This window comes from Coturnix japonica, chromosome 1 (assembly GCF_054131305.1).
Source record: "Coturnix japonica strain WE chromosome 1, WE-NBRP24, whole genome shotgun sequence".
Lineage (NCBI taxonomy): Eukaryota > Metazoa > Chordata > Aves > Galliformes > Phasianidae > Coturnix > Coturnix japonica.
Genome location: NC_140663.1, coordinates 46,912,217 through 47,200,574, shown reverse-complemented (window position 1 = coordinate 47,200,574; position 288,358 = coordinate 46,912,217). Strand labels below are relative to the sequence as shown.

General features: G+C 40.3%; 6 protein-coding genes and 3 long non-coding RNA genes across 54 annotated transcripts; 2 read left to right on the top strand and 7 right to left on the bottom strand.

Annotated features, from left to right (window-relative positions):
• Positions 1–90,447: 90,447 nt before the first annotated feature.
• A4GALT (alpha 1,4-galactosyltransferase (P1PK blood group)) lies at positions 90,448–105,544 on the bottom strand. Of its 3 annotated transcripts, XM_085539261.1 has the most exons (3): positions 105,418–105,494; positions 104,671–105,294; positions 90,448–93,216 (listed from the first exon to the last, which is right to left on the bottom strand). In XM_085539261.1, exons 2-3 carry the CDS (start codon positions 104,671–104,673, stop codon positions 92,092–92,094), a joined length of 1,128 nt encoding a protein of 375 aa, XP_085395387.1. In that variant the 5' UTR covers positions 104,674–105,294; positions 105,418–105,494; the 3' UTR covers positions 90,448–92,091. The 3 variants fall into 3 exon arrangements, with proteins under 3 accessions (XP_085395387.1, XP_015725167.1, XP_015725159.1); XM_015869681.3 differs by lacking the exon at positions 104,671–105,294 and having other exon boundaries at positions 105,418–105,544; XM_015869673.3 differs by lacking the exons at positions 104,671–105,294; positions 105,418–105,494 and adding an exon at positions 102,854–103,232.
• A 20,516-nt stretch (positions 105,545–126,060) lies between these two features.
• ARFGAP3 (ARF GTPase activating protein 3) lies at positions 126,061–161,799 on the bottom strand. Of its 7 annotated transcripts, none has more exons than XM_015869719.3 (16): positions 161,376–161,799; positions 157,035–157,153; positions 156,027–156,099; positions 154,151–154,282; positions 152,189–152,272; positions 150,436–150,517; positions 149,984–150,043; positions 147,833–147,879; positions 146,029–146,174; positions 142,696–142,821; positions 142,017–142,139; positions 135,669–135,806; positions 134,397–134,520; positions 132,913–133,003; positions 127,758–127,879; positions 126,061–127,148 (listed from the first exon to the last, which is right to left on the bottom strand). In XM_015869719.3, the coding sequence occupies exons 3-16, from the start codon at positions 156,051–156,053 to the stop codon at positions 127,131–127,133; spliced, it is 1,320 nt and encodes a 439-aa protein (XP_015725205.1). In that variant the 5' UTR covers positions 156,054–156,099; positions 157,035–157,153; positions 161,376–161,799; the 3' UTR covers positions 126,061–127,130. The 7 variants fall into 7 exon arrangements, with proteins under 7 accessions (XP_015725205.1, XP_015725178.1, XP_085374170.1 ...); XM_015869692.3 differs by having other exon boundaries at positions 161,633–161,799; XM_085518044.1 differs by lacking the exon at positions 135,669–135,806.
• Positions 161,800–166,104: 4,305 nt separating this feature from the next.
• Positions 166,105–228,859, bottom strand: PACSIN2 (protein kinase C and casein kinase substrate in neurons 2). Of its 24 annotated transcripts, none has more exons than XM_085518070.1 (13): positions 228,731–228,859; positions 207,282–207,370; positions 199,738–199,812; positions 196,067–196,179; positions 183,427–183,583; positions 182,415–182,650; positions 181,606–181,761; positions 180,442–180,617; positions 178,102–178,222; positions 175,978–176,102; positions 175,254–175,370; positions 174,081–174,277; positions 166,105–169,222 (listed from the first exon to the last, which is right to left on the bottom strand). In XM_085518070.1, the coding sequence occupies exons 4-13, from the start codon at positions 196,124–196,126 to the stop codon at positions 169,110–169,112; spliced, it is 1,458 nt and encodes a 485-aa protein (XP_085374196.1). In that variant the 5' UTR covers positions 196,127–196,179; positions 199,738–199,812; positions 207,282–207,370; positions 228,731–228,859; the 3' UTR covers positions 166,105–169,109. The 24 variants fall into 24 exon arrangements, with proteins under 24 accessions (XP_085374196.1, XP_085374201.1, XP_085374211.1 ...); XM_085518075.1 differs by having other exon boundaries at positions 199,738–199,795; XM_085518085.1 differs by lacking the exon at positions 228,731–228,859 and adding an exon at positions 228,539–228,604.
• A 1,234-nt stretch (positions 228,860–230,093) lies between these two features.
• On the top strand, positions 230,094–232,359 carry LOC116653792 (uncharacterized). The gene is made up of 2 exons (XR_004308249.2): positions 230,094–230,230; positions 232,176–232,359. It is a non-coding gene; the product is annotated as an uncharacterized LOC116653792 (long non-coding RNA).
• A 2,131-nt stretch (positions 232,360–234,490) lies between these two features.
• TTLL1 (TTL family tubulin polyglutamylase complex subunit L1) lies at positions 234,491–259,586 on the bottom strand. 10 transcript variants are annotated; one of them, XM_085518191.1, is made up of 12 exons: positions 259,417–259,556; positions 257,401–257,472; positions 252,995–253,127; positions 248,660–248,733; positions 247,981–248,189; positions 247,232–247,412; positions 246,050–246,184; positions 245,776–245,884; positions 242,894–243,037; positions 241,082–241,168; positions 239,956–240,119; positions 234,729–238,490 (listed from the first exon to the last, which is right to left on the bottom strand). In XM_085518191.1, the coding sequence occupies exons 5-12, from the start codon at positions 248,186–248,188 to the stop codon at positions 238,361–238,363; spliced, it is 1,158 nt and encodes a 385-aa protein (XP_085374317.1). In that variant the 5' UTR covers position 248,189; positions 248,660–248,733; positions 252,995–253,127; positions 257,401–257,472; positions 259,417–259,556; the 3' UTR covers positions 234,729–238,360. The 10 variants fall into 10 exon arrangements, 9 of the variants coding, with proteins under 9 accessions (XP_015725287.1, XP_085374317.1, XP_015725321.1 ...); XM_015869835.3 differs by lacking the exon at positions 248,660–248,733 and having other exon boundaries at positions 259,538–259,586; XM_015869826.3 differs by lacking the exon at positions 248,660–248,733 and having other exon boundaries at positions 259,417–259,540.
• A 28-nt stretch (positions 259,587–259,614) lies between these two features.
• On the top strand, positions 259,615–288,055 carry TSPO (translocator protein). 5 transcript variants are annotated; one of them, XM_085518246.1, is made up of 6 exons: positions 259,615–259,785; positions 267,670–267,806; positions 269,002–269,103; positions 284,329–284,527; positions 286,376–286,514; positions 287,341–288,055. In XM_085518246.1, exons 3-6 carry the CDS (start codon positions 269,043–269,045, stop codon positions 287,512–287,514), a joined length of 573 nt encoding a protein of 190 aa, XP_085374372.1. In that variant the 5' UTR covers positions 259,615–259,785; positions 267,670–267,806; positions 269,002–269,042; the 3' UTR covers positions 287,515–288,055. The 5 variants fall into 5 exon arrangements, with proteins under 5 accessions (XP_085374372.1, XP_032302244.1, XP_015725387.1 ...); XM_032446353.2 differs by lacking the exons at positions 284,329–284,527; positions 286,376–286,514; positions 287,341–288,055 and adding exons at positions 270,300–270,399; positions 270,823–271,366; XM_015869901.3 differs by lacking the exons at positions 284,329–284,527; positions 286,376–286,514; positions 287,341–288,055 and adding exons at positions 270,288–270,399; positions 270,823–271,366.
• Positions 265,314–267,685, bottom strand: LOC116653793 (uncharacterized). Its single transcript, XR_004308250.2, has 2 exons — positions 267,557–267,685; positions 265,314–266,961 (listed from the first exon to the last, which is right to left on the bottom strand). It is a non-coding gene; the product is annotated as an uncharacterized LOC116653793 (long non-coding RNA).
• Positions 272,013–272,943, bottom strand: LOC146762397 (uncharacterized). The gene is made up of 2 exons (XR_014935237.1): positions 272,808–272,943; positions 272,013–272,218 (listed from the first exon to the last, which is right to left on the bottom strand). It is a non-coding gene; the product is annotated as an uncharacterized LOC146762397 (long non-coding RNA).
• MCAT (malonyl-CoA-acyl carrier protein transacylase) lies at positions 273,702–278,355 on the bottom strand. 2 transcript variants are annotated; one of them, XM_015869876.3, is made up of 4 exons: positions 277,903–278,355; positions 277,709–277,796; positions 276,706–276,923; positions 273,702–275,957 (listed from the first exon to the last, which is right to left on the bottom strand). In XM_015869876.3, the coding sequence occupies exons 1-4, from the start codon at positions 278,353–278,355 to the stop codon at positions 275,535–275,537; spliced, it is 1,182 nt and encodes a 393-aa protein (XP_015725362.2). In that variant the 3' UTR covers positions 273,702–275,534. The 2 variants fall into 2 exon arrangements, with proteins under 2 accessions (XP_015725362.2, XP_085374354.1); XM_085518228.1 differs by lacking the exon at positions 276,706–276,923.
• Positions 288,056–288,358: the final 303 nt, after the last annotated feature.

The following is a 288,358-nucleotide window of genomic DNA, read 5'->3' as shown; positions in this document are numbered from 1 at the left end:
TCTTTAGCCGGCTTCTTTCTTCAGAGGAAAAGGCTTATGCCTGCAGCTCAGAAAGGAGCGATGGGGACATCAAGTCGATTTATCTTTGACAGCGCATATCCGAGAGCTATTCAGCTAGCTAATCAGATATGTAAGAAGGAGATATTCGTTTCTTTCCTATGTCGTCTGAGAAACTAAACGTGTAGTAACTAAAAAAATGAAAGAACCGAAATCTTTCCCCATTTGAAAGGAAACACTTCGAAACAGTTCTAGGAGTTGTGCTTTGAGCGAGAAAAGTTGTGAAGGACAAAAATGCTCCTTTCCGGGCTGTAGAGAGAAACCCCCCTCAGCGGAAGAAAGCAGCCGGCTAAAGTCGCTCTTTTTCGGCTACCGATTTGGACGCAACCGTTCTTTTCTCGCACAAGCGGCAGTCGCAGGGAACCGTGATTCCAACATCTCTGCTCCACTCGGGGGGTGCCTCTTCAGCCTTCTAAAGGACTCCTCCCATTTCAAAGACAGGGGCCGGCTGAAGAGGATCTTAAAATGGGGGGGGGCTTTAAATGGAGAGGGTTGTTAAATGGGGGGTCCTTAAACGGGGGGCGGTCCAAAAATTGGGGGGGAGTCCTTAAATTGAGCTGGAACCAATAATGGGTGGGAAAGGTTAAAAGGGGGGGGGGGGTCTTTTAAAAAGGGAAGGCATTTAAATGGGGGTGTTCTTAAATGGAGCGGGACATTGAAATGGGGGTGTTATTAAAATGGGAGAAGTCCTTTAAATTGGGGGGGGATCCATATAAATGGGTAAGGCCTAATTAATGGGGGGGAGACAGTAAAATTTGGGGGACTTAAAAGGGGGGGTTTATAATGGGAGGAGTGCTTTAAATGGGGGTGGGTGTTTATAAATGGGGGGGGACACTATAATGTGTGAAGGGGTTAAAATGGAGAGGGACCTTAAAAAGGGAGGTTGATCCTTAAATGGGGGGGGTTTTAAAATGTGGGGTGTCTCGATTTTGTGTCTGATTTAGGGTATTTTGTGTTTGATTTGGAGTACCCCTACTTATTTTTCCCCAGTGGAAAGATAACTGCTCGATACAGTGCTAGGAGTTGTGCTTTCAGCGAGAAAAGATTTTAAGGACAAAAGTGATCCTCTCCGGGCTGCAGAGAGGAACCCCCCTCAGCGGAAGAAAGCAGCCGGCTAAAGTCGCTCTTTTTCGGCTACCGATTTGGACACAACCGCTCTGTCCTCGCACAGGCGGCAGTCGCAGGGAACCGTGATTCCAACATCTCCGCTCCACTCGGGGGGTGCCTCTTCAGCCTTCTAAAGGACTCCTCCCATTTTAAAGACGGGGGCCGGCTGAAGAGGATCTTAAAATGGGGGGGGGCTTTAAATGGAGAGGGTTGTTAAATGGGGGGTCCTTAAACGGGGGGCGGTCCAAAAAATGGGGGGGGAGTCCTTAAATTGAGCTTGAACCAATAATGGGTGGGAAAGGTTAAAATGGGGGGGGGGTCTTTTAAAAAGGGGAGGCATTTAAATGGGGGTGTTCTTAAATGGAGGGGGACATTGAAATGGGGGTTTTATTAAAATGGGAGGAGTCCTTTAAATTGGGGGGGAATCCATATAAATGGGTAAGGCCTAATTAATGTGGGGGAGACAGTAAAATTTGGGGGACTTAAAAGGGGGGGGTTTATAATGGGAGGAGTTCTTTAAATGGGGGGGGGTGTCCTTAAATGGGGGGGACCCTATAATGTGTGTGAAGGGGTTAAATTGTGATGGTCCTTTAAATGGGTTATTAATTTGTGGGAGGCTTTAAAAGTGCAAGGTACATTAAATGGGTGTTCCATGGCCATAAAGGACTTGGAGAGCGTCATAGTGGGGTGGGGGGGGGGGTTCATAAAATGGGGGTGATGCCTAAAATGGGAGGGGTCCTAAAATGGGGGGTGGTTCATAAAAGGGGGGGTGAGGGTCTTTAAAATGAGAAGCGGTCTTAAATGGGGGTGAGGGTCCTTAAATAAGGAGGGGGGTTAAAATGTGGGTCCCTATAACGGTGGGGATTGTTAAAATGGGGGGGGCTACATAAAATTTGGGGGGTCCTTAAATTTGGAGGGTGCTTAAAATGGGGAGTCAATGTCCAAAAAGGACCTGGAAGAGGCAGGTTGGGGAGGGTTGTCCTTAAATAAGCTGGGGGTCCTTAAATGTGGGGCGGTCCATAAAATGGCATGTAGTTCTTAAGTTGTGGGGGAACCAATAATGCGTGGAGGGGGTTAAAATGGAAAGGTCCTTTAAAAGAAGGGTGCATTTAAAGGTGGGTGTTCTTAAATGGAGGAGGACATTAAAATGGAGGGGTCTTTAAATGGGTGGGGGGGCTTTAAAATTAGAGGAGTCCTTTAAATTGGCGGGGGATCCATATAAATGGGTAGGGGTCGATTAATGTGGGGGAACCATAAAATGGGTGGTAGTCCTTAAATTGAGGGGGAACCAATAATGGGTGTGGGGTGTTAAAATGGAGGGGTCATTTAAAAGGGAGGGGCATTTAAATGGGGTGGTTCTTAACTGGAGGGGGACATTAAAATGGGGGGGTATTTAAATGGGAGGTGTCCTTTAAATTGGGGGGGGACCCATATAAATGTGTAGGGGTCGATTAATGTGGGGGGGGGCCATAGAATGGGGGGATTTTAGAAGGGGGGGAGGTTGAAAATTGGAGGAGTCCTTTACAGGGAGGTTGTCCTTAAATGGGGGGACCCTATAATGTGTGGGGGGGTTAAAATGTGATGGTCCTTTAAATAGCGGGAAGGTCATTAATTTGTGGGGGGTCCTTAAATAGGGGGGTCCTTAAATAGGGGGTGGTCCAAAAAATGGTGGCGAGTCCTTAAATTGAGCTGGAACCAATAATGGGTGGTGGTATTAAAATGGGGGGGGTGTCTTTAAAAGAGGGGGGTCCTTATAATGGGGGGACTTAAATGTGGTTCTTTGGCCATAAATGACCTAGAGGTGCATTAGCATCAGGAGCTGCAGGTGGCTAATATCAGGAGGTCCTGATATTCCCGTAAAATTCTTCTAATAATTTGTCAGAAAATGATGTATCTTTGGAAATGTCCTTAAATTGTAGCATAAGATAGGTATTCTGGAATCAGTGTGTCATATTTTGCTACAAAGAATCATTTTGTAGAGAAAATTTCTTCTTTTGGAGATGAAAACCAGTAATTTAGGGAGAAATTGCTATTTGTAGGAATGAAAAGCATTAGTTTGGGAAGAAAAACATAGTTTTGCTAGGATCAAGAGTGATACCTAAGAGTGTACTTTTCATTTTAACCCCCCCACCAACCCATCATTGGTTCTCCCTCAATTTAAGGACTACCCCCCATATTATGGACCGCCATCCCATTTAAGGACCTGCCCCATTTAATGCAACACCCCCATTTTACGCACCCCCTCCAACCCACCCCAATTATGTCCCTCTCCAAGTACTTTATGGCCATGCAATAAGATTTAAAGGACACCCCCACCATCTAAAGCCTACCCTGCATTTAACTACACCCCCTTTTAAGGACCTGCCTCCTGCAGCTCCTGACGCTGAAGCACCTCCAGGTCATTTAAGGCCAGTGAACACCATTTAAGTCCCCCCACTTTAAGGACACCACCCTACCTGCTTTAACACTCCAACCAACTGATATTCATGTGACCTACTTCTAAAACTTGTCAGAAATGGATATTTCTGTTGGAAATGTCATTCTTTTTTTAGATGAAAGAAGTTATTCTGGAAACAATGTGTCATATTTTGCTACAAACGCTAATTTTGTAGAGAAATCGATTTCTTTTGGTGATGAAAATCACCTTTATGTTTAGAAAATGCTGTTTGTAGAGATGAAAAACATTATTTTGGTAAGAAATCCATATTTTTGCAAGGGTCAAGAGTGATACCTAAGAGAGACCTTTTTATTTCTGGTCTAAGTATTGATATTCCTGTGAAATTTTTCTAAAATCTGTCAGAAAAGGATATATCTGTTGGAAATGTCCTTATTTTGTAGAGGAGAAAAGGTGTTTCTGTTAGTAATGTCCTCAATTTGTAGAAGAGAAAAGGTATTCTGGAAGCAATGTGTCCTATTTTGCTACAAAGCTTCATTTTGTAGAGAAAATGTCTTCTTCTGGGGATGAAAACCAGTATTTCTGGGAAACAGCGCTATTTTAAAGGGATAAAAAGCATAATTTTGGTGAGAAAACCATGTTTTTGCAAGGATAAAGAATGATTCTTAGGAGAGAACTTTTTATTTCTGGGATAGGTACTGATATTTGTGTGACATTCTTCTAAAATTTGTCAGAAATCGATATTTCTGTTGGAAATGTCCTTATTTTGAAGAGGGAAAGAGGTATTCCAATAACAGTGTTTCATATGTTGCTACAAGGGACCATTTATAGAGAAAACGATTTCTATTGGGGATGAAAACCAATTTTTTGGGAAGAAAATGCTACTTGTAATGATGACAAGCTTTGTATTGGTAAGAAAATGAATTTTTTGCAAGATTCAAGAGTGATACCTAAGAGAGAACGCATTTTTTTCTGGTGCAAGTCTTGATATTAGTGTGAAATACATCGGAAATTTGTCTGAAGTGGATAATTCTTATGTTAATGTCATTATTTTGTAGGGAAAGAGATATTCTGGAATCCGTGAGTCATAATTTGTTACAAAGCATCATTTTAAAGAGAATGTGTCTTCTTTTGGGGATGAAAACCAGTAATTTAGGGAGAAATTGCTATTTGTAGGGATGAAAAGCATTAGTTTGGGAAGAAAACCATAGTTCTGCAAGGATGAAGAGATACCTGTTGCATTAGGCGTGCACGAACACTCGGGATGTAACGCGATAGGCCCTCCCACGCTCGGTTATGCATATGTAGAAGGATTTATGCATATGTAGAAGGGGTGTAGACGAAGTAGATAGCGGCTTATTTAAACCGCTAACACACACAATAAAACGCCATTTAGCTATTCACCATATTGGTGTGAACGTGTAGTTAAATGGGCCCCGGCTGGAGGAGGCCGGATTCGCGGTGGCTTAACCCTTGAATCCTGGCGTGAAAGGGACCACTGGTAACAAGTGGTGCCCCGTGTGAGGACGTTAGGATTCAAGGCGTTGGACATCCTCTGCATGCCCGTCGGATAAAGAGAGTCTGTGAGGTCGGCGGCAGGCTACCGGCGGTAGGACCGTGGTTTCGGGGCCGAGCGAACTTCTTCGTCTCGGATCGACTATGGAGCAAGTCGTAAAGGTATTGCTTCAATTTTGTAAAGACCATGGTGGCGAGCGTGTTCCTTCTAAGAAGGACATCGCGGCCGTCATTAGATGCCTAGAAAAGGAGAGAGAGCTTTCCTCTCCTTGGGAGATTTTGGACCACAATAAGTGGGACTCTTTAACTTTTTCGCTCTGTGAGCGCGCAGTGAATGAGCAGAAAGATGCTGAGCTCAAAACGTGGGGGTTGGTGCTTGGGGCGCTGAAAACGGCTTGGAAAGAAGGGAAGACTGATGCTCAGCTCGGGGCTGCTTTGGGAATTGGGTCGGGAGGCTTTTTCTCTTGCAGATGTGAGGATTTGAAAGACAAAGACAATGTGGAGCGCGCCATCCCGACCGCAGCCATCACTCCGGCTAACAACAACCAGATGGCCCTGCCCAGCAGCATTCCACACATTCCACATCCTTATCTCTTGACCAGCAGAAGCCTTCCTCGGAGGCCCCATCACGGTATCCAAAGCAACCTGCGTTCCTTCGCCCATCCTTGGGGGTGGGGAAGGGGAGTGAGCAGGGGCGGGAGGATGGGTCCCTTCCTCGAGATGGGATGGGTTGTGGGTGTGGTTCCGCCCCGGGGGGCTGGGTGGATAGGCGTTACCAAGATAGAAGCCAATCCACATCAGCGGGGGCGGAGGCGGAAGCGTTCCTAGTCATCATAACCCTTCCCCAGGAGGGTGGGCTGCTCGTCTGCCTCTACCTGGGAGGAGGGGGAAGGGAGAAGAAGAGCGACCAAGTCACGGATTGGTCAAAGATAAGGGAGGCATTCCTTCTTGTCGTTAATTGGGGGTCCGGTCAGGGGGCCCTGGGCTCGAGTGGAGTCTCTGAAGCTGAAACAAGACCAGCTGATGAGAGACCCACGGCAGTCGGAGTCGGTTAAACTGCTGTTAACAACTTTGAGAAGTCTTTTTTCATCTATGCTTTTGTTTGTTGTGGTTGTGGATTGTGATTGATATCAGTCCTTGGATGTGTTAAAACTACACAATTTGGTTATGGCTTGAAGATTGGTGGTTTAAGTAAGTTGTAACGTACCTTGGAATTTGGAAAGTTTTGTGTGTGCACCTCTTGGGGAAGTGAGAAAGTAATTTTTTGACGTTTGTGCTTCTCCAAGAAGTTTATTGCTTTTGAAAAACCTAGAAATGTTTGCAGACCTTTTTTCAGGTCATCCTGGATTTCTGATACTTCCTTCACAGTGATAATCATTCCTTTCTTTCACCTCTTTTTGTCAAACTGGTTATGATTCACATGTAACTCCTCCATAGTGTTTCCAAATGAAATGAGCCAAGGGACCTATTTAATATCTGTTAGTAGTGGTTACAAAAGAAATCTATCATAAAGACCTTTGCACTGATGTTTTTCAGTGTCAGTTCCAGCCCAATGGTATCAGTGGACAATAATCATCCTTAAAACTATGCTACTTAAGCAAAAAAAAAAAAGAGGGAATAGAGATGGCACTTCCAGCAGGAAGGCTTGCTAAAATGACATATGTATTGAACTTTTAAATCAAGGATGTGATGATGGGCAACAACCTGTAGCCCTCACTTCATTTCAGTTAACAAGGAAAGAGTGAAAAGTCATGGAAAAAATATGATAATATTAAAGAATTTGGAATCAGGTTAATGGGAAGGCCCATTCCTGCTGATAACTTGGAGGAGAGCAAGAATGCTTAGGATAAACGGTATTGGTTATTGTCACTGTCTTTGTGATTGTTAAATGCAAATGGTATATGAAAATCTTAATGTTAAAGGGATGTGTAAACATGAATGCTATATGGAAGTGGAATTATTAATGTTATGTGCAACTGTAATTGAGGGTACGAATAGTGGAATTGTGAAAAACAAAAAACAGGAAAAAGGTTACAGAAGAACAGTGAGTTAAAATATCGAATGTGACCTGCTCTAGCCAGAGAAGTTTAAGTGCCAGCAAGAGAACGCAAACCCCCGCACTGCCCCCCCTCACTGCCTACCCCCCTCCTCCGCCGCTTGTGAAAGTAAACAAATCGTTACTTCCGAATGGGGACAAAAGCAAAACATTGGGAGTGCAACTGCCCCTAGTTTAGTGTTAATCACTACCCCTGCTGGGACCTGAATTACAAAGTAAGTGATAATTTGGTGTGGGTAGTAGAGACCCGAGGTAGGGATAAGAATGCAGCACCAATTGCATTCCGAGTAACACAGACAGCTCTGCTGATTGAGCTTTGGTCATAACTGAACCCATGGTCTCTTGGCACTCGCTCCAAACCGCCTCAGTTTTGGTGGGTCTTGCCAATGGTCTTTATAGTATCTGCTCACACCCATGCCAGGTGCACAAGCTAGAAATCCCGTGATCATGCCAGGATGGTCTGTCTGGCAGGAATTGTTACAATCTTTCGGTTTTCTTCCTCTTTGTCTGCAGAGCTGTTTGCACCTCTGAAGGTCTCTTGCTAGTCCCAGCAAGAATGTCTTCATTTTCTCCCAATAATATACTCATTTAGGGAACTAGGGTAGAGGACTTGGACAAATTTGTTGATGGAGCTTGGAAATTGTATAGAGGGGGAATTGTGGTGGTGGAGTTGGGAGGAACGGTGGCAGCTTTACTAGAGCAGGTCCTGAAGATCCTAGGATGAGTTTTGCCCCCAGTGGGCTGAATGCAGTGTGCACACAGCAGTGCGAAGATATTTGTTTTCTGGCAGATACAGGTGCATCTCACTCTGTACTGCACCAAGAATTACTACCCATAGATGATTTTTGTAACTATAGTAGGAGTAGGTCAACAAGAAAAGCTTACCAATTAAATAAAACAAAAAGAAGAAAGTTAAGGGTAAAACAAGTAACAATAGGAATAAGTAACTATAGCTGTAAATAACTTTCTCTGAGCAGTCTGTATTGTAGAGAGATCTAATATAGTGGTTTGTTAGCAAGAATTAAAACAGGAGAGAATCTGAGATGGGTGAGAAAGGCAAAGTGCACTTTGAAGCAGGGGATGCCCTGCAGGCACTGCCTATCACATTCACCACTATTGTGTTCCTTCTGTCTTCTTTTGGTGGTTTATCACCTCGTAGTTGTCGATAAGTAATAATACATTAGCTTAGAAATTTCCATTTATAGAATTGTCTAAAATGAAAGCTGGAATCAGTGTGTATATGTCAACTCAAAAAATTATGACCTTACATGTAACCTTATGTTTAGTGCATTGTTAGTCAAGGTTTTGATTGAGTGATGATGTTAACATTTAAGTCCCCTGCAGCTCAGCGACACTGGGCCACTGCCATCGTGGTCCTTGGTGTGCCGCGACATATCAAGACAGACAATGGCTCGTGCTTCATCTCGCGATCTACTCAAGAATGGCTTGAGCATTGGGGAATATCGCACTCGAATGGCATCCCTGGGAATTCCCAGGGGCAAGCAAATGTGGAAAGGGCCAACCAACTCCTGAAGGACAAGATACGTGTCCTTGGGGAGGGGGAAGGTCACAGAAGTAGGATCTTGGTAGCCCAGCAGGTGGATGTATTGGCATAGCACATTATGCAATCAATCATTTTGAACGAAGAGGTTATGCCACAGTAAAGGATAGAGAATCAGGAAAAATTTTATCGGTCCCGTCAAGAAGAATAAAACCTGATGCAGTCATCACCCAAAAGGGCGGTCTGGGAGAAATGGAAAACTAATTGAAAGCTGAGAACTTTTCTTTCAGGCATACTGTTTTACAGAATAGAGCTGCAATAGATTTCCTGCTGCTGACTCAAGGGCACAGGTGCAAGGACCTTGAAGGGTTGCTTACAACTTACGATGGAAAGAGTGCTTAATGAGAGAATGGAGTTCCAGCGGATATACAAGAAGCTTTGCGCAGAAGGGTGAACTGTATAATATAACCAAAGATGCCTTGGACATACTGTTTAGAACACCACTAACATTGTTAGACATTGCACCACTTATCTCTGCATGTTTTGTAACCAGTATACCTCACTTTATAGTTAATATGTAACAAAGTTTAAATTGTATAAGGACTAACACTTTTATATATTAGGATTAGGATCGGCGCTTGCGTTGAAACGGGGCATGGTTTTGTTAAGCATGGGGGGGGGGAAATGTTGCATTAGGCGTGCACGAACACTCGGGATGTAACGCGATAGGCGCTCCCCCGCTCGGTTATGCATATGTAGAAGGATGTATGCATATGTAGAAGGGGTGTAGACGAAGTAGATAGCGGCTTATTTAAACCGCTAACACACACAATAAAACGCCATTTAGCTATTCACCATATTGGTGTGAATGTGTAGTTAAATGGGCCCCGGCTGGAAAAGGCCGGATTCACGGAGGCTTAACCCTTGAATCCCGGCGTGAAAGGGACCACTGGTAACAGATACCTAAGAGTGTACTTTTCATTTCTGGGATAAGTATTGATATTCATGTGACCTACTTCTAAAATCTGTCAGAAATGGATATTTCTGTTGGAAATGTCATTCTTTTTTAGATGAAAGAAGTTATTCTGGAAACAATGTGTCATATTTGACTACAAACGCTAATTTTGTAGAGAAATCGATTTCTTTTGGTGATGAAAACCACCTCTATGTCTAGAAAATGCTGTTTGTAGAGATGAAAAACATTATTTTGGTAAGAAATCCATATTTTTGCAAGGGTCAAGAGTGATACCTAAGAGAGACCTTTTTATTTCTGGTCTAAGTATTGATATTCCTGTGAAATTTTTCTAAAATCTGTCAGAAAAGGATATATCTGTTGGAAATGTCCTTATTTTGTAGAGGAGAAAAGGTGTTTCTGTTAGTAATGTCCTCAATTTGTAGAAGAGAAAAGGTATTCTGGAAGCAATGTGTCCTATTTTGCTACAAAGCTTCATTTTGTAGAGAAAATGTCTTCTTCTGGGGATGAAAACCAGTATTTCTGGGAGACAACGCTATTTTAAAGGGATAAAAAGCATAATTTTGGTGAGAAAACCATGTTTTTGCAAGGATAAAGAATGATTCTTAGGAGAGAACTTTTTATTTCTGGAATAGGTACTGATATTTGTGTGCCATTCTTCTAAAATTTGTCAGAAATCGATATTTCTGTTGGAAATGTCCTTATTTTGAAGAGGGAAAGAGGTATTCCAATAACAGTGTTTCATATGTTGCTACAAGGGACCATTTGTAGAGAAAAGGATTTCTATTGGGGATGAAAACCACTTTTTTGGGTAGAAAATGCTACTTGTAATGATGACAAGCTTTGTATTGGTAAGAAAATGAATTTTTTGCAAGATTCAAGAGTGATACCTGAGAGAGAACGCATTTTTTTCTGGTGTAAGTCTTGATATTAGTGTGAAATACATCGGAAATTTGTCTGAAATGGATAATTCTTATGTTAATGTCATTATTTTGTAGGGGAAGAGAGATATTCTGGAATCCGTGAGTCATAATTTGTTACAAAGCATCATTTTAAAGAGAATGTGTCTTCTTTTGGGGATAAAAACCAGTAATTTAGGGAGAAATTGCTATTTGTAGGGATGAAAAGCATTAGTTTGGGAAGAAAACCATAGTTTTGCAAGGATGAAGAGTGATACCTAAGAGTGTACTTTTCATTTCTGGGATAAGTATTGATATTCATGTGACCTACTTCTAAAATCTGTCAGAAATGGATATTTCTGTTGGAAATGTCATTCTTTTTTTAGATGAAAGAAGTTATTCTGGAAACAATGTGTCATATTTGGCTACAAACGCTAATTTTGTAGAGAAATCGATTTCTTCTAATGATGAAAATCACCTTTATGTTTAGAAAATGCTGTTTGTAGAGATGAAAACCATTATTTTGGTAAGAAAAGCATATTTTTGCAAGGGTAAAGAGTGATACCTAAGAGAGACCTTTTTATTTCTGGTATAAGTATTGATATTCCTGTGAAATTTTTCTAAAATCTGTCAGAAAAGGATATATCTGTTGGAAATGTCCTTATTTTGCAGAGGAGTAAAGGTATTTCTGTTAGTAATGTCCTCAATTTGTAGAAGGGAAAAGGTATTCTGGAAGCAATGTGTCCTATTTTGCTACAAAGCTTCATTTTGTAGAGAAAATGTCTTCTTCTGGGGATGAAAACCAGTATTTCTGGGAAACAAGGCTATTTTAAAGGGATAAAAAGCATAATTTTGGTGATAAAACCATGTTTTTGCAAGGATAAAGAATGATTCTTAGGAGAGAACTTTTTATTTCTGGGATAGGTACTGATATTTGTGTGACATTCTTCTAAAATTTGTCAGAAATCGATATTTCTGTTGGAAATGTCCTTATTTTGAAGAGGGAAAGAGTTATTCCAATAACAGTGTTTCATATGTTGCTCCAAGGGACCATTTGTAGAGAAAACGATTTCTATTGGGGATGAAAACCACTTTTTTGGGTAGAAAATGCTACTTGTAATGATGACAAGCTTTGTATTGGTAAGAAAATGAATTTTTTGCAAGATTCAAGAGTGATACCTAAGAGAGAACACATTTTTTTCTGGTGTAAGTCTTGATATTAGTGTGAAATACATCGGAAATTTGTCTGAAATGGATAATTCTTATGTTAATGTCATTATTTTGTAGGGGAAGACAGATATTCTGGAATCAGTGAGTCGTCATTTGTTACAAAGCATCATTTTAAAGAGAATGTGTCTTCTTTTGGGGATGAAAACCAGTAATTTAGGGAGAAATTGCTATTTGTAGGGATGAAAAGCATTAGTTTGGGAAGAAAACCATAGTTTTGCAAGGATGAAGAGTGATACCTAAGAGTGTACTTTTCATTTCTGGGATAAGTATTGATATTCATGTGACCTACTTCTAAAATCTGTCAGAAATGGATATTTCTGTTGGAAATGTCATTCTTTTTTAGATGAAAGAAGTTATTCTGGAAACAGTGTGTCATATTTGGCTACAAACGCTAATATTGAAGAGAAATCAATTTCTTTTGGTGATGAAAACCACCTTTATGTTTAGAAAATGCTGTTTGTAGAGATGAAAAACATTATTTTGGTAAGGAAACCATATTTTTGCAAGGGTACAGAGTGATACCTAAGAGAGACCTTTTTATTTCTGGTATAAGTATTGATATTCCTGTGAAATTCTTCTAAAATCTGTCAGAAAAGGATATATCTGTTGGAAATGTCCTTATTTTGTAGAGGAGAAAAGGTGTTTCTGTTAGTAATGTCCTCAATTTGTAGAAGGGAAAAGGTATTCTGGAAGCAATGTGTCCTATTTTGCTACAAAGCTTCATTTTGTAGAGAAAATGTCTTCTTCTGGGGATGAAAACCAGTATTTTTGGGAAACAAGGCTATTTTAAAGGGATAACAAGCATAATTTTGGTGAGAAAACCATGTTTTTGCAAGGATAAAGAATGATTCTTAGGAGAGAACTTTTTATTTCTGGGATAGGTACTGATATTTGTGTGACATTCTTCTAAAATTTGTCAGAAATCGATATTTCTGTTGGAAATGTCCTTATTTTGAAGAGGGAAAGAGGTATTCCAATAACAGTGTTTCATATGTTGCTACAAGGGACCATTTGTAGAGAAAAGGATTTCTATTGGGGATGAAAACCACTTTTTTGGGTTGAAAATGCTACTTGTAATGATGACAAGCTTTGTATTGGTAAGAAAATGAATTTTTTGCAAGATTCAAGAGTGATACCTAAGAGAGAACACATTTTTATCTTGTGTAAGTCTTGATATTAGTGTGAAATACATCGGAAATTTGTCTGAAATGGATAATTCTTATGTTAATGTCATTATTTTGTAGGGGAAGTGATGTACTAGGCGGCACGAACTCACGGGATTTAACGCGATAGGCCTCCCCGTGCTCGGTAATGTATATGTATGAGGCTGAAATTGGAGCCCTATATAAGGGTCTCACACGGTTCATTAAACGCCATTTTACAGCTCACCATATTGGTGTGATCAGCGTGTAACTTGGTCATGGGGCCGTCAGATGCACATTCTCAATGATGGACGTAGTTCTTTAGGTTACCTTACACAAGGCAACAATTGGTGCCCCGTGTGAGGCAGTCCTGAGAGTGAGTGTGCGACGGCTAACCGCGAGACGGACGCGAATCCTACGGTTAGATCCCGTGGAAGCGCCGGAGGGGCGATATATTGGCTGCAGCTACTGATTATCCTGCGGTGAGACCGTGGAAGACCGTGGGACTTTGGGCCCGGGTATATATACAAAGGGTGCGAGGACGTACGGTGTCGAGCACCAGAAAAAACATGGATTCCGTCACAAAGGTACTATTACGGGTTTGTAAAACCCACTGCGGTAGGAATGCTCCTTCTAAGAAGGAGATTGTTGCCGTTATTACTTTTTTGCAGGAAGCGGAGCTTTCACCCTCCCCTTGTAATTTGCTCGATTCGGAGCGGTGGGAATCTTTCACCGCTGCCCTGCTCCTAAGAGCAACAAACGATTATAAGGCGGAGGAGTTAAAAACCTGGGTTTTGGTCCTGGGTGCGCTTAAAGAGGCTAAGGAGGAGAAAAAGATCCAGGCAGTCGCGAATGGGGTTTTTGGGGTGGGTTCCGGGACGTCTGGGGTCCCGGAGGGTGCGGAGGAACCGCTCCCTTGCGGCGACTCCGTACCCAAGATGGCGCCGACCACGCCGGCCGTTTTCACAATGGCCATGGCGGCGCCCGAAACAACTCCGGAAGGGATGGCAGAAGTTGCCTCATCTGGGGAGGCGCCGCCATATTATCCCCGCCTATACCCCTGTTTGCAGAGCTTTCGTTCACCTGAGGGGGGTGGGTCCTGTCCGAGGGAGGGAGAGTCATGGGGGGAGGCGCGCCGTGGAGGCGTTAAGCCACCCCTAGACCCGCCCCCGGAGGAGGGACCTCATCCCGCGAAAGGGGAGGAACGAAAGGTACTGCCTGCCCCTACCCCTTTGGTTTCGCCTCCCGAGGAGGGGGAGGAGAAAGGGGAGGAACAAAAGGTACTGTCTGCCTTCACCCCGTCGGTTTCGTCTCCCGCGAAGGGGGAGGAGAAAGGGGAGGAACGGAAGGAATTGCCTGTCCCCACCCAGTCGGTCGTGGTTCCCCGGAGGAGGGGGGAGAAGTGGGAGGAGCGAGAGATATCGCGTAAGCCCACTGATTGGACTTACATTTGCGATACAATGCGAGAGGTGGGGCTCAAGGAGCGGGACTGGGCGGTGTTCCCAATTGTAGTCAAACAGGAGGGACCGGTTTGGGTACCTTTGGAAGCAAAAGCAGTTGCTCGGTTTATAGAGGCGATTGACAAAAAGGGATTGAGATCCCCGATGACAATGAGTGCCTTTGAGGCTCTCGTAGCCCCAGGTCCCCTACTCCCATATGATACTGAAAGCCTTATGAGAGTAGCCCTCGAACCAGTACAGTTTACTGTGTGGAAGGAGGAGTGGATAATACAACTCAAAGCTGTTTTAGCACAGGCTGCGCGCGATCCACAGCATCCAGCAAATGGGAAGGAGGGAGATCCAAAAACTGATTTAATGAGGCTTTCAGGTTCATCTGCGGATTTGGCTGGATCTGCAGAGAGGCAGCTTAGGGACCTCCGCCCAGGAGAGCTGCTTGCCACCACGGGGGTGGCTACCTCTGCTTTTATACACTTTATAAGAAAAGCAGAGCCTGTAGCCCCGTGGTCAGAGATTATGCAGGGTCCCTCAGCGTCATTCTCTGAGTTTGCCAATCGATTGATACGGGCAGTAGAAGGATCGGAACTGCCTAAGGAAGCGCTGACTTCTGTTATAAAGGATTACACGACTTGGAAAGGCGGGTGGTTGAAGCTCTCACCATGGCGGGTTTTACTGTTGATGGGAACCCGCCAGCCGCAACCACGAAGTGACTCTTCAGAAAAAGGAAAAAGAACAGATAAAGAACTGCTGCTAGTACCAACGAGAAGGACATCTGTTGTATCACTTGCTGTGTGTCTTTGTGTAATTGCATTCATTACCGGGGGAGAGGGTACTCACTTAACATCACAACCAGAAAATATTTGGGTTGCATGGTCTAATCGAACTGGGCAGAAAGATTTCTGCCTTAGCCTGCAGTCAGCCACATCACCGTTTAGAACATGCCTTATAGGTGTACCCAGGTGGGACCCAAAGGAGTTCAACGGATATGTGCATAAGAACAACTGCAAGAGAGATGCAGTGGACAAAGTTTTCTTTATGAAAGCATTTGAGTCTAAATTCACTGACTGGGCCAGAATGTCTGCATGTTTTATTAGATCCTTGAACACCTCCTTGCCCTGGGATCCACCAGAGTTGCAGCTTCTTGGATCCCAATCGGTTGGTAACGTAACATGGAATAAGAACTCTCAAAAGTGGGAACGCCCGGTTAGATGTTTGTATTTTTCGGGTTTTAGGACACCGGGTCAACTGTCCAATCACAGGGTATGGGAAGGCCTACTCGGGAATGGGGCACCATTCTCGGGAACAACTCGGTCGGAACCCTTTACTTTACTTAACCCCATTCAATTTGACACATATAGCTTGTCAGGGGCATATTGTGGTTTCTCAGCTGAAAGGGTGGAGGGATTCTCCCGTCCCTGCTCCGGGGATGGCTCCAAGAATAGATTTGCAGACCAATGCATAAAGCAAGGTGGGAGGTGGCTCTCTTACAATCAGAAGTATGTGGTACGTCATCCTAACGGGTCCACCTATAATCTCTCATGCTACTGGGGCCCTGACGATCTGGCATGTTCTGGTTGTTGTTCTCGAAAGGAACCTTTAACTGGGGAAGGAATAAACTGCAATGGTACAGCCAAGGCCCTTCCTAAGGACATATTTTTGATATGTGGGGATAGAGCTTGGCAAGGGATACCAAAGAATCCAGTTGGGGGGCCATGTTATTTGGGAAAGCTGACATTGTTGGCTCCCAATCACACTGCAATGATAAGTGTTATGAAAAAGATCGATCGAGCTCGACGCCAGAAAAGGTCAATAAAAACATTGGACCAGGATTGTAGTGATGAGGTTCAGCTGTGGGGTCCCACAGCTAGAATCTTTGCATCCGTCTTAGCTCCGGGAGTAGCTTCAGCCCAGGCCCTAAGAGAAATTGAGAGATTGGCATGCTGGTCCGTGAAGCAAGCTAATGTCACCACAGCAGTCCTGTCGGAACTCCTGATGGACGTTAACAACATCAGACATGCTGTTCTTCAAAATAGAGCTGCAATTGACTTTCTGCTGCTTGCTCAAGGGCACGGGTGCAAGGACTTTGAAGGGATGTGTTGTTTCAATCTGAGCGACCACAGCGATTCGATACATAGGAAGTTGGAATGGATGCAAGAACACACGAAGAAGATCGCAATAGATGATGCATTCGGAAGCTGGTTGGAGGGACTGTTTGGTAATCTGGGCCCATGGCTTAAGCAGTTTCTCAAAGTATTAATCATAGGTATTTTATTCTTTTTAGCTTTAATGATTTGCTTACCTTGTTTGCTTCAGTGTGTGCAGGGTTGTTTACAGCGTATGATAGAAAGAATGTTTAACGAAAAAATGGAGTACCAACGGGTATATGATAAACTTTGAGAAGAAGAAGGAACTGTATAAACCCAAGATGCCTTGGATATAATCATTAGAAAACTACTGATGTTATTAGATATTGCACTACCTACCTCTGTAGCTTGTCTACCTCACTTTTTAGATAACTTATTAAGTTTAAATTATAGAGACTAACATTTTTATATTAGGATTAAGGATTAGCGTTCGGGATGTAACGGGGCATAATTTATCGAGCATGGAGAGGGGGAAATGATGTACTAGGCGGCACGAACTCACGGGATGTAACGCGATAGGCCTCCCCGTGCTCGGTAATGTATATGTATGAGGCTGAAATTGGAGCCCTATATAAGGGTCTCACACGGTTCATTAAACGCCATTTTACAGCTCACCATATTGGTGTGATCAGCGTGTAACCTGGTCATGGGGCCGTCAGATGCACATTCTCAATGATGGACGTAGTTCTTTAGGTTACCTGACACAAGGCAACAGAAAAGACAGATATTCTGGAATCCGTGAGTCATAATTTGTTACAAAGCATCATTTTAAAGAGAATGTGTCTTCTTTTGGGGATGAAAACCAGTAATTTAGGGAGAAATTGCTATTTGCAGGGATGAAAAGCATTAGTTTGGGAAGAAAACCATAGTTTTGCAAGGATGAAGAGTGATACCTAAGAGTGTACTTTTCATTTCTGGGATAAGTATTGATATTCATGTGACCTACTTCTAAAATCTGTCAGAAATGGATATTTCTGTTGGAAATGTCATTCTTTTTTAGATGAAAGAAGTTATTCTGGAAACAATGTGTCATATTTGGCTACAAACGCTAATATTGAAGAGAAATCGATTCCTTTTGGTGATGAAAACCACCTTTATGTCTAGAAAATGCTGTTTGTAGAAATGAAAAACATTATTTGGGTAAGAAAAGCATATTTTTTGCAAGGGTAAAGAGTGATACCTAAGAGAGACCTTTTTATTTCTGGTATAAGTATTGATATTCCTGTGAAATTCTTCTAAAATCTGTCAGAAAAGGATATATCTGTTGGAAATGTCCTTATTTTGTAGAGGAGTAAAGGTATTTCTGTTAGTAATGTCCTCAATTTGTAGAAGAGAAAAGGTATTCTGGAAGAATTGTGTCCTATTTTGCTACAAAGCTTCATTTTGTAGAGAAAATGTCTTCTTCTGGGGATGAAAACCAGTATTTCTGGGAAACAAGGCTATTTTAAAGGGATAACAAGCATAATTTTGGTGAGAAAACCATGTTTTTGCAAGGATAAAGAATGATTCTTAGGAGAGAACTTTTTATTTCTGGGATAGGTACTGATATTTGTGTGACATTCTTCTAAAATTTGTCAGAAATCGATATTTCTGTTGGAAATGTCCTTATTTTGAAGAGGGAAAGAGGTATTCCAATAACAGTGTTTCATATGTTGCTACAAGGGACCATTTGTAGAGAAAACGATTTCTATTGGGGTTGAAAACCACTTTTTTTGGGTAGAAAATGCTACTTGTAATGATGACAAGCTTTGTATGGGTAAGAAAATGATTTTTTTGCAAGATTCAAGAGTGATACCTAAAAGAGAACACATTTATTTCTGGTGTAAGTCTTGATATTAGTGTGTAATGCATCGGAAATTTGTCTGAAATGGATAATTCTTATGTTAATGTCATTATTTTGTAGGGGAGGAGAGATATTCTGGAATCCGTGAGTCATAATTTGTTACAAAGCATCATTTTAAAGAGAATGTGTCTTCTTTTGGGGATGAAAACCAGTAATTTAGGGAGAAATTGCTATTTGCAGGGATGAAAAGCATTAGTTTGGGAAGAAAACCATAGTTTTGCAAGGATGAAGAGTGATACCTAAGAGTGTACTTTTCATTTCTGGGATAAGTATTGATATTCATGTGACCTACTTCTAAAATCTGTCAGAAATGGATATTTCTGTTGGAAATGTCATTCTTTTTTAGATGAAAAGAGTTATTCTGGAAACAATGTGTCATATTTGGCTACAAACAATAATTTTGTAGAGAAATTGATTTCTTTTGGTGAAGAAAACAACCTTTATGTTTAGAAAATGCTGTTTGTAGAGATGAAAAGCATTATTTTGGTAAGAAAAGCATATTTTTGCAAGGGTAAAGAGTGATACCTAAGAGAGACCTTTTTATTTCTGGTATAAGTATTGATATTCCTGTGAAATTCTTCTAAAATCTGTCAGAAAAGGATATATCTGTTGGAAATGTCCTTATTTTGTAGAGGAGTAAAGGTATTTCTGTTAGTAATGTCCTCAATTTGTAGAAGAGAAAAGGTATTCTGGAAGCAATGTGTCCTATTTTGCTACAAAGCTTCATTTTGTAGAGAAAATGTCTTCTTCTGGGGATGAAAACCAGTATTTCTGGGAAACAAGGCTATTTTAAAGGGATAACAAGCATAATTTTGGTGAGAAAACCATGTTTTTGCAAGGATAAAGAATGATTCTTAGGAGAGAACTTTTTATTTCTGGGATAGGTACTGATATTTGTGTGACATTCTTCTAAAATTTGTCAGAAATCGATATTTCTGTTGGAAATGTCCTTATTTTGAAGAGGGAAAGAGGTATTCCAATAACAGTGTTTCATATGTTGCTACAAGGGACCATTTGTAGAGAAAACGATTTCTATTGGGGATGAAAACCCCTTTTTTGGGAAGAAAATGCTACTTGTAATGATGACAAGCTTTGTATGGGTAAGAAATTGAATTTTTTGCAAGATTCAAGAGTGATACCTAAGAGAGTACGCATTTTTTTCTGGTGTAAGTCTTGATATTAGTGTGAAATACATCGGAAATTTGTCTGAAATGGATAATTCTTATGTTAATGTCATTATTTTGTAGGGGAAGAGAGATATTCTGGAATCCGTGAGTCATAATTTGTTACAAAGCATCATTTTAAAGAGAATGTGTCTTCTTTTGGGGATGAAAACCAGTAATTTAGGGAGAAATTGCTATTTGCAGGGATGAAAAGCATTAGTTTGGGAAGAAAACCATAGTTTTGCAAGGATGAAGAGTGATACCTAAGAGTGTACTTTTCATTTCTGGGATAAGTATTGATATTCATGTGACCTACTTCTAAAATCTGTCAGAAATGGATATTTCTGTTGGAAATGTCATTCTTTTTTAGATGAAAAGAGTTATTCTGGAAACAATGTGTCATATTTGGCTAGAAACGCTAATATTGAAGAGAAATTGATACCTTTTGGTGATGAAAACCACCTTTATGTCTAGAAAATGCTGTTTGTAGAGATGAAAAACATTATTTGGGTAAGAAAAGCATATTTTTTGCAAGGGTAAAGAGTGATACCTAAGAGAGACCTTTTTATTTCTGGTATAAGTATTGATATTCCTGTGAAATTCTTCTAAAATCTGTCAGAAAAGGATATATCTGTTGGAAATGTCCTTATTTTGTAGAGGAGTAAAGGTATTTCTGTTAGTAATGTCCTCAATTTGTAGAAGAGAAAAGGTATTCTGGAAGCAATGTGTCCTATTTTGCTACAAAGCTTCATTTTGTAGAGAAAATGTCTTCTTCTGGGGATGAAAACCAGTATTTCTGGGAAACAAGGCTATTTTAAAGGGATAACAAGCATAATTTTGGTGAGAAAACCATGTTTTTGCAAGGATAAAGAATGATTCTTAGGAGAGAACTTTTTATTTCTGGGATAGGTACTGATATTTGTGTGACATTCTTCTAAAATTTGTCAGAAATCGATATTTCTGTTGGAAATGTCATTCTTTTTTAGATGAAAAGAGTTATTCTGGAAACAATGTGTCATATTTGGCTACAAACAATAATTTTGTAGAGAAATTGATTTCTTTTGGTGAAGAAAACAACCTTTATGTTTAGAAAATGCTGTTTGTAGAGATGAAAAGCATTATTTTGGTAAGAAAAGCATATTTTTGCAAGGGTAAAGAGTGATACCTAAGAGAGACCTTTTTATTTCTGGTATAAGTATTGATATTCCTGTGAAATTCTTCTAAAATCTGTCAGAAAAGGATATATCTGTTGGAAATGTCCTTATTTTGTAGAGGAGTAAAGGTATTTCTGTTAGTAATGTCCTCAATTTGTAGAAGAGAAAAGGTATTCTGGAAGCAATGTGTCCTATTTTGCTACAAAGCTTCATTTTGTAGAGAAAATGTCTTCTTCTGGGGATGAAAACCAGTATTTTTGGGAAACAAGCCTATTTTAAAGGGATAACAAGCATAATTTTGGTGAGAAAACCATGTTTTTGCAAGGATAAAGAATGATTCTTAGGAGAGAACTTTTTATTTCTGGGATAGGTACTGATATTTGTGTGACATTCTTCTAAAATTTGTCAGAAATCCATAATTCTGTTGGAAATGTCCTTATTTTGAAGAGGGAAAGAGGTATTCCAATAACAGTGTTTCATATGTTGCTACAAGGGACCATTTGTAGAGAAAACAATTTCTATTGGGGTTGAAAACCACTTTTTTTGGGAAGAAAATGCTACTTGTAATGATGACAAGCTTTGTATGGGTAAGAAAATGATTTTTTTGCAAGATTCAGGAGTGATACCTAAGAGAGAACGCATTTTTTTCTGGTGTAAGTCTTGATATTAGTGTGAAATACATCGGAAATTTGTCTGAAATGGATAATTCTTATGTTAATGTCATTATTTTGTAGGGGAAGAGAGATATTCTGGAATCCGTGAGTCATAATTTGTTACAAAGCATCATTTTAAAGAGAATGTGTCTTCTTTTGGGGATGAAAACCAGTAATTTAGGGAGAAATTGCTATTTGCAGGGATGAAAAGCATTAGTTTGGGAAGAAAACCATAGTTTTGCAAGGATGAAGAGTGATACCTAAGAGTGTACTTTTCATTTCTGGGATAAGTATTGATATTCATGTGACCTACTTCTAAAATCTGTCAGAAATGGATATTTCTGTTGGAAATGTCATTCTTTTTTAGATGAAAGAAGTTATTCTGGAAACAATGTGTCATATTTGGCTACAAACGCTAATATTGAAGAGAAATCGATTCCTTTTGGTGATGAAAACCACCTTTATGTCTAGAAAATGCTGTTTGTAGAGATGAAAAACATTATTTGGGTAAGAAAAGCATATTTTTTGCAAGGGTAAAGAGTGATACCTAAGAGAGACCTTTTTATTTCTGGTATAAGTATTGATATTCCTGTGAAATTCTTCTAAAATCTGTCAGAAAAGGATATATCTGTTGGAAATGTCCTTATTTTGTAGAGGAGTAAAGGTATTTCTGTTAGAAATGTCCTCAATTTGTAGAAGAGAAAAGGTATTCTGGAAGCAATGTGTCCTATTTTGCTACAAAGCTTCATTTTGTAGAGAAAATGTCTTCTTCTGGGGATGAAAACCAGTATTTCTGGGAAACAAGGCTATTTTAAAGGGATAACAAGCATAATTTTGGTGAGAAAACCATGTTTTTGCAAGGATAAAGAATGATTCTTAGGAGAGAACTTTTTATTTCTGGGATAGGTACTGATATTTGTGTGACATTCTTCTAAAATTTGTCAGAAATCGATATTTCTGTTGGAAATGTCCTTATTTTGAAGAGGGAAAGAGGTATTCCAATAACAGTGTTTCATATGTTGCTACAAGGGACCATTTGTAGAGAAAACGATTTCTATTGGGGATGAAAACCCCTTTTTTGGGAAGAAAATGCTACTTGTAATGATGACAAGCTTTGTATGGGTAAGAAATTGAATTTTTTGCAAGATTCAAGAGTGATACCTAAGAGAGTACGCATTTTTTTCTGGTGTAAGTCTTGATATTAGTGTGAAATACATCGGAAATTTGTCTGAAATGGATAATTCTTATGTTAATGTCATTATTTTGTAGGGGAAGAGAGATATTCTGGAATCCGTGAGTCATAATTTGTTACAAAGCATCATTTTAAAGAGAATGTGTCTTCTTTTGGGGATGAAAACCAGTAATTTAGGGAGAAATTGCTATTTGCAGGGATGAAAAGCATTAGTTTGGGAAGAAAACCATAGTTTTGCAAGGATGAAGAGTGATACCTAAGAGTGTACTTTTCATTTCTGGGATAAGTATTGATATTCATGTGACCTACTTCTAAAATCTGTCAGAAATGGATATTTCTGTTGGAAATGTCATTCTTTTTTAGATGAAAGAAGTTATTCTGGAAACAATGTGTCATATTTGGCTACAAACAATAATTTTGTGGAGAAATCAATTTCTTTTGGTGATGAAAACCACCTTTATGTCTAGAAAATGCTGTTTGTAGAGATGAAAAACATTATTTTGGTAAGAAAAGCATATTTTTGCAAGGGTAAAGAGTGATACCTAAGAGAGACCTTTTTATTTCTGGTATAAGTATTGATATTCCTGTGAAATTCTTCTAAAATCTGTCAGAAAAGGATATATCTGTTGGAAATGTCCTTATTTTGTAGAGGAGTAAAGGTATTTCTGTTAGTAATGTCCTCAATTTGTAGAAGAGAAAAGGTATTCTGGAAGAATTGTGTCCTATTTTGCTACAAAGCTTCATTTTGTAGAGAAAATGTCTTCTTCTGGGGATGAAAACCAGTATTTCTGGGAAACAAGCCTATTTTAAAGGGATAACAAGCATAATTTTGGTGAGAAAACCATGTTTTTGCAAGGATAAAGAATGATTCTTAGGAGAGAACTTTTTATTTCTGGGATAGGTACTGATATTTGTGTGACATTCTTCTAAAATTTGTCAGAAATCGATATTTCTGTTGGAAATGTCCTTATTTTGAAGAGGGAAAGAGGTATTCCAATAACAGTGTTTCATATGTTGCTACAAGGGACCATTTGTAGAGAAAACGATTTCTATTGGGGTTGAAAACCACTTTTTTTGGGAAGAAAATGCTACTTGTAATGATGACAAGCTTTGTATGGGTAAGAAAATGATTTTTTTGCAAGATTCAAGAGTGATACCTAAAAGAGAACACATTTGTTTCTGGTGTAAGTCTTGATATTAGTGTGAAATACATCGGAAATTTGTCTGAAATGGATAATTCTTATGTTAATGTCATTATTTTGTAGGGGAGGAGAGATATTCTGGAATCCGTGAGTCATAATTTGTTACAAAGCATCATTTTAAAGAGAATGTGTCTTCTTTTGGGGATGAAAACCAGTAATTTAGGGAGAAATTGCTATTTGCAGGGATGAAAAGCATTAGTTTGGGAAGAAAACCATAGTTTTGCAAGGATGAAGAGTGATACCTAAGAGTGTACTTTTCATTTCTGGGATAAGTATTGATATTCATGTGACCTACTTCTAAAATCTGTCAGAAATGGATATTTCTGTTGGAAATGTCATTCTTTTTTAGATGAAAAGAGTTATTCTGGAAACAATGTGTCATATTTGGCTACAAACAATAATTTTGTAGAGAAATTGATTTCTTTTGGTGAAGAAAACAACCTTTATGTTTAGAAAATGCTGTTTGTAGAGATGAAAAGCATTATTTTGGTAAGAAAAGCATATTTTTGCAAGGGTAAAGAGTGATACCTAAGAGAGACCTTTTTATTTCTGGTATAAGTATTGATATTCCTGTGAAATTCTTCTAAAATCTGTCAGAAAAGGATATATCTGTTGGAAATGTCCTTATTTTGTAGAGGAGTAAAGGTATTTCTGTTAGTAATGTCCTCAATTTGTAGAAGAGAAAAGGTATTCTGGAAGCAATGTGTCCTATTTTGCTACAAAGCTTCATTTTGTAGAGAAAATGTCTTCTTCTGGGGATGAAAACCAGTATTTCTGGGAAACAAGGCTATTTTAAAGGGATAACAAGCATAATTTTGGTGAGAAAACCATGTTTTTGCAAGGATAAAGAATGATTCTTAGGAGAGAACTTTTTATTTCTGGGATAGGTAATGATATTTGTGTGACATTCTTCTAAAATTTGTCAGAAATCGATATTTCTGTTGGAAATGTCCTTATTTTGAAGAGGGAAAGAGGTATTCCAATAACAGTGTTTCATATGTTGCTACAAGGGACCATTTGTAGAGAAAACGATTTCTATTGGGGATGAAAACCCCTTTTTTGGGAAGAAAATGATACTTGTAATGATGACAAGCTTTGTATGGGTAAGAAATTGAATTTTTTGCAAGATTCAAGAGTGATACCTAAGAGAGTACGCATTTTTTTCTGGTGTAAGTCTTGATATTAGTGTGAAATACATCGGAAATTTGTCTGAAATGGATAATTCTTATGTTAATGTCATTATTTTGTAGGGGAAGAGAGATATTCTGGAATCCGTGAGTCATAATTTGTTACAAAGCATCATTTTAAAGAGAATGTGTCTTCTTTTGGGGATGAAAACCAGTAATTTAGGGAGAAATTGCTATTTGCAGGGATGAAAAGCATTAGTTTGGGAAGAAAACCATAGTTTTGCAAGGATGAAGAGTGATACCTAAGAGTGTACTTTTCATTTCTGGGATAAGTATTGATATTCATGTGACCTACTTCTAAAATCTGTCAGAAATGGATATTTCTGTTGGAAATGTCATTCTTTTTTAGATGAAAAGAGTTATTCTGGAAACAATGTGTCATATTTGGCTACAAACGCTAATATTGAAGAGAAATTGATACCTTTTGGTGATGAAAACCACCTTTATGTCTAGAAAATGCTGTTTGTAGAGATGAAAAACATTATTTGGGTAAGAAAAGCATATTTTTTGCAAGGGTAAAGAGTGATACCTAAGAGAGACCTTTTTATTTCTGGTATAAGTATTGATATTCCTGTGAAATTCTTCTAAAATCTGTCAGAAAAGGATATATCTGTTGGAAATGTCCTTATTTTGTAGAGGAGTAAAGGTATTTCTGTTAGTAATGTCCTCAATTTGTAGAAGAGAAAAGGTATTCTGGAAGCAATGTGTCCTATTTTGCTACAAAGCTTCATTTTGTAGAGAAAATGTCTTCTTCTGGGGATGAAAACCAGTATTTCTGGGAAACAAGGCTATTTTAAAGGGATAACAAGCATAATTTTGGTGAGAAAACCATGTTTTTGCAAGGATAAAGAATGATTCTTAGGAGAGAACTTTTTATTTCTGGGATAGGTACTGATATTTGTGTGACATTCTTCTAAAATTTGTCAGAAATCGATATTTCTGTTGGAAATGTCCTTATTTTGAAGAGGGAAAGAGGTATTCCAATAACAGTGTTTCATATGTTGCTACAAGGGACCATTTGTAGAGAAAACGATTTCTATTGGGGTTGAAAACCACTTTTTTTGGGAAGAAAATGCTACTTGTAATGATGACAAGCTTTGTATGGGTAAGAAAATGATTTTTTTGCAAGATTCAAGAGTGATACCTAAAAGAGAACACATTTATTTCTGGTGTAAGTCTTGATATTAGTGTGTAATGCATCGGAAATTTGTCTGAAATGGATAATTCTTATGTTAATGTCATTATTTTGTAGGGGAGGAGAGATATTCTGGAATCCGTGAGTCATAATTTGTTACAAAGCATCATTTTAAAGAGAATGTGTCTTCTTTTGGGGATGAAAACCAGTAATTTAGGGAGAAATTGCTATTTGCAGGGATGAAAAGCATTAGTTTGGGAAGAAAACCATAGTTTTGCAAGGATGAAGAGTGATACCTAAGAGTGTACTTTTCATTTCTGGGATAAGTATTGATATTCATGTGACCTACTTCTAAAATCTGTCAGAAATGGATATTTCTGTTGGAAATGTCATTCTTTTTTAGATGAAAGAAGTTATTCTGGAAACAATGTGTCATATTTGGCTACAAACGCTAATATTGAAGAGAAATCGATTCCTTTTGGTGATGAAAACCACCTTTATGTCTAGAAAATGCTGTTTGTAGAAATGAAAAACATTATTTGGATAAGAAAAGCATATTTTTGCAAGGGTACGGAGTGATACCTAAGAGAGACCTTTTTATTTCTGGTATAAGTATTGATATTCCTGTGAAATTCTTCTAAAATCTGTCAGAAAAGGATATATCTGTTGGAAATGTCCTTATTTTGTAGAGGAGTAAAGGTATTTCTGTTAGAAATGTCCTCAATTTGTAGAAGAGAAAAGGTATTCTGGAAGAATTGTGTCCTATTTTGCTACAAAGCTTCATTTTGTAGAGAAAATGTCTTCTTCTGGGGATGAAAACCAGTATTTCTGGGAAACAAGGCTATTTTAAAGGGATAACAAGCATAATTTTGGTGAGAAAACCATGGTTTTGCAAGGATAAAGAATGATTCTTAGGAGAGAACTTTTTATTTCTGGGATAGGTACTGATATTTGTGTGACATTCTTCTAAAATTTGTCAGAAATCGATATTTCTGTTGGAAATGTCCTTATTTTGAAGAGGGAAAGAGGTATTCCAATAACAGTGTTTCATATGTTGCTACAAGGGACCATTTGTAGAGAAAACGATTTCTATTGGGGTTGAAAACCACTTTTTTTGGGAAGAAAATGCTACTTGTAATGATGACAAGCTTTGTATGGGTAAGAAAATGATTTTTTTGCAAGATTCAAGAGTGATACCTAAGAGAAAACGCATTTTTTTCTGGTGTAAGTCTTGATATTAGTGAGAAATACATCGGAAATTTGTCTGAAATGGATAATTCTTATGTTAATGTCATTATTTTGTAGGGGAAGAGAGATATTCTGGAATCCGTGAGTCATAATTTGTTACAAAGCATCATTTTAAAGAGAATGTGTCTTCTTTTGGGGATGAAAACCAGTAATTTAGGGAGAAATTGCTATTTGCAGGGATGAAAAGCATTAGTTTGGGAAGAAAACCATAGTTTTGCAAGGATGAAGAGTGATACCTAAGAGTGTACTTTTCATTTCTGGGATAAGTATTGATATTCATGTGACCTACTTCTAAAATCTGTCAGAAATGGATATTTCTGTTGGAAATGTCATTCTTTTTTAGATGAAAAGAGTTATTCTGGAAACAATGTGTCATATTTGGCTACAAACGCTAATATTGAAGAGAAATCGATACCTTTTGGTGATGAAAACCACCTTTATGTCTAGAAAATGCTGTTTGTAGAAATGAAAAACATTATTTTGGTAAGAAAAGCATATTTTTGCAATGGTACGGAGTGATACCTAAGAGAGACCTTTTTATTTCTGGTATAAGTATTGATATTCCTGTGAAATTTTTCTAAAATCTGTCAGAAAAGGTTATATCTGTTGGAAATGTCCTTATTTTGTAGAGGAGTAAAGGTATTTCTGTTAGTAATGTCCTCAATTTGTAGAAGAGTAAAGGTATTCTGGAAGCAATGTGTCCTATTTTGCTACAAAGCTTCATTTTGTAGAGAAAATGTCTTCTTCTGGGGATGAAAACCAGTATTTCTGGGAAACAAGGCTATTTTAAAGGGATAACAAGCATAATTTTGGTGAGAAAACCATGGTTTTGCAAGGATAAAGAATGATTCTTAGGAGAGAACTTTTTATTTCTGGGATAGGTACTGATATTTGTGTGCCATTCTTCTAAAATTTGTCAGAAATCGATATTTCTGTTGGAAATGTCCTTATTTTGAAGAGGGAAAGAGGTATTCCAATAACAGTGTTTCATATGTTGCTACAAGGGACCATTTGTAGAGAAAAGGATTTCTATTGGGGATGAAAACCACTTTTTTGGGAAGAAAATGCTACTTGTAATGATGACAAGCTTTGTATTGGTAAGAAAATGAATTTTTTGCAAGATTCAAGAGTGATACCTAAGAGAGAACACATTTTTTTCTGGTATAAGTCTTGATATTAGTGTGAAATACATCGGAAATTTGTCTGAAATGGATAATTCTTATGTTAATGTCATTATTTTGTAGGGGAAGACAGATATTCTGGAATCAGTGAGTCATCATTTGTTACAAAGCATCATTTTAAAGAGAATGTGTCTTCTTCTGGGGATGAAAACCAGTAATTTAGGGAGAAATTGCTATTTGCAGGGATGAAAAGCATTAGTTTGGGAAGAAAACCATAGTTTTGCAAGGATGAAGAGTGATACCTAAGAGTGTACTTTTCATTTCTGGGATAAGTATTGATATTCATGTGACCTACTTCTAAAATCTGTCAGAAATGGATATTTCTGTTGGAAATGTCATTCTTTTTTTACATGAAAGAAGTTATTCTGGAAACAATGTGTCATATTTGGCTACAAACAATAATTTTGTAGAGAAATCAATTTCTTTTAGTGATGAAAACCACCTTTATGTCTAGAAAATGCTGTTTGTAGAAATGAAAAACATTATTTGGATAAGAAAAGCATATTTTTGCAAGGGTACGGAGTGATACCTAAGAGAGACCTTTTTATTTCTGGTATAAGTATTGATATTCCTGTGAAATTCTTCTAAAATCTGTCAGAAAAGGATATATCTGTTGGAAATGTCCTTATTTTGTAGAGGAGTAAAGGTATTTCTGTTAGAAATGTCCTCAATTTGTAGAAGAGAAAAGGTATTCTGGAAGAATTGTGTCCTATTTTGCTACAAAGCTTCATTTTGTAGAGAAAATGTCTTCTTCTGGGGATGAAAACCAGTATTTCTGGGAAACAAGGCTATTTTAAAGGGATAACAAGCATAATTTTGGTGAGAAAACCATGGTTTTGCAAGGATAAAGAATGATTCTTAGGAGAGAACTTTTTATTTCTGGGATAGGTACTGATATTTGTGTGACATTCTTCTAAAATTTGTCAGAAATCGATATTTCTGTTGGAAATGTCCTTATTTTGAAGAGGGAAAGAGGTATTCCAATAACAGTGTTTCATATGTTGCTACAAGGGACCATTTGTAGAGAAAACGATTTCTATTGGGGTTGAAAACCACTTTTTTTGGGAAGAAAATGCTACTTGTAATGATGACAAGCTTTGTATGGGTAAGAAAATGATTTTTTTGCAAGATTCAAGAGTGATACCTAAGAGAAAACGCATTTTTTTCTGGTGTAAGTCTTGATATTAGTGAGAAATACATCGGAAATTTGTCTGAAATGGATAATTCTTATGTTAATGTCATTATTTTGTAGGGGAAGAGAGATATTCTGGAATCCGTGAGTCATAATTTGTTACAAAGCATCATTTTAAAGAGAATGTGTCTTCTTTTGGGGATGAAAACCAGTAATTTAGGGAGAAATTGCTATTTGCAGGGATGAAAAGCATTAGTTTGGGAAGAAAACCATAGTTTTGCAAGGATGAAGAGTGATACCTAAGAGTGTACTTTTCATTTCTGGGATAAGTATTGATATTCATGTGACCTACTTCTAAAATCTGTCAGAAATGGATATTTCTGTTGGAAATGTCATTCTTTTTTAGATGAAAAGAGTTATTCTGGAAACAATGTGTCATATTTGGCTACAAACGCTAATATTGAAGAGAAATCGATACCTTTTGGTGATGAAAACCACCTTTATGTCTAGAAAATGCTGTTTGTAGAAATGAAAAACATTATTTTGGTAAGAAAAGCATATTTTTGCAATGGTACGGAGTGATACCTAAGAGAGACCTTTTTATTTCTGGTATAAGTATTGATATTCCTGTGAAATTTTTCTAAAATCTGTCAGAAAAGGTTATATCTGTTGGAAATGTCCTTATTTTGTAGAGGAGTAAAGGTATTTCTGTTAGTAATGTCCTCAATTTGTAGAAGAGTAAAGGTATTCTGGAAGCAATGTGTCCTATTTTGCTACAAAGCTTCATTTTGTAGAGAAAATGTCTTCTTCTGGGGATGAAAACCAGTATTTCTGGGAAACAAGGCTATTTTAAAGGGATAACAAGCATAATTTTGGTGAGAAAACCATGGTTTTGCAAGGATAAAGAATGATTCTTAGGAGAGAACTTTTTATTTCTGGGATAGGTACTGATATTTGTGTGACATTCTTCTAAAATTTGTCAGAAATCGATATTTCTGTTGGAAATGTCCTTATTTTGAAGAGGGAAAGAGGTATTCCAATAACAGTGTTTCATATGTTGCTACAAGGGACCATTTGTAGAGAAAAGGATTTCTATTGGGGATGAAAACCACTTTTTTGGGAAGAAAATGCTACTTGTAATGATGACAAGCTTTGTATTGGTAAGAAAATGAATTTTTTGCAAGATTCAAGAGTGATACCTAAGAGAGAACACATTTTTTTCTGGTATAAGTCTTGATATTAGTGTGAAATACATCGGAAATTTGTCTGAAATGGATAATTCTTATGTTAATGTCATTATTTTGTAGGGGAAGACAGATATTCTGGAATCAGTGAGTCATCATTTGTTACAAAGCATCATTTTAAAGAGAATGTGTCTTCTTCTGGGGATGAAAACCAGTAATTTAGGGAGAAATTGCTATTTGCAGGGATGAAAAGCATTAGTTTGGGAAGAAAACCATAGTTTTGCAAGGATGAAGAGTGATACCTAAGAGTGTACTTTTCATTTCTGGGATAAGTATTGATATTCATGTGACCTACTTCTAAAATCTGTCAGAAATGGATATTTCTGTTGGAAATGTCATTCTTTTTTTACATGAAAGAAGTTATTCTGGAAACAATGTGTCATATTTGGCTACAAACAATAATTTTGTAGAGAAATCAATTTCTTTTAGTGATGAAAACCACCTTTATGTCTAGAAAATGCTGTTTGTAGAAATGAAAATCATTATTTTGGTAAGAAAAGCATATTTTTGCAATGGTACGGAGTGATACCTAAGAGAGACCTTTTTATTTCTGGTATAAGTATTGATATTCCTGTGAAATTTTTCTAAAATCTGTCAGAAAAGGTTATATCTGTTGGAAATGTCCTTATTTTGTAGAGGAGTAAAGGTATTTCTGTTAGTAATGTCCTCAATTTGTAGAAGAGAAAAGGTATTCTGGAATCAATGTGTCCTATTTTGCTACAAAGCTTCATTTTGTAGAGAAAATGTCTTCTTCTGGGGATGAAAACCAGTATTTCTGGGAAACAAGGCTATTTTAAAGGGATAACAAGCATAATTTTGGTGAGAAAACCATGTTTTTGCAAGGATAAAGAATGATTCTTAGGAGAGAACTTTTTATTTCTGGGATAGGTACTGATATTTGTGTGCCATTCTTCTAAAATTTGTCAGAAATCGATATTTCTGTTGGAAATGTCCTTATTTTGAAGAGGGAAAGAGGTATTCCAATAACAGTGTTTCATATGTTGCTACAAGGGACCATTTGTAGAGAAAAGGATTTCTATTGGGGATGAAAACCACTTTTTTGGGAAGAAAATGCTACTTGTAATGATGACAAGCTTTGTATTGGTAAGAAAATGAATTTTTTGCAAGATTCAAGAGTGATACCTAAGAGAGAACACATTTTTTTCTGGTATAAGTCTTGATATTAGTGTGAAATACATCGGAAATTTGTCTGAAATGGATAATTCTTATGTTAATGTCATTATTTTGTAGGGGAAGACAGATATTCTGGAATCAGTGAGTCATCATTTGTTACAAAGCATCATTTTAAAGAGAATGTGTCTTCTTTTGGGGATGAAAACCAGTAATTTAGGGAGAAATTGCTATTTGCAGGGATGAAAAGCATTAGTTTGGGAAGAAAACCATAGTTTTGCAAGGATGAAGAGTGATACCTAAGAGTGTACTTTTCATTTCTGGGATAAGTATTGATATTCATGTGACCTACTTCTAAAATCTGTCAGAAATGGATATTTCTGTTGGAAATGTCATTCTTTTTTTACATGAAAGAAGTTATTCTGGAAACAATGTGTCATATTTGGCTACAAACAATAATTTTGTAGAGAAATCAATTTCTTTTAGTGATGAAAACCACCTTTATGTCTAGAAAATGCTGTTTGTAGAAATGAAAATCATTATTTTGGTAAGAAAAGCATATTTTTGCAATGGTACGGAGTGATACCTAAGAGAGACCTTTTTATTTCTGGTATAAGTATTGATATTCCTGTGAAATTTTTCTAAAATCTGTCAGAAAAGGTTATATCTGTTGGAAATGTCCTTATTTTGTAGAGGAGTAAAGGTATTTCTGTTAGTAATGTCCTCAATTTGTAGAAGAGTAAAGGTATTCTGGAAGCAATGTGTCCTATTTTGCTACAAAGCTTCATTTTGTAGAGAAAATGTCTTCTTCTGGGGATGAAAATCAGTATTTCTGGGAAACAAGGCTATTTTAAAGGGATAACAAGCATAATTTTGGTGAGAAAACCATGTTTTTGCAAGGATAAAGAATGATTCTTAGGAGAGAACTTTTTATTTCTGGGATAGGTACTGATATTTGTGTGACATTCTTCTAAAATTTGTCAGAAATCGATATTTCTGTTGGAAATGTCCTTATTTTGAAGAGGGAAAGAGGTATTCCAATAACAGTGTTTCATATGTTGCTACAAGGGACCATTTGTAGAGAAAAGGATTTCTATTGGGGATGAAAACCACTTTTTTGGGAAGAAAATGCTACTTGTAATGATGACAAGCTTTGTATTGGTAAGAAAATGAATTTTTTGCAAGATTCAAGAGTGATACCTAAAAGAGAACACATTTATTTCTGGTGTAAGTCTTGATATTAGTGTGAAATACATCGGAAATTTGTCTGAAATGGATAATTCTTATGTTAATGTCATTATTTTGTAGGGGAGGAGAGATATTCTGGAATCCGTGAGTCATAATTTGTTACAAAGCATCATTTTAAAGAGAATGTGTCTTCTTTTGGGGATGAAAACCAGTAATTTAGGGAGAAATTGCTATTTGCAGGGATGAAAAGCATTAGTTTGGGAAGAAAACCATAGTTTTGCAAGGATGAAGAGTGATACCTAAGAGTGTACTTTTCATTTCTGGGATAAGTATTGATATTCATGTGACCTACTTCTAAAATCTGTCAGAAATGGATATTTCTGTTGGAAATGTCATTCTTTTTTAGATGAAAGAAGTTATTCTGGAAACAATGTGTCATATTTGGCTACAAACGCTAATATTGAAGAGAAATCGATTCCTTTTGGTGATGAAAACAACCTTTATGTCTAGAAAATGCTGTTTGTAGAAATGAAAAACATTATTTGGGTAAGAAAAGCATATTTTTGCAAGGGTACGGAGTGATACCTAAGAGAGACCTTTTTATTTCTGGTATAAGTATTGATATTCCTGTGAAATTCTTCTAAAATCTGTCAGAAAAGGATATATCTGTTGGAAATGTCCTTATTTTGTAGAGGAGTAAAGGTATTTCTGTTAGTAATGTCCTCAATTTGTAGAAGAGAAAAGGTATTCTGGAAGCAATGTGTCCTATTTTGCTACAAAGCTTCATTTTGTAGAGAAAATGTCTTCTTCTGGGGATGAAAACCAGTATTTCTGGGAAACAAGGCTATTTTAAAGGGATAACAAGCATAATTTTGGTGAGAAAACCATGTTTTTGCAAGGATAAAGAATGATTCTTAGGAGAGAACTTTTTATTTCTGGGATAGGTACTGATATTTGTGTGCCATTCTTCTAAAATTTGTCAGAAATCGATATTTCTGTTGGAAATGTCCTTATTTTGAAGAGGGAAAGAGGTATTCCAATAACAGTGTTTCATATGTTGCTACAAGGGACCATTTGTAGAGAAAAGGATTTCTATTGGGGATGAAAACCACTTTTTTGGGAAGAAAATGCTACTTGTAATGATGACAAGCTTTGTATTGGTAAGAAAATGAATTTTTTTCAAGATTCAAGAGTGATACCTAAAAGAGAACACATTTGTTTCTGGTGTAAGTCTTGATATTAGTGTGAAATACATCGGAAATTTGTCTGAAATGGATAATTCTTATGTTAATGTCATTATTTTGTAGGGGAGGAGAGATATTCTGGAATCCGTGAGTCATAATTTGTTACAAAGCATCATTTTAAAGAGAATGTGTCTTCTTTTGGGGATGAAAACCTGTAATTTAGGGAGAAATTGCTATTTGCAGGGATGAAAAGCATTAGTTTGGGAAGAAAACCATAGTTTTGCAAGGATGAAGAGTGATACCTAAGAGTGTACTTTTCATTTCTGGGATAAGTATTGATATTCATGTGACCTACTTCTAAAATCTGTCAGAAATGGATATTTCTGTTGGAAATGTCATTCTTTTTTAGATGAAAGAAGTTATTCTGGAAACAATGTGTCATATTTGGCTACAAACGCTAATATTGAAGAGAAATCGATTCCTTTTGGTGATGAAAACAACCTTTATGTCTAGAAAATGCTGTTTGTAGAAATGAAAAACATTATTTGGGTAAGAAAAGCATATTTTTGCAAGGGTACGGAGTGATACCTAAGAGAGACCTTTTTATTTCTGGTATAAGTATTGATATTCCTGTGAAATTCTTCTAAAATCTGTCAGAAAAGGATATATCTGTTGGAAATGTCCTTATTTTGTAGAGGAGTAAAGGTATTTCTGTTAGTAATGTCCTCAATTTGTAGAAGAGAAAAGGTATTCTGGAAGCAATGTGTCCTATTTTGCTACAAAGCTTCATTTTGTAGAGAAAATGTCTTCTTCTGGGGATGAAAACCAGTATTTCTGGGAAACAAGGCTATTTTAAAGGGATAACAAGCATAATTTTGGTGAGAAAACCATGTTTTTGCAAGGATAAAGAATGATTCTTAGGAGAGAACTTTTTATTTCTGGGATAGGTACTGATATTTGTGTGCCATTCTTCTAAAATTTGTCAGAAATCGATATTTCTGTTGGAAATGTCCTTATTTTGAAGAGGGAAAGAGGTATTCCAATAACAGTGTTTCATATGTTGCTACAAGGGACCATTTGTAGAGAAAAGGATTTCTATTGGGGATGAAAACCACTTTTTTGGGAAGAAAATGCTACTTGTAATGATGACAAGCTTTGTATTGGTAAGAAAATGAATTTTTTTCAAGATTCAAGAGTGATACCTAAAAGAGAACACATTTGTTTCTGGTGTAAGTCTTGATATTAGTGTGAAATACATCGGAAATTTGTCTGAAATGGATAATTCTTATGTTAATGTCATTATTTTGTAGGGGAGGAGAGATATTCTGGAATCCGTGAGTCATAATTTGTTACAAAGCATCATTTTAAAGAGAATGTGTCTTCTTTTGGGGATGAAAACCTGTAATTTAGGGAGAAATTGCTATTTGCAGGGATGAAAAGCATTAGTTTGGGAAGAAAACCATAGTTTTGCAAGGATGAAGAGTGATACCTAAGAGTGTACTTTTCATTTCTGGGATAAGTATTGATATTCATGTGACCTACTTCTAAAATCTGTCAGAAATGGATATTTCTGTTGGAAATGTCATTCTTTTTTAGATGAAAGAAGTTATTCTGGAAACAATGTGTCATATTTGGCTACAAACGCTAATATTGAAGAGAAATCGATTCCTTTTGGTGATGAAAACAACCTTTATGTCTAGAAAATGCTGTTTGTAGAAATGAAAAACATTATTTGGGTAAGAAAAGCATATTTTTGCAAGGGTACGGAGTGATACCTAAGAGAGACCTTTTTATTTCTGGTATAAGTATTGATATTCCTGTGAAATTCTTCTAAAATCTGTCAGAAAAGGATATATCTGTTGGAAATGTCCTTATTTTGTAGAGGAGTAAAGGTATTTCTGTTAGTAATGTCCTCAATTTGTAGAAGAGAAAAGGTATTCTGGAAGCAATGTGTCCTATTTTGCTACAAAGCTTCATTTTGTAGAGAAAATGTCTTCTTCTGGGGATGAAAACCAGTATTTCTGGGAAACAAGGCTATTTTAAAGGGATAACAAGCATAATTTTGGTGAGAAAACCATGTTTTTGCAAGGATAAAGAATGATTCTTAGGAGAGAACTTTTTATTTCTGGGATAGGTACTGATATTTGTGTGCCATTCTTCTAAAATTTGTCAGAAATCGATATTTCTGTTGGAAATGTCCTTATTTTGAAGAGGGAAAGAGGTATTCCAATAACAGTGTTTCATATGTTGCTACAAGGGACCATTTGTAGAGAAAAGGATTTCTATTGGGGATGAAAACCACTTTTTTGGGAAGAAAATGCTACTTGTAATGATGACAAGCTTTGTATTGGTAAGAAAATGAATTTTTTTCAAGATTCAAGAGTGATACCTAAAAGAGAACACATTTGTTTCTGGTGTAAGTCTTGATATTAGTGTGAAATACATCGGAAATTTGTCTGAAATGGATAATTCTTATGTTAATGTCATTATTTTGTAGGGGAGGAGAGATATTCTGGAATCCGTGAGTCATAATTTGTTACAAAGCATCATTTTAAAGAGAATGTGTCTTCTTTTGGGGATGAAAACCAGTAATTTAGGGAGAAATTGCTATTTGCAGGGATGAAAAGCATTAGTTTGGGAAGAAAACCATAGTTTTGCAAGGATGAAGAGTGATACCTAAGAGTGTACTTTTCATTTCTGGGATAAGTATTGATATTCATGTGACCTACTTCTAAAATCTGTCAGAAATGGATATTTCTGTTGGAAATGTCATTCTTTTTTTACATGAAAGAAGTTATTCTGGAAACAATGTGTCATATTTGGCTACAAACAATAATTTTGTAGAGAAATCAATTTCTTTTAGTGATGAAAACCACCTTTATGTCTAGAAAATGCTGTTTGTAGAAATGAAAAACATTATTTTGGTAAGAAAAGCATATTTTTGCAATGGTACGGAGTGATACCTAAGAGAGACCTTTTTATTTCTGGTATAAGTATTGATATTCCTGTGAAATTTTTCTAAAATCTGTCAGAAAAGGTTATATCTGTTGGAAATGTCCTTATTTTGTAGAGGAGTAAAGGTATTTCTGTTAGTAATGTCCTCAATTTGTAGAAGAGAAAAGGTATTCTGGAATCAATGTGTCCTATTTTGCTACAAAGCTTCATTTTGTAGAGAAAATGTCTTCTTCTGGGGATGAAAACCAGTATTTCTGGGAAACAAGGCTATTTTAAAGGGATAACAATCATAATTTTGGTGAGAAAACCATGTTTTTGCAAGGATAAAGAATGATTCTTAGGAGAGAACTTTTTATTTCTGGGATAGGTACTGATATTTGTGTGCCATTCTTCTAAAATTTGTCAGAAATCGATATTTCTGTTGGAAATGTCCTTATTTTGAAGAGGGAAAGAGGTATTCCAATAACAGTGTTTCATATGTTGCTACAAGGGACCATTTGTAGAGAAAAGGATTTCTATTGGGGATGAAAACCACTTTTTTTGGGAAGAAAATGCTACTTGTAATGATGACAAGCTTTGTATTGGTAAGAAAATGAATTTTTTGCAAGATTCAAGAGTGATACCTAAGAGAGAACACATTTTTTTCTGGTATAAGTCTTGATATTAGTGTGAAATACATCGGAAATTTGTCTGAAATGGATAATTCTTATGTTAATGTCATTATTTTGTAGGGGAAGACAGATATTCTGGAATCAGTGAGTCATCATTTGTTACAAAGCATCATTTTAAAGAGAATGTGTCTTCTTTTGGGGATGAAAACCAGTAATTTAGGGAGAAATTGCTATTTGCAGGGATGAAAAGCATTAGTTTGGGAAGAAAACCATAGTTTTGCAAGGATGAAGAGTGATACCTAAGAGTGTACTTTTCATTTCTGGGATAAGTATTGATATTCATGTGACCTACTTCTAAAATCTGTCAGAAATGGATATTTCTGTTGGAAATGTCATTCTTTTTTTACATGAAAGAAGTTATTCTGGAAACAATGTGTCATATTTGGCTACAAACAATAATTTTGTAGAGAAATCAATTTCTTTTAGTGATGAAAACCACCTTTATGTCTAGAAAATGCTGTTTGTAGAAATGAAAATCATTATTTTGGTAAGAAAAGCATATTTTTGCAATGGTACGGAGTGATACCTAAGAGAGACCTTTTTATTTCTGGTATAAGTATTGATATTCCTGTGAAATTTTTCTAAAATCTGTCAGAAAAGGTTATATCTGTTGGAAATGTCCTTATTTTGTAGAGGAGTAAAGGTATTTCTGTTAGTAATGTCCTCAATTTGTAGAAGAGTAAAGGTATTCTGGAAGCAATGTGTCCTATTTTGCTACAAAGCTTCATTTTGTAGAGAAAATGTCTTCTTCTGGGGATGAAAATCAGTATTTCTGGGAAACAAGGCTATTTTAAAGGGATAACAAGCATAATTTTGGTGAGAAAACCATGTTTTTGCAAGGATAAAGAATGATTCTTAGGAGAGAACTTTTTATTTCTGGGATAGGTACTGATATTTGTGTGCCATTCTTCTAAAATTTGTCAGAAATCGATATTTCTGTTGGAAATGTCCTTATTTTGAAGAGGGAAAGAGGTATTCCAATAACAGTGTTTCATATGTTGCTACAAGGGACCATTTGTAGAGAAAAGGATTTCTATTGGGGATGAAAACCACTTTTTTGGGAAGAAAATGCTACTTGTAATGATGACAAGCTTTGTATTGGTAAGAAAATGAATTTTTTGCAAGATTCAAGAGTGATACCTAAAAGAGAACACATTTATTTCTGGTGTAAGTCTTGATATTAGTGTGAAATACATCGGAAATTTGTCTGAAATGGATAATTCTTATGTTAATGTCATTATTTTGTAGGGGAGGAGAGATATTCTGGAATCCGTGAGTCATAATTTGTTACAAAGCATCATTTTAAAGAGAATGTGTCTTCTTTTGGGGATGAAAACCAGTAATTTAGGGAGAAATTGCTATTTGCAGGGATGAAAAGCATTAGTTTGGGAAGAAAACCATAGTTTTGCAAGGATGAAGAGTGATACCTAAGAGTGTACTTTTCATTTCTGGGATAAGTATTGATATTCATGTGACCTACTTCTAAAATCTGTCAGAAATGGATATTTCTGTTGGAAATGTCATTCTTTTTTAGATGAAAGAAGTTATTCTGGAAACAATGTGTCATATTTGGCTACAAACGCTAATATTGAAGAGAAATCGATTCCTTTTGGTGATGAAAACAACCTTTATGTCTAGAAAATGCTGTTTGTAGAAATGAAAAACATTATTTGGGTAAGAAAAGCATATTTTTGCAAGGGTACGGAGTGATACCTAAGAGAGACCTTTTTATTTCTGGTATAAGTATTGATATTCCTGTGAAATTCTTCTAAAATCTGTCAGAAAAGGATATATCTGTTGGAAATGTCCTTATTTTGTAGAGGAGTAAAGGTATTTCTGTTAGTAATGTCCTCAATTTGTAGAAGAGAAAAGGTATTCTGGAAGCAATGTGTCCTATTTTGCTACAAAGCTTCATTTTGTAGAGAAAATGTCTTCTTCTGGGGATGAAAACCAGTATTTCTGGGAAACAAGGCTATTTTAAAGGGATAACAAGCATAATTTTGGTGAGAAAACCATGTTTTTGCAAGGATAAAGAATGATTCTTAGGAGAGAACTTTTTATTTCTGGGATAGGTACTGATATTTGTGTGCCATTCTTCTAAAATTTGTCAGAAATCGATATTTCTGTTGGAAATGTCCTTATTTTGAAGAGGGAAAGAGGTATTCCAATAACAGTGTTTCATATGTTGCTACAAGGGACCATTTGTAGAGAAAAGGATTTCTATTGGGGATGAAAACCACTTTTTTGGGAAGAAAATGCTACTTGTAATGATGACAAGCTTTGTATTGGTAAGAAAATGAATTTTTTTCAAGATTCAAGAGTGATACCTAAAAGAGAACACATTTGTTTCTGGTGTAAGTCTTGATATTAGTGTGAAATACATCGGAAATTTGTCTGAAATGGATAATTCTTATGTTAATGTCATTATTTTGTAGGGGAGGAGAGATATTCTGGAATCCGTGAGTCATAATTTGTTACAAAGCATCATTTTAAAGAGAATGTGTCTTCTTTTGGGGATGAAAACCAGTAATTTAGGGAGAAATTGCTATTTGCAGGGATGAAAAGCATTAGTTTGGGAAGAAAACCATAGTTTTGCAAGGATGAAGAGTGATACCTAAGAGTGTACTTTTCATTTCTGGGATAAGTATTGATATTCATGTGACCTACTTCTAAAATCTGTCAGAAATGGATATTTCTGTTGGAAATGTCATTCTTTTTTTACATGAAAGAAGTTATTCTGGAAACAATGTGTCATATTTGGCTACAAACAATAATTTTGTAGAGAAATCAATTTCTTTTAGTGATGAAAACCACCTTTATGTCTAGAAAATGCTGTTTGTAGAAATGAAAATCATTATTTTGGTAAGAAAAGCATATTTTTGCAATGGTACGGAGTGATACCTAAGAGAGACCTTTTTATTTCTGGTATAAGTATTGATATTCCTGTGAAATTTTTCTAAAATCTGTCAGAAAAGGTTATATCTGTTGGAAATGTCCTTATTTTGTAGAGGAGTAAAGGTATTTCTGTTAGTAATGTCCTCAATTTGTAGAAGAGAAAAGGTATTCTGGAATCAATGTGTCCTATTTTGCTACAAAGCTTCATTTTGTAGAGAAAATGTCTTCTTCTGGGGATGAAAACCAGTATTTCTGGGAAACAAGGCTATTTTAAAGGGATAACAAGCATAATTTTGGTGAGAAAACCATGTTTTTGCAAGGATAAAGAATGATTCTTAGGAGAGAACTTTTTATTTCTGGGATAGGTACTGATATTTGTGTGCCATTCTTCTAAAATTTGTCAGAAATCGATATTTCTGTTGGAAATGTCCTTATTTTGAAGAGGGAAAGAGGTATTCCAATAACAGTGTTTCATATGTTGCTACAAGGGACCATTTGTAGAGAAAAGGATTTCTATTGGGGATGAAAACCACTTTTTTTGGGAAGAAAATGCTACTTGTAATGATGACAAGCTTTGTATTGGTAAGAAAATGAATTTTTTGCAAGATTCAAGAGTGATACCTAAGAGAAAACGCATTTTTTTCTGGTGTAAGTCTTGATATTAGTGAGAAATACATCGGAAATTTGTCTGAAATGGATAATTCTTATGTTAATGTCATTATTTTTAGGGGAAGAGGTATTCTGGAATCCGTGAGTCATAATTTGTTACAAAGCATCATTTTAAAGAGAATGTGTCTTCTTTTGGGGATGAAAACCAGTAATTTAGGGAGAAATTGCTATTTGCAGGGATGAAAAGCATTAGTTTGGGAAGAAAACCATAGTTTTGCAAGGATGAAGAGTGATACCTAAGAGTGTACTTTTCATTTCTGGGATAAGTATTGATATTCATGTGACCTACTTCTAAAATCTGTCAGAAATGGATATTTCTGTTGGAAATGTCATTCTTTTTTAGATGAAAAGAGTTATTCTGGAAACAATGTGTCATATTTGGCTACAAACGCTAATTTTGAAGAGAAATCGATTTCTTTTGGTCATGTAAACCACCTTTATGTCTAGAAAATGCTGTTTGTAGAGATGAAAAACATTATTTTGGTAAGAAAAGCATATTTTTGCAAGGGTAAAGAGTGATACCTAAGAGAGACCTTTTTATTTCTGGTATAAGTATTGATATTCCTGTGAAATTCTTCTAAAATCTGTCAGAAAAGGATATATCTGTTGGAAATGTCCTTATTTTGTAGAGGAGTAAAGGTATTTCTGTTAGTAATGTCCTCAATTTGTAGAAGAGAAAAGGTATTCTGGAAGCAATGTGTCCTATTTTGCTACAAAGCTTCATTTTGTAGAGAAAATGTCTTCTTCTGGGGATGAAAACCAGTATTTTTGGGAAACAAGGCTATTTTAAAGGGATAACAAGCATAATTTTGGTGAGAAAACCATGTTTTTGCAAGGATAAAGAATGATTCTTAGGAGAGAACTTTTTATTTCTGGGATAGGTACTGATATTTGTGTGCCATTCTTCTAAAATTTGTCAGAAATCGATAATTCTGTTGGAAATGTCCTTATTTTGAAGAGGGAAAGAGGTATTCCAATAACAGTGTTTCATATGTTGCTACAAGGGACCATTTGTAGAGAAAACAATTTCTATTGGGGTTGAAAACCACTTTTTTTGGGAAGAAAATGCTACTTGTAATGATGAAAAGCTTTGTATGGGTAAGAAAATGATTTTTTTTCAAGATTCAGGAGTGATACCTAAGTGAGAACGCATTTTTTTTCTGGTGTAAGTCTTGATATTAGTGTGAAATACATCGGAAATTTGTCTGAAATGGATAATTCTTATGTTAATGTCATTATTTTGTAGGGGAAGACAGATATTCTGGAATCCGTGAGTCATAATTTGTTACAAAGCATCATTTTAAAGAGAATGTGTCTTCTTTTGGGGATGAAAACCAGTAATTTAGGGAGAAATTGCTATTTGCAGGGATGAAAAGCATTAGTTTGGGAAGAAAACCATAGTTTTGCAAGGATGAAGAGTGATACCTAAGAGTGTACTTTTCATTTCTGGGATAAGTATTGATATTCATGTGACCTACTTCTAAAATCTGTCAGAAATGGATATTTCTGTTGGAAATGTCATTCTTTTTTAGATGAAAAGAGTTATTCTGGAAATAATGTGTCATATTTGGCTACAAACGCTAATATTGAAGAGAAATCGATACCTTTTGGTGATGAAAACCACCTTTATGTCTAGAAAATGCTGTTTGTAGAGATGAAAAACATTATTTGGGTAAGAAAAGCATATTTTTTGCAAGGGTAAAGAGTGATACCTAAGAGAGACCTTTTTATTTCTGGTATAAGTATTGATATTCCTGTGAAATTCTTCTAAAATCTGTCAGAAAAGGATATATCTGTTGGAAATGTCCTTATTTTGTAGAGGAGTAAAGGTATTTCTGTTAGTAATGTCCTCAATTTGTAGAAGAGAAAAGGTATTCTGGAAGCAATGTGTCCTATTTTGCTACAAAGCTTCATTTTGTAGAGAAAATGTCTTCTTCTGGGGATGAAAACCAGTATTTCTGGGAAACAAGGCTATTTTAAAGGGATAACAAGCATAATTTTGGTGAGAAAACCATGTTTTTGCAAGGATAAAGAATGATTCTTAGGAGAGAACTTTTTATTTCTGGGATAGGTACTGATATTTGTGTGACATTCTTCTAAAATTTGTCAGAAATCGATATTTCTGTTGGAAATGTCCTTATTTTGAAGAGGGAAAGAGGTATTCCAATAACAGTGTTTCATATGTTGCTACAAGGGACCATTTGTAGAGAAAAGGATTTCTATTGGGGATGAAAACCACTTTTTTGGGAAGAAAATGCTACTTGTAATGATGACAAGCTTTGTATTGGTAAGAAAATGAATTTTTTTCAAGATTCAAGAGTGATAACTAAAAGAGAACACATTTATTTCTGGTGTAAGTCTTGATATTAGTGTGAAATACATCGGAAATTTGTCTGAAATGGATAATTCTTATGTTAATGTCATTATTTTGTAGGGGAGGAGAGATATTCTGGAATCCGTGAGTCATAATTTGTTACAAAGCATCATTTTAAAGAGAATGTGTCTTCTTTTGGGGATGAAAACCAGTAATTTAGGGAGAAATTGCTATTTGCAGGGATGAAAAGCATTAGTTTGGGAAGAAAACCATAGTTTTGCAAGGATGAAGAGTGATACCTAAGAGTGTACTTTTCATTTCTGGGATAAGTATTGATATTCATGTGACCTACTTCTAAAATCTGTCAGAAATGGATATTTCTGTTGGAAATGTCATTCTTTTTTTACATGAAAGAAGTTATTCTGGAAACAATGTGTCATATTTGGCTACAAACAATAATTTTGTAGAGAAATCAATTTCTTTTGGTGATGAAAACCACCTTTATGTCTAGAAAATGCTGTTTGTAGAGATGAAAAACTTTTTTTTGGTAAGAAAAGCATAGTTTTGCAACGGTACGGAGTGATACCTAAGAGAGACCTTTTTATTTCTGGTATAAGTATTGATATTCCTGTGAAATTCTTCTAAAATCTGTCAGAAAAGGTTATATCTGTTGGAAATGTCCTTATTTTGTAGAGGAGTAAAGGTATTTCTGTTAGTAATGTCCTCAATTTGTAGAAGAGAAAAGGTATTCTGGAAGCAATGTGTCCTATTTTGCTACAAAGCTTCATTTTGTAGAGAAAATGTCTTCTTCTGGGGATGAAAACCAGTATTTCTGGGAAACAAGGCTATTTTAAAGGGATAACAAGCATAATTTTGGTGAGAAAACCATGGTTTTGCAAGGATAAAGAATGATTCTTAGGAGAGAACTTTTTATTTCTGGGATAGGTACTGATATTTGTGTGACATTCTTCTAAAATTTGTCAGAAATCGATAATTCTGTTGGAAATGTCCTTATTTTGAAGAGGGAAAGAGGTATTCCAATAACAGTGTTTCATATGTTGCTACAAGGGACCATTTGTAGAGAAAAGGATTTCTATTGGGGATGAAAACCACTTTTTTGGGTAGAAAATGCTACTTGTAATGATGACAAGCTTTGTATGGGTAAGAAAATGATTTTTTTGCAAGATTCAAGAGTGATACCTAAGAGAAAACGCATTTTTTTCTGGTGTAAGTCTTGATATTAGTGAGAAATACATCGGAAATTTGTCTGAAATGGATAATTCTTATGTTAATGTCATTATTTTTAGGGGAAGAGGTATTCTGGAATCCGTGAGTCATAATTTGTTACAAAGCATCATTTTAAAGAGAATGTGTCTTCTTTTGGGGATGAAAACCAGTAATTTAGGGAGAAATTGCTATTTGCAGGGATGAAAAGCATTAGTTTGGGAAGAAAACCATAGTTTTGCAAGGATGAAGAGTGATACCTAAGAGTGTACTTTTCATTTCTGGGATAAGTATTGATATTCATGTGACCTACTTCTAAAATCTGTCAGAAATGGATATTTCTGTTGGAAATGTCATTCTTTTTTAGATGAAAAGAGTTATTCTGGAAACAATGTGTCATATTTGGCTACAAACGCTAATTTTGAAGAGAAATCGATTTCTTTTGGTCATGTAAACCACCTTTATGTCTAGAAAATGCTGTTTGTAGAGATGAAAAACATTATTTTGGTAAGAAAAGCATATTTTTGCAAGGGTAAAGAGTGATACCTAAGAGAGACCTTTTTATTTCTGGTATAAGTATTGATATTCCTGTGAAATTCTTCTAAAATCTGTCAGAAAAGGATATATCTGTTGGAAATGTCCTTATTTTGTAGAGGAGTAAAGGTATTTCTGTTAGTAATGTCCTCAATTTGTAGAAGAGAAAAGGTATTCTGGAAGCAATGTGTCCTATTTTGCTACAAAGCTTCATTTTGTAGAGAAAATGTCTTCTTCTGGGGATGAAAACCAGTATTTTTGGGAAACAAGGCTATTTTAAAGGGATAACAAGCATAATTTTGGTGAGAAAACCATGTTTTTGCAAGGATAAAGAATGATTCTTAGGAGAGAACTTTTTATTTCTGGGATAGGTACTGATATTTGTGTGCCATTCTTCTAAAATTTGTCAGAAATCGATAATTCTGTTGGAAATGTCCTTATTTTGAAGAGGGAAAGAGGTATTCCAATAACAGTGTTTCATATGTTGCTACAAGGGACCATTTGTAGAGAAAACAATTTCTATTGGGGTTGAAAACCACTTTTTTTGGGAAGAAAATGCTACTTGTAATGATGAAAAGCTTTGTATGGGTAAGAAAATGATTTTTTTTCAAGATTCAGGAGTGATACCTAAGTGAGAACGCATTTTTTTTCTGGTGTAAGTCTTGATATTAGTGTGAAATACATCGGAAATTTGTCTGAAATGGATAATTCTTATGTTAATGTCATTATTTTGTAGGGGAAGACAGATATTCTGGAATCCGTGAGTCATAATTTGTTACAAAGCATCATTTTAAAGAGAATGTGTCTTCTTTTGGGGATGAAAACCAGTAATTTAGGGAGAAATTGCTATTTGCAGGGATGAAAAGCATTAGTTTGGGAAGAAAACCATAGTTTTGCAAGGATGAAGAGTGATACCTAAGAGTGTACTTTTCATTTCTGGGATAAGTATTGATATTCATGTGACCTACTTCTAAAATCTGTCAGAAATGGATATTTCTGTTGGAAATGTCATTCTTTTTTAGATGAAAAGAGTTATTCTGGAAATAATGTGTCATATTTGGCTACAAACGCTAATATTGAAGAGAAATCGATACCTTTTGGTGATGAAAACCACCTTTATGTCTAGAAAATGCTGTTTGTAGAGATGAAAAACATTATTTGGGTAAGAAAAGCATATTTTTTGCAAGGGTAAAGAGTGATACCTAAGAGAGACCTTTTTATTTCTGGTATAAGTATTGATATTCCTGTGAAATTCTTCTAAAATCTGTCAGAAAAGGATATATCTGTTGGAAATGTCCTTATTTTGTAGAGGAGTAAAGGTATTTCTGTTAGTAATGTCCTCAATTTGTAGAAGAGAAAAGGTATTCTGGAAGCAATGTGTCCTATTTTGCTACAAAGCTTCATTTTGTAGAGAAAATGTCTTCTTCTGGGGATGAAAACCAGTATTTCTGGGAAACAAGGCTATTTTAAAGGGATAACAAGCATAATTTTGGTGAGAAAACCATGTTTTTGCAAGGATAAAGAATGATTCTTAGGAGAGAACTTTTTATTTCTGGGATAGGTACTGATATTTGTGTGACATTCTTCTAAAATTTGTCAGAAATCGATATTTCTGTTGGAAATGTCCTTATTTTGAAGAGGGAAAGAGGTATTCCAATAACAGTGTTTCATATGTTGCTACAAGGGACCATTTGTAGAGAAAACGATTTCTATTGGGGATGAAAACCCCTTTTTTGGGAAGAAAATGCTACTTGTAATGATGACAAGCTTTGTATTGGTAAGAAAATGAATTTTTTTCCAGATTCAAGAGTGATACCTAGAAGAGAACACATTTATTTCTGGTGTAAGTCTTGATATTAGTGTGAAATACATCGGAAATTTGTCTGAAATGGATAATTCTTATGTTAATGTCATTATTTTGTAGGGGAAGAGAGATATTCTGGAATCCGTGAGTCATAATTTGTTACAAAGCATCATTTTAAAGAGAATGTGTCTTCTTTTGGGGATGAAAACCAGTAATTTAGGGAGAAATTGCTATTTGCAGGGATGAAAAGCATTAGTTTGGGAAGAAAACCATAGTTTTGCAAGGATGAAGAGTGATACCTAAGAGTGTACTTTTCATTTCTGGGATAAGTATTGATATTCATGTGACCTACTTCTAAAATCTGTCAGAAATGGATATTTCTGTTGGAAATGTCATTCTTTTTTAGATGAAAAGAGTTATTCTGGAAACAATGTGTCATATTTGGCTACAAACGCTAATTTTGAAGAGAAATCGATTTCTTTTGGTGATGTAAACCACCTTTATGTCTAGAAAATGCTGTTTGTAGAGATGAAAAACATTATTTTGGTAAGAAAAGCATATTTTTGCAAGGGTAAAGAGTGATACCTAAGAGAGACCTTTTTATTTCTGGTATAAGTATTGATATTCCTGTGAAATTCTTCTAAAATCTGTCAGAAAAGGATATATCTGTTGGAAATGTCCTTATTTTGTAGAGGAGTAAAGGTATTTCTGTTAGTAATGTCCTCAATTTGTAGAAGAGAAAAGGTATTCTGGAAGCAATGTGTCCTATTTTGCTACAAAGCTTCATTTTGTAGAGAAAATGTCTTCTTCTGGGGATGAAAACCAGTATTTTTGGGAAACAAGGCTATTTTAAAGGGATAACAAGCATAATTTTGGTGAGAAAACCATGTTTTTGCAAGGATAAAGAATGATTCTTAGGAGAGAACTTTTTATTTCTGGGATAGGTACTGATATTTGTGTGACATTCTTCTAAAATTTGTCAGAAATCGATAATTCTGTTGGAAATGTCCTTATTTTGAAGAGGGAAAGAGGTATTCCAATAACAGTGTTTCATATGTTGCTACAAGGGACCATTTGTAGAGAAAACAATTTCTATTGGGGTTGAAAACCACTTTTTTTGGGAAGAAAATGCTACTTGTAATGATGAAAAGCTTTGTATGGGTAAGAAAATGATTTTTTTGCAAGATTCAGGAGTGATACCTAAGAGAGAACGCATTTTTTTTCTGGTGTAAGTCTTGATATTAGTGTGAAATACATCGGAAATTTGTCTGAAATGGATAATTCTTATGTTAATGTCATTATTTTGTAGGGGAAGACAGATATTCTGGAATCCGTGAGTCATCATTTGTTACAAAGCATCATTTTAAAGAGAATGTGTCTTCTTTTGGGGATGAAAACCAGTAATTTAGGGAGAAATTGCTATTTGCAGGGATGAAAAGCATTAGTTTGGGAAGAAAACCATAGTTTTGCAAGGATGAAGAGTGATACCTAAGAGTGTACTTTTCATTTCTGGGATAAGTATTGATATTCATGTGACCTACTTCTAAAATCTGTCAGAAATGGATATTTCTGTTGGAAATGTCATTCTTTTTTAGATGAAAAGAGTTATTCTGGAAACAATGTGTCATATTTGGCTACAAACGCTAATATTGAAGAGAAATCGATACCTTTTGGTGATGAAAACCACCTTTATGTCTAGAAAATGCTGTTTGTAGAGATGAAAAACATTATTTGGGTAAGAAAAGCATATTTTTTGCAAGGGTAAAGAGTGATACCTAAGAGAGACCTTTTTATTTCTGGTATAAGTATTGATATTCCTGTGAAATTCTTCTAAAATCTGTCAGAAAAGGATATATCTGTTGGAAATGTCCTTATTTTGTAGAGGAGAAAAGGTATTTCTGTTAGTAATGTCCTCAATTTGTAGAAGAGAAAAGGTATTCTGGAAGCAATGTGTCCTATTTTGCTACAAAGCTTCATTTTGTAGAGAAAATGTCTTCTTCTGGGGATGAAAACCAGTATTTCTGGGAAACAAGGCTATTTTAAAGGGATAACAAGCATAATTTTGGTGAGAAAACCATGTTTTTGCAAGGATAAAGAATGATTCTTAGGAGAGAACTTTTTATTTCTGGGATAGGTACTGATATTTGTGTGACATTCTTCTAAAATTTGTCAGAAATCGATATTTCTGTTGGAAATGTCCTTATTTTGAAGAGGGAAAGAGGTATTCCAATAACAGTGTTTCATATGTTGCTACAAGGGACCATTTGTAGAGAAAACGATTTCTATTGGGGATGAAAACCCCTTTTTTGGGAAGAAAATGCTACTTGTAATGATGACAAGCTTTGTATTGGTAAGAAAATGAATTTTTTTCAAGATTCAAGAGTGATACCTAAAAGAGAACACATTTATTTCTGGTGTAAGTCTTGATATTAGTGTGAAATACATCGGAAATTTGTCTGAAATGGATAATTCTTATGTTAATGTCATTATTTTGTAGGGGAAGACAGATATTCTGGAATCCGTGAGTCATAATTTGTTACAAAGCATCATTTTAAAGAGAATGTGTCTTCTTTTGGGGATGAAAACCAGTAATTTAGGGAGAAATTGCTATTTGCAGGGATGAAAAGCATTAGTTTGGGAAGAAAACCATAGTTTTGCAAGGATGAAGAGTGATACCTAAGAGTGTACTTTTCATTTCTGGGATAAGTATTGATATTCATGTGACCTACTTCTAAAATCTGTCAGAAATGGATATTTCTGTTGGAAATGTCATTCTTTTTTTACATGAAAGAAGTTATTCTGGAAACAATGTGTCATATTTGGCTACAAACAATAATTTTGTAGAGAAATCAATTTCTTTTAGTGATGAAAACCACCTTTATGTCTAGAAAATGCTGTTTGTAGAAATGAAAAACATTATTTTGGTAAGAAAAGCATATTTTTGCAATGGTACGGAGTGATACCTAAGAGAGACCTTTTTATTTCTGGTATAAGTATTGATATTCCTGTGAAATTTTTCTAAAATCTGTCAGAAAAGGTTATATTTGTTGGAAATGTCCTTATTTTGTAGAGGAGTAAAGGTATTTCTGTTAGTAATGTCCTCAATTTGTAGAAGAGTAAAGGTATTCTGGAAGCAATGTGTCCTATTTTGCTACAAAGCTTCATTTTGTAGAGAAAATGTCTTCTTCTGGGGATGAAAACCAGTATTTCTGGGAAACAAGGCTATTTTAAAGGGATAACAATCATAATTTTGGTAAGAAAACCATGTTTCTGCAAGGATAAAGAATGATTCTTAGGAGAGAACTTTTTATTTCTGGGATAGGTACTGATATTTGTGTGCCATTCTTCTAAAATTTGTCAGAAATCGATATTTCTGTTGGAAATGTCCTTATTTTGAAGAGGGAAAGAGGTATTCCAATAACAGTGTTTCATATGTTGCTACAAGGGACCATTTGTAGAGAAAAGGATTTCTATTGGGGATGAAAACCACTTTTTTGGGAAGAAAATGCTACTTGTAATGATGACAAGCTTTGTATTGGTAAGAAAATGAATTTTTTTCCAGATTCAAGAGTGATACCTAAAAGAGAACACATTTATTTCTGGTGTAAGTCTTGATATTAGTGTGAAATACATCGGAAATTTGTCTGAAATGGATAATTCTTATGTTAATGTCATTATTTTGTAGGGGAAGACAGATATTCTGGAATCCGTGAGTCATCATTTGTTACAAAGCATCATTTTAAAGAGAATGTGTCTTCTTTTGGGGATGAAAACCAGTAATTTAGGGAGAAATTGCTATTTGCAGGGATGAAAAGCATTAGTTTGGGAAGAAAACCATAGTTTTGCAAGGATGAAGAGTGATACCTAAGAGTGTACTTTTCATTTCTGGGATAAGTATTGATATTCATGTGACCTACTTCTAAAATCTGTCAGAAATGGATATTTCTGTTGGAAATGTCATTCTTTTTTAGATGAAAAGAGTTATTCTGGAAACAATGTGTCATATTTGGCTACAAACGCTAATTTTGAAGAGAAATCGATTTCTTTTGGTGATGTAAACCACCTTTATGTCTAGAAAATGCTGTTTGTAGAGATGAAAAACATTATTTTGGTAAGAAAAGCATATTTTTGCAAGGGTAAAGAGTGATACCTAAGAGAGACCTTTTTATTTCTGGTATAAGTATTGATATTCCTGTGAAATTCTTCTAAAATCTGTCAGAAAAGGATATATCTGTTGGAAATGTCCTTATTTTGTAGAGGAGTAAAGGTATTTCTGTTAGTAATGTCCTCAATTTGTAGAAGAGAAAAGGTATTCTGGAAGCAATGTGTCCTATTTTGCTACAAAGCTTCATTTTGTAGAGAAAATGTCTTCTTCTGGGGATGAAAACCAGTATTTTTGGGAAACAAGGCTATTTTAAAGGGATAACAAGCATAATTTTGGTGAGAAAACCATGTTTTTGCAAGGATAAAGAATGATTCTTAGGAGAGAACTTTTTATTTCTGGGATAGGTACTGATATTTGTGTGACATTCTTCTAAAATTTGTCAGAAATCGATAATTCTGTTGGAAATGTCCTTATTTTGAAGAGGGAAAGAGGTATTCCAATAACAGTGTTTCATATGTTGCTACAAGGGACCATTTGTAGAGAAAACAATTTCTATTGGGGTTGAAAACCACTTTTTTTGGGAAGAAAATGCTACTTGTAATGATGAAAAGCTTTGTATGGGTAAGAAAATGATTTTTTTGCAAGATTCAGGAGTGATACCTAAGAGAGAACGCATTTTTTTTCTGGTGTAAGTCTTGATATTAGTGTGAAATACATCGGAAATTTGTCTGAAATGGATAATTCTTATGTTAATGTCATTATTTTGTAGGGGAAGACAGATATTCTGGAATCCGTGAGTCATCATTTGTTACAAAGCATCATTTTAAAGAGAATGTGTCTTCTTTTGGGGATGAAAACCAGTAATTTAGGGAGAAATTGCTATTTGCAGGGATGAAAAGCATTAGTTTGGGAAGAAAACCATAGTTTTGCAAGGATGAAGAGTGATACCTAAGAGTGTACTTTTCATTTCTGGGATAAGTATTGATATTCATGTGACCTACTTCTAAAATCTGTCAGAAATGGATATTTCTGTTGGAAATGTCATTCTTTTTTAGATGAAAAGAGTTATTCTGGAAACAATGTGTCATATTTGGCTACAAACGCTGATATTGAAGAGAAATCGATACCTTTTGGTGATGAAAACCACCTTTATGTCTAGAAAATGCTGTTTGTAGAGATGAAAAACATTATTTGGGTAAGAAAAGCATATTTTTTGCAAGGGTAAAGAGTGATACCTAAGAGAGACCTTTTTATTTCTGGTATAAGTATTGATATTCCTGTGAAATTCTTCTAAAATCTGTCAGAAAAGGATATATCTGTTGGAAATGTCCTTATTTTGTAGAGGAGAAAAGGTATTTCTGTTAGTAATGTCCTCAATTTGTAGAAGAGAAAAGGTATTCTGGAAGCAATGTGTCCTATTTTGCTACAAAGCTTCATTTTGTAGAGAAAATGTCTTCTTCTGGGGATGAAAACCAGTATTTCTGGGAAACAAGGCTATTTTAAAGGGATAACAAGCATAATTTTGGTGAGAAAACCATGTTTTTGCAAGGATAAAGAATGATTCTTAGGAGAGAACTTTTTATTTCTGGGATAGGTACTGATATTTGTGTGACATTCTTCTAAAATTTGTCAGAAATCGATATTTCTGTTGGAAATGTCCTTATTTTGAAGAGGGAAAGAGGTATTCCAATAACAGTGTTTCATATGTTGCTACAAGGGACCATTTGTAGAGAAAACGATTTCTATTGGGGATGAAAACCCCTTTTTTGGGAAGAAAATGCTACTTGTAATGATGACAAGCTTTGTATTGGTAAGAAAATGAATTTTTTTCAAGATTCAAGAGTGATACCTAAAAGAGAACACATTTATTTCTGGTGTAAGTCTTGATATTAGTGTGAAATACATCGGAAATTTGTCTGAAATGGATAATTCTTATGTTAATGTCATTATTTTGTAGGGGAAGACAGATATTCTGGAATCCGTGAGTCATAATTTGTTACAAAGCATCATTTTAAAGAGAATGTGTCTTCTTTTGGGGATGAAAACCAGTAATTTAGGGAGAAATTGCTATTTGCAGGGATGAAAAGCATTAGTTTGGGAAGAAAACCATAGTTTTGCAAGGATGAAGAGTGATACCTAAGAGTGTACTTTTCATTTCTGGGATAAGTATTGATATTCATGTGACCTACTTCTAAAATCTGTCAGAAATGGATATTTCTGTTGGAAATGTCATTCTTTTTTTACATGAAAGAAGTTATTCTGGAAACAATGTGTCATATTTGGCTACAAACAATAATTTTGTAGAGAAATCAATTTCTTTTAGTGATGAAAACCACCTTTATGTCTAGAAAATGCTGTTTGTAGAAATGAAAAACATTATTTTGGTAAGAAAAGCATATTTTTGCAATGGTACGGAGTGATACCTAAGAGAGACCTTTTTATTTCTGGTATAAGTATTGATATTCCTGTGAAATTTTTCTAAAATCTGTCAGAAAAGGTTATATTTGTTGGAAATGTCCTTATTTTGTAGAGGAGTAAAGGTATTTCTGTTAGTAATGTCCTCAATTTGTAGAAGAGTAAAGGTATTCTGGAAGCAATGTGTCCTATTTTGCTACAAAGCTTCATTTTGTAGAGAAAATGTCTTCTTCTGGGGATGAAAACCAGTATTTCTGGGAAACAAGGCTATTTTAAAGGGATAACAATCATAATTTTGGTAAGAAAACCATGTTTCTGCAAGGATAAAGAATGATTCTTAGGAGAGAACTTTTTATTTCTGGGATAGGTACTGATATTTGTGTGCCATTCTTCTAAAATTTGTCAGAAATCGATATTTCTGTTGGAAATGTCCTTATTTTGAAGAGGGAAAGAGGTATTCCAATAACAGTGTTTCATATGTTGCTACAAGGGACCATTTGTAGAGAAAAGGATTTCTATTGGGGATGAAAACCACTTTTTTGGGAAGAAAATGCTACTTGTAATGATGACAAGCTTTGTATTGGTAAGAAAATGAATTTTTTTCCAGATTCAAGAGTGATACCTAAAAGAGAACACATTTATTTCTGGTGTAAGTCTTGATATTAGTGTGAAATACATCGGAAATTTGTCTGAAATGGATAATTCTTATGTTAATGTCATTATTTTGTAGGGGAGGAGAGATATTCTGGAATCAGTGAGTCATCATTTGTTACAAAGCATCATTTTAAAGAGAATGTGTCTTCTTTTGGGGATGAAAACCAGTAATTTAGGGAGAAATTGCTATTTGCAGGGATGAAAAGCATTAGTTTGGGAAGAAAACCATAGTTTTGCAAGGATGAAGAGTGATACCTAAGAGTGTACTTTTCATTTCTGGGATAAGTATTGATATTCATGTGACCTACTTCTAAAATCTGTCAGAAATGGATATTTCTGTTGGAAATGTCATTCTTTTTTTACATGAAAGAAGTTATTCTGGAAACAATGTGTCATATTTGGCTACAAACAATAATTTTGTAGAGAAATCAATTTCTTTTGGTGATGAAAACCACCTTTATGTCTAGAAAATGCTGTTTGTAGAGATGAAAAACATTATTTTGGTAAGAAAAGCATAGTTTTGCAACGGTACGGAGTGATACCTAAGAGAGACCTTTTTATTTCTTGTATAAGTATTGATATTCCTGTGAAATTTTTCTAAAATCTGTCAGAAAAGGTTATATCTGTTGGAAATGTCCTTATTTTGTAGAGGAGTAAAGGTATTTCTGTTAGTAATGTCCTCAATTTGTAGAAGAGTAAAGGTATTCTGGAAGCAATGTGTCCTATTTTGCTACAAAGCTTCATTTTGTAGAGAAAATGTCTTCTTCTGGGGATGAAAACCAGTATTTCTGGGAAACAAGGCTATTTTAAAGGGATAACAAGCATAATTTTGGTGAGAAAACCATGTTTTTGCAAGGATAAAGAATGATTCTTAGGAGAGAACTTTTTATTTCTGGGATAGGTACTGATATTTGTGTGACATTCTTCTAAAATTTGTCAGAAATCGATATTTCTGTTGGAAATGTCCTTATTTTGAAGAGGGAAAGAGGTATTCCAATAACAGTGTTTCATATGTTGCTACAAGGGACCATTTGTAGAGAAAACGATTTCTATTGGGGATGAAAACCCCTTTCTTGGGAAGAAAATGCTACTTGTAATGATGACAAGCTTTGTATTGGTAAGAAAATGAATTTTTTTCCAGATTCAAGAGTGATACCTAAAAGAGAACACATTTATTTCTGGTGTAAGTCTTGATATTAGTGTGAAATACATCGGAAATTTGTCTGAAATGGATAATTCTTATGTTAATGTCATTATTTTGTAGGGGAAGACAGATATTCTGGAATCCGTGAGTCATAATTTGTTACAAAGCATCATTTTAAAGAGAATGTGTCTTCTTTTGGGGATGAAAACCAGTAATTTAGGGAGAAATTGCTATTTGCAGGGATGAAAAGCATTAGTTTGGGAAGAAAACCATAGTTTTGCAAGGATGAAGAGTGATACCTAAGAGTGTACTTTTCATTTCTGGGATAAGTATTGATATTCATGTGACCTACTTCTAAAATCTGTCAGAAATGGATATTTCTGTTGGAAATGTCATTCTTTTTTTACATGAAAGAAGTTATTCTGGAAACAATGTGTCATATTTGGCTACAAACAATAATTTTGTAGAGAAATCAATTTCTTTTAGTGATGAAAACCACCTTTATGTCTAGAAAATGCTGTTTGTAGAGATGAAAAACATTATTTGGGTAAGAAAAGCATATTTTTTGCAAGGGTAAAGAGTGATACCTAAGAGAGACCTTTTTATTTCTGGTATAAGTATTGATATTCCTGTGAAATTCTTCTAAAATCTGTCAGAAAAGGATATATCTGTTGGAAATGTCCTTATTTTGTAGAGGAGTAAAGGTATTTCTGTTAGTAATGTCCTCAATTTGTAGAAGAGAAAAGGTATTCTGGAAGCAATGTGTCCTATTTTGCTACAAAGCTTCATTTTGTAGAGAAAATGTCTTCTTCTGGGGATGAAAACCAGTATTTCTGGGAAACAAGGCTATTTTAAAGGGATAACAAGCATAATTTTGGTGAGAAAACCATGTTTTTGCAAGGATAAAGAATGATTCTTAGGAGAGAACTTTTTATTTCTGGGATAGGTACTGATATTTGTGTGACATTCTTCTAAAATTTGTCAGAAATCGATATTTCTGTTGGAAATGTCCTTATTTTGAAGAGGGAAAGAGGTATTCCAATAACAGTGTATCATATGTTGCTACAAGGGACCATTTGTAGAGAAAACGATTTCTATTGGGGATGAAAACCCCTTTTTTGGGAAGAAAATGCTACTTGTAATGATGACAAGCTTTGTATTGGTAAGAAAATGAATTTTTTTCCAGATTCAAGAGTGATACCTAGAAGAGAACACATTTATTTCTGGTGTAAGTCTTGATATTAGTGTGAAATACATCGGAAATTTGTCTGAAATGGATAATTCTTATGTTAATGTCATTATTTTGTAGGGGAAGACAGATATTCTGGAATCCGTGAGTCATCATTTGTTACAAAGCATCATTTTAAAGAGAATGTGTCTTCTTTTGGGGATGAAAACCAGTAATTTAGGGAGAAATTGCTATTTGCAGGGATGAAAAGCATTAGTTTGGGAAGAAAACCATAGTTTTGCAAGGATGAAGAGTGATACCTAAGAGTGTACTTTTCATTTCTGGGATAAGTATTGATATTCATGTGACCTACTTCTAAAATCTGTCAGAAATGGATATTTCTGTTGGAAATGTCATTCTTTTTTAGATGAAAAGAGTTATTCTGGAAACAATGTGTCATATTTGGCTACAAACGCTAATTTTGAAGAGAAATCGATTTCTTTTGGTGATGTAAACCACCTTTATGTCTAGAAAATGCTGTTTGTAGAGATGAAAAACATTATTTTGGTAAGAAAAGCATATTTTTGCAAGGGTAAAGAGTGATACCTAAGAGAGACCTTTTTATTTCTGGTATAAGTATTGATATTCCTGTGAAATTCTTCTAAAATCTGTCAGAAAAGGATATATCTGTTGGAAATGTCCTTATTTTGTAGAGGAGTAAAGGTATTTCTGTTAGTAATGTCCTCAATTTGTAGAAGAGAAAAGGTATTCTGGAAGCAATGTGTCCTATTTTGCTACAAAGCTTCATTTTGTAGAGAAAATGTCTTCTTCTGGGGATGAAAACCAGTATTTTTGGGAAACAAGGCTATTTTAAAGGGATAACAAGCATAATTTTGGTGAGAAAACCATGTTTTTGCAAGGATAAAGAATGATTCTTAGGAGAGAACTTTTTATTTCTGGGATAGGTACTGATATTTGTGTGACATTCTTCTAAAATTTGTCAGAAATCGATAATTCTGTTGGAAATGTCCTTATTTTGAAGAGGGAAAGAGGTATTCCAATAACAGTGTTTCATATGTTGCTACAAGGGACCATTTGTAGAGAAAACAATTTCTATTGGGGTTGAAAACCACTTTTTTTGGGAAGAAAATGCTACTTGTAATGATGAAAAGCTTTGTATGGGTAAGAAAATGATTTTTTTGCAAGATTCAGGAGTGATACCTAAGAGAGAACGCATTTTTTTTCTGGTGTAAGTCTTGATATTAGTGTGAAATACATCGGAAATTTGTCTGAAATGGATAATTCTTATGTTAATGTCATTATTTTGTAGGGGAAGACAGATATTCTGGAATCCGTGAGTCATCATTTGTTACAAAGCATCATTTTAAAGAGAATGTGTCTTCTTTTGGGGATGAAAACCAGTAATTTAGGGAGAAATTGCTATTTGCAGGGATGAAAAGCATTAGTTTGGGAAGAAAACCATAGTTTTGCAAGGATGAAGAGTGATACCTAAGAGTGTACTTTTCATTTCTGGGATAAGTATTGATATTCATGTGACCTACTTCTAAAATCTGTCAGAAATGGATATTTCTGTTGGAAATGTCATTCTTTTTTAGATGAAAAGAGTTATTCTGGAAACAATGTGTCATATTTGGCTACAAACGCTAATATTGAAGAGAAATCGATTTCTTTTGGTGATGAAAACCACCTTTATGTCTAGAAAATGCTGTTTGTAGAGATGAAAAACATTATTTGGGTAAGAAAAGCATATTTTTTGCAAGGGTAAAGAGTGATACCTAAGAGAGACCTTTTTATTTCTGGTATAAGTATTGATATTCCTGTGAAATTTTTCTAAAATCTGTCAGAAAAGGTTATATTTGTTGGAAATGTCCTTATTTTGTAGAGGAGTAAAGGTATTTCTGTTAGTAATGTCCTCAATTTGTAGAAGAGTAAAGGTATTCTGGAAGCAATGTGTCCTATTTTGCTACAAAGCTTCATTTTGTAGAGAAAATGTCTTCTTCTGGGGATGAAAACCAGTATTTCTGGGAAACAAGGCTATTTTAAAGGGATAACAATCATAATTTTGGTAAGAAAACCATGTTTCTGCAAGGATAAAGAATGATTCTTAGGAGAGAACTTTTTATTTCTGGGATAGGTACTGATATTTGTGTGCCATTCTTCTAAAATTTGTCAGAAATCGATATTTCTGTGGAAATGTCCTTATTTTGAAGAGGGAAAGAGGTATTCCAATAACAGTGTTTCATATGTTGCTACAAGGGACCATTTGTAGAGAAAAGGATTTCTATTGGGGATGAAAACCACTTTTTTGGGAAGAAAATGCTACTTGTAATGATGACAAGCTTTGTATTGGTAAGAAAATGAATTTTTTTCCAGATTCAAGAGTGATACCTAAAAGAGAACACATTTATTTCTGGTGTAAGTCTTGATATTAGTGTGAAATACATCGGAAATTTGTCTGAAATGGATAATTCTTATGTTAATGTCATTATTTTGTAGGGGAGGAGAGATATTCTGGAATCCGTGAGTCATAATTTGTTACAAAGCATCATTTTAAAGAGAATGTGTCTTCTTTTGGGGATGAAAACCAGTAATTTAGGGAGAAATTGCTATTTGCAGGGATGAAAAGCATTAGTTTGGGAAGAAAACCATAGTTTTGCAAGGATGAAGAGTGATACCTAAGAGTGTACTTTTCATTTCTGGGATAAGTATTGATATTCATGTGACCTACTTCTAAAATCTGTCAGAAATGGATATTTCTGTTGGAAATGTCATTCTTTTTTTACATGAAAGAAGTTATTCTGGAAACAATGTGTCATATTTGGCTACAAACAATAATTTTGTAGAGAAATCAATTTCTTTTGGTGATGAAAACCACCTTTATGTCTAGAAAATGCTGTTTGTAGAGATGAAAAACATTATTTTGGTAAGAAAAGCATAGTTTTGCAACGGTACGGAGTGATACCTAAGAGAGACCTTTTTATTTCTTGTATAAGTATTGATATTCCTGTGAAATTTTTCTAAAATCTGTCAGAAAAGGTTATATCTGTTGGAAATGTCCTTATTTTGTAGAGGAGTAAAGGTATTTCTGTTAGTAATGTCCTCAATTTGTAGAAGAGTAAAGGTATTCTGGAAGCAATGTGTCCTATTTTGCTACAAAGCTTCATTTTGTAGAGAAAATGTCTTCTTCTGGGGATGAAAACCAGTATTTCTGGGAAACAAGGCTATTTTAAAGGGATAACAAGCATAATTTTGGTGAGAAAACCATGTTTTTGCAAGGATAAAGAATGATTCTTAGGAGAGAACTTTTTATTTCTGGGATAGGTACTGATATTTGTGTGACATTCTTCTAAAATTTGTCAGAAATCGATATTTCTGTTGGAAATGTCCTTATTTTGAAGAGGGAAAGAGGTATTCCAATAACAGTGTTTCATATGTTGCTACAAGGGACCATTTGTAGAGAAAACGATTTCTATTGGGGATGAAAACCCCTTTTTTGGGAAGAAAATGCTACTTGTAATGATGACAAGCTTTGTATTGGTAAGAAAATGAATTTTTTTCCAGATTCAAGAGTGATACCTAAAAGAGAACACATTTATTTCTGGTGTAAGTCTTGATATTAGTGTGAAATACATCGGAAATTTGTCTGAAATGGATAATTCTTATGTTAATGTCATTATTTTGTAGGGGAGGAGAGATATTCTGGAATCCGTGAGTCATAATTTGTTACAAAGCATCATTTTAAAGAGAATGTGTCTTCTTTTGGGGATGAAAACCAGTAATTTAGGGAGAAATTGCTATTTGCAGGGATGAAAAGCATTAGTTTGGGAAGAAAACCATAGTTTTGCAAGGATGAAGAGTGATACCTAAGAGTGTACTTTTCATTTCTGGGATAAGTATTGATATTCATGTGACCTACTTCTAAAATCTGTCAGAAATGGATATTTCTGTTGGAAATGTCATTCTTTTTTTACATGAAAGAAGTTATTCTGGAAACAATGTGTCATATTTGGCTACAAACAATAATTTTGTAGAGAAATCAATTTCTTTTGGTGATGAAAACCACCTTTATGTCTAGAAAATGCTGTTTGTAGAGATGAAAAACATTATTTTGGTAAGAAAAGCATAGTTTTGCAACGGTACGGAGTGATACCTAAGAGAGACCTTTTTATTTCTGGTATAAGTATTGATATTCCTGTGAAATTTTTCTAAAATCTGTCAGAAAAGGTTATATCTGTTGGAAATGTCCTTATTTTGTAGAGGAGTAAAGGTATTTCTGTTAGTAATGTCCTCAATTTGTAGAAGAGTAAAGGTATTCTGGAAGCAATGTGTCCTATTTTGCTACAAAGCTTCATTTTGTAGAGAAAATGTCTTCTTCTGGGGATGAAAACCAGTATTTCTGGGAAACAAGGCTATTTTAAAGGGATAACAAGCATAATTTTGGTGAGAAAACCATGTTTTTGCAAGGATAAAGAATGATTCTTAGGAGAGAACTTTTTATTTCTGGGATAGGTACTGATATTTGTGTGACATTCTTCTAAAATTTGTCAGAAATCGATATTTCTGTTGGAAATGTCCTTATTTTGAAGAGGGAAAGAGGTATTCCAATAACAGTGTTTCATATGTTGCTACAAGGGACCATTTGTAGAGAAAAGGATTTCTATTGGGGATGAAAACCACTTTTTTGGGTAGAAAATGCTACTTGTAATGATGAAAGGCTTTGTATGGGTAAGAAAATGATTTTTTTGCAAGATTCAAGAGTGATACCTAAAAGAGAACACATTTATTTCTGGTGTAAGTCTTGATATTAGTGTGAAATACATCGGAAATTTGTCTGAAATGGATAATTCTTATGTTAATGTCATTATTTTGTAGGGGAAGACAGATATTCTGGAATCGTGAGTCATCATTTGTTACAAAGCATCATTTTAAAGAGAATGTGTCTTCTTTTGGGGATGAAAACCAGTAATTTAGGGAGAAATTGCTATTTGCAGGGATGAAAAGCATTAGTTTGGGAAGAAAACCATAGTTTTGCAAGGATGAAGAGTGATACCTAAGAGTGTACTTTTCATTTCTGGAATAAGTATTGATATTCATGTGACCTACTTCTAAAATCTGTCAGAAATGGATATTTCTGTTGGAAATGTCATTCTTTTTTAGATGAAAGAAGTTATTCTGGAAACAATGTGTCATATTTGACTACAAACGCTAATTTTGTAGAGAAATCGATTTCTTTTGGTGATGAAAACCACCTTTATGTCTAGAAAATGCTGTTTGTAGAGATGAAAAACATTATTTTGGTAAGAAAAGCATATTTTTGCAAGGGTAAAGAGTGATACCTAAGAGAGACCTTTTTATTTCTGGTATAAGTATTGATATTCCTGTGAAATTTTTCTAAAATCTGTCAGAAAAGGTTATATTTGTTGGAAATGTCCTTATTTTGTAGAGGAGAAAAGGTATTTCTGTTAGTAATGTCCTCAATTTGTAGAAGAGAAAAGGTATTCTGGAAGCAATGTGTCCTATTTTGCTACAAAGCTTCATTTTGTAGAGAAAATGTCTTCTTCTGGGGATGAAAACCAGTATTTCTGGGAAACAAGGCTATTTTAAAGGGATAACAAGCATAATTTTGGTGAGAAAACCATGTTTTTGCAAGGATAAAGAATGATTCTTAGGAGAGAACTTTTTATTTCTGGGATAGGTACTGATATTTGTGTGACATTCTTCTAAAATTTGTCAGAAATCGATATTTCTGTTGGAAATGTGATTATTTTGAAGAGGGAAAGAGGTATTCCAATAACAGTGTTTCATATGTTGCTACAAGGGACCATTTGTAGAGAAAACGATTTCTATTGGGGATGAAAACCCCTTTTTTGGGAAGAAAATGCTACTTGTAATGATGACAAGCTTTGTATTGGTAAGAAAATGAATTTTTTTCCAGATTCAAGAGTGATACCTAAAAGAGAACACATTTATTTCTGGTGTAAGTCTTGATATTAGTGTGAAATACATCGGAAATTTGTCTGAAATGGATAATTCTTATGTTAATGTCATTATTTTGTAGGGGAAGACAGATATTCTGGAATCCGTGAGTCATAATTTGTTACAAAGCATCATTTTAAAGAGAATGTGTCTTCTTTTGGGGATGAAAACCAGTAATTTAGGGAGAAATTGCTATTTGCAGGGATGAAAAGCATTAGTTTGGGAAGAAAACCATAGTTTTGCAAGGATGAAGAGTGATACCTAAGAGTGTACTTTTCATTTCTGGGATAAGTATTGATATTCATGTGAGGAGTAAAGGTATTTCTGTTAGTAATGTCCTCAATTTGTAGAAGAGAAAAGGTATTCTGGAAGCTGTATCTAGGTAAAACAAAGAACAAAATACTACTGAAAGCAATAATGAATATGTTATCCCTGAACATTTTTCCTATTGTCTGATGTAAGGCTGCCAATCGTGACCTTACCAGACTTCGTCCTTCCTGCTGCACACTCATTCACTGAGATCCCTTCCAGAGCTGTTGGGTGCTAGAGCACCACTGATATCAGAATTTTCTGTTCCTAGTTAAAAAATATAAAATATATTTGCAACTGATGAAAACCATTGCTTGATTTCACAAGTCCATACATGCTAGTGGTTATTAATCTATATGTCAAAGTTGCGGTTTCTACAGGTTACTATAATTCTAGCATGGCCACCATAGAATTAACTTCCATAGCCTCTGATTTTAATTCAGACTTGAAAAGGATTAATGTGAAGCAAAATTCTACCAGATATATCACTGTATTTAGCTTTCCCATCTACTGATGCATCCTAAGAAGCAAGAAATAATAAACCAGACTGGAGCTGATGAGACTAAGTATCATACAGGAAATCTCCTGCTTTATGTGAAAGGATGTGCTGACCAGTTTGGGAAGCTCTTTAAAATATGATTATTAGGGGCTTAAAGTTTCAGAACAATATTTAATATTACTTACATTATAATACACTGGAAAATTATTTCCTTCCTGACTCTTCACTCTCATTTTATTTTCAGTGAATTAATACAATATTCTAGGAAGAAATTCTACCAGGATTAACTTTTCTGGTCTTGCATGTAGTAATACTAAAAATTTCATTTGTACCTACAAGAGTGTGTGAAAATTAGACTGTACAAGCTTGTACAGTCTGTACTGCTTACTAACAGTCGTTTTACAGCTGCTAGCTGTCAAGCACCTTCATTCCTCTTTCAATGTTGTATTTTCCCAAATTTTAATTATCTGCTTCGATAATGTATACTGTACTCCCCCAGATGTTTTTCTCAAAAAGCAAAATGCAGCTTCAGTATGCGTCTGCACTATAAGCTAACCGCCATTGTTGCTTACTGCAAACAGGGGGCAGCCTTAGGTGTACAGCACAGCAGCAGCATTTCCTACTTAATAGGAAAGAACATTCGAATGTTATGTAGTTTGAATGTAGAGACACCACTGCAAGATTTTAGTAGACTTCGTAAATCTAAACTACCCTCCATGCCACAGAGTTGCGCGGTATACATAGTCTTAAAATCTGTAAGGATGAAAATAATTTTGTTCATAGCTATTAGGAGGGATTTAAGAGATAACTCTTAATATGTGTCTTCTTACATCCATTCATGTTCAATCTCATTTTTACTCTTCAGATAATTAATTCATTTTGTGTTGTGAGTGCAAGAGTTCTTCTGTATAGCCACAGGCTAGATAGTGTAAAAGAAATACAGGAATTGCCATCCCATGTAACAAGCAAAACCAAACAAAAAGTGTTCTGAGAAGATGATTAGGCTCTCTCAATAAAGCCCAGCAGTCAATAACATCCTTTCCTGTCTTCCCTCCTGCACAGGATAAATATCAAATTATTACATGACAGGACACATCAAATTTATTTCATACAAGATTGATTTGACTTGAAGAAGCAACATGACAGATGTATGCACCTAAGAATTTAGGTGAGGAAATTTGAGAAGAGGTGAGGAAACTGATATGATACATACTTCGATGGTACCACAGAGTTTCTTACAATGTAAGCCAGAGTGTTTTTTCTCTGTAAGTCCTTCAGATTTTAATTTAATATTTTGATTTCCTGAGAGGCCTTTGGGTGGTGCTGTCATTGTTAACAAGCAAGCGAATGATAGTAAGAAAGGTCAGACTATGAATGTTAGAATGCAAGGATTTGTTGAGTAGCTAGAGAACGTCAAAAACAAAGAACTGAAGCACCTTGACAAAAAAAAAAAAAAAAAAAAAAAAGTGATTTAGACAGAGATTTTCTGATTGTTCAATAAAGGGGATGTTTAATATTTCATGGGAGGTAGAAGCTAAGGGCTTAGATTGAAGTTATTTAACACGTTGTCATTTGGAAGAGCTTGGCTACAATAAGTCTGCATCTCTTACAGCCTTCCTGCCTTGTTTTAGTTAGGTAGAGTATTTTACTCTGCCTTGCATATTACTGATTGGCTAGTGCTGCACCAGCAGCTCTGGAAATTAGCCGTGGCTGGATTGTGTAGGTCCAATATTCATCAGGAGATAATAGATTCTCTGCTCTGAAGGCTGCAAGAAAATTATTTGTGCCTGCCTTTAGTATGTAGAAACAAGTACTTCTATGTTTGTGAAATGAGAAAGCTAAGTTTATATTTTCTTTCTCATTGCAACATGTTGATATACTTAGGGGATGAGCATTATGCCTCAGAATGAACTCAGCTGCCCTGAGGAAGGGTGAAAATGTGGTTCACTGTGTATTATCGTATGGGAAGCCTGCTGCTTTATGCCATTTCTTATCAAATGTACAGACTGAAAGCAAATACAACTGTGAGCATTGTTGCCCCAGAAGTAAATGTTATGGAGGAAATACAGTAATGTAAAACTGATTCATATTAGAACTAGCTAACAAGTTTCCAACATGGATTTATACATAAAAGCAAATTTTAAGGTCTTTGAGAGGTTTGAGGCACTTAGAAGTTTCTGCCTTGCCAACTCTGAGCTGAAGCTGTGTGTCTGGGAGAGTGCAGGGACTGAGAAGGGGACAACAGTTAAGGTGTCTGGTGGCTCATCTAACGTGATCAAGAACAATCCGACAGCTGAAAGGGAGCCGTTATGGTAGAATTGCTAGGGGAAGGAGAAAGAATGTGATTAGCTGTCATTGCAGGATGTATTGGTGGTAACTATACAGGTGTTAACAAGAATGGCAACTACAAGGATGATAGTAGAAGTACAGAAGGTATAAGGAAAAAAGGGAAACTCACCAGTGATGACGCTAGGAGCTGAGGCAAAGTTCATTAGCAAGCAATCACCAAGAGATGCTGCCTCAGTTAGGGTCAGCCCTTAAACGAGGTCTCAGAGGAGGTGGAGTCGAACTCCACCCCTCCCAGGAGCACAGCTACATAACTTTCACCTGTGCTCCCGCAGCTGACCCCATAATTGCCTCAGCTGATTAATCAGTGGTTCACGCTGTGATTACCAATCTCCCATACACAGGATAAGATTCAGACTGGCAAAATGCTATAAATTAATTTTTGTGTAGAAAATGCTATTTGTAAGGATGAAATGTTTTGTCTCTAAAAAGAGGGGGGGGGGGGGGTATCTTTAAAGGGTGGGGTCTTTAAAAGGGGGGGGGGGGGGAGGGGGTTCTTAAAATGGGGGGACTTGAATGGGGTTCATTGGTCATAAATGACCTGGAGGTGCATCAGCGTCAGGAGCTGCAGGAGGCATGTCCTAAAAAGACGGGGGGGTACTTAAATGGGGTGGGTCCTTTAAATGGGGGGGAGGCTTTAAATGGGTGGGGCCCTTTAATTGGGGTTTCCATGGCCATAAAGTACTTGGAGAGGAACATAATGGGGGGGGGGGGGGAGGGGGTTCTTAATATGGGGGTGTTGCCTAAAAGGGGGGGGGTTCCTAAAATAGGGGTGAGGGTCTTTAAAATAGGGAGTGGTCTTAAATGGGGGTGAGGGTTTTTAAATAAGGAGGGGTAAAATGTGGGTGGTTTTTAAATTGGGGGGGGCCTGTAAATGGGGAGTCAATGCCATAAAGGACCTGCAGGAGGCAGGTCCTTAATAGGGGGGTATACTTAAATGCAGTGGGTGCTTAAAAGGGGGAGAGGCTTTAAATGCGGGGGGGAGGGCCTTTAAATGGGGGGAAGGCTTTAAATGGGTGGGGCCCTTTAATTGGGGTTTCCATGGCCATAAAGGACTTGGAGAGGGACATAATGGGGATGAGGGCGTTCCTAAAATGTGGGTGTTGCCTAAAATTAGGGGGGTCCTTAAATGGGGGGTGGTTCCTAAAATGAGGTGAGGGTCTTTAAAATGGGGAGGGGTCTTAAATGGGGGTGAGGGTCCTTAAATAAGGAGGGAGTGTTAAATGGAGATGGTCTGTCAGATGGGCTCTGAAGAGTTTCAGACTTTGAATCACTTCTGACACCATCCTCATGCCTGTTTACTTGGTCATTTCAGGGGCTTTTGGAATTGCTTGATCTTTGTTTTGGCCTGAAAGATATCTGTAATTTTATATGTGAACTTTATTGTTTATTTAATACTAGCCTTTCTGGGAACTAAGCTTTAAGACACTAATCTGAATTAGCTAACTGTTCCTAGGAAAATGTTGAAACAAGAGGAAACAAACTTTGACTCTTTTTTAAGTCACAGAATCACAGAATGACCAGGGTTGAAAGGGACCTCAAGGATCATGTAGTTCCAGTCAAGTAAAAGTAAAGGAACATCACTATTTCCAATCCTGCTGGAAATTAGCTTTGGATGAGCTAATGACTGGTGAATATTTGATGCTGGAGGTTTACAAAAATAAAAGTGCAAAAATGTTTGTCACTCAGCTTTTTTCTTTTTCTTCTCTAGTTGTTCATCCAAGGGCAGAATCTTTAGAAGAAAAATAATTTCAGAAATACAAGAAAGGATTTGTGAGAAATCATGATTATTTGCATCAGAAATCTGTTGAAGAATAATTTTCATTTCATTTACCACAGGCTCACTCGTGCATTTCAGCAATATGTTCTTTCTGCTCTACCTGTCTTACCTTCCTGGTGCCTTCCTGCAGTCTACAAGACTTGTAGCTTCTTTCCCATCTTCCATGTTTCTGGTTCTTTAACTTATTACATATTACAACATATTAACACCAATAGAATTAAATAAAAACTTTTGGGGTGTTTGGGGTTTGTTTTTTCTCTTTTTTCCTCCGATTTGCTCATTAGATACCAGCTCTCAATACTAAACCTATTTCATCTGCTGTTCATAACATGGATGTCTGTTTTCCACGTGGATTTTCTTTTCAGTTCAGGGTGCATGAGATTGCAGGTCATTGCAACCCTGTTTGTACAGGCTGTCTCCTTAGCTTCAGTAGCTGACCAGTGCTTTTGGTTTGCTGCTCCTGTTCAGTGGTTGGCACTAGCCAGGCTTCTGGTCAGTTTGTTCTGCACAACACAGAGGTATTGTGTTGTAAGGAGTCTAGCACACCCTTCCTCTGCCAAAGAGACGGTCGCCGTCTGTGATTTCCCATTCAGTGCTGCAAAAGAATGGCTTTCAAATGGTTTACTGGAAAAGAACTGAGGAAAGCATGCACCAATAGAGAAGGTACTGAGCAGAGAGGAGCTGGGGAAGAACAAAAAAACTTGTATAATTGGAACAGGAACTTGAAGAAATCTAAAAGTGAGGGAGTAAGAGAAAAATACAGGCATGGTCTGATTGCAGCAGCTGAAATTGTTGGGTAGAAAGTTCATTTTCAGTAGAAAAGCTGGTGAGAAGCTTTAGGGATGCAGATATGAGAGGCATTTTGGTGAGATGCTTCATTTTCTAACAATTTCTATGCATATAGCGAGTCAAGCAGCCAGAGGGATGGAGCTTACAGAAGGTAGGGAACACTCAGTTGGCCAGGAGGAGGGAAAACAGATTTTTAGTGATTTGGGAGAAGAAGGTCTTCTGGAACTCCGAATCTAAGATGCACTATATTCCAAAACTGGTGTTTAGAGTTACCTACTGCTCACTGCTTTCACCTTGAAAACAAAACAAAACCAAAAAAGAAAACAAAACAAACAAAACAAACAGGGAATACAAAAAACACATGGAATATGTCAAAAATAGCACATATGTCTGGAACATATGGTTTGAGCCTGAGGAGCTGTAATTATACATCACTGGCTTAATGGCTCTAACAGCTTTAGCACATCAGCAATATCATATATGCAGGCAGAAAGGTTAAAAGCAGCAAATAGCCCTTGCTGAGATTACTTACATAAGCAATAACCATACTGAAGTTCCGAAAGAACTCATGACAGACAGAGTTCAAAGCAGAATCCAAGAATGAGCAGGTACCTCTGGGTCTGTCTGCTCCAACTTCTGTTCCAGCAGAGACATCCATAGCTGGGTGCTCAGTCCTATGTCCAGGCAGCTTCTGAAGATCTCCAAGAAGGAGACTCCACAACTTCTGCCAGAGACTGTCACTCACACTGCACAGAAGTGCTGCCTGGCACCAACTTGTCTTGGCACTAGGCACCACTGAAAACAGCCTGGCTCCATCTTTTCACACCCTCTCTTCAGGTATTTATATAGATTGATAGGTTGCCCAGAGAGGTTGTGGATTCCTCTTCCCTGGAAGCATGCAAGGCCAGGCCAGATGGCTCTTTGAGCAACCTGGTCTAGGGGGAGGTGACCCTGCCTATAGCAGGGGAGTTGGACCCAGATGATCTTTAAGGCTCCTTCCAACTCAAACCACTTTAGGATTCTAAGTTTCCCCGTGAGCCTTCTTTCCTCCAGGCTGAACAGTTCCAGAAAGTAGAATGCTAAAACAAAGGATGAATTTTGTAGCTATTGTTCAGTTGACTTACTTCTGTGGATTGATTGACTCAAAATCAAAAGGATGTTTCTTTCACTGCTGCTTTTCCTCCCTTCCCCAAACATATGTCCTAAAATGTCATTCTGTCACCTTTCCCTGCTGAACACCACATACCTGGAATCTTTCCATGTCATAAGAAATGCTTTAATCTGGAGAGTAGTGCAAATAGCTCACTTCAAAAATATGAACCGGTAATGTTAATTTTATGTCTTGGACTCATTTGCGAGTGATTTATGATTATATCCAAATAAAACACAGTCAGAAACTGTGTGTTGGAGTGACAGTGGTGCATGTTCAAAGAAGAATGGATAGCCTTCCCATGAGAAGAACATCCAGAGGAGCTCCTGTTATACATGGGAAAATATAGCTCATATAGCTCATAATCCAAGTCTTTCGAGGTTGTGAAAGGTGTGTTATGTGACTAATTCATTTCACAAATATAGGACACGTAATTTTCATAAGGGAAAAAATTATTTTCCCAGGTAATTTGTTTTTAATGTTAACCTCTTAAGGCCACGTGCTTTCTAGTATGCAGAGAAATGGTGAAGAGGATAAAACGCTGATAGATGCAAAAACTGAGCTTCAAAACTGAAGCCTGTGGATTGTTGTCTTTTAATATATATCAAATACATGGTCTTTGAAGTTTTCTTCCTAGAAGTCAACCATGATCAGTGTGGTTTGTTTCCAAATATATATAAATATGTCTATTTATATATATATATAAAATTCTTTCTGGGAAAACAGAACAAAGAGAATGAAAAAATAGAAACCCGGACTAAACCTTATACCAAAGGAAACGGTGACTTAGTGCTGTATTATTCAGGGTACTTAAATGGAAATTTTACTCAAAAAATCTGTACCAAATTTAGGGCATGGGTTTACTGTTCTGCTCTGATTTTGCATTGCTTTTAAATGTACTGCTGTATTTGTATGGAATTGAATGAGATAGCAAGATTCACTCTTTTGTTGAGTTTTACACAACATAATGACTTTGCTGAGTTTATGAAATGGCCAGATACAATTTTTTTCTTAACATTTATAACATTAGTATGGCTATCAGTGAAGATAGGATGGGACTGCTTACTCAGTGGATGTACAAATAATAAGAGCAAAATTGGCTGACAGCTATACAGAGCTAAAACTTATCAGATCCATTCCTCTGCACAAGGCTAGCACAGAAAAGGAGAAAAAACTTCATCTTTTTGTGTCCTCTACATTGTGATACATCCTTGAGTGTCTTATTTATTCTTCATTTGAGTTGGGCACTCCTTTGTAAAAGGCCATTCTCCTCCACGCAGCAGTCAGGCAAGCAATCAATGCTATATTCTGGCTTGGGAGTTCCTATAAGCATTGGATTTTCCCCTGGGGATGTTTTTCTGGGTTTTTTTTTTTTATGATGCAAAGGTCTTACTGGAAGAAAGAACTGGCCTTACAAGGTCTGGGTACCTCATTGAGAGATGAATACTAGTTGCCTATATAATACCCAGTACTAGTGGGGAAAGCAAGAAGAAAACAACCCATCATTTCTAACATCTGCAGCAAGCTGTGCTCCCCAAACTGCCTTTCTTCCTCAAATCAGCTTGTTAACTACAATTCAGTTATGGGCGATTCCTCATTTACAGGACTGAGAGTCTAAGGCAATTTACTGGTGAAAGTAAAAACTTGCTCATTAAACATTAATAGCAATGTTTTAATTAGTCCCAGGGTTCTGATAGAAAGCTAAGCCCCTCCTTCAATAACCAGCAGTTACAGTTGCAGTAAGTAAGTGTTAATAACCTAACAGGAAGCAAACTAGGCAGGCATACATTCCATCTCCCAGGTAGCTTTTTGATGGACTCATAATGCGCTAAGCAAAACAAACAAACAAAAAAAAAGTTGTTTTTTTAATATGAATAGTTGGTTTGTTTGCAGCATGTTTACTGTTTTTCTCAGCTGTGATAGTTAATGTGCTTTCTGTATAATTTGAACCTAAAAACATCACGTGGCTTAGCGATGAGAAGGGGAAGAAATTCAGGTCAGAGCAGCAACTATTGTCAGACTTCTAGCAACTGTTCTCAGAACCTAAAAGAAGATGAAACATTCCAGGTTTATAAATATCTGAGGTGTGGGGGCCATAGTGGGGAAGCCAGTCTCTTTCCAGTGGTACGTGGAGACAGGACAAGGGGAAATGGACATAAGCTGGAACATAGGAAGTTCCACACGAATGTTTGCAAGAACTTCTTCACAGTGAGGGTGACAGAGCACTGGAACAGGCTGCCCAGGGAGGTTGTGGAGTCTCCTTCTCTGGAGATATTCAAGTCCCGCTTGGATGCCTACCTGTGCGACCTGGTGTAGGGAACCTGCTTTGGCAGGGGGGTTGGAGTTGATGATCTCTAGAGGTCCCTTCCAACCCCTACGATTCTGTGATTCTGTGATAAGCAAAAAGCCATGAAAGATTTTAAATTGCTTTGTTTCTGGTATGGGCTTTTCAAGCCACAAATGGACTTTCATAAGAAGTAGTATACATTGAGATTATGCAGGAGTGGGAATAAGCTATGTATGTGACACCAGAAAGGATTTGGTGTGAACAGCAAAGGAACAAGCTTTTATCAAACCTTGGCCTAAAGGCCAGCTGGAACAAACAGCTGATTTTCATCTCTCTGCAAAATGGAAGCACCTTCACTGCCCTTCCTCCCCTAAGACTACAGCCACCAGGATTTTAGTTTGGGGAAACTTTCTCTTACAGGGAGTCCAGTAAATTCCAAGGAAAACTACCGATGAAGTTTTGTAACATTACCACAAGTCTCACTTCTTTAAGAAACCGGGCTTAAGTAGAGAATCAGTTAATATAAAGCCAGATCATTTTCAAGATAGCTGTTAAAAAGTTTGTATGTAAAATTTAATGTTACACGGATTGCTCCAACAGAAGTGAGACTTTCATCTGTCGGTCATTAGTCTTTATTAATAGGACACTATTCCATAGAACTTCAATGACATCTTTTGAAAACAAGTTTTATATCTACTATATTTCTTTTAGACAAAAAAAAAAAAAAATCTGATCAGCTGTATTCCTAGCTGTATGTTTTGTTTTTCCTGGTCTGCTGGCAGCCACAACTGCTTAGAAAAACAGTAAATTATGTCAACTACTGGTATTTTCTGCAGTGCATATTACATCACCTTCCCTGAGAAACATTTCTGAGCAGATTCTTTTTCTTGCCTTAGTCTTTCATAACGTCCTTAGCATTTCTCGTTCAATTTGTTGTTCCTTTCTGTGGAAGCACAGTTGCTGGCATTTTAAGGAAAGGTTACACAGCAAAAGGGTCACCACTGGAGCATTTCTTGTGCCCCATCCCATGCTCCTAGAGAGAAAACTGCACGGCACCTTTACAGAAAAGTCCTTTAGAAAAACCTACAGCTTTTGTTGCTGGAAAGGAATTTGGAACATAAATTACATTGGTAATTTTAATTCTAGTAAATGACGATGTAAGGAGGAAAAAGAGTAAAAGAAAAGGCAAAACAAGAACAGTAAATTCAGCATGCACTGGAGCAAGTAGAAAGGTAGATGCCTAAATTATACCCTCATCCCTGATCCTTAAGCAAGTGTGCCCCTGACCAGATTGTTCTCTCTTTGCTTTTTTCTTTACAAGTCTGGTCCTTATGAAACGGCCTTGTAAGTCAACAGGCATTTGTCCTTCTAAATGTCCTCTAGAGAATATGTACCAGAGCCACTGAAGCTGCTGGAATTCTGCATGATTCAAGTTTACAGGCAATTTAAGAATGAAGTATATTAAGTCCGGGGAAATGATATGGAATAATCTGTAAATGCAGCCTACAAAAAAATAAATAAACAAATAAATAAAAATAAAAATAAAAACAATTTTAAGAACCTGATATATAAACACTTCCAATGTTAGGCGGATATGCTTCAAAGGACTTAAGCTTGGACAGCATGTGAGCTGGCTGTTTTCTGTTTGTTTATGCGTGTTCTCTTACAGGCCCTCATTCCGGCAAGGCAGAGTGAGCAATTGACTGATGTGGTCTGTTATGGTGAATCAGCTAAAAAGCTTGTTGAGGATGCTTATTTGGACTAAAGTAAAATGGCTGAATGTAGAGCTGGGAGATACTGTCTACCAAAATGTAGCTCCACGGTTTTTACACAGTGGTTCCACATTATCTCCTTGAGTAGTTCCAGTCTTTCTGTATAAACAAGAAAAGCAAAACTACTCCACAGTCTAGGAAGGGAAACTCAACTAAGGCCTGTTACCAATGACAAGCATATGTTCTTAGCCCATCTGAGTGCCCACTGAGGTCAAACAAAATCTTTTCATTAACTGCAGTGGAGTCTCTATTACAGTACTAGCATGATCTATTTAGGATTAAGTATTTCTTTAAAAACACACTGCTTTTAGTTCTGAAGCATTTTCCATGCCACGGGACTCAATAATGATTCAGATCAGCAAAATGTTGAAAATCTGCATCACGTTTAACAAAAAGAGTAACTGAAGCATCCTGTATTCTGCAGAAGTACTCCCTGGGTTTGATTTAACGACCGATTAATCATATTTAACAAGCAGTTCAGTTCATTTGTTCAATCAGTTCTCATGTAGTTTTATCCTGCTTCGTAGCTGCTGTTCTGTGAACTTCTCATCTGGATCCATGACTGACGCTCCGTAGAATTCTTCTTACAATACTGCCTATAGAATAGCAACACTACTTAAATTAATAACATAACTATTATAACTCAATCAAGGCCTCGATTGACAGTACTCTAAAAGTGAAAAAAGAGACAAGTCAAATACAACATAACAACATTACTGTTAAACCCACTAAAAAGAACAAACATGTTTGTACTGCAACCTAAGTTTCTGCAACCTGAAAATAAATCCACGAGGGTCCCATTGTGTTAATCTGTAACTGATCAGGAAAAATCTTCAATTTTTATATACTTTTATATATATTGATTTTTAATAACCACTAAAATTTGTGCAGTAAATGCTTTTAAGATGTTCATAACCATGCTCTACCAACTGAGTTATCCAGGCTAATAATTGATTAATGATCGCACAATTTAATGGAATAGCATGTCAAATAGAACCAATTTTAGAGGACAAATGTACTAGAGTATCACTAGGGGCATTAATACTTATTGACCCTTGAGAAACAGCAAGCCATGTTGGTGGTGGATGTGGCACGTAGTGCCAGCAGGGCGTCCCCTGCTTCAAGGTGCACATTTCCTCTCTCACCCATCACAGATTCTCTCCTGCATTCAGGGTCTGAAGGATTTCTTCCAGTTGTACACCACATCCGCATGGCCAGTGCGTGATATAGAGCCCAAGTGGAACATCTGCTTGGAAAACAGAATAAAGTATCAAATTTAGTTCTATTAGCATGCACTTTTGTCTAAAATGATGCATGGTTATATTTTCAGATCCCAATTAATTGGATGTAAGAGAGGTATCCGTTCTATGATACAGGGTCATCTCTTTGCCTGGGATTCCTTTCCAGGTTTTGTCTTTGCAAATTAAGAAAAGCTAATTAATAGGCTAATAACATCATAACCAAACAGTACTAAAACATTAAAAGAGCTATTCCTGTAGATTCTAGCATTGATTAGATCAAATCCTGTTTAATACACATCTGATCTATTACTAAAATAGAAGAAGCACACAACATCCTAGCTAATGCCTTAAACTCTAAATCTTGAGACTGCATTGGTAAAACAGAAAATCACACACTATGTCAAACTATTACTAATATTATCTATAACACAGCAAGTTACAAAGCAATACCACTAAGTAAGAAACACACAATTACAATTACTATAAAGGCTGGATGCTATTTTCTGCCTTCAGATGAGACCGAAGATATCATGCTGGAACCCACATAGGGCCAGTCCCTGTGGAAATACGAGCGTATTCACGACCCCAAGTTGTCAGTGGTAGGGAACAGTCCCAGAGTGCTGTGGCCATATTCCAAACATTAACCATAGGCTGTTCCTTTAGCACTGGGGAAGACCCAAAATGACGATCCACATAAGCTGTATCTGTATGAACATGATTCAAAAACTTCAGCACAAGCAAATGTGTCCCTGGGTTTCTGTTTGTTAAAGGATCTGTGAAAAAACACATGAAAAAAGCAAGTTATTTTGTGCAGACTTAAATTTGGCACAAATAGGCCTACAGCTTTCCTGGAAGACTTCTAAGTGGGAGGGAGGAGGGTCATAAATTTAAAAACAACTTTTAAAAATGATTAAAAAGCACTGCAATACAACAGTGAAGTCTAACACAAAGGCTTGCAGTTTAGAAATCTGAAGTCTTTGGATGTACTTAATGTGTATGCAGGCAGAAATTAACCCAGCCACAAATAGTATCCTACAAGAAGAACTGGGGACTCTGTTTCCTTCCTTTTACTTAGGAACTGAGCTATATCTGTATCTCATCCTTTCTCAGGGCAAAGGGATTTAGACTTACATCCCACAGATCCTAGAAGACTGCTCTAAACTCTAGATTGCTTTTGGACATCATATAGCCAGGGTTGTAAGTGGACTGGAAGGAGAGCAAAATAAGTAAACTCCATAGGTGCAAATAATGTGGTGTCTGCTCCATGAAACTGTTTTCATTCAGTGCTTGACTATCTAGTGTTTAACTCCCTGGAGAGTTAAACTTCTCTCCAGGGAGAAGACTCAAAGGGGACTGCTCAACAGGTAGGTGGCTGTCTAAGGAATGGCAAGGTGGTTAGAATCTGTAGGAAAGGAATCTGAATCGTAGTCCCCTCATGGGTCCTTTAACCATGATAATCTCTATCTCTGACTGTTCTGCTTTTCAACTAGTTACTTTCCAAGATTGACTTCATACTCTGGATCAGGATTTTATGGAGGATCCTGAATGCCAGAAATAATAATCCTAACCTAGCTCAAGCATTTTTCAGAAGCTAGCTTCCAGAATACGTCGTGAATATGTTGTGAACATCCTGGACCTCCAGTGGTTTTGTCTCTGTTGGCTCTTCACTGCTATGAGTTGGGAAGGAATACACAATACCATGATGATGGTTTCATCACTTTTTCTAAGAGAAAAGCAGCCTCCTTCACTTTCTCATCAGCAACTCTATTTTCCTGTGCTAACAAAGAATTTTCTTTTGGATGTCCCCTTATATGTACTACAGAAATTTCTTAGGGTAGTAACAAGTTTTACAAGATCTGTCTTCATGAGACAGCTCCTTCTTTCAGCTGTTTATTACCACTTTCTTCCCTTTTTTTTTTTCCAAGTGTATGTACAATTTTATATAAATAACATGTCTCTGTCTATGTAATTCCCTATTGTGAAAGTTTTAATGTTTGATTCAAGGCATATCAATCATTTCCCCCTGTACTCTACCCACGTGTGGCCTCACCTGGAGCCCTGTGTCCAATTCTGGGCTCACTGGTATAAAAAGGACAGGGATATCCTGGAAAGAGTTCAGTGGACAGCCACAAAGATGCTAAAGGGCCTGGAGCACCTCTCTAATGAGGAAAGTTTGTACAACCTGGGTCTGATCAGCCTGGAGAAAAGAAGACTTGGAGGGGATCTGATCAATGTCTGTAAATATCTATGTTGTGGGAGGCAAAGGGATGAGGCCAGAGTCTTTTCAGCAGTGCAGGGCAAAAGGACAAGGGGAAATGGCCACAAACCGAAGCATAGGAAGTTCCACACAAATGTGTGTAAGAAAAACTTCTTGGTAAGGGTGACAGAGCATTGGAACAGGCTGCCCACAGAGGCTATGGAATCTCCTCCTCTGGAAACACTGAAGACCCACCTCGATGTCTACTTGTGCAGTCTGGTCTAGAGAGCCTGCTTTGGCAGGGGAGTTGGCCTACATGATCTCTAGAGGTCTCTTCCAGAAGTCTGAGCTGACCAGTAATTCGTGAGTCTTCCCATTTCTGCTACCTTCCCATCTGTTCCCCCAGTAACTGCACAACCATTACACCGTTTCCCATTTACGGCTCTGGGAGATTCATCTATTAACAAAATTTCTTCTGCACCTAAAGGTACATTCTGCATTTCTAACCTTATTTCTATTTGGTAATTTCTTAAGTCAAGAAATATGTTCTATGTCTATAGCATCTTTATTAAGAAGGAAGCAGAATTCATGATAGCATCAGAGATAACAGTTAAATAATCTTTTTCAATCAACATTGCATTGTATTTAGGTATTCTGGAATCCATCAGCCATCTCTTTTCTTTTTGAGTGAAAACTGCTATTACCTGATGAGGACTAACAATCAATTGCCCCCTGAAAGTTAATTTCCTGCTTTCTCCCACCAGGAGTGTAGATGCTGCTACTGCCTGAACACACTAGGACCACCCTCGAGATACAGGGTATACTAACTTTGACAAGTATGCATTCATTACTCTTGCCAGCTATGAGAAATGACTATCACAGCTGTCGTGGCATTTAGGTCCACAGTGGTGACACTATGTTGTCCCTGTGAACAGTCTTGCAGGGAATGCTGCATCGCTCTGGTTTCAGTGTGAGCAGGAGTTTTTTGACAGCTTTGTCATTGTGGACTGCTAGTACGGTGAGGCGTAGTCAAGATCGGAGCCTGTTGTTTTGGCGACGATGTGACTCCGTGTCTGAGGATTGCAATTGCCCAGCAGAAATTGCCGGCAGGGCTTTCGGAGCTTCGCAGTCTGTTGCCGAGCCCTGCCGTACCGGCGGCGCTAGAGGTCAGTCCAACACTACAAATCGTCCTCACATGGGCTATCAGAGAAGCTCGGAGGGCTCTGCTGACAGGAGAAAGTGCGAGCTGTGTCCCAGCTCTCCTGAAGTGCGCGGCTCCAAGCAGCGGTAAATCTTGGTGCCTTGCCACTTTTGCTCTGAGGTTCCTTTTAGTCCCACCACGTAGATGCAGAGCAGGAAGGCAGGAAACACTTACTGCTCAATGTTGTATACTCCTACTAGCTCACACATCCACCCACGGAGGTCGAAGGAGACTGAGTGGAAGCAGTGCAACCTGGATATGCTCCTTTGACTCAGGCTTGGGGGGCATCAAACACAAAAGCCTGTCTCTGCTTATCTACTGTACCCTTGCTGGAATGTGAGATGGTCTCTGTCCCCCAGTGCACAAGTTTTTCCCCATGTTAGAATGAGGACTGAAGATAAATTCCCTCAATGCTAAGCGCCATAATAATAACACAGGTCCTCAGTGTCTTTTATAGTCTCCTTTGAACATGCCAAGTCTGTTTTTCACTGCTCTTTCATGAGGGGGTTCGGAAGGGGCTTCCCTTGTGCACTTCTCTTTCTCTCCCTGCAAGTTATTCTCTGAAAGCCAAACTGCAAATTGTCCTTCGGCTAGTTTTTTAGGGGATAAATAAAGCCAGACACAAGCCTAGGAGCTGCATGGCAGGGTTTGGAGTGAGACTGGTAGCCTATCTGAAGTGCATCTATTCCACTGAATATAGCGTTGGCAACAAACAGGAGGAGCTAGATGCCATTGTGTTGCAGAGAATGTATGACATCCTTGCCAATACTGAAACATGGTTTTGTTCTTCAGTGACCATCTGTAAGCTCTAAGGGATAGGCAGGGAAGCAGGAATGGTGGGGTGGTTCTGTATGTGCAGGCTGTTTTGGTCTAGTGGATCTCACTAGTGGCCATGGTAAAGAAGCTGAATCCTCATGGACAACTATCAGGGGAAGGGTTTTTCAGATAGGTAAAGATTGTTTCAAATCAACATGAGATAACCAAAAGCACTTTTTTGGACAGTTTTCCATTTAAAAGTTTTAATGTATAAGCGCAGTTTTCTTTCAAATGGGATGACATAGGAATTTATTCTGGCTGAAGACTTTGACTGGGAGTAAATGATTCCAGCTTTATAGAGAATAATAATTCTTGATATCGCTATATTCTATGAAGGCATGATACAAGTAGGTGTCTCCCTGCTTCCTCTTATCTGCTGACTTAAACTTGCGTGGCCTGGAAGCCGTGAAATAAAAGAGATTTACTGATGAGATTTTTCTAGTCTGAAGATGTCATTTAAAGGATATCAGTTGACCACTCTGGAATATTAGCAAGTAATCCATCATCAGCTGATCTCCACAGTCATGAATGAAACAACAGTACCAAAGATCAGCACCACTACACTTAGCTGTATTGAGGGCAGATGAACTGCTTTTCCGTGTCTGTATATCTGCTTGTTTTTATGTGTCTCTCCCTATTTCCTATGTTCTTTTGCTCTTTTTTTGTAGCTGTTGCTTATTGTTGTCTTGCATGTAACACTATTATTGCTCATGAGAAAATGTTACATCTAGGTAGAGTGTTAGTTGTTACAAAAGCTCTCGATAAAATGATTTGTAGTATTTCCCTGAGTTTTGGATTATTGAGACCCTTGCTAAATAGGGAAATCACAACTCAGGATACAGAAAAAGATTTATCTCCCTTGAAATCCACCAAATGGGGTGAGACAAGGCTAATAGGACTGACATCCTGTTAAGAGTCTTTTATGAACTGCCAAATGCATGAAGACCATTTAGAGATAGTCTTGCATTTACTAGCCCTTATTCTAGAGAGGGAATTCAAGTTATAATGCCTTAGCTGCAATAAAATATAACAGAGTCTTTAAACATCACAGAACATTCCCGGAGTGTATGGTAGATCACTTCCTGACACATATGTTAAGACAGCCTATCAATGGAAGTGCACTGCTAGGCTTGCTGTTCATGAGTAGAGAAGTTTGTTGGATGCAGTCTTGGCCATAGCAAATGCAAAATTATTTAGATCCTGATTATTGGTGAAATAAGAAATTGGGGCATCAGGAAAACTGCTTCCCTGGATTTCTGAAATACTGACTTTGGACTGTTTATGATGTTGACTGAGAGGTTCTCTTGGGAGCCAGTCATGAAGGTCAAACAAAATCTTCATGTGCCCAAATGATGTTTTGTACTATTTCTATCTCTCATAGTTATATAGAAATAAAATTGGAAGCATTCTTTTCAGAGCAACTGCAGGCCAAGACAGTTCCTCTTCATTTGATGTGGGTGCAGGCAAGGCAAAAGACTTGGACAATCATCCAGCTGTCTTGGATCTTTGAACTGAATTGCATTACTGCTCACAAAAACACCCAAAAGAGCCATAGCAGGATTCTGTTTTTGCGTAATATGCTGTACATTAACAACTCAATATAAATAGTTAAATTTACCCAGAATTTTATGATACTGCTCTTGAGAGCAAGTGATCCCCATAAAGTGGACAGTACTACCATTTATATCTAAAATTGGCAAATCTCACAAGTTTACATCTACATGTAAGTGCATTTTCCATAAAAAAATCTATTTTCCATAAAACTAGACAGTGATATTAGAAATACAACACATTTCTATGATACATATTTGCTTCATCTGAAATTTAATCATTTCTAGATATAAACAAATTCTACTGAATTTTGAAAATGGGAAGAATGATCTCAGATTTACAGGATAGTATATGAGAACTTATAAATGGTCCCTCATCAATAGAAAACAGTGTATTTTTTTCTTAGACATCAATTTTGAGTGATTTTTGCTTTACAAAATAGAAGTTGTTTAGCAGGTGGCTGATCACTACACAGTTTGTTGTGGTAACTGGGAAAGAAGTAGAACTTGTGTTAAAATAAAAACTTAATTTATTCATTTTTTGTATTGACTACAAAAGAAAAGGGAAAGAAGGAAAATGCAATCATAACAATATACCCTCAGGACAATTACTCAACATCTGCCAAACAAAACACAGTCAATCCCTGAAAAGCAATGTAACCCCAACCAGCTCCCCACAACTTTACAGACTTCTGTATAACATCATGAGGCATGGAATGATCCCTTATGTAAATCAGGTTAGTTTTCCTGGGTCAGCCACATGCTTGCTCTGCCCCTTGCCCAGATGCTGAGTAGTGGATTTTCTTCACTGGTGAGCAGCCTGGCCCAGAAAAATCATCACAGAATAACAACCAAAACATTGGTATGCTATGAATACTGTCTTGGTTGAAATTAGGACACTACTTTACGCAGTTTGTAGATTGTTTGTATTGGTGTTTTGGAGGTAGACAGAAGCTTTCTGTACCATGGGAAGAACCTGAACCACTGATCTTTAGATCAAGTTTACGTAAGAAATAATATGACTTTCACTCATTGTAGAACCCACATAACTCATCATGGGCGGAGAATCCAGGTCACTGCTGACTTTGGGGCTGTAGGTGGTTAGTTAAGCATCCCTTAGCAAAGAAAACTTCTTAAGCCTTCCAGAATGTAAATTTAAATTATTTAAGTTTCTGTAAGAGATGCTAAGTATTTGGGCCATTGGCATCTCCAGTTCTTGTGTCTTATCTTCTGCTTCCTTTTGTCAATTAGTTTTACATGGCAGGGTTTTGGTGGTAGGGGAATGCTGTGGAGGCTTCTGTGAGTAGAGCTCTACTGATTCTCCATGTCAGATCAGAATGAGCTCCGTCAAGACGGCTCAGAAAAGGACCTGCTGCTGGCTGGAGTTGAGCAATGAGTGATATTGACTTTACATCTGGGAGAACTGACTTTAGAGAGGAAAATACTGCTATGATTAAGTATATGGGAGAGAATCCTTTCCCTGTTTCTCTGTGCTGCTTGAGGTACACAATGTACCTGGACCTTTGGTACATCCACTTCTCTCTTAGCTTTTGATTTCTTTGGTGCGGCACTTTGCTAGTTCAGTTTGTTTCTCTTCCTACAGCTCTTTGTTCGTTTGTTTTTTTTTTTTTCTTTTTTCTTTTTCAACTGAAAGTTGGATTTCAGAAGCTTCTTCTTAGCCTTCAAGCATTTATTCCCCCTCTGGAGGAGGAGGTAGAAGACAGTGGGGAATGCTGTTTTACATTTTCTTTTACTTCTCACTTCTCTAGTGTGTTATATTTCTATTGCAAATTTCTGTTGGAAATTTCTGTTGGAAATGTCATTCTTTTTTAGATGAAAAGAGTTATTCTGGAAACAATGTGTCATATTTTGCTAGAAAGCATCATTTTGTAGAGACTATGTCTTCTTTTTAGGATGAAAACCAGTGATTTAGGGAGAAATTGCTATTTGTAGGGATGAAAAGCATTAGTTTGGGAGGAAAACCATAGTTTTGCAAGGATCAAGAGTGATACCTAAGAGATTACTTTTAATTCTGGGATAAGTATTGATATTCCTGTGTAGTTGTTCAAATTATTGTCAGAAATGTATGTATCTATGGAAATGTCCATAATTTGTAGAGGAAGATAGGTATTCTGGAATCAATGTGTCATATTTTGCTACAAAGCATCATTTTGTAGAGAATATGCCTTCTTTTGGGAACAATATCTATTTTTTTGGGCAGATAATGCTATTTGTAATGATGAAAATCTTTGTATTGGTAAGAAAATGAAATTTTTTGCAAGATTAAAGAGCAATACCTCAGAGAGAACATATTGTTTCTGGTGTAAGTATTGATATTCGTGTGAAATATGTCTAAAATTTGTCAGAAATGGATAATTCTGCTGTTAATGTCATTATTTTGTAGAGGAAGACAGGTATTCTGGAAACAATGTGTCATATTTTGAGATATGTGTCACTTATGGGTTCAAGTATGGGGTCACTTATAGGGAGATATGGATCACTTATGGGTCACTTATGGGTCACATATGGGGTCACTTATGGGTCCAGTTATGGGGTCAGGTATGGGGAGATGGGGGTCATCTATGGGGGCAGCTATGGGGACATCTATGGGGCAGCTATGGGGAGATGGGGGTCAGGTATGGGGTTATGGGGTCTGTTATGGGGTCAGGTATGGTGTTGTGGGATCAGGTATGGGGTCACTTATGGGGCCAGGTATGCGGTCAGGTATGGGATCAGGTATGGGTTTATGGGGTCAGTTATGGGGCTATAGGGAGATAGAGATCACTTATGGGTCACTTATGGGGTCAGTTATGGGGTCAGATATGGGGTCAGGTATGGGGTCAGGTATGGGGAGATGTGGGTCAGGTATGTGGTCAGGTATGGGGAAATATGAGTCACTTATGGGGTCACTAATGAGGTCATTTATGGGGTCAGTGATGGGGCTATGGGGAGATAGCTGTCACTTTGGGTCACTTATGGGGCCACTTATGGGGTCATGGGGTCAAGTATAGGGTTATGGGGTCAGGTATGGGGCCAGGTATGGGGTCAAATATGGGGTCAGGTATGGGGAGATAGGGGTCACTTATGGGGCCATATATGAGGTCCGGTATGGGGCCTGGTATGGGGTCAGATATGGGGTCAGATACGAGGTCAGATATGGGGCTATGGGGTTAGTTATGGGGTTATGGGGTCAGTTATGGGGAGATAGGGGTCAGCTATGGGGCCACTTACGGTGTGATGTGGGTCACTTATGGGGTCAGCCATGGGGTCAGCTATGGGGTCAGAGGAGTTATGGGGTCAGTGGGGTCACCCCATAATCCCCCATAACCCCATAGCCCCCCATAAGCCCGTTACCCCCCATAACCCCCCATAAGCCCATTACCCCCCCCATAACCCACATAGCCCCTCATAACGCCCCCATAACACCCCCATACCTACTCCATAACCCCCCCATAACCCCATAGATACCCATAACTGCCCCATAACCCCCATAGACCACCATAACCCCTCAATCACCCCCCCATAGCCCCCCATAGACACCCATAACCCCATATTAGACCCTTTATAGCCCCCCATAGCCCCCCACAGACCCTCATATTTCCCCAGTATAATCCCCCATAACTCCCAATAGACCCCCATACCCACCCCATAACCCCATTAATTGAATGGCTGTTCACAGCGCCACCCAGCGGACGAGAGGATACATTGCACTGCATTAGATGTAATGTAATGCAATGTAATGTAATGTAATACAATGCAATGTAATTGAATGGCTGCTCATAGCGCCACGCAGCGGACAGGGGGACACATTGCACCACCGCAATTGCCTCCTCAGCCCCCCATAACTGCCCCCCATCCCCCCATAACAGCCCCTCAGCCCCCCGTAACTGCTCCAAACCCCTCATAACTGCCCCTGTGCCACTATAACTGCCCCCCAGCCCCCCATAACTGCCTCTGTGTCCCCATAACTGCCTCTCAGACTGTGGGAATACAAGAAAAGCTGTTCAGAGCAGCAGCTGTGGAGCAAGATAAACAGCATGAGAACCAAGGACACCTCTGCAAGGAGAAGAAGAGTCTCACAGCTCTGATTGGATATGTGCCTGCATGGACAGTTGAAAAGTGTTTTGTAGAATGCTTTGTTGACATGTAAAGGTGGTTGGGAAAGTTGTAAGGGCGGATGGGAAAGTTAGAAAATAACAACTTGTGAAGGTATAGAAGGGATGTGAGAACTTGTAATAAACGATTTGGATCGTTCACATCTGAGTCTGTGCCCCAAACGCTGCATCAGACCCCCATAACTGCCCCCATCCCCCCCAAAGGCCCCATAACTGCCCCCAAGCCCCCCATACCTGCCCCCCAGCCCCATAGCTGCCCCCCAATAGCTGCCCCCCAGCCCCATAGCAGCCCCCCATAACTACACCTGTGCCCCCATAACTGCCCCTCAGACCCACATAACTACCCATTCAGCCCAATATAACAGCCCCCAGCCCCTCTCCAGACCACCATAACTGTCCCTCAGCCCCATAGCTGCCCCCCCAGCCCAAGGATGCACCCCATGTAACCGTGCTAGTTGTGGGGCCAGCAGGAAATGATGCTGGATGTTCTCATGGAGCGGCTCGCGCAGCTCCTCCATCGCCTTAAACACCCGCCGGAAATTATCAAACGCTGAGAGTGGGGGGAAAATATACCACAAATCAGACCCAAAATCGACACCCCCCCATTTAAGGACCCCCCCATTATAAGTTCCCCCCCATTTTAACACCCCCACCCATTATAGGGTCCCCCCCCATTTAAGGACCCCCCCACAAATTAATGACCCCCCCCTATTTAAAGGACCATCACAGTTTAACTCCCACATACATTTTAGGGTCCCCCCCCATTAAAGGACACCCCCCCCATTTAAAGGACTCCTCCCATTTTAAACCCCCCCTTTTAAGACCCCCCCATTTTATGGTCCCCCAAACATTAATGGACCTCTACCCATTTAAATGGATACCCCCCAATTTAAAGGACGCCTCCCAATTTAAAGCCCCCCCCCATTTAAAGACCCCCTCATTTTAATGTCCCCCTCCATTTAAGAACCCCCCCCCCATTTAAATGACCCCCCATTTAAAGACCCCTCACTTTAACACCCCCACCCATTATAGGGTCCCCCCATTTAAGGAACCCCACAAATTAATGACCTCCCCCTTATTTAAAGGACCATCACATTTTAACCCCTCACATTTTAACCCCGCCCTTTTAAGACCCGCCCAATTGTAGTCCCCCCCACATTAATAGACCCCTACCCATTTATATGGATCCCCCCCCAGTTTAAAGGACTCCTCCCATTTTAAGCCCCCCCTCCCATTTAAAGACCCCTCCATGTTAATGTCTCCCTCCATTTAAGACCCCCCCCCCCATTTAAATGTCCCCCCTTTTATAGAACCCCCCCATTTTACCCCCTCCCACCCATTATTGGTTCCCCCTCAATTTTAGGAACTACCCCCCATTTTATGGAACGCCCCCCATTTAAGGACCCCCCCTTATTTAAGGACCACCTTCCCCAACCTGCCTCCTCCAGGTCCTTTATGGCATTGACTCCCCATTTACAGCCCTCCCCCAATTTAAGGACTCCCCCACATTTTATGGACTACCCCATTTTAACAATCCCCTCTATTATAGGGTCCCCCCATTTTAAGCCCACCTCGTTATTTAAGGACCCTCACTCCCATTTAAGACCCCTCCCCATTTTAAAGACCATCACCCCCATTTTAGGAACCAACCCACATTACAAGGACTCCCCCCAATTTTATGCAACCCTTCCATTTTAAGAACACCCCCCAACCCCACCCACATTATGTCCCTCTCCAAGTCATTTATGGCAATTGAAACCTCAGTTAAAGGACCCCCCCGATTTAAAGCCTCCCCCCCATTTAAAGGACACCCCCCCAATTTCAAGCCTACCCCCCATTTATGGACCCACCCCATTTATGTACCCCCCCCCCCCCTTTTTAAGGACTTGCCTCCTGCAGCTCCTGACGCTGATGCACCTCCAGGTCATTTATGGCCAATGAACCACATTTAAGTCCCCACAACTTAAGGACCTCCAACATTTAAAGACTCCCCCATTTTAACACACCCACCCATTATATGGGTCCCCGCCATTTAAGGACCACCCACAAATTAATCGCCTCCCTCATATTTAAAGGACCATCACATTTTAACCCCCCACACATATTATAGGGTCCCCACCATTTAAGGACACACCCCCCCATTTAAAGGACTCCTCCCATTTTAAACCACCCCCTTTTAAGACCCCCCCATTTTATGGTCAACCCCACATTAATGGACCCCTACCCATTTATATGGATGCCCCCAAATTTAAAAAACTCCTCCCATTTTAAAGTTCCCACTCCATTTAAAGGCCCCCCCATTTTAATGTCCCCCTCCATTTAAGAACCACTCCATTTAAATGCCCCCCCCTTTTAAAGGACTCCCCTATTTTAACCCCCCCACCCATTATTGGTTCCCCCTCAATTTAAGGACTACCCCAATTTTATGGACTGCCCCCCCATTTAAGGACCCCCCCTTATTTAAGGACCACCCTCCCCAACCTGCCTCCTCCAGGTCCTTTATGGCCATTGACTCCCCATTTACAGGCCACCCCCAATTTAAGGACCCCCCACATTTTATGGACCCCCCCCATTTTAACAATCCCCACCATTATAGGGTCCCACATTTTAACCCCCCCTCCTTATTTAAGGACACTCACCCCCATTTAAGTCCTCTCCCTCTTTTAAAGGCCCTCACCCTCATTTTAGGTACCACCACCAAATTAAGGACCCCCCCCATTTTAGGCAACACCCCCATTTTAGGAATCCCCCCGACCCCACCCCCATTATGTCCCTCTCCAAGTCCTTTATGGCCATGGAAACACCAACTAAAGGATCCCACCCATTTATAGCATCCCTCCCATTTAAAGGACCCCCCCCGCCATGTAAAGCCTCCCCCCCATTTAAGGACCCACCCCATTTAAGTAAACCCCTTTTAAGGACCTGTCTCCTGCAGCTCCTGACGCTGATGCACCTCCAGGACACTTATGGCCAATGAACCACATTTAAGTCCCCCCATTTTAAGGACCCCCCGCTATTAAAGACCCCCCAGTTTTAACGCCCCCACCAATTATATGGGGCCTCCGCCATTTAAGGACCACCCACAAATTAATGACCCCCCCCCCCCATTTAAATGACCATCACATTTTAACCCCCCACACATATTATAGGGTCCCCACCATTTAAGGACACCACCCCCATTTAAAGGACTCCTCCCAATTTAAACCACCCCCTTTTAAGACCCCCCCATTTTATGGTCCACCCCACATTAATGGACCCCTACCCATTTATATGGATGCCCCCAAATTTAAAAAACTGCTCCTATTTTAAAGCCCCCCTCCATTTAAAGACCCCTCCATTTTACTGTCCCCCTTCATTTAAGAACCACTCCATTTAAATTCCCCTCCCTTTTAAAGGATTCCCCCATTGTAACTCCCCCCACCCATTATTGGTTCCCCCTCAATTTCAGGTCTACCCCCCATTTTATGGACCGCCCCCCCATTTAGGTACGCCCTTTTATTTAAGGACCATCCTCCCCAACCTGCCTCCTCCAGGTCCTTTATAGACATTGACTCCCATTTACAGGCCCCCCCCAATTTAAGGACCCCCCACATTTTATGGACCCCGCCCATTTTAACAATCCTCTCCATTATAGGGTCCCCCCATTATATCCCCCCCCCTGCTTATTTATGGACACTCACCCCCATTTAAGACCCCTCCCCATTTTAAAGACCCTCACCCCCATTTTAGGCAACACACCCATTTTAGGAACCCACCCCCACCCCACCCCCATTATGTCCCTCTCCAATTCCTTTATGGCCATGGAACCTTCATTTAAAGGACCCCACCCATTTAAAGCCTCCCTCCCATATTAAGAACCCCCCCCCTCAGTTAAAAGCCTCCCCTCCATTTAAGGACCCATTGCATTTAAGTAACCCTCCTTTTTAAGGACCTGCCTCCTGCAGCTCCTGACTCTGATGCACCTCCAGGTCATTTATGGCCAAAGAACCACATTTAAGTCCCCCCATTATAAGGATCCTCCCCTTTTAAAGACCCTTCCATTTTAACACCACCACCCAGTATAGGGTGCTCCCATTTAAGGACCCCCCACAAATTAATGACCTTCCCGCTATTTAAAGGACCATCACATTTTAACCCCCCACACACATTATAGGGTCCCCCCTATTTAAGGACAACCCCCCTTTAAAGGACTCCTCTAATTTGTAACCCCCCCCTCTAACACCCCCCCATTCTATGGTCCCCCTCACATTAATCGACCCCAACCTATTTATATGGATCCCCCCCCAATTTAAAGGACTCCTCCCATTTAAAGACCCCCCCCATTTCAATGTCCCCCTCCATTTAAGAAACCTCCCATTTTAATGCCCCCCCTTTTAAAGGACCCCCCCATTTTAATCCACCCATTATTGGTTCCTCCTCAATTTAAGAACTACCTCCCATTTTATGGACTGCCCCCCCCATTTAAGGACCCCCTCTTATTTAAGGACAACCCATCCCAACCTGCCTCCTCCAGGTCCTTTATGGCCATTGACCCCCATTTACAGACCCCCCAATTTAAGGACCCCCCACATTTTATGGACCCCCCCCCCATTTTAACAATCCCCACTACTATACGGTCCCCCCATTTTAACCCCCCCTCCTTATTTAAGGACTTTCACCCCCATTTAAGACCCCTCCCCATTTTAGAGGCACTCACCCCCATTTTAGGAACCCCCCCCCACCCCACCCCTATTATGTCCCTCTCCAAGTCCTTTATGGCCAGGGAACCCCCATTTAAAGGACCCCCCCCCCCCCCCCACATTTAAAGCCTCCCCCTCATTTAAAGGACACCCCCCCCATTTATAGCCTCCCCCCCATTTATGGACCCACTCCATTTAAGTACCCCTCCCTTTTAAGGACCTGCCTCCTGCAGCTCCTGACGCTGATGCATCTCCAGGACATTTATGGCCAATGAACCACATCTAAGTCCCCCCATTTTAAACCCCCCCCTTTTAAGACCCCCCCATTTTATGGTCTTCCTCACATTAATGGACCTGTACCCATTTATATGGATGCCCCCAATTTAAAGGACTCCTCCCATTTTAAAGCTCTCCCCCCCATTTAAAACCCCTCCATTTTAATGTCCCCCTCCATTTAAAAACCACCCCATTTAAATGCCCCTCCCTTTTAAAGGACCCCCCCATTTTAACCCCCCCCCCCCCCCCCATTATTGGTTCCCCTTCAATTTAAGGACTACCCACCATTTTATGGACCACCCCCCCATTTAAGGACCCCCCCTTATTTAAGGACCACCCTCCCCAACCTGCCTCCTCCAGGTCCTTTATGGCCATTGACTCCCCATTTACAGACCCCCCCAATTTAATGACTGTAAGAGGCCATGCTTTTTACATTACTGTCTCAAAGTTTGCTGAAATGGACAGGTTCAGGCAAGTCCTGGCCAAGGTTCCAGGACTACCTTTGTCTGAGACACACAGGAACCAAGGTTCGTGAAATCCCTTTGTTTAAGAGATGGACCAGTCTGGGAGCTAAGAAAGAGAGATAAGATGCTGTTTAATGGCCCTAAAGTGGTCATTTTGTGTGGGCCTATCTCAAGGAAGATGGCCATCTCCAAGGCCAATTTGGCTTTCTTGCTTTTAACCTCCAAGAAAAGAGAAAGAAACCCAAGACAACCCGAGAAATGTTGTCTTTGCACACACGGTTTTTTGGTTAAGTTGAACAAACCTCACCTTGCTTCTGTTTGACACGGGAAACAGAAGAGGCCTCAGAAAACTGCAGCGGACAATACTTTGTTCACCTCTGCCAATCCCACTGTAGTGCCAGCTCATGAGCCTCAGAAAACCCCTTTCAGTTGTGGTAAAAAACAGAGATAAGGAAGCTTATGGTTTCTACCTTACTTTTGCTTCTTGCTGCTCCTTCTCCGATATTTTTTATATAATGAACCATAAGAGAACCAATACATCCTTTTAGCTATCAAAGCAAAGGACACTTTTTTTGCCATCATGTGTCCAACACATTTGCCGCTATGGTGGAAAACATCAAAGGTACAACAGCACCGTACAAGTGATACATTAACTTTCTCAGTCGTAATTCAGTGAAATGCTCAGAGGAGAAGAGTACGCCTTTTTACTGCACTTCTCCTGACCTCCCAGGAGAGATTTATACTTCTGCACAATGAATAGTGAACTGCAGAAGGCTTCAGGCTACCTGAAGAAGTCCATCGTAAATGGCTTAGTTCCTGGACTTGAATTTAGACAGTAAAGGTTTCCACTAAACTCTCTGTAACTTTGGGAATACTTGGAAATATCACTTCTTTCCCTTTAGGACCAGTTTAAGCACCGAATGATCATAGATATCATTGTGGAAATTTGGTCACACTTACAAGCCCAGCGTAAAAGACAGTTCAGCTCTTCCTATGTCATGTGCAATTTAAGGTATGATTTGGGAGAGCTCTCCTGCTCATTACAGGATGTTAATTTGCTATTACTATAACACAAATCACTGCTGTGCAAGAAGTCCTTCTAAATGATGAACCTAGACTCAGATCCTCATGTTCTGATTCATACCAAATTTCCAAGCAAAACCTACAACACTGAACAGAGACTCCAGTGTCCTGTTCTCTCCTCGGACCAGACATGAGAAAGTCTCTTCCGTCAAAGTCTTCAGAAGAGAAAGGAATGGAAAGAAAAAGGCATCACTTTAGCCATTTCACCTTTTGTCTCTGTCTTCCTACACATTTTTTTCTCAAGACACCTCTTCAAGCACAACCTTCAGTTCCTGTTCTTTGATCTCCCATCATTTTGTTGCTTTGAGTCAGTGACCGAGGATAAGATACATGTTTCTACAAGGCCCCTTCCAGATTTGCAGCTACAGAAAGACGTCTTATTCTTCCAGGAGATTTATGGAGGCAGCCACAAGTGGCCCAGCACTTGCTCCTCAACCTGAGATTCCTCCACCTGACTGAGGAGAGCAAAAGGAAGGTCCTGCAGAGAACCAAAATACTGTTAAAGTCAAGACAAGAAGCTACACAGATGGGCTGAAAATACAGGCTCCACTGAAACCCTTCAAATGGCTTTTATCCTCAACTCCCACCACCTTCACTTCAAACAAAGTTTTTCTGAGATGGAACAGCTGAATGGTTGGGAGCTCCCAGGCAATATCTGTTAGCTGATCCTTGGAGTCACTGCCATTTAAAGTCCGTCTTCAAGACATCATATGTGGCAGGGCAGAAATGAGAATGCAGCTGAGCCAGCAAAGCCTGCGATGTGATCTCTAGCCTTGTCCCTTGGCTCTTCTTGTTCCATACATGCACAGCATAGGTGTTCTTCAGGAGTTCATTCAGCTCACTGGAGCTGACCACTTCAAAGTATTTCTTCCAGTCCTGCCATCGAATGGGATAAAAAGCCTCTCGGGGCAGAGCACTCACCCCTTTGCAGCTCTTACTGCTCCGAAGACTCCTGATGGAACACCACTTCTTAAAGACACGTGTTAGGAGCTGTGGGCCTTGATGCCCCCAGATCCAGCTGTTGTAATTCTCCACAAAGTCCTGCATACAAAGTTCTATGAACTTGTGTTTGGGTGTAAAGGACAGAAAGGCTCCATTCAGTACATACTTGGACTGGGTACCAAGCACGTTGGTGAGGTTCTTTAAGTTCTTAAGCACAATGAAGTCTGTGTCCAGGTAGATGCCACCAAATTTCCACATGATGGCAATTCTGCAGGCATCAGACAGGATGGGTAGGAAATACGGTTCCCAGCGCTGCTGAGCCTGCAAGTACCACTTTGCTAGAGGTGTCCCAGAGAATAGCTCCAGCAAATCCAAGGGACGGATTTCCACATTGGGGAAGCAGCTCAGCAGTGAGAAGCCCCAGTGGTTGGGTAAAGAGGCATTTCTGTTTGCCAGACCTTTCATGAGCACCACAACCCTCGTCCCCGGGTGTGTCCGGGCAGCTGATTCCACAGAGCACAAGAACAGGTAATTTGGGTTGGTTCGTTCAGAGGTCTCCACAAAAAACACATCTCCTGGGGGAGGAGGAGGTCCATCAGCAACAGCGAAGGGAGGAGACGGAACAGAGTGAGCACAGCGGATCTGAACAGGCAAGTAGACTTGGTCCCTGCCCTTAGAGTCCCCCGTGATCCTCCAGTACAACACGATGGAGACAAAGGACATGAACTTAAAGGCAAGGATGAAGAGAGTCCTGAGCTTGTGGCCCAGCACCACGCGGGTCAACTTTAGCAGGCAGTTTGGCATCCTGAGCATTCTTGTTCCCATCAGAGCTTGCTGTTCCAGAAGAAATGTTGTGATCTGAAGGGGAAGAAAGCAGAAAAAGAGACAAGCAAGTCAGCAGATCATGAGCCATAGTACATCATCATGGCAAAGCTGCATATGAACTCTCCTGTATGCCAGCATGCTAAATTATGCCTTAAGGGTGTTTCTAAAGAAGTGTCCTGGCTTCTCCATTCCAAACCAGTGCCCATAAGTCCCCATTGGAAACCACAGTCCCCATACAGATTGTTAGGATGTGTGGTAAAACACACTTGCACACCCACAAAGGAGCTCAAGGGGTTGGTGGCAGAAGAGGGAGCCCAAGAAACAACCCTCTGGGCTCTTCCAGAGTCATCACAGGGACCATCAGCCCATCAGAGGCCCATGTGCACAAGCTCTGAAAAGTGAAGGAGCACAGAAGTGCAGAATATTACATCACCATATTAGAGTCACAGAATAGCTGAGGTGGAAAAGGATCTTCTGGGAGTCTTCAAGTCCTAATCTCTGCTCCAGCAGAGCCACCCAGAACAGGGAGCCCAGGCCAACATCCAGGTGACCTTTGGAGATCTCCAGCATGGAAGACTCTCTTCTGTTTATTACAAACCAAGACTGACCCTCAGTTCCCTGGATAGATGCTGTGCTTGCCTACATGCTTGCCACTTGTCAGGAAATACAGTCTTCATTCCATTTTTTCTTCATCAGTCCATTATTTTCAAATCAGATGTGAACAGGAATAATGCTAGATACTAAGAATGTGGATTCTCTTTTGTCCTCCAGTCTGCCATCGTACTAATTATCCTTGGGCTGTGGCACCTGGCACTGAGTGAAACGGGGCTTTTTGTGGTGTTTCTTTTCTCCAAAGTAGAACCACCTGACATCCTTCCGCAAAACTGAAAACTCACCTAAAACCCCAATGCTGTCATCTACTTCTGGCAAAAGGTCTCAGCTTTTAGAGTAATGGTACACTCGTTTCCCTTCCATTTATTCCTCAATAACCATTCTGCATCCTGTATTTGAATATACCCTCCTATATGCCTTTCTTCCCTCCTCCCCCACAACACACAGGTATTCAAGCTGAGACCTACAGTGCTACTTCTGCTTTTACAAGCCTACTTTGTCTGTCCTGGCCAGCAACCAAGTTTAGTTCTCTGAAGTCCAAAGCATGGGTTTAACCATAAAGAGACATGTTGCAGCAGATGGGAGAGCAAAGCTGAATTTATCTCCCAGAAAGTACAGCTGTTTTAGCAGTCTGAAGTAAGGCACGCCAGGCTCCTGGGGTGCACAGGCAGTTGAAAGGAAGTGTGAGCAACCTAACAACAGCTTCCTCAAAGTCTGTGTAGTCCAAGTAATGCCAGGCTTTTAGTATAAGAAAACCAGTATGGTTTCACTTTCTCTAAGGAAAAAAAAAGGGGGGAGAAATTGTCTGCAAAACACGAAGCATTTTAGTGTCTACTCTGTTTTAACCCCTGATTCTTCCTTTGTTGTAAGATTTTGCATAATTCAGAAGAAACAAAATCAATACAGTCCATCAGCAAAACCAAGAGATTTATGACACAAGCTAAAAAGTGCAGAATGTAACAGAGAACTCAGTTATGCCTGCTACAGACAGCTACAGCTCAGCTTAACAACAGAACAGGACCTTCCATTTCAGATTATTCATACTCCAGTTAAAAAAAAAAAAAAAAAAAAAAAAAAAAAAAAAAAAAGAAAGAAAGAAAAGAAAAGAAAAGAAAAGAAAAGAAAAGAAAAGAAAAGAAAAGAAAAGAAAAGAAAAGAAAAGAAAAGAAAAGAAAAGAAAAGAAAAGAAAAGAAAAGAAAAGAAAAGAAAAGAAAAATCTCAGCTGAGATTCATCTCAGGTTCAGTTTTTCCTCCATTTAAAGGAGAGTTCAACACCCTGTGATTTTGCAGCGTGTCTCAAGTCCCTCAGTGCTTGCACACATTGTCTGACTGGCAGCACTGGGCTCTTGTCAGGCGTAGGAGCTGCCATGTCACAGGAAGCAGCCCTTCCCTGTCCCCTTTTCTTGAGACTCCAAGAAGACAGTGCACACTTTCTTCCCATGTAGCTGCAAGAAATGGCAAGACCGCATCACCTGCTCCAACACTGTCCTCTTCCTCTTCTCTCTATGGCCCCACTCCAGTTCAGAAGAAAGAAGAGCACACGAGCACAGGAGACCTTTCTACTCTGTGGCTTTTGCCTCCACCACTTCTTCCAATGTGATTGCTCAGGAACACTTGCAGCTGGCCAGCGTTGGCCCTTCTCTAGAGTGCTGTAACAAGGAAAACGCCCAAGTGCCAACACAGCAATGCCAGTCTCATGTGTGGAAGGGGAAATGCTTCCCAAGTAACACTTACATGGGCTTTGTATGGTTTGCCATGTGATCAGTAAACAGTTTGCATCCCAGCACAGTGAGCGTACCGTTGCAGGCAGGACAGTCTTGACTTGAGGAATTCAAATGCATTTGATTTATTACCAGCTACCTTATTTATTTATTTTTTTTATTTACTACCAACCAACTTTTCTTTTAATTACCAATTCAGCTACTGAGGGGAAGAAGTGAAACAAACAAACAGCTTGAGAAGCACCTTCCTTCTCTTTTCCCAGGCTCCTCTTCAGCCCCGCACCTCTTTCTTTCCTCCTGCCCAGTGCCAGCTTCCCTTCTTTTCCCTGCCGCTTACACTTAGTCTGTTCCAGTTCCGTTGGTCAGTGCACGACAGCTTATTTTTGCCACTCTTTGCATCTTATTCCTTCCCAACACTGCTCCTTGCTTCTTACAGCTCCTCTGCTCAGCCTTCCATAGCCTGCAGTCCCTCAAAACATACCCACCCTTGCACTGGCTCTCTGCAGGACACAGGGACATGTGCATCCTGGAATGGATCACCCAGCAGCCATAGGCCCACAGGCGTATCCCTGACCCCATGTGTTTCCTTCATGAGCCACAGATCTTCAAGTGTGCCGTGCTTGGATTGCCCACATGCCACAATCCCTCAAGGGTACATTCTCCAGCACCTCCACCCATGTATCCAACACTGTCCTCCTCCACACCCTCTCCTTCTTGTCCTCCCTTCACTCTGGAGACATCTCTTTGTGCATATCTTCACACCTCCTTTTGCACGCCCTACAGTTTTTCCTTTCACATCTCCTCTGCCTCCTCCTATCTTTGCTCATGCCTCCTTTTGCTTGTCCTCATGCAGGCCTTTGTGTGCCTCCTGCCCCTTGTCACCTCTTTGATCCCCATCCTGTGATTCCCCACGTGTCATCTCATGCCTCCCCCCTGCGACTTTTGTCCATAGCAGCTATCTCTGTTTCTTAAACACACATGGGCAGAGGTTCCACGAGGAGCTGAAGGGTTGCAGTTTTGATGTGCAATGGGTTGTTGTCATGTTCATGGCCACTTCCCACTCAGCCCACCCCTGCAACTCCCGTTCCTCAGAGCCTGCCTGTTAAGTTCCTCACTGCTGTTTTTCTTTTCCCCTGCAAGGGAAATTTGCATTTGGATTTTGGCTTACCACCTGTTGAGCAGTTTTGCACCACTGGTGCAAACAAAACAAGTCATATTATTGGCAGTGAAGGTCACTGCCCCTCAAGAGGCTCATGTATTTGTTTCCTTTTGTGGCAACATCTGCTTCCCAATGTTCCCTCTACAATGGAAAGTCTTTAAACAAATAAAGTAAAGAGACCGTAAGTTCACATTTAATTTACCTACTTGTAGTGCAAAGGGCTTGCTAGTTAAACCAATCTAAGTTCAAATTTCCACAAAAAGGGGAATTTGTTCAAATGTTTAAGGCAGAAAATTCAGCCTACAAAGCAAATTTGAACTCCTCTGATAGTTTAGCTTCCAGAGAACTGACTGACTGAAGAATAGATGTTGGGAAAAGGTAATCAAGAGAGCTATTGCTCCCCCAGCACCCCTCCCTTATAAGCAGTGGTGAAATTGCAATGTCCCAGTTTTGTTTTCTCTTTAAGCAGCCAAAGGGAAGAGAAGGATCTCTGGCAGTAAATAATAGCAGCAGCTATAGACAACAGCTGTTCCAACAACAGCAGCAAAGCACCAGGGCAAGCACAAGCACCCATCCTAAAACTCCCTTTGCTTCAAGTGACAACCAGCCAAGCATGGCTGGAGCAGTGTGCTGTGTGCTGAACAAGGCACAGAGAACAGCAGTCAGGACCTGCCATGAGGCACACGGGGCTGCACTTCACTGCATGTGGCAGAAGAGAAGCCCAGAGCATGTCTTTGTGGGTCAGGCAAAGTGCTGCTTTCATGTGTTCTGTTTCATACACTGCCTAATTCTGAGCCCAGAATGTTTTCCCAAAGAAACGTCGTAAAAGATCTGGAGCGTTTTGCTGCTGCTTAATGGAGGATGTCTTATCCATAATCAATTCCTCTCTGTTTACATGCTTTAGCTGTTGCCTTGGTTTTTCCTGGAAAGCAGTGACAAGTGCTTTAGGGGTGGCACCTGTACCTTTCCTCTAAAAGCCATTAGAAACACAAAGAATATACAAAAAAAAAAAAGTCCCAAAACATCAACCAAAGGAAAACTGACAAAGTAAACTTTTGAGTAACCTTTGTTACACTGAAATTAAGTAAATTAAACATAAACTTAGAGCTCAGAGAATTTAGAATAACTAGTGTGTGTTATTTGCATCACAAACATGAGTTGGTAAAGCACCCTTATGTATAACCAAAAGAAACTGCTGAAAGTTTGCATAAATCAGCTTTTGGTTGATGTGTTTCAGAGCTACAGAAATGCATTTCCTTTCTTTCAAGCACAGTGGAAAATCAAAGCTGTCAAAGCTTTCATCACAAGGAAGTTAGGAAAAAGGCAGACCTACAGACTGTGCACACTGTCAGAGCAAGGCATGTGACAATTTTCAGCCCAAAGACCATGCACAACACTGCTCTGTTCCTTCTGCTTTGATAGTTAAAGTTCAGTACATTTACAAACCCAGTACATACGAAGTGATACAGTGACTTGTTACGATGTGCTGGGGAGAATTATGGTCAAGATTGGTCTTTAGGAATACTTGGGATGGGACAGTCTGCAGCAGAAATGTTGAGGAAGGACTTAGTTTGGAGCTGTGCTTTTTGGTCCTGCCCCCACGCCACAATAGCAAACACAAATCAGATCCATGAAGCTACTCACGCAATCTCAGCCTCAGAGAGAAGTGGGGTAATCTTTCAAAAGTCCATTTAGGTGCTGCAGTTAACATGTTTGAAAAGCCTTGACTGTGTCCACAAACCATATCTAACTCTAAGCATTTTGCTTATTAATGCTTCCCCCGGTAATATATGTGTCCATCAGGTTAACTCATGATGTGACCATGTAGACTCCTGCAACATGCAAATGCACCACATTCCTGATCTAGGTGAGGCCCTGTCCATTACTTCTTTCCCCATCTGCACTGTGAAAGTAATTCATGACAGAAGTGGGGTTCTGTGAAATCCACAAGTGCTTAGATGGATGCTTAGAAGGAGGCTGTACAGAAATGGTGAAAATGGCTAAAAGAGATGGAAAAACTTACAGGTGGGATTGGAGTTGGGTAGCTAAAAATTGTTTTAAATGGGAGATCCTGCAAGAATTTCAGAGGTGGTAGAAAGTCACAAACGTGAAAGAACAGAGGAAAAGGAACTAATTCTTCATTGGTCTCCACACATTGGTACCAGATGCTGGAAGCATTTTGCTTAGAACTGTAAAGAGTAGAAACTAGAGTACAGGCATTAAAAGCCAGCTCACAAGCCACTTTACATCAAGCTAAGGATGCTTAAGCACGAGCAGCTGCTCTTGAGTCTCACAGTCAAGACAAGAGCCTGTTATTTCAAGAATCAAGAACCAACTTCATTACTCTGCTTTTACGACTGCTCAAGCACAAACACACACACCCAATCTCTGTGAAATCCCTGGAGGAAAATACACACTGACATTTGGCAGAGTGAAGGATGACTCTGAGGCAGAACTTTCTGTTACTACAGAGCTGTCCAAGCCTAAGCAGGAAAACACAGCCTCTCCACACACTATTACTAAAAATTTCATGGTGCAACTTCTGCCAATGGACGTGCTCCTCCACTGCCTTGGGTCACCATAACCTCTACCAACTGTACTGCAGATCAGTTTGGACAAATATCCATAAAATACTCCAAATATTCAGAGGACAACTGGTTTGGATGGATGTGATGATGCTATAAACTGGGACCTGGGATCGGGATGAAGTCAGACAGATATTCCTGGGAAACAGGATAGTTCTTCAAAACTCCAGCACAGGTTCTGGTGGAAACACCTTCTTTTCATTAAATTCAGTATGACACTGTATAATGCAAATGTGTAGATGAGCATATAACCTTCCTCCCTTCCTGGGATACTTTTGAAGGCTTCTCTGAGTGTAAAGGCTGCCTAGAATGTCCTTAATGCACAAGATGCTCTACCCTGGGACATGTCTGTGATAGCAACAGATGCAGGGAAAGCAAGATGTCTGGAAAATGCAGTGTGTGGAGAATCAATGAGTTTAGCCTTAATGTTTCACAGGGAGACTCATACTTGGAGCAAAAGGACTTCAAAACTGGACAACCTTCAGGAATAGTACCCCGATCTTGACTAGCCACTGGGAAGGAAATGTTAGGGTTGCCCAATGGTCAACAAGCCATGACACAAAAGCTTCAAGGAAAACTGAGTGAGCAAGTTGAAGGTTTAGAATAAGAAAATAGAAAGTTGAAAACTGAACTTAAAGGGAAGAATTAAAATTAAGTATAACAAAAGGCCTGTCACAGTGCCTGTGGTGGAAATATCTGGGACAGTCCAGGTGAATCTGATGGCAAAGGAACAGATTCTGTAACCTCTTAATCAAACAAGAACTCACTGCTGTTTACCCACAGGGGAATAATCCACAGAGATGGGATCCTACTGTAGTCTGAGATTTTAATGTGGATGCCGCATACAAAAAACAGCCTAGGGAGTCAATCGTTAAATGGCCATGCCTCCTCTGGCATGATGAAGCAGCAAGAGTATCTGTGTTTGCATTAGAGGCAGAAGATTTAGATTTAGGTCCTGGAATTCCCACCCTCAAAGGGAAGGTACCCAAACTCTATGAACAGGCAGAAGGGACCCACCACTGAGACTGTGGCTGGGAATGTCTCATCACTCGACAAGCTTCAGATGAATTTCAGGAAGCATTATTACTAGCAGCTCCTATAACCTTATTACACTGAGCTGAGGCTCCAGGTGAATAAGCTAGTGCATGGCTTATTCCTGCTATGTCTCTTGATTTGAGGTCTGTTGAGAAAGGGTAGGGAAATGAACATGACATGCTTCAATGGCAAGGCCCCATCCCATTCACCATACTGATGAACTGACAGTTTAACATGAAATGAAAAACGGTGAGAAACTTTTCTTCCTTCTTAAAATTGTTCTTTTATATGCACCATGACTGGATCACGCTCAGCAGTTACAGTTGTGCCTGCTCTCTCATCCCCGGGGATGGATCAGCAGTCATGATGTTGAGCTTGTGAACAACATATCTCAGGTAGGTGATGAATCAGATTGCTGATCTGGCACCCTCTAACACTGGATACTAACTTCTGATTGTTAGCAGAACCAACCCACAATGCATTTTGGAAACAACCTAGTTTGGCAAACTTCCCAACACTGACTAATCCGAATGATCAAAAACTCTTGAAGCATGTTCCCATGGCAAGGCCCCTTAGAGCTTTACAATGCCACAAATGAAGAGCAGGATGGAAAAACAAGCAGTTGATTGTTTTTTACAATGACACCCAAGCAGAGTTTCTCTGTAAATGTAACAGCACGCGAGCTTGTCTTGATGCTGATCTTGGCCTGTGATAATGGCTCAGCAATTACAAATGTGCTTGAAATTCCAGAATCTTACATGCAGTGTTAATAACACAAATTGTCAAAGATGCTGCAATTTCACTGGCCCTAATTCTACATGGCATAGACTGCCGAGTAATAGTCAGCGGAGTAATAACAATAGCTGGAGTACACTGCCCAGACAATGTGTCTGGCTGTACAAATGGAAACCTCTTCTGCGAAATCTGGTTGAGCCAAACATGTTTAATGAAACTTAACTGTTCTCCTGGTCCACAGTGCTCATTCTGCAGACATCAAAATAACTCCAGATACTGTTTCAACAGCTGGATAGTTGTGGCTTTTTGGCATTGGTATGTATAAAAGTATACCACCGTAGTGGGCTGCTACTTAATCAAAGAACTACAGAATCATAATCATAGAACAGTTTGGATTAAAAGAGGCCTTAAAGCCCACCCAGTTCCAACCCTCTGCCATGGGCAGGGTTATTGCCCACCATCTCAGTCTGCCCAGGGCCCTATCTAGCCTGGCTTTGAACACCTCCAGGGATGAAGCACCACAGCTTCTTTCAGCAGCCTGTGCCACTGCTTTACCTTCCTGAGTAAAGAATTTCCTTCTAATATACAATCTAAATCTCCCTTTTTTTTTAGTTTAAAACCATTCTCCCTAGACATATCACTATCAGACCGTGTAAAAAGTCTGTCTCTCTCCTGTTAATAAACTCTCTTTCCTGATTATAAGCTCCCTTTAGGTACTGGAAGGCCACAACGATGTCTCACTGAAGCTTTCTCTTTCCCAGGATTAACAAACTCAGCTCCCTCAGTCTTCCACTGTATAAGGGGTGCTCCAGCCCTCTGAGCATCTTTGTGGCCCTCCTTTGGACCTACTCCAATGGCTCCACATCTTTCTTGTCCCGAGGGCCCCAGACTTGGACATAATACTCCAGGTGATGACTCATGAAGGCAGAGCAGAGGGGTATGATCACCTCCCTTGCTCTGTTGGCCATTTTTGATGCAACCCAGAATACAGATGGCCTTCTGGACTGCAACTGTTGGCTCATGTCCAGCTGTTCATCCACCAGAACCTCCAAGTCCTTTTCCACAGGGCAACTCTCAGGGAATACTTCCAGTGTGCACACATATCTGGGGTTGCCCTAATCCAAGTGCAAAACACTGTACTTGGCCTTGTTGAATCTCATTAAATTCACACAAGCCTGCTTTTCAAGCTTGTCTGGGTCCCTTTTGATGGCACAGTACCATAATACACCCCAAGCCCTGTGCATTTCAATCTAAATATCTGTCACTTATTTTACCAAACACCTGATACTCAGTATATCATAAGCACAGAATATCCAACCCCTTAACAACAAGATCAACTGCATTTCGTAAGGCTGTGTGCATTTACTGTTTCTAAACTTGGGTGCTGCTGAACTGAAATGAGCTACTGATAACACCTCTGCTGTACTCAAAGCTACCCAAAATACAACCATGAATGCTTTAACAAGCCCACAGATGGAGCTCACTTTCACAATTTGCAATTTGATATCACTGGGCCTTAGGCCATCTTTTAGCTTCACAAGAAGGAGTTTCTGCATTCAAGTGACTTGTTGCTTTTTGAGAGGCTGAATATGGCATTAATACTATTCAGCAGCACATCTGTAATCGTCACCAAGCTGTGCAAGGACAACCCTTGCTCAAGGGTCTATCCATCAACTGGGCCAGACCTCAGTGTGTTCGGATGGTGTGCCTTACTGACAGTAGCTTTTAATTGTAGGATTTATTCTTTTCTGTATTGTATCTTGTATCAGATCACTGTGCGTTTCCCTCCTTTATAAATCAGTATGGTTCATGTATACTTTACCTTCCAAACCACCCCAGAAGCTCCAGCATTGGTCCCAAAAGGCCATGAGTCTCCTCTACCTCAGGCACCAAGTGACAAGAGAGACAAAGCAAGCGTAGCATAGTCTCACTCCTAACAAGCCAGAACTGGCTGCAGGCCAAGGGCATTGGTGGTTCGTGTCTTTATGCAGGTAGGCTGAACTCCTAAGGACAGCCCCTATCAGTTGCCTGAATGGTGGTTCCTTACATGCAGTCTCAGCAACAGAAAACAGGCCTGGCTTTTATCTAGCATGGATGTGCTGAAATTGCTTCTCTGTTTCTCCTGGTCCTTTTTACTCCCTAAGCAGATGAAGCTTTGTTGGGACATCAATGGACTTGTGACATTATGACATCAGCTCCAGAACCTTTCAACACACCCCAGCCCTGATACAGATTGGCTCTGAGGTGAGGCTCTGTCCATCACTTTTGTTTCGTGACGGTCGCTGACATTACACCTGTTTCCAAGTGAAGCCACCACTCAAAATAAGATCTGTGGATCTGTTCTGGAAATTGAGACCAACAAAGTAAGGGATTTAGTATGTTTGGACAACACTGCCTGACACAGACAACCCCAGATAGGTGCAGAGAAAAGGAAAGCCAGGAGACACAGCAAGCAGAAGACTTTCACATGTGGGAATTGCATGAACCTGAGGAGCTTAATGATAGTATACAAGGACAGAAGGAGCTGGAAGAGTGTTCCCAATCTCTCCTGACAGCACATGCTATAACATGATGTAAACTCCAACAGTGTAAATGGCAGGATTACTCCATGCTGTACGCTACTGATGCAGTCTCATCCCCACATGGAACAGGTACATTAGTGTGGTTTTATGTGCTAGTTGCAACTGGCAGGCAGTGCCTTATCTTTGTGGTTATGACCAAATAAAAAAAACTATATGGATAAAGAATTACACATAAGTACTTCTTGCCAAAGTATGGGTTGATATCAAAAGAAAAGCAAACAGGCAGCTAACTGAGCTAATTGCAACTGAACCCATTCCCTCCCTCCTCAGGCGTTTCTTTCACGCTCCTCTGCCCCTGCCATGCCCAGCCCTGAAAGCTTGAGCACAGGAAAGTGAATTCTGATGAAGGACTTTATTTTCCTGCTTGTTTGACTTCCAGAACTGTTTTTGCTCCACTGCAGAGTGAGGCAGGCACAAGCAGTGGCACAAAAGGAGATGCTGCAAGAAGCAGCAGTCAGGTGGCTGCACTTTTATGGTGACACCTCATTTAGCTCAGTGGCATCACCAAACTGCATCCCAAGGCTTCACAGTCCCCAGCTGCTCAACTTGGCCCCATGAGACTGCTGGTTTCTTTGGAGACACTGTTTGCTAGAAGCTGCCAGTGCCTTGAGAGCCAGTGGGAATCCAGTGAGAAGGGAAATGTGGGTAACAGCCATGAGCTGCACACCTGAAATCAACTCAGAGCAGGCAGATTGCTATTCACCTGACAGCTGACACTTAAGTACTGCTTTTACGTTTCCAGATGATGAGCATGAGAACAGAAGAGAGTTCACAATGACTTCCCAGTCACTGGTTCTCCCCACAGAACCAGTGACTTGAGACAAAGCTGGAACTTATGCAAGAGCCATAAAAATGGGGAAATAAAGCTTCTAAGATTTGCACTTCTGGCTTTCATGATAACAAAAATAGCCATAGTGCAAAGCTTGCAGAGTTCGGCAGAAGCTGGGGTGGGATGCAGGCAGGAGGCGGAAACATCTGGCCTGTGCTGAGCAGCCCCTCATGCATTGGGAAACAAAGCGTTGGTTTAGATCACTCTTAGCCAACGTGTGGGACTCACCATCTTTCAGCAACTTCCCTGCTTTTAGGTCACTAGGTACAGGAGTTACTCATTTCTTCACAACTGCTTCGCCGGGGCTCTCTCTCCCCCTACTGCCACAGCAAACATCCCCACCGCTCTCTCGTGAGGCTCCGTTCCTCTTCTCCAGCCCTCCCTCAAGCTTTAAGCTTTAAGCTCAAACCCCTGCGCTTTCCAGGTCAGCTCTGTCAGTCCACGAAGGCCGTCTGAGCTCCCCCGTCACCAGCTCTGCCGCTTCTCCCCTTGGGTTCGGGCCAGCCGTACCCCTCCCGAGCCTTCCTTTGCTCCTCATCTTCCCACCGCGCCGCTGCCCTGCAGCGGACCCAGCTGTCGGTTCGTCCTTCTCGGGTTGCACGGCGCTTTTCATCCCTCACGACATAAGGGCACCGTGCGCGCAGCCCCTTCGGAAAGCGATGCCCGCTTGAAGCACGGACGGATGGCAGGGAACACCCTGCACAAGGCTCAGCGCAGCTTGGGGAAGCAGACGTCTTCGCTCGGGCTCTCCGCAGTACAACGAGCGGCCAGCCCGCGAGCTCCGAGCAGAGCGGCTCCAGCCCTCGGGTAGCTGCGACGAAGAGGGACGCGCCGCACCCATAGAAAAATCCGCTGCGGAAAAAAAACTCCGAACATTTTCCATATTCCCCCCGTCGCGCCGGGTGGATCGGGGCCGCCGACCCCGGGGGCAGCCCCACTTCCCGTCCCCCCGCGATCTCCCCGCTCCCCGCTCACCTCCGCGCCCTCTGGGAGCGGCTCGGAGCCAGGCCGGGGCCGGGACCGCACTCGGACCCGAGCCCGGTCCCCCAGCCACTGGCCCGAGCAGCACCGCCCCCGCTCCGCCCGCAGCCCGGGGCCGCCTCCGGGAGGAGCGGAGCGGTGTCGCGCCGTCGTGGAACGATCGCGGGTACGTTTGTTCAGCTCCGTGTTGGGATGTTGGTCTGAGGGGCCGGCCGGGCAAATGGGGCTGCGGAGAGAGAGGTCGGGATACAGCGCCAGGGCCCCGCGCTGCGGGGAGAGAGCAACAGGAGTCATAAAAGCATTAAGGTTGGAAAAGACCTCTAAGGTTATGTAGTCCATCCACCTGCCTACCACCAATACCGCCCACTAACCACGTCCCTAAGTACTACAACTACCCTACCTCCAAGGACAGTGTCTCCACCACCTCCCCGGGCAGTCTGTTCCAGTACCTGACCACTCTTTCAGAGAAGAAATTTTTCCTACTATCCAATCTGAACCTTCCCCGGTGGAACTTGAGGCCGATTCCTCTCGCTGTTACCCAGGAGAAGCCGACAATGCCTCCACATCTTCACTACCTCCTTCCAGGGAGTTGGAGAGAGCAATTCGGTCACTCCTGAGTCTCCTCCAGTCTGAACAATCCCAGCTCCCTCAGTCGCTGCCCGTAAGATTTGTGCTCTGGACCCCTCACCAGCTTCATTGCCCTTCTCTGGACTCCATCCAGTGCCTCACTGTACACAGTACTCAAGGAAGGACAGGATCAACCCAGCTCCTCTGCTGTGAAGGGCAGGGATCACAAAGCAGCACAGCCAACAACATGTGGGGCTGTAAGATCAATGAAAGAAAGAAAGAAAGAAAGAAAGAAAGAAAGAAAGAAAGAAAGAAAGAAAGAAAGAAAGAAAGAAAGAAAGAAAGAAAGAAAGAAAGAAAGAAAGAAAGAAAGAAAGAAAGAAAGAAAGAAAGAGAGAAAGAGAGAAAGAGAGAAAGAAAGAAAGAAAGAAAGAAAGAAAGAAAGAAAGAAAGAAAGAAAGAAAGAAAGAAAGAAAGAAAGAAAGAAAGAGAGAGAAAGAAAGAAAAAGAAAGAAAAGGGGAAAATGAGAAAAGAAAAAAAGAGAATGGCAGCCTATCTGATGAGTGTTTTGCATATTGCAAAACAGGAGAGCTTTATACCTGCCCTGAGGTGGGAGGAAATTCTGCTTGAATCATACTTGGCAAATGACTTCTTCACAGGTTCTCAATGAACATGGAAGGAGGGAAGAGTGGCCTTTGGTTTGGAACAGCACCGCTGGCGCAGACATTGGGGGGACGTCACAGGTGGTTTTCGGAAGTGGGATGGCCAATAAAAGGGGTGATGCAGGCTGGCCAATAAAAGGGGTGATGCAGGCAGAGCTGACACACGTAGAGCTCAGCCCCAAGCCTGTCAGCCATGCCCCCAGCAATGCTCTTGGTAACCGCTGTGCCGCAGCATGTGGCTGTGTGTTATAAAGCAGCACTCCCATGAGAAACAGTTCCACAAAAGCAATTCTGACACTCCTTAAACAAAACAAAAACAAAACAAAAACAAAAAAAAAAAAAAGGATTTTCTCAGGAGTGAAGCAACCTGAAACCACTTCATTTTATTTATTTTTTTTTCTTTTCCTGGAAATAACATTAAACTGCTTCTTTTCTAACACCAGGCTGAATCCAGTTCGAAGTTAAAGTGGATTTCAAGTTATTTCTCACTGTCAGAACCACCAGCAACGTTGTGCCTCCCTTGGCTGCCCCAGGGCCAGCACTCAGAGGATAGGGACATGGTGCACTCGGAGGGACCCCTGCGGAGCTGGCCGTAGGGCACATGGCAGAATGAGAGTGGGGCTGCTTGTCGAGGCAAGCTCACAGGCAGAAGTAACCTGTGTGAGCACACGGGGCTGTAGGTTGCCACCCTCTGTAGGTCCCTTTAACCCTACAAAGGGACCGTGGCTTGCTTGGCCAGATCCCTGGGCAAAGGAAGGAATGGGCTGACTCTGCTAGCAGGCGCTCACCCCTCAAAGTGGAGTCACCAGAGCAGACAGTGTTGGCAGATACAGAAAATCCCTTTTAGAAGCATTAGCACGGTGCTCTCAGGGCACTATTGCTTTTATCGATGGGAACTTGGCAAATCAATGTTGCCAATTGAGTCAGCTGCGTTGCAAGAAGTGTGTCCAGCAGATGGGTTAGAAATGCAAAACATGGAAAGAGAAGAGCGGGAACAGTACAGTGCCTTCAGGAGATGACAGAACAAACCTCTGCTGCACGACCTTAAGCCAAGGGGAGCTCTGCTACTGTGAGCATATAGTCTCTATCTGCAGTAAGGGCCAGAACCCTCTGTCTGGCTAAGAAATGATCCAAACATGTCTCTGCTTTTTGCTCCCCTCCTCAGGCCAGCAATAAACATGAACAAACACATACCTGGCTGCAGGGAGCTGCAGGAGAAGCACAGGGCTGTGTGCAATACATGGATGCTTTCCTTTTCAGAATTTCCAGGAATATTCTGCAGCTGCTAATGATGGCCCAGAGCCCCACACTGCTCAGCCTCCAGGGCCAGCAGGAGCTGTGCTTGCATCCCACTGCTGTTGCCAGCACCCAGCACTCCCCTGTGCCTGCTCACGTCCATCACCCACTGGGCATCTCTATCCCCATATCAGGAGAGCAGCTGTACACAGTAAAATACCCTTGTGTCTCACAGCTCAAACTATAGTGAGATTAAGATGGAATTAATGTGTCATATAGTGAGGGCAACACCTCATGGTTGTGCTCCTGCTCTTAGAGGAACAAAGGCCAATGACCAAGCCATTTTGTTCTATATGGTCTTTAAGGATATTTGTTGATTTAAATATTACTCTCAGAATACAAATTCCTCTTTAGTCTGAGGCTATTGAGGAGTAAAACACATTTGGGACTCTGTACATACGTGGATGCAGAAGGTCCATTTTCAACAGTCAGCCCAGCTTATCACTGATCTGCTGCTGCTGCGGGTTCCAGTGCACCTTCCAGAAAGAGGGTGGTCACTTGCACATGCTGGAGCTTTAGTGAATCATTACAGAGTTTCTTGTTGATGCTGATGCAAAACAAAAAGGGCATTTGCCATGCTGAACACCACAGGGTATCTGGCACTTGTCAGGATTGATTCTTAATGAGCTGCCTGCTTTCTCCACTGGCAGCATCACTGCTCTGGCTGTGGTGATCACAGAATCATTAAATTGTAGAGGGTAGAAGGGGACTCGAGAACATCAAGTCCAATCCTTACTAAAGCAGGTTTCCTATAGTAGGTTACACAGGAAAGTATCCAAGAGGATTTTGAATATCTCCAGAGAAGGAGATTCCACAACCTCTCTGGGCAGCCTGTTTCAGTGCTCCATCACCCTCACACTAAAGAAGTTCTTCCTTGATTCCCAGCATCCCAAGCTCTGGCTTGGGGCTTCGGCCCTGAAGACCATTGGGCACTCAAGTGCTAGCACTGCACCTGCTCCAGTGCAGTGGGGCATGTCAGCATGGCTAGAAGACCCACTGAAGTACCAGAGAGAGCACTGTTATGGAAGACAGTCAGGGTTAGACCCGGTTTCCTCCCCCCTGAGGCAACCAATGCCAACAAAGAGCACTTATGAAGTGTAAGTTAAGTATTTAACTAGGGAAACAGAGTCCTTTTGTTCCTACATAGAACTGGTCACCTTGATGGAGCTATGGGCAGCTGCTTGGGATTAGAGACCATTTGCTGCTGCTCATCCTCCCCTAGAGGTTTAGTGGCACATGAGGAAGAGGAATGATCCCTCCAGCCCTCTGCTGCCCCTAGCCTGCTTGTCTCCCAGAGTCTTGCCTGGGGCCTGGCCACCAGCAAGCACTGCTGGTTGGGTTTTTCCATGCCTCCAGAGCAGGCGAAGTTCAAAGCAGATTTCCCATGTCACAGTTCCCATTTCCCAGCTCCCCCATTTCAGGCACAGAGCACTGCTGTGACGCATGCTAGCTCTCAGTGCTACATGCCAGCAGAACATCCATGTCCTGGAAAGAAGCCGTGGGGGTGACTTCAACCAGCTGGGGAGACCAGCCCCAGAAATGGCCCTGAACCATTGCAGGCAGCAGCTCACCACAGCTGGGAGCTTCACGGCTCTGGGATGATCCCATGTGCCATCACAGTGGGCAGGTAGCCAAGGTCAATGGCCGTCACACTGGACTGGCCAGGACATTAGTTCCAAGGGCCACAAAAAAACATGGGATGCTTTGAGGAGTGACGGGAACTCTAAATGCCTTCCTTCTGTAGACTTTCCTCTTGCAGCAAGTTTAAAAGCTGAAAAATACCATAATCAGGAACAGAAACCATGTGTAGGATTTTTCAGCTTCTCATCCCTCTCCCCCTGCACCCTCACAAGTCCTCTCCACACCTGTAAGGAAAAGCAGTTTTCTGAACTAAAATGAGGACTTCAGATCCTTACTATTTTTTTCCCTTATGAATGCAGCATGGCAGTAGTTCTGAGGTATGTGGGCTTCAGGGTCTGTTGGGCTTCAGCTGGGGGATTGTGACATGCAAAGGAAAGTGGGGACCCACCTCTTTCTGTTGTGTTCTGGAGCAGGGATCAGCACAAAGTGGCTCTGAAATCACTTGTAAATCTGCTGTGCAGGTCTGCGGGCCATGTTTTTTTTTCCTTTCCCGGTAATGCCAGGGGAGAATCTTGCCAATGAGCCTGAGGCTGTCTGGAAAATGTCATCCAGCTCATTATTTCCCTTGCCAGAGGGATATTTATAGAGAGCATAAATCATGTTGTCACAATCAAAACCTGTCAGGGATGGCCCACAGGAGCAAAGCATCTCCCCCAGCTCAGCAGGATTAGCCCACACGGGGGCACCAATGACAGCAATTTCCCACCCACCAACTGGGTTTTCCTGCTTCTCCAGGACCCCACCTCACTGCACTGCCCAAATTCACTATGCTTCACATATTTTTTGCCCAAGCTGGGATGACCAACTGCTTGTATTTGGACAATAACTTAATTTCAGAGGAGTTTCTGACAGAAAGTGAACCCCTTTCCCTCATCTGAGCAATTCAATGCTTTAAACATTTGAACATAACAGACATAATGGAACACCACCTTCATCTTCTGGGAAGCACGATTCTGTGAGTTCTGGCCAGCTCTCATCACAGGCTGCCTAAATTTATTTGCTGAAAAATAAACATGCATTTTTGATAGGCAGACGTTTGCACATATAAATCACCAGAATGGTACCGGGCCCCCTGTGGCATTCATTGATAGCACTCACTGCAGCCCAGAGTGGCTCCATAATGTGATGCTTTGGCCTTGGCAACAATCCGAAGAGCATACCACTAACCCATGACAGCCAGCTTCTCCCCAAATGCCCATGGCTTGGTTATGTGAGTGTCACTGTGTGGCTGTTTTACCCCATGTTTTCATTCCATTGAGGTCTTATCATTTCAATGAGCATAGGACATTGAGCCTTGGTGTGAATCTTCATGGGAGACAAAGAGGAATAGAAGGCACATGCAATTCTTTTGGAAGATGGGCAGACCAGATGACCAGCTGAGCTGGGTGCCACCAGCACCCACTGTCCCATAAGGCCACGTCTTTTAGAACAGAGCTGCCTTTGCTTGGTGAGGCCACAATGAGCCAGTGTTGGAGCAGCAGGGCTGGTGGTTACCAAGATGTGGTCAACACAGGGAAGCCCAGGGAAGTAGGAGGAGAGCAGGCGGGAAGGATGATCTGCTGAGGAAGAGGTACACTGGAGGATCACACCAGTGGGCAGTCATCTGGAGTTCATTACAGGAAGTGTGACACTGTCAAGATGTGCCACTGTCACCAGCCCAGAGCAAGGAGAGGGAGAGACACTGTGTAGATTCAGGCTGGCAGAGCTGAGGAAAATGGGAGTGAGCAACAGAAATCATTGATCATTGATCTCTGCTCCCTGCTCAGCAGTGGGTAAAGCTGGAAGCAAACGTGGAGCCTGGGGAACCCAGCCCTCCATTTGGTCCAGGTGAATGCTGATGGTGCACAGTGAGGCCTTGCACTCAGTGCAGAGAGGGAGTGAGGCTGACAGTGAGCATGGTGCTAGGAAGGTGAATTATAAGACTTCAGCAAGAGTAGAAGCTCCAGAGCTGCAGAGCTGAGGCAGAACAATGCTGCAAGGGAGCCACCTCCCAACTTTCTAACAACTCAGCTACTTCTGAAGGTGGTTGATGGAGAAGGTCACCCCAGGCCAGGTCACCTTCAGCTCCCACTCTGTACAAGAAACTTGCAGATTTCATCTGATGCCAATGTCAGCTGCCCCACACATGGGACAGGGATGGAAAGTGGGAATAGGAGGTGGAGGGAGGAGGGAAAATGAAGTCATTGAGATAAGGAGGGCAAAGAAACTAAGGAGTGGCCCAGTGAAACAGGGCTTACACTGGGAAGCTCAGCGGGCCAAGCTGAAATGCAGTCACACTTCTATAAACTGAAAGTCTTATTTCTAAGACACAGAAACCAGGAATGCCTGATTTTACTCCAAAATGTTGGCATGACATTTTGAATTTTTGATGAAGAGGAGATGGTTGGCGGGACATGATCACAGTCAGTGGGACTTCACATACCACGGGGGAACAGCAATGAACACCCTGTGTAGCTGAGTCTACAGCAGATTAAGCAAAGTCTTGAGTCAACACAAGTGAAAGAAGGCTGCCAGCGATTCATGTTTTCAGAAGCTACAAACAGCTACAAATACACCTATCAGCAAGCAGCACATTTTCTCCCCTTCATTTGTGGCAAGTTTCTCTAACAACCTGATCTGGATGAGTTTTGGTCATCTGTGGCCATACTTCATGCATGCTTTCTTTGCAAACTTACATAAGTTTCAGTTACCGAGACACAGAAATAGAAAGCTGCAGGAACAGGCTCTGCAGAAATACTTTAAAATCTCAACAAACCAAATAAAACAGGAAGCCATTTTAGCCAAGGCACCACGGTGCTGCTGTACATGTTCCATGCAGGCTTACTATCAACCCACTGTGTGCATGCACCTTTCCCAAAACTCCCCAGATATCAAGAAAGAACGAAGCACACCTGGGCAGGGCCTGCCTATCACTGACTGCTGTTTCTTGGAGCTCCGGCACAGCCTCCTTGTCCCACACAGGTTTTGTCTGGAGCTGCTCAAAATCCACGTCCCACCACTGATGTTTTCATTTTGTAGCTTCATTGCCTTCCCTTACTTTGGGAGCATGCATTTTGTATCAGGAAAAGGTGCCTTAGAAACCATTGGATGCAGCTGCCTGTTCGGGCCAGGCTTGGCTGGTGTTAGTAAGGAGTATCAGTGCCATTAGACAACAGGAGGAATCAAAGCACCATAAATACCCACAGTGTCCTAAAGATCTGCCTTTATAATATTGAAAATAATTCTGAGAAAGAAGCCAGAGACATTTAAGTACTAAGAAACATGGGTTAGGACATAAAAAAAAACAATATCTCATAACAGGAAAAAATGATTGCTTAGATATTATGCAAATAGAATATAGGGTTATAGGGATATAAAATATAGGACATCCCTAGCTAGAAGGGACCCACAAGGATCATGGAATCCAATTTCTGGCTCTACGCAGGACCACCCAAAATAGTTTAAGCAGGAAAAGAATGGAGTTGGGGAGAGGAAGAGAGCCTGATGGGAACGGACATGAAAGAAGGCAACATTTCTGAAGGAAATGTTCAGCCCACGGTTGCTGAGAAGGAATAAGAGATTTTAAAGATGAGGGAGTGAACAGGGAAGTTTCCATAAGCCAATTTTGCCCATGACATGATTTCTGGGTCTGCAGCCCCAGAGCTGAGTGCTACACACAACAGATCCATGCTACTCCCATCCTCTCTTGGGTGTCCCTGCCCTCTCTCTCACCTGGTACAGTCCTACTCCTTCTTCCTGCCAGCAGCTGCACAAACACTTCCAATTCTGTCTCCTAGGTCAGGACCAGTGAGCACCTCCCTTGCCTTAGCTGTGCACTGTGTTCCCGGGCACAGTCTGGGGGCACCTCCAGCCCAGGATGGAAAGCAAACAGAAACTGAAAAGCTGTCAACCAGCGCAAACAAAGGCAGGATTGGGTGCACCGGAACATGCAGGCAGGTGTACACAGAATGTGGGCTCCCATACAGAAGTTTTGGAGCAGAACGCAGGCTTCTAGCGGCAGTATTTTCCAGCCATGGTCAGCATTTGCATGTGGGGATGCAGTGGGGTCATGGCCCCACTTCTAGAGCACGTGTGGCAAATGTGTGTAGGGCCATGTCTGCAAACAGAAAGGACTAGGGCTGATTGCTCTGAGCAAGCATTGCTTTGCTGTGGTTAAATCTTACTTGCCCCACTCCAGAGAGGGAACCTGCAAGGAAACAAGCCCAGCAGTGAAGTGGGAGAAGGGCTGTAACGTGCCCTGTGCATACAGTGAGGGACAAGCAGGAGGAAACATCATAACCCAAAAAAGAAATAATAAAAAAAAAAAACAGGGTATGATTTTTCCATTACAGACTACAGATCTGACGCCAATTTTGTCGATTTCAGGCTGTTTGTGAAAAAAAAAAAAAAAAAAAAGAGAGAGAGAAAATAAAAGGAAAGAATCTGAGGAAATGTAATTTATTCTGATCAGCCTTTTTCGGTTTTCATCTAACTGTATTTAAAATGCTCCTCAGCTGAATAGTCCTAGACAAGGAGAAGGAGGGGAAGTAAAGAAAGGAGAGAAAGCAAACATTGCCTCTCAGGCTGAGCAAAGTATTTAGCTGGATTCAAAACATTTTTTCTTTACTTCTTGTTTTTCCACCTGGTATTTTTTAATTGCTTTGATTCATAGCAAAACTTTTCTCCTTTATTTTTTCTAAGCTAATTAAAAGGAGAAATTGTTCACACTGGCTCCACATAGGCTGCACTACACCCAGCTTGATGGACCCAAAAGTCTTCATAATAGCCTGCATTCACTCAGTCATCAGCACCTGCATCACAACTTTAATGCTTCCCCAAAATTACACTCTGGTTTACTTGAAATCCTGAAAGGTTTGCGAAACATCCTTCTGCTACTCAGTGTTTCTGGTATTAGATGTCCATCAGAACGGCTGCAGATGGAGGCAGATGAGCACAGGCATCCTCTTGCAGCATTGGGATCTGTTACCGTGTGTCTCCTCCACCAACATCACCCTGAGCTTCTCCCATCCTTATGGCATCCCACTGATTGAAATCAGCAGGGCCATTTGCTCTCCTGTTGGTGAGGAGAGGATGATGTGCCAAGGGGATGTGTCAGAGCAGCCATCATTCTCCCCACTTCCCATCGTACCTTTGGAAAGGAAGAGGGCAATGACTAAGATGAGGGGAAAATTATTGTAAAAACTCACTATTCATTTCTGTCAGTTGCCTTTATCAGAATAAGTTGTACACTGGCTATAATGTTTGCACATGCATTAGCTAATAATTCTGCTAAAACTGTCTTTCTCCAACGTCTTCCATGTCTTGGGGTGCATGCTTGCTCCTTTGGACTGAATGTTCTGCACATCTCATGTGCTCTTCAGCTCTGCAACTGCCTGCAGAAAGCCCTGCTGTTGCCCACCAAAGCCATGGGACCCGGTGCTCTGGCAGCACAGCTCCTTCCCAAGCTGCTTGGACAAGGGAGCTCTCACACTGGGCTCTATGGCTTCATTCCCATGCAGTACAGCAGTGGTACAAGAAAGGCCTCAGGAAGAAGCATGCTCTAGGGTGTGTGCCATATAAGCAAGTACCAGTGGGGTACAACAACACGGGACACTCCAGGGTTCCATGCTCAGTCTCACCACAGATAAAAACAAGTTCGTGCCAGGCTGTACAGTTGTATTCCTGATTGCTCATAGAAACATTGGCTGTTCAAAGCCACACAGGATGATGGCTGTGGGGAAAATGCTACAAGAGCTTCCAGAAGTGTCATGGCAAGGCATCGCTGAAGAGGCAGCTAATTGAGCATAAGGAACAGCTGAAATGGCACCTCAGTGTGTAACCATTGGGTTCAGCCCAGAAAGGCAGTTAAAAACCCCCAACTCTTCACAGTAAAACCCTCCCCACAAGAGAAAGCCACAAAGGCCCTGCCTCAGGCACAACTGTGGGCTCAGCACTGGGCACTGTGGGAAGCTTCCACAAGCCAAATTTTGCCCACAGTTCATCTGGCAGACTCACGTCTGCTACTCCCAATGTGTCTGGGCCATCCCTGTCCATCCCCTCACCTGGCACAGTCCTGCTCCTTCCCCCTGCCAGCAGCTGCTGCCACAAATGCTCCCAAGTCAATGCCCACCCCACCAGTACTGCCAGTTTCCTAGGTCAGGACCAGTGAGCATCTCTCTTGCTCTGTCCTCTGTGTTCTCTGGCTCATTCTTGGGGCACTTCAGCTCTGGCTGGGCAAACAAAGGCAAGTTTGGATGCACCAGGACACGCAGGCAGGTGTGCACATCATCTGCTGTGACAGAAAGCCCTGGGCATGGAGTTTGGAGGATGTGAGGCCAGGCTGTGCCGGGGAGGCTGCCAGAAGGCTGCAAACAACCACTGTCTCCAAGAACAAGCCATCCACAAAGATAGGAGGAGACCAGAACCCAGTCAAGCCATCACACACACCTTCACTCAAGCACTTTTTTACACTCCATCTTAGCCAGCTGAACTGCCTGCCAGTCGGATGGGGAAATGCCAGTGTTACCTCGATCTGGTAACCTGGAAAGTCAAGTCCCTTTGTGAATGTGTATCGACGGCCCCGACCAAGTCACAGCTGTTTGTTACACCATTATGGTGAGCGGTAAAATGGTGTTTATTGGAATGTGAGGGTCCCTTATATAGGTATCCAGTTTCATCCTTATCTTTTTTACATATGCATGACCCAGCAGGGGAGGGCCTATCACGTTACATCCCGAGGGTCCGATTTCGCTTAATACAACATGCCAGCCATGCAGATTGTGGGGAAAAAAATGCTTTTGTTTATTTAAAATTTCCTCCAGTTTCACCAACAGTCTCGCAAGTGATTAAACAAAAGAAATATTTTGGTAATTTCCATCCTGCAGATTTCTTTTGTCTCTTTGGTTTTTCAATGGGTTCACTCATCACAGCAGAGCACGTTCACTTCTTGGTGTCTGTGAATTAACACAGTTGGCATATTTAACACATCTCTAACTTCAGTAAGATAAAATGAGTGTCAGCCCATTGCTTGGGCTCAGGCTTACAGGTCTGTAAGGCTTTAACGTCGTTACGCCGCACACTGAGCTTCAGGGGGGTTAAAAACCACCAAAGATTTTGTGCTAGAAAATTTCCTGTTTTACTTTTTCTTTGTTTCTTTTTTTTTCTTTGGCAGCTGTTTGAACAAATATAGGTTCATTCAAAGTGGAAACCACCAAGATAAAATAGGGTGCTTTCACATTTCAAGGTCATTTTGGGTCTTGGTAACAATGTGATGGTCTGTGTAGGTCCTTCATCTGTCCTCCATAAGCCAAATAATGATGTTTGTGCTTACCATCAGCACCAGTCTTCAGAGGTAAACTGAAGCTCTCAGTGCACTTCAAGAGACTGCACTCAGTGCGGAGAAATCCTACCTTCAGCTGCATTTATAGAAGCAGGACAGCAATGTTTCCTTACATCTCTGGACAACTGAATGCTGCTGCTGCTGAGTACCAGCGATGCAGGCAGCCCTAATTAAGTGCAGATCTGGCAAGCTGAGACATCTGAAAGCTTTCCTCAAATGTGACTGCAGCATTTTGCTGGAGGGAGGGCCCCTATCGACCTCATCATTGCATTCATTACTCGCTTCTTGTAAAGGGGAATCAGAACTCCCTTCGTTAAGATCAGAAGATCAGCTCTTCTACTCTGAAGACAATTCTAACCCAGTCAAAGCCAGGACAGGACATAGAATAGCTGCAGGTGTCAGCGGTCCTTTCTCCTCACTGAACTTAGCAAAACGTTTCAGAGGGCAAAAAATAGGAAGGAAAAACACTGGCTTATTTTTAAAATTAAGAGTAATTTGGGTAAGGCATAAGCAGAGAAAAGTAAATTGTTCATTTCTCAGTGCAGCCCTACAGGGAAAGGTCTTTCCCTCAGGACACCCAGCAGTGACGATATCTCCCTGTGGCTGAAGACAGGTTGCTGTGACCACCTGCTTTATCTTCACAGAGGATCAACCCCCAGAACAAATCAAACCAAACCCCACAACTGAGTTACTCGTTTGATTTTCGTCGCCTATCTTGCTGTAAACCTGAAGGCCAAAGAGGCAAGAGGGTGACAAAGTGTAGCCCCAGAGCAGGAAGGTGTCTCATACCTGTTTTGAAGCCAACAAAAACCACCTTGAAATCCATCATCAGAGGGTTATTACACAAGCAGCAGCACCTGTCTTATCTTAGCAGAGCTTTTGGTTTGATGCCAGTTATTCCCTGAGGAAATAAGGTACTAAAAATTCACTCCTTGATGGATGTTTGGTTTCAATTAAGATTCTAGCTAGAAAAACTCACCTGTAGCTTGAAGTTTCCTTAACTTTCTGATATCAGAATACACCAGAGACAGAGAAGAGTGGAACTGAGAACAAGCATCTGCAAATGTGGACTGGAAAACCTATGCAATTCATCCAGTCACAGACAAAATATAGCACACTCACTTCCATGTGGTCAAACCCACTGTTCATCTCAAAAGCATGCAATAACTGCTGCTGGACCTCTCAGCATTGCTCACATTTGTAATTGCATCAATCATAAATTATTACAGCACCAAGTAATTTTGATATAAACAGGAAAGATGAAACATTATGAGAACATCATGTATTGCCAGAAAGCACTGCAGAGATTTATATCAATACGATGAGAAAATGGAAAAGGAGAGCAGGTGCCTTTTCAGTGCCTGGCTACTATACATCAGAAATGCCGCTCTAAAATCAGCTTTTCAGTGTGATTACTATGCAGAGTAATGTGTTATCTCAAACCCAAGTATCGTAAGCTTAATGGGCTGCTTATTGACAGAGATCCGTGATCAGTTAGACACTGTGAAGATTTAGGGGATAAAAATGTCTGGATAACAAATTAAATGCATGAAAACACTGCCAATCTCCATTTCCTTCTCCTTTCTTTGTTTTCAGGTCCTGGTCCTTCCCTGCTATGGTCATGTTTTGTCAGGCAGCTGGTCTTTACAGATGGTGAAAAGGAGCTTCTCCTAGCAACACCACTGTGTCAACACCTTCCCCTTCTATGCACCAAAGCTCTGATGTGCTGAGATGATATTTTCAGTGCAATGGGATAGCAACACATTCATCAATATAATATCATTCTGGCACACACAGTGTTTCTGATCAAGCAGTTCTGTGAGCAACCCTCCAAGCACTGTACCATGTTCATCTCCCTAAGGATTTTGTCCTTGTAAAAATTACAGATATAGAAACCAAGATAAAGCCACATCAGTATTGTAAAACAATAAATGCTGTTTTGATTCAACTGACTTGTAAGTTGATGAACCAATGAAGAATGTGGTTTACAAACTTCACACTGCAGAATCCTCTATTCTCATGCTATAGGATCCTGCAATGCAGGAACTCCACGTTCCCATCACCAAATTTGCCTCCTGCTTACCCACCCTGGTGTGTCAGTGCCTTACAGACACTCTATGTTTCCTCAAAGCAGCCTGATGACAACATAATACTTCTCCCCATTCTTCATCATGGAAAACCACTGTTCCATACCAATCTCCCTGTTGAAATATCCTTCTGTAAGCATGTGGGGTTTCAGTGCATAAATGATGGGGAGTAGATATGTGTGTCCAGATGCCTACTTGTAGATATTTCCAGTGCCCTTGTGTTTGTGATTGCTGACACAGCACTGCAGGATACCTCTACCTTTTGGTGTTCAATACAGTAAACAGGCAAAGGAATGCTTCTCAAAGAGCAAGGTGCTTGTAAGTAGGAAACTGGTGTAAGCGTGGTAGCTAAGGTACAGACATTTTAAGATCAGAACATGCTCTTAAGAAAAATGATATGCAAAAAAAGCTACAAATGAAGAAGTGTTGCAGAGCTTCACTACTAAGCTGCAAGCCAAGATAAGGTGAAGAGAATTTCCAAATACTGCTCCTTTCCTTCCTTCCTCTCTAAAAGCAGAGAGGCTCCTGAAGAACTCTTGCAAAGCAGGGGCACAACTGCTCTTGTCTGGTTTGCAGACAGGATGCAAAGCCCTCTACTAGCCACTGAGCATCACAAGGCCTCCTCAGGGCAATGCTTCTCTATTTTCACATCTTCCTGGTAAGAAAGCAACAACACTTACCATGTAAAGTATAAATGTCCAAACTTTTGGCTTGCTTGGTCCCACTGAGTGAAGACAAATTCTCTTGGGCCGCGTAGAAAATATATAATATAGTTAATGTATAAAACTAACAGAGCTTCTTTTATATACATATATTTTTATTTAAACACTAAAAAAAGAGGGCAACAAAACCACAAAACCAATGAGATATCCGACCCTGTTTTTTGGAAACTAACACACCAATATCTGATTTGATGACAGTGTTTGCAGTTCTTAGTGAGTTCTCAAGGCATTCATCAGAGAATTTTGATGAAATTTTACTCCCCTTGGGCTTACCCCTTGATAGCAGTTGATCACAAATGTACACACTGCCAAATAGCGATGACATAAATAAGGCATGATTGTGAAGCAAGGGATATTTTTCTCCCTAGTAAGATAGATAGGTTTTGCCAAAGGACAGGGTTAGCACAAAGCACTCAGGCACCAAATTAAAGAAATAAATTTATCTTTGCTTACATTTTAAGAAATAAAATAATAAGAAGTGAAATAGTACATCCTGAACAAAACAGGATAATGTAATGCACCTAATCATTACTACCCAAGTTTACCAACAGCGACTGCGAAAGATTCATCACCAATTGTCCTAACACATCATCTAGATCTGTGATCTCTGATGAACTCTGGCTGCAGCAGGGATTTGGAGAACCTTTCCCAGCAACCAGGAGTGTGTCCACTCATAGGTGAGGTCTCTGAATTTGCTGCATGGGGGACCTGTTTTTATATTGTTGAATAAACAAGCCCATGTAACCTCAAGTACAGAAACATCTGGTGTGATCCTCCTGTTGGGTTCCACTCAAAACCTGGCCAGGGCTTGAGGAGGAACCACTGGAGTTTCTGATCTGCTTGAGCTTTAACCACACATTTCTGAAAAAGATCAGATGTCTGGTCTCACTGTTCCCAAGATGACCTAAACAAAGAAACCCACCCTACCAGGTAGTGCTACACAATAAGGGTTTCAACCAATCTTTACAAATCGGCCTCAAAATAAAGATTCATGTTAAAACAGCAAAACAGGTGAATATTGCGCTGCACGTGCAGTATAACATTTGGTTATCAGGTTTGCCTAGAGGCCAACTTTGGGTCAGGGCCTGTTGTTCAGGGCCTGAGTACTTCAATGACTTATAAAAATCTGGTAAGGAGGCATGATCCAATTTTTCTTTGAGTTGAATGCCTGATTGCAGCTCTATACATTGAAGGCTTTACGATCGTTAATGGCTTTACGATCTCTCGCCTCCAACTGAAGCAGTAGTTAGAGCAATTACCAAGTGACACCAAGGTGGTAGGGTGTTAAAATGGCGATTTATTGAAGCATACACGACCTTATATAACCTTTGTCCATTTCGTCTACTCTCACTGTATTACACATCAGTAAGATTCTTCCAGAATATGGGGAAGGGCCTGTCACGTCACATCTCGATAAGATCCCCATATTTCGCCTAATACAACAATACATTCTGTGTGAAAATTTGAAAAGAGATGAATTGAGCAAATCTGAACTGAAAGCATCAAAATCAGAAGCAACATCCTCTGACAGTTGCAGCTGACCTTGCAAGAAGATGAGGGCAGTGCTGTTTTTTGTCTTGGAAGCTGTGAAAAGTTTGACAGAGGAAAACTGAGTTTTTTTCCACCTTGCACCTCCTCAGCCACCTCCTGGTATGTGGGATGCTGGTTCGGCTATTATCGACCAAAGAGAATCCAGTCTCATATGCATAATCAAGCTAATTTATGTAGAAGCCTTCAAAAATCAACATCAGGTACAGTCACTATTTTATATGGTCCACAGCCTCACCCTTGGTCCACAAGGACAGCTTAACTTTGACTCAAAAGCAAGACAGATTGTTAACCTCTTTGCAGATAATGTTTACAAACTCCTATGCTATGCAATCACTTGGCCCACTCTTACACTACAAAATCTTTCCAAAACAAAAAGCTGAAATGGATATCAAAATGATTCTAGTATTGCTACTCCCATCAGTGGAACAAACTGATGCCAAACAGACCAAAATGACAGCATCAAGGCAACATGGAACAACAAACATGGCTTTACCTAGGGCAAGTCCTGCCAGACTAACCCATGGCCTTCTACAGGAGGAAGTTCAGCAGAGGCCTGAAAGCCTTTCAGTATCAAAAGGGGAGCTATAAGAAAGAAGGCGACAGATTCCTTAGCAGGAACTGTTGTGACAAGACAAGGGGAATTGGTTTCAAACAACCCCTGTAGTTTAATACATAAACTCTGCATTGTAAAGTATTAAATAATCCCTTCTCCCCTCTTGTTATATGCAGAGTTCCTACAGGACTTTTGGAAGAAGAGAAATGATAAGGAGGAACTTTCAAGAAGAAACCTTCAGGGGAAAAGAAACTTTAATGGTTCAGAATTGCCATCATTCAGCTCCAGCTTTGAAAAAGCAAGATGTGAAATGGGATTTAGGAAGGCTTCAGGGAAGGAAAAGCTTAATTTCAATTGTAGGAAAACCAGACCCAATAGATAGTTTTCCTATTATAGAATTTGTGAAGCTTGTAGTAGCAGCACCTCTCATAATTTCTGGAAAGCTGCCGGATGGAAAGGGACGTTGGTGTACTGATGGAGAGTTGGCTGAATATGAGCCAGCAGTGTGCACAGGTGGCCAAGAGGGCCAATGGCATCCTGGCTTGTATCGGGAATGGTGTGGTAAGCAGGAAAGTCATCCTGCCCCTGTACTCAGCACTGGTGAGGCCTCACCTCGAGTACGGTGTTCCGTTTTTGGGCACCGCAGTACAGAAAGGACACTTAGGTGCTGGAGCAGGTCCAGAGAAAGGCAACAAGGCTTGTGAAGGACTTGGAGAGTATGCCCTATGAGGAGAGACTGAGGGAGCTGGGGCTGTTTAGTCTGGGGAAAAGGGGGCTGAGGGGAGACCTTAATTGCTTTCTTCCAGTACCTGAAAGGTGCTTACAGCAAGAGCAGGGTTGGTCTCTTCTCACTGGTGACAGCACCAGGGGAAATGGCCTCAGGTTGCACCAGGGGAGGTTTAGGTTGGATATCAGGACAAACTTCTTTACAGAAAGGGTTGTTAAGCACTGGAATAGGCTCCCCAGAGAGGTGGTTGGGTCACCATCCCTGGATGTGTTTAAAAACCATTTGGATATGGTGCTCAGGGATGCGATTTAGCAGAGGGTTGTTAGTTAGGGTAGTATGGTTAGGTTGTGGTTGAACTTGATGATCTTTGAGGTCTTTTCCAACCTGAGCAATTCTATGATCAGAGGCTGACAAATGTGTCTGAAGGTGAGACAAAAGGAAAAGAAAAAAAAAAGCAATAATACAAACTTAATTCTGTTTAGATACTTGATCCAGTCCAGTCAAATCCTATAGGATCAGAGCTATTCCAAAGTCCCAGGAAACTCCTCAAAGGTGACGTGGCCAGTAATCTGGATGAAGCCCCTCCACACCAATGCATGCAGCACAAGAAATATGCAAGAGAAGCCAGGAACTATGGTGCAATTAGGAAACCATGGCCTAATTGCTATAATGGAAATGCAGTGGGACAAATCGCATAAGTGGAACTCTGCAATAGAGGACTACAAACTTGTCAGAAGAGACAGGAAGGGAAGCAGGAGCAGATGAGTTGCTCTTGTTCATGTTAAGAAGTAGATAGATTGAAAGGCACTGCCTCTGAGAAAAATGTAGTAGATGGTGTCTACTGTCAACTGCGTTCTCAAGAGGAGACTGTTGACAAAGCCTTCCTGCTTCAGCTACAAGAAACATCGTGCTTGCGGGCTCTCATCCTAATGGTGGATTTCAACTACCTGGATATCTACAGGGGAAGCAACATGGCAGGTTGCAAGCAAACCAGGAGACTCCTAGAATGAACTGAGGACAACTTCCTGGTCCAGCATAAGAAGCTGAGCAGAGGAAGCAGGAAACTGGCATGGCTTAACAAGGACCTGCTGGTCAAACTGAGGGAAAAGAGAGACAGGTACAGGCAGTGAAGTAGTGTTGTGTGGCCTGGGAAGAGTACAGTAATGCTGTCTGGACATGCAGAGATGAGATCAAGAAAGTCAAGGTGCAGATGGAACAGAATCTGCTGAGAGATGTGAAAGATAACAAGGGATTCTACAGGTACATAGGTCAGAACAGACAGTCCAAGGGGAGCATACTCCCTCTGATAAATGAGAAGGGAAAACTGGCAGCAACAGACATGGAGAAGTCTGAAGTACTCGGTGAGTTCTTTGCCTCAGTCTTTGCTAGCAGTCAGGTTTCCCACATCTCTCACATCCCTGAACCACTAAGGCAGATGTTGAGGGAGCAAAATTCCTCCTACTGTAAGGGAAGTTTGAAACTAACCTGATGAGACTGAAAGAGAACACCTACGGCTCACTAATACATATCCCGGAGTCCCGAAGGAACTGGATGATGTAGTTAGTTGCCAAGCCAGTCTCCATCATATTAGAAAAATCATGGCTGACAGGTGAAGTCCTTGGTGACAGGAAAAAGGGAACCAACACTCCCGTTTTCAAGAAGGGCAGAAAGGAAGACCTCGGGAACTACATGGTGAGCCTCACCTCTGTGCCTGGGAAGATCATAGAACAGATCCTCCTTAAAGCTATGCTATAGCATATACAAAACAAATTGACCTGAGACAGCTAGCATGCCTCTACTAAGAGCAATCACACCTGACCAATCTGGTGGCCTTCTGTGACAGCGTGACAGATTTGGTGGAGAAAAAGTAAGAGAAACTGATGTCATCTACCCAGACTTGTGCAAGGTCTTTGACATGGTTCCACAACACATCCTTATCTCTAACTTAGAGAGATATGGATTTGAAGGTTGGACTATTGGATGGATAATAAATTGTTTGGATGGACACAGCCATAGCAATATGGTTAAGGACTCTATGTCCAAGTGGAGGCTGGTAATGAGTGGTGTCCCTCAGGGACCTGTTTTGGGACAGGTGCTCTTTAGCACCTTTATCAATGATACAGTGAGACTGAGTGCATCCTCAGCAAGTTTGCTGATGACACAAAGGTGAATGGAGCACTTGATCCAATAGAAGAGAGGGATACCATAACAGGCACCTAGACAGGATTGAAAAGTGATGTGCCATACCTGAAGGCATTCAAGGCCAGGTTGGAGCAGCCTGAACTGGTGTGTGTTAGCCCTGCCTGTGGAAGGGGGGGGGAACTGGATAATCTTCAAGGTCCATTCCAACTCAAGGTATTCCATGATTCTTTTCAGTTTGAGGAGTTAACGTTGGCTCCTCCATTGTACACGGCAATCCTCCCCACCTCCATATGATGAAACACAGTGATACCTCAGGGGGTTTATTAATGACACAGAGAGGTGCATTAGAGGTTAAGAGCTATATGTCCAGTCACTACGTCAAGAGAAGGTATTAGTAGTAATGGGTTGCCATAGAGAATCTGCGACAATAAATGAAGGCATAAATCCAAATGACGTTAAACTGGACGGTACTTCTGAAAATACTGAATTGTTCAACACTTTGCACTCCCCAGATTGCAGCAAGAGGAAGTTTATACACTTACACATAAGTTTATACAAAGTTACACTTGTTTTATGGCATATAAGGTAACTCTGCAATTGCTTCCTTCAGTAATTTGTTCTTCTGTACTGAAAATACCATTTTTTCCACATTTTTCCATCTGTAAGTGGTTTGCTGTATTACAATGATAAAAAAAAATTAACAACGAGCATCCATAGTTATTTCTATGAAGGTGATCTCATTTACGTGTTTAATATAAGAAAAACCAAAGAGAGGATGGGACAGGACCAAGTTGGGGGCACAGGCAGTAACTACATTTTATTATACTTCACTGCCTGAAGTAAAGCAACTCTACCCACACACAAATGTCTAAACACAAAGTCTAGTTATAAGAAGAGCAGCTCTTCTGAAAGTCACTGGGTGCAGCTGGCAGACTGCTAATCTGAAAACAAGGCCATTTGCATGTGCAATAAGGCATTTTCTATTTACATGAGGCAAAACTGTCTTATGGAGTGGGAAAGGTAAAAACAAAGTATAAAGCTCTACAACCGAGCAGGATAAATACTTCTGCTATTCTCAGAAAAGAATCATCATTTTCAGCTTAGATCTGAACAGCTACAAGAGAAATTAGAAGAAGTGAGGCACTGAGAAACAGAAAAACAAATTCGTCTACACAACGTGAACTGTATTTTGACACGTTTGAATACAGAAACTTTCTTTTTCATCCCACTTAGTGCTTTGATTTCTACTGCTGTAGCAATTTAATAAGAAAGCTAGTTTCACTAACTGAAATTAAAGCCTAATTTTACACTGTAGTACTTAGAAAGCTGGAGACTGACACCTGTGTGTAAGAATTAAAAAAAAAACACAGTTTATGTCAATTTTTTTATTAGATATCAGCAGTTTACAAATCTGAATTAAGAAACAAAGTTACAGAACAGAATTCGTTTGAGCTCATTCTTGGTTGTGAGGTTTTTCCTTTAAGATCTAATCATTTTTATACAAGATGTCATCAACAAAAAACCTAAACTGTCTAAAACACAGTTCTATTATATTTCTTCATCCAAAACTTCATTATTTATCAAAAAACTGTGATTATTCTGAACATTTTAACAAGCATTTTACTAACTACTCCATTAGGCCCTTTATATACTTTTTTTTTCCCATTTGTACACAAACAGGTTGTATCTAAAGCACTTAAGGATTCCATATTGCAAATTCTATAACTTTCAAACCAGGAATAAATAGATTTTTATCTAGTTGTGAGAACAATCTATTATTCAAAATACCAGGTGCCCTATTCTCCCCCATACCTCACATTAAGCATAACATTTTCTTGCAGAAACATTGTTTTAAAACATTAATCCCCTGTCATCTTAATACACAACTATTATTTATGACTGCAAGAGTTTCTACTTCCTGATAAATGCAGGTTTAACTTCATTCTGTGATTTGTTACAGTCCACTAAATACCATCTCAGCATAGGCTTACTTTCTTCTCCACAGCCTGTAAGACAGCTAGAAGATATGTTCTGTCTGGCAACTGAGGATGCAGGTGCACAGAGGTTTCTATTGAGAAAGCTCATTTCTAATGTACGTGCTCATCCTTCTTTCTCTTTCTTGCCTCACAGGCAAAAGCAGTAATAACATAAAGCTCTCAGCATCTAACATCAAGGTCACTAAGAGAAATACAAGACTGTAAAGGAAAAGAAAAATAAAAGCATATGCAATGTAACAAGTTGCTACATAATTTCTGCTCTGTAAAGACAAAATAGCATTAAAAAGATGCTGCGCCAGAAAGCTGCACAGAAATAGGCTGGAACAGTAAACAGTTAAAGATATTAACAGTCTTAAGGCAACCTTTATTCAAATCAGCAGTGTGATTATTTGTGCATCTGAAGAGAAACTCTTCTTTAGTGTACTTCATCGATATGCAAGTTGTTAAGAACCATATCGATCCTAGAAAACAAGCAAACAAAAGAAAAACCAGACATGAGCATGTTTTCCATTGAAAGAAATCAGTTTCATTTACAGTGGTGAAATAAGTTGCAGTTTAATTCTTAAAATCTTTAAGAAAACTGGTTTTGAAGAACTGGAGCTTACAGCTAAACTGAGGGATAATTAGCTTGATTTTCAAATATAAAATAGCTCCCAATGCCCTCATAGAGGAAACCCAAAATACAGGAAAGCTTTACATGATGGAGAATAAGATGCTTTAATTTTGTGCCCTAGTACAGACCTAAAGTACTACTGTCAAATCAGAACCATTATAAGAGTTAGGAACTGTAACACTAAGATGACAGCAAACAACTTCTGTAACGGAATCTGTGTTTAGGTTTTAAGGAAAAAAGCACTTTCTATAAGGGAAGAAACAAAAAGAAGGTGCACAATAAGCTCTGGATTTACTTCTAAAATTATAAAGAACTACTGTAAATCATGGCAGTTCTATGAAGTTCAAAACTTAGTCCATTCTTTCCTTCCCCAAAATAATCCATAACAGAATCTATGTCATTAGATGCCTACAAGACAACTTTAACTGAAGAGTAAGATATCACAATTTTTCCTAACCTGTATAGATGTCATGACTCCACTAGCGAGTACAGAAAGTTTTCCAGCCACTGATTTCACTCCTTGTTTAAACTGAGCAATATCAGGAGCAGAAGGTAAGACGTTTGTAAGGTTGTAGCTTCCTGAAGGGGCAAACACACAGAGACAAAAAGAAAACAATTCTGTATGAAAAGCAGACTTCTTTCTTTCCCTAAGAAATAACAATATGCTACTAAACTAAAGATGAACATCTGATAACCACTACAGAAAACAGTAGGTCTAAACCTTAATTTTTTTCTTAAATCCACCTTGCTTTTTATTTTTCATTAGCTCATATCTCCACCCAGTCTGTCATTTTCTACACTTTACATTCCCAGTTAAGCAACATATGCTTGGACGAGACATGGTTTATCCAGTGCTTCCAACCTGCTTCAGTGCTATGTCTCGTATCCTGAACAGCTGTTCTCATGTTGCGATTTGGAGACAAATGAGAAGTAATGAACTTTATTTGTGTGCACAGATGGGCATGCTTTTCTTGCTGATCTGCTTTAGATCTATTTTACTATTTTATATATATATATATATATATATATATATATATAAAATATTTTATTTATTTATATTTTATATATATAATATATTACTATTATTTACTATTTACTACTAATTTACTATATCCACAGACTGAAAATTCTCTGGAATTACAGTAATGGTCATATACATGCAGGTTTTCACACTGCCCAACAAAGGTGGCAATCCAACTTTCCTTATTAACAGCATTACCTCTACTGCTGTTATGAGAATTACAGGTCTAAAAACAACAAACAGAAAAGGTGTTTCAAAACTAATGGCATGGCATGACACACAATTACAATCAAATGCTCATTATCGAGAAGAATTATCGGCATGCTAAATTCTGCAAAGTATTTTGAAGTCTTCTAAACGTCTGATACTGTGAAGGACGCAAATGTCAGTGAAAGAGCTCTTGCACAACTACAGTCTCGTGAATAAATGAGGTTCCGGAGAGGAAGCATATCAAAATAAACCATTTTCAAAATAAAAGACTAATCTGTAGCCCTAATGTAGGTCAATCAATACCTTTGGTCAGTCAGAGCACAGCTGGTAACTCATGCACAGTTAACAACTCGCACACAAGTTCACCCAGCTGCAGACACCATATCGTTCAGAACTGTAACTCCTTTCAACAGTATTTCCACATGCTGGCTTTCAAAGGCATTTCTATATACTGACTGTCTTTATTATTATTTTTTCTTCTTTCCCCAGAGAGAGAATCTGTAGTTCCCCTTTTCATATTTGGCAAGCTTCCCCTGAGACCTTCCAATGGGACATGGGCACATTGCCTATTGCTGCTTTTCAAAAAAATCATTATTCAAAAATTCACTATTGCTGACACATCTCTACTTCTGAACTGTAACTGTATCCATTCCATTGAACATAAGCTTCAGCTTCTTTTTCTATTAAAACCAGAATAATGTTAATAAAAATCACATATACGAGTAAAGGGAATGAAACTCTACTCTCTCCTCAAATGATTTTTCTCCTGTTTTTCTAGTTTACAAGAAGTTTCCCAGACAATTGCGCAAAATGACAGTTAGGTAACTCCTTTTTTTCCAACTTCCTTTGAAATCACACTGTCACAGAACCGTAGGGGTTGGAAGGGACCTCCAGAGATTATCAAGTCCAATCCCCATGCCAAATCACAGGTAGGTGACCAGCGTCTTGAATATCTCCAGAGAAGGAGACTCCACAAACCCCTGGGCATCCTGTTCCCATGCTCCGTCACCCTCACTGTAAAGAAATTCTTGTGCACATTCGTGTGGAACTTCCTATGAACCAGTTTCTGGCCGTTTAATCTGTCATGTTGAAAAGAGGACACTGCTGAAAAGAGTCTGGCCTCGCCACTTTGCCCCCCACACCTCAGATATTTAAGAACCTGGATCAGATCTCCTCTCAGTCTTCTTTTCTCAAGGCTAAACAGACCCAGTTCACTCAGCCTTTCTTCATAGGGGAGATGCTCCAAGCCCTTCACCATCTTTGTGGCCCTCTACTGGACTCTTTCCAAGAGATCCCTGTCTTTTTTGTACTGGGGAGACCAGAACTGGACACGGAACTCCAGATGAGGTCTTACCAGGGCACAGTAGGGGGGGAAGATCACCTCCCTCGATCTGCTGGCCACGCTCTTTTTAATGCACCCCAGTATGACATTGGCCTTTTTGGCTACAAGGGCACACGGGTGTGCCCCGGTGGTGCAAGTGGTAGGAATGCCGCGTTGCAACACCAGAGGCCTTGGGTTCGAATCCCCCCATGTGGTGCAAGTGGTAGAAGTGCCGCTCTGCTACACAGGAGGCTCGAATTCCAGGGGGTTGGACTCAATGATCTCTATGGTCCCTTCCAACCCGCACGAAACTATGATACTATGATACTGCTGGCTCATGGCCAACCTGTCGTCCACCAGGACACACAGGTTTCTCTCAGCAGAGCTCCTCTCCAGCAGGACATCCCTCAACCTGTACCAGTGCATGCAATTATTCCTCCCTAGGTGCAAGACTCTACATTTGCTTTTGTTAAACCTCATCTGGTTTGTTACTGCCCAGCTCTCCAGACAGTCCAGGTCTCGCTGAATGGCAGCACAGTCTTCAGGTGTGTCAACCAATCCTCCCAGCTTAGAGCCATCAGCAAACTTGCTGACGGTGGCCACTATCCCCTCATCAAGGTCATTGATGAAGACTTTGAACAAGACTGGACCCAGCACAGACTGCTGGGGAACACTGCTAGTGACAGGTCTCCAACCGGACTCTGCACCACCAATGATGACCCTCTGCGCTCTGCCAGTCAGCCAGTTCTCAACCCACCTCACTGTCCACTCACCTATCCCACGCTTCCTCAGCTTTGTAATAAGGATGTCGTAGGAGTCAGTATCAAACACCTTGCTGAAATCAAGGTAGACTACATCTTTGCATCTTTCTCTCTGAGAGTTACACCACCAGTCGATCTCATGCTCACATTCTTGGATGGTTTTTAATCTCTCTGTGTCCTCCCTAAGCTCCACCACCAGACTGAGTAGCTCATCCACCTCCTCACACCTCATTGCGTGGCATCCTTCCCATCCTCCCCCAGCAGCAACAGATCTGGCACTACCTGCAGACAGAGACCTGAACATTCCTGGGCAGGCCCTCCGTCTACATCGCTACAGTCTTCTTAAGGAAAGCCTGCAGTCTGGTAGAGACCATGTTTGAAGCTGTGGCCTCAGGGTCTATCAGGAGAGCTATTAGTAGAGCTGGTCTTGTGAGCAAAGACAACAGCGCTGCACAAGACCCACCTCCCACACCTACAGCTGCAGTAATGTATGGGCTGTGCTTACACTCAGACTTCCCTCCCTGTTATCAATGGACAATAACACCCTTTTCTTACCTGGTGTGTTATGTGGGCAAAAGCCATCTTCCACTCTCCCAAGGGCTGCTTTTAAGCCTCACAGAAAGAAGTCAAGGTCAACTCAAGAGTGGGCAGTGCCAGCTCCACCCCTGGGGGCTAAGCAGCCCACCCACAAGCTGCCAGCCCCCTGCACCAGCACACTGCTTTCACTGGCTTTAAAAAAGCCCTAAAAAGTCCGCATTTTTGCTTTAGGTCCCTTACCCAGTGCAGTCTAACCTGCCCTGAAGCTGATCTCTGCAGCAATCATCATTTGCAAGCCAACAACCTGACGTGCCATCTTTCAAAAGCAACAGGTATAAAAAAAAAACCAAACTAACTAACTAACTAAAAACTCCTTTTTGCAGCCTTATCTTTTTAGTAACTAGATCCTCCAGCATTTTGTATAAAGACAGATATCCGGAAACACTGTGATGTAAAATTTCAGCAGCGTTCATGAAAACATCCTTAGTTTCAAGATAGTCTATATTGGCAAGGACCCCAGAATCACAGCAGTGCATTTCTTGTCAGCCTCTGGTCTTCTGATAACATTTATTTTTCAGAACTGATCATGACCGTGGCATTAATCCAACAACAGACAAGCTATGAGGGTCACTGTCTTGAAATAACCTTTGAGAAGGGGATCATAACAGAAAAGCAAGCAGGAAAAGCAGGTCCTAGAGCCTGAATATAATGCAAATTTAAAATACATGAACTAATAATCCTTGGTGCATTGTTTCCTCACATTTATTGCTCAGAAGTGCAGTAACTACACAGGAAATTGGGCCACTTTGTAACATAACTTCAAATTCACCACTGAATTACATAACAAGGATGACAATTGCAGAGAGTATCTAACCATGAAATGGAAGAAAGTATTATGCATACTTTCATAAGAAATTGCTGTACTCCAAATGCCCTAAGAGCCCTTCCAAGTAGGTAGCAAGGAATAAACATGTGCGCAATTTCTATGTACGTGATAAATTTTGTAGAATTGCCTATAAGTATCCTTATGTAGAATATGATGAGAAGCTTATCAGGTATACATGGACACACCTAGCATATAAATGAGCAGAATCCTCAAATATCATATTCTGAGAAAGGAAAGAGCCTATTTTGAAATGATACTATGTTGTTGAATTAGTAGCAGGATGTTAAAAAACAGTGAGATTTTCAATAGCCTAAACACTACTTTTCCATCTGTCCAATACTTCTTCATTTCTGATTATATATACTCTCCAGCCTAACGTACTCCAACAAAACTTCTCAACTGTCAAAAAGCATGCAACATTCCCTTAATAATTTGGCAAGATCGGTGTTTGAAGTAGATTCAATACTGTTATTACGTATTGCATGCATGTGGTAACTCTTCATAAGATTACCTGAATTTAGGTGTCATCTCCTTCGTTTTTATAAAAGATTATCATAGAGTTTTGGGGTTTTTTTGTTAGTTTTCTTAAACAAAGAAAGCAACATGTCACAAAAATTGTAGAAAAATACTGAAGACACCGAACTGAAAACACGTAACTTTTTATCTAATAAATGAACTTTCTGGGGAAAAAAAAAAATAAAAAATGACTACACCTGTCTTCCTTGTTTGATCTATTGGCAATATTAATGCATATTGTACTTAGAATACTTTTTGCAGAATACAGCAATAAATAGCTTTCTGATACCACAACTTGCAGCAGTGTACTGGAGTATATCCTACAGCATGCTACGGTTTCTCATCCAGTTAAATATGTACCTGCTGGTTGCTTTTTCTGATCTTCAAACAAGTCAGCTGAACTTATAGAGGAGCTTCCAGAAAGTCTTTCCAGTCGAGCCCTAGCTTCATACTAGAAAAGAATTAAGAAAAAGTATTTTAATAGTGTGCTGGCATTTTGAGAGTTGAAGTAAAATAATGAGATTATAAAACATAAAAATCCATCTGAAGTTGACTATTCTAAAAGCTACTGTGCTTATAAGCTATGTGGCTTATACAGCATGAGCTTGTCCTCTCCTCAACTCATTTCTGAATGGATCAAAGAGTGGCATCTACCACTGCAACACTGAGAGGCCAATTCAGTCTTAGCTCCCCTAAAAAAGTTTATACTGCTGTCCAGGCAGAGGACAACGCACTATTCAATCACTAAAAATCACAACAAAAAATATGAAACAGTGGCTAGGTATGAAAAGACACTTGTTAGCACCATGTTGGCATCACAGCACGTTTGTTTCACAGAATCATACCATGTTTTGGGTGGAAATGACCTCAAAGCCCACCCAGTTTCAACTCCTTGCTGCGAGTAGGGCTGCCACCCAGCAGCTCAGGCTGCCCAGGGCCCCAGCCAACCTGGCCTTGAGTGGTTCCAGGGATGGGGCATCCACAGCTTCTCTGGGCAGCCTGCTCAGTGTCTCACTATTTTCTGAGTGAAGAATTTTCCTGCTATCACCTAACCCCTCCCTTCTTTTAGTTTAAAACCATACCTCCTTGTCCTATTACTACCAGCTCATGTAAAAAGTCAGTCACCCTCACAGTCACAATGAGGTAACCCTGAAGCCTTCTCTCTGCTGAACACATAATGATTTTAATTAAACTTCTCCCAGTTCTTAGTCCTTGGGAATGGTGATACAAAGATTATATCATTTTATACTACTCTTTACACTGTTATTTTTTTCTTTAAAAGAATATATATATATATATATATATATATATATGTTATTTTTTAAACGATTGTTTGTCTACAAAACTCTAACTAGTATTACTGCTTTTGTTTATTATTATTATTTGTAGGCTGATCAAATTATATGCCATTTGCTGAACAATTTATAAGCTCACCCAGCCCTATAATTGCAAGGAGACTGCTATTTTCATCAACAGTTCGTTAGCACCAGATTTTTTGTTGTTTGAGATGGAAGAAGCTGGGCTTCATCCAGCATCAGGCTGATTCTTTCTAAATCAAAGACTGCTGAACCACAGTCTACCACCTCTACCAGAAAAGAATGATACTGGGGGCAAGCTCCTCCTAGCAGCTGCAGCTCCTTGAGAGGAAATACTAAAGCATCAGAGTTACTGGAGACTTGTCCATTTCTATCAAACACATTTTCAAAAGGACATAACTCCACAAACTTAGCAATTTTACAGATCATTAACTATTTACTGCCTGCTCTTTATGTACAACACCACCTTGTTCTACAGCCAAATAATAGTTTCATGTCCAGTAACATTTATCACTGTTTTCAACTTACATCTGCATGATCTTGCCTTCCAAAATACATGTCTGATGAAATTGCTTTTACATTGCCAAATTTTTTTTGAGCTTCATCGGTGCTTAAGGATGGCTCATAGTCAGGCTTATAACGAGATGCAGGCCTAAAGAAAAATAGAGTGCATTAGCGGTGTAACATTTATATAATGGCAGAATGCTAAATCAAATAAGAAGTTACTACCATCTTCATTTTTTGATGTCCAGAAGTATAATTGTGATTTATAAAACAGCAGCATGTAGAAATTAAATCAGTGTAAATCCAGGACTGTATAACCAGTCTGATATAGTAGCAAATAAAATTTCAGTGACAGTTTTACAAGACAACGAACTTATAGCGTCTGAAATTCATTAATCCTGCCATATTTATTTTTAGAGTTCAATGAAAAGGTAAGCCAAAAATACATCAACAATAACAGGATATTTCCACAAAACCTCAAAAGAAAAACAAACCCACCTAAAAACACAACATCAGTGAAATTCACATTTCAACCTAGCAGTATGAAAAAATCCAGCCTTTTATCTCACCAAACATGCATATTCAACTGCTTTTGCCTTTTTCTAAAGGAAAAAAGAAGCTTAAATAACTAATAGAATTATGAACAACATCAATGCCTATCTTGTGCAGAACATATCACTGGCCGTCTTTACGACAGAACAGACTATGCCTTTCTTTAAAAAAAAAAAGAAGTTACATTAAGCACACAGATAAAAGAAAAATGGTTTTAAATAAGAACAGAAGCAAAGACAGCAGGCAATCGCACAAAGTCCACATTCTTGCCTTTTCTGTTTTACTGAAAAGATGAAAGACAGTTGTCACGCAAAGAAATACATTCATCCCTTATCATCACAATTAGATCTGTGTTCTCTTTGATTTCTTGATCCTGAGAGCTCAGTTTCACTCCTTTGGGAACTGGGTTCCACTTGGTTCATTAGACAATATACAAAGCAAGTAAAACAAGTATGTTCTCAAAACAACCAAATATGAATCATTCTCTGTTTTGCCTACCAGAAACTACCTCCAGTAGATACACTGCACAGCACTAATCAAAACAGACAACACCTTTCAAACATTACTGAACACGAAATTCAGCTCACAGAAGAAACTCACCCAGGAGGTTCCTTCCCTGATAATCAAAGTTATGACCACGTTCTCCCTCTAGACTGAAAAAAAAATCTCACTACTATGATCAGGATTCAAACTGTATTAACATGCTTGGACTTTCTGTTCAAAAATCAGTATTCCTTGGCATACCTGTCTGAAAATCCTGTGTTTTTCGGAGTTAATATTACATCAACATCTCTACTATTACTTTCCTTCTTCCAGAAAGGATCTGAATTGTCATCCCATTTAGAGAAAGTGTTGCTTCTCAAATCTGAAGAATCATAGTACCTAAATAAAAGAAATACTGAAAAAGTAGGCATTCTTACACTTAACTGACTAGGAAGTTCATCTTCCCTTTTAAGTTGAATATGGCCACAAATCTACATAGCGGACTTCCAGAGAGATCTGTTCTCATCAAAGACAGCAGAGCAAAGATTATGTTAATTTAAGTATTCCATCTGTTTTGGGGTTGGGCAAAGTACTTGGAAAAAACACTGTCAAGACACCTACTTGACATCAAAGAAACACTAAAAACTTCACAACAGGCCCTGTGAGCAGGGTTTTTGCATCATGACAACCCAGTCTATTCATAAATGCTTGGTGCTCTTGACATTCCATTCCAATATACCAGAATAAAGCCACCACCACTTTCAAGGCACTTTAGAGATTCAGATATACCTAACACATGCCATCTGATGGTGCTGTGGGTCCACATGCAGCCAAGTTTTCTAATCACAGCGCTGACAGTTGTTGATCTCATAGTTACATACAGATCTATCTCCAGCAAGCGAATCTGCTTCCACTTTCTGCAGCGGTAACAAAATTCAAAGCTGGATGGAAAGCCCTTACCTCAGGTTCTATGTATTTTTGTATGCAAATATGTCTGAGCTTTAGAACAAGTTTTATTAAACAATGATCAAGAACAAATTTCTTGAAAATCAGTTTCATTTGAACAACGGAGACAATCTTTTTGCATATCAAAACTGCAGGGAACATAACATTTTAGGACCAGAGGGAATGGTTTCAAGCTATGGCAGGGGAGATTCAAGCTGGACACTAGGAAATATTACTTCTCTGAAAGGGTGGTCATGCACTGGAATGCACTGTCCAGGGAGGTGGTGGAGTCACCGACCCTGGGGGTGTTCAAGGAAAGACTGGATGTTGTGTTGAGGGACATGGTTTAGTGGGAGCTATTAGTAATAGGTGAACGGTTGAACTAGATGATCTTTTAGGTCTTTTCCAACCTTGGTGATTCTATAATTCTATGATAAAAAAAGAAAGAAAAGGAAAAAACTGAAACATGTTTGACAAGGTACTTTATCCTGAGCGTTTCCTCATTGATTATCTACATACATATGGATAACACTTGGGGGAAAAAAAAAACCAAACATATATATTAAATGCTAAGCACTGAGTATTTCTCTTTGTGGCTAAATTAAAATCCTAAAGCTTGGAAATGACTAGGATAGGGGTAAGATGACCAAAACAACATGAGGCATTAAAGCCAGGACCCACATTTAATGAAAAGAGCCATCTGAAAAACATGCTCTGTTTGTGTTACAGTCAGGACAGTGTTTTTGCAGTTCATGGGTAATGTGACACCTTCAGTAAAGTCTCCCACCACTGCACATGTAAAAGAGCAAGGACAGATCTGTGATTAACTCCCACAAAAATCACTCCCTTCCTCTCCCAGCAAGAAAGGAGACCCACTAAGATGCAATCTTCATTTTCACAACTTTGACCCACAGAGTGGATGCTACACACAAAATATTTTTGAGGGCATTTTTTTTCTGCTAAAGGCACTATTTATATCTCTCCGCTGTATGTACACAGCTGGAAAATCCACAGGAAGAGTCATCACTATAAACTGAAATCAAAGGAAGAAAACCACTCTTTGGGGCACATCACTATATTAATTCAATCTTTTCCTGTTCCTGTGATTCTACATTGTTTTCAGTGGAACACCACACAAAATGAAAAGAAAGCAGAAACTCCCAGACTGAAGTGGCAGAGCATCAGAAAGAAGACTGTCTGCCAAACTGCCTCGCTCTCAACAACTCAGAAATACGGCAAGGCGCTATATGCTTTCCTACAACCATTCTCCTTCAGCCCAATAGTGCAGCTTGTGTCATATGTTCCTACGGTAGCAGGATGTAGAAGCACAGTGTAAGAAACCTGACATAGCAAGGCTGCTATCCTTGCTCACCTAAAGAAGTGACGCTCATCTTCAACATTCCCATAGGGATGCATAATAACGAAGTGGGGGCATGAGGGCAAGGAGATGAAGCAATCTAATCCATCAAAGACCATCGAAACAACAGGACTGGAAAGGGATTACTCACAGGCGGCTTTGACTAAAATGACTTATTTCTTCACACTTCACTTTCAAGTAACTTTACAAAGTATTTCTTCAGTAATCAAAGAGGGGGAAAAAAACCACCATATAATAATAATCAAAAATTTTATTATTATGTTAATAAACATTTTAAAAATATAGCCAAACAAAACAAAATCCAAGGATTTTGAGAAGCATTACATCTTGCTTGATTTACAGATATGTACTGGCACTAATATCAAGCATGATTATTTTGCTTTTTGCTATATACTGAGATGACAGTAAAGTTACTCTGCGTCTATTTCAAAGTCACAGCTTGCAATAAAGGATAACTCCCTTATAAACCTTACCAAGTCCAACAATCATTCTCTTTAGAGAAAGCATCAGAAATTTGATATATCAACTCCAATTAGATTCTACCACTGTTGCAATACATACAGGAGTCAAAAAACAGCTAGGTCACAATTTACCTTCTAATTATTGATCCAAAACACATTAAAAAGCCTCTTCCAGAATTCATAATTCCTCTGCTAATAGACTTATAAATAATTTGAGAGCAGTAACAGTTCTTTTGAAGGTACAAATAAATAGAGGAGCACTGAGATAATGTATGCTTCATTTTAGAAGACTGCTGCCATTTCTCTTGGAATCATATTTGCAATTGTGCTGCTAGCGATTACACAACAAAGAAATGGCATAAAAGCCTTTGAGTTTCTATTTACCTACCTACAAGTAATTGGGTACCATTTTCCATGCTACTTTGGCAACAATTCAATAAAGGTTTCATAGTTTCATAGTTTCGTGCGGGTTGGAAGGGACCTTAGAGATCATCGAGTCCAACCCCCGGGATTCGAGTCCCTGTGTAGCAGAGCGGCACTTCTACCACTTGCGCCACAGGGGGGATTCGAACCCAGGCCCCAGTGTTGCAAGGCGGCGTCTTTAACCACTGCGCCACCGGGGCACACTTAAAAGGACCACCTGTTTCTATCAGTCCAGCTGTCTGAATGCAATTAATGCATGTCAGGCACTTCACTGTCTCCTTCTCAGCAAAATTTGCAGTGCATCTGTGCTCTGACCCAAACTTCTTTGTCTAAGATTTTCTTAATTTTATGTTTAAAGTCAAAGTCTTGTATTATGAGACTGCAGATATCTACGTAATTCATCTAGCACACAATATATTGAGATTTACTTTTTTTGCATTTGGCACATTCATAGGTAAAAGATTCCAACAGCAGTCAATTTTGTGCCAGCTTGTGATATTTAATTTTCACCTGAGCACAGAAGATACACTGAAGTTCCACAAAACAAGCAAATATTAACTAGATTCTGCGTATGGTCAATAAAAGCTTATGCACCAATTCTTCACAAATAAAAGTTAGATAGGATTGGACAACTGGTGAGACAAAACTCATAAATATCACATAATTCAGACTACTTCTCAGAAAAAGTAGCTTCTTTTTATTACATTGAAGGGCAGGAATGCTACGGAGAGGGATCCTAAAAGGCCTGAAATGTGGGCCCAAGCACGCTTCAAGAAATTCAACAAGGCCAAGAATAAGATCCTGCACTGGGGCAATCCCAGACATGAATAAAGGCTGGGCAATGGGTGAATAGAGAGCAGTCCTACACAGAATAACTTGAAGGTATTGGTGAACAAACAACTGAGTAAGAACAGATCCTCCTGAAACCTACCTTATGGCACATGCAAGACTGTTGAGAAACAAGGTCGACTGAAGAATGGAGCTGAGTATTTACACAAATAACTACTGAACAGTAACTGCTGAAGCGGAGGAACATTTTGACACAGCATAACCACAGAATGAGAACGCAGCTGAAGCAACTTGCCGTGTGCTCCATGACAATGCGCCTTGCGCAACAGGGAACTCTGGGAAAGGATAGGGATGTATATGCATGGGGTAGCATGGCAGGTGTATGGGATGCTCTTACACAGAGATCACACCACTACATCACTATACATGCATTGTGACGCAACAGTAAATTCAAGAACTGACTCCACAGCATCCGTGTTTGTCCCTCTCTCCCCGGACGGGGTCCAGATCAGGGCCTGCTGTCAGCAACGACACAATACAGCAGTGTTGAGAGACAGCCAATTCTGCTTCACTGAGGACAGATCACATCTGACCCATCTGGTGGTCATTTATGACAGAGTAATGGCATCAGTGGACAACAGAAGGACAACAACTGATGTCATCTACCTGGACTTGTGCAAAACACCATCCCACATTACATCCTTATCATTAAGATGGAGAGATATGGACTTGAAGGCTGTCCAATTGGATGGATAAAGAAATGGTGGGATGATCACAGCCAGAGGGCTGTTGTCAGTGGCTCATAAGTCCAGGTGGAGGCCAGTAATGAGTAGTGCCCTCCAGGAGTCCATGTTGGAAGTGGTGCTTTTCAGCATCATTATCAATGACAAAAACAGTGAGACTAAATATATCCTCAGGAAGTTCACTGATGACACCAAGCTGAGTGGTGTGCAGCTGGCAGAACAGAAGGAAGGAATGCCATAAAAGACATCTAGACAGGCTTGAAAAACGGGCCCATGTTAACCTAATGAGGTTCCACAAGGCAAAGCACAAGTTGTTGCACTTGGGTCAGAGCCACACCAGATAGCTGTACCGACAAGAAGAACTCATTGAGGAGAGCCGTGCACAGAAGGACTTGGGGGCACAATAGATGAACAGCTTGACATTGGCCAGCAGTAAGCACCTGCAGCCCCAAAGGCCAACTGTATCCTGGGATGCATGAAAAGAGAGGTAAGCCATCAGGAAGAGGGAGGCTGTTGTTCTGCCCTCACAAGGTCATCCAGATCTGGAGCTCCCAGCAAAAGAAAGACATGGACCCGCTGGAGCAGGTCCAAAGGAAGGCCACAAAGATGATCAGAGGGCTGGATCACCTCTCTCATGAAGACAGGTTGAGGGCACTGGGCTTTTTCAGATTGTAAAAGAATGCTCTGTGGAAGCTTCATTGTGGCCTTCAAGTACATAAAGGGAACTTAAGAATAGGTGGGAGACTGACTTGTTATGCAATCTGATAGCGATGAAACAAGGTGAATATTTTTTAAGTATGAGAAGGAGGTTAGATCAAGTATATTCAATCCATGGTCTGTATGTGGACCAACACAGCTGACTATGTAGCTGCCCTCTGCCCTGCACCATTGTGGTGGTGGCTCTGCTGCAATGAGTGGCCTGCCTGGCCCAACTGCACAACTGTCACTCAGCACCATCAGAACATCAGTGAGCAATTAACCCTATCTGGGCTGAAATGAGGCCACAAGGAGGGCACAGTGCAATGCTAACTCAGATTATGGCAAGTAAGTTTATGGATTTTTTGATACATTAACTAAACACTGTCAACATGCATACATTATCCATTACTTTCAAATGGAATGGAGTTTCCCTACAAAAAGGTAAAATATCTCACTAGTTTCATGTTTTTGTTGCTCTTTTTTATATGTTTCAATATAAAAATATCAAAAATTAAAATAAGTTTTGTTACTTATATGCATGAAACAGATTATATATACACAAGGGCTTCTCTGAAAGTAACGCTTCCTCTTTTATGAATTTGGTTCATGATATCAGAAGTGGCAGCTGTTAGTGGTAAGACAGTAGAGGCTGAACCTTCCCACCAATAATCCATTAAATTTTGTTGCTGTTCTGATGGCAGCAGAGGAGCTGTCTGATAAAACGGCATCTGACATAAAAGTGGGTATGAGGCAATGGTCTGTTACTAAATTCTTTTATGCGGAAAAAAATGGCACCCACTGACATTCATCAATACTTGGTGAACATCTATGGAGACTGGTCAGTGGATGTGAACACAGTGAGGCAGTGGAGGTCAGAACTCGATTGTCTCTAAGATCCCTTCTAATCCAAACCATTCTGATTCTAAATACATTTGTATTATTGAGAGAAGATCGCCTATTTTACAACTTTTTATTTGGATGTGCCCTCAAAACATAACAGGTGTGTATATCTGTGCTTAAACCTTCTCAGTTACCTTCCACTTAAACCTTCTCAGTTAACCTTCCACTTAAACCTTCTGTTTTTGCCTTGTTTCAAATATACAGCATACAGTGAAATACATAACCTGCATACACTTCCGCTCCCACCCAAAACATAAAGTCAATAAATTACCTTGAACTAGAAGAGAAATAGGAGTCTTCTACATCATCTATGTACTTTTTCTTCGGTTTTGCAATTGTTGGTGTTTCCTGTTCTATTGTTTGCATATCTGAGATAACAGAGTGGGAAATGCCACTGGGGACAGGAAAAAATAAATAAATATATGTGAAAAGATGACAAAACCCACATCCTAAAATAAATAAACAAACAACATAAGCCTTTCTATAGTTTCTGAAGCCTGCTGTATTTGCAAAAACTCTACAAACATTTAAGAAGAAACAGGAAATTAAAAAAAATAAAGCCTTTGAAAGCTCAGCTAGTTCTCTGAAGTAGTGACAAGACTTTTGAATACACAAACCATTCCAACAGCTGTAAAAGAGCCATGTGATTTTTCAGAGTTTCGGCATGTAGAGGGTAGACTATGGTTAGGTTTGTAATGTTTATAAAAACATTCCAGCTACCTTCATAACAGGCAGCTAAATACAGAAAAAATCCTACAGGCAATCTACAACTTAAGTGAGCATCTGTTTGGAAAACTATAACTCCTATCCCCTTCTCTGACAAATACTCCATTCTTTGAAAATTAAATTTCCATAACACTTCAGTATATTTTTTCATTTAGGAAGTAAAATCAAGGATATTTGCATGAAACTACAGTCCACTTAAACATAGCATACAGAACTTCACATACCTTCTGTTGCTGCCAAATCCCATGCCAAGCCTCTCTAGTTCATTCTTCTTCTTACCAGACAGATTTAACTTTTCTTCTTTTGTTTTAATATCAAGATCTCTGTAGGCCAATCGTAAAGACGATACACTAGAAAAAAACCATACAGTTAAATGTTATTGTAAAATCATTTTAAAACAGTAAGAAAACTTGATAGAAAACAAGTAATGCATATTGTACAACTGTATCTTGTTTTCTGTGCTTATGAAAATATTCATAATTAACACGATCACATTCCAACTATAAGAATGGGAAAAACGTAGTAAAGAATACTGTCTAAATGGTACTCTAGTCTAGAACAGACAGAGTTGGGTTTTTTGTTGGCTTTTTTTTTTTTTTTCTACTTCAAAACACATGTAAAAAATTCTACTGTTACAGCTCAGGGTACAGTTTTGCTCTACCATCAAGTCAAGCACTGTCCGAGTTGTACCTGCTACCAAATAATTACCAAAATTACCCAAATCTGATATATTACAGAAACCACAATACAACACTAGTAATGTGTTCCCATAAGTGCACTCCTTGGCCCTGCTATATCTTCCTACATGCTCCTAATGGTTTTAACACCTGCTATATATACCTGAGGAACTTTTAGTAGAGGTGGACTACATTTCCTGTCTATTAATGCTGTTATTCTCTATTGTCAAAAAAACAAACAAACAAACAAACAAAAAAACCCCACTCAATGGGGGGAAGAGAATCTTTATAACTGGAACATCAAATATATTCTCTAGTATGGAAACTCTGGAGCATCCAGTACTTTTTTACTTCATGGCAAACAACATATTTTGTCACCTGAAACATCCTTGTAATTCAAATACAGTAAGTGCTGTGAGATGCCACAGGCTTTTCTAAACCTCAAAACTGTATTCATTATTTCCTAGCAGTCTCAATGTAGGAGGCAGAGTATTTTTAATCATGATCACAGAACTGCAGGAACACTGCTTAAATTTAATTTGTTAGTTTGAAGGGGATACAAAGAGTAATTTTAATGAGGAACACAACAATATCTAATTCATGCGTCTGTCATAAAGTACAAGTGAACGCTATCGTAAGACAAATAAATGGGAATTAGACGCTACTTGTAGATATTTCCCATCTGCTTGTAACAGGAAGTCTGAAAACAATACATTTTCCTTGTAACTTTCCATCCACTTTGTACAGAAGCAGAAATGAAAAGCAAAGCCATTTGATTACTGAAATGGATTCCTCTGGTCTTACTCTTCATCTGGCCCCATGTGTCATTACTTAACTTTAAACAGAAGTATAAGATGCCCCTAATAAAACTCATATCTTACTGGACAGTGCAAGATAGAGGTTGCATACCTGAACTTGTGATGACTGGATATCCTTTCATAGAATCACAGAATTACTCAGGTTGGAAAGGACCTCAAAGATCATCAAGTCCAGCTGCAGCCTAACCATAGCACCCTAACTCTAACAACCCTCTGCTAAACCATATCTCTGAGCGCCACATCCAAACAGCTCTTAAACACATCCAGGGATGGTGACTCAACTACTCCCCTTGGGAAAGAAGGTACTTGCTTGGTACTTCATCAGGCTTTAATTGAGAACTAAAATATATTATGTCTTATATCCAGGTGCTGACAACAATAAATGTCAGTCATCTGTTGAATGATTTTTGAAATCAGTAAAATCAGAAGATCTTATCATCAAAATACAGAATATATCTAGGGAAGCCTTTGATAATTCTTACTCTTTAGAACCAACCATTATAGAGGAAATGGAAAACATTTTCTGAAGTTCAACTTAAAACTGCTCCTGAAAGAAATCTACCCAGCACTTTACTTAAGTAAAAAGATAGCAATCTGTTTCATGAAATCTATTTAATGAACATAAAAACATTTCCTATTTTCTGAAGATTAAAATCATCACTATACCTATTAGTTTTATAGTAACACCAGCAGTGTATTATATCATCACTGCACAGCAGAAAATGAAGAAACTGTGTACCAGCTATAAAATTACTTTTCAAGTTTCAAATATTAGGTCTCTTTCTAAAAAGGAAGAACCAAAAGCATAATTTCCAAGCACATAACAAAGTCACAACTAATTAATTTACTCAAGCTCATTACTCTAGATTTTAAAACTAAAACCACACAAATTAGCTGGAGGCACACACAACCTAAAAAGCGTTCATTCTTCTTTAATTTTGATATAGACTGCCATCTACAGTTAAAAACCCAGAAAGTTAACCTGTAGTGAATGTTACCTTGCCTCTACTGAGACCTGATACATAAGCCCGGGTCAATGGGCATCCCTTGCATTTACAGACCTTTTTGGAGGGTCCTAGCTACTCCAGAAAATTTGCAGTGGACCTACAAATATCAGGTACTGACAAATGTTTCTGACACAGAGACAGGATCACTACTGTGAATTTCTTCCAAACTGAAAAATATCATTAAAGATATTATCATTAGAGAGCACAAATAATAACGAACAATCATTTTTCTTTTTTATTTAGCAGCATGTTTCTCCAATTCAGTTTATTGTTAATTTTTTGCAATCAATGAGGAATGTGACTTTTGTGGTAAGAATACTTGGAAAAAACAAGCAATCCCCTTCTGATTAATACTTTTGTTGCACACAAAACATGAGTTTCTGTGGAGGTCATGTAACAAGCATGCAGAAATACCATGAAGTAGACTGCAGGCTAAAGAGCTTGGTATCATGAATTCCAAGTGATCTTCTAATTTTCTAATTGCAAATATACTCAGAAAATTTCTCAATAGTTTATTAAAATGAAGCATCTTAGATCTTTAAGATGTAATGCTAAGAATAAAGAGTTGCAGCCTATTTACTGAGCTGGGGCCTCTGACGCAAAACAAGTTTTTATGAAAGTGAAGGTAGCTTCTGTATAAAACAGCTGAAACATAAGCAGGCAATTCTAGCTTAACTTAATCAACCTTCTGCTTTCAAGGGAGAAACTCTTACCCAATACATACATATACAATACAGAGTACCTGTATGATTCCTAAGCAATCAGCGAGTCTGTTACAATGTTTATACAGTTTGTTACATCAAACCAAAATGAATTACGTAACTAGTACCGAACAAAGACAGTTCAAAAGGTGAGAGTCTCCTCTGGTAACACGGGAAAACGGAACAATTACTTTTTGACACACCCCATCCACATTTGGGGATTTTTATTAAATCAAGAACTGAAGTTCTATTTGCAAATGTAGTCCTTTGGTACCATTTAAAATGCTAAGAGTTAATTCATTAACAAGAAATCAGGCATTGTGCTTTACTGTTGTATATGCAACTCATACTTACAGTGGCTCTTCCATCTCTATTTTCTTACTGCCATGAAGATCCTCTTGTTCCTTCATTTTATCTACAGCTTGTGCTTGTTTTTCAATCTCACTGAAGCTTTGGCTGCTGACCTTTTGGGCCCCCAAACCACCTTTTTTGGCACCAAGCTTGATTGATTTAAAAAATAAAAATAAAAATGCAAGATTACAACTGAGAAAATACTGAAGAATCCATTTTGAAAGCAACAGCAAATACTATACTCTGCAGGGAGTATAGTACACAACGTCAATAATGATTATGCTACATAAAAATTACATATTTTGTTGCAATTGAACCATTTGATGCTCATTCACTTAATTAATAATTACAGAAGTCATAGAAGTGGGTAAGATTTTTTGAAATAGAACTCACTGGCCAGTGCATTACCTTAGTACTAAGGGCTGATTTATTCATATTTTTAATAAACACGTACATAGGCATTTGACCATTTAGCATAAGATAGGAATACACACATTTTGTCTATAAGTGTATGCAAAATGCATAAATGCACAATTAGTATTTGCATATAACAAAGCACAGCAAGTTGACTTTTTTTTTTAAAGGATAAACATGTCAGTTTAAGAGGTCACAGTTTAGCAATGCTTCTTTTAAAATAAATCTATTTCTAGCTCATTACTTCAACATGAATATAAATTATTATAAAAAAACACTGACTACTACCAATATGAACAGACAAAATGAAGTAGATTCAGAAAATGCAAAACACTAAAACTGCTGCTCTCAGTCTCCTGAGAGTTCAATTTTCCATCTGCAATACTACATCAATATTAATTCTCCCAGCATACCTAGCTTAACTTGTTACCACGATGAAGTTTTCAACTAAGAGCTCTGGCTTACGTACACACAGAATTGTACAATTCTAGGCCCTGACAACACACGTGCACCTGTGAACTCAATTATGTTCTTTTAACTATAAGAGAACATTGCTGCATCAGCCATTTGGAATAAATATGAAACTCCTCTTGCATACTAAAGTCCTCTAGTGGGAGCAACGAATACTATGTTTCAAACTAGTCAGTCAGCTGCAACTTATCTATACACCCAACAAAGTGCCATACTGCGGTGCAGTGTTCGAAGAGAGCTACTACACAAATAAAAGCCTCAGTGTCTCAAGTTCACCTTATATTGCCAGATTAATCCATATGTGCTTATTTAGCCACTTAAAAGGGGTGCTGCAAATGCCTCTGTTTTCACGATTTGTTACAAAAAGAACTCAAATGTCAAGTAGCATGGCTGCAAAACTAAAGAAGTCTAACAACACAGAGTTAAAATATCTGACAAGAAAGAAGAAAGTTTACAGGGCACATAAAGGTTAAGGGATGAAGCTGCAGGCACAATGGTTGTGAATGAAGCCTATGTATCAATAAAGGCTTTGACATTTTTATTTTACTCATCTTTTAAAAGACAGGTGTGAAAGTCTAGACAGTGCAGTAAGCTGCAAATATGCAAACACACTCAGAATTTATCTGAAATCAGATAACAACCCACGCATCTTAAGTACTCTGCTACAGAACACCAGTAATCTGGGAGACAAATCTTAGCAATCATAAACTCATTTGAGTTGGAAGGGACCTATTCATTTTGAAATGGATCATTAGTTGTTTTGACGTAGAACAGGTTCTCTATTGCATTTTAGTTTTAAGTTGTTACCAATGTAGGTACTGTTTAGTATTAACTCACATAATACATTTCCAAATTGTAACTTACTGTTTCCATAGATCAGTAATACAGAGGGAAAAAGAAAATGTTAATTCTATTGACTTACCCCTTTCTTAACTTGATTTGGCTTCTTTTTTATAAAGGTGGTGTTCTCTGCAAAGATGAAATGTACATTACATTACACTTGCATTAATATCAGAGCTGCAAAAGTTAATTTCTACAATTTCAGCCTCAAAACATGTTTTTGAATTTACTGTCCAAGTATTATAGTTTATTCATGAAGAGATTCAGAAACTAAACTGATTACGGTGAACAGAGGGGTAACTATTACCAAGAAAACATGAAAAAAGAGCCTCTGATTGAAGATATGGCACCTCCTGCCTATTAGTTCACAGACTTGCCATTCTGAATCACACTGAAGGTTTACCTGATCCCAAACCACTTCTGGGACAAATTTTTACTAGACAGAAAGGCACTACCTACATTTAAAACAACCAGTGATAAAGATGAAATAAATCAGTATCATAAATGTACCAACAAAACCACAAACATCACTAGAAGTGACAACACACTCTGCCACTGAACTGAACAGTTTTGCTTAATAGCCTAAATACACTATTAGGAGTCTAAATTTACATGTGAAGTTTGAAAGTTCCAGCCTTAATGCTTTGTATTCAACTTTGAAACACATAAAATAAATGAGTTTACATCCTGCTCTTCACAAAGCCTGACTCAGCTCCTGATCCTGGTATTTTAATGAGGTCACAGTTGAATTAACTACAGTTTTCAAACAACTCCTACTAAATGCTCATACATATAGGAAAACTCTTTAGAGCTGGAATTTAGTTGGAAATAGACTGAACAAGAATACACAGAACAGAGATTCTGTGTGTAAGACAGAACTTGCCTTGTCCAAAGAAATTAAGAAAAGCACTTGTTTTGTGAAAATCTGTGTTATAGATAAAAAAAAAAAATTAGAAAAAAATAGGTAGCAGAGGTTCCTAGTCTTTAGCCTCCATCTTATTTAAAAAATAGTGAACACAAAAACAACAAAGATCATATCATCTTGAAGCACTAAGCAAGACCAAGCTACACTTCTTTACTAACACTGTGCTGCTGAAAAATCAATACTCCTGCTCCTGCAGGATGTTCCTCAAAATGATACACCACCTATGTATTTAATTCTATTCTGTTTTCTTCAGCTTCTTAACATACACAAAGATATATTCCGCACTGTTAAGCAAATTTAGATTCTAGACACTGAAGATCTTGCATTACAAACACAAGACTTTTCCTGCCTAATTTTATGTTTCGTTTACTGAAAAGGAAGCAAATCTACATCTAGATAGACAGAAGGACCTACAACATGTAGTCTTACTTTACATAAAGTTCTTGCTTAAATAAATAAATAAAATAAAAAGCAGGCCATTGTTCACAGCACAGCGCTCCACTTGTGTATAGATGCAGAAGGCTAACAAATGTAAAGCATTGTTGGTCACCCTTATTAGGTGCAGTATCTGTAGCATTTAAACTCACTGAGACAGCTAGGATAACACAGACAAAACCAGAACACAATTGACTAAAACTGACTTCTTCATCTCAATACACACAGTTTAAGAGAAGAAGCTGTAAAACAGTGCCATGGTTTTGTAATTTTGTATGATGCCGTGGCATGCATTCCACGCCATAACACCATGTGGAACACAGAGAAGAACTCCACGTCCCAGAAAACCTCACCGCCAGAGATAGAAGTGACGCGCTCTCTCTCTCTCTCTCTCTCTCTCTCTCTCTCTCTCTCTCACTGCCTGGCAGCAGCTGTGGGTGTGCTTCCAAGCCATGAGCCTTCCATTTCAAAGTATGCTTCTCAGTCTTCAGAAAACTCTCTCTCTCTTATTTATTAGCCTCAATTTCAATTAGATTGTATTATATTGTGTTATCTTGCATTCCGATATCATAGTTAGTAAAATAAGTTTTCCTCCTTAGATCATTGCCACTGCTCTGTCTGTTTCTTTGAGCCCAGCTCCCATTTCCCTTCCCATTTTTTAGGGCCAGGGGGCCCACGGGCCTACTGCCCTACTGTCACAGAGAGAGATTGATCTAAATAACTCTGTGACAAACAGATTCTGATGTTTCAAACTAACTCACACACAGAATACTGAAGTAGGACTTTCACGTCCCTTCCCAGTCACACATTCTGAGTAAAAAACCACACAGAGGCACTCTCTATTGTTTGCTGTCTTCTGCGTATACTCATTACCTATTGTGGCTTTTGGTGACGTACTAAGGCAATCAACACTTGGTCCATGTTCTGGTCCACCTGAAAATATAACGTATAGCAAAGCTAAGAATACCAGAAGGCTCATTAGAATGTTTAAACACTAAAACACAGCTCACAGTCCTCAGACTACTGCTTGATTCAGATACCCTAAGGTGTTATTTCTGTTACAGCTTTACCATTTACTAACAAGCACCCAAAGATTCATCTGAAATCTTCTGAACCAGACTTTAAGTTGGATTTCTACTAAACATTATTAAAGGAACATGCAACACCACACATTCTAGTACAACCCTTCTACAATTCCTTCACAAAATTCCAAAGTTACTAGCAAGGTTAGACTATTTAACCACCGAAGGAGGGTAAAGAGAACCTAAACAAAGAAACCATCAGAAAACACACGAAGTTTTTTCTTAACTAAGAACCGGTCATACCTTCATAGCTTTCTGGGATGTTTTCTGAAGCTTTCTGTTGTAGAGGAACTGGTTCTGGTTCTGATGATACCCATTCTGTATTCTTCATATTGAATTTAAAATAAATAAATAAATAAAAATCAGAAGTGCACACGAAATGGAAACCATCAAATAAATATGAGCACTGTACTCAAAAACCACTGATGAGTTAATACGGAAGTCTTACAACAGCTTCTAGTTTTAAAACCTATTAAAAGAAATGCCTATCTTTATTAAAAAGTGAGCTGTATTCAAAGCACTGCTGAGCATCCATATTCACCTTTCAGGAAATTTCAATGATCACTCAGCAAAACAACAATGTGCATTTTAATTATGTTTTAGATTTCTTCACTGTATGCTGGCTTTTCACTTGTAATTATTTTTTACTCTTAACATTTATACAGAACACGAGACCTGAATCATCTATTTACATATAATAAACAACCCTTCTCCTCACACTAAGGTCTCATACTTCTCATTTTCTAACATTTACTTTTTGACAGTACTTTGGCAGTATTCCAAAGTCTTTGATGAGTCTTTCCACTTTGCTCAGGCACATCCTTCTCACCAGGCAAGCCTGAGGCCTGGTTGTAATAATACCTGCTTAATATTACCTTTCTTTTTCCCCTACAAGCCCTGTGCCAGTTCATGCTTGCTCTTCCTTAAAACCTCAAAGCTTCCTGACATCTCCCTCTCAAAATACCACACACAAGGAATCTGTTGCCCTGAGGCACACAGACTAATTGCCTCTGATCTATATTTTCAGCTATCCAAAAATTCTTCTCTGAAAATTGACTGCACCTGACCCACAAAGCCTCTCAAGAGGGTTTGTATCAAGTTCCTACTTCTTGTCCTTAGCCTAAAAATATTTACAACATTTCTCTGCTTAACCCTCCTTCTCCCTCATTTGCTTCAGTTCATATATTTCCTATGTTCTTGCAAGTGTTATTCCACGTTCCTTTTGGAAACAGAAATACTCCAGTTATTTTTCTACTCTCAGAACAGTCCACCTTCTGGTGAAAATCCTAGTTTATAACAAAAAGTTTTAGGTGCTCACAAACAGCAAACATACTAGAAAATACTACTGCCACAACATTCAATATTGTTGCAATATTTAGGAATACTAAGTGTAGCAGTTACTTAATTATCAGAAGATCACAATTGCTTTCATGGGTATTTTTCAAATATCAGACTCCAGAGAGTCTCTGAAACATTGTTCTCTCAAAACACAGACAGCATCTACCACCAAAAGGCACTGGGAAAGCAGAGCAGAGGTAAGATCAGACACATAAAAACCAACAGTAGCAATAGCCTGCAGAAAGTTACTCTGATTTTTTTTTTCAAAGAAGATGTAATTCTGCAGGAAGGAATAAAGTACCTGCTTAGCCAATGTTTTAGGAACACTATACTGATTATAAACTGAAGTTTTCACTTAGTAAATTTAAACCAGGGCACTCTCACATCAAATGGCTCAGTCATGAGTCCAAGTGGAATTGCGTGCCTAAGAAAAATGGTTTTGCTCCACATTTAGTTATTATTTAGGTAATTCTGAATTATCATCACAGAAAGTCATTCATATTCAGGAATAACTCCAAGACCCACTGAAGGATGAGAAGATAAATGAGTTTAGCTCAACAACCTACTGTTTAAGATTTTCTTTCAGGGTCTTAATCCTTGCAACAGAACACACAGTTATCCTAATACATTTAGAAAGCAAAGTAGAATCAACCTATACCTTGGAAGAAGCATGGGATGCAAAAAAGTCCTCTTCCTTGTGCTGAGGTGATGCAGGTGGCATTCCGCATCCATCTGTCCACAGCTACAAGTGTTTAGAAAGAGGATCAAGGTGAAGGAGGAGATTATTAATTTTACAGGACAGTTGCATTAAGGTATTAAGGTATAAGTGCACTTATCTTAAAACTACCTTTTCTTTTTTTTAAATCAGGTTAAAAATTCAGTGATTTTCTTTTCCTAAGTACTTCATCCTTACAAATTTATTGGAGTATATGACATTCCTTGTCTTGATTCCATGTCTGTGGTATCTTCCTTCCCAGTAACCATTTCCTACCTAACAAAATACTCGGTATAAGCTCTGCTGCAGTGATATTATTAATATTTGATATCACTAGAACTTGATCCTAAAGTTTTTTCATATTCTCATATAAGAACAAAAAAACCAAACACTAAGAAAATACCATGGTTTGGTACTTCGATGAATTGTCCCACTTGGTCTAAGAGTTCCAAAACCTCTACTACACCTACAGAAAGCTTTTGCGAGATGCTAAGAGTTCTCAGGATAGGCCGCAGAGCCCTAAGTGCTTCAGGTCATTCTTGGAACCCTGCAAGACAATACCTGAACTTGTGATCTACATTCCAAGTTTAGAAGGTTCTTTCTAATACATGCAAAAGACATTGTACTGAAAATAAGGACCACTTCCAAAAAGGTTACGAAATATGCAACAAGATTACCTCATTACTGAATAACCAATTGAACCAGCAAATGAATTTCTTTTAATGTGACTGGTACAAACACTAATTACTGAATGACACACTTCAACAACACAGACAGCACATCATCACTTAAGCCTGTAGTATATTCAGAAATATATTTACTATTTTTTTTATGTAAGAAATAAACTATTAATACAGATTTCATCCAAAAATTCGGTAATCGAAGGTTAACACAGTTCTTTCAAGTGTCATTTGGGGAACTGGATGCCTATTTAAATGCAAATAGTATATTAAGCTTACTTGTTTTATATCTAAAGTAAAAGAATTCTCTGAAATCAGTGATGTGAATCATGTTAAATGTAATATCGTTACATAGGGTTATTATAACTCACTAAATTTCATGCTGCATTATGTACAGACTGAAAGAAAGAAAAAAAGCAAGAAAAGCATATTGTGCTTTTTTTCTAATTCCCACTCATCTGATCAACTTCAAATGAAGTCAAGTCATGGACTTGAACACACTGAATTAAACCATCAAAGCATTCATTCTGTGTACGCAAAACAGAATTGTGTCAAACTTACTTAACACCTCAGCAATCTCGTACACTGCACAGTTCACTAACGACTTCTTCCTGTAAGCAATGTAATTTCAAGGCTCTGACAGCATGACTGAACTGCATCAGCACTTCTAACAGAACAGCATGCTCAAAGCATGTCATTTGAGAATTTTTCAAGTACCATTTTCATACAAAATTTACCTATTCAAGCCAAAACCCTGCTAAAATCACAACTATTTTATAGATAGCTATTGGCGCTTCTATGTTTTTACAATTCTGTACTTCTAAGTAATAATTCAGCTCCAGAAAGGCAAAGCTAATCGTAATTCGTGGAGAAGAGCTGGCATATTTATTGCACAATAGCACAAATACAATTTTGCAGTACATCTGTGAAACAAAGTAATACCCATTTGGAAGAATACCTGAAGTTTCCACCTGCAATTCTTCTAAGTTACTGTAAATGATACAATTAACATTTTGAGTAATCCAGAAGTGATTCTGAATTATTGGGTTGAGCTCTACCCTCAATATCTGCTGCAAATAACCTACTCCACTTCTTGCCCTTTCATGACAATATGTAGCAGTACTTCCAAAACAATCATCTTCCACATTGCTAATTAGAAATTTAAGGTGGTGGTTAAGGAGTGGGAAGTGTTTCAGAAATCTAAATGAGGGCACACTTGACTTACATCAGTACCATGCTTTCTTGTTGCTTGTGTTGCAAGAGATTTAATCTTCTCCTTGTAAAGCTGAGCAGCTCGACTGTTATACTTTGCATTGGTGTCATTTGTTGTGCATCCATGTTGATGGAAGAAAGCAGACTATGAAGCAAAACATATAAAATGCAATAAGAAACAAATTTTGAAACAAATGCCACTTAACATCAATACACACCTTAATGCAGAAAAATGCTCTCCTCCTGTATCTAAATTTTCTAAACTATGAAGTCCATGTAAATCTCCAAAACAAGAAGAAAATTCCATTATGGCAACATATGGACACATAAAGCAACAAAAACAAACACATTAGTGGGACCTTCTACAAGTATATACAATTCAAATCATACAGAATTATTCCTATCTCTGAATCTAAGAACTGAAGAAAGGAAGAGGTAACTGACTGCCAACAGCTTTGCTTCAAAAGATGTTTCTGGTATTCTAAAAGACATTGCTTGGCTTCATTTCAAGCATGCTAGGGAGAACAATGTATGTTCAACTGACTTTTTACATGGGCAGATAGCAATAGGACAAGGTGGACTGGCTTTAAACAAAAGTGGAGATTGAGGTCAGATGTTAGAAGGAAATTCTTTACTCAGAGGGCAGTGAGGCCCTTGAACAGCTACCCAGAGAAGCTGTGGTGCCCCATCCCTGGAGGCATCCAAGCCCAGGTGGGGTGGGGCCTGGGGTAGCCTGAACTGGTTGAGGGTTGGCAGCCCTTCCTGCAGCAGGGGGCTGGAACTGGATAAGCATTTCTTCCAACCCAAGTCACTTGACAATACTATGATTCAATAGCATCAAAATGATTATACAGAAATGGTCTTCCTTTAAAAACAACAACTACACTTCCGTGTGTGCGTACATATAGATACGCACTCTCTTTTTACATGCTTATTTACATACACATACAAAATTTGTTTGTAAGATCAAAACATGGAAAAGCTAGGCATGTTTTTCAGTACCTAGAACTAACTAGCAAATTACATCATATGTTCTTGCATAAAAGAAAATATCAGACCATTACAGTAAAACATGGTAAACAAGTTTCTGATAGGGTCAGCAAATCCAGATAACTGAAGGTTAGAATGTCAAATGTAAAACCAGTGCGCAAATACTAGACTTTGTAAAAAAATAAGCCAGCCAACTTCTGTAACTACAATAGAAAGAGTTGTAAATGTCACCCTGACACAAAGATCACGCAATTCTGTTTATAAATACATTTACACTTACAAAATTGACTTTCAGAGCTTTTCCCTGTAGGCCCCAATTGCCATCACTGTAGATTTTTATTCTGAAGACAAAAGGAACTTGCAACAACACCACATTTCCTAGCAACCTCATAGAGAGCGAGGAAATAGCTAGAAAGTTCACAACTGCTGTTACCCAAGATTCAGTGTCATCAGGCAATTATAAAATGCAAACAACAAATGTTATTCTGACAGTATTTCTAAGCAATATTTAGTAAAAACAGAATTGGACTTAACTGTAACAAAAAAAAGGAACTGTTTTTTAATGCAATTAAAGGGAAAATGTCAGCTTTACTTTTTAAATGTTCTGCTACTTCCTCTCTGACAGTGCTGTGTGCCTCATCTTCATTTCAACTGTGCCAAAGTCATAAAGGTTCAGGACTTAGGAGAGACTTTCAACACTGACATGGTCTTTGGCATGGCATCATCATAAGCCCAGTAAGGAAATACAGCCACGGGAAAACACTTGTTAACTAGGTTTACAAGCAGATGGAAAGCCATCTTTCAGCAGTTATCAACCTTCCACTGTTAAATCAGATGCTTTGACAATGTATCAACAGTAGTTTCCAAGCCTAACAAGCTTCAATGTGCAGGATACATACAGCATTTGCATTTCCTCCAACTTGCATACATCTCAGCTGAAACCAAGACCAGTTGGAATCCAGTTCTGTAGATCTAAAGAGAAGGAAACATGTTTAGCATATAACATGTATAGTATTTAAAATCTACCTTTTTCTGTGTAAAGAGTCTCTCACACGTATTACTTTGGTCACCTGCAATGCAGTGACTATAAGAATTCTAATCATGATAGTACTCTGATCACCAGGAATGGATTCTTGAAAGACCTTTTGAAACATTCATATATACAATGACAAAGCAACAGAGGAAGAATATCGATTTTAGCTGATGGAAAACGACTGCTTTTAAGTGCAATCCATTCTGAAATGCATCGCTCTCATATACTTCAAACAGCACCTTCCATTTCACATATTTCAAATGCCCACCAGAAGTAACTCAGGTGAGGATACTCACCTGAAATCAGAGAACCTCAGTAAAACAGCAACTGGCTGAGCCACCGAAGGGGGTATCACTTTACACAAAAGCTCTCTCTTCCTAACCCCAGTAGTAGCACTATGGCAACATAACGAGCTACTTCAGGAAGCAAAGCAGGCAAAAAAAGCTACGTAGGTCTCTGGCTTGCGAGGGCATCAGATTATCAATATTATCAATATACTGTCACATTGCTGAAGATAATGAACTGCTATCTGCCTCAGTCTTGATTCAGAAAAAAATGATAAAGCACTTCAAAATGCTTACTCTCTTCTTTGTTTTCATCATCTTCAGTGTCAACAAAGGTGTGCTACTGACACAATACACAGCTAATGGGAAAGGGTGCATGGCACAAATGCTATTGAACCCTACCTATTTACCTAATTCCCAAGTAGCTATCAGATAAATCAATGCCAATACAAACATTAAAAACGTTTGAAGGAGAAGAAAAGAATGGGCTTCTCTCTCTGATCAGACATCCAAACAAAAAAAAAAAAACCAAACCATCAGGAGCCGGAATATAAATCTATTGTTATTGTAAAAATACACCAGCTACTTACCGAATGAAACTCAAGTGCACACCAAGTGATCGGTGGGTCCCTGAACAATCAATACAAAGAAATACTCCATACGTGATGCTCGCCCAGCTAGGGTTTTTTGATCCACAGTCAAAACATACCTTAAAGAAAACAAAGAGCATTAACTTGACTCATACATAACCTCTTCTCACAGCTGTGTTATGGGCCATTCTAACATCCTTGCAGTGAACAGAACTTAATTCAACCTTAACGCCTGTGTCAACACAACAACCCTAGTTTTATAAAGAGAAGCTGCACAACCTGCCTGAGCTTGAAGAAAGCACCCACTCTGCATACCACTTAGCCTAAGATTCTGCCAGATGTTCCCATCTGTACTATGTATTACTTGTGTGCTGCTGAACCAACCATTTGGCTGCCCACAGCAAGACTGGTTAAATAGCCGATGTGTCCAAAATTACACTCTAGCCAAAGCTTTCTTATCATCTGCCACCACACCAGACACCTAACATTTAGCCAAAGCTACAAGAGGTATCTGCCTCTATACCTCCTATAATTGGCAAATGCACAGACCACAGCCCTCAAGTCCTGCTTTTGTTGTTCTGACATCTGTGCCTCTAACTCCACAGTCAAAGCACCCACTTATTGGGCATCCTGAGCAGCATCTATTCAGAAACTCCACAGGGGCAAGCTCTTTCACCTAAACTGATGGAGCTTCAACCTACAGCCTTATTCCTCAAAACCAAGGTGAGGAGAAAAAAAACAGCTCTTCTGCTAGGAACTCCATTAATGTGGCTAAACAGAGAAATTTTCCTACATACCCTGCCAAACTACAGGAAAGGAAGGAGTGCAGGAAGCACATTTGTATCCCATAACTGCACGTGGAAATGGGGTCATTCACTGACATTAGGAGAAAGTAGAAATGAGAAAAAAGCTATAGAAAATGAGTGAGGGAGTCCCTGAGGTAAGCACAGGGGGACAATGATACACAGGAAGTTGGGGGGGAGAAAAAGAATGAGTTCCTTAAAAAAAAAAAAAAAAAAAGAGCTAGCTTCACCTTCATTTAAAATAGGCTGTTGTCAAGCTGTTCCTTCCCAGGGCAAAAGGAGGGAGTTGACTGTATCAGGAGTGGTTTCTGATGGAGAACAAAGCTACCCTAACCGTGTGCCCCGGTGGCGCAGTGGTAGGAATGCCGCTGCAACACTGGAACCCGGGTGTTCGAATCCCCCTGTGGCGCAAGTGGTAGAAGTGCCACTCTGCAGCACAGAGGCTCGAATCCCGGGGGTTGGACTCGATGATCTCTAAGGTCCCTTCCAACCCGCACGAGACTATTACTATTACTATTACTAACAGCTCCGGTCCTGCTTCTATCACAGGAGAGCAAAGCGGACCCTGAGCAATGGTCTGGACAGAAATTACCCAGTGCAGAAATAGGAAAAGAGAATCCTGAGTACTGGCAAGTGGTTAAAAAATAATCCCATGATTAGGGAAGTTCTTCTGAAGACGTCCCTAAAGATTCCTCAGTACAATTATAAGCTCTTCCTAACACTAGCGTCTGAAAAAAGTTGATTGCCTCACCTTGGAAGGCAGCTGTCCCAGAGCAGTACAGCTCACTGTCTTCACAGGCCCAGGTCTCAATCAGCTCTATACCAGACAGTCGTGAAAATGACTCACAGAGATAAAGCTGTACCTTTTAGGATTGTGATGCAAACAGGAATAACACCTAATTTCTTTAAGAACTGTCAGTTCCATCACATTACGCAATGGATAGCTATATTTCAGCAAGCTATCTGACAAAGGAGTGTACTTAACTCACACTCAAGTTGCTAAGCTATCTCAATTTCTGAAGGGCTTCCCAGCATGTAAATTCTAAGAACTGAAAATAATGTAAGATTTCAGAGCCAGCCTATAAAATCATAGCCATTTTAAAACCAGAGCCAGCTTGTTTTCTGTACTGATCGAGGCACAATAAAGGAATCAAAGTCATTATAAAAATCATTTTGAAGGATACGCTTCAATAACCTGATGCTTTTTAAGTACACTTGTAATATTTTTGCCTATTTTGCTTTCAGCCATTTTGGGATGGTCCAGATTCAGTAACAATCACTTAAGGCGAAAGCCATAACCAAGATGTTTGTACCAAAACAGAGACTTAGGGATAACCCATAGGAAGAAGACACTAAACTGTACAGCATCCACCCCACACCGAGGTGGAAGTTAGCAAACCCCTTACCTACACTGGTGAACAAACTCACAGTGCCCACTGCCATTGGACATGGAAACATACAGACACAAGGCCTACAGAAATGCTGGCTTTGGTACTACAGAAGAGCTGGCTCAGCACCCAGCCTAATGCCAGGGCTGTGAAGTGAATGTATCAGCTGTGCAAGGCCGCAGCACTGAGCTGTGCAGGAAGTGTTTGCCATTGGGCAAAGGTGAGCTGTGCGCCAGCAGCTGCTCTTACTCACCCACTGCCGCATTCAGATATGTTCCCTTTTCTTGCATCAGCAATAATAATTGAGCTTGTTGATGCAACTGGAAACCAACACTGCAAACCTGCTCTGGCTCAGAGCAAAGGTAGGTCCAACTCACATCACAGCAACATCAGCACCGCTGAGGTAAGGCAGGGAGCAGGAACATTTGCCAACAGAACAGCACCAGGCTGACATTTAGGGAGTGTGAGAGTCTTAATAATGACATAAGGGACCACCACATATATACAAAACACATCACACATTGTAATAACAGAACTGAAAAACTAAGAAACCACCACAATGCACCTACTTGGTTTGCTGTCAGTTCACATTCTTGAGTTGGGCCTCTAAGTGGTGCCATAGATGCTGTACCCACCGGGGGAAGGGAAAGAGCCAGAGAAGGGAATAAAAAGCCACCTACTGCAGGGAGACAGTCTTGTGGCAGACCAAGAGTCTGTATACAACAGCACCAGGACAAGCCCTCCAACCAGGCAAGCTCTGCAAACATGCAAACCAACGATACTGTGCAGCTTCATGACTAAAAACAACCGTCTATGTTCAAAATACATCCTACATGACAATTGTAACATGTTTGGTAAATGCTGTCAGCCAATTCTGTATTACGTAGTGCATGAAAACAGCAACTCTGAGAAGCTATTTTTCATGCCATCCAAAGCAAAAGAAACCACAGACTAAATTACAGGTAGGTTAATTTCAAGACCACTAATCAAATTCCAGTTGAAACACGCCATAATCTTTGAACTAAGACTACACATGTACTTAAGTAAGAATCATTTTGCCCAGGCCAGCATGTGCTCAGAAGCCTCAGAGAGCATCCAGCAGTGTAAACACACACACACAAACACATACCTGCCTGCAGCAGGCAATCAGGGCCCTACAGCTGCAGGGAAAGCACCTGTGCTTCCCAAACACAATGCAGCTGAAGCACACTACCAGACTTCCAAGAGGACACTTTCCCAGTTCTTTCTCAGGTGTAGGGCAGGAAAGCCCTACAAAATGGGCGGATTAAGGACAGAACAAGAGAAAATCAAAGCAGCATACAGTCAAATGTGAGGGGGTGTGGCTCTGGGCAGCCTGGTCCGGTGGTTGGCAACCCTGCACACAGCAGGAGGATTGAAACTAGATGATCATTGTGGTCCTTTTCAACCCAGGCCATTCTATGATTCTATGAGGTGAGCTGGTGGCCGCAGCACCTTTTGCTCAAGAAGGCTCTTCCCACCTGGGCGCAGGAAAGCTGTGAGATGTGCACTACTGAAGCTCCTCATACTATTTCCTTCCTACCTTTACATGGCTCTATCACAGAGTTACTGTGAGTTGACTGCACCCAAATGAGAGCTTTCAAGCAAACCTGGTCTGAACAGGAGCAGACATTCTCTGCTCCAGCTCTGTCTGCACTGTCAGCACAGGCAGCAGCAGGACCACTAGGTGAGCCCGACATGCCATAGCGGCCCCGAGCACCACAGCCGTGGCTCAGCAGAGGGCAGCCGGCTCCGCACAGAGCTGTGTGCCCTGCCGGCAACAGGCAGCAGCGGGCCTGCGTGGCTCCAACGCAGCAACAGCGTGATGGGAGCGTTTCGACATCGCTCCATCTCTTGGGCATGGAGTTCAGGAGGAGGAACGAGGAAAGCGTAAGGGGAAACCTGAAGGACGGGTATCTTTCCTCGTTTTAGAAACTAACTCAACTGGCGATTGCTCCTTTCCTTTAGTCTCCGTGCTCTGCGGAAGCAGGCACAGCCACGGGGCCGGCACCCCGCGCGGTAGCCCGGCCGGCCCCGTCAGGCGCCCCAGGTACCACGCAACACCACGGGTACTACGCTGCAGTTCCTCGAGTCCTCCTGGCTGAGCCCGAGCTGCTAATGGCAACACTCACGTTTGTCACCAAGAAAGCGATCGTGTCTGACGAAGAAACACCCGCTGTGCCTTCGCTATCTCGGGGCGGGCTGCTGCCCCTCGGCCGCTGCAGCCACCGAAAGCGCCGCTTCCCCGCCGCAGCTGTGCCGTGTTTCCGGACGGCCGCTCGGTCCGGCCCAGTCCCGCTGGGACACGCGCCCCGCCCCGCCTCCCGCCAGTGCGACGTGTCACAGCGGCAGATGGCGGCCCTCACCGCGCCACGTCCTGGCGCCTCACCTTGTTGGTGGGCACGGAGCGGAGCCGCTTGAAGATGGCGCCGATATCCTGCTTGCTGGGCTCGCACATGGTGGCAGGCGGGGAACAGGCGCGAAGGTCGCTAAGCGGAGCCGCCGCCACCGACCGCTTCCCTCTCCGTGCCGCTCCGCCGCCGCTCGCCCCGCCCCGCCCCGCCCCGCCCCGCCCCGCCTACCGGGCGGCCACGCAGCGGGCGCGCGCGCAGGGAGGCCCGGCGGGGCGCGGCTTGCAGCCGCCGGCGTGGAGGGAGGAGGTGCCGGTTGCCATGGGGACACGCGGCCGCGCCGCGTCAGCGCCTGCCGTCGGGAGGGATGGGAAACAGAGAAGTGGGACGGGTTGTTACACCCCAGAGCAGAACGGCTCCCACTCTTGGACGCGGCACTGTGCAAAAACGTCAGGAAACAGTCGCTTCCTCTGGGCACTCACAATGAAGTATGCAAGTAGGGACAAATCTTGGCATCTCAGTACTGGTGTTCATCGGTGGTCCCCAAGGGCTCTGTATCCCATCCTCCCCTCACGTGGAGAGGAAGGACTGTGCAGGTACCCACACATGAAACAAATTTTCCTAACATCTTCTTTGACAATAGTTCAGGTTCAGGGGACCGCTGCAGAGCAGCTGCTCTAACCTGTTGAAAACAGGGCCATAAATAAGTTATCTAGGGCCCAAGACATCCATTTCCAAGCCTTGCATGGAAATATATCCTCAGGCCTTGGCCTTCACCCTTCGTAGGTATCCATACATCCTGCACACGCTCTCTGGATTTGCCAGCCAAAATCCCATTGGGCTCCATAAGGATTGCCATCCTGGCCTACAGATGCTGGCCTCTCAGGGAGAAAGAGTTGCCAAGAAATTTACACGAGAGAAAGTCTATTATGTCAGCTTCAGAAGTATTGGAAGGGGAAGAAAAACAAAGGAAAGATTAAAAAGAAAGAAAGGCAGGATAGGTATTATCTTGGCAACTAAGTGGAAAAATCAACATTGGAAAAACAGTTAATCTGAAGACTAAACCACGTGGCACAGTCCCAGGAAAGGACAGTGTTTGTTACTGCCCCCTCTCTGTCTCACACAGTGCCTCTATCCCAAGGCCATGCTTTGCCATACAGATTAGTGGGTGTGCAAACCAGACGCACCTGTTGCAGCCTGCAAGCTCAGCTGATTGTCACCAGGTGAGATCCAGGCAAGATGCAAGGAAAGCATTTAGCACATACACAGGAACTTGAGGCATGTAAATGTGACCTGAGGCAACATCAAAAGCAAACTCTAGGCTTGGGAAAGAGGTGATGCAACAAATAGACATAAAGGGCTGAGCTATCCATGTCTACTAGGGAACACGCAGTGCCTATAATTCACTGGCTGTTCTTGCAAGTTGGATAAATAAAAATATCTTCAAAAACTCTACCATTCAAGGGTGCCTGTAGGTGCCTGTAGATTGAGTGCTGGAGTGTCCTCTGCTTTGGAGTTATGTGCAGTACAGGTCCTTAGGAAAAGCAATGCTGTGAGCAAGGATGACTCTGACCCCACTCATGTCCTCAGCCCTCAGCAGATTTTCATCTTGACTGTAGTGGCTTAACCCTGCTGGCTGCTGGCATAACACAGCTGCTCGCTCACTCTGCACTCCCAGCAGGCAGGGGAAAGAGAATTGGAAGTGTAAAAGTCAGAAAACTCATGTGTTAAGATAAACAGTATAACAAGGGGGAGAAAAAGGAGGGGGGAGGGAAGGGAGCAGGTAAAGGGGGAGAGAGGAGGAAGCAACAGAAAAAGAAATGAAGAGGAAAAAAAGTGATAGAAAACTTTATCACCACAAGTTGATGCTGAGCCAATTCCCAAACAGCAGCAACCCTGCTGAACTTCCCCTCAGCTTTTGTTGTGTGATGCTATGTGGTGTGGGATATCCCTCTTGGTCATGCTGGGTCAGCAATTCTGGCTGTAACCCCTCTCAGCTACTTGCACACTCCAGCCTACTCACTGGCAGAGCAGCAAGAGAAAAACACTGCTCAGTATCGATTACATTAGCACATTATCAACACTATTTTCATCAAAAATCCAAAACAGCACCATGTGATCTACTACAAAGAATATTAATGCTAAGCCAGCCAAAAAGGAGCACAGCAACAAAAAACTGTCCGAGCATCCATGCATCATCCACTGTAGGTTGTGCTCCCATTTGCTTTCCCCTCAAGAAAGAATGCCAATTTGGAGACAGCCTCGTTTCCTTAACCCATACTTAGTTTTCTTTGGGAAATTTGGTCACACTGAGCAAAATTAGTTACTGCTTACATCTGTGCTGTGCATAACAATAATAAGTTGCCTTGTGGAAGCTGCAGCTCTAGAAATTCAAGGCTAGCTTCTCTCTTGCAAATAATATCCTTAATGACACAATATGGACCCAGAAACAATCATTCCAGGCTACATAATCCATCCAGAAAACCTCCTCTTTGGAGCAGAAAGATCAAGCATCTACGTGTCTATTCCCACAGTATGGAAATGAAGTTTAGCGGTGTTAAACTACATTAAAAACCAGCTGAAACCAGTTCTACGTATATTTTTATTTAAGTCATAATGAATTGTTTGTACTGATAACATCGAGAAGCATAACCACTTTGTCACATAGGTGAGGTTTCTTGGAGCTTTCTAATCTTGAAAGTAGTCCCATCTCATCAGTATTGCCCAGTACAAAGCCAAAAAGTTACAATAATATAATTTTCAGACAAGTCCACTGCATAGACAATATTCAGTCGTGCTTCTGTAAACCTGTTTGCATTAGGAATGCAAGAGACTTGCAAAGTTGCATTTTAGAAGCAGCATCCCACTGCAAAACCTACCTATGTTGGCCACATGATAGCATTTAATCTTTTGCAGAGTGACCAAATTCCTGCATCTTCTGCTTCAGGTTTCTAGAAATACCTATATCATAACAAGCAATTACTTCACAATTAATATGGTTGCTACTTCATTGAGTTAAAGCTTCATGGGTCATGCAGAGAGGTGAGAGAGGTGACCTAGCTGAGGTAACAGGTGACTTGGACTTTCATAATGTTCTTGTTAACATCCCTCATAAAAACCTAGATACAATGCCATGAAATAAGGAAATGACCACTTAATAAGTTAGTTACTGACTACCATAACAAACAGTGGGAGGTTACCAGTGTGCTGCCCAGAGGACTCACGCTTGAATATGTAATTTTTATATTTATCTGTGAAAAGAGTAAATAGAAAGAGAGTGGTTTATTGATATTGAACTACTTACAGTTACAGAAGAAAAAAACCAGTAGAAATACCTTGCACAATAAAGACCAAGTAATAAAGCAGCGAGGAAAGTTCAGAGTCAAATGCAAAACAAGAATACAGTCTGCACTTCTCTGATGGGGTCACAATTAACTTCTGCAAGAGCGAGCGCTACTGGTTGTCTTCTTGGAACTAATTAGAGGATCACTTTTCTGGCCTTCTTCATCTACGTCTTTATGAACAACAATTTGGTGTTCAGTTGTTGACAAAGCAATGAACAGAATGTTCAACATAAGCTTTTCTTATTTCACAGAACAAAAGAAACTGTTTTCTGACAGCTCAAAATATTGCAGCTGAAGCATTGCTGCATGCTGTCCTATCTCTATGCTCTTCCCAAGGCACCCACAACATGCTGCTGGCTCAGATTTCATCTAACCTACCACCACATGGACAATACTCAGTAAAACTTCAGGTGTACAGAGGTACTCTCTGAATGGAGGGTTCAAGAACCCTCTGTGGTATTTTTGAAGCTTTGTGCGAAAGGATTAATGTCCTATCACATTGGAATCTGTATTTCTAACAGGAGAAAGGAAGTAAGGCAGGCTGAAAATGATATATGCTTACCATCAGCTGGTAAACTTTTAGATGTCAAACACACTGAAGCAATTTTCTGCACACGACCTTTCTTATGCTCTGAAATTGCTCTTTATATTCAAAGTCAAACAAAACGAGTTGGTAAAAGTACCCTCCATTGTCAGGAATAACTTGTATTCTCACAGATCAGGAGCAGGCTCCGTAGACTCCTTCAAAATGACCACAACTAGCAATCTCTATGATTTTCTGAGGTAAATGAGTAATGTTGCCAAACCAGAAAAGTGGGAGAAAGATTAATAAGAATGATTGTGTAACCTCAGAGTTCATTTTTAAAACTAAAAGAAACTACTCTAGAACAGGAAGTTATTGCTGCTGGACATTCAATCTTCTTTACATCATCTTCCATTTTCTTTTCTCCTCTGTTTTACAATAATATATAGCTATTTTATTTTAAAATCACCCAGATCGTATCAGATTAGTACACAACCATTTCATCTGCGGTTTCCCCTTGGAGGACTCAGTGTTTTTACTTATCATCAATTGTTAAGTCTGCTTTAATTTTCTTCTTTGCAAGTGTTAGGAATAAAAACTTAATTGGAACAAAGACAACAGAACAAAAAAGATTCAGGCCATCTATTGCAAAAACAGTTTTAATACATCAGGCCAACATCTCCACAAGAGTAACAGCAATGTGTTGGATTGTTATACCGTGACGTTATGAGTGATAACATGGTTACATTGAGAGCTTATCTTTGCTTTTACAATCTTGTATGTGTACATCACATTTGTAGGATATAATAGAAAATGACACAAGTGAATTAGCAGTTTGAGGAAAAAATGTGCTAAAATTTTGGTGTCAAGTTCACAGAGCCTCAGAGACAACAAATTAAGAATTTTAATATAACTTTGGACTATAGATAAGGAATTACTTATCTTTACACATTTTCTAATAAAATAGCCTGCTATTTTTCCCCAAAAAGACTCTCTTGACAAATTATGGGGAGACAGAACACTTGCTCTGTGAGGTGAGGCTGAGGAAACCAAAACTTGTTCAGCCCGGAGAAGAGATGACTCTGGGGGTCCTAGAAGCAGCCTTCCAGCTGCAGTGCAGAGGCTACCAAGACGCCAGCCAGGCTCCATCAAGCACAGCAGAACAAGACACAGCAGTGTCTTGCATTAGGACAGGTTCCAGCTGCAGGTAAAGCCAAGGGAGAAAGAACACCATAATAATGATAGCTAAGCATTGTAACTGCTTGAACAGAGAGGTGAGGAAATCAGCCTTTGGAAGTTTTCCAGACCAAATCCAAAGACTTGAGCAAGCTAGTCTGGATGCAGAATTGACTGTGCTTTAGATCAGCCATTGGACTGGAGAACTCCTGTGTTTGCTTCTACTTAGATTCTATGGTTATGTCACTAAATTTGACACCCCAGAAAGAACTAGATTATTTAGATTAAAAATTATTGATGCAAGAGACAAGATCAAACTTCTCGTGATTGCTAGCCAACACTACTATGTTAATTGCTGGCAGTTAGCAAAAAAGAAAACCAAAGAACAAGAACACCTCTCTCACAGAAGGTAGAAGAGACTCAAGATATTACAAAAAAAAACCAACAAAAAAAAAAAGCAGGTTTGTTGTTCATACAATCTATACCAAACTTGACTATACCATGGAAAGCACACTCGTAGTACATTTTGCATGCCCACACAAGGCCTGAATCTCCTTCCATAAACATTTTGCTGCAGTGTCTAAGAGCTGTTGTGCACCATGACTAAGCAGCACAATGCCATGCCCATCCTTATGGCTCTTGTCAACAATACGGATTTTCTCATCCTGAACTGCAATCAAGTGTACTGACTATTTGCTTTATAAGAGTATTTTTTACATACATTGCAAGATGAAGTGCTTGCTGTGTATTTAAGAGATTAACAGATTTTATTGTTTTCTAAAATATATTACGTCATGGAGACCCAAGGCAGTAATTCCTGACAGATTTAATAACCATTTTGTGAAAGAATAATTATGTTAAGTTTTCCTTGACAGACAGACATACATCCACTTTCAGAGCTTGTACATTTAATGCACTGAACATTATGACTAAGTGTATCTATACATTTGAAAAGCAAACGATAAAATCCAAGACTATCGACAGTGTTTAATAGTTACCTCAAAATAGATTTGTTAGCTTCATTACAGTGTAGCTTCCTAAAGTAGCATATCTACTCACCTGATACTTGATTTTTATTTATTTTTTTAAAACACAAATCTGCTGTAATTTACAACCCAGTTTTAATTGTCACAAATGCATACTATTTGGCACTGTTACAGACGACTGAGCTGTAACTGCAAACAAATGTAGTTTTTACAGTGTTCTGCTACAATAATCCATGTAAGCACTAGGGCTACTTTATATGTTGACCCACAAGTTTATCCACGTTACAGATTTTGAGTATGTTAGCGTGTTTCTTGTACTTCTGAAAAACCTAATCACAAAATATTTTGCCTGTAGCATAGTAATGAATATGGCAAGAAAGCAGATTTAAATATACCGATAATTTAAACTCTTAGAAGTCTAAATCTTATCCACATCAGAAGCTCTGATAACTAATAGCCATGCTCTTTATATTTTGGAATATCAAATTGTATGTACATATAAACAACAGATAGCCTCTTCATAAAAAGTATTTTAGTCTATTTTACAATCTTTGTTCAAAAAAAAAAAAAAAAAAAAGATATCAGTCTTCACAGATTTAACATTTCAAATCACAAAAGAAAACCATTAACAGTTAGGATTTTTTTTCCTGCACATGTGCTGGAAATAGACAGTATTCTGGGGATTATGTATGATTTACCTCTTTGTTTATAGAGAGCTACTTAAGATCTACAAGGAAAACTCATTTAAGTGCCAAACCATACAAACAACATTCATAACAGAATCCCAATCCATGACACCTGCAGATATCTCTGCTACAAATAACCTTCTGTAACAGATAGTTATTACATATAATAACTGTTTTACAACTTCGGGCCATGCTGACAATATTGAGAGATCACTACAACATGGAAAGAGTTTTCATTCAGTCAACTGATGACTAAATCTATGTCATAATTTAAGTATTATATGATCAAGCATACACAAAGATGCTTACCTACATAGCATTTAAATAAAAAAATACTGCATCTTTCAGACACTGCTAAGAACAAATAGAAAATTAACTGGAATAATCTTAAAAATTCAAGTTGCAAGTTACTGAAGGTCACTTAAAGTAACTGATTAAACAAAAGCCAGCATAAGCCACACACCTCAGGTAGGATGAGGCACAAGCATAGAAAATGCAGAAATGTTTAAGAGTCACAATAACAGACCACGTGGAAAGAAAAAGCTTTAAAAGTATTTTTCCTATCAGTATTTTTTTTCCCATCTAACCCCTTTCATTTGCATTGTGTACAAGTTGTGAAAACCACATGAAATCAGTTCTATGTTCTGTCTTTAAATCACCACAATTTCAGTATTGAGCTTTCTCTTCTTTTCATGAAAATATATACACTCTTTACATCATTCAGCTTCCTCTTGGTTTAAATATATACTGTACAGGCCTGCAGAGCTTTTGTAACGCTTCTGTATTAACTTTGTCTTTTGTCACTGGATTGGTTCTACATAGTTTGCTGGGTATAAACCAACTTGCCCGTTGTCCAGACGTCCTTTGCACCAACCCTGTTCGTCTTCATTCTCCATTTTAGTTAACTCGTCCCCTGCAAAAAGAAGCATTTCAGAAAAGCAGTGAGAAAAGAGCTACTTTGAAACAAAAATATTACACTAACAGTTTTTCAAAAAGACACAAATAGCATTTCAAACAAAATTAAAGAATGACTTTTTAAAAATTTATATATGGTGTTATTTTACTGGAAGATCAAAGGCTCACATTTAGCTGAAAATAGATAGTGAGGGATCTGGAGCACAATGCTTATGAGGAGCAGCTGAGGCTGTTCAGTTTGGAGAAGAGGAGGCTCAGGGGTAACCTTATCACTCTCTCTATAGCTACCTGAAGGGAGGCTGTAGTGAGCTGGGAGGCAGTCTTTTCTCCCATGTAACTAGTGATAGGACTAGAGGGAATGGCCTCAAGTTGTGCCAGCGGAGATTCAGGTTGGACATTAGGAAATACTTCTCTGAGAGAGTGGTCAGGCAGTGGAACAGGCTGCCCAGGGAGGCGGTGGAGTCACCGTCACCAGAGGTGTTCATGGAATGCTTAGATAGTGTACAGAGGGATGTGGTTTAGTGGGCAATCCTGGTGACAGATGGACAGTTGAACTGGATGATCTTAGAGGTCTTTTCCAAACCTTGGTGATTCCATGATTCCGTGATATTAACAGTCAAAGACAGTTGTGGACAGTAAAACTACCTCTAGCAAACAGAGTAATGCTACACTGTGTTATCAATCCTACCTCAACAAAAGGTCAGCACAAATGATATAAATATTTCCTTAGGCTTACTCTGTCAGTATATACTTGTTTTAAGAGCTGGTGAAAGATAAGAACACGTTACCAAATGACATGGCAGTAGAATTCTCTTAAGTAATTCTTGCTGCTTTCCAGTATTACACTAATAGGTTGTGATGCAGGAGAATTTAGAAGAACCTTATACCTTACTCTGTCACATCTCTTCTTTCCTCACCTTTTTTTAATGCCTACCTTTACACTGTTGCAAGTTGGTGTAGAATTGTAGTTGTAAAAAAGTTAATCAAGAAACTTGTTTCCTAACCTGAATAGCAAGAGCTAACACTGAATATCCATTCACGTATTTATGAACTCTAAAATAACCTCCTTGTGCACCTCTAATCTCCTGCATTCTCAGGAAATACTTAGGCATTAGTCTGCAGACTTCAAGATGCTGTATATGAGCCAATGAACATCCACCTCAGCAAAAAGCCTACCAGGCAAAAAAAGCTCACATCACCTGAGTATTTTTGCACATATAACTTCTTTGAGTCAAATTATTCCCATAGATAACATGGAATTATATTAAGCCATCTCTAATGGTTATAAATACACAAAGTATTACAGAAGTCTTAGTATATTTAGGAGAGCAAAAACTAGTGTAGACAGTATACATTGTTTGGTAGAAATGGAACAAGCATCACAATACATCTTCTATAGTTGCTTTCTTATCTATAAAAAGTTAAAACTTCAGAGGACTTCAGAGATCCTTGTGGACAGCAAGTTGGCTGTGAGCCAGCAGCGACCAAGGCCAGTGACATTCTGTGTATTTAAAAGAACATGGCCAGCAGGTTGAATGGGATGATTCACCCACTCCGCTCTGTCCTGGTGAGGCCAAATCCAGTGTACCATGCCCAGTTCTAGGCTCCTCAGTTCAAAAAAGAGTGTCCCCCAGAAAGAGTTGAGTGGAAGGGTACGAAGATGATTTAGGGGCCTGCAATGTCTCCTGCACAAGGAACAACTGAGAGACCTGGGACTCTTAGCCATCCCAGGAGCCGTCAGGAGAAGACTGCAAGGTGATCTCGTCACTGATTATAAGTGTCTGACATGTAGCAGTCAAGTGAGTGGGCCGGGCTCTTTTCTGCAGTGAGCAGTGACAGAACAAGGGGCAATAGGCAAAAACTGGAACATCAGAAAACAAACGAGGAAGAACTTCTTCACTGTGAGGATGACAGAGCACTGGAACAGGCTGCCCAGAGAGGCTATGGAGTCTCCTTCTCTAGAGACATGCCTGGACTTTGCAACTTACTGTAGAAAACCTACTTTAGCAGAAAGGTTGGAATTTATCTCCAGAGGTCCCTTCCAAACTGGGATCTCTAATTTGTGAGTCTACCAGATAATAAAAGAAAGCTACGAACAAATACTTGGCTTATGGAGATGTTTTGAAAAAATTTAAACAACTGACCTTGGAAGTTATTAAAGTATTATCCCTTCTGACAATTATATGCATAACGGAATTATAACAGAAAGAATCTTTACAAATGCAAGGAGATAGCATGTATCCAACACATTTGGACAACACTTCCTGGTCTACATTTTACTGTAGCTATTTATTCTCTGCCATGGCAGAGAACTAGACATATGCTAAATGGTTATGTACTCTGCAACTATACAACTATAAAACCTCATAAAACATGAGTAAAGTTATTCCTCCTCTTTGGAAGCCTACCACATCTGTTTGCCAAGGGAAAAAAAAAAAAAACTGACAACAACAACATCCAACGATATACAAAGTATTCCACTAATAAAAAAGTGAGTTTCAAGTCTACAGAAAAATAGTACATTTGAGGGACACTGCACAAAGCCTACATATTACAGAATATGACTAGGAGTGATCAAAGAAGCTCTGTCAGCAAATTCTTTGAATACCTAAGGAAATTCCACTGGAGCATATCCTTATACATTAAAACAGATCCCTGACATACATTTATTACCTGCTGACAGCTGCTTACGAGTCTAGGCCTAGTCTGCATAGGAAAAAAGGAATAGAACACATTTTAAACTGACTCCTGCCTGATCCAGTCTATTGTACATTCAGTGTAAACCTAGTCCCTCCAACACTTTGTCTATAAAACTGCACATTTGACTGCAGCATTTTGTAATTCTTCTTCTGTAAAGGAAGTTCATAGCCAAGCATGATCGATAAAATCATATAATATATTTTAATGGTCTTCTTTCAAAGGTATTAAGCAGTTAAGTCTTGTTAACTATGTAGATACACCTCTTACTCGTACTTTATTTCTACAGGCCTCATATTGAGAGCCACATCATTCAAGTACTAAATGTACAGAATGTTTAACTCTGTATTATGTCTGTATGTATAAATATTGCATAGTTCTGTCACAGAAAGTCTTGTTATTGTAAACCTTTGGAATGCCAGAATGACTTGACAGATACAATATATAAATTTCAAGAGGATTAACTTATTTCTATCCCCTGTCAAGAAAGAAAATGAACAGTTAAAGTCTACAGAATGAAGAGTAGTTGTAGCTTCTGTGCATTCCAGACAAAGCTCCAGATGTTTAGTTACTACTATCCTTCTGTCAGAGGACAATTTAACAAAGTTAAAGATAAGCCAACCCATTTCTCTTCTTTCAAAGTCCAAATTATTTGTCTACAAAGACAAGCCAGAGGAATAGAGTTTCACCGTTAAAAAAGGAGGGAAGAGAGTGAATAGGCAGAGTCTCTCACCAGGGTTATAGGAGTTGCTTATTCATAAAAACATTTCCATATATATGCAGTTCTGAGCAACACCTTTCTCCATATGCAGAATGGAAGACTAACAGTTCACCGAGAAGCTACATGTCACGGTTTGAACTAAAAATACACCTATGTCCGTGACTGTCTTATTTTAAGTAAGAGCTTTCAACTCTACCATCCAGCACCCACTGCAGATGAAATAGCATAATTCTTATAAATTAAGAGTTTTTTGGACATTATTTTATCACTTGAATCCTATTTGTCTTCTACAACTGTGCTAGCTCCTCCATTAGAAGAGAAGACAGCAAATGACAAGCAAAGGTGAAAGGAGTAGACTGACAATCTAATCAATATCACTTTCACAAACATAAGTTCTGCTTTTGTTAATCTACTCATGAAATCTTTTTCTGGAGTTCCTTTTTAGCAATTTTTTTAATGTACTGTTTGAGGCAAGACAAAGCAGTTGCCTGTTACCACAGCTGAAAAGGTGTACATTTTAACTTCCACCAATAGAGGGTGCTGCCTCCAGGTTGGTCAGATTATGAAAAACACTTTAAGTCTCCTATTAAGGAGGAAGACACCCAGGCACACACTCAGCACACAACTAGTCCAAACTGAAGGCAGGAGCATTCACGGTATGCAATCATCATAACCCTACGTGAACTTTGTACGGGTGGAAAGCATACTGTCACATGTGTCCCTCCAGTCAGTTGCCTCTATTTTGTTTTCTCAACTCCTTCAATCAAGTGTAAAATGACTCAAAGGAAAAGAAAACATCTCAAGAAGGGTGATGCTCACTCAGTGTACCCTAATATAATGCAAGCCAACAAAACCAAGTAAACGCTGCAGGGCTGCTGTGCATAGATATGCTGAAGGGTGTTGAGGGAGAAAATATTTATCAATCCACAACCAAGTGTTCAGCTTAAAAAAACAACAACTAAAACACCTTAGTACTGTAGGAAATAAGTGGCCAAAAAGCAGATGCTCACAGAAAAAAATATATCAGTTGATTGGATGTTGTTTTAAGATGCATTGCTGTAGTCAATCCTTTAAATAACATCTTTGTAGGGCTAGCATTTGTAGACAGCTAAAAGCATCAGCTGTTACTGTCATCAATTAAGAAGAAAAAATAATCAACTGCAGTTCCCTGTTTTATTTAACACAAGATGGTAAAAAGAATAACCCAAACAGATACATTCCAATACATTCCAAGCAGATTTACAAGTCAGTACTTTCAAAAACAGGACAGCAAGAAGCAGTATCAGGAGTGTGGGTTAGACAAGATCCTGTATGTGGAGACATACATTCAGAGAGACAGGTGACTTCAGAAAATAAAGGGAATGCTGAAGAGTAAAACTCCTTCTTTGTCCCATTTCTCCTTTTGATGAAGTGCTTTAAGTGAACACTGTAAACTTACCTGCTTTAAAGCTGAGTTCATCTTGCTCTTGGCCCTCGTAGTCATAGAGTGCACGCACTCTCACCTCCATTGCAGGAGAAGTATCTTCATCAAATGGATTGGTGTCTCCATTTGCATCAGTGGAAGAAAAGGGATTGTTGGACTCCTCATCAGACCAATCTGTAGGGTAGCTTTGGTTTTTTTCATAGCTGCTAACACTAAAAACAGATTTTAAATTACTTTTTTCTGCTCTTACATTAAGAGATTAGAAGTATCCCTAAGATAACAGTTTCCTTAGTTAAGATTAAACATCTCTGTAAAGCTCAGCTTTGAAAATTAGCTTTGAAAATTTCTCTTTGCTTATCTACCGGGCAACACCTTACTCAGAAAAAAAAAAAAAAAAAAAAAAAATCACATTCTTACAATATATTAAAAGTTTAAAAAAATAAATAAAAAGGAAAAAAAAAAACCAAACACAAAACAACCAGAAATCAAAGACAACTTTCCTATAAACTCCAAGAAATCTCTCTAACAAGAAACCTGTAAAATCCATGAGAGTATTTACTCTAGAAAAGTAGAAGCTGTGAAGGCAGTAGATAAGAGGAAACAGACATTTAAATGGCATTGCAGAATCCTTTTCTCACTTCTCTAGGCACCCCTACAATATATTTTAACTTTTCGTATGCTTCAATCCACCAATATAAAATAAAAGCTTCATTACAGAGTGACAACTTGGACATTTAAAAAGCATTCACTGCTGAGTATGGGCACGTCATTTAAGACAGCGATATCCTTAGGTAGGCATGCTGAAGCAACAGACAGTGGTTTGAAAAGGTCCTAAACAAAAGAACACAATCATAAAAGCAGACTTATTCAGCAACAACACATACAGGAGTAAAGCTCCAGGAGCATTCTCATTAGAAAAAAAACATTTACATTTTAGAAGACTGGTTAAGGAAGGAAAAAAAACAACAGCAGTTCTGTTAGCAACTGCCAATAAGCCCAGTAGTTTCAAACCAAAGATCAGGGCAACAGATGTGGCATCTGTTAGGAGAGACAGTTAGGTTACAGTGCAGCTTACAAAACCTCTCAAACAGACTTCATGCACCCACTAGCATAGCCTTATAGAAACTGAAAATGGAAATCCCTGGATAGAGAAAGTGTAAAAACAATTAAAAACAACATTTCACCAACTTTTTGATCTTATTGTCCTCCTTTTCACTGACAGTACTCCCAGTATCTTCTTCATCTTCAAAGGGATTGTAACTTGATTGTACTGACTGCACTGTGTTACTCTGGACACTAAGAATGCTAATTTGGAAAAGAAAGAACATTATGGTGACCCTATCTGTTTAAGAGTAAAAACACTCATTTGTGTCCCACTAAGTAGTTTTTTTTAAGCAGACCCTTTCTCCAGCCATTAAAAAAAAAAAACAAAAAAAAACCAAGAACAATTAAAAAAACAATTAGAGTAGCGTAAGAGCCAAGAAAGTTCTGACAGTCTCACATATGATAAGTGTATCACTCATCCAGAACTAGAACCATTACTTTCTAAGGAAGCTGCTACTAGCAGCTATGAAATAACAGCATCCAGATTAGTGAAGTCACTAAGCATTTTGCAAGCTAAGATTTCAAAGAAAAACTGTCACTTCTACAGACAGAAAAATAGCAACAGACCAACTACACAGTTCAGTTCCACTACACAGTTCAGTTTCCTATAATCCACAGTGAAGAGAGAAATGTAAACTGGAGAATTAATCACTGAAGTATTCTGTGAGCTGCAGAAAGCTATTTTAAGAATGCTCACAGATAAGTAACATTTGATTGGCCAGTGGCTTTTTGACCCTATATTTGTTATCTCAAATGACAAAAATAACTAAAATAACTAAAAATTTAAAAAAAAAAAAAAAAAAAGTACCTGCTATGTTTGTTAGGCTGTGAAACTTGATCTCCTGTCTGATTAATACCAGTCAGAGTCACTCCATCAGAAGCTTTCTTCTTTTCTCTTCTGCTCAGGGTGCGATTCAGATCTGCAGACCATTCCTGCCAATGAATGTAAACAACGATTGAGAAATGTAATGGAACACTAATTATCACATTTAATTTTTCAAGACCGTTCCGGAACATTCATTTATACAGATTTACAAATAGTTATTGTACAGATAAGTTACTCTACATGTTTTGGTTACTCTCCTCATCTAGTTCCTACCTTAGTGATGCAAACAGATCTTTGCTACTCACAAAGCCCAGCATGACCTGTACCTCCCTGCTTAGCATTCTGCACACCTTGAAAAAACTTAGAACACCAAACGTGCGGTAGAGAACTGGAGAAATCAAAAGGAATTGCTCAGTGCAACTCTTTAAAAGTTGTATTGAGAACATTTACCGTTTCAAGTAATGCCAAGACATCTGGTTTTTTAAAATTAAATCTTAGGTTTACCTTTTGAAGTATTACAGACTGCTTTAAGATATAAGCTTACTTCAAGTGCTGCAGGACTGACCTACAATGGAGCTCATTTTTCAAGTCATTGCACTTTTCCTGTTCTTAAAATATGAATGAGCCCTTAGGGTATTGCACTCAAATGTTTTGTCTTTAAAAGCCAACCAAAAGAGCTCAAATCAACGCAGCTGTTCACAAGACTCATTATGTCATTTGTTAGAGTATCCCCTCCTTGATGTTCTGAATCACTTAAGTTTCAGAAGGCAGATGAACAGGCATGATGAGACCTAAACACAAGCTACACCTTTCAAGTCAAACTAGGCCACATACAGATGTAAAACAGAGAACAGAGAGCAAACTGGCTACAAGCAAAAATCCTATGTTTAGACATTTTTCATCTCAGAAAACACGTTGAAAGTTAAAATTTCGGAAGATTGTTTACAATCAAAAAGATAAACTATGAGATACTAAGAAGAAAATGAAGATTTACTGAGATGCTATTACTCTATGTGTTTATGCAGGAAGAATGGTCAGTCATGAGTGATTTCTGGCCAACTTCTTCAGAGGTACCTCTTTATTTTAACCTCTCACAAACAGACATGGATTTTAGAGTTACTGAAATATAAAGACCACTGACCTAAGTACATTTATGCTATATAATGATATTTCATATTCGTTTGATCATGACTTTTGTTTTTACTTACATCATCCTTGTAGCATGCAAATGAAAAAACACTTGATTAGAGAAATAACAACAGAATTTCATTTATTAATTATAATGTTTATGAAAAAGGATGGTGTTTCCCCACACAGAAGTAACTGTAGTTCAGTGCTGCAAGCAAAGAAACTTTGCAGCACTAAAACGAGCTTTCTTCTTCAAGCCTTAAAAAATCAGAAGTAATTCAACATTTACTTTACACTCAGTAACTGAGGTCTCCACTCCATTAATTGAATGTCCAGAAATTATTTCAATTGAACTTATGTTTCTGTACAGAATTCCACTCAAATTTCAGCCTTTTGATGCTCCGCTACTATGATTCCGCACTGACAGAATTTGGAACTTGTTTCTTGTAAGCTAAGATAGCATAGCACTCCTCAAAAGCTTCCTTTCTCCTTTCAAAACTGAATCTGGCTGATTATTTTATTAACTGAAATTAATAAAATAACCAGTGCAATGTAGGACCTTTTAATTAATTTATTTATTTAATATGATGGTATCAGAAAACTAGTTAAAGTCAGACTCAATCTGAAATACTATTTCAACAGTCTTTACTGTCTACTCAATAACAAGGAAATTCCAGTTTAAGTCTGACAATGAAAGGGAGAATCACATACTAACAACTTCACTAATGACTTTAAAGATAAAGTCTGTTTTATACCTCTCTGCTCTTTAAATATAGGCATTTTATATAATCACCTCCTAAAGTAGAGGCTGAGGTACCCCAATAGAAATCAAGAAAAGAAAAACTGTAACAATCTTGTTATCTGCTAGAAGTTGAGTCTGACAGGCTCACTAGAAAGGAACGTGTCAAAAAGGAAACTGGAAAAGGAAAAAAAACAAGCCATAAAAACAAGTATGGGTTTTCCATACTCTGATCTTACCTCAAACTGAGGCCAATTCATTGACATCCCTGGACCTTGATTAGCTCTGAACCACCGCAAATCTTCAACAGCATCTGCAGTTTTGATGTTCTGTTCCAGTTCACGGTAGATATTTTTGTAACTGCAAAACAAATCAGACTTCAAATTTAGTACAAATGTAGAAACACAGCAAATTCCCTAGATTCATTGTATTTACATGATATATATAATATATATATATGAGTATAAATATAAGTACATATAAATATAAGTGCATATATATAATGTATGTGTGTATGTGTATATGTGTGTGTGTGTGTGTGTGTGTGTGTGTGTGTGTGTTCAAGCTTCAGAACAGTATTAAAAAAAATATATTGCAAGACAGAGTTTTTAAAACCCTGTGGGACAGACCCATTAACTGCCTGTAAAAAATACAGTCAAATAACATCCTTATTTGAAAGATGGATTATTACTCTCAAGTAAAGTATCTTAAATAGTTGTCAGTGAATTAGTAGTTAATTTGGAATATATTTAAATGACTGAATGTCAAGATTGAATTTTCTTGAATTTTCTTCTAAAGCTTGCCTATAAGATGGTAGGAGCTGTTTTCAGTGTTAACTTCACATAATTCTGTGCGGAGCCAGGAGTTGGACTCAATGATCCTTATGAGTTCCTTCTAACTCCAAGAACTCTGTGATTCTGCAAAATTCCTGTCTTAACCCAATGAGACTTATAATTCATTTTGGAAAATTTCCAACCTGAAGCAGAGTTACGTGAGTTTAAAAAACAAATGCATAAGAAAATGTACATTTCTTACACCTGCTAACAGCTTTTATTGTTTTTATCAACCTTATTTTATTTATAACTCTTGTTAACTATACTATATAGTTATAGTAGTTATAGTAGTATAGACTATACTAGTAGACTATAGACTATATATAGACTATACTAGTATATATACTATAGTATATATATATATAGTACTATAGACTACCTGAAGCTATAGTAGTTATAGTATATACTAGTATAGTTAACAAGAGTTAAAATAGTATAGTTAACAAGAGCCTTGTTGCATCTGTTCATCTTTTGGTCTAATACTTCTTCATTTAACTTAAACTCTATTAACGATGAAGGATTACACCAAATAGAAGTCATGCTGCAGATTCAATTCTGATCCCCTGTCCTAAACAACACACAATACGTTTGCTGCACAGTCTGACTGCAAATATAACAGGCTTCTTTTTAACAAAAGGACCAATATGTTGTAATATGGAACCCAGACAAAGAGGTGTTAATACAACAGAAGTCAACAACAAGTCTTAAGAGTGATGCAGAACTATGAGTCTGTCAACAAGCTAGATGGATTTTAGTGAAATCCTACAAGACCATGGCACACAACCTCTAGAATTCTAAGTGCTTCTCTGGAAGTAATGCCTCATATTTTATGTCGATTCAGGTCAGAGGTGGATGTTGGTGGTATAATAGTAGAGGCTGAACCTTTCCACCACTATTCCCTTACATTTTGTTGCCTTGTGACAAATGGCAGCAAAGTGGAAGTCATGACATGTTTGACATGTAAGTGGACATCACAGTATCACAGTCTCGTGCGGGTTGGAAGGGACCTTAGAGATCATCGAGTCCAACCCCCGGGATTCGAGCCCCTGTGTAGCAGAGCGGCACTTCTACCACTTGCGCCACAGGGGGGATTCGAACCCAGGCCCTCCAGTGTTGTAACGCGGCATTCCTACCACTGCACCACCAGGGCACACAATGAAGCAAAAGGGTGTCACTGAATTCCTCCATGTGGAAAAAATGACACTGATATTTCACTGATAATTGCTGAGTTTTTAGGGAGACCAAACAGCAGATGTGAGCACAGTGAGGCAGCAAGTGGTGCATTTCAGCAGTGGTGACAGCAACAATGGTACACCTTTGTTGGTATAGATTCTCTTGAGTGTAGCATACAGACTCCTGTTCAGTCACTGGTGAAAACACAGCCAGGTAGTAACTGTGTTGAAAAAGAGTGCTTTGTAGATGAGAATTTGCTCTATTCAAATAGTGCTTTGCTGTGCTCTTTTCATCTGTTGTAGTTTCCATGGAAATAAGTAGGAGGCGTTACTTTTGGAGCAATCTACATACATCAACAATGAGGGTTTACCAGTTTAGTACCTTTAAAGGTAACTAACAAATGCTAGGAATAGATGCTAACCAGATCTTAGACAAATCAAACAAATAATGTATTCCACTTTTAGTAAACTGAGCAACATATTAAGTCAGATTTTAAACCGACCTACTTGAAGCATGGATTACTTTTGGCTTAGAAATATTAAGCACTAGTTTTGAGGTCTTGCACAGTTTTACCTTGCAACATTAGACAAGTCAAGGTGTTTCTGAACTTCCAGTAACACTTCTCGAAAGAAACGTAAGCGTTTTTCCTCGAACTGCTGACACTGTTCAAATACCTGCTCCATGTTTTCCATATACTGAGGAGTGGCATTATCTAATTCTTTCAGTGATTTTTCATACTTTTCTTTTGTCTGAGGTGGAATGAGAAAAAAGGAAATCAATTAGCAATATTTTTATTACAGTCCTATGAGACCCACAAATATAGTATCAAGCAAGACCTGGAGTAAAATACACTGAACCACATTCTCATTGTATTACCACCATTACCCTGTTTGATCATGATGAGATTTACCTAACAAAATAACAAAACAATTACAATAAAGGCCTAAGCCTCCTCTCCAGCTTTTTAGAAATCATAAAAAAAGTAAACGTAATCCTAAATATAAAAAACAAAGGAGGTGTTTAGTATAAGAGCAAGTAGTCTTTCAATTTACAGGTTCTCTTAGTTAAAGATCTCCAAATAATTTTGAAGTCTTAGCATTTCCCCTTCAGCAATTTACGCAGTCCACCGTGAGTTACAAACAGAAAGAAGTATAACTGCATACATTCCTGTGAACATAAGTCACAAATCTAGTGAGCTCAGTTAACAAACACAATCTTGGACTCTAGATTAATTTACAACAGTAGTCCAGAGATAGTAAGAGATACCACCAAACATAATGTTGGCCATCCAGATCACAGAGCAACATTGGAAAGGGAAATATTTTCTTAAAAAACAGAAGTCACACATTCACTTCATTTAAATAGACTGTATCAACTTCATTTCCTTCAATAATAATTTTTTAAGAAGTGTGTATTGTACAGTCAGGAATGCTGACACATTTAGATGCCAGTACACTTTAAGCATCTATCTCATATTCTCTCAAATGAAGTAACTCTGTCCTCACTATCAAATATGAAGAACACTTGTATTATTCTATTTCTTTCCCTACTCAAAGTACTTACGTAAAATAGAGGTTATATCATCTGTTCTTCAGGAAAGAACATAGCAATGACATGCCTTGTTAAAAATCCCAAATTTTTGCATAGGACTGTTACAGAAGAAGCCGTGCTGCAGTCCACAACACATACAGGAGGAATAAGACCTTTACACATGGACAGCCTATATATTAGTCATACCTTTAGTACATCTTGTTTGCTTCTCTCCACTTTGTCTTGTAATTTCTTGAGTTGTTCAGGATTTAGCGCTGGATCAGCTTTACTATTTGTCTCTCTAGATATAGCCAGCTTCTCCTCTTTACAGGCCGCATGGTATGCTTTCTTTGCAGCTTCCACCTAAAAAGAAGATTTGAATCTCTACACCTGTGACACTTTATAAAACAACTGTGATGGTTTTATTTCAGGATGGGGGCTTTTTTTTTTTTTTTGGTTTAGGTTTTTTGGTACGTTTTTTGTTTTGGCCAAGGATTGAACACTACACAATAATCAGTGTAAGGAAATTCTTGTAGTACTTTGAAATCAACATATTTTACCATACAACAAATATCACTTATAAAAGCTTAGAAAAGTGAAGAAAGACTCAAGAAAGGTTTACAGGAAGTCTCAAGTACAACAATTTTTCCTCATGCCCATGTTCCTCTGCTCCCCTTCTTCTACAAACCTGTCATTTAAGAAGGTTGTGTTACAAGGAGAAAATCTGCAAATACTTTTCCCCGATCATTTCTTTGAACAACACGTAACATCCCAATGCATGGGACCAGATATTATTAAAATAACTTCAATTCTACTTTTTTTCAGATTTTCAGTGAAGTCACCAAGATTAAGAAGAGACCAAAAGAAAATACTTATTTTCAGAAGAGGACAGAAAGCAAGAGATCTTTTTGAGAAAGGAGGGTCCAGCAGAGAAAATAGGGAGTTTACTCCCTTACAGAGATTTGAGACATTAATATATTGTAACACAGGATATCTAATACAATCTACTGCTGTACCTCTTTCAGCTTTTTTGCCCAGGGTTTCTGAGCTTTCCTAAATCCATCTTCTGCTTCTTTGGTTTCCTTAAATCCTCCCATCATTTGTTTATGAAAGGCTTCCTTCTGCCAGTTCTTGATTTTTTCAAAGTCTTCATTCATCAGTGAACCTTTTACTTCTAGATGTAGTTCACTCACTTTTTCAGCTTCTGACATAAAAGCACACCAAGCCCTTTCTACTGTTCCATACTGTGGGCCTAAACACAACAGAAAGTGTCATTCTCAATAACCATCACCCACATGGAACTTATATTCTCAAGAGACTACCTGAAGCTATTGACTTACATTCATCTCTAAATAGGAATTCGTAGATAATTATGCAAATCTAGAAAAGGGATTTTTTTTCCAGACAGTTTTAGAATACAACATGTTACAATCATACTTAAATAATATTCATTTAGTCTGGCCTGTGTCTCCCTAAACTGCAATTTCCAATATTATGCTTATTAGCTCGTCTTTGAGCTGCCTTCGATTTCTCAACAGATTTTTAAGCATGGACAACCATGAAAAGAAAAGCTAACTCAGAATATAACTAAAATGCTATCAGATCAGCCTTTCATTAAAACATTACTTTTCTATTAATGTTTCCCCAGCAACCACTGACACCTTCTTAGGCAGACAAACTTTCAAACATTGTGTTCTCTACCATTATTTACCCAGAAACAGCTAATTCATAGAACTGAATTTATTTGGATACATCAACACCAGATGGCAAGATTCATCCATTTCCATAAGAAACAAGCAAATTAGAAAAGGAGCTAAGTCTTGTCTTTTGTTTGTTTTTTTTTGTTTTGTTTTTCTTTGTCTTAACCAAGGAAAGCTTGATCTTTGAAAGACCCATTTGTTACACTGCTAAGCCATTTGCAAAGGTTCCACTTAAGCTAAGCATTTCTACTTTCAACTTACCAAGAGCATTCCAGTCTTTTTTTCCTATTTGAGAAATCTTTAAGAGTTCAAAATGAGAATGTATTACCTTTTTCCACCAGTTGTTTCCATCTTTTTGCCCATTCTGTAAGTTGCTGAGCATAGACCTTCTCTATCCGTGCACGTTCATGAATACAGTTCATGAGATCGTTGCAAAGTCTGTGACCATCATCAATTCGCTTTACTGTCCGCTTGTAATTTCCAACCTGTAAAGATACAAACACTTAGCAATTCCTGCTTGAAACATCTGAAGGCAAGCTAAGTCTCTAATACACATACAGCAACAGTACAAGAAAGAATCTGCTATCAGGAATTCATTGGTTATACAATCCAGTATATCCAATTTTCAACTAATCTTAAAACCTAACTTATATAAGATATCAGAAATAAATTGTAGTATGATCTGCATGGAAGATGCTGGAAGTTCCCAGAAAGAACACCACAAGGGTGACAAGTCCTCCTGTAGGAAAAAAAGGTTATTAAAAAAGCAAGCTTGCCATTCAGTAAACACAGTTCAGTCAAATATAAATACAGCATTACAAAAGAATCTATGCATTATTAGTCTTGCAGTGTAAGTATAGGTAATTGTCACAATAGTTATTAAGAAATTGTTCTGCATTATTACTGCTTGGCAATGTTTTAGATGATCAAAATACTTGACGCAAGCATTGAAGAAGGAAAGAATCTATTAATTACCGAGTACCTTAGGTTAGCGTTCCACTTAATTAAAAGACTGGTAAAACTGCAACAACATACAAAGTAGTACTGTAAAATCTACATCAAACATTAGAGTTTTCGTTTTCTAAGAACACGGTACAGGAAACCACATCCACTGTATAACCAGCAGAAATCAGAGGTACCCTATATTACAGCTGTGCTGCAGTGCTGACAAGGTAGGTTGCAATTAGTTCAAAAGTATACTGTAGTATTTAATGCACTGATAGGGACATAGAAGCCCCCACTCTTAGCATAAACATGAAGATTTTAGAAAAGAAAACTCCATGTACAAGATGCAAAGGGATGAGATAAGGAGAAAAATGTATGAACATTCATTATATAAATGAATGCCTATTCACATTTGTGTATTACCAACACTAAGTAAGCAATCCCAGTAATGGGGAGGGTGGATGGGGAAAACACAATACAGCTGACAAACTAGTATTTCCACTCATTTCAAGGTCAGTCAGGTTGACTTCTGTAAACATTAAACAAAACATAAAACCTCAGGTAACAGAATTTGCATGGCCTATTAAATATTAAAGTCAACTTCTTATCAGCCCAAACCACCTGACTGAAAAAAAAAGAAAGAAAAAGATTAGCAGTGAAGTAGTAAGTCAACCATTCAGATACTTAAAGCACATTTGTCGTTTTGACACAAATCACATCTTATGTGTGGGAAGTCATCCAACTTTGTGGTTTGCATTTATTCAGAATTTTGTTAGCAGATGCACACGCAAACCATCTGTTTCAGAAATGCTCCTCACAGTACAGAGGGAGATATTTTAATACTCTTATAAGAAGGAAAACTATATTAAGTGCTGGAAAAAATAAGTGGGACATTATCAGTGACTATTCTGATACATAAAGACAAACATTGGACAAAAATAAGTCGACAAAATTCAGGGTCAAAACTGAAAAAAAGTAACCGAAGCAGATAATGACAGGACAATTTGTTAAGACACTGTCCTCAAAGCATTAACTTGAGAGTTTTTTGGATTATATCCACTTCAAAAGATCTAAGAAACCCAGTTATCATCAAAGTGAAGTCAGCAGCCCCTTATTTGTCCTACTCTCATCAAAAAGTAGCCCCTTTAAAAGCAGAAGGTTACAGACTTAGACATAAAACATAATGCAAAGATAAGAAGCTATCAGCAGTGCAAAGAAGCAGGCATCAAAATCAGACAGACAATGCATCCACATCCAAACAGACTTCATCTACTCATACAAAATGTATGAAAAGTAACCTCTTATTTTCAGGCCAAATAATGAAAACGAGAAATTAGTAGTTTCAGACTAACAGTATACACTAACAAAGATAATAGAAATGTAGGTTGCTCCAAAAGCAATGCCTCCCCATTTATTTCCACAGAAACTACATCAGACACAAAGAGCACACTCACACTATTTAACAGTGCATGTTCTCAGCTACACAGTACTCTTCTTCAACACAGTTACTACCATTAGCTATGCATTTTCACCAGCAATAAACAAGAGCTGCACATTGCATTCTTAAAACCCGTACCAGCAGAGATGACCCTCTGCTGCTACCCAACGCCCATCTCACTGTGCTCACAGCCATTGACGCCATTTTGCCAGGCTGTCCCTCTGCTGCCATCTGTCACATGGCAACAGAATGCAACAGAATACTGTGAGCCAAGATAATAAAATAGGTGCTATTACTTTTGGAGCAGCCCTCATATAATCCAAACATTAAGAAAATTAAGTACCTGAAAGAACACTTGCTAAAGTTTGTGACAGGAGGACAAAGTTATTCATCTGCTCAAAATTACTCTGGCTGTAGGTTCACAGCCAAGCAAGCTTACAACAAGTTACATTTGTCACAACTAGTGAAAGCCTTATATTAGCATCAATTTGAGTCTCTAGTTGCATGCCCATGGATTTATGTCTCTAGCAAGAACATTTCCTTTAATAAATTTTCACTACTAAATTAGCATTTTATATGCTAATACTGAATTGGAGCTGGCTGCCTCATGGTATTTTTAATGTTTTCATTTTGAGTCATCTGAGCAAATTCTACCCACATGGTAATATTGAGCAGTTGTCAAATCTCATGCAGCATTCAAAGAATGGAATTCAGCTTGCCTATTACAGTCTACTCACTCCTCAGCCTTCTGTCGCAAAAGGCCCCTCGTAAAAAAGCCTCATGCAAACCAGAAGAGATTCATCCACACCACCTCCTTCAGCTGAAAAGGACTGAAAGAACTAACATCATAGTACAGAACAAGGCCAATAGTACTAGAGAATAACAACTCTGCATTCCACAGAAAGTCTTTTACAATATTTTCAAACCAAACACCGAGGAAGTTCATTCAAACCACTGTTTCATAAATCACACTAGACATCACATTACATTTTCATGACTTATGAAGAAAGTTAGAGTTCTGGAAACAAAACATTTTTCTGCCATTTTTTTTTTTTTTTTTCCCATGACAATATGAATTACATACATAGCAATTAGCATTTTCAAAACATAGTAATTTATTTGTCATTGATACTTCATATATCTTCAACAGTTAGTTTATTCTTCCCCTCCTTGGGGGCATATTTAAAACACAAAACATAATTCTCAGACCCTGATTCTTAGTCACTAAATAAATTCATTCTTCATAAACAAAGTTCCTTGAGCATGCACTGAAAAATTATTATATAACATACTAAAGCTACAATGGTTCATGTCAAATTTAATTAGTCTCTTGTCTTAAAATGTTGGTTCTGATGCTGTAAGATGACCAGTAATTAGTTTTTTAGACCAAGGTTCCTTGCTTTAGTAATAACCTGAGCTTCCCAGGGTATACTGTGTAGAGGAAAAAAAAAACTATACACACAAATATATGTGTGTGTGTATATGTATATATGTGTGTGTACGCACACACATATATATACATACTGTGCTGTGAACTTTCTCCAGTATCTTACTAACACTCACTCCAAGTGCATCAAGGAATGATTGGATGCTGTGTTGAGGGACATGGTTTAGTGGGAGCTACTGGTAATAGGTGAATGGTTGGACTGGATGATCTTTTAGGTCTTTTCCAACCTTGGTGATTCTATAATTCTATCATATCAAAATGTCTTAAGTACTCTTCCCTTGTATTTGTCTGTTCATGCACAGGCATGCACGCAGATTTCCATTTCAAATAGGTCTGCACATCCCTCCTCTCCCTGCAGTTTCAGATATGAAGACAGAGGATATGGCTGTCTGCACCTGATTCAGAAGATCAGAGGCACAGAAGAGATGTACAGGGCTCTAGAGAATATGCAAGTAGCCTGAAACTACGTGCAAGGAGCAGAAGGGTCACAGGCATGTCCACAGTATATTTGGATAGCTTAAAGCTTCTTTTTAGCCTGCTTACTATGAAGCTCCCTGCTTCAGCTCAGCCCAGATAAGCATGTCTGTAGATAAGCACATCCATTTCACTCTTGCAGTCATTATCTGCATCTCACAGCCTACAATCCTTACTGACTCCTTGCTTTCAGCTGTTCCATGATCCCCAGTGATCCTTTCCTTCTTTCATTTCCTGTACGCAGCTCAGACTTAAGGACTCTGGGGTACAACATATGCCCCTACAGGTGGAGCCCTCAGCAGAGCAAAGGACCACTTAGTAAATGAGAGCTCCAGGACCTATTTCCAAGTGAGATCTGTTGAAAGGCAGACTCAGCCTTGGGAAGACTCAGTTTGGTGGGTAGCAGCAGCTATCTTAGACAGGATTGAGCAGGATCGTGTTTTCAGTACAGCTTTCTGAAGGAGATCACACTGGAATTTTTGTCCAACTCAAGGTACTGTATTAATAACAATTAAACATGATCAGTGGATAGACTAGACCAAAGCAAAATAAAACAAACTTTCTTAGGAGCAACAGACCCAACTTCAAAATGGTCTGGTGCTTCAATTCTACAGTCACTTAGCAGCCTTTGCTTTCCCTCTGTGAATGTGTGCATACTCTTGGGAGCTGAATCCCTTCCTCCTCAACTTGGGAACCACCTTCTTTACTCCAAATGTAGGTTTGATATCTTCATATAACATATAGATATCATCATTTAACTTAAAGTATTTTATAGAATACTTTAATGTTTAAAGATAACACTAATCATAGAATGGCCTGGGTTGAAAAGGTCTGCAGAGATCATGTCATTTCAACCCCTCTGCCTCAGGCAGGGTTGCCAACCACCAGACTAGGCTGCCCAGAGCCACATCCAGCCTGGCCTTGAAACAGTAACACTAACTGAAGTAATTTTAAATATTCACAAATATATCTACACAAAGTCTGGTAGAATCATTTAGATCTTCTACTACCGTAAATAACACATTATTTTAATTCTGGCAATGAACCTACTGTTTGAAAATTACATTTTGAGCTGTGGAGACTGCAATGACAAATTTGTGAGGGAAAAAAAAAACAAACAAACACAAAAACAACAAATATTATTTGTAGCAGGTGACCAGAAAAAAAATCAACTGTTTTCCTTTGATCAGAGCTACATTTACATAACGCCTTGCCACTTCAAGATTTCTGCATTAGCACTGCTCAGTGCGTGAGTACAGGATTTCATCAGTTAGAGTGACTTTCTGATCTTTGTTGTTTCCTGTTAGAGCTATCCTTGTACTACAAATGAAGCATTTACTTCAGGAAGGTAAGCTGTAAGACTACAAGCTTTCTTACAGTTTCAAGGGCAGTGAATATTTTACCACAAGATATTTAAAACCTGTATCCTGCCTTCAATTTAGCATTAATGCTACACTCTCAGCTGCTGTTCACCCTCAGCTGCTAGAAACACTCTAATAAGAAATGATCCTCTAAAACTTTGTTCCCTGAAATACTGCTTTAATTGTCAAGTTCTTGACTTGATTGGTGAATTCTCTATAAACTCTGATTCTCAGTTTTAACTGTACCTATGAGAGGATGATGAGATACATGGAGACAAAGTAGTTTTATATGTTAGTGCAACAATCTTCAAATTGCTGTTACTATTAATTACCAGGAGAAAAGCTTTCCCACCTCTGCTAGTATGGATCCAAGGGGAACACAGATTCAAAGAATCTTTAAGGTTAGAAAAGACCTCTAAGATCACAAGGTGTTTCTTTCTTCCATACATTCAGATAGCCAGTAGTTTCCCCTTTTCTCCTGAAATAATACTGAGCTTGGCTACTAATACATTCCAGGCGACCCCATTTTGCCCCATTTCATCTCCCTTGAAATGCCTTCGCATGTTTGTTCTGCTTAGGAGAGAAAACATCCCTTCTCACTGCAATATTTCTTCTCGTATACGAGCTCAGCATTGAGTCACCTCAAATCTTTCCTAAGCTGAGACTTAAATAATTCACAACAGCCAGAGAATGATAAGTACACAGCGATCAGGTATTCAGTATTGCACAGCTTAGCAGTACACTCCTCTTTCCTCAGTTACCACCCAGGTATACAGCAACCAGCCACCAGCACTGATATGGGAATACAGCAAAGATTACAGGCTCAATAATTTAAACTTTCACAGCATTTGAGACTCTCTTTGTATCACATTACTTACACACCTTTATCTGAACTTCACATTTAGTGTGTTGTTTGTTTTTATTGTTAAGCATATTCATAGACAAGGATAAAATGCATAAAGAGTTAAAAACCACTTAACAGGTTTTTCTGGTACACTGACTGAAAAATAAGGATATTTTAATTTGTCAGCAGCTTAGAAAGTGGCAAACACTCAGCTATTGCTAAACTCCAGTCAATTAATTCCCACATATTATAATTAATTATAACCACTAATAGAGAGCTTCAAATGCCTGAAATAAGATCTGACACTAACTTCTTTTTCCAAGCTTGCCTAGTTTATCCATAACTAGTCAGCCTTTATGAACTGGAACAATTTGAAAGAAAATAAGTTTCCTTATCTCTGAAGTCACCATAGCATACAATGTGTTTTGCTGTTGTTTTCAACCAGCAAATACAGGTGGGAAACACACAGTTAGGAGCTTTGAAGGTTTAGTCAAACCCACACACACCAATGGCCAACATGAGAACAAACTACTAATTCCAATGTTCAATTCAACCATAAATACACCTTCTTTCTATCTACAAAACAGGAGTTTCCAAACGTTAACTTTTGTAATACTGATTGTGTTCTCCCTCAGAATAAACATGCAAAAAACAGATTATTCAAGGCCCTGTTTGAAACCTTATTCTATATTTCCATGTGCATCATGAATTTGTGTTAATCAAAAGTGGGTTTTGAACATAAGCGGAAATGTTTTAGTCCATAAGTTAACAAATACACAGCACAGGCATACCCCAGCACTATCTCTGTGTATTTCAGTTTTATACTGGTAAATTTACCAACATAAAATAGCCTCTAGATTCAAGAAAAATCCTGAGGAAGCTCTTCGGTCACAAAAGCTAAAGCTAAACACACCAGTAAGCAAATACTTGGCAATATAAATGGAAAGCATTAAGGTACTCAAACCTACAAGAAAAAAACACGCATGCAGGAGATATAACAGCAATCTACTGCTGTAGAGTCCAAACATTTCCAAAATGGAAGAGCAAAACAAAACAGCTGGCTTCATCAATGGAAGCAGCACTCACTAATAAGGAACTGAAATACCTCAACTTCAAAACGCTTTTGTGCTTTTTTTAAACGTTTAATAGTGAGAGGGAGGGGTTCCTCCCTCTTAAATTCATCCAGTAGCCTCAGAAGATAACTCACTTAGATGGTGACTGATAGCAGCAGGCACGAAGCACAGACATGATCAGTACCCAAACTGGCAGGCCCACGACCATCTCCACACACTGTTTATAATGCAATTTGTCAGTGGCATGTCCCAGATTGGCTGTCTCTGCTATCCAGAGCATTTGGGGCTGTCTGATTTTTGTTTGTTTCACTGTTGTGTGTTTTTATGGGGGAGTGTTATAATGAAAATGCATGCTGTAGACTGATTTGATCAGCCACAGTGCAAAGAGGACCAAATTCTCCTTTCTGAATCAGCGGAAAATGTTTACTTGCTAGTGATTCTCTCTCTTTAGAATGCAACACGCCTAGCACCTCAAAACACACTCCAAGTTCTGTGCTTGAAAAGAATGAGTCACAGGCCTGAGTTTCTAGACTTAATGTCAGTCAGTGTTTGGCAGCTGATCAGAATATATATTTTTGCTTGGATTAGTAGGTATTTTTGCAGTACAAATAAATAACTGTGCAATACACAGAGAGTTCTCCATGCAGCTGACACAAGCAGAGGATAAAGGAGAATAAGGACTTTTATCTAGGGTATAGGTGGCACCATCAATTAATAACCTGTGGATCGTTAAAAATAAGCATTTCTACAGGCTGTAGCTGTTCCTTTCAATGCCTTACCTTGCAAAATATGCATGCACTTTTACTTGGATCACTAGCAACACCTAATCATTACCTTTCTTACCTTCACAGGTATCTAAATGAATAGCATTTGTCTCAGCTTGCTCAAGGCATTTTTAATGTGACCACAACAGTGATTAGCAAGCTTAACACAGGGACTTACTAACAAATGCATCATAATAATTAACAGAAGGCCAGTTTTAATATACCAAATTATTTCATGTGGAATTCAACACTACCTAAGTATTGAAGGCCAATAGGGTTGTCTGCTTCTTGTGTTTCAAAATAATTTAACAGTCACACAGCAATTCAATACAGCAGATGGAAAAAAAAATCAGAAGGTTATCAGCTGAACACTGGGAACTAAATTTTTTACTTTCCCATGGAAAAGTTGCTGCCATCCTGCTCCAGGCCATAATCAGTATCCTCCAGACCATGTTAACCTTGTCAACTAAAATACCAATGAAGGAATTTCTTCTTGGAAAATATCAACAAGATTCCTGCGTTAAAATTTCTGCACCCAGAAAACACCATGAGTTCAGCCAAATCTACCAAGGCACACTGAAACTTGTCAGAATGAAAAAGAGGTTTCCATTTCTTAAGTAATGCAGGGCATTACTACAACTGAAATTTGATGAAACCCTCCTGTAGCGATTATCTCTTATCTCTCAGAACTTCTTTCTTTAAGATTTTGCAATTCCTTGTTCTCTAAGCAAGCACAGATGAAAACATGCATGAATTTTTCCATCTCCTAAAATATTATTTGCTGAACATATGGAAGAATTTTGGGGGGTGGGAGTTGGAGGGACAGACGTGGTCTCCTGGAAATGATTTCTTCTTCCACTAGGAAGCAAAAATGCACACCAGTACTAGAAGTTTCACTTAACAGTGAGAATCTTTCCTCAATTTACCCGTGAAAGCTGCTATTTCCAACTTACGCTACAGAGAAGTATTTCTGAAAGCTTTACTTTTTGAGCTGCAGCATATGTTCTGGTATTCCCAAAAAAAAGCTGAACAGTTACAGTCAGATGACATTTCATGACAGTCTGAAGGTAATGGCAAAAACTTTAACTAGCTTATCAACACTTTGATAAGCACAATTTTATCACCTCAATACAACAACAACATATGAAAAATAAAAGTGGTTCAGTTTCAAAGATATGCAGTGAGCAAAACCCTGGCCCTCACAGGACGTTCTTAGGGAACATTCCACACCCAGACACTTCACTCTTTCCTAAGTGTCTTTCAAGAAATGATGTGCTTTGCAGCACACTCCAAAGGTAAGTAAATTTGAGCTATTTTTGAGTAAAAAGCAACAAACTCAAGATCTGCCCATGTCTGCCTCCTCTGTGCCACATTTAAATACATTCACAGCATTCAGTTGTGGCAACGAAACACAAACAACATGGCTTTCAACAAACTGTAGGCTAAGTCTTTAAAAAACAATCAATAAAAATGATCATGTCAAATGTCTTTAAAAGTTCTGATGAAATAGAAAGGGTGCAAGTAACAAGTCTGCAGTAGAGTTGAAACTCATGAATAAAGAATGCTGTAATTCTTATGAAGCATGAAGTACTGAGGATGCAATTCCAGAGATGCTGCATCTTTTCTAATTAAGTCAGGTGAAAAACATTGATCACAGCAGTTTATTTATCCAGTTTGTGAAAGACAAAAATTGGAACTCAAAGTTGCAATTTTCAGAAACAACGTAATTGACTCAGAAGATAATGAAAAATGATAAATTTTAATCTAAAATTCAGACAAACTTTGGCTGCATTAAGATGGCTCCAAACCCAGCAAACCAAGAGCTTGGTAATTAAGTTTGACAGGCCTGCTATTAGTGTCTACATGTCATTGTTAATACTGAAGAGTTACTCTTAAGTTGAGGTCTTGGTACAAGATGTCCTTTGCTTTAGGTTAATGTTCTACTGATAGCGGAAGCTTGGCACACCTCCCCCTCATTAACTCTTGAGCTCAGGAGTAATTCCTGCCTTACTGTTTGTTTTCAGGCTGTCCTGTAGAAAGGCAAGGTTTACAGTCAAAAGGTACCTTATGCCATGACATAATTTGGCCTAACTATCTGCAGGACACCTTAATTATTCATTTAATAAAAATACTCAGAACTACATATAAATCAAACTACAGTCCAGGCTACTTCGAAGCATGTATGTTTGACTGCAATGGCTCTCAGTGGAATGCACAAAAGCACAGCATGGAGGAAACAGAAAACTATTTCCAGATGAAAGCAACCGCTCAAAATATTCTATATCAAGGCTACACTGCAGCAGACAGCACATTAGGTGCTTTCCCATTTGTCCTTAGGGTGCCCTTTAGTCCAAGCATCTTGTTCACTGCCAGGACATCACCATCATATGATGCTATATACGCAATTATAATGACTCACCAGATAAGGAATTGTCTGGATGGTGACATTCAATAAACTTGTGGTCAATGGTTCAACATCCAAATGGAGATTGGTGATTAATGGCACTCCTCAGGGAGTGGTGCTGGGACCAGTGTGATTTAATATCTTTGTTGATGACATGAACAGTGGTATTGGGTACACCCTCAGCATATTTGCAGATGACACTAAGTTTAGTGGACTACTGCATCCAGTTCTGGAGCCCCTCACAAAAGAAAAAGACATGAAGCTGTTGGAGCAGGCTTAGAAGAGGGTCACAACCATAATCAGAGGGCTGGAGCATCTCCCCTCTGGGGAAGGACTGAGAGAGGTGGGGCTCTTCAGCCTGGAGAAGAGAAAGTTCCATGGAGACCTTAGAGCAGCCTAAGTCATAAGGGCATGTAGCAACAGAACAAGGGGGAATGGCTTTAAACTGGAAGAGGGTAAATTTAGACTAGGTATCAAGAAGAAATTCTTTACTGTGGGGCTGGTGAGACATTGGAACAGGCTGCTCCCCCACAGGGGAGTTGGAACTAGATGATCTTAAAGGTCCTTTCCAATCTAAAATATTCTATGATTCTAGGAAATGTGAAAAATATCAATTTGGTGGATGACTTAAAAGCAAATACATTAAAGCTTTGCGTGGTAGAGTTCCTAGCTTAGTTTAATTGCTATTTCTGATAATCTGTAGTCCTTTAAAATTAAAGCCTTGAGTTCACTTTTGTCCAAACAATCATATTAATTTACAAGATTCCTATTCTTTAATCTTTTATGCTTCCAGACCTGTTTACTTAAAGGAATACAACAGTTTTGTAGAGAACAGCGAGCCAGAAATTATGCTCTTCTGGCCAACTCGTGACAACAAGAAAATTCATTCTAGGACCTGTCTTTCTTGAGCACTTCCATGTTTCCCTTTGGAAACATTTCTACAAAAGATGCCAATCCTGAAAGTTTCCTCTGCATATAGGTACAGAGACACAGGCTAATTCAGAGGTCATTTAGAATAAGTCCTGCTTCTAAGCAGGTCTGATAGCTTGCTGAGGACTTTATCCAGTTGCGTTTTAGACACCTCTAAAGTATGGAGATCCCACATTCTCTCTGCAGTCATACTACAGAGCACTCCTACAGAAAAAAAGATGAATTTGTAAGACTGACAACCAAATATGTTTTAAAATTTTTCTTTATAAATAGAATAAAAAGTCATTGTTTACATAATCGTAAATAAGTCTCCCAATAAATATTAGCTGTCTATTAAAAAAATCCCAAGCAAAAAGCTTCAGCATTAGACAGGCTTCTTAGATACAGGAAATCTGCATCAAAACAATAATCATCACAGTTTTTAGAAGGCCTAGAAATGCTTTCATTTAAAAGGATACACAATGGTAGATCATCAAAACCAAGATGTCTGACATCATCATCTCTGGTAACAGAACAATTCAGACATTTTCCCCATGTCATTTCCATGTTTGCTACAGTTAAATTCAGTTCCCAGCCACATGACAGAAATTTACCCCCAGTGAATAGAATTCATCTAGACTGCACACTGACCATAGCCAGCACTGCTGCACTGGCTGCGTCAAACACTCGTTTCCTGTAATTAACTTCTTTAGAAACGTGCTTTCTGCTTTATGAAGTTTTTTCTCTTTAAATTTTTATGAAGTTATTGTGAAATGTGAAAGTCTCCTCTGGACTTTGGCAGAAGTCAGTGTAATCTTGCATTGTGTTTTATATTAAGTTTCTGCTCTTACACAGACAGCCTAAGTTCTCTCAGAAAAAAATCTCAGGCACAAGCAGCAGATGCAGTAAATTCATATGTTAGCTTAAATTTTAAGCTATGTACGCTAATAATAGTGTTTAAACAGTTACTCTCAATTTAATTTATTTATTCGATCCCATTGGTAATTTTAAAAGCTTTTCCCGCACCCACCTCCAGCAATAAAAAATTGCAAAGGTTAGATTTGGAATTGCACATCCCATCAGAATGGATGGTCCTTGAGTCTTTGACATTTAAAAAGCCTTGACAGAACTGGGCCAAAATCTAAAAAGTCATTTCTACCCTGAAGGCTATTTCTGCAGATCACAGTAATCGGAGACATCTTATATTGCAGCTCTCTCCACAGTTTAACATGGACAAAAAAACATATCTTCTGTAGTAAGAGAAAAAAAATATAGAATCAAAATACTAAGAATAAAAAGCTTAGGTTACCTCCCAGAAGCTATCACTAGAAACTTCTACTCCAACAGAATCATCGTATGAGCCAGACATAGTTCTATGTATGGAGAGCTTGCAAGTATTCAGAGCTTAAACACCTTCAAAGCCTGCAAGATTTAAAAAAAAAAAAAAAAAAAAAAAAAAAAAGAGCATTATTAATGAGAAGCAGTTATTATTAGAAGAAAAATGAAGTACCATCCTTAAGTTCTTGGATATCGTGAAGAGCAAAATAAAAACAAAAGCCAAGCATGCACAGCATGTAAATAAGTGCATTATGAAACAGAGCTGAGAACTTAACAGGAATTGATTCTATCATCATACGTATGGGATACAGAAGCTGTTCAAACCATCTACAAACTATCATTGAACTCTTGAATTTTATATTTAAGAAATAAAGAATATCTGTTAAAGACATTTGAACAGTGTGATTTTTACTTAATAAGCATTCAAAGCACTCTAAGAGACAGCCCACTGACCTTTGCTATCAATACAATAACCTTCACTGCTTGCAGTTTCTTTTTCACTGGAAAACTACGTTATGTAATAAAAAACACTGGAAACATTTAAGGCCAAGAACAATTATGGATTTAAAAATAAACCCCTCAGAGTAGTGCCATTTCTATAGGAATCTGAGATTCAAATAATCTGCTGGAAAGCTAAAGGCACCCACAACAGCAAACAGCTTCCTCTCTCGACAATGATGTGAAGCAAAAAGCTACAGGAAGGGCATTAGAGCCACTGAATTCGTAACTGCAGGAGGCAAAACCAGCCTCCTCCCCAAGAGGTTTAGTATGTAAGCTATCCAAACAGTTATTTCACCTACAGTCACCTGTGACCAGATCTCTTACCAGCCTACCTAACCGAGAGGTGTGTATTTTTTTTAAGACTATTTCTTTTTGCCAACACTCATCTAGATTCTAAAGCAGAAAATAGATTTTGAATGACAGTACTATGCATATATCTACTAATCCTGGTGTACGTCTAGTTGAAGGTGACAATTACTTCCCTTATAAGTTGAAACATTCCATCCCTACATTTTTTGCTCTTTATTTCTGGTTCATTATCATATAATTTCTTCTCTGAGCAAAATAAAGAACAAAAATAAACTAAGTCCAAATACTGATCTTTAATTAAAGTCATTTCTTTAATAATTAAGGTGTTCTAACTTAGATACAGCTGCATGGAAGGAAAGCATTGTGCATAGACACAGACTAAGCTGACTGTTTATAAAGCACCAAGCATAAAGACCCAAGGTAATCATGAGCTAACATTAAAGGGAAGTACCAAGATCAGTATTCAGGCTAAACTACAGGCACTCACACCCACAAAAGAAGTTTGAAGTGAAGATAGCAAGAGATAGGAGAGAAAGGACACATCACTCTCCTACAACACACATGTGCAAAATCCCTCACTTATTTCCACCAATACTTTAAAAAGTTCTACTTAGATTTCTGCTGTTTGCCTACAACTACAGCTAGAGCTACTTATGAATAAGCACAATCCACCCTCCCTTATCAGCAGGTTGCAAAGTGAAGCTCCCTCATTCTTCTGCTCTGTGATTTTTGCTTCCCTTAATGCAAAAATGCCACTTTCAAAAGGAAAAGCAAAAACAAATGCCTAAAAACCTGATCCAGCTTACAATCTTAGTGGTTCAGATGTGCTGCTGGGAGAAACAACTGAAAACATTCAGGGCCAAGGAGAGAACACTGAATTTATATTTCTTGGTTAATCTGAAAATAGCTGCACCATAATGTTCTTGTGCACCACTTGCTCCTTATAGAAAACAGATACTGAAACGAGTGGTTGTTCAGAGAGTTGCAGCACAGATCAGAGAACTGCCCCGGCTGGAAAGATAAGCAGTTTCTACTGAACAGTTTTTCATTCGATTTACTTCCATATTTGAATTCACAGAAAACTTAAATAGCTCTAATACTGAATTGAGAATGGAAAACTGCCAAAGAGACATCACAGGATGGCCTGGGTTGAAAAGGACCACAAAATGATCACTAGTTTCACCCCCCCTGTTATTTGCACAGTCACCAACCACCAGACCAGGCTGCCCAGAGCCACATCCAGCCTGGCCTTGAATGCATCCAGGGATGGGGCATCCACAGCATCCTTGGGCAACCTGTTCCAGTGCGTCACCACCCTCTGAGTGAAAAACTTCCTCCTGATATCTAACCTAAATCTCAGTTTAAAACCATTCCCCCTTGTCTTATTGTTGTCCACCATTTTAAATATCAATTTGATTTAATTTCGAAAAGATGGTCAAAAATACAGGAAGGGTTCTGCAAGTCGAGGAAACACAAGGGGTAATGGTTGTTCTATTAAAAAAACAACATTTTCTCCATAAACAGGCATTAGGTCACAAACCAGAAATGCTCATTTATAACTCCTTACAATTAGTCACTGTTGCAGGTAAAACACAGAGGTAATAAGGTCTTTGTGTACCTATGAAAGGATGATGAACTATATGGAGACAAAGTAGTTTTATATGTTAGTGCAACAATCTTCAAATTGCTGTTACTGTTTATTACCAGGAGAAAAGCTTTCCCACCTCTGCTAGTATAGAACCAAGGGGAACACAGAATCTTTAAGGTTGGAAAAAACCTTTGAGATCACAAAGTCCAATCATCAACCCATCACCACAATGACTACTAAACCATGTCCCTTAGCACATCTACTTGTTTCTTGACCACAGATGCATTAAAACACTGTTTAACCAGTTCTCAGCAGCCTATGGGTTACATGGAATGTATTCTTTTCAAGTAAACATTAGCTCCAACTATTCTTAATGGAATAACACATCCCTGGATGTATTGAAGAGCCGTTTGGATGTGGTGCTCAGAGATATGATTTAGCAGAAGATTGTTAGAGTCCGGGTACTATGGTTAGGCTGTCGTTGGAGTTGATGGTCTTCAAGGTCTTTTCCAACCTTGGTAATTCTATGATTCTTACAGTAAGGAAAGCAAGGAACACATTTGTAAGTATTGATGTTTTCTGACAGCCCTTCTCAGAGGTAAGCAGCACAGAGAGGATACAACAGAGCCATAAGCTTGCAAGTAGTTGGACAAACTTGAAACAATAGTTTGACATTAAATTGTTCTTCCACCCCCCAAGAGTTTGTTTGGTTATTTTAAAGTTTTCCTGAAAATACAAGGCTATACAGCAGTACCGTTAACAATAATTACTGATACTTCGTCCGATCAAAGGGACATCTAGAATTTGAAGACAACTTGTTTGACCAAACACTGCTATTTTCTCAGTTGTTCATTTGCCTCTCTCTGATATTTCCTATTAAAGAGCACAAACAACACTCCAAAACCAACGGTGAATGAAGCAAACATGACCCAGGAATGCTATACATACGCAGAGCGAGTGAGGTTGTAAAGAAGGGTTGCACTCATCTCCCACAGCAGTTACAACACAACCTTTAAACCAAAGTGTGTGTTGCCGTTTGGGAAAGATCAAGCAGAGCATTGTTGAGCTCAGCGTCTCAGAAAAATAAATAATTATATCGAAAGTATAAACCCAAGGACAAGTTCCAACAAATCAAGACAGCCAGACACCCCCTACTCACCCTCTATACATCCTCACCCCAAAAAAACCCTATTTTTCCGTCTTAAAGAAAACAGCGTTCTGAAGGAACAATAGCATCAGCTTACCTTTAATAAGACAGCCTAGGCTATATTAGCACTGGAAAGCTTCATCTGAATAGCTGCACTGAAAAATAGGAAAAGCTGAAACAAAGGAACATTTTCTGAAATGAGGGAACAGGTTGTGACCATTTCCCCCCCCTCAAAGTTTTATTCCTTCTGAACTAAAAGTACATAATACACTAACTAACCTTTCTTTTCCATAAAAGCATGAAAATGATCAGCACTCAGGAAATTCTGATGAATTTAAGGTTTTCCTTTGCCAAATACTATGCTGTGAGAAAGTATGAGCAAGCATATTTAGGGAAATATTATGAAGTCATAGCAACAGCTGGCACAAAAAAAAAAAAAAAACCACACTATTTTTACAGCACAACTTAAAAATAAACGGAATACTGAAATACCAACATCAAACTGTATGAGTCACTCTGCTCCCATGCAATGGCATTATTACAGCAGCCAGTTCTTTAGCACATTTTTGTTAGTGTTTGTTCCTCCCATCCTTCACATGAATCTGCAGGGCTTTCACAATGAAAGTCAGTTACATGTTGATACTGAGGGTCATACATTTAAACCATGAAAAGTAAGCTTGGGAACAACAAAGGCTACCAGAATAAAATCTGGGACACTTAGATCAATAAGACAAAAGAGATGGCTCCTGCATATAATCAGCTGCATCATATGTAATAAGTTGAGAGTTCTTTGGTCAGCAATGCTGTAAGTAGCAGAACTAGTAACTCCATAAGAAAGCAAGGCGCACACACCCAGTTCCTGCATTCCCACAACTTGGCTTCAGGCACTCCAGCTTCAGTCTTCTTTCACAGCTCCAGGCCCTCTCTAGGAGCCCCACATTGCCTTTTTCTTGCTGAGCAGGCAGTAGCACGGTGTTCTAGCAGTTTCTGCCCACCTCCAAGCTGACTTGTCAGCCAGCTCAACAAGTGCGGCCCATTGTTACTGAGCCCAGACTAGCAATTGCTTGAGCAGGTACATCAACTTATTAAATCCTTGATATTTTCTTCCTTTGTGCCGAAGATCTCTGGGATTTTCATTACAGAATTAAATCCTAGTGTTTTATCTATCAAAGGTTGACCTGTGTCTCGGCAGACACAAACCACCAAACGTGAGGCAGTCCAGAGGAGGTCTTACCAGCTCACAGCCCCAGTGTTTTTCACCACAAAGAATGTCAGCATACCCCAGCTAAGACAACTCACATAGCTCAAAAGAAACCACTAATTCCAAATGAAAGAAGTGATTGGGTATGAAATAACAAATACTGTATGTTATGGTTTTGCAATTTGATTGGTACTGGTATTCCACATCAGAACACCATGCCTAATAATGGGAGTAAAGGGGACAAGTTTTTTCTGTGGACTGCCTTAAATGGGCATGTGGGAGGGGCACCGGAAGGGAAGTGAGGAAGGGGATGGGGTTGCTGGCCCGGCTCCCTGCGAGGAGACAACGCGGTGAGAGCTTCCTGCCTTCCACAGCTCCATCGGTGAGATTGGGGACTTGGTATTCTCTTTGTTGAAACTCTCTTGTCATTGTTTAGCGTTATTAGGTTATTAAACTGCCGTTCGTTCTCAGATCGCCTTTTTCTCCTTCATTTTTTGTTAGACTCAATCGCAATCTCCCTTCCCTCTCCCTAAACGCACGTGGCCGGGCCGCGCGGCGCCATGCCGTACAGTGCCGCTAGAGAAAAGGGGGGGGGGACTTTTGTTCCTGCTGCCCCGGGTTTGTTCCCACTGTCCCGGAGTGAGCTCTAGAGAGTACTCCGTGACACTGTAATATCTACAAAATTGGCATGGGTAAGGGAGGCTCAGGTTTCTTCACTTAGTGATTTTTTAAGACACTAGGAAACTGACCAAGAAACAAATGAGATTTATTGAAATAAGCTTCTTCCTTAGGGAACATTCTAGAAATTCTACATGCTAAAAACCTCGATATTGGTTTTCATATCGTTACCTCAAAAGCAATTTACAAAATCCAAACTACGTTTGCTTTGCTCACGTGGAAAACACTCCATTTTCTTTTGTACTCTCTTTTTGTTGTGTCAGGTGCAGATTAACACATCACACAACCTGCAAAAGTCTGTGCAACAAATGCAGACTAAAGATGGCAAAAGAATCCAGGCCATTCCAAAACTTCAAGAGTTTTCCAACAGAAACAAGGAAAAATTGTATTTAAAGGCATCCTTCACCCCCCTCTCCCTTCATAACAGATAAATTTTTAATTAACTCTTATTGTGAAACATGTGGAGCTGTTTGTTGAACGGTGAGATTTTAATGTTCCGGACCCCCTTAGAAGATGTCTGTATTTTAAGAGGATAGTATTAAAAAGGAAAAATATATATCTATATTAGGGTCTTAATGTTGCTTACTGGACTCAAGAAAGAGGAAAACCAGGTGCTGGAAGTCCGATATTCCAACCTTAAAGACATCTACAGATAAAACACTATTTCATATACTCGAAACCTGAAGGCAATAAACCTTGTTGACCAGGTCTGAAGGACATTGGCCAAAACGTGCAATCCAGATAACAAGCAGAAGACATGATCTTTCATGCCCCACTTCTAGAACTTAACCATTTCCAGAAGCGAATGAGCCACCAGAAGTTCCCAGTGCCTACGCAACATACCAATCATCTTTCCAACTATTCTCTCACATACGACTGGCTGCTTTAAAGCAAGGCAATTTCTAGTCCTGTGGTTCTGCATGACAAACTAGTCCATAACCAAGAAAACTTCAGTCACAGAATAACTGAATCATTTATCAGGGTGAGCAATGAGATCACACCAGATTACTCAGAGCTTTATACGGTTGGGTCTTGAAAGCCTGCGAGGATGGAGACTGCACCATTTCTCTGTGCTTAGCAGTCCTCGCAGGGAGGAAAAAGAAATAACATCAATCTATTTTTAGGAAACCAAATAGTCTCTTCTGCCATTAATACTATCCTTGTGTTTTCTTTAAGGACTTCAGAAGCAAATGCAGAGGCAGTTTAACAGCCTTTAGAAGAAATTAGCCTGTTCACACCCCCCTCTAAGCTCCTGTTTGGAAGAACAGAAGATGTTACTCTAGATCTGACTCAGCAGGATTCCACATTCTGTGAGTAAGGAGTGAAATAAGAATAAGGGTACAAATACAGGGTACAGAAGGGTAGAAATTCAGCTCAGACCAGCTACTAACAAACACTTTCAGCTAGGATATTTTTCTGTATTATTCACTGAAGTCTCAGATTTAGTTCCACCCTGAATAGCAAGAAAACAGAACTTCGTTGTATAGAAACAAATGTTCCATGCTTCAAATATGAACCACTGTACTTTGCTGCTAAGCCAAACTACTACAAACATGCATTACAAAAAAAGCATATCTTGTATTCCCTGGTTAAATAAAGCAATTTAGACATTACTTTTTCCATCCTGCCCAAACAATTTGTTGTAAGAGAGCTCCTGATTTCTTTGGGGTTGCAATTTCTCAATGGCTTTATATGGTCAGAAAAATACAATCAGAAAAATACTGTAAAATTATATATTCAAACCTGTTAGAATCACAGCTGAAACTCTATAGCTGGAAGCTCACGCATGAATTGCACCAGATGAAAAAATGATTTCTTCACTTTATGCATTCAAGTGATGTCTAGGAATTTCAGCCCCGGGGTACAAGGGCATCAAACCAAGTTTATTCACTATTATTCAGTGCTGTAAACAATCATAATTGTGATCAGAAGATATTACTGAGTTAGGTCTCAGACTTTTCAAGCCAGAGTCTGAAGTCAACAGCTTTGTCTTAATTCTTATTCTCCAATCTATGAGGGAAAATAGCATCCTCTTTCACAGAGATTAAAGAAAATCCACCAGTTTCCTCCAAAAGCACAACTACAGCAACAAATGCAAGATGAGAGTTTGTAAAAGGAAACCAAATCACTGCTTCCAACAGAATTCAGTCAGAGCAGCACAGCAAAAACAGTTTTTGAAAGATGACAGCAACACATTTAGTGAACTCTGTGTCCTGAGCATTTAGGCAAGGAAACTAAGCTAGCATGATCTGCATTATGCGTTCTCTATGACAGACAGCATACAAACTACTAGATCATTCTAGTCATTCGTAACTTCAAGATAGTGGAAGGAGAGATTCCTTACACATCTACTTTGGCCCTAACAGGCACATTGTGGATGGGTCTGCCAGTGTGACTGCACACTGGAGAAGGCCAGGCAATTTGGAGGCAGCTTCAGGCAGGCCCAGTACTGGTGTCAGCCACCCACCACCACCCACCATGGGAGCATGGGGAAGAAGAGGAAGAGGAGCAGAGACACTCAGCTGCACCTGAAGTGGAAGAAGGCAGAGGAAAGGTGCTTCCATGAGTGTGCAGCTGCTACTGGCTGCCCTGCTCCCCATGCCCGAGCCCAGGATCGAAAGCTGGTGTTAAATGCCAATTAAGCAAAACACAAAACTCAAAACAAAACAGCAAAACTCAAAACAAAACTATGAGTCAAGAATTTGACTTGAAACAGCCTCCTACAACTGCATTCACTGCTTCATTAGCTAAAATGCTACATTTTAACAGGCAACAAAGAAATCCACTGAAAACAGAATTAGTTCACATGTAGCCAATGAGCAAACATTCAATTTCTAGCCCACAACAGAAGATCAATAAAGCAGCCAGACTTGCCTTGATACTTACCATACATTAAAAAATTCCAACTATACTGATAGGAGTATCTCAGTTTAAAGTCACCAGACGCATCCACACTGCATAACTAAAATTTTACAGTGCATACATTTCACAATGTATAATATAAAGAATGAGAACAACTACTTTGGTTATTGTATTTCCATTTAAAACAGCTTGAATATCTTATTCAGTGAAACTTTAAATTACTGATTCAATGAGACAGTCTTTGAACATTAGAACACAGAAGTCCATCTCTGAAGTGCATGACAATGACCCAAACCTTGCCAAACAGATTCTCAGCATCAGCTTTCAGATACTTACATACATTATTATCTCACTCGAGTACTCTTAAGAAGATAGGCCAAAGTTACAAGCTGTAGTTTCTGCCTGGTTTTACATGTGAAGACAAAGCAATTGAACCCCTGAAACCTCTTTGGGAATTCTCTCTGTAATGGCATGTCCTTACTGCAGGCACAAGCAATAGCAGAGTGATGCACTTGTCTGTGTACCAGCTGTCAGTCCCTATCGTCCTCTCCCTTCATTTGCTGTCATCTGTGCTGTTTTGTTTGGGGTTTTTTGGACATTTAAGACTTACCCATCACTATGAGCTCCTACATGCTGTCAGTATAACCTCAGTCTGCATGTTTATAACCAAGCCAGGAGATAACATGCACAGCAAAATGCAGGAAAAATTATAGTTTTGTCATCTCCATGCAGGTGGATATTTTAATGGTCTGGTTTTTGCTTTAGCCACGTAGCTGCTAACCACATTCAGAGGCTTCACAGAAGTTTCTGATTTTAAAAGAAACAGACACCGACGAAAGAAAATAAACACAAGCTTTAAATGTCATGGTTGGTGAAGGCCATGAGGCCGATACACAGCTACTCAGGGAGTTCTAGAAGACATGGATGTACTTATAAGCTCAATATATTCAGAGTACACACTTTTGCTTAACTGTATCTGTAAGACAGGATGCAGTAACCAGAATACAGAGAGCGTAAGAGTCTCCAAGTTCTTCAGACACCAATTGCACCCACACTCGCAATGCTCTGCTCAAAGCTGGACAGCTCCCACTGCACGCCAGCCCCTGCGATCGCCTGCTCACCAACACTGGAAGTTCTTACTTTGAATACAAAGCATAAATCTGCAGTAAATTGCTTTGTTACTATATCTGAGTGTTAAAATAGCCAATGGCAATGAATGGTTTCACCATTTAACATGTTTCTATTGCATTTGATCAAAAAAGGTTTGTTTGCTTTTAATGTCTACTACTACACAACATTAAGTGTTTAAATTTGGAGTTGATGCTCATGAAAGTGTTCCAATATAAATTTTATTCTGCCTTTAAAGTAAGGAGGAAAAATAAATCAATTACAGAGAAGTGAGAGTAATTACAATCCATAGCAAGAAGAGTGCAAATGGCTATCTTCACTTTTAATCTTCACAAATCTGACTGAATACATTTAGATCTTTAAGGATGATTATTCAGTGACCAAAAAAAAAAAAGTTCACAGTTTTCTATATTTCCACTGAAAAGATGTTTTTTAACCTCAGCCATCTACCACTAAGCAAATCCAGCTTTGCAATTAGAGTTCTGCAAACAGTTAACTATTGCAGGAGAGATTTCAAACCATGGACTGAACAGTATGAGAAATGAATAATAAAGAATAAAATTTCCCCAAGCCAGAATTCTAATATAGAAGCATCATTAAATTTAATTACAAATTTAAAACAATAAGAAAGGTTGAATGCAGCACGTTTCACCCACGCTATTTTATATTCTTCAGATAAGGAACACGTAATGCTTTTGAACTCCATCACAATATTACGAAAGGAAATGTAAACAAGTCCCTAATCCCAGCTACTTCATGAAGGAAAAGGAGCATGATAACACGAGAGTATTGTACTCTGATTTCCTCAAATGTTTCTGAATAAAGGAAGCTCAGAGCTCTCAGAGCAAGTAACATAATTAGAAAAGAAACAGACTGCCTACAAGATCTGGAAGTCTTTCCAAAAACATTTCCTGTCCTTCAGAATGTACTGCAAAATCTAAATCTCTCTGGCATTTTTAGACATCCTTTACAACAAGCACTACTGGAGAATGTGAGAGCTTTTACAAACTTGAAAATATAGTGCAAAGTGGAACACATATGCAGTGTCAGAAAAGTGTGACAAACTCAACAAAACAATTATAATTGCTTACGTACAGTTGTCACAGATTCTATCAGAAGTACAAGTGCCACAGAACGAAGATTACACGAAATGTATTACCAGTGACTTCAAAAAACTTCAGGCATTGACTTAAACTTTAACAACCTTGTTAAGGCTTGATTTTGGAACTATAATGCTGAATTGCAGCATCTCTAGTTCCCTTAATTTGATAAGGAATAAACAAAAAAACACTAAGAGCATCATTGCTACAGTTAAGAACTCAAAAACAAGCCTGGTAACAAATCACTGAAGTACCCCTTTTAGAAAACATACATTCTCAAGTTCTAAAGGATGTAAATATCATTTTAAAAATTATTTTTCCAGCTATTTTATCTCATCCCATTGGAGGATGAAAACACGTCATCTTTAACTCTGCTCTAAACATTACTGTCTTCTACTTAGGTTAGTTTTGATACACTACACCAGGTTTCATCTTGCTTCCTGAATCAACGTTTCTTGGCAGATTAAGACTCCCTCCTGAAAGCATTATTAGCAACACTTCCTATTAGGATTCCTCTGCAGAAGACAAAATTAGTAATACATGTGGAGCTGAAATAAAGGTGACCTTGATACAGAAAGAAAGTAGTCAGTGAATAACACAAAAAGCCTGAAACAATAAGCATTATGTTCTCACTCCTTTAAGATGAAGTATACTACGTTATCAGACACTTACTGTATATCAGTCAGTAACCGCTGAAAGGAGACGACCATTCCCCAGGTTCTCTCTCCAGATTCTCAGACTGACTTCTATAGGAACTCTTCCTAAAAACAGAAAGTGGTGTTAAATAATGAAACCTTGCAGACAAGCACAGTATGGGAGCTAATTTCTATTTATTTTTTTTAAACAGCACCTCTCACGATTGCTTTAAAATGAGACAAAGCTTTTAGGACCACATCTCCCACACAAAGTAACCGATCCCGGTTTTAATCTGGATTTAATTCTTACACAAACTCCGGAGGTACGCCACAATGGCAGATACTGAATACTACCTGCACATTCTTCTGGGAACTAGGAAAGATACAGTAAAAAGCACCTTTGATTAGTATCCTTCACTGACATTAAATACAGAATCTAGCCCTAACACTCTAAAAAACATGTCATTTCCCATTCCTGTTGAAGTGCACAAAAGAGAAGCAACATAAGGAAGCAATTTGACAGCAGATTTACTGGTAACAAAACAACTGTTTTACATTTAAAATCCTGCAACTCTGACTTGCTGTAGGAAAAAAAAAATAAAAATCATTCTAAATACCTAGATTATGAATTTTAGGTCCAGGGTTGTAAAGGACTGAGAGCATAAGACACCTGTGTTATGCTATTCAGTATAGTACTAAATGATAGGCATCTAAAAAAGCAAATTCTAAAAGCTGTTCCTTTAACAGACCGAGGGCTGGGTTTTTCTTTTGTTTTTGAAATCAAGAACCCACTTCTTTCTTTCTGGGGGAAAAAACAAGAACAATAAAATTGGCTTTCAGTAAATTTTGCCAGGAAACCACCTGAAAAAACTCTCAGCTCTGGAGTCAAGATTTTTTCATTTAAATTGTTTTGATTTGTTGTATTTGTTCTCATTTCAATTATTTGAAAATTAAATATTACACATTTAAAAGACACAAGATTTTTAAACAAAGTTTTTCATTATTTAAAACCAAGTGATTAACACATTAAAGTGCAGGAAAAATCCAATTTGAATAGAAGTCCTCTCATTGTTACCTTTTTAGTTCCCGTGACATCATCCACTAATTAACATGTCCTGTCAACGTCTTCCAACATGAAAGAAGCCTTACTGTTTAACTCCATATAAATAACACTGAGACAAACATGCCTTTAGGTTAGCTTCCAAGAAGCAAGAAAGATATAGAAGACCACATCCCTTTAGTTTCCAAATTGTACTTGGGAAGCATTTAATTCCTAAAAAACCTTTAAAGTGGCCAGGCACTTAATAAATAATAAGTCTTTCTTTTGTAGAAATAGATGGCAAACTAAGAACATTCTTCATAATGAAAACTGATTTCAGCAAAGTCATCATGAAAGTATTTAAAATCTACATGCCTAATACTTAGTTCATTCTGCAACTCAGAAACCAAGTTCAAGCAGAATCTGACAGCAGAGCAGCAAGAATAGTGAAGAGAAATGGAACAAGAGGATTGCAGTGATGCATCCACCAGCAGAGAAAATGCAGGAGAGCATTTACAGCTGCACTGACAAAGTAGCTACAGAGAACAGTGACGTGTATACAACTGTTCTAGAACGGCACATGATTTAGAAGAAAAAAGGGTATTACAAGAAATGCTGCCTCAGATATCAGAGGTTTCTATCTTTTACTTAAAGATAAAAGGTGCCATGGTTCTTATCTGATCACGCAACTACCACAAAATGTGGACACTGCTGCACTTAAAGAGAAAATTGCACAGAAGCATTAAAATAAATATGAATGAAATAAAATGTTGCTAGAAGATTTGCATATTTCAGACAGCAGTCTGTTTGAAAGCCATCCTTCCAACCACATTTTAACAAACACCCTTACACTGACAAATGTTAAATGCTTTACAAAATATCACCTCCGTTTGGCCAAAAATACTTTCAAATCAGCCATGAAGCGGAACAGTACATTTCTGGTTGGAAAAAGCAAAGAACTACTCAATTGGTAAGCAAAAAAACTTACCTTAAAAACATGCCTCATGCCTTGCATTTCCCCAGATATGTTGCTGAGCAGCACAACTGCACAGGGAGCTGCAGTACCTGCACAGCTCTGCCTGACCTCCACTTCCACAAACAAAATTCTCTCTCAGCACATTTCATCATTTCCTGCCGGCTGCTGAAAACCTTGTCGCTCAAGCTAAGGTCATTTTTTTTCACACTGTAGCACTCAAACCCACACAGGGTTTTCACTCATCCATTTCCACACTGCAATTAAGTTGAACACTCAGGTTTACTGTAATCTTTAGAAAAGCCTGCCTGTAAGAGATCTTAACAAAAGCTGTTTTTCAAGCACACAACCTCTTTAGGTGGAGAGCAGCCTTTTTGAACCCATCAGTGAAATACACAGGCATATTTTGCAGACGCGTTGCTTAGGAAGCAGCTGTGTTGCTTCTGTGTTTCATACTCAAAAGCTGTATTTTTCCATCTCCAGAAATATAGGTCTGTAATACTAATTAATGAAATACTGACATGTATTGAATAGAGGCACATCTAAATCCTCAAATTAAGGCGAAACATGCAGGTCCTCTTGAATCTGAATGTTACATTAAGCAAAGGAGCTATCATTCTTCAAGTCAAGAGAAAACTGACTTAGAGACCTTAGCTGAACTGAATTAAGCCCTAAGATTCTAATACCTCTCTCTCTAAAGACAGACTATTGTTTGAAACTGAATAAGTGTATTAACTTATATAAGTGTATATATAAGTTATATATATTATATATACAATTATATATATATTATATAAGTGTATATTCAGTGAAACTGAATAAGTGTATTAATATGTCAGCACACTTTGCCTTTTGGTATTCTTACTTACAGACAGGTGATAACGCTTGGCAGAACCTAGTAATACTGACTGGGGAAGAGGGAAGCCAATTGCACTGCTGAACCCAGACCAACCAGTGTACCCTTCAAGTACCTGGGAACTTCTGATGCCTTTTTTTTTTTTTTTTTTTTAAGAAATAAAGTAAAAAGGAAAGCAAAACCAAAAATAGGACTTCCTGTATAGTCTCAGAAGGGCACTACTGAAGATGATAAAAGATCTAGTAAAGTAACTCCATTTCCCAGACAGCAGTGCACTCACAGTTAATTGAAAACACTGTAAGGGCACCACACGTCCACACAGAGCACTTCGGAGTCTTTTGGGATTATTCTGTACAAGAGCAAAAACAGCTTTTTAGGATAATTACTTGATGCAAGTACAGTGGTAAAAACACCCTACAACATCAGTAATGCTTTGGCACTATAGCTTATGCTGGATTTTTGAACAAAAGGTACAGAACTGCACTTTAGGACCCTTGCTAATGCAGAAATGAAGTCAGCACCCCCATAAAAGCTGACTTAGTTCATAGCCCTAACATAGCCCCTATGTGTTCATAGCTACACAGTAGCTTGAATTATTAGATATGCTGTCTGTCGCCATTACCCTCTCAGCCCTGCTGACAAAAGGCAGATCAAGTGAGCAGGTCACGTTCTTCATTCTCAAGATGTATGCCAGGGTGCTTTAGAATTTTCCCCCATTCTAGCAACGTAAAAACCATTAATTACTGAAGGCAGTCCTACAACCTGAAAGCAACATTCTCAACTGGGAACAGACTCAGAAACGTTCTACATCACTTCAGCAGTGCCATTTAATGCCTGGGACAGATACTGAAATTGTAGGCCTCCGCAGAGTGTAATTCATAAACGTACAAGCAGAAAAAGTACAGGTATACATAGTTTACTGGGAAGAAGTATAGCCTAAGAATAATCTGCTGATTATTCTTTTAGGAACAACACAAAAGATCCATTCATATATTTCAGAATCAATTATTGACTGTAACCATGCAATAGGGAAGCTTTCTTGCTACTTAGTTCCATTAAGGTGGCCATTAAAAAGATTCAAAAATTCAAAATGTTTAAACAGATTTTCAGCCCAGTGAACCCAAGGCAAACTTTAGCCAGGACTCCCACGTTTCTAAGCAATTCCACTTTCTGATCCTCCAATGGTAATTACTGCGACGAGGACAAAAGATCTTTATTTGCCTGTTAGTAATTTACGCAAAACAGGATTGCAGACCTAGTAGAATTAAATAACCCCCCAAAATAATTTTTAGGATAAATCTATCATATAAACTCACTCTTTTACATAAGCAACACAGAAGTCTTCCCATGTACTAAACTCAGAGGTCTAAGCTACGTGTAAGTATTGAGGTCACAGATCTCACTTCACCACCATACACACAATTTGACAAAATAAGCTAGAAGCAAGTTTAGCTGTGTGTGTTTTCATTTCATTTTTTAAAATCACATACAATATACAATCCCATGTTAACTCTGAGGCAATTTGAAATCCAAATGTTTTGTTCACTGAAACAAGGTACTGCTTTAAGACAACTACATGCGATGGAGATTAGGCAAACAAGAAGCTGGAAGTTTTTCTTTGGTTGTAAACATCTCACTAATCTCATTTTAGAAAATGCAAAATAGCAGCCAGCCTTCCTTACAGTTTTCAGAGATGTGGATGCACTTTAGTTGTCCTTCAACAGCTGCCAAGCACACAAGTAACTCAAATGCATAAACTCAAAACACAAGGTTGTGAACAAAACAAATGCTTAGTTTACTCAATCTCAGCTCAGTCTTCTCCGTGCTTCTCTTCATTCTGAGGAAAAGGAAAGCTTTTAACGACGTATTCAATTAATGCTTGACTGATGTACAAGTAGGCCAGCCACCTACCCTACCATCCAAATTGGACTGAGGCTCAAGGAAACTGGGACAAAGGCCCCATTACTAACATTCTTGCACTTGCCATTACCTCAGTGCTTTTTAACTTAAAACGACTGGGCTGTCACTATGAGCATGGAAACTGTAGCCTTCAACCTGCATCTAAGCAACAATCAAAAGACAGAAATCAGAGTTAAACAATACAAAGCTGAATCAATTGCTCTCTCAATATTATCATCTGATAAACACCAACGTTGAAAATTCAAATTCCTGTGACCACTTCTAAAACTCACACGGTCTGGATCCAATCCAGACACTGGGCATTGGAACAGGTTGCCAAAGGAGGCTGTGGATGCCCCATCCCTGGAGGCATTCAAGGCCAGGCTGGATGTGGCTCTGGGCAGCCTGGTCTGATGGTTGGTGACCCTGCACACAGCAGGGAGAGTGAACCTAGATGGTTACTTAGGTTCTCTTCAACCCAGGCCATTCTATAATTCTATGAAAATAATACTCCTCAGTGCCACAGTTCTTATGCAGTCAGCCTAAATCTGTGTTCAGCACCTCGGGAATTGTCAGTAGTCTTATAAAGGTGCTATTGGGGTCTACCGTCAACTTCAGATTTTACTATCCAGGTAGTCTTTTGCTTATGAACTCACCCTGATTACCTGAGCAGATCACACATCATATTTCCCTGTGAAGCTCCAAGTTCTCCACCAAGATCTGAACGCACTGTGTGGGAGCTGACAGCTAAGATGGCAGCATCGTGCTCATTTCCAAGCAGGGGGCACAGAGGCAGGGCAGTGACCTAGGCAGAGCTGCCCTGTGACAACACCAAGGGAGAGCTCTACGTCAGCAGTCAGACCAACACCTCAGACTATGGTCCAGAATAGCTTGTGGTTACTGAAATGAGTCACCCGTCTAAATACGATTACTGCAGCCAAGTCCTGTCTGCGTATGGATCGTCAGTTAAGAGTTTGAGTAGCAAAGCAATAAAAAAAGACAGAACAGTTCAACAGCTGAAACAGCAGCTGTAAGTTGAAAGCTTCAGTTATGCTGTAGTGCCTTAAAGTTAACAATGAAAATAAGACTTCTATTAGATCAAACATTCCTCAAAACCAACGTGCTTAGTCAATGAATATTACTTTTCATTTACCTCTCTCTACCATATGGTAGATGGAAGAGAACTATATGTGAATTAGAAGTACCACAGGATAAAGCTTCAACAATCAAAGACAGTGAAGAAACTGTGTTAATATACCATGAGTAACACACCATAATGATCTCAGCTCACAACTGCTTTTAAGAGCCATCACATGTCCTTGCTCCTCAATCTTAAGGGTGTAAAGCCCTAAAAACAACAACAGCAAAAAACAACCAAACCACCCAACCCTACAAAATTTCACAGTACATTTTAAAATATAGTGGGGGATATATATTTCATATTCTTATTTACTTATTTCAAAGCATGCAAAGATATCCTTCAGACATATATCTTGTTCAAAAAAATAAAGCACTAAAAACGTGAAAGAGATTGTAATTCTAAATGTAAGACTTCTTGTGCATTCACATAGGATGACCCCCTGGGTCCACAACATACTCCTGTAACAAAGTCTCATTATTCGTCTTTTATTTGAAGTTCAGGTTTCTCTACCTGAAAGATAAAATAGCAGCTACCTCATTGAAGCAAAATATCTGTACACTTGAAGGAAAGACACCCAAAAAGAAGAACAGTGTTGCACTTAAACTGCAAGTTTTACCACATGTAAAAATCATTAGTAAAAAACACGCTTCACTGAGAATTCCAGAGTTCAAGAACAAGGACCATCAAGTTCCAACCCCCCCACAATTACTATGAACTTGTAATAACACTTATGTTTAAGTTAATCTGAGACTTCCTTTCAATGACCCTTCTGTTGTGACTCTTCCTACTTTCCACTGGAAGTGAGCCTCAACTCTGAGTTCTTGCAGGATCAATGAACTACATTTGCTTTAGAACAGGGCTCAAATCTGATTCATGTGCCATCGGACAGAACTCCCAGACCGCTTTCCTGGGGCTGCTCTCCTACCTCCCAACCCCACTCTGGTCACAGAGCAAGGGCTGCCCCACAGGCACAGACTAGCTCTTGGTGAACCTCATATGGCTGCTGGTTCCCCAGCCTCCCATTGGCCAGGATTAAGTCTTAGAATCCCAGAATGTTTGAGTTGGAAGGGAAGCATAAGACCATGGGCTTCCAATCCTCCTACTGGAATCTGGGACACCTCCTGCTAAACCAGATTGCTCAAAGCCCTCTGCAAAGTCTCTGTGCCTTTGAGGGGCTCAACAGGTCCTCCAGCCTAGCATGTCCTCAAAAATAGCATGCACTCCAGCCCTGCATCCAGACACCACCTCTAGATCAAACCTTACCATTACAAAGGAGGCAAGGACAACGACAAACAGTCTGATCTTAATTTCTTTCTCTGCATGTTTCAGGTATTTTAGAGGTAGCACTGCTGAGCTGTAATGGTAGAAATTTGTGAATTATTTGTGTGTTTATTCTTACTTTATACAAATTAAAAAACTCCAGTTATCCAAGTTGAGCTACCATTTGTTTGGAATAGAGAATCCACATGTAGATCAGCTTTTGAGAACTTTTTGTGAAAGAAGCTCGAACTACCAGCACAAAAAGCCCTTTGAAAGGACTTTAAGCCCCTAATAATATCAAAAGTAGACTGGATTTTATTTCTTTCTGTAGCCAGCTGTTATTGCAAAACAACATCACTGCAAAACAGCACTAAACCAAGCTGCAACTCTCACAGTCCAGTAACATAGAGTCCAAAAATACTGCAAAAAAAGTATTTGTCTAAGGGATCTCTGAATATCGGCATCAAGTTCCTTCTTCTGAGGTGCCAAATAACAAAGCCTAGTACTGACTGGAACAATTCAGAAATGCAACACAAGAAGGGCTATGAAAAAAAGAGCTCCCAAGTTTTTTCCTCTTTGATAGCTTGTATTCCAATACACAAACCGTATTCCTATGACATTTGCTAAGAAATAAAAAATTTCTACAGATAGCCTTTTCATCCTAAAAACAACCCAGCAAAGATGACCTTCTGAAAGCATTTATTGCCAACTCATGGCTCTTACTAACAACTAGCAAAATTATTGAAATTGTGAATCTATCCCGAGTCAGTAAAAGTAACTCCACATGCATTCAGCCGGCAGATGTGAACCAAAGCACACCATCACTGTCCTTTTTCTAGTCTCAGGGAAAGGTACAACTCAGTAGACAGCAGCGCCAAGTAACACAAGTAGGATTGACTGAAAGGAGAACAAGTCATACTAACAACCCTGACCCAAAATAACCAGCATGCAATGCTACAGAAGGGATCTTCCAGCTACATGAAAAACTTCTGGCTCAAGGTCAAAGATCAATAAGTAAAAACCCAAAACTTTTTTTTCCAAAAAGAAAGAACACAAAGTTTATTCCAACTCTGAAGATCCCTGAACTCCTTGTTTATAGTCATCCTGTCAGGGTATTTCAGTGACACAACATTGCAAGAAATTATTCAATTTCAAGATCTGTTCATTCAGCTAAACAGAGTCTACCAGTAATTTATATACAAAGTTGTAGATTCTAGGTAAAACTGAAGAAATCCAATATCTCATGCTCAAGTGGATTTTCAAGTAGGTAAGTTCTCACTTGCTTCCATACTTACGTTTTAGGAGGCTGGCTGTATGGCTGTATGCCATATCGCTACTTACATTCACTTTTTACTCATTTTTCTTCCTGAAAACAGAAAACACTGCAGGAGGGTTGGCCATCTGGCAAGCAAGATTTAAAAGTGCCTTTTTAAGTTTATACAGTTAAACGTTCAGCAACCCTTTTGGTACACAGAGCTACATAAAGCTGCTTAGCATGTGGAACTGGGTGATGTTGAAACACATAAAAATTGTAACTTACATTCCTTCCTCTTCTAGGACAGAGACTATAGCCAGATTGAGATTTTTCACAGTACTCCCAATTTAAACACATATGCTGACTGATGTAAGTGCTTAGGTGCAATATGCTGTTCTTTGCACATTCCTGTAATTCTCTTCAGCCAGCATTGCTGTATAACTCAAGAAAGCACCTAAAAGTTAATTCATTCTGGACAGCAAACATAGGTTTTAAAGAACAACACAATTACAGTCTTCCACAAATCTACTGTGAAACAAAATCAGATACACAATCTCCCATCTAATAAACAAAAGAATGGGACAGGCAGCAGCTAACCCTCAACAGCCATGAGACAGCATTCCCTGCTATTCCCTGTTTAGAAATTTTATGCTATTGGTAAATGAGGGATACAGCTTTAATATCACTTGCACTTGAAAAAAGGAAAAGCTACTACCCTCAATTCTTACTTGTGTTGTTGTTCTCAAAAAGACTACGTGAAGCCCATATACGTTGCTTCATACATAAATCATTTAATTTTAAGAAAGAGCAAACACACACGAACCTGTGAGAGCCATCACAATGAAGCAATTTAGCAATGGCTAAAAGTTTTACATTGCTTATTTATAAAGTACCTGGAGACCTGGAGCAAGCTTTCCTCACTTATAAGGAAAGCTTGAGAAAAGAAGATTGAGAGGGGATCTTATTAATGTTTATAAATATCCTAAGTGTGGGACCCGAACGGACACAGACAGCCTCTTTTGTGGGGACAGGACAATGAGAAACAGCCATAAACTGGAGCATAAGAACCTCTGCACTGGTATGCAAAGGAGCCTCTTCACAGTGAGGGTGACAGCGCACTGGAACAGGCTGCTCAGGGAGGTTGCGGAGTCTCCTCTGGCGATATTCAAGACCCACCTGGACACCTACCTGTGCAGCCTGCTGTAGGGGGCCTGCTCTGCATGGGTCTGGGCTCAAGGATCTCTGGAGGTCCCTCCCAGTCCCTTCCCCCCATATCTGTGATATGTTGAAAAGGGAAAAAGAAAACACGTGCAATGAAAATACCTTTTGTACTTGAATGCATCAAAGCCTGCTTGACTTTCTATGCTTCTCTACTATGCAGCAAGATTTCTCGGAAATGACATAGCTACAAGTCTTACTAAAAAAACAGTAATTCTTTAGAACAATAAGTTGGAGACATTGCATGCTAAGTTTAGCCCAGTTTGTGACTGCACAAAGTGTTTCTACAATACCTATTAACATGTAGATACAAACTTATCTCCCATAAAGCTTCATTTGTGAAAAAGAAGAGGGCAGAAAAGGATTAAAGACCTCCAGCTGCACTTTTAATTTTTCTACAGGGCAAGTTAAAAGAAAGACACTAAACTCTACCCGTACAGAAAGTGAAACTATTCTGTTTTAATAGACTGATCAAAGTCAATAGCAAAGGAGCTAAAAAAATTTGTTTTATACAGCAACTGATATATGTGAATGTATTAGAGCTGTTCCTGACTCAACAACCATTGAAACAGCACTCCACAGATTTTACTCATGATACTCATACAATACTCATAGCAACTATGCAATAGCCTGATCTAAACCAACTGCTAAAAATACAGTAATTAGATACAGACTAGATACGCATTGTTCTCCAATACTAGAATATCACAAGCTTAAGCAGAAGCAGCTGTTCATATGCTACTCTATCCAAAGGACTTATTAGCCAAATTCTAAACAATTTTAAGATTCACATACATACCCTTTAAAACTATACTGATTGCCTTTTGTCTCCTTGACTGCGTGCTTAGGAACATAAATAAAGACGAACAGACAAGACTTTCATGATATCTACTGAATGAACTTTCATCTTTCACAGCGTAGAGCACAATTAAACAAAGAAAGGAATAAGGTGTTTTGCAACACCGCTGACTCTGCTTTCTCAGAAAGATACTCTCCAATAGTCAATCTGTGTACTTGTTTAAGAAAAACAACAACAAAAGTCATTATGTTGAACAGCACATTGCTGGGAATAGCTAAGAAAACAGATGGGGCAGTATCACAGAACAAAGGTAACAGAAGGATCCAATGAATTCTACTCAATTACTTTCTGTGGGAGGGGAAAAAAAATTACAGAGACCGCAATAAGGCAGGGAAGCAATTTTTGCAGTCTAGGAAATAAGAGATCTGATGGGGTTTTGTGTGAACCTACGTTTTCCCTGACATTTCTAAAAAACATTTTCAAAACTGCTTTCCATAGTGTTGGAAATATCCTCAATAATTTTTGGTCAGGACGGTATCTCTGATAAAAAGCAGTTTTTATTCGCGATTGCAATGGCGGGCACCCTGATGGCAGAAGCGCACCTATGGACATGATGTTACAGTTTTTATACCTTTTCTCCCATATGTTTTCCCCTCCTGTTTCCCCTTTGATTGGGTATTCCAGGTTACAATTTTACTCGAGATTTGCATTAGTTAATTACATTCCGACATTTGTTAATTCCCGCGTTATCTTGTGATAGTCAGTCGCCATCCCGCTGGTTTTGTTTCCAAGATGTCTCGGTACTCTTATCGCATTGATATGTTGATTTCCTTCAAAGCCTCTTTCATTCTGTCCCAGAGACCGTCGTTAAACAAAAAGCCCGGGGGGGGGGGGGCGTGATTCCAGTCCTTCTCATATCTCTCCAGGCACATCCTTAGGTATGGCATGACTTGTAGGTTTTACAGTGTATACAACAAAAACGTTAAATCATATATTATTGCTAGTTTATACGGTTATATTGTTATTTTAACTTCTCCTCTTTGGATCTTTTATCACTCAGGTCCTATTTGTCCAGCACCAAAAGTAGTTTTATTTCAGATAGCTGGACAGACAGGAGCTGCGGTCTTTATAACTATGATTTTTACCTAATAACTACAAATTTCTTCACTTATATATTCATATTTTGTTCTAAATGCAGAAACAACATTTGATTCCCACAATAGGAATGACCCGATCTTGAAAATTAACACTGAGATAGAATTTAAACTAGAAAGCCAGCCCTTCTAAACTTGATTTAAAAACAAATTGTTAAGAGATCAGCTTAAATCTTCTGCAAGGAATTTACAAAAATTATTTAGCATTCACTTTTTTTGACAGCATTATTTAATAAAGCAATAAGAATTACGTAAGACTATATATCAGTGTTACACATTTACATTCCTTTACAATTACCCACAGTTGAATATTTTAAAGTCAAAAAGTAAAGGCTTTTTGCTCCTTCATACTTAGAAAGCGTTTCAGTCCCAAAAGGATTTCAATTCCACCTTCTTGTCCTTTCACTTGGAAAAAAAATATCACAGAATCACTGAACAGCCAAAGTGGGAAGGGACTGCTAGAGGTCATCTGGTTCACCCCCCTACTTAAGGCAGGAGGATGCCTACAGCAGGTATGCTAAAACAAAATATTTGAAGCCAACTTTCCAGGAAAAGCAAACTCAACTTCAAATTTACTTTTTAAATGATCCTGAATTCATATTACCCATTTGGCTACGCATTTAAAATTGGTTAAAACACCAACGTGGAGCAGGCCCAGAGGATGCCAACTAAGATGATCAGTGGGCTGGAGCACCTCTCGTATGAGGAAAGGTTGAGGGAACTGGGCTTGTTTAGCTTGGAAAAGAGAAGGCTCCAGGGGGACCTCATTGTGGCCTTCCAATACTTGAAGGGAGGGAGCTGTAAAGGACAGAACTGTTTTTCTTTTATTGTCTCAAAGCTTGCTTCCTGAGGCCTTTACTCTGACTGACAACTGCTAACTATCCAGGAGAGTGAATGATGGGTGTCATCGTGACACAGCACCTCTGCTTACGATTGTAAAGATAAGCAGAAGCAGGACAGGCAGTCTTTCTCAGGGGTGCGGCTTGGAAGAGCTGACCACTGCGAAAGGTGATAATGCTTGTGCCTGGCAACAAAGGCACCACTCCCTTCTGGCTTATCTGTTGGGCCAGGTATGTCACACCAAACTAAGGAGAAAAACAACCCCACAGAAATGGAGGATAAAAGGCCCTCGCTAAACTGGGGACTTTGGAGACAAACTCCCAAAGATACCTTTGACGGAGAATTCCTTGAGGGGAAAACCTCGTGGGAAGAACACCCGAGGCCAGCTTGCTGCGGAGCTCCCTGTCTGTCTCCCATCCCCTGCGGTGATCAGACGAGTTCCTGAGATCAACGGACCTACTGTGTACCTCGCTGGACCCACGGTGGTGACAATCTCTTTTGCTCTCTGCAAAGACTCCTTGCTTACATTTCCTACTTTCCCTATCGCCTACCTTCCCTTCCCCATCTCCCTAAAAAAAAAAACGGCTAGGTCTTTAATAAACTGGTTGGACCAACATTTGAACCGTTGCTTCTTAATCTCACGCCGGGTATATACACATATCAAAGAACCTTGCCTCCCTCCTATAAATTGAAGCAAGACAGGAGCATATAAACAGGAGGGGGAATGGCTGTTTACAAGGATGTATAGTGATAGGACAAGGGGGAATGAACTGAAAGACAGGGAAGATTTAGGTTAGATATTAGGAGGAAGTTTTTCACTCAGTCTGTGGTGACGCACTGGAACAGGTTGCCCAATGAGGTTGTGGATGCCCCACCCCTGGAGGCATCAAAGGCCAGGCTGGATGTGGCTCTGGGCAGCCTGGTCTGGTGGTTGGTGACCGTGCATGTAGCAGGGGGGTTGAAACTCTTTCATGTCCTTTCCAACCCAGGCCATTCTATGATGATCAAGAAGCATAAGTTTAAAGGAAATTTCAATTTTCTTTCCTATAAATAGTTCAAGATTACAGCCTCTAGGTAAGTGTTCAATCTTAGCTGTGTCACAGAAGCTCATGCAGCATAGCTTCAGCTCCCTGTGATGAGCTATACTGTTGCACTTACAAATACTCTTTATTATATCCTGACCACCTCTGGTCTACAAGAGACTATAAAAACATTTACACAAAAAGTTGTTTATGCCTAATACTCACTTTATAACTTAACTTTATACAGGTTACTCACTGTGCTGCTTAGCTCAGTCCTATCCTGACTGCTTTGTTACAGCATAAATTTGTTCTGCTATCAAAGGCATTGGGTCTTCCCCTGTGTCCTCAGCCACTCCCCCAACCCACCCCGATGCCATCAGTTCTATTCAGGAAGCCAGGCTTCACCCAGCTGAAAACAACTGCCAAAAATAAAAGTTTCTTGCTGGATGGGGGAACCAACTCAGGTCACAGCACAGCCAGCCCAACAGTGCCAAAACTGCGCATGTAGCAAGAACAAACAGCGGGGCCCCAGGGAAAGAACTCAATTTCCCATTCTAGTAGCAGCACAGGCTGTCATTTGTTTTGAAGTCATTTGGGTTGACGCAGCAAGTAGAAGAGGTAACAAGTTTCTGAGCGAGCTTTACAAGTTACAAAATACCACCCTAACATGAGGGATAAGCAAGAACATCTTCAACACTGGAAATAAAATTGAAAAAATAAGAAACAACAAGCAACTCTTGAAAAAGAGTCTGAGACTATGGAAAGCAGAAAGGTATCTATTTGCATTGCTCATGTGAAAGCGGCAGGCACTCAAGTTATTTAGAAAAGTGATGTTTTTGCACTTGACAGTGTTAACTCCAGCCTATCTACTATCACTAAAGCCCTGCAGCACACATCACATGACTGAAATGTGAATGTGTGGTTATAATGAATGCAAAGCAGTCTATTGCCACACAAAGGGACGTGCTGCACTACCATGGGGGTCCTTTGGTCCCTTGGCATCCCACCTTCCCAACTCTACAACTTGTTTGAAATTTACTTGTTCCAGGTGACAATGCCTCACCTCAAAGCACCGCATCCAACACGAAGAAACTCCCCACATGTGTTGTCTTACAGAAGAGAAATAACAGCTGAAAGACTGACTACTTACACGACAAACCCAAGTTGAATCAGTTTGCTTCCAGCATCAACTGAGAAGGGTCAAAATTGGCCATCTAATGAAGTAAAACTAGCAGAGAATCACCACAATTTTGAAATAGCTGTACACAAAGTCACAGTAAGGAAAAAAAAAAAAAGTAGCTACAGACAGCAGGATAACTAACAGCTGTGGTGCTTATATGAAGGATCACCTCATAAGACTTCTACAGAATGTCAACATTGTGACTCAGAGGTTCAGAAGTGTCTACTCAATAAAGTCATCCCTGAAACACATTCCTGAGGAAGGAAAGATAATGAGGAAGAAACACTGAAGGAAAGGAAATCCATTCTGAAGTTGCAGATAGTTATCAATTCTGTAGATAGTATGAGATGTACAAGAGCTGTTCCAAAAGTAATGCCTCCTATTTTATGATGTTGGTCCACAACGTCAGAGGTGGTCATTGGTGGTATGGCAGCAGAGGTTGAACCTTCCTATCAATATTACCTTATGTTTTGCTGCTGTGTGATAGATGGCAGTAGAGGGGCAGTCTGACAAAACGGTGTCCAAACATGGAAGTGCAGATGAAGCAAAGGGGTGTCAGTGAATTCCTCCATGAAGAAAAAATGGCACCCGCTGACACTCACTAATGCTTGGTGAACGTTTATGAAAACCAAACAGTGTCTGTGAGCACAGTGAGGTAGTGGGTGGTGCGTTTAAGCAGTGGTGACAGCAATGGGAAAGACAAGTCATGTTCCAGATGGCTGCACACAGCTGTCACACCACAAAATGAAGAGCATCTCTATCAGCTCACTTGCATGAATCAACTAATAGTGGTGATTATGTTGAAAAGCAGTGCTTTGTAGCTGAACATTTGCCCTACATAATAGCATTATTGTGCTCTCTGTATCTGATGTCGTTTCCATGGAAATAAATAGAAGACATTGCTTCCAAGTGACTGATATCTCATTACACACATTCACGCACACAGGGATGTACATGTGTGCACAGGCCCGTACCTCCAAACATAGTTATTAACATCTACTATATCAAAAGGCGTAATTTCTGATATAGCACAACTGGCACTACAGCCATCACTAGGCCACCAGAGGTGCAGTATAGAATAGAACTAAGACTTTCAATTTAGGACTGGATTCACTAAGGGAGCACAAAAGTTACTTTGGAAAGTGACACCCCTGAACCATAGGTTACTGGTTGATCACACTTAATCCACACAGGCTGGTTGTTTCTACTCTGAGCTGAAATAGTCTTTACAAAAAACGACAAAACAAGAGTGACTCACAGCCCTAAAAGTTCCCTGGGGGGCAGAAAACCTGCTTGTGGAAAGGACAATGGCAGTAAAAGATACTCCACTTGATGTAAGCCAATGGCAATGCTAGTGGCCTACCATAACAGCCAGCCAATACAAATAAATAATCAAAGAGATGGCAACACTCCCAGCTGCGGGCATGAGAGTTCCTAAGAAATTTACTGCCCAGAAGAGAAACAGCAAACCACTTGATTTATTTCTCACTGTACGTGAATGACACAAGTCCAACAGCATTCTTTATTTCAAAGATCTCTCCTAACAGGCAAAAATCAAAGAAAGCTTGTTTAAAGCAAATGGTTTTCCAGCTACAGTTCTCACAGGTAAACCATGGTGCTCATTTTTTGGAATGGAACTGCCACCTCAACCCAGTGACGGAGGGTTCAGGAAAAACTCCACTCAGCCAAGCTCAGCTGGAAGCTTTTCCAAGCCATCAAGAGAGTTCCTTCAAATCAGGCACACCTGTATACCAGACATCGGGTGGCTTAGATTGTCTCAGTTACCTCTGGAAAACAACTACAAGTTTATCTGTTATTATTATAGGAGAAAGAAAACATTAAGAGTTTGGGAAACTTCTTTTTAAAACATTGGTTAGCAAATGTTAAAGTAAGTGTGTCTGCAAGTTGATGGCATACATTCATACATCCTCACTAAACAGTAAGAACTCTCTTAACATATCTAAACTTGTTATAGATCTATAATTTCTGCTAAGAAGAAAACTGCTTCTTCATTCAGCAGGTTCATCCAGCAGCATCTGTGAATGTGCCAAGAAAGCCTCTACTCAGGGAGAGGATCAGAGGCATAAGCAAAACTCAAGAGGTGTCAATTTGCCCTCTGACTCACAGCAGAACCTTTACTGCAATCTGTACTTCACATTACCAATTAAGGCTGGCACATTCGGGATTTCCCACTCATCCCCTTTTGGTTTTGCGCATAAAGTCAGAAATACAGTAACAACTTGGAAGTGTAGCTCTATTAAGTAGAAAAAAAATCTTATTTCAATTCTTATTTCAATGCTCACCTACTATTACTATGCTAAGAAAGAATCTGTGTAAACTGCGTGCTGTTTCTAGAAACTAGACACGCTGGCTATGTTCCAAAAGCAGAGGTTGAGATGCTAGCTCTGAGAACTCTGCTAGTTCACCTCTTTCATTGTTACAACCACCAGACAAAAAGGTATCAGTCTGATACTCAGAAAATATTCATTTATCAACATACTTAAAACAACAGACTTTACAGTCCTACTTACGTTACTCCTGTACGAAACAAGCATTGCAATGAGACAGAGTATCACATCTCCGCAGAAAGATACTTCACAAGGAACACCACATTCACACAGTTTTAGTATTATTAAACAACTCACAACTTTCTAATCAGAACCAACCAATTTGCAAGGAAGTCACAACTGTGTGATACTGAAATCACAGGGATAAGATATTTAAGATACACAATGATATACTTTATAGATGCCCTGAGAATAGGTGCAACACACTTTGAACCTTCAGGTCTGTCAAGATACCCAAAAAAAAAAAAACAAAAAAAACCCACAAAAAACAACAAAAACAAACAAACAAACAAAAAAACAGAAAACCACCTTTTCAGTCTCAGCAGAGCTGCTTGAATCATATTTATTAATATAACTTGACAGGCTGCTCTTACACTCTCCATTTGTGCTGTTTTACTGTTGTCCTGTTTATCAGTCACTAAAATCTTTGGTCCATAAATGCCTTGGAATTCTTCAAGCAGAGGAAAAAGAAAGAGGTTAACAACATGCACTGGCCCGAAACCAAACACTCCAAGACACAGGTTTCCAACTCTGTCAAAATATTTACAATATGTTGTGTAAGCCAGGACTGCTTTTAAATATTTGCATGTTCTAAGAAGTTGAAGCAAACACCATCCACTTAATGGCTTTTACTTTTGACTTTTTGGCTTTCTTTTTTGCATGTGTCACTTTTTTCTTCTTCTTCAGAGCTCATTATCGTGCAGTGCTGCTCACAAGACCCACGCTAAATATATGCCTGTTTGCTAATTGGGGTTGGGTACCTTCTCAAATATTGACACATCCTGTGCACTAAGACTCACAGGACTCCAACAACACACACCACTTCTCAACGGCTCGAGAAGAATCACTCACACTCCATAGAGCACACACCAAGACAGATCCTAGACCAGCGCCATCAGAGAAATGATGACTGTATGACTGTTCTCCAACCCCAAGTAAGGTATTTGGACAGAATGGCACACAAAGGAGTGACGTTTAAGTCTCATGACAAATTAGATTATGACTGCAGACTGGGAACCAATGCTACGATACAACAGCTTTTCTGTTACCAACTTCAGGTTGTTTGTTCTCACCTTACTGAGCCAGCTAGCCAGGTCACATTCATATCAATGCTCTGCTTCATTCCATTTAAACAAAGCCTTGGAATATTTACCTCTGTTTATCTCAGCACACTCAAATCACTTAATGCCTGTTTTCTTCTTTTTCGCATCCCAAAAACAATTTATCAATACATTAAGTCATGCAAAAATAATAATAATAATAATAATAATAATAATAATAATAATAATAATAATAATAAAAAGAAATATAACAATTACATTTAGATGAAAAAGAAAAAACCCTACCACATTCTGAAGTTTTCTGGACTAATTTACAATTTGAACTAAATCCTATGTTAGAAACAAATATAAAGTTGTTCACCTCACAAACTGGGCTTCAACTCAAACATGAAAGACTTCACTTGAGGTATGAGAAAGACAGTAATCCATTCATTTACCTTAGAACTTCTTTAAAAAGCCCAGATTCCACAAAACAAAACACTGCTCCAATGTATTGTTTCAGGGCATGTTCAAATATATTTATAAACAAAGAATAAGCACCTTCATTCAAGTCTGTATCTACCAGTTCCCGTTCTCTTTGTCAGAGAAGATGCACCTTCTTGTGACCTGCTGCTCCTATGTTGAGAAAAGCACACACTGTCACAGAAGCTAATTTGTATCAGTCCTACAGATTGATAGCAGCATGGCTGAGCATTTTACCCTCTGCCATTGCTGCAACAAGCATAGAAGTCTCACGTTCTGCCTTTACCAGTTTAAGTCACAATAACCTTTAGACCCATTTTAATCACAACCAGGGAAGCATAGAGTTAACACAAGGATATCTTTAAGGCAGCAGCTCAGTCAGCTCCCAAGTAAGAAATGGAACCCATATGCTGGACAACAACATGAGAACATTTCTCATGTTTAAACACATCAGGCCCAACAAAGTAAAATGAAGTTTTTGCTACACGGTTGACTTGTGCAATATGGAAATTATCTCATAAACCAGTAAGATACATATAAATATATATATATTTAAAGAATACTTGAGATCATCCACAAAGATGCTTACAGCCAACATCAAGACTATCAATCATAAATGCCATCTGTCAGCTCAATATTAACTACCTCACCCACTTGCTGTTCATTTTAAAGAAGGGGGGGAAAAAAAAGAGAAAAATAATTCCTGAACAGTTTTGTTTGTCAATCATTAATAAGCTATTTCATCACTATGTACAGCTGTGCCATGCATACTCCTTTTATGGAAGATGTTGCTTGATGTGTGGTATGCAGTTTAATCCCCAGGGGCAGTTTCAGTGTTTATTCTAGCATGGCACTGCACAGCATGCAGACCCCAAGCCAAAGAAAGTAACTCCAGAACTGTAAACTACGCAACAAGGGGAGTTAGGAGCAGCCATGTTAAGCTTAACTCCACAGAGAACAGGGCACTGAGCCACAGTATAGAATGTGCAGAGATGTCCAAAAACGATGCTGTATTCTGCTAATTAGACATGCCCTGTGTGTTAATGCATGCTGCTCGGAAAGCCGATTCAGTCATAATTGGCACAATGTAACTACTATCATTGAAGGCAAACTGCAAGTTTGACAATATGTAATTTCAGACAAGCACAGGTATGAAACAGCAAGCACATTACCCAGGGTGCTAATGACCTTCATTGCTGAAAACACAATTAGGAAGAAGTTTTGCCTGCCTGAAACAGCTTCAGCAAACAGTTTTAGCTACCTTCCATCATAAAGCAAACAGGCATCTTCCCATCCCCTACAGAAAGCACTGTTTTTACGCTAGTCTCATCATGGACATAAGACAATGATCTTTTTGTTGTAGTAAAATGAGAATGAAAATCCAGCTGCTTACATAACGCAGCCTTCTCTAGGACTCCTGTAACAATACACTGCTGAGGGTTTTACCTTCTCAAAGCAGTGGAAATGCCCCATCTTTATGGAAGATCTGAAAAAAATCTGGTACTAAATCTAAACGAGCCAAAGGAAGAAGCTCCCCTTGTAGCAAGAGGCATAAATACACTCATAACAGGCAGCAAACTTTCAGGCAGCCTGCTGTGAGGACGTGGAAAACAGCAGATCCTAAGGCTCGTTTTTACCCCAGTCTCAGTCATGAACAAGTGATCAAATTAACTGAAGAAAAAACACGGGGAAGCAAACCACAGAAGACTTGTTTTACATTATCCTAACTAACCTATAGCTTTAGTCAAGAACAGCTGCCAAGAAAAGTGAATGACAAGGATGGTAATGTTACGTTTAGTTTTCCAAGACTCCGTCGATAAAGGTCAGCAAACATCCCTCGCACCTTCCTGGCTTCCCCTGCAGCCGGGGCAGAGCAGCAGCCCCAAAGGGCTGTGGCCGGGAGCCTCTGAGTCACGCCAGCCCGAGGCAGCCAAGCAGCCGGGCCGGGCACGGCAGATGCAGCACGCAGGCAGATGCGGATACCCGGCGCTGCTCTGACCAGGTAGCTCGGCGCTCATGAAGCGGCTTCTGTCTCGCCACGAATATCTCATTCGGGGAGAACACACGATTCTTTCCACGTGACAGAAAAAGGGAAAGCCAAGAGAGAAGGCGGAGACGGCAAGCCCAAGAAAGCCCGACTTATACGGGCCATTACTGTGCTCGGGAGGCTGCGAGCAGTTTAAAACCTCGCTTTCCCCCGCCGAAAGGCTCCCTCCCAGCGGATCGGTATCTTTACCTGCCGCCAGCCCGGCGAACGGCACCGCACAACCCGGGAGGCAAACGCCAGCCTCCCTCCCGGCCCTCCTCCCCCCGCTCCCGTCCCGCAGTCGTCAGCCCCGCGCCCGGCGGGACACCGAACTTCCCCGCGCACGCAGCCCTTCCGTCCGCCAGGAGCGGAGCCTCCCCAGCCGCTGTCGTCATTGCCCGCGAGCCCCGGCCCTGCCCTTCCCCGCCAGGCGCCGTGCAAGGAGAGCTTCACCTTCCCCGCCGCAGCCAGCCCCGGCAGCACGGCGGGGCCTGCGCTCGTCCCCTCACGGCTCTCCCCTCTCAGCCCGGCTGTCAGCCTACCCGCCCCGCCTCTTTCGCCCGAGAGCGCCGAGCCCCGGCCCGCCATCCGTCTCAGCCGCCGCGGAGCACGGGCTGCCCCAACCAACCCCCGCCCGCCCCTCCCCCGCAAGGCTCCGGCGGGCTCCGAATCCCAGCCACCTCCTCGCGCCGCTCCCGGCAGCCGCAGCCCCCAAACGGCGGTTCCGCCCTCACCTGGAGCCCCCGGAGCGCCGCGAGCCACGGCCGCGCAGTCCGCCGGCAGCCGAGGAGAATGCGGGAGGCGCAGAACCGAGCCAGCAACCGCCCTGCGCTCCAGCCGCACCAACGGCCGCCCGCCCGCCCGCCCCTCCGATTGGCTCACGCCCAGACGCCTTCCGATTGGGCGAGGGCGACGAGCGGGTTCCCGCCCCGCCGCCCCCCATTGGCTCCCCGCAGCTGCCAATTAATGTCTCTTCCTCCTCGCTGTTTGGTAAGGGCGGTGGGGGGGTGTCGTGCCGTGCTGTGTTCTCCGATGGACTCCCACGGCCGTTCGCGCCCCGCGCCGCAGGGCTGTCGCGGCAGCGGTAGGGGAGCTGCTGGGACGGTTGAACGCCCGGGAGCGGTGAAGGCTCCGCTTTCTCTCCCGCTCGCTGAGGAACATGCCCGCCGGCACCTCCGTGCGGCACAGACGGTGGCTTTGCTGTCCAGCTGCCGACCTGCTCGGCCAAGGGCAGGGCCGCCTCTGCCGTAGTGCTGATGTGGCCGAGGCGCGCAGGGCCGCGCCGCACCTGAGCGGTATCGCGGGGAGAACTGTTATTCGGCTTTAGCCTATCTGCTAGGAGTATTTGTTTTACACGGTGTTATTTCAGGTTCCAGGCGGATACCGTCATGGTAACCTTGTTTTGTCCCTTTCGTTCCCTGAACCCCAGGTTCGGGGTTTCCCTCCCGTCGGCCCGTCTCGGTGATGCTCTGGCTCCTCGCCGCCCAGGGGCAGCCCGCTGTGGGGACGGCGTGCGCTCCGGGTCAGCGGGCAGAGCTGCCCTGCAGCCCTCGCACTGCTGTCCTGCTGGCCAGGCATCTCACGCTGTGCCGCGTGCACCGGGCCCGACGCCAAGTCTTCATCTACTCTTTCACTAAGCGAATCACTCATTAACTTAAGGACTTGTAGGAATGTAGGGAATTTAGATCAGGCCGGTATGACTGTGAGAGCACAGCACCGGGGTAAGTTTTACCTATCGACAGCTTGGCTCGAATGGCAGATAGAGATGCTGTGAGGTTTGGTCGGGCTGTTAAGCTTTCAAACACGTGATGTTTTTCTTCCCTCCCAAATCTCCCTGTATTCTCTGTCCTACGTTGACAATTAACATTCCATGTTTGAGGGAGGGTACCTTGAAATTCAGCGTTGTTTCCTAATTTCTGCCAACAGATCCATGTTTTTTGCAAGTTCTTCCTCATTAAACATGAGAAGGAGCTTTGCGTAAACCAGCTCTCCTTGCTGATACATATTACATCTGATACATATTAGAGCTGATACATACAATCATAAATACCCCTCTTTCTGCACAGATATGAGCCAAGCTTCCATTTTGCCTAAAGCACCGTCAAAGCTGGAAGCTCTCCCTCCCAGAACACCTAGACTTTATTCAGCCTCAGCATCAAAACAGACATTCATCCATTTGCGTGGTGAAATAATGTTCAAACTTGTTCAACAGTTCAAAAGAACAGGGATTCGGGGTAAGTCATAGCTCCTTCTTTGGCACAACCAAGTTCACAATGTGATAAAAGAGCATTCCACTTTGTCAGAGGACAGAAATTCAGCCTGGAATTGGTGGAGGATAGGGAAAACCCTGCTCCACGTAGAAGTGATTGGATACTGACTTGTACCCTAAGCTCACTTTGCTGTGCAGGAAGCCACTGCCAATCACACGCACACTAACAGCTGTGAAAAAAAACAGCATTTACACTTATTTTAGACCAATGTGGAGTCAGTGATTAAATTCTACAAGAGGTGTATATTCAGGCCCTGAGTCTGGCTGCAGGAAGTCAGAGATAAGGAAAACAGATCCTCTGTCTTCAAGTTATGTGTACACGCATGAGTTTCCCCAGCCTCTCTATTGCTTATAGAACCGCACAATCACAAAATGGACCAGGTTGGAAGGGACCTCAAGGATCATGAAGCTCCAACCCCCCTGCCACAGGCAGGGCTGCCAACCTCCACATTTAATATTAGACCAGGCTGCCCAGCGTCCCATCCAACCTGGCCTTGAACACCTCCAGGGATGGAGCATCCACAGCCTCTCTGGGCAGCCTGTTCTAGCACCTCACCACTCTGCTGGTTAAAAACCTCCCCCCTCCTGACATCCAACCTAAATCTTCCCTCCTTCAACTTAAAACCATTTCCCCTTGTCCTGCTGTTATCTGCCCTTGTAAAGAGTTGACTCCCCTTCTGTTTATAGGCTCCCTTTAGGTACTGAAAGGCAGCAATGAGGTCATCTCACAGCCTTATACATTTCACTTATGTATAAATATACATATAAATAAATATATGCACATATATATTTGTATATATATATTTGTATACATATCTATATACATATATACACATATATATTTATAACAAATATAGCCCTCAGTCACACTGTAAAGGCAACAGCTATCTGGGGATTCATCTTCACAAGGGATTTGCAGTGATTCTGCCTTCCTGAGAAACAGAGGGTGAACAGAAATGAACAATTTACACAGCACTTACTAGGAGGATTCAGACTTTAATACAGCTTGAGAAATAACAGTCGTGTTTTCCAACTTTTCATTTCAGCATCCCAAGAAGTTCTATAAAATTATTGTTTTAAAGACAAAAAGCAAAGGCAGATTAGTTAGAAAAAGAATATTCACCACAAGATCATTTACTTGAACATTTTAATTTAAGATCCCAAAGTTTCTTGAGGCACCACTTCAGGGAATACCATTTTCAAGCAGCTGAATATTGTCTTCTGGGTACAGGACATTTCCCATGGTTTTTATATTCAGGTGAAAAAATGGCTTACACACTTCTGGAAGCACATAAGGCAATAACAACAATGACAATTTGAAGAATACATTTGTAACTGTAAAATGTTTACCCCTTTTCCGAGTGTATCATTTGCAACGGCTAGCAAAATATTATCAAAGTTGTCACAGTCTACATTCTGGATCAATGCTATTGATCTTCTTGTAAATTACTTCCATATCTGAAAGCAGAAATTGTCTGCACTGGAATTAATACATGCGCTGCTGCTTGATATGATTCATTTCTTATGGTAGCACAATGTAACGCATGTATACATACATATATGTATGTGGGCTCAGGGCCACATGCATTGCATACATGCACTTAAAAAACTGCTTGGAGAAAACTACTTCAGTAGGAAAGTACTATTTTTCAATTTCTAATTTACATTTTATCTTTAGGGATAGTCAATCATTATTTACTTTCTTGAAGTGAATTAAAACAGATTTACGGTCTAATTATATCTACCACTAGTCATGCAACCTCCCAGCACGATGACACTATAATGATGCCTTAAATAACTTAATGATACTGTGAATCATACTTTTAACATAATATTATTCATCTTGATTTTAGCATTTTCAGATATATATTTTCCCTATAAATATTAAGTTGTTCTTTGGATGCTTTCAGTTTGTGACTTCCTGGGAAAGACCGTCTCCAGCCTTTATCTTAGAAGAAAGGCTAACAGTTTACACAGCCCTACTGGTGGGCATGCAGTTCTGACCACAAGGGACAGGCCAAGAAGCTTTTGGAAAATAAATAAAGAAAGAAATGAATAGACAGATAGATAAATAAATAATCCTCCCTCCTTTTAGATGAGTATCCCATGGTTATTTTTATTTTTAATGCCATCTATTTTTAAATGTGCTTCTTGTGTCCTCTGCTGTCCTCAGAAATTTCACATATCCTTTTAAGTAATAACATTTTCTCTCAGATTCTCTCAGAGCAAATTTGATTGCTCTTTCTTGGCTCTTGCTGTAACATTCTGGCATTCTCTTCAGCATCTTTAGCTAAAAAAAATACTAAGTGCTACATGTTTACAGTTCTAAAGTAAACCCTGAACCATATTTTGATTCCAAACGTATTCCCATTAGTGGTCATTCATGCCAATCAATGACATGGAATTTTAGAATATTAAATTTAACCCTACTCAGTGAATTAACTTTACTGCTTAACTGCCTGATTTTCATTGAACACAATTCATCTCACAGAAGACATGCTTGTTTGAAATACCCTTTATTATCTCCTTGTTTTCCAAATTCGTGTCTTTGCTCGGTTTCATACTATCCTAAACTTTCCATTTCACAACAGTTGCCTATGATTATCTCAAACATGAATGACATGCTTTTCAGGAGGTACAAAATTGGTGATTAATTAAAGCATAGAGGACTCTGTCAGTGATTATGTCATCAAAACATCTGGAAAAAATCTGGCTGCAGACTACCCCGAGTATGGTGAGTTTCTTGAAACTCACCTCAGCTCTGATAGCTAACTTTTAAAGGCATTTTTAGAAAGTATTGCATTAAAAAAAACAAAGCAACCAACAACCAAAAGTGTAATGCAAGCAACTTCCTACTAGTCAGTAAAAGCAGTCTTTCCGAGACAGCCATTTATCTTCCTATTTCCTCTTAATAATCAAATGTTTTACCAAAATTATGACCAAAGGCAGCTTTTCTCAGCTCTACATATTTATCTTCTGCAAGGAACACAGGAACAAAGTTGTTGTTTCTTTGCTAAGGAACTCTAGAGGTTCGCATAGCCAGCTAAGGACAGCAGTGTTACATTGTGATACCCACATACCAGAAGGCACAGTGTGCTTCCCACTGAACTGAAAGATCGGATGAGCTATTTTTGTGCAGCAGGCACAAAATGAGAGCTACCTTCTGGTTATAGATCCACACATATAAACTGAAGAGTAACTACTTTGGACACAGCATCAGTTTATACTGACAGAATAAAGCTCCTTCCTTGATGACAGATAAATGAGCTCTGCCTGACACATTCTCCAGCTGAAGTGCAGCACATATCTCTTCTGTGAAAAGTCTACTGTTTTGCTGCATTTACAGCAGGAAGTGAATCCGGACAGGGACATTTTAGGCAGAAGTTCTATTGTAAAGCCAACAGCAACAAAATAGCTTTAGGGATAATACTGTTTCTTCTATTCTAGTTAAGTTCCTAAAGCCTCATAAAGAAGCTATTCTGTGGGAATCTTATTAATGCCATCCATGTCAAAGAATTAATAGGGAGAAAGGTTAGTGCCCAGGAAGCAAGCCTCAGTATTCAATTCCAGCAATAAGCTCCTTCTACACTGATGCCATTGTAACAACTCCCATAGTTGTTTAGAGCCAGTCTATTTAATTCTTCATACAATACTGCCGTTATAGCAGAGACCACTTAAGCATATGAGCTGCAAGACTTAGAAGCCCATTTATTCGAGCTTTGCTCAGCAAGTTAGAACATTAGCCAAAGTGAGAACTTGGGAGTTTTTTTATTTCTCATTTATTTTGTTCCAGTGAGACCCAAAACAATTTCTTTATCCTACAGTCAAATGTGCTTTGAGTATGATTGGCCTAGGGCCAAAGTTAGCTACTCAGAACCCATACTTAAACCCATTTAGCTGCTCTCAAACAGAGGTAAAACAGCCTTTTCTCTTTTGGAAATTTAGGCTTCAGCAAAAAGAACCACCTTACATTCAAATGAAGGTATCCACACAATGTTTAACATTTCATATTGCACACATTAACAGCAGACTTTACTTAACTCCCTTCAAATCCTACAGTAGACACCCCCCCCCCCCCCCAAATATGGTTTACAGATCTGACTAATGACCTCAGTTCCAACTGATAGATCATGCTACACATAGGCTGTTATCAGTTTACACACCACTTTGTAGCATTATTTCTACCCTGCTACAGCAGTAGATTTATTTAGGAAGCACTGGAGAGAAAAGTTCAAGATTTTATTGCCGAACATGAGACAAAATTTTCCTTCCCAGTTTTTCATCCTCACCAAATATTCACCTTTACCTTTTTAGGCCACGCACAAACATCTCATGACATGATGTTCACATACTACCCTCCTCCTCCTGAAAGCTATGACTGCTTTTGTTTCCTTCTCACCCCTGTCTCACAGACTGTAGACAAGTTGTTTCATGCACAGAACAAACTCTCAGCGACCACAGAACACAGTTCTTTCTTTACTCAAATTCCAGCAAAGAAGCAATGTATTTTTCAACAGATCTTTCAGGGAAAAACAGATATCACATAACAATGTAGGTTCCTGCATTTTATTTTCATGAGAACATTCTACTTATCTATAGGAGGAGGCTTCAAGTTCTTTATAGAAGAGGAAGACTTCCAGCTTGCTTCCAGTTGTTTTTTTTGTTTACTTGTTACTGATAATGAGAAAGGCGCTAATAATCATCTGGTATTTCATGCCATTTCAGTTTTGTTCCCTAAGACTTCTCTTGCATACACAGTTTTTGCAATGTATTAAAAGTGATAACACAGTTAAGTCTTCGAACTTCAATGTCTACAAAGAGCCTGTTGGAAAAGAGCCTGCTATATCTAATCACTGGTCCATTGTGTTTAAAAAGAGAATGGGGTGAGATCAGGAAGATGGGGTCACTATGTCTGCAGTCTCTTTGACTTCTTGTTCTTTAAAGAATGCTGCATTATCCAATCCACATTTGTGTCTGCAGTATAAATTGCCAATAGATTGGTTAGACACAACAACTGTGTAAAATGCTATATCAACATTTGAAATCTAAATTCTATGTTTTTTATTACTACATAGAGAAAATTTCATATCAGAACTGTTGTTTTTTACCTCTTCCAATTGGTAATAGTACTGTTTTGATACTGAGGCAGTAATGATAACTTTTGAAATATCTAGCAGATATTTCATCCTCACATAAGGCGTTTGAAATCTCCTTTCCCACTACTACAAGTGGCCAGAGAGAAGCATTTGCCTGTTCCAAATTGATAGCTCTGCTACAAAAATATTGTCTGCATAAAATACTGCTCCTGAAATGTGTGAATGAAATAGAAATGAGACAGAAATCCTTACATCTGAAGGCTATAGTAAGAATTTGTTCTAATTTAATAACAATTGTTCTGAAGTCAGGTCTGGAAGGGATGCGCTATTATACTGATTAATAAGAATGCAAGCTCAAATGAGTTGGCCCTTTCCAAGACATTAGAAATCTTCTATCAATTAAATGAGAATATTCAATATTGGTAAAATATTAAGTCTTGTCATTCCTATTCTGTATGTCTTGCCAATGTCCTCGAGGCCACGATTCAACTCATTAACTAGCAGCAAAGACACTATTGCCAACACAGTGTACCACGTACATTCAAGTTTGGAAGAACATTATTTTGAAATTATAACCAGTTTTGGTTCACTGTGAAATCACAACTGAGTTCTCTACAACCTTCTACACCAATAAATGCTAATAAACTGGACTTGATCTTACCTTCATGCTAAGCTTTCCCAAAAGGCAGACTGCAGGTCCTGCAGCTAGCATAGTATGTACTGCGTCTGCACGCTTAAAAAGCTATAATACAGTCAAGTTTTTCAGCAGAATCAGCATTTCTCAATATACCTCTTCCCTATGGAGTCCCATCAGTGTAGGCTTCACAAACAGGAAAAAGATAAAGGGGAAGAGTAATCATTCTGTTGTAGCCTCACTTGCAAGTGCTACTGTTATAAGAAGACCAAAGTGACATCTTTTGCCCAGGCTACTGGAGAAATGAGTTAAAAGCAGTGGAAAGTAAAGTGAGAGAAAGCTATTTTCCTTCTATCCAAGCATCCTTGTTGCAATACCTGCAAGAAATACAACCATACTACAGAATACTACAGCCTATTATTTCCTAAGGTTGTCGCATTGTTACATTCTTTGTAGCAACGGCCAATTTGGGCTAAAGCAGGAAATGTCTGCCCATAAAATATCACGTCATTAACACAACACATAATATCTGACTGTACATCTACTTACAAGTGGCTTACTTGCCGAGGTTCAAGTATTAAAGCAAAACTCATACTCAGGAATTAAAAAAGAATGAAACACACCAAACCTAACAGCTACGAGACCTGGGATTTAGAGGAGCTTCACTTCACAATAATATTAACTTTTTCTTTACCTTACTTCATGAGCCAAGTTGAATATGCTTTTGTGTAAAGGCCAGCGAGAAGATTCATTAAGTCTAGTGACCAGACAATCAGCTATATTTTGGTCTTTATTTCAAAGGAAGAGCCAAGATTAATGAAGATAGAGATTATACTTGGAGTGACCAATTCAGTCCACGTATTTCATTCTTTATTGCAAGGATGAATCTCAGATCATGTTTAAGGGCATTGGGAGAGGCTAGGTTTACAATGCACTCATGCAGCCCCGCCACACAGAAAGGTGAAAAGCATTTCACTTGCTGTGACAGGGAGAAATTGAGTATTACTGCCTTAGTGATAGCCAGGTTAGGGTTTATTACAGGTACACAGATATTCGTAACTTTAAGCCTCCTTTTGTCTTTCTCTCCAAAGAGAAAAGGGGGAGTGGGGGACAACTGAGGAGGGAGAAAAAATGATGAAAAAAAGATTATCAGAGCTGCACATCAAGATGATATTATAAGTTACAGCTCAGCAACTGGCGGACACACAAGTGAAAGTAGCCACTGATAGACCCAGCTAGTTAATTTACATACTATGCTGTTAGAAGACCAAAATACCTATTTTTAACTTTTGCTCTATACGTTTTGGCATCTAATCGTCACAACTTTTGGTATCAGACCTAGAAATAGTTTATCACATGCAACAATATTTTTGTGGTAGCACATACAAAACATACAAAAAGTCACGGAAGTACTTATACATGTAAATACACAAAGAAATTGTAGTGCAAGATTTACATCCAGTCAATTTAGAGCCATTCTCAAGCAATGAGATTTATTACAGTATATAAATATTCTGCCTGATTTTCCAAAGACGAATTACCTTACAGTAAAAACTAATGGCTAGCCAAATAATGCATCAAAAACTACCTGAAACATTCCCTGTTTACATGAATACTTTCTACTTTTAAAGAATTATCAGCTCAAAAATATTTAAAGGCAAAACAAAACTAAACAAAAAACCCAAAGCAAAAAAACAGACAAAAAGCCCTGCATGTAAAGATTACTTTTCCAGTACTTAAGACTGGTTGTAAATAATTAGCCACTTTAATTGACAATAGCCTCAACTCCATATACTGCTGTTTCCTCTTGTTACCTTCTTTTCCAAGCAAGAAGCTTAACCACTATTGTGACAATATCGATGCTCACCACTACCACTCTTACCCATAATCTGTATCTCTTTTATTACAGGAATGTAGAGATGAGCTACTAGAGAAAATAACTAATAGTAGACTTCTTGTTGCTCTGTATATCAGAACAGTTTTAAATGTCATCTTTATAAAGAAACCTCATAATAATTACTGAGAGAATACTGGCTTCTCCATGGTCTGAACAGAGATGCTTCTAAGAATTTAGAATTCATTGCTTTCAGAGAACTATTGCAAGCACAAATATTCTTGTATTAAATTAATTACATATATTATACATTTTAAGTATATGTACATGCATGTGTATGATTATTATAATTGGCAAGTCAGTGCATGTATTATAAAGATCCTGTATTTGGAGTGCTCATTTCACTTATTTTCAAAGGCTGTACTGTTTTCTTTGATTGCTTCCCTCATACAACACAGCAAAATAGAGAAATCTGTTCATGAACACGTTTTTCCCGTGATGCTGTCAACAGGGAGCTGTTCTGCTTAATCATTATTTCCAGGTGGTTAGTACAGGCTTTCCTGAATCTCTCCCACGATTTCCTTTTGTTCCAGTGGATTGCCCAGAACGACTTCGCAAGTCACGATCCGATCCATCACTTTGCGCCATCTCTTCATCGTATCTAAAGGACACAATTTTTTCAGCATCTTAGCCTGCTATTCATTATTCTTTCACATTCTATTTTGCTTAACATTTAGCACTGACATTTAATGCAAGCTGTTCTATGAACATGTTTACGAGTGCATAGTTTGAAATGCAGCTATTATTCAAGGTAATATACCACCACCTTTTTTACAACACAGATCAACTGAAGCATCCTCAGCTAGTTTTTGGAAGAAACAGACTGCTTGGTAGCTTTGGTTCAATTACAGAGTTTGTGAAATTTCATGCTTGTGAAATTTCATGCTTGTGAAATTTCAAATGTACTTCTGCCCTTCTCAGTATTGCTCTTACACAGCAAAGCAGGAACATCAGAATGCTGGCAGCTTAATCCAATCTTGAGCTACTGCTTCAAGCAGAGGGTTGCTAACTACAGTGTTAGAAAACTCCACTGCTGCAACACTGTGTGAGTAGGAAAAACATGAGCTGAACAAACAACAGTGTGATTAACTAAATGCATTTGATGGCATGCATTTTGTAACACTTAACCATACGTGCAAGTAGTTCTTTAAACATCTAAGCTCATTAGAGCCTCAGATAACCTCCATATATACTTACCTCTCAGTTGCTGTGCAGATTACAAAAAGACATTGACTACAGATGTTTATGTACAATTATCAAAAGATAATACTACAATATTTTGTAGAGCATTCACAACATATGATCACTTATACTCTTATACAGGAATGTTACATGGTAGCTGCAAATACATTAGAAAATAATTTATAATCCAGCCAACACATTTAATTGTCTTTACTAATATCTAGAAAGAGTGTAAGATTGGTGTGAACTATTGGACTGACTATGTACATAACCACATTCTTGATACACTGAACAGTGACACCACTAAGGTTTGAGAATCTAACTGAGCCTTTTCTCAGTGAGTATGTGAAACTGTAATCAATATGGTCTTTACCACAGTGTTCCTCTGCATAAGATCAATCCTAGACTAACGCTTCAGACACTCCAATGTAAAAATGTCTGTTGATTATTCCCTTTAATAATACTAAATTTGGTAATTTTAAAAATATCTGGCACTACATTATTATTATTATAACATCTAAGATCTACAAGACTCAAATAGCATCATTTTTGTGAACATTCAGGTAATAACCATTTGATACAGGTTTCATATGTTTAACTAGAGTCTACATATTGCACTAAATACAACTAAGACTCTACACATGCAGAAGCTGCTGGAAGCTCAGTACATGCAGGGGTTTATCAGACAAGTAAGATTCCTTCAGAGAATGACACACTCCCACCTCCAAAACTGCTTATACAGCCTCTAAAAATGAAGTGGTATCCTTGTGTCTGTTCTATGCAAGAGATAAAGTTTGCCTTATCTCTTTGGTCTGCGTTACACATTAAAAGAAGTGAGATGACCGAAAAACAATGCAGTTATACAAAACAACACTAAAACTTACAAGACTTCGTAATTGCCAAGGACCTCTTTAGGTGGAGATTTATTCCATTTACAGTCCGGAATTTCCCCATTAGGCACAGCAATGTTAAGTGTGTCATTAATAAGATTATACTTCAAGATGCGATCATTAGCCGTACTGGAAGTAAGAGAAGGGGAAGCATTAACCTACAAAAAAAAAAAGAGATCATTTTTCAGGAGTGGTATAGTTCTCTAAACAGCACGTGTGATGACTACATGTACTATTTGAGCAATCAACAATCAGCATCTCAAAACACATCTTTCAGTTCCTCACACGTTGAAAGGAATCCCCTACTGGAATTTTTTTTTTAACTCAAAACTAAGTAAAGTGTCTGCAGCGTCAGCCTGAAGATTTTTCTTTAAACTAAGTTACCCTGGGTCAATCAGACAAGACAGCAATTTTTGTTTCTAAGCTCTTATAGATATCAAAACCATAAATTTCAGTGCCTAGTTCACTCCAACACTTGTTACACATAGGAATCAGTAGTTGAACAGCTTTTATTCATGTTCTTAATCCAAGTTCTCCCCTGTTAAATTATGAGCTGGAGAAACACATGCTCCACGTCTCTATTCAAAATACTCAACTGCATAATTTTTTAGTGAAGGCTGAAACTGGGGTTAGTTTAACATCTCTCTTGCGTTCCACGTTTGTTATGGGGAAACAGTACCACAACAATAAACAGCTCTGATCTTTCACTTCAGTAAGACTGAGAAGAAAGATGTTTACATTGAACATACAGATCCAAATTTGATATACTAAAGTCTTTTTTAAAAAGAAGCCTTCCAGATATCCCAATTATTTTAACGGGGCTGCTAGCATTCAGATGGCCTCTGCAGTCTAGTTATATGGATGCACTGGTTTTAGAAGACAAAACTGAAAGCCACAGACAAATAAAAATACAAAAGAAACAGAAAGAAAAAAAAAATAAGCACATGCTAGCTTGGTCATCACAAGGTCTATTTTACTTTCTAATGTTTTGCCTAATCCACTTACTGGAGAAACAAAAGACAAAGTTTCAAAATAGAAATGACTACATGTAAATCTACTTGGTTTTATACTGTGAAAGAAAATGAGTGGGAAGTTATTTCTACATTTTGTGTGACTTTACCTCGATTAGCCATGGCTTAAGCTTGTCATCAATGATAATGTCATATCCATAGCACTCAAAGCAGTGTTTATCATTATTCATTACAGGCTAGAAGAGACAAAAGTATATATTAAAATCATTAATTTCATAAGTAACCTGATGACACGCTTTCTAAGTCATGATTACAAATCTTTTACAACACAAGGTAGCGTAACTAACATACAGACATTATGCTAACATTAATGTAAGCTTAAAAATAATTTCAAGACTCTTTCTCCTCAAGAAGCTGTTGGTAAATATTTCAATATTAACGACTGCATTAATGCCAAGTACAGAATTGCATTAGTATTCCATCACATTTCCAGTTTTAAAATAAAAGCATTTTCATATTTTGCAATAGTAGTAAGAATATTTAAAGCCTGCACATACCCAGAGAAATCAGGACATTTTAAAATGTACATAACACAGCTTCACATCATTGTGAATTATTTATGCTTCAGAGATAGAAGACTTATTTGTGGACATTTCCCTCACTGCAGAAACTTGAGGTCAAACAATTACCAGATACTTTTTAAATCTACAGTTAGTTCAAGTCATCTGTGATCTTGAAAGCCAACAGAGACCAAGGATCTTAGAAGCACACACTCTGGAGAGTCAGCTTTCCAACCTCTGCAAAGGATTTACAGCATGTATGCCAAGACTTTTATATAAACCTCATCAGAATTTTTAAAGAAACCTTTGTATCAGGTTAGTGAGATGGTTTCGCCTAGACTAATTATGAAAGCTTTTCAGTTCCCAAGGGAGTGAAAGAGGGAAGGGAGGAATGAGCATCTCTCACTACATTTGCCATTTTCTGACAGACAGAGAAGTACTGAAGGTGATCAAAACATTTTGTCCTCTATATTCACAAAACCTTTCTTCTCCTAAGGTTCTGCTAACATTTGGATTAAATCCCTTTTCCTCTCACATCTGGTTTAAACATGATTGTATAGCAGAGGCTGAGCTGAGCCACGCTTCCCTATACCTCCCACTGATTCTAGCTTCACAACCTTGTCCCTCTTTCTTGTGCTGGTTCTGGTATTCATCTGACCCTTCAGTGAGGTGATTCAGCTTATTACACTAGCAGAATACTAGCCCATCAATAAAATAAGTAGATTTCATTTGGAAGAATGAGCTGATTCAATTTAAAATGTTGCCAGGAACAGCCCAAGAGAGATGACAAGACCATGCACTTGAGAACAAGCCCTTCTTGGCAGCAGAAAGCTCTTCGTTTACCCCAGCTGACCCATGGCATGGTACCATGGGTCCACTCTTTAACATAATCATGGGATATGATCCAAGCTACAAAGTCAATCAAGCAGAAAGCTATTAAAAAAAATAAATAAATAAAAGGGTAACATTTCATGGATAACTACATGACTTGTATACAGCTGAGCTGAAAATAAGCAATGCAAGTCTTCTAAGCTAATACCCTTCAACATTTTGTGTGATAAATTGTCCTCCATAGCTATTTTTTCTTTGACACATTATTGCTGACATGACATTATGGGCCTTGTTAGAGCTTGATACTATTCACAAGGGCAGCACCTAGTCATATTAATTATTTCAAAGGACCCTCTTCAGCACGCACAGATGCTCACCCACACAAGATTCAAATTCACTCAGCTCAGACAAATCAGCAGGTCACAGAATTGCAGGAATTGGCATCAGGGTTGTCGCTCAAAAAGCAGGAAATAAACATCAGGGTTTTTTGGTGGCAAACTCACTTTCATGGTTAAGAAAATCCTGCAGCCATGATGTTGTCACCAGCAGCATTCCAGGCACAGTACTCACCGCAACAGCCTTTAGTGACTGCACGATTATCCAGTGAATTTCATCAAATAATTTGTTTGTAACTTCCTTTCCACGGGTGCTTTCCAGGTACAGGCGCAAGTTACTCACTGTCCACTTCCCTCCATGGATATGATTGTAATCATCCTGGAGAGTTAATGAATTAATTCAGTCTTTAAGATTCTGAAGTTGCTCAGCAGTTTTGTTCCATTCACACAGAGCCCACTTCTACCTGCATGCAAATATTGCCTTAAAAACAAACTCAGCAAATTGTTTTTACTCTATTTTAAATATTTAAGAAGTCTTCTGCTTTAAACTGCCCTCTACACAAATGACCATTTGTATTACAGCTGCGAGTATCACATGACACAGCACGAATCAAAAATATGTCTCAACTTAAAAGGACTCGTCTGTTTCCTCAAAAGACAACTATTATATATTCTTAATAGTGCAACTGACAACAGCTGCAATCATGAAGACACAGAAATAACACCTGAATTACCTTTAAATATTGTTTTTCTTAGGTAATAAAGTATTACAAGTTAGGAAACACATTAAGTGCTACTGAAACAGAATAGGGGAAAAAGGAGGTTACTTTGTATTTGTTTTTTTCAGAGGCAATCAATGCTCTGCAACACATTCTCTATAAATGGAAAGACAAAAGCAAAGTGGAGGTATTTTTACTCATGGAAAGACACATTCAATTCCCAAATAGCTCATAGGACAAACGTTTTGTCCCTCTTTGAAGATTCTCCTCAGAGTGTTTCTAAGAGTTAATGACTGTATACCTGCTAAATTATAAAACGCAGAATGCATATGGTAGGATTAAGTGGTCAGAAGAATCAAACCTCTCATCCTCTAAAACAAGGTCAGTGAAACCTCTCATCAATTTTTAGGAGTTTTTGTTTGTTTCCTATAACTTCTCCCCACAGTAAATTTGACAGACAAATAAAGATCTGAAACATGGCTCTCTGGACTTGGCCCAAGGAAAAAATGTCTTAATATTACAGATTCCAGAAAGGGGACAGAGATCAACTTTTCAACCCTCTTCGCATTTCAAAATAAGTACTCAGAACCAAAACAGCTTGCAAATGGACAGAGCTCTGCACAATCACAGCTGTTTAATTAAAAACGTCAAAACAAAGAAGAATATTGCAGGCTACATGGCATATCGCTAACTGAAAACAATGAAGTAGAAGAATCACTTTTGCTTTGCTTGCATTCCACACACAGTGAACAATTAAGGACAATTATATTTTCTAGCAGAAACATTACAGTGGGTATACTTAAACCTCCTTTCCTTTTTTTAACCTTTCCCTCTCCCTGATAATGAGTTATAATCTTTTCAATTTATCAATGCTTTTTCATGAGCTTGTGTGGTACAGTCACAGTGGAACACCAGAGTTCATGTACGGTTTAGGTTAGAGTTGAAGAGCTAGAACCTAAGAGTTTTTCCAGACCCTATCAATTATGATAAATCACTTGACAGTTCAAATTAGGTTATTCTAAACTGTATGGCTTAGCTGCCTCCAAAGTTGCAGACAAGTTTTAAACTGAAGATGAAAGGGTGAATGATAACAGGAGAGGCAGCACACCATATGCCTCATCTCTGCTGACAACAAAACCATGACTTATACTCTACACTGTATGGGAACTACTTTCAACACAATTAATTCTCAGTGTGCCCTGTCAAATCACAACATATCAAAAGCAATTCACAAATCAGCATCTAGGCAAGAAAATATTTGTACCAATAAATAATCTTTTCACTTTTACTCTGGTTTATGATTTCCATCATAAGTGATATTCACAGTTGAAACCTTTGTTACAGGAATAACCAGATAAAGAACAGCTCTGCTGTACTACACATCTTAGAAAGCAATAAGAGACAAGGCATGTTTGTCTTGTGCGAGTGTACGTGCGTGTGTATACACAAACACACACGGTCATGTATACGTACAGATTTTCATTGCTCTTAAAAAAGTGAAACCCACAAGATTAGGAAGTGAAACAATAGCTTAAATTCCTGTAACGGAGGCATGTTTTTTAAATCACAGTCATCTGCTAAAATGCAAACAGGTCAATAATCATCATCAACTGGATTCCCCAAAGAAACACGGCTTAGGCAGTGATATTACATGTCCAACTGCCAATGTCACCTCTAACCCACTTGCCCTTCCTCCTACTGGGGAATTTCAGCTTATTTGGGCAGAGTGGAATGCTGTCAAAGCAATCAGGTTTCCACACATTTGTTTTAAGAACATCAACAGCAAATCAGAGGATGGAACAGTTGTGCAGGCAGAATTCTATCTCTACACTTTCCAGAGGAAGCCACTTGCTGGCCAGGAAGCAAACATTTATCACGAGCCCACAAATGTACATTGCCTTTGTTTTGCAGAGAAGAAAGAGGGTGGAATCATAGGAAAATGCTGGAAGCCACTGTGATAAACAAGTGCTGTAAAGGGGAATGCTGAATTAACTGCATGACCAAGAAAGGGGGAAGGGGAGATCAGGAAGGAGATATTCAAGTGCCATTATAAAATACAGATAGAGGGAAATCAGGCTTCATTAATTCCACTGCTCACAGAACCAACTGCTAAGTGAGTATATTAGCATTTAAATGACAGGAGACATGGAAAGAAATTGCTTTCAACTACTGCAAGCCAAGACTAAAGACATCACAGTCTATTACAGAACTTGCAGCTCCTTATCTTGCATGCATTTTATCTGCAGTCTTCTAAAACTTACTTTTAAGGTCAAGTAGAGATATTTTAATTGCAAGATGATAAAAAACATGACAGAACCTTTTTATTCCAATTTTTTTGGGATAGCTTAAGAAAATCAGACTTGTTAAAGAATAGCACCTGAGAACTTGTTACACTTACCCCATGTTTCTGAATGGCAACATTTGTAAGATGTACAAACATGTTATCCAATTCACTTGTACTTGGTGTATATTTTACTGTGCAAAATCGGCAAAATCCAAGTTTATACCTGAAATAAAAGGTCAATAAAGTATGTTAAATCCCAGTAAAAAGTAAGGAAAAGATCATCCTAGGATATACATACACATCAAACTTCTTTATGCAACACTGGCAAAATTATTTTGACTACATTAAACATTCTCTTGTAATAAAACACATCCATACACAATCTTACATGTAACATCTCAGTGGGCGATATGTAGATACCAAAACATACAGACGAAGGTCAAATTTCTTTCCCCCGATTAGTAATGGATTATTGATATAGAGAGAAATTACATAGGCTTCTTTGGAAGACTGAGATACAAACCTGTAACACAGAAGTAAACAGTCCGTAAGTTTTGAATTAATGGAAATCTTGCACCTTACTGACAAAACAATGTATAAAGTTATACTGGTTAACAGTAACACACTTGGCAGCAGGCCTTATGTACAACAACAACAACAAAAGGCAAGTCTAAAATACAAAACTAAAGACCAATATCAATTAACCATTAAAACTCAGTTTTGAACAAGGCAGGGCAGCTAACTGAGCCACTCAGAAAGCAGTTCTAACACACCAATCTTTCCTTTTGACAACATCTAGAGCTTGTCACAGTACAGACAAGCAAAGAGCATGGATTACATTACCTTGGTTATTCAGGGCCTTATATTCCTAGAATGTTTGTATTTACGCTTGGTTTGCCAAGGCAAACAACTGTGAAAAGCTAGCTTTCAGACTGAGACATTCTTCAGATTCCAAGATAAACAGAAAAAAAACGTCTCAAGGGGTATTCAGCCAGTCAATTTGTAACAGGAAAAAAACAGCATCAGTTTTGCCATCAAAACTCTTTTTAGTCAGAGAAAAGCATAGACTGCTATACCATTAAGTCCGTTTGAAAGCAGGCCACCAGCATTAGGTGTACTCCTTTGTGCTCCAAACAGATAATGGATTTATTTCATATATGCACATATATCTCATATATGCACACTCTGCACTAATTTAAGAAGTGAATTGATATGTATTAAATAAAATCACTATACAAATTACTCAGGGAAAGACTTTTTTCTTCATCTCCTGTTACTTTACACTACAGAGAAGGACAGTTTGTTTTTGCATGTTACCCCAAAAATGCTGAAAGCTTTTTTTATTGAGAATAGTTATTCTGTTCTTTCTATCTTCTCACACCAACGTAAACTGTATTAAAACCTGTTTGAATGACTAAGCCAGGTAACTGAGATTGACTGCAAAAGTATCTACACAATGACAAAACAATAACAGCAGAATACCTTTCCCATGCATCAGACAACTAGCGTGCTGACGTGGTTCAAGCGATTACAGAAAGTGCAAGGATGGGTTTAGTTTTTAAATACTTACGAGGATGTTTTGCTATCTCGAGACCATTTTTTAATTTGAGACAGTTTATTGATTAGAAATATTCCTTTTCCCTGAGCTTTACCACAAGGTTTCATAATCCAAGTGCTGGAGGGATTCTTTCTGAATTCTTCAACAAAGAGATTATAATCAGCAGGAAGCATAAAAGTTACTGGAACAAAATCTGAGTTGGAAAAAAAAAAAAAAAAAAAAGAGTGCACCATTAAGGACAGTACATCCTACATCTAAGAGGAATCTTCATTAATATAGTTTTTCTAATCTCGTATGACCAATTCAAATAAAACACATGCTGCTTTTTATTTCATTTAGTTTACAGTTTTTACTTAAAGACTGTAGAACACAAAACACTTTACTCTGTTTAACGGTTATTGACAGAGCACCTGCCCACAGACAGCCACCTGAGTGTGGTAACACTTTAGAAGTTTAGAAAATCTAGCAGAATTCCTTTCCTACTGGAAGACAAGCTATTCTGTAGCTAAATTACCTCCACGGGATAACTGAAATACATCAGTTTAATGTCTCTGAAGGCAAACTGGTAGAAACAGGCAATCTCGGTTGCTTGTACTACTTGCAAGTGACAGTTTTTCTTACAGAATTCATTGCATGAAAATGGTAACACGTACATCAGAATATGTTCATTAATGTGCTGCTCTGTTTCTGTAAGTTACAATGCCATCAGTATACCAACAAGACAGAAGACACAGTTAACACTGATAATGAGAACCACATACCCAAATAAATATATTTTCCATTTTCATCCTTTTCTGCAAGAGGACTTCCTTCCTTCTCAAGTTCTTTCCTATATCGTTTGATATTCTTTACCATCAAATCTTTTCTGGTCAGTTCATAGTGATTGGGGAAATGGTTGACAATTTGGTCATCAGAAAGGCGGTAACCAGTTTCCACGCTGAAAACATTCCTGATTGTTTGTACACTCATCCTGAAAACAAAGACAGACAGCAGATGATTTCTCTAAGGAGGACAGAGTTGAAACGGTGTATGTCAGGGTTGTGGTTAACCCAGCAGGTACCAACGCACTACACATTCATGTCACGTCATCTCCTCCCTCTTGCACTTCTCTCAATGTTCTATATAGTAAAATATTTAGCTTCAGTGACAATCTAACGTATTCTGAATCTCTGTTAGCAAATAAAATCTTTCCAGATGCTTTATCAGTTCCTATACTAATGAAATTGAGGCAGCTGGTGAGGCAAGTAAGAGGAAAACTTGTCTCTACTATAGACTCTGGATCGCTGATAGACAGGTCAACCCTCAGCGGGGTTTACAAATTACCCCTACACACCCAAATGCTACAGAAGTATTTTTCTAATTTATTGCTTTTCTCTCTGGAACTGTTTTCCTCTTATTAAAAAAGAAAAACAAAAACATGAAACTACCACTACTGGTTACCTTGCTATTATATTTCTGGAGGGCTTCAAGCATACGAATTGAAATCAGTGAATCACACATCTTGCTAAGAACACCTGTAGATGACAGAGCAGAATGCTACAGCAACCACACCATCAAATCAGCTGTTTACCTAATTTCTCACAGAATAGGGTCAAAAACACAAAGAGTTTTCTATAATAGAGGTGTCACACTGATGGCATTCAGGAAATATTCTTAAATTTACAATCTGTTATGCTATCATTTCAGGAAGAAAGCAAAACAAAACCAAATCAGTCACACAGCAGTTTCCATGAGTGTCCTGTTCCCCCACTCCTCCCCTCAGCTGCATTCTAAAAGCTCAAGCAGATTACTACACTCCTACCCATTTAATAACTAGTTAACAAAAGGCACAGTCAGCAGTACAAACAGCCATTCTGTCATATTTGAAAAGGATGATATAAATGGTGTAATATACTTAGAGGTACTTTTTCTGCTACTTAATATATAGGTTGCTCCAAAAGAAATGCCTCTTATTTATTTCCATGGAAAGTACAACAGATACAAAGAGCACAATAACACCATCTGATAGCATAAATTCTCTGCAACAAAGCACTATTTTTCAACATAGTCAAGATCACCAGCATTTTTGCCAGTGATGAACAAGAACTTGCATGTCATGCTTGTAACAACCTATACCAGTGAATGCAACCCACAGTGTTTTTGTTGCCACTGCTGAACACACCACCCACAACCTCACTGTGTTCGCAGCCACTGTTTGATCTTCATGAGCATTCAGCAATCATCCAGCAAGCATCTGTGAATGTCAACAGGTGCCATTTTTTTCCACAAGAAGGAATTCAATGTCACACTTTTGCTTCATATGCACTTCCATGTCAGACACCATTCTGTCAGACTGCCCCTCTGCTGCTGTCACACAGCAACAACATGTAATGGAATATTGGTGAAAAGGTCCCTACCACCATACCACTAACATCTGCCTATACTATCATAGGCTGACACATTATATTATTAAAATAGGAGGCATTACTTCTGGAGTAGCTCTCATACATTATTGCATTCTATGACAGCGTTTCAGTCTTAGAATCATAGAATCCTTAGAGTCAGAAAGGAGGGACTTTTAAGGGCCACCTAGTCCAATTCCTCTGCAATTAACAGGGACATACACAGCCAGATCACATTGCCCAGAGTCTGATCCAGTCTCACTTTGAATGTCTCCATGGACAGAGCATTCACCACATCACTGGGCAACTGGTTCCAGTGCCTCACCACCCTCACTGTAAAATACATTTTCCCTTTTACCCAAACTAAATCTACCCTCTTTGAGCTTGAAACCATTTCCCCTTGTTCTATCATCACCGACTCTGTTCCCTTCTTTCCTGTAACTCCCTTTTAGATATCAAAAGGCTGCTGTCAGGTCACTTTGCAGCCTCCTCTTCTCCAGGCTGAACAGCCCCAGCTCTCACAGTCTGAGGTGTTCCATCCCTCGGACCACTTTTGTGGCCCTCCTCTGGATGCACTCCAACAGGCCCGTGTCACTCTTGTACTGAGGACTCCACATCTGGACACAGTACTCCAGGTGAGGCCTCACCTGCACAGAGTACAGGGGCAGGGTCACCACGTTCACCCTGCTGGCACGCTTCTTTTGATGCAGCCCAGGATACAGTCGGCTTTCTGGGCTGCGAGGGCACATTGCTGGCTCATGTCCAGCTTCTCACCCACCAACACCCCCAGGTCTTTTTCAGCAGGGCTACCCTCACTCCTATCACTCCCCAGCTTGTATTGGTAGTGGGCGCTGCCTCGACCCAGGCACAAGATCATTCATTTGGATTTGCAGAACCTCACGAGGTTCATCTGGACCAACTTCTAAAGCCTGTCTAGGCCCATCTGGATGATATCCTGTCCCTCTGGTGCATTGACTGCACCCCACAGCTTGGTGTCATCAGCAAACTTGCTGAGGGTGCACTCAACCCCACTGCCGATATCACTGATGAAGATATTAACAATATCTGTCCCAGCACTGACCCCTGGGGGACACCACTCATCACTGATCTCCAAGCAGATGTTGAGCCATTGATCACCACACTCTGGACTTGATCCTGCAGCCAGTTCTTTGTCCATCAAACAGTCCACCCATCAAACCCATATCATTCCAATTTGGAAAGAATGATGTTGTGGAATACCATATGAAAGGCCTTACTGAAGCAGAGATAAATTACATTAGTGGCTCTTCTGTTGTCCACTGATGCAGTGACACCATCATAAAAGGCCAACAGGTCGGTCAAATATGATTTGCCCTTGGTGAAGGCATGCTGGTTCTCCCATTTCGTCTCCCTGTCTTCTGTGTGCCTTAGCACAGCCTCCAGGAGGATCTGCTCCATGATCTTTCCCTGCACAGAGGTGAGACCAACTGATTGGTAGTTCCCAGGGTCATTCTTTTTACCTATCTTAAAAATGGCTGTGATGTTGCCTTTTTTTCCAGTCAGGAGGGACTTCATCTAATTGCCACAACTTTACAAATATCACTGGGAGTGGCTTGGCAACTACATCAGCTAATTCCTTCAGGACTCTGGGATGAATCTTATCAGGACCCACAAACTTGTAAATGTTCAGGTTCCTCAAGTAGTCATGAACCAGATCTTCACTTACAATGGGTCAGATGTTGCTTCTTCAGTCCTCACCTGCCAAACCAAACTTCACTCAAGAAGTTACCCTCGATACATCCCAGGAGCCTCCTGGATTGCCTACAGCTCACTGTGCTATTTTTTCCATCAGATGCCTGGGTGGTTGAAGTCCCCCCTACAGAATGAGTGCTTGTGATCACAATGCCTCTTGTAGCTGGAGGTAGAAGGCCTTACCTACAGGCTCTGCTTCATCAGGTGGCCTGTAGCAGACACTGATCGCAAGGTTTCCTTTACTGCCTTGGTCTCTAACTGTCACCCATAGCCTTTTGACTTGCTCATGACTACTCTTTAGGGACAGCTCTTTACATTCTATTCCCTTTCTGATATAGATAGCAGCACCCCCTTCCCTCCTGTCCCTTCTGAACAGCTTGTAGCTGTCAAGAGCCATGCTCCAGTCATGAGATTCATCACACCAGGTTTCAGTGATGACAACTAAATCATAGTTTTCTAGTAGCACAGTAGCTTCCAGCTTCTCCTGTGTACTAACCAAGCTGCATGCACTGGCGTAGAAGAACTTCAGCTGGGCAGCTGGTCTGTCACCTCCTTAAAGAATAACTCCTTAATTCCATTTAAGTATTCCCTTTGATTTTCCCCACTGTCTTCTCCTATTGCCCCAGCAGTCACTACATTATCATAGGATTTCGTATGTGCTGCAGTGTTGCCAGCACCTCTCAAGGCAGTGGTCCCCTATCCCTCTAATCTAGCTATGCCTTCCCACACCTCATCATGGGAAAGCTCACTATCCCCTCTGTTACCCTTCAGACCTAGTTTAAAGTCCTCCCAGCAAGCTCCACTAGCTTCACCCCATAAGCCCTACTCCCTCTTAGTCTTGTGTTAGGCAAATCCATTATCTTGATTTAATTTTACAATCATCCTCAGTACTCAAATAATAAGTCTGAATGTAAATCTTTTCTGTGGACAAGAAGGAAAATGCAGTTCTCGATGCTTTTATTACAGGAATTGGCACTGTCGCAACAGGGCAAGCCCCTGCGACACTGATAAAATAATATTGTATCATATATCAGAACCTTGGATCATTTTCCTTATGTTATGAACACACATAAGCATGTGCATGTCAAAAATTTAAGGGAAAGATATGTTTCAAAGTTTTTATTCAGGTGAAAAATCCCCTCCAATCATAGAGGAAAAATTGTGCTTACTGCATACAAGAAATTGGAGTAAAATCAGGTATCACATTTCAAAACAAAACAAAAACCATGTCAGCAGCTACAGCCTTTGGCCTGAGGTTTTTACACTGGGTATTCACAGAAGCGATCATCTTCTTTGCTAGGTTAATTATTTTCCACTGCATGACAAAATCTCTGGGAAAGTAGAAAGGCAAATGAGGTCATTAGAAAAGATGGGAAAGGATCCATGCAGAAAGGACCTTCTGGCCTGATGAATCCTAATGAATTTAGCAGGCCTGCACAGATACCAGGATTTACTAATACAAATCCAAAGAAAAGATCAGCAACAGTATAAAAAAAACATAAGCAATGAAACAATGTAACACTTTTAGGAGCATTTCAGCAAATTAAAGCTAAAGTATGCATCTTTCATTTCCAAATATGCATTCTGTACTATTACTAAAGCTATTAATGTGAGATATTAAAATACTTCAACAATTTATGCATCAGTATTTTAACGTACTTACCAATAAAAATTCCAGTCCTCATTTTCTGCTACCTGAATCCAGCCTCTTTTTTCGAAGTTGTTTATTAGAACTGATTTTTCTATGTCAGTTACCCACTTCACTTTTCCTGCCATTATCCCAAAGTGGAATCAACCTGTTAGTAAAGAACAGAGTAAGGCTGTGAGGGTGAAAACATGAGGTGAAAAAAAAACAATCTAGAATAGTCAAAGAGGAAAAAAAATGGCACCTGGAGAGCAATTTAACTTAAGTATGAATAAAGAAATAAACCAATTGGAAAAGCCATAGAAAAGAACATCCTAGGTTCAGACTGAGCTTACGTTTGTCATCTGGACAGCTTCAAACAAGAAAACTAGTTACAAGGATCTTTCCCCACCCAATTCAAGTTTTATGAATGGGCACACAGCTCGAGTCTCTTCTTAAACAAGTCAGTGACAGAAATCATCAGCATAAACTCACCAGGTAATATTTATTGAAAAACAAACAAATGCAATCATAGAGCACAGACAGTTTTGTACTTCTAATCAAGACTGGTATCACAGAAGTATAGGGGTTGTAAGAGACCTCTGGAGATCATCAAGTCCAAACCCTGCTAAAGCAGATTCCCTACAGTAAGTGGCAAAGCATTTGGGCTGGTTCTGAATATCTTCAGGGAAGTAGACCCCACAGACTCTCTAGGCAGTTTGTTCCAGTGCTCTATGATCCTCACAGTAAAGAAGCTTTTCCTCACATTCAGAAGGAACTTCTGATGTTTCAGTTTGTACCCATTATCCCTTGTCCTGTCACTGGGTACCACTGAAAAGAGCATGGCCTGATCCCTTATTTTAGAGAATTATAAGCATTGATCAGATCCTCTCTCAGTCTTGTCCAGACTTTCAGTCTCTCCTAATCTGGGAGATGCTCCAGGCCCCTTATCATCTTTATGACCCTCTTCTGGACTTCTCTAGAAGTTTCATGCCTTTTCTGAATGGAGAAGCTCAGAACTAGAATCAGTACTCCACATATGGCCTCATCAAGGGCAGAGTAGAGAAGAAGGATCACCTCCTGACCTCCTGGCCATGCTCTTTTTTATGTACCCCAGGATGCCATTGGCCTTCTTGGCCACAAGGGCTCACTGCTGCTCATAACCTACCTGTTGTCCACCAGGACATCCAGATCCTTCCCCATGGGGCTCCTTTCCAGCAGGTAAACGTATATACATATAAACATTTCCTCTGTTTGCTTTGGGTAGGAGTGTTCACATGGATTACCTCACTCACCAACTGTAAACCACAATACAAGGGCTGCTCTGAAAGTAACGCCTCCTATTTTATGATGTTGGCCCACAACCCCAGAGAAAAATCCACTGCGCATTCCATGAAGAATCACAATTTGCAATTCTCTTAAGGAGAGAACCAAAGTAACATCACCAACTTTTTGTTGTCTCACTGTATTTCACATAGCGATGATTCCTCCTCTCCACTGATGCGAGAGGATATGGTGGTACCATTAAACACTTGAGAGCAGAATTTCCCAGACCTAAGACCTAACAAGCTGCATTTCAATTTCTGACACCTAGATGTCGCTTTCTACTTTAGATCTCTGACTCCTCCATGCCAGCCTTTCAGCGCTGTTAGGTCAGAAGGCCTCAGGACTTCCCTAGCCCAGTGCCTGTGCCAAGGAGAGCGAGTTGTATCAGAGCTTAATCTAGTCACATTTGGAAAATGCCCACAGACAGAGGCAGCACAGCTGCCCTGGGTGCCCTTTTTCACTGCTCAACAATACTCATGGGAAAAACAGTTTTCCATGCAGTCAGACTGAACCTCTCATTTTAGCTTATTCCCGTTGTTTCCCATCTTCCCATCCTTCACCATCACAGTCTGGCTATGTCACCTCAAAAACTTCCTCACACTAGGTAAAGGAAGGAAGGCAAGAGCAGCCTCTTCTCCAGGCCAAAGCAGCACAGCTCTCCTAGCTTCTCATTACAGGACAAGTGCTCCAACCTCCTTGGCAGCCCTCCTCTGAACTCATTTCAGTGTCATAGAACCATAGAATCACTGAGGTTGGAGAAGGCCTCTAAGATCATTTGTCAGCTCATCACCTGCATGCCCACTAAACCACGTCCCTCATCTGCACATTTCTTGAACACCTCCAGCAATGGGGTGCCAACCACATCCATGGGCAACCTATCCCAATACCTCACCACACTTCGGAGAACAAGTTTTTCCTAATAGCCAAGCTGAAAATCCCCTGGTGTAACTGAAGTCCATTACTTCTGGTCCTATTGCAGTTACCTGGGAGAAGAGGCTGAACCCCACTTTGCTACAGGGAGGTCTAGAGAGCTACAGAGAGATAAGGTCTCCCCTGAGCTTCCTCTTCTCCAAACAACCACATTTCCCTCAGCCACTCCTCATATATATCAGACCCTTCACTGACTTTATTGTCCTTCTCTGGGCACATTCCAGGACCTCGATGTCTTTCTTGCAGTCAGAGGTGCAAAACTGAACACCGCACTTCAGATACCACCTCACCAGTGCTGAGTACAGAGAGACAATTACTTCCCTGCTCCTGCTGGCTGCGCTATTTCCAACCCGCACGAGACTATTACTATTACTATTACCCCCAGGCAGAACAACACTCCCTTTCCACTTGGCATCATCTGCAAACTTAACAAGGGTGCACTCAATCCCCTTTTCCAGATCATCAATAAAGATTTTTATTTATTAGCTTATCCACATTTGTCTTGTTCAGTTACTTATGTCCACCCTCAAGTACTGTGTTACATCATTGCCCCTTTTGTTCAAGAAAAATAGCAAAGTCTAGAAGATGGAAATGCACAAAAGAACAAGCCAAGTACCTGCAACTGCTACTTCTCCGAGGGAGAAGCTGAAACTTTTCTGACAGAAATAACATAAGTTACCAGTTAATACCGGTAAAGTCAGCTCTCATAATCAGTTTCAGTATAGCTATTTAGTCCTTCTGCAGTTCGTTCCACAACTTATAAAAAAATTGCAGCCTATTGACTTTTCATAGTTATCCTTCACAGAAATATGCTACAGAAAAGTGCTGATTCAGAAGCAAATGTCTGAGCCAAAAGCACACTCTTCAGCACATGCATCTCCAATACAAAAGCTGCCATGCAAGGAAGTGGGAGAGAGTAAAGTGTCACTCACATATAACATCATCTACTTTTCCCCCCATGTAGAATTTTTCATCAAAAAGTCAAATGCATTAGTTACTCATCTTTGCTAGTGACATAATTAATACACTTTCTGCAGCTAAGACAGTGGACTGACATTCAAAGGGTCTTCAAGCTTCCAGGACTGGATGTTGAGATGTACAGCTGTTACAAAGTCAGTACCTCTGCGGTTTCTCTCCTCCTGAGAGCCACAATCCATTATACAGGGCTCCCACTTCTTCTTGCCTAACCTTAGTCAACAAACTCCACCAGGCAGATACTACTGCCTATTAGGCTTTGATTTTGGAGAGTTTTAGGCATGCCTATTTTCATTCATATTTGTAAACACGAGGAAGCGTTATTCACAAGGATTCAGTTATTTGACCCAAAGCATTCATGAATTAAAGTTTAATGACTTTATGCTATTTAAATACTAAAACCCACAGACAAGAATGCATAAAACATAACAACATATTAATGCAAGAAGGTGTTCTCAACAGCAGGGGCAGGTTTTGCCCCAGCCCTTCTCGGCGAACTCCGAGAGCAAGCCTGCAAGGAGAGCCTCAGGAGACAGCAACCTGCCGTCCATCCCACAACAACGGTCACGAGACACAACCTATCGCGACACATGCCAAAGAGAAAAAAGCTCTGCCCTCACCTGCGCCAGCCGCGCCCGACTCCATCACCCCCTCCCCTCCCTTTCCGGCGCCGCTCCATAGCAACCGGGACGCTCAGGGGGCGGGACTTCCGTTGCGCTGGCGGCAAAGGCGCAGCTCTGTTGCTAGGGAGACACGCGGCTCGGTGGGGGGTCGGCGGCCATCTTGTGTCCTCACCGGGAGGGCCGAGCCGAGCCGAGCCGAGCCGAGCCGAGCCGAGCCGAGCCGAGCCGAGCCGAGCCGAGCCGAGCCGAGCCGAAGAGGCGCTTGGGAACCTGTCTGAGTTGCGGCCCTTTGAACATTGAAGGTTCTCTTACTAAAGCTTCCAGAATGTCTAAAAAACTGATCACTTTGATTCCAAAGGTCAAGTCTCTACCTGAACATCAGATGTTGATTGTCATATAATAGGATTATGGGTTTTCTTTTGTTTGGTGCTGCTGTGAAGGAGTGTGTGAATGTTCCCCTGAAACGACCAAGAACTAAACAGTTCAAAATATGAATTAGTGCCTAAAAAGTTACAGCACTCATGCTTGCCTAGAGAATGTGTACAAAACTTCTTTCCAAGCTGAGGTACTACGTTAAAACATTTGACTTACCTAAAGTTTACTGACATTGTGTGATAGGAGCAGTACAGAATAGTGAGGAACTGCATAACAGACCCTAGAGGACTGAAGGAAAAATAACGGTAAATTATTCATCCCACAAGACAAATTAGCTATTAAAAGGTAGACTTACCACTCAGGAGGTGACACAGGCAGTTTGCAACGTGCCAGCACGCAGCAAACAACTGATAGTAATCCATATTCCCCAAACAATCTGAGTATAATAAACCTGCTTTATGATTGACCGCATTGTCTTAAGGTGACAGGCTCAGTCACAAAGCTGCAACTACAAAGAAACAGCAAAAAGCAGTAGTACAGCAGGAACAAACTATTAAGCACCCATTAGTTTAACTACAGAATGCTGTGTATCTTCCTCACTCACATGCAGTGGGGATTTCCTGACACCACAACACCTCTGGCAACAGACCAGAGCATGGAGCAGCCTTCACAGCTGCCCTTGAGCCAAAAAGGTGTATCTGCAGGGATATGAACAGCTCTGAAAAGCCTAAAGGGAGACTGAACCCTTTGCCTTACTATCAGTGCATGTTTGTTTGTTTCACACCCATCATACCTCCAGGGAAGGCTGAGAAAGTATCGCTTTTTACATCTATTAAATAATTAATTAAGGACAGAAACAGTTGTGTTTTGTTTTTATGGAGATTGCTTTTAGCTTAACTCAGCACTTCTTAATCAAAGTTATAGTTCCACGGAACCATAATAAAAAACCACACAGTTCTGAGACATGTTGTTTAACTGTCTCTCTGAAAATTACATCAGTGGTATTACCTCACTGTATAGAGCTAATAATAGACGCTCTAGTTATTAATATTAATGCACCTCTGTTTTGTAGCATTCTTTTTTTTCCAACAAGGGAAGTTGGTGAGAAGTTGAGAAAACCCACTAACGCTTACTATGACGGTACCAGGAAATGCCGTGGCAGCATCAGCGCGCTATCTTTGTGGCAGAGTTCACTCCTACAGTGACATTTGCCTATTTTATTTTAAGCACGAGCCAACTCAATGACTGAAACAGCATTAACCTATGCATTCCAAATCCAGCCTGGTTTTGGGGGAGTGGAAATTTGATTTGAAAATGAATACAAAACTGAAATGAAAAAATATATATTTAAGTAAATAAATAACAAAATACAGGGAATGCTGAACAGGACCAAGCTTTGACAAGAAATGATATTACTGAGGCTAATTTCCCTTTTATTGTATTGTACTTTCGAGGCAATTCTCATCTGGTGTACTGCATGTGTGTGTATGCACACAGTCCTCGGCATGAGCTGGGAGATAAGCACTGCTGTGTGCAGCTCACAGATGAGTAGCCCTAATGTGCAAAGCTTGGAAGGAGATGGAAAAACATCCAGCTTACAACGAGGGCTGTAGTGCGTGCAGCTTGAAGGAGAGGTGTGCATAAATAATATATCTGCACCTATATATATATTCACACACAGAGTTCTCTGCACTTGAAATGTAGCCACGAAGCCTGTGGACACCCACGCGCCAGGCAGAGCGGTATCTGTGCCTCCGCTCTGCGTTGTTTACCTTCCCCGACGCAAAGATGAAATCATGGTATAAACAGAGGGCAAAGTCCGCTCTCAGGCATTATACCCGACAGTCTCCTGTTTGACGTGACAATAAAGCGTGGGGCAACAGGGGTTTTCTGGTTCTTTAAAGCTCTCCCGATTCAAACTGCTCTCTAGTGATGGGTTATACCGACTGAATCATCCACCGCGCTATTATCAGCAACGCCAAAGGAAAACATCGCGAGTCCCGTGACCTTACGAAACCTTTAGAGCTCCGGCAGCTGTCCCTCTCTAAGCCCCGGCTGGTGCTGTGCTCCCCGACCCGGGGTAGCCTCGTGCCCCTCCCCGCACCCTGCTCTTCGCTCCTGGGGGACGGTGTCCTGCAGGTGCACCTCTGGCCAAGCAGAGCAGGCCGGGGGGGCTCAGGCAAAGCCCTCCCTGTTCAACAGACTTCTCCCAAATCTCAGCGCCCAGATTACCAAAGGGTCTTTTGTAAAGGAGACCCGGAGGTGCCACCCAGCACCCCCTCCGTTCCCTCGCTGTATTGCCGCCGTCCCTTAAGGCTCCACCCCTGCAGGGCCCCCTCACGGAGTCCCCTACCCGGGGCCGCCCCGGGCCCGTCCGCCGCTCCTCCTCCTCCCGGCGGCGGCCACCAGTGCGGCGGGGCGGGCCGGGGCGGGGCGGCGGGCGGACAATAGGGGCAGGCTGTGGGTGGCGAGCGGTCGGGGCTGGGCTGGGCCGGGTCCCCCTCTCCTGACGCCTGTGTGTGCCCGCGAGGCGGGCGGGCGGGCGGGCGGCAGCGCCGGTGATCGCTTCCAGCGCGAGGCGCCGAGCGGAGCCGAGCCGAGGTGAGCGGCGAGAGCGGGGCGGCGGGCGGAGGGGCAGCCTGGGAGCACCCTGCCGAGTGATGCGGCCGGTGGCACGCCCGGCTTCTGTCCCCAAGCAGCCGAGAACCGGTGCGTGCGCTTTCGCTCTGGGCGAAGGAGGAAATAAGCGCTCGGAATCAGCCGCGAGCGCACAGCCCGGAGCAAGCGCTCCTGCGTGGAACTGGGAGCAAGTTTCTGCGCTCCCCGCGCTGACGGGAACAGGGCGGGCGGGGGCACCGCGGGGAGTGTTTCTGACACAAGTACGGTAGTTTTCTGATGTGCGTGTGTGTGTACATATATATTTGATACGTCAGTTGACTGGGGGAGAACAGAGCGGGTATAACTAAGAAATCCAGCAGTACTTCTTCAACTGATGCCAGTCCTGCTCTCTCTCGAAGTAGAAACGTGAGAGAGTTCCCTGCCCCACCCGGCGGGTCGGTGCCTGTGGCGGCTCCCTAAGGACCGTGTGTCTGTAGGTCGCTGACCATCAAGCGCTGTGAGGGCAGGTCCAGCGGCTTGTGGCCTGGCACTGCCTGGGCTCTGGCTTTACAGGCAGCTCCCGCAGGCAGCCCAGCTGCCCCTGCTGCCCGCGGGCAGCCCCCAGCTAGGCCCAAAGCCGCTGGCTCTGCCGTGGCACAGAAGTCAGCATGCCGCAGAGGGAGGGCTGTACACTCAGAAAGCAAATGTACGAAGAACGCTGCTTTTGAAGAATTGTAGCGTTGCTTCAGGACAAGAGGGCTTGCACACAGAGCACCTCCTTTTGCCTGTCATGCTCAGGTTTGATCTGTTTAATAGAACACTGCCTGTTTGCCGATGGTTGCAGCTGTTTTGCAGTATGTGAATATAGGTTACCTGTGGTAACTTGGTAACTCTAACATGTGGAAGTACCACCAAAACACTGCAGGTGAACCAGGAGTTTAAGACAAAGTCACTTTATTGCCATGTTTGCAACACTACCAGTATTTCACCAGCACAGGAAGGCCTGAGTAACACTGACAGCAGTGGGAAATGATAGTTCTTCACATTGCTGTGCAGAACCAAAAAGCCGGCATAAATAATAACTTAAATTTGAGTTCCTAGACTTACCTTGTGCATCAGCCATTCCTCTCATCCTTCTAATCCAACCACAGTAGGTAGGATCTCAGGAGGCACCTGCAGGAGACCATCAGAGGTCACAGGAGGTGCTGAGCCCTCTGACCCCAGGCCCAGTGCTGTGTCCCTGTTGCACAGGACAGAACACAGGAACGAGACACAGCACGTGATGCAGAGCGCCATGCTGCATGCCACGCTGTGTGGTGTGAACGGGAGCTGGTGAAGGAACACAGCCGCCCACAGCTACACCAAGAATGCCATTGTTTTAAGGAACTGAATCAACAGTCAAATTAACAATATTACAGTTTCTTCAGCTTGCACAGATGTTAGATTTGTAGCATTCAGATTCTACTGTGTAATTGTTAGTAAGCATGAACAACATGTGACATTTTCTGACTACCAGTAGCAACTTTTCTTTTTGCATCACTTATTTTAAAAATACAAAACTAGACAGTTTTAAAGTTATTAAAATGTGAGCAAAGCAGTGTTTTCCATAGCTTTATGGCTCATTCATATATTAGAACTGCACACATTTTCAGTTACCTTCTACAGCTTGGTGTAATTTGAGTAGCAGTCCTAAACAAAATCTTGCATTATCATGAAAGAATCCTGACCTTTTAGTGATACCAAGGAGTGCAAAGGGCAGAAGATGTTTTGAAAAGGATATTTAAATGCTAGGTTAAGTCACAAAGCTTCTGCTCTAAGTCTTAACTCTTTGTGAACAAGTGACATAAAGATAACATCCCTGAGATATGTGGTGCTGCCAGAAAACAAAACTCTGGAGCGGGACAGTAAAAAGTCCCAGAAGAGCAGGACCTTCTCATTCCCCTGAGCATTTAGAAGGTATTGAAATGTATCTGGGAGCACTGAAGGAATCAGTAGACATTGATAAATGATAAAATGATACTTGGCAGCTTTCATCAAATCAAGGCTTTTTACTGTGGATATAGCTATTATCTAATTTTTAAGGTAGAGCCCTTTTGTTGTTTTCTGTGATTTTATCATGAATGTCCCGTCAGGGAGTGGTACTCTCCAAGTGCCCTCATCGGCAAATTCTGGTGCAGATGCAAAATCTGATGATACATAAAATTGGACCCAAACAAAGGCAGTGAAAGTTGAAATCTTGGCTCAGAATTTCAGTCATTGTCCCTTCAACAGTCTCAGTGGAGGAAGAAATAGAGAATACGTGTGCAAGCTTTCTACTTCAAGAGCTTTCTTCCGTTTAAAGTCTGCTGTATGTTTTCCTCTAACTATGGAGGTTACAAGACTTACTTTAGGAATACACCTTTTTGTTTCTAAATAGAATCAAATACTTTGTTCACATGCTGCTTTGAAGTAGGAGAGCTTGAGTTCAATTCCCAGGGAAGGCATATTTTGATACTGTGTTTTAGAACATAAATAAAATATAAAGTGTGTATTTCTTAGATTTACAGAAGTATACCTTTAATAGCTGTTTGAGGCAATATTAAGATGTGTTTATACATAAACAGTATCCAAGGTCATTGGAGTTAAGCTGACTCAGAATGCAGTATGAGAGAAAGAGTGAATTTGTCTTTGGTCCTTGGCCTGTCACCAATTTAAGAGTTAATCCAACAACCTAACCCAGAAAAATGAGTAACAATTACTTAACCTCTCCTCTTTTTTCTAAGAGAAGCTGAAGGTGCTGATGGCTGCCTTGCAGCGTTGAGGAGGAGGAGCCTGCTGAAGCTGTCATGTTACATGCAGTTGGTGGCCAATGGCTTCCAACTCGCAAGGGAGGAAAAGTCAACAGCTGAGGCCAACAGCTCCCCCAGCTGCTGCTTCTGGCAGAGGCCATAGGAAACCTAGAGTTTAGAGAACAAACCAAAACCCACTGTGAGCTCTAAAGCGTATATTTCTCCTCACTATTTCCTCCTGTGTATGCAGTATTCCAGTTTCTCTGTAAGGTTAACTAGTTCTTCGTCTTTGGTTATTTTGTCTTGTGTACTCTTCCTTGTAAAGCAGAACAGAGATTTGTATTTGCAACAGTGCAGATGATGTCATGTTTTGAAAGAATCGGCTATGGATTGAAGACATTTATGCAAACAACCAAGTCTCTATTTGTTTTGTTGGTGGTGTTTGTTTTTTTTTTTTTCATTTAAATTTAGTTTGCAGAGGCAGCTGATACAGTCTGAAACAGTTTGAGGTATACTTGGATAACTAAGGGATAAATGACAAGAGTCTTATCAGGCAGGAAGGACTGGGAATATTGTGCCTGTGCACTGAAGTGACGAGGGCTGCTGCAAAGTAATGCTCTCTATATTGTTATGCCTCCCACAAGATTAGAGGTGGTTGTTGGTGGAATGGCAGTAGAGGCTGAACCTTCCCACCAGTACTCCACTGCATTTTGTTGCTGTGTGACAGATGGCAGCAGAGGGGCAGTCTGACAAAATGGCGTCTGACATGAAAGTGTGCATGAAGCAAAGGGGTGTCACTGAATACCTCCATGTAGAAAAAATGGCACTCACTGACATTCATCAACTCTTTGTGAATGTTGATGGAGACCAAACAGTAGCTGTGAGCACAGTGAGGCAGTGGGTGATGCATTGAAGCAGTGGCAACAGTGACAGTGGGTCACCTCTGCTGGTGCAGATTTTTGTGAGTGTGACATACAGCTCTTGTTCATTGCTGGTGAAAATACATAGATAATGCTGGTGACTGTGACACAAAATTGTGTTGTGTAGCCAAGAATGTGCTCTGTCAAATAATGTGATTGTGCTCTTTGCATCTGTTGTAGTTTCCAGGCAAATAAATAGGTTGATCTAAAAGTGATTCCTCCCACGTCGATCATCAACACTAATTTTCTACTTTCAGAATCATTTTTAAAAACATACTAAATGTAATTCCAAATAGCTTTACCACTAATTTCTGCATAACGCACATAAAACTGTGTGCATAACAAAACACAATAGTTATGACTGTGTAATAAAATACATTAATACAATACATAAATTACCGTTAATGCATTCAGTGCATTACACTGAGCGGTTATTGTGTCTACCTTCTTAAAAAGTATTACCACAGTGAATCTGATCAAACTAAACACAAGAAAACCATTGGTTTTTCCCAACTCACCTTCCAGTACACCTGGCTTAGCAATGTTTTTCAAGCAGAACATTTTTGCTAGGTTAAAAAAAAAAAAAAAAAAAAGAGATGGAAAAAAACCCATGACTATGAAAGGTAAGGATAGAGTCAAAATCCTTTTTATACCAAAGATGCTTCATTATTTAATCATAATTGTGTTCAGAAAAAGTCATAATTCCCATCATATAATTATGTATTTAGGGAGCTTTTAAAACTCAGATTCAGAAATCTCTATTCAGAAAAACATTAAGTGTGTATTTAACTTGAAGTACATTATTTGTTCTGCTGAAGGCATTAAGTTCAGCTTTTAGTTTGCTTGGCTAAAGCCTTACAGAAAAGAATGAGCTTTTTGATCTGTTCACTGGGCTGGAGATGTTCTCTGGTGCTGGTATGGACTGTGCCTCTCAGATGTGCTGTGTGGATTAGATTAAGGTCACTTGCTATTTAATGATGGGTTATAACTGACGCATACTTAAAACATCCTGGTTTCTCTAAACCAGACTTAGCTTGCTCATTCTTTATGTGAAAAAGAAAGAAAAGAGGAAAGAATGAGAAGGATGGTAGAAGAGCGATACCTGCTGCTTTGGCAGATCAGACAGGGCTGTTGTTCCTCTTGCCCAGCTCTGTATGGATCCGAACTGGAGAAACAAAACTATTCCATGGTAATGCAGTTGTCACATGTTTGTCTATGTACAATCATACACCTAAATCTTAAGGGGATGACAAAAATCAGCAAATAGCCTCAGCTTGGTTCGTAGTTGCCGGGAAGACCAACACTAAGCTTTGCTTTGGAACTAAGGGAGCCACATCTCACACACCTTCAGCAGAGCGGTCCTGTCAGAGCACCTTTGCCCCAGTGCTTCCATGCAATGAACACCCTCTTTGATAGTGATCCCATACATGACTGTGGAGACGAATTGGTGGGCAAAGGCAGCAGTGCGGGCTGCAGCTGAATCCTCGGCAGCAGGACCCAGCCACTGCAGCGGTTTCTTTTTTAGCCTGTGGGAGGAAGGTATTATCACAGCAGGTGTGATGTGGCATATGTTGTGCTTTGGGCTTTTGTCATGGTATTGTATGGTTTGTTTACATGTCTGATTTCTGTAGCGCATCGACTTATTATAGGTCTCTTTCACAACTCAGTTTTCATCTCCTACAGATATAGACATTTCCATTGTGTGGCCCTGTGAATGTGAAACTAGCATCTATTCTAGAAATGAAAAAAAAAAAAAAAAAAAGAAAAAAGAAAGAGAATACCTTTTTTTAGAGAATTTTTCACAGTGCATGGTTGTGAAGTCTAAGAATAGTTGGTGTAAACAGGCCATAGACACTTGAGGTTTTATTTCAGTCTTTAAATACATTCCATCCATAGTGTTTGTTTTAGTAAAGACTACTCATGGCTCTGAGTTGCAAAGACATGATGAACACCTTTCCATTTGTCTGAATCTTCCTCTGGTAACCTCAGCCTGCAGGAATAGCAGCACCATATTTTTGCTCTGTGCATCAGAGTGTATGGGTGGGTGGTTTACCTTCTGCAAGGCAAACGATGCATGCTTGGGCTGTTTCTTTAAGCCACCTGCTGAGGCTAGCCACATCCACAGAAATGGCACTCTGGATATCAAAGAGAGTACTTTGGCATTCCTGGCATCCTTCAAACATTATGCAGCCATTCCCAGGTTTTCTGTTTGTGGGCTTCCAGGATCCTGTGGAGCTCATGCCTGAGCTCTGATGGAGCTCCCAGAGCATGACTTGCCCTGGGTAATGCAGCTCCATAGAGTACATGTTGTGTCAGACTTGCCCAGAAATGAAGGAAGATGGAGCCATTGACCACCTGTTGAGCACAACTACAGTCAGCAGCTCCGCTGGACTGGGTGCTTCCATTGGAAATGGAAAGGCTGGTACTAGTGGAGGGGAATACAGATTTAAACTGAGATGGCTTCAATGTGTAGTGTGTTTGGAACCTTGGCACTCTGTTCAGAGCTAGCATGTCCCATGGGGAACTGGGTTTCTGGAAATGAGGTACAGTGCTGGAAGTGCATGAAAGTTCCTCTATAACCCCTTTTCTGACTTTTGCTTGGACTGAGGTGGGGGACATACAGCAACACACAATGGAAACATTTAACACAAGGTAGGGAAAGGATACAGCATCTGAAACTACTCATGTTTGTTATTTTTGAAGATCATCACAAACCTTTTAACTATCCTGTAACATATGTTCAGATTCTGACACTGACATGTAAATGAACAGCTAAATAACTAAGTGTGGCAATGTATAAATAAAAGGAACAAGAGATTAGATTCTAGTCTGTGCAGTGTATGTTAATGTCTACTGAACACAATGTAATCCTTAGATTTTTTTCTCTAGTCACGTTAAATGTAAGTAAGTGAAGTCTTTGCTTTTGCAATGATACAGGCTGAACCAAATATACTTTCATTTAGTTAGTACCAAGTTTCTGCTATCTTATGGTAGTGTGTTTACTTATGCACTAACACATTCGCTGTAATATTTGATAACTTTGCCTTATGGAAAATGTAGAATTCTTCTAAACAGTGAAAGAAGATCAAGGATTTCTTGGTGCATAAAGGCCTCAAAATTGACCTGAATGTAAGACGTGAAGAACAGAGTTTACAGGATTGAATAGAGCTGGCAAATAAGTCCACTACAAGCAGTGTTATGACAGATAGTCTTCGCTTGGTTGAGCTCCATCTCTGAGAATATTTTACATAGATGCTATTCTGCAGAGTGTGCTTAAAAGGACAAAGGAGCCCAGCCCGGGGGAAATCCCATTCATTGTATTCCAGGATTACTCCATCAAGCAAAAGGAGCTAGCTCAGTGATGACATAGCTGGGAAGCAGAGGATAAAGCAGCAGGCCAGGCTCACACCAGACAAAAATGCACATCCAGAGGGCTGTCACTGAAGTCACTCATCGGGCGCCCTGAAGGCAGCAGGCGGAGCAGAGCTCACCTGCAAAGTACAGAAGCAAACATTCCCAGGCTGGAGGAGTGCTGGCTGCCCCAGTCTGTGCGTGCATATGCAAATAGCCCCAATGCACAGCTCTGATGTCACCCGGCTGGGTAAGCCCAGTAAAAACATTTCCAGAGGCTACAGAAACATGGGCTGTGCCCTGAGCTTTACTGGTGAACTCAGCCTCTGTGTTTGCTTTCAGGAAGGCCTTATCAAGGGATGGGAAATGCTGGAGATGATGGCCCACTTGGGCTGAAACCCAGTGAGTTCTGTTGTTTATTTTGCTAGAAGGGGAGCAGCCAAGCAGCCACTCCTAATCGGTGTGCTGGATGCTGGCTGCTGGTTGCGAATTGCATTCTGATGGGTTGAAGTGGGGTAATGCTAGGCAGCTCACTGCCAGTGGCACAGGATTGTTCTTTTGCACTAACTGAAACCACTGGGAGCTATACTTAGCTACGCCAGCTATGTTTATCTATATTTTCCAATTTCTGGGCTGTTTTGACCCATTATGAGGAGGCTGCCTAGTCGAATCTCTGTTGGTACATCTGTTGGCTCACTGAAACTTTCCTTTGGGGGCTCTCAGAATAGCTCTTACCTCAGCATGCTGCAGGCCCAGCAGGGGTGGCCACGCACACCGAACCGCGTCCGCCTGAACCCAACCTCGTGTTCCCAGATGCCATGGAACTGACGCTTGGCCCTTCTTTTCAGAGCACCATGTCCCAGGCACAGCAGAGCCCCAGGCACGTCCTTCTCTCCAGATACCCTGACAGAGCACCAGAGGAGCAGACGTACGGCAGCCTCCTGGCAGCGCCAGACACTGCAGAGCAAATGGAACTCAATATCAGGTATCACGCCACAAGAATGCTCCTTCTGTCCTCCCCACCCACATCCAAACCCCCTGACCTTCACAAGACTCCTGGCTAAGCCTAGGAATCACAGTGGATGATATAGAAAGTTGATGCAAGCGGAGATAACCTGTAGTGCTCAGCATGGACGGCACCAGATTATGCTGCATTAAATGTCTGTAACAGTCTATGCTGCCCAGGGACACAGATGTGGCTCTTCATTAGAGACCCACCTGTTAGAACAAGCAGCTGAGGGGGCTGCTTTTACATAGTTCTCTAGGCGCCTCTCACATCAAACTAAGAGTGCTATACTCTTATGTTCTTTTGGTTTTTTTTTCCTTTTTTTTTTTTCCCCCCCCTAAATCTTGCACGTTTTTCCAGTTCAGTGATCAGGGCTGTCTTTCACAAGGTCTGTGAAAATTCCTTTCTATGTTTATTTATTTATTATTGTTTAACCAACCAAACCAACCCTGAGTTTATCTAAGCAGATCTATAGAATTAGACTTGTAAGCCCACTTATTGTGCCGCAAAAGAAGAACCTCATAAAAACATATAGACATAATTATTTTTACTTACGACAAAAAGCATGCATGCTGAAGAGAATCTATACTTACCACACTGGAAATTTTCATCAGTAGAGTGCAAACAGTTTGGGGATGCACACAAATTCCTGACCTCTCATGCTGGACAGCAGCTGTAGTGTAGAGACCCGCCTGCCCTGGAGCTCCCCACAGACACTGTGCTTTGGCTGGTTCATACTCCAGCATCACTTGCTAGCTGGGGAACTGCTCTGTGCCACGGTAAGTGCTGAAGTAAATCTGTTGGACAAAAGAAGTAATTGGTTATGTAATGTGAGGTGTGTCTGAAGTGAAAGCTTTGTGATTTTTTTTTTTTTACTTGGTGGAAAGAAAATCCTAGAAACAATTCTATTGCCTTGTATGAAGGAATTAGATATCATGGATTTATTCTAAAGTATCAGATGAAAAACCAGATGAAAACATCATAGTGCTTGCGTGTATAAATATGCACTTAAGGTGTCTGATCAATCAAGTGATAATAAAAGAAGCTGTAACATTTACATCCCTAGCTTAGCCCATCCATTAGGGAAACAACTGTGCCCAGTACCTGCAGAGTAATTTTTGAACAAGTGATGTTCCTGTGTGTGCCTTTAACGTGGATACCTCAATCCTTCCAGCTCAGCCATCCAGGTTGGCCATCAGCTGGCACTGATTGGGGATGAATTTAACAGAGCCTACAGCAGGAAGATTGAAGACACACTGCTTCACCTGGCACGCAGGTGAGTTACCTCACTGACACATCTGTCCCTGTGAATGCTTCCAAAAAATCATGGCAGATAGATAAATAATGATGTGTCTGCATCCAGAGTTTAAGCAAACAAACATAAATATTGCCATCATTCCTGTTTCATACAGAATCTGAGAAAGAAACCAGGTAATGAATCTTATTTTACAAACAAGAGTCTTAAAAAGTAAATTGTTTCCAGGTACTATAACCATTTACAGTCAAGAGAGTTAACTGGTTTTTTGGTACCTAAAATTCCACAATAGCACCATATTTTTCCTTGGTTAGATGGTATCTTTAAGCACAGCAAAGAGAGGAGAGGCCCAGCAAACGCAGCGCTTCAGGGATTAACGTGTTACTGCATGTCAAACAACCCATCACCACTTCGCATACAATAAAACTTGGCTCAACTCGTTTGCACTGCCTTTCATCTGCTGAGGGCTGGCAGGGTTGTCATGAATACTTACCAACTGCAGATTAACTGCAGAAGCGCAGTAATTAACATAGTAATGTCCCAGTTCCAAACAAGAGTTGGTTATTGCAGACTTCAAGAGAATGCAGCCCAGTCACAGCTGTGTTCCTGAGCACAGCCTCAGTTACCTTGAACTGTGCTGCATGGGGATACTGTGGGGTGCACTGCACCGTGCTTCCTCAGACATCTCACTGGGTTGTGCTGCTCCATGATGGAAATGAGAGCACAGGCACAGAGCTGCTGGCTGGGAAATCAGCTGTGCATTGCTTTGCATCACAGTGGTGAACAGTCCTTAATTCAAATTGCCTGTTTAGCTTTTAAAATGCTGCTGAGTCACCAGGTCTTCCTAAAAGTTTAAAGAAATGGCCTGGAGCTGCTTGGATCAAGCATTGGAACAGGCTGCCCAGGGAAGTGGTGGAGTCACAGTCCCTGGTGGTGTTCAAGAAACATACAGCAGTGAGGGATGTGGTTTAATGGGCATGGTGGTGGTGGGTGTTGGGCTAGACGATAGAGATCTTTTCCAACCTTATTGATTCTATGAAATACACATGCATAGGATGCTCTTTAGACTTCCAAGAAGGAATATGTTTTAGGCTTCTTTTTGTAGTTTCCTACACTTTGTTGTTTTGGCAATCCTGAGAGTAAAACTACTATCGTCTCCATGGTTTGTTTTCTGTTTTTGTTTGTGGTGTTTTCTAAATCATCAGGGTTGCTATCAGTGTTTTCCAGACATGGAATATTATTAAAAGTGTTACAAGAAGCTTTGGAAACGTTTTGAACAATAACTGGACAAAGAGGATCACTGGCTATGGAAGCTGGGTACGCTCTCTCCCTTTTCTCCCACCTTTCTGCTCAGAAACTCCTAAATGCCAGGGAATAAAGCAAACTCCCCAGCAAATGTCTTGTTCACAAACCAAGGGAGCTGAACACTTGCAAACACTCAAACAGGTGCCAAAGTGTCACTGACATCACTGGGGCTCCATGCAGACAGGAATCTCCTTGCTATAAAAAGCTGTGAGGGTACATTCTGGATGAGATAGGTAGGCCTTGTATAATCTGTGTTGTATTATGTTTTGGAGAAGAGATGAGGACCTTTTAGAGTTTGGGTAAGACTAGACCCCATTGCTTATTCCTGCAGAGGAAGGGGTGATGCTTTCAGTTCAGCACTCCTCTTGCCCTCGCTTTCCTGCACCAGCTCTTTGCTCATTCTCGTTCCTAATGGCCTCCCTTTTCCTCCCACAGGTGTGCCGGCTTCCTTTCAGGTGTGTCTGCCAGAAGCTGGTGCTTGCAGCTCTGCTTGCTGTCGCATTTTGGTGGGCCATAAGCCACGGACTGCAAAATTAACACAGAATTACCATAGGAGGTCATTGCTGGACTCTGACCAATATAGTTAACACCCAGGTGGTGGCAGCTGGTTTGTTTTTCAAATTTACACTGATAAAAATCGCTTTTATATTTAAAACCTAGGCTAGTGCTGGGTCACTGCTATTTCATACCTTTTTTAAAGAGAAAAGTGTTTAAAATTATGAGGTTGTTGCTGGATAACTGCCTGACTTGCTAGTTTTGAAGTGTGAGGCCAGGTTACAAAAGTCTATTTCTGTCCCCTTTTTCGTTTGTTCTAATGCAATGTAAAGCGTCTATTTCATATCATGGAGTTTCTTGAAAAGATCCCGGCTGTGGGGGAGACAGAAGGCATGCTGGTCATCCTTAAAACTTAAGACACTGTAAAAGCAATATCAGGGAGAAAAACCATGATACTTTTCTAAAATTAAATAGTTGCTTCACATGTTCTGTGGTGTAATCTACTTCAATCCAAGACATATTAATGACAGAATTCCTTGTCTTGTTTATCTAACACTACAGGATGGGCTTTAGTTGACTGTGTAGTAAAATAAGCACGTGGAGTTATGGTCTGTTGGAAGAAGGGCTGTTTGGATGGTGTGCTACCAATCACGCTGATTGGACTGGCACTCAAGGGCTGCCCAGTTCAACCCATTACTTTTCCAGAATGTTTCAAAAATGAAATGACTGATCTTACATTCTTCTGCTTTACAAAGTGAAATTCTGCTGTTGTCCAGGAAAACAAGAATTGGATTGAATTTGAGGAGGGCCTTGGTTTTGTGTTTGGATGATTCATCTTCTTAGAAGCCATGTGGTTAGTGGGAAACGGCCAACTGGAGAGAACTTGCAAAATGGCGGCGGGGCAGATGTCAGCCCCAGCCACCCCAAGTGGCAGATGGACACATCTGTCATCTCAAGGGCAAACCACAGCCACCCCATATTACCCTGCCTACCTGTGTGCTGCTTTTCACTACATGCAGATGCAGACAGAAAGAAAATGAAAGCGTGTCTCTGTGGTTTGGGCATTCCCCTCACAAGAGGGGTTACCTGCTTCCTGTCTTGTCAGGTGACCGCTGCTGCTACTGCTAGGGTGCTTCTGCAACAAGGAGGTGCAGTACTTACTGGCCTCAGCTGAGAGCTTCAAATTTGAGCCCCAGCTCTAAATCAGACTAGGGATTGGAAACATTTTCTTCCTCCTGAAAGTAAATCCCAATCCAGGACAGTTTAAGAGGGGTGAGGAGTGCGTTTCCTGTGTGAGCGGTACTGTGCTCCTAGACTTCCACCTCACACAGCTTTTCTGCAGGGAAAAGGAGAAAAAAAGGTTAAACTCAAATCTTTCATCCAGTGTTTTGTTAGAAGACTTTTAAATATCTTCACCTGACTTGAAATGCAGAGAAAAAAAAAAAAAAACAAAAAAAAACCCAACACCAACCAAGGTACTTGAAGGGCAGTGGCCCCAGTATAGCTCTAAGCATTCAAGCAGCAGCACGGACACTGGAGCCTCTCCAAAAATATGTCCCTTTTCTGTCACAGTGCTGCAGGCTGATCTGCCTTTCGGCAGCAGGCACACTGGGCACCTTCCAGCATAGCACGCAGGACGTGATTGGAATCACGGTCTGACCCAGGCCAGAAGGTGGCAAATGGATCTGTTCATACAGCCAAAAACCAGACCAAAACGTCATCGATGATTTCACTGTTCCGTTTAACTCCATATTAGAGGCATAATTATGGTTATTATCTACTGAAGGGTAAAAGTTCCTATAAGGAGTGTCTAATAAACCACCTCAGCAAGGTAACAAATCTACCAACTGCCAATAAGGTGATTCTTGGCTGAGTCACTTCAACAGCACCAAACAACTCTGTATTTCTAGAGAATCTCTACACACCGGGAAGTGGTGACATACAGGAGGCCGCTGCACTGCCACTGCCATCTGACTGCTGCCAGCAATGACTGCATTTTGTCACTCTTGGGGTCTGCAGTATTTTAACACTCTGAATCCCAGAGGAAGGTTCAGCACCTGGTGTGGACAGAACAAAACACAGCAGTGGGGAGCAGGAAATGTAACCACACTGATAAGAGAGAAACACAATGCAAACAGACCCTGCACCGAGCATCAGCAGGGATGCTCCATGAATGGGAGTGGCCAGGCTGCCTCACATATGGCATCCTGCTTACGGCTCTGCACTGTGACTCAGGAGACCCGCGTTTCATTTATTGTTTTAAACAGCGCACTTCCTCATGTGACAGAGTTTACGGCACTTGACTTTTTTTCACATCCTGTTTCTGCTCGCTCCTAGGTGCACGAGCTGCACTGGCTTTTTACATCATAAAACTTTCAGCCCCCAGGAGAAGGGGTAGATCAGCAAGCATATCAAAAGAATGCCAATAAGAGCAATAAGAGCTGTTATATAATTAGGACCCTTTGCCAGTCCACGCACTATCCTCCACCTTGTGCAGATGGGTTTTATGACACGAGATGCCCTCCTGCTCCTTCATAGCTATGCAAAGCATGACTTTGTGTCACCAGGCACTGCATGAAGATACTGGGGCATTTCCAGCCCACTCAGCTTGTATGGAACATGTCCTCAATACCAAGGTATGCTGCTGTGTGTGAACGTGCATGGAGAAAAGCATAGAACTGTATGCGGCGGCAGCAGCTGTTTCTGCCCCCAGCAAGGCTGATGAGAACACAAGGCTCCCAGGGCCCAGATGTTGCTTCAGCATTCTGCATTTCATGATGGCAGGGGGTCACTTAACACACTGTTCCTGCAGACAGAGGTTCTATCATGTTTCTCCCAAAGAACTTTTATTCCATGCAAAACATGCTGATTATATGTATACACACACACACACATATATATATACAGATATATGGCAAGCACAGTATAAACAGAATACAGGTCTGGAAAATTACCCCCAGTATGTTACTTTAAAAAAGTCTGGAAACCATCATGCACTATATGAAAACCCAACTCAGTGGCACCAGTATGCCATATAGAGTTTCAACTATTACACAAGCTGCTTTGGGTCTTACAAGACGGAATCAGACACTTCTAACACAGCTCATCGTTAGGTGTTTAGGATTGAGATTTATCTGAAATATTCCAACTACCAACTGCTGAGTTTGCCATGCTTCACTGACTAAGTAACACATCCCCTCTGACATAAGACTTCACTGACATCACTTTTGTCCCAGTAACCCTGACATTTGGCAGTCTGCAATAGCTCAATAACAAAGCAGACAATCCTGCATTCTGCTGGTAGGTAATGCTGCCACGTGCCAAACTGGGATTTGTGCAGGCAGGTGGGGCGGCTGCCCACTTCATCAGCTCACAGAACAGCTCAGTGACGCCCCGCTGAATGACCACAGCTAAGGACAGAGCTTTTCAGAAACATGAACTAATGAACCAATTCATACTGTAACTGGAATTTATTCTGCAGTTCCTAATCAATTAATGAAGGTGCGTATGGTCATTTCAGCACTACCCTATTTACTTTTCCTACATATCTACTTAACACTATACTAACAAAATTCCACAACTAAAAAGACAGCAAGATCAAAGATCAGCCAAAGCTACTGCTCAGCTGTGCACCCACAGCACAGCCTTTGCCTGCACTTTTGTACACAATTCCATAACAAATGGCTGCTTTCTGATTTTCCTTAGAGCTTTAAGCACTTCTCCCAGACAAACAGCAAAGCTCATCTGACTTCCTGAGCATCCTGTAATTGTCACAAGTTCCAGAACAGCATAAGGAGCCTGTAATCCTGCTGGTGAGCCAGTGGTTGGCCAGCCCTACACTACACACAGCCAGGATGCAGCAGCAGCTCTGACTCTGAGCCCTGCCAGGGACTTACAAGGTAACCCAGCATTGGTGTGACAATGAGCGGCTACGTATAAAACAGCCTCCTTCCACATGGGAACTACCTGCCAGCAATTACATGCTCTGAAGCATCTAAAAAAACAAGAACACTTCTATCGTTTACCGCTAGCTTAAACCTTAGGAAAAACATATCCCTTCTGCCAAAAAAAACCACCAAAACCAACCCAAATCCACATATTTTGCCTTATTTGATGGCTAGGTGGCAACAGAGAAACAAAAGGATTTGCTGGAGGCAAACATCACAGCAGGCAGCTTAGTGCATGGGAGCACCCCTGCACTGAGTGGTTGCATGGGGATGGAGTCACCTAAAGGAGCCCCATACCTCAGCGGGGCATCATCAGGCCTGCATCAGACAGCACAGTGCAATCCAGGAGGCACATCCTGCACGGACAGTGCTACTGCTGGCAGTAATTTGAGTACGCACACCCACCTCTCACACTAATTCAAAATACATAAAGGAAAAAAAAAGAGCAAGGACACTGCGTGCAGGATGCGGGCCAAGAAGAAAGCTGCTTGGTGCATTTATTGACAGCTGCAGTCCTGGTGCAGGTGGGAGAGCTGAGCTCCCACTCCACACCCAAGGCACACAGTGAAGAACATCTCCCGTGGTGACGCGTGGTGCTCCTCTTGCTGTGAAGAGCCATCGGTGTCTCACACTTCCCCTTTCAGGAGCCTGACATTTGTACACTGCGGAAAGCACAAGTCGCATGGATTCTTCTCTAAAAGCTGTTTATGTTTCCGCCGCTTCTTCTTCCTCTGTGACACCCACGTGGCTGTACTGCCTCCAGGCCTTCAGATTACACTTTCGGAGAACTGCTCCCAGCTGTTTACCGGGACCCACCTCATATGTGTATGGAAATTCCATTCCCTGCTTCCTCTGGTAAATGGAATGCATAGTCTGCTCCCACAGCACGGGTGAGACGAGCTGCTTCACCAGCAGTTTCTGGATGTGCTTTGAGTGCATGTACTTTTTGCTGTCAACATTGGAATAGACACAAATCAGTGGTTTTTGAATTTCAATGGATTTCAGGACCTCAGCCAGAGGCTCTACTGCTGGTTCCATCAGCCGTGTGTGGAAGGCACCGCTGACTGGAAGCATTTTGGTACGTGTGAAGTAGAATTTTGAGGCGTTCTCCTGCAAAAACTCCAAAGCCTATAAGAAAAAGACAGAACAGTCACTGCCTGACACAACAGAATTCCATGTCCGCCAGAATGGCCTCTCCAGGTCCAGAGCAGTAGAGCCACTCCTCTCCTACCCAACCACCAAGCACACACTGGGGGAAAAAATAACAACCCCACAAAGCAAATACATAGGTTGTTCTGAAAGTAATGCCTCCTATTTATTTCCATGGAAACTACAACAAAGAGCACAATAAGACAATTTTATAGAGCAAATTCTCAGCTACAAAACACTATTTTGCCACATAGTCCCCACCATTAGCTATGCATTTTTGCCAGTGGTGAACAAGAGCCCGCGTGCTGTGCTCATAAATATCTGTACCAGCGGAGGTGACCTGTGGTTGCTGTCACTACTGTTGAAATGTACGATCTGCTGCTACCATGTGCTCGCATCCACTGTTTGGTCCCTACAAATATTCATTAAGTGCTGATGACTGCCAGTGGGTGCCATTTCTTCCACATGGGTGAATTCAGTGACATCCCTCTGCTTTATATGCAATTCTATCTCAGATGCCATTTTGTCAGGTTGCCCCTCCACTGCCATCTGTCACGTGGCAACAGAATGTAACAGAATATTGGCTGGAAGGTTCAGCCTCTACAGCTGTACCACCAACATCCACCTCTGACATTGCAGGCCAACAAAATAAAATAGGTGGCATTACTTTTGGAGCAGTTTTAATACGTGAAGTTGAAGTAATCAGGTGCATCTCCTGCAGCAGTACCTGTATGTGCCCTGCGATGACCCTGCTATCTGGGAACAGGTAGTTGGAGACCTCGCACACGGGGCTGTCTATGCCCAGTGACTCGCAGTGCCTACGGGCTTCCAGGCAGGCATATTTGTAGTTGGCCTCTCGTCTGCCGATGACTGACAGCATCCCACTGGGGACGGCCTCCGCTGCCGCCTGCATGGCCTCAGCACGCACCTTCACAGCACAGAGTGCTGAGGGGAGAAGGGGACAGGTGAGTGCAGACAGGCAGTTTGCTCACGCTGGGAGTGAGAATCACAGAACTGATAAGGTTGGAAATATCACTACCACCATCCAGCCCAACCATCAACTCATTTCACCGTGCTCACTAACCACGTCCCTCAGTGCCACATCTACACATTTCTTGAACACCTCCAGGGAAAGTAACTCTATCTCCTCCTTGGGCAGCCTGTGCCAATGCATCACCGCTCTTGCAGGTATGTATTTCTTTGTAATATCCAATCTGAACCTCGTAGGTGCAACTTGAGGCAATTACTTAGTGTCCTATAACTAGTTTCTTGGGAGAACAGGTCGACCCCTACCTCACTGCAACAGAGTTGCAGAGAGCAATAAGGTCTCCCCTGAGCCTCCCCCTCTCCAGACTGAACAATCCCAGCTCCCTCAGCTGTTCCTCAAAAGACTTGTGCTCCAGACCCTAAACCAGCTTTGTTGCCCTTCTTTGAACACGCTCCTGGGCCTCAATGTCTTTCTTGTAGTGAGGGGCCCAAAACTGAACACAGTACTTGAGGTACAGCCTCACCAGTGCTGCGTACAGGGGGATGATTCCCTCCCTGCTCCTGCTGGCAGCGCTATTTCTGATACAAGCCAGGGCACCACTGGCCCTCTAGTTCACCCGGGCACACTGCTGGCTGGCGTTCAGGCGGTTATGGACTCCAGTCCCTTCCCAAGGCTGGTGCTTTTAATACGACGTTAGGCCTATCAAAGCAAACCGCGGAAGCAGAAAGCAAAATTGACCCACCTTCCGCGAAGTCCATGGCTCCGGCGAACACCAACGCTGCGAACTCGCCCACGCTGTACCCGGCAGCGGCCACGCAGCTCTCCACCACCTGCACAGACACACGCGGCCGTCAGCGGAAGAGCCGCGGGGGGGAGCCAGTGTAGGAGCCGAGCGGCGGGAGCCACGTCGCGGCCCCGACGGTCGCCGTCGCCTACCTTAGGCTGCAGGTGGTTGAGCTTCTCTACGGCGGCCAGGGAGGCGACGAACACGGCGGGCTGGCAGTGCCGGGTGCGGTCCAGCTCGGCCCGCGGCCCCTCCAGGCAGAGCGAAAGCAGGTCGTAGCCCAGCACCTTCTCGGCCAGGCGGTACATGTCCCGCACGCCGGGGTAGCGCAGCAGCCCGCGGCCCATCCCCACGAACTGGCTGCCCTGCCCGGGGAACAGCAGCACTGTGCCCTCCCGCGGAGACCGCTGCTCCCGCCTCCCCCCCGCCGCCTCTCCCTCGCCCGGCTCCTCGTCCCCCACCGAGCTCTGCAGCAGCTCGCTCAGGCTCGCCGCCCGTTCCCCACCGCCTCGGAGCGAGCTGCCCCGCCGCCGCGCTGCGTCGCGCAGGACGCCGCGCCCGCTGCAGCCAGCGAGCCGCCATGTTGTCGCGGCCCAGCTGCCCATGGCCACCGCCCGCGTTGCCCCGGGAACCGAGCGGCCCCGCCGCCCACTGCTCGACCTGCGCCGCGCCGTTCCGCGGCCCCTCCTCGGGGCGGGCCCCGCTAGCGGGTGGGCCCTCGTTGCAGAGGCGGCGGTGGCGGCGCGAGAGCGGAGCGGAGCAGAGCAGAGGTGAGGGGGGATGCGAGCCCTGGCCGTGGCGGGAGCTGAGGTTGAGCCGCTCCTGGCCCCGGCAGGGGGTGGGGGAGGCGGGGGGGTGGGGGAGGCGGGGGGGTGGGGGAGGCGGGGAGGCTCGCGTGCCGCGGTGCTGGGAGCCAGAATGGTACGACGACTCCTAATGGGAAGTTTCTTCATGGGCGCCGGGAGGGACTGGGCTTTTTTCTCTTTAGATTTGCAGGTGGTGGCTGTGGAACAAAACGAGGTGCTCAGTATTTGAACGCCCAGCGGCGGGGTTACTTCACAGATAGCGAGACGTGCCACGGCTCAGTTGTAGTCGTGCCGTCATTTTGAGTGGCTGAAGGTTATGAAATGGTACCACTCAGCGCCTCAGGTTGGGCGGGCGGCTCCGCGACGCCGTGCTGCTTAGCTGGGCGGAGAGGAACAGACCCGAGCTGTGCTGAGTGCTGTTGTCTTCCTGATAGGGACGACTTGGCTCGCTTTTCTATCTCTGTGCTGCACCGCTCTCTCGGTTTCCTCGGTTGTTGGGGCTGCGGGCCCGTCAGCAAGCAGCTGTGGTACAGAGGGGCCCGTCCTGCTCCTGGGGAGCCCCCAGCTGCTGAGCCCGCACAGAAGCACCGCTCTCCCTTTGGTTCCGCACGAAGGGCGCTGGCCGCGTTGCACAGTGACTGGGGCTTAGCTGTGGGCCGCCAACAGCCCTCCGCTATGGAGGCAGGCCTTGAAGGGGTTCTCTCACACCCCGCTCTGTCTGAAGAACTCCCAGGCCTGCACAGCATCTACATGGGAAATATCTGTGTTTATTACATACACGGATGACGATTGAGAAGCAGTGGCAAAGGAAGATTATCTAAAAGGTGCTTTGTCTCTAAATACAGCCTGTTTAGAGGATCTTATACAAATGTACGTGGGGAAAGTTAGAAGAGATTGAGCAGTGAATGGCAAATTGTCAGCCAGGTGGATCCTGTCCCAGCGGGCAGGGCTGCCTCTCAGTGTGTGGGTCAGATTGTTTCAGCGCATCATGGCTTTGCCATCTGGAAAGGATAAGAGTGCTTTGAGGCAGCAAAGTTCTGTACCACGTGCTGTGACAAAACTTTGTCTTCAGTGCCATGGTTTCCCAGCAGCTAAAGCCACAGCAGACCTAAGAGGTTTATCGCCATCCATCAAGCGTGCACCCCTTAATCCTTTGGGCAGCTATGTGATGTGGAGCCTTTTCCCACTGAGGATGTGCCTGCTGCCTTTCAGACCTGCGTAGAAATGTACTGCCCTCAAAATAATACATTACAGAGGGCAAGTATCTATCCTGGTGGGCCTCACTCCCAACTTCTGCTGCTTTGTCTGCCTCAACGTGCCCAGGACCACAACTCCAGAGCTGTGTGGGTAACTTGGCCCCACTGAGAGATTTTCCTCAGCACTGTTAATGCAATAGCTGTAACTTAAGCGCCATGTGATTGGAAAGCCAGCACAAAGTTACTTAAGGGGATTAGTCAGAGGTTTATCAGAGCAAGGATATAGCACTGCAATGGAAGCAGCTGCCCTCCTCTGTTCCTGCTCTCTGGCAGCTCTTGGGCTGGATAGGGGGAGGCACCCACCTGGCTCTCAGAGAGCTGCTCCTTCACTCTGAAGGGCCTTTAGCAGCTCTGGGTCCTTCTTCACCAGCCTGAGGCATGTTGGCTCATCTATTGCAGTACACGTTGTTCTCCACACCCTGTTCTTTCTTGTACACAACTTTTTCCAGACAAAGGAGAGGACATGGAAAGCTTCCGCTTCACTTTCTGTACATTGAGCCATCACAGGGAAGCAACTTGCAAAGAGACAGAAGGCGGCAAGCTGTAGTATCGCTAATTTTCCTCTTTATTTCTCCTGGTGCATTACAGAGCTGGAACTATCGCCAGACAGGTCAGCTTTGAATAGCCAGAAGCAGTATTTTAACACTGGTAAAGCAAACTGGCCTGCTGCAGCCAGATTAGGACTAAGCAGAAAATGGGCAGGATGATAAAGAAGACATCACAGGGCAGAGGTGAAGGGAAGGAACAGAAATAAGCTTCTATGAAGTGTGTTGAGGGAGTAAAGATCTCCAGCTGTGGTGGTTTAGCAGCAGAGATCAAAATGTCTGCATGCTGCAGATACCATCCACAGACAGCATGGTTTCTTCAGTATGCAAATCAGTATGCAAAAGTACTGTATAACCAGCTCTCCCTGCAGTGGAGCTGGGACCAGACTGGGAAAGCAGAGCAGGTTGTGTAATGGATGCAGGTGGAGGGGCTGTGCTAGCATATCTGTGCCAGATAAGTTATCGCTAGGTAACTTCAGGTGTCTGCATGTGCTTTGAAGTCAGGATGTGCCCCAAGCAAAACAGTGAAGGAAAGCTGTCTGTTTCACAGTCTGGATGTTTCCAAGTGCAGAACCTGCACATCTGTGAGCATGGGGCACAAGTGGTTGAAGGATCCCACAAGTGGGTGAAGGATCAGGTTTGCATGGCTGTTCTTCCCTACCATCTCAGCTGGTGTGGGGTGGCTGGGAACCTGCTTTTGGCCCCAGTGAGTTCCTGCAAACATCAGGTGGTTGCAGTATGTAATTCTAAATGAGTAACTGCAGTTATAAACAATAACAGCATCATTAATGTAAAGTAATAATAATAATCATCTTAGTTGTCTTATCATAGCTAATCATAAAAACTTAGATGGTTTTCAGGCCTAAATCTGTGAGCATCAAGCTTATTTCCAACAAAGGTGGGTAGCAAGCTACATTGAAACGAAGGCAGGGCTGATAATGCTTTATGAACCCTTTGACTCCATTACTCTCAGAGGTTTCCTAGGCATGCCACACACAGCACAGACTTATTGCTGCATTGCACATTTGGGACTGGGCTGCAAGCTGTGTGGTGAAAGGTTGGAGGTGAAACTGTATTAGCACAAGCTTTTCTGAGATCAGATTGCATCACGTAGCCCCCTTCAATGTGTTTTCTCCTCTGTCACCTTGCATTGTGGTTTTACACACTGCACCTTCTGTCAAAAGCGCCTGCCACTGCTGCTGATCCTTTGCCATTCCAGTCCCAGCTTCTTTATTTGGATCCAGCACATCTCCGCTGTTTGATCACTGAAAACCTGCGCTGAGTAACCAAAGACGGACACAGCTTCTTCCAGAGTTAGCCAGAGTGGCTCCATGAGTTAGCTGTTGCTTTATATGGGCAGTTGATGCTGGAGCTTAGTTTCTGGGGAGTTAAATACAGAACTCCACTGCTGGTAGACAGCTGGGTGCTACCAGACCGACCCTCTGGCACACTGCAATTGTGTGATACAGGGAAGTGTTTTGCAATGCTGGCAATTCCTGAGAAATGCTGTTGGGAAACACAGTACGTGGTTAGTAATAACAACAGACAAAAGAACAGGACACCGACATTCAATTCAAACCAGTACATTCCGTCTCTTTGCTTCTGAATCTTCCCATCTGCTGTTCAAGCACAGTGGTACTTGCCCTGCTTGCCCTGTTTCTATGCTTTGTACCTTCCCCGTTTTTGTTTGCCCTCCTGATTTCTTCTCTTGTTAGTGTTTCCTCCGACATGGAGGAACAGGTCTGCAGCTTCTTCATTAAGTCACTGACTGCAGCAGAGCAGTGTTTCCAGTTTATTGGCATTCAGCAATTTCAGCCTGCAAACCACATCGGGCCTTTCCTCCCTGGGGAGAAGCTGACAGAAGGAACAATGCCTGACACAGCCCAGCAGCTTGATACCTGCAGGAAGCTGCCCTGATGCTTCTGTGGCCAAAGTATAAAGCCTCTGAGGTCCTCACTTATCCCTTTGGGAAACCTGCTGGCATCGGATCAGTGTGCTGGGGCAGCAGAGCTGACCAGCACCTTGAGGTGTTTGTCCAGAACTAAGCCACGGTATGCTCTTCTTATTCACAATGTGGTCAATAGTGTAACGACTGGTGAGAACTGAGCTTTCAGCTTCTAACACAACCTTTGGGAATTACCATCTGAGGACAACCACAGAAGACCAAGATGTGGGAGAATGCCTTAACTCCTTTACTCCATATAAGAAACTTTGTGGTAAAGCAGCAGGAAGGACACAGGGCAGGAAGTGCAGCGGTGACCACAGCACAGAGCTATGCGGATCTTTTCCTCCCTTCCTTGTAGTCCATCCTCCACCCAAGACCCAGTGCAGCTCCAGCAACCTAGTGCATTGTTCTCCATCCCCAATCCTCCCTAGCTCAGTTCTGCATTTGGCACTGCTTGTCTTTTGCCTTGCACCACTTCACCCTTCCGTTTGGTTTTGACAGCTTTACTGCTTTGTTTGCTGTCATTTTTGTGCGCTCCCACTCTTTCCCCTCCTACAGCTCTCCCCTGAGGCAGCCCCACCGCCTACATGGCCCTTTTTGTTAACTCCTTACAGATTTCCCTGCCCTGTGTGCTTCTCCCATCCGTCTATGCTGCTCTGCCTGTAGATCTCTGCTTTGCACCTACCACCTGAAATGTTTACTATCCTACACAGCCTTGTGGTCCCAACTACCAAAATTAAATTAATCTTCATCACATCTGCTGGGCGGAGCAAGACCATTGTGCAGGAGATGTCCCTGGCTGGCCTGGCTCCCACCTGTTCCCTACATTAAAAACTCAGGGTGTCAGCTGAGCTGACAGTTAATGCCATCAGTGCAGCATCCTACTCTTAAGCACATCTGCTACCAGTGGATTTACTCTGCTTCATTGCTTGTCTCCTCATTGCATCAGACACAGCTGTACCAACAAAACCTTCACAAGCAGGCCCAGACAAAGTGCCACACCAAGAGGACACCCTCCTTTGGCATATCTCTGAGTACTGCCTGCTCTACAGCTCTCTCCTGGGGTTTCCACAGGCTAGGGCTCCCACTCCCTCCTGCAGTGTCTTTTGTGATTCCTTCCTGCTGCCCGCCTAACAGGTTAACAGGAATTGGGTGTATTTGAAAAAGTGTGTTTTGGTTCTGCCCTTCTTATCATACCTCTCATCTATTTGCGTTTTAGCACCCTAAACACTGATCTTTTGTAGCAATTAACTTTTGGCCAGAAAAATGGCAACCAAGTTTTTTCCCTGCTTACTTCCTTACTCTTTTTATTGGTGTCCACAGCCAAACTCAAGCAGCTCAACTACCAGGGTGAGGCGTCACTTTGTGTTACTTCCACAGGCAGTTTTAATCCTGCACACTGTATGGGTATGGTAGCTATGATGGCTACAGCTGATTGCCTGCTTTAGGAAGAAGCCAGCGGTACATTCTCCACCTACCCACTGAGATCATCACCCTCCACAGTGTTTTATTTTGTGACAGTTTGACAAGCATTTGCTACTTACCACATCCATCTCACCACTCACTGGGCACCCTCCAAGGCTAAAAACACAACACAATGTATAGATCTATTTTGCTTGAGCGCAGGCAAGCACACACTGCATTATTCCTGAGTGCACCACTCAGTGAGCGAATGGAGCTTTTACTAAATACAGACATGCAAGTTTCTATCAAACTGCATTAATTCCTCTGGTATACCCAAATGAGAATATTGATGTAGGTAAAACTCAGTACCCTTACTGCAAAAAGCTGAGAAGGAAGTGAAAGCTCATAAAAGCCAGAAAGTAAATGACAGCTTCCTATATGCAGGTGAGTATTGTCCAGTGAAGCCAATGCGTGATCCATTAATTTCAGCTGCAGTGAATGACAGGAGTAGGCTGTGACCAGATCCTACATGCGTATACTTTTAAAATCTGCCTTGAAAATATGGAATAGTTGTTTCCTTTTAAAATGACTCTGCTGATCTGCATGTTTGGGTTTGTTTCAGATTCAGTCTCAATGGAAGTGGTACCAGCCTGGGCCTCAGCTGTTGGCTTCACACTCCTGCCCCATGCAGGAGGAGTTTTAGGAAGCAAGATAACCAGAAAGGAAATCCCAGTGTGGTATGAATCTCTGCAGAAGCCATCCTGGTGTCCCCCTAACTGTGTGTTTGCTCCAGTTTGGGGAGCCCTCTATACATCTATGGGGTATGTTTTTCACATCCTATCAATACACTTACGTGATCTCCAGGTTGCTCATTATACAATGCTAGACTAGAAAACTATTATTCTATTTTCGTGGCTTGTATGTCTGCAAGAAACTGTGCTGAGCTGCCTGTCTAGCAGGTAACAGCACATTTCGGGGAGCTGCGTGTGGCCACACTTTGTATGTAGAACTGTCCACTTCAAAAGCAGCAGTTGGAAAAGCTGCCATTCATCTGCTTTCCTTATTCGGTCGGAGGGGAAGACCTGCCAAACTGGCAGCAGTGAAATGAGGCGGCTCCAGGATTTCTTCTCTAGAGCTCTGAAACCCTCTGCTGTCTCCTCGGGTACCTGTGTGAATGGTACTTGGCCTCATGATTCCCTGTTCTTCTGACAGTAATTGCTGTGCTGCCAAGTATTTTAAAGCAGTTAAATAAGAGAGACGCGTTCTTTCCCAGCATTATGTCGTTATCCTGCAGGTTAACTTAAATACTACAACTCCTATTGCAAAATACAGCAATGATCCAATATCTGAAAACATACCTGAACGTGTAAGAAAACCAATTTAACATTCTCTCACTTTGGTTTACTTTTCTGGAAATAAAGGCTTTGTCATTTTTACAGATTCACATGCTCTTTTCTGTCTGTATTCTTTCTTCTTTCCTCTTCTTACAGGGTACATGTGTATATTTATTTAATTGCTCTTGTGTGTTCTGAGTTAGAATTTGGGTTGCTGTCCGTTGAGAAAAATGCCTTTTCTCAGAGAGAAAGGGGCTGAGGGGGCTTCCTTCAAGCTGACTGTATGATCTGTAAACTCGTTTCTTGAATTCTCATAATAAATCTGGACATCACATTAAATCTTTTTACAATCACTTGCTTTGGTAATACCAAAAGCAGGCAATACGTTCTGAGGTAAGTGGTTTCAGCTACACATTACATAGAGCTCTACTACATAGAGCATACTACATTTCAGCTGACTGAAAATGTCTTTATCATCAGGTGTTTGCTTCCATAACTTGCCATGCACACACATCCCTTGCAATGGTTAAGACTTTTCATTCGTATAGAATCTGAGAATATTAAAAGCAATAAATAATTAAAAGCAAAGTTTAAAAAGCTCCTAAAGTTGCCTTGTTTAGTCTTTAAGAAAGATGTGGTCACGAAGCAAGCCTGAGTCACTGTCTGCATCCGAGACAAAAAGAAATCCTCCCCATGTGACTGAGATATGTAGGCTGCAACAACTTAGAAGTTCACTACCACAGAAATACATTTGAGCCCCCTGCTATTCACCAAGTGCACAGTGCAGCTCACACGCCTAGCAGACTCCTGTGAGAAGATGGAATCTGTATACAGTTACTAATTCTAAAACGGGGGGTGTAATTCCGATTGTTGGCATTTGGTCTGTGGGACTCTTGGAATGACTGTGTAGTCAGCTGCATTGGTATGTCTAATGGAAAAGTCAAACGGACAAAAAAGAGTCTTGGGTGATGAGTACTCCCTTTTCTAATTGATCTCTTTCAGTTCAAAGGTAAATCTTTTTCCTCTCTTACCTCTTGCCTTCAAAAGTCTTTGACTTGCTTCCACTTCTACTACTCCATTAAGACTGAAATGCAGTAAGTTATCTGCTTTTCTGCACCTAGAAATGAGAACTCTGGCAGAACAGGGAATATTTCTCTCCATCTTGCTGTCTGCAGCAGATAAGCAACCCTTCACAGTCAGCCATCCTGTCAAGTAGCACCAGGACATTTCCAAGTGAATTTAGACTCTGACACTGAAGAGATTTAATTTGTTTAAGAAAACACGGCTGCTTTCTAACAGACATACAGGATTATACCTTGCATTCGCTTTCTTCAGATACAGCTCCTACCTGGTATGGAAGGAACTGGGGGGCTTCAGTGAGAAGGCGGTGGTTCCTCTGGGCTTGTATGCAGGGCAGCTGGCATTAAACTGGGCATGGACTCCCATATTTTTTGGAGCTCACAAAATGGGATGGGTGAGTAAGTTTGTTTCTTCAGCATATGCTTTTGAAGTCATTTGCAAGGTGATGAGGCTAAAACGTGCATCATGATTCTCTCTGAAACTGAACCTGATTTGTATTATCAGTACAGAAGATGGCTTGCAGAAGTTTGCTGCCATTCTTACTGCCTGCCAGCAGCCACCTGTGAGAATTTACAACACCCTTAAATGTTTAGATTACCAGTAGCTCTTTCTGACACCCTTTGATAAGAGTCTTCTGTGACTACAAAATGTAAACATTTATGCCTTAGTAAAATTCCTTGGTATCTCTTTGGCAAACAGTGGTGATTAGAAGCTTATCATTAGTCACATCATCAGCATCTGGTTTAGACAAGACCAGCTTTCTGCATGCTGAAGAACAACAGCTCACCTTAAAAACCAGTATTAGAAATTGATTTGCCTGGTTCCCTAAGTAAGAGCTATGTTTTAATAGCAGAACTCTTTGCAACCCGTAATTAATTCAACCACACCGCATCTCTGTGGGCAGCATCAACAGCAGAAAGACACTGAGTGAGTTTATGTGGCTAAGGGACTATTTCTGCTAACAAGAGGTGAATAAAAGGAAAAATGGAGGAGTATGGATGAGAAGGATTTTGTCTGCTCCCAGCTGCAGCGCCCTTCCCTTCTGACTGCTGTACCTTTGTATCAGTCAGGTCAACCCCTAGCTCAGCAATGTCCTCAGAAGTCAGCTCACAGAGGGAGCTGCACAGTGTCAGTGCTAAGTGGAAAGAGCCATACAAATACCATCTAGTTAAAGAGAACGCAACGAGGAAAAGGACACTAACCACCTTCCTGTGTTTTAGGGGCTGGTGACTCTCCTGCTCACAACTGGTACAGCAGCAGCTACCACTGCTTCCTGGTATCACATCAACAGAACAGCCGCTTATTTGATGGTTCCATATTTAGCTTGGCTAACCATGGCTTCTACGCTCAATTACCGCATCTGGAAAGACAACCGCAACAAGAAATCTGAATAAACAGCATTCGGCCCCAAATATTTTTGGTTTTGCTCCAAGAATTTTCTAAAGAAATGTATGCCTTACTTACTATTATTTTTAGCTGAACTATTTACACTATGCTATCATTTGACACTGCAATCCTTGTTTTAAACAAACATGACTCGAGTAGGCAAGTCTCAAAGGTTGCACGAAGTTTCACAGCAGATTAAATGATAGCGGACATTGGAAGGTACTGGTTTTCAGTCCTGCAGTATCATGTTGTATGTGACAAGCAGCATTTTAACTACTGCCAGAAATAAGCACTAACTGCAACTTCATTCAGAGGAAGAAATCCAGCTTTTAGAAAGCTGCTCCCTGCAGTCGCAAGCTGTGGTCTGAATCAATCATGCTTACCACTAAGCACGGTGCTTTATGGTCTCACTGCAGCTGCCATGTCTTCTGATTGCTGTACTCTGCGAACGATTAAGACCAGATCATTCTCATAATTTGTGCCATCCCGCTTGGAAGCGCTGTACAGTCTTAAGTGTCAGACAGACATATTAAACTGCATGTAAACTTACTTCTCCTCCACTGCTTTTGTTAATAAAAGGTTTTGAACAAAAAAAAAAGAACATGCAAGAGGCAACACAGGATGCTGTAGCCTAGAGGGGGCCCCTTCCTCTCTTCTCAGCGTTACAATGGACAAGACAAAACAGCAAATTCAGAGCATTTAGAAGCCAAGAGCACCCAAATATTCAGCAGCTATCTGTAAGTACCCCTTGCAGCCCCAGCAGCAGGGCCTAAAAGCACCCACATGTGCTGTGTTCACCATTCAACCCATTCAACCATTCTGTTGGCAGAGCAAGAAGCCTGGCTGTGTGCA

Excerpts from the sequence above, each read along its gene's own strand:
- ARFGAP3 (XM_015869692.3), bottom strand. The coding sequence starts at position 161,701 with ATGTGCGAGCCCAGCAAGCAGGATATCGGCGCCATCTTCAAGCGGCTC. Across the intron at positions 146,175-147,832 it reads CAAATCAAGTTAAGAAAGGG|CTTGGTGCCAAAAAAGGTGG; the intron begins GTAAGTCAATAG and ends AAATCAATCAAG. Across the intron at positions 135,807-142,016 it reads TATTTCTCTTCTAGTTCAAG|GTACTATGATTCTTCAGATT; the intron begins GTAATTTATTGA and ends TCTTTTATTTAG.
- TSPO (XM_085518246.1), top strand. The coding sequence starts at position 269,043 with ATGAATTTAACAGAGCCTACAGCAGGAAGATTGAAGACACACTGCTTC. Across the intron at positions 284,528-286,375 it reads GCCCTCTATACATCTATGGG|ATACAGCTCCTACCTGGTAT; the intron begins GTATGTTTTTCA and ends CGCTTTCTTCAG. Across the intron at positions 286,515-287,340 it reads GAGCTCACAAAATGGGATGG|GGGCTGGTGACTCTCCTGCT; the intron begins GTGAGTAAGTTT and ends CCTGTGTTTTAG.
- MCAT (XM_015869876.3), bottom strand. The coding sequence starts at position 278,355 with ATGGGCAGCTGGGCCGCGACAACATGGCGGCTCGCTGGCTGCAGCGGG. Across the intron at positions 277,797-277,902 it reads TCAACCACCTGCAGCCTAAG|GTGGTGGAGAGCTGCGTGGC; the intron begins GTAGGCGACGGC and ends GTGTCTGTGCAG. Across the intron at positions 276,924-277,708 it reads AGCCATGGACTTCGCGGAAG|CACTCTGTGCTGTGAAGGTG; the intron begins GTGGGTCAATTT and ends TTCTCCCCTCAG.
- PACSIN2 (XM_085518070.1), bottom strand. The coding sequence starts at position 196,126 with ATGTCTGGCTCATACGATGATTCTGTTGGAGTAGAAGTTTCTAGTGAT. Across the intron at positions 175,371-175,977 it reads CAGCCTAACAAACATAGCAG|CATTCTTAGTGTCCAGAGTA; the intron begins GTACTTTTTTTT and ends TTTCCAAATTAG. Across the intron at positions 169,223-174,080 it reads TGAACTCAGCTTTAAAGCAG|GGGACGAGTTAACTAAAATG; the intron begins GTAAGTTTACAG and ends TTCTTTTTGCAG.
- TTLL1 (XM_015869835.3), bottom strand. The coding sequence starts at position 253,107 with ATGGCAGGAAAAGTGAAGTGGGTAACTGACATAGAAAAATCAGTTCTA. Across the intron at positions 248,190-252,994 it reads GAGGACTGGAATTTTTATTG|GATGAGTGTACAAACAATCA; the intron begins GTAAGTACGTTA and ends CTTTGTTTTCAG. Across the intron at positions 238,491-239,955 it reads CTTGGCAATTACGAAGTCTT|ATACGATGAAGAGATGGCGC; the intron begins GTAAGTTTTAGT and ends TGTGTCCTTTAG.